Source organism: Sitophilus oryzae, unplaced genomic scaffold (assembly GCF_002938485.1).
Source record: "Sitophilus oryzae breed Bouriz unplaced genomic scaffold, Soryzae_2.0 scaffold_1227_pilon_pilon, whole genome shotgun sequence".
In the NCBI taxonomy this organism is placed as follows: Eukaryota; Metazoa; Arthropoda; class Insecta; order Coleoptera; family Curculionidae; genus Sitophilus; species Sitophilus oryzae.
The window spans coordinates 857,024-1,137,377 of NW_022145868.1; the positions used below are offsets into that span (position 1 = coordinate 857,024).

At 32.6% G+C, this 280,354-nt stretch overlaps 11 protein-coding genes and 1 long non-coding RNA gene across 17 annotated transcripts; 5 read left to right on the top strand and 7 right to left on the bottom strand.

Moving 5' to 3' along the window:
* Positions 1-109,922: 109,922 nt before the first annotated feature.
* LOC115874112 (dendritic arbor reduction protein 1) lies at positions 109,923-200,725 on the top strand. Of its 3 annotated transcripts, none has more exons than XM_030889202.1 (6): positions 109,923-110,275; positions 187,318-187,764; positions 189,835-190,048; positions 192,506-192,757; positions 195,607-195,666; positions 199,769-200,725. In XM_030889202.1, the coding sequence occupies exons 1-6, from the start codon at positions 110,255-110,257 to the stop codon at positions 199,957-199,959; spliced, it is 1,185 nt and encodes a 394-aa protein (XP_030745062.1). In that variant the 5' UTR covers positions 109,923-110,254; the 3' UTR covers positions 199,960-200,725. The 3 variants fall into 3 exon arrangements, with proteins under 3 accessions (XP_030745062.1, XP_030745064.1, XP_030745063.1); XM_030889204.1 differs by having other exon boundaries at positions 109,923-110,208; XM_030889203.1 differs by lacking the exon at positions 109,923-110,275 and adding an exon at positions 111,370-111,391.
* Positions 200,726-208,677: 7,952 nt separating this feature from the next.
* On the bottom strand, positions 208,678-210,705 carry LOC115874114. The gene is made up of 2 exons (XM_030889205.1): positions 210,121-210,705; positions 208,678-210,061 (listed from the first exon to the last, which is right to left on the bottom strand). The coding sequence occupies exons 1-2, from the start codon at positions 210,620-210,622 to the stop codon at positions 209,481-209,483; spliced, it is 1,083 nt and encodes a 360-aa protein (XP_030745065.1). The 5' UTR covers positions 210,623-210,705; the 3' UTR covers positions 208,678-209,480.
* A 709-nt stretch (positions 210,706-211,414) lies between these two features.
* On the bottom strand, positions 211,415-212,799 carry LOC115874115 (vacuolar protein sorting-associated protein 26C). The gene is made up of 6 exons (XM_030889206.1): positions 212,598-212,799; positions 212,398-212,541; positions 211,995-212,325; positions 211,771-211,941; positions 211,592-211,717; positions 211,415-211,535 (listed from the first exon to the last, which is right to left on the bottom strand). The coding sequence occupies exons 1-6, from the start codon at positions 212,652-212,654 to the stop codon at positions 211,453-211,455; spliced, it is 912 nt and encodes a 303-aa protein (XP_030745066.1). The 5' UTR covers positions 212,655-212,799; the 3' UTR covers positions 211,415-211,452.
* A 15-nt stretch (positions 212,800-212,814) lies between these two features.
* Positions 212,815-213,587, top strand: LOC115874116 (peptidyl-tRNA hydrolase 2, mitochondrial-like). Of its 2 annotated transcripts, none has more exons than XM_030889209.1 (2): positions 212,815-212,931; positions 212,985-213,587. In XM_030889209.1, exon 2 carries the CDS (start codon positions 213,109-213,111, stop codon positions 213,535-213,537), a length of 429 nt encoding a protein of 142 aa, XP_030745069.1. In that variant the 5' UTR covers positions 212,815-212,931; positions 212,985-213,108; the 3' UTR covers positions 213,538-213,587. The 2 variants fall into 2 exon arrangements, with proteins under 2 accessions (XP_030745069.1, XP_030745067.1); XM_030889207.1 differs by having other exon boundaries at positions 212,822-212,927.
* Positions 213,588-217,199: 3,612 nt separating this feature from the next.
* On the bottom strand, positions 217,200-220,260 carry LOC115874117 (transmembrane protein 145). Its single transcript, XM_030889210.1, has 6 exons — positions 219,716-220,260; positions 218,953-219,216; positions 218,763-218,898; positions 218,567-218,704; positions 218,254-218,509; positions 217,200-218,193 (listed from the first exon to the last, which is right to left on the bottom strand). Exons 1-6 carry the CDS (start codon positions 220,189-220,191, stop codon positions 217,955-217,957), a joined length of 1,509 nt encoding a protein of 502 aa, XP_030745070.1. The 5' UTR covers positions 220,192-220,260; the 3' UTR covers positions 217,200-217,954.
* A 572-nt stretch (positions 220,261-220,832) lies between these two features.
* Positions 220,833-237,388, bottom strand: LOC115874118 (anaphase-promoting complex subunit 2). The gene is made up of 8 exons (XM_030889211.1): positions 236,720-237,388; positions 236,523-236,658; positions 236,302-236,464; positions 235,986-236,244; positions 235,591-235,745; positions 225,173-225,721; positions 221,108-221,343; positions 220,833-221,048 (listed from the first exon to the last, which is right to left on the bottom strand). Exons 1-8 carry the CDS (start codon positions 237,301-237,303, stop codon positions 220,848-220,850), a joined length of 2,283 nt encoding a protein of 760 aa, XP_030745071.1. The 5' UTR covers positions 237,304-237,388; the 3' UTR covers positions 220,833-220,847.
* A 157-nt stretch (positions 237,389-237,545) lies between these two features.
* LOC115874119 (anamorsin homolog) lies at positions 237,546-238,684 on the top strand. The gene is made up of 4 exons (XM_030889212.1): positions 237,546-237,750; positions 237,822-238,187; positions 238,249-238,379; positions 238,440-238,684. Exons 1-4 carry the CDS (start codon positions 237,618-237,620, stop codon positions 238,551-238,553), a joined length of 744 nt encoding a protein of 247 aa, XP_030745072.1. The 5' UTR covers positions 237,546-237,617; the 3' UTR covers positions 238,554-238,684.
* A 134-nt stretch (positions 238,685-238,818) lies between these two features.
* On the bottom strand, positions 238,819-242,421 carry LOC115874120 (glutathione S-transferase 1-like). Of its 2 annotated transcripts, none has more exons than XM_030889213.1 (3): positions 242,373-242,421; positions 242,067-242,267; positions 238,819-239,185 (listed from the first exon to the last, which is right to left on the bottom strand). In XM_030889213.1, exons 2-3 carry the CDS (start codon positions 242,127-242,129, stop codon positions 238,850-238,852), a joined length of 399 nt encoding a protein of 132 aa, XP_030745073.1. In that variant the 5' UTR covers positions 242,130-242,267; positions 242,373-242,421; the 3' UTR covers positions 238,819-238,849. The 2 variants fall into 2 exon arrangements, with proteins under 2 accessions (XP_030745073.1, XP_030745074.1); XM_030889214.1 differs by having other exon boundaries at positions 238,819-239,182; positions 242,373-242,418.
* A 7,112-nt stretch (positions 242,422-249,533) lies between these two features.
* On the top strand, positions 249,534-249,804 carry LOC115874101. The gene is made up of 2 exons (XR_004048772.1): positions 249,534-249,686; positions 249,761-249,804. It is a non-coding gene; the product is annotated as an uncharacterized LOC115874101 (long non-coding RNA).
* A 4,487-nt stretch (positions 249,805-254,291) lies between these two features.
* LOC115874122 (myb/SANT-like DNA-binding domain-containing protein 3) lies at positions 254,292-255,570 on the top strand. Its single transcript, XM_030889217.1, has 4 exons — positions 254,292-254,730; positions 254,894-255,113; positions 255,171-255,281; positions 255,339-255,570. The coding sequence occupies exons 1-4, from the start codon at positions 254,569-254,571 to the stop codon at positions 255,533-255,535; spliced, it is 690 nt and encodes a 229-aa protein (XP_030745077.1). The 5' UTR covers positions 254,292-254,568; the 3' UTR covers positions 255,536-255,570.
* A 39-nt stretch (positions 255,571-255,609) lies between these two features.
* Positions 255,610-257,016, bottom strand: LOC115874121 (putative nuclease HARBI1). Of its 2 annotated transcripts, XM_030889216.1 has the most exons (4): positions 256,869-257,016; positions 256,715-256,772; positions 256,451-256,655; positions 255,610-256,390 (listed from the first exon to the last, which is right to left on the bottom strand). In XM_030889216.1, exons 3-4 carry the CDS (start codon positions 256,640-256,642, stop codon positions 255,623-255,625), a joined length of 960 nt encoding a protein of 319 aa, XP_030745076.1. In that variant the 5' UTR covers positions 256,643-256,655; positions 256,715-256,772; positions 256,869-257,016; the 3' UTR covers positions 255,610-255,622. The 2 variants fall into 2 exon arrangements, with proteins under 2 accessions (XP_030745076.1, XP_030745075.1); XM_030889215.1 differs by lacking the exon at positions 256,869-257,016 and having other exon boundaries at positions 256,715-256,821.
* An 11,022-nt stretch (positions 257,017-268,038) lies between these two features.
* Positions 268,039-280,340, bottom strand: LOC115874124 (A disintegrin and metalloproteinase with thrombospondin motifs 2-like; the record flags this gene model as incomplete). The annotated part of the gene is made up of 9 exons (XM_030889219.1): positions 268,039-268,104; positions 269,505-269,760; positions 269,975-270,240; positions 270,830-271,086; positions 274,511-274,643; positions 274,696-274,817; positions 278,320-278,501; positions 278,796-278,962; positions 280,208-280,340. Coding segments are annotated over 9 exons (1,582 nt in total), but the record flags the coding sequence as incomplete, so codon positions are not given.
* Positions 280,341-280,354: the final 14 nt, after the last annotated feature.

Genomic DNA, 280,354 nt, shown 5'->3' on the forward strand with positions numbered 1-280,354 from the left:
TTCTAAAATATACTATAATTTTTCTTCGTTTTTTTTTAATTGAACACCCTGTATATTATTTTTTAAATAGATGGAAAATTAAAAAATGAATAATAATTTTGTATTTAGAGTATTTCAAAATTTTTAACGGTTTCATAGATACTCGCAATATTATGTCATATATAGCTCTTCCAACGGTAAAATACGAGAAAAAAATCATTGGGTGGCTTTGATAAAATCTTACTCTGTAGAAAATACCATATGACCAGTATAAAATACCAGTGGCCTTTGAAAGAAAAAAACCTTAAGTCACATACCAGACGTTCAGAACACCATGGGCGTTAAATACAGAATAACAGAAGACATCAAAATTAACCAACTCAGGTGGTACGGGCACGTACAAGGAATGGAAGAGAGCAGAATCCCTAAGAAAGTACTTAAAATCCCTTGAAAGTACTCCTTAGACGGAGTTGGACAGCAGGAATAGACGGGGACATCAGAACAAAAGGAATAGACGAAAACCTCTGGACAGACAGAGACCAATGGAGACTGGAAATCAGAACACGGTGAAGAACGTTATGAACTGATTTGTATATGTATACTGGGGTGACAGTTTGAAAACGAACAGTATTTAATATTGCTTCTACCGATGATAGTATGAAAATTTGGCGAAACACGTCAATTTACATATCATGGGGGACAATTTTTGAGGCATTTGTTGTCGTGTTACTTTCAACCCTTTGACCCCCAGGGCACCTACCCCTAAAATTTTAAATGGCAACCCCTATTTCTTTTACCATTTTTGTGTTCCTTATAAAATTCTACATAAACTGCATTATTATTCATTGATTTCCAAGCCAGCTGGACGCCGTTTTTTCTCGATCATGCGGTATTTATGTGCTTGAACTATACACTATCAGAGATACTATCGGACAATTAATAAATTAGGAGGGATATTTATTTATATTTGTACGTTTTAATCATTCATTCAAATCATTTTCGCTGGTATCCAATAAAGACTCGATATCACTGTCCCCTTCGTCACTCATCATAGTTCAAAAATAGAGAAATATTTAAAATAACAGCGTTTTCAGATGGAGCGGAGCGTCCGCGACGGATCGTCCGCGACTTCGAGCAAGTACCATGAGTTTATATGAACGATTTCACATGGGCCGCGTATGCTCCGTCCGGATGAGCTATATTGAAAAAAAATCCGCGCGGACGCTCCGCGCCTACAGTCCGCTCCATCTGAAAGCGCTGTAAAGGCACGATAAATAGCAAATAAAACGTTCATAGCGCTTTCAGATGGAGCGGAGCGTCCGCGACGGACCGTCCGCGATTTCGAGCAAGTACCATGAGCTAATATGAACAATTTTGCATGGGTCGTGTATGTTCCGTCCGGATGAGCTATCTTGAAAAAACATCCGCGCGAACGGTCCGCTCCATCTGAGAGCGCTGTAAAGCTTCAAAACGTCAAATAACAACAGATAAATTGACTGTCAAAATTAAAAAGGGAAATGGGTAAAGGCATTTGAAGGTCAGAAAAAATCAATAATCTGCAGCTGACACACTCTTAATGCGCAGGTCATTCCCTATGATACTTGCTTTAAGGCTGGGATCGAAATTACGGTCCCTCAGAATCGGTTCCCTAAGGATGACAACTCTTGTTGGAGCGCGAAAGTTATCGTTCACTAAACGATTCTCTCGTGGAACGTGGAACGCCTTTTCTCCATTGTGCATAAGCGTTACCGTACCGAGTACGATTCTCTGCGACGCGACGCGGCGCGGCGTTGGAACGAGGCTATTGTCTACCACTTGGAAAGAAGAAATTAGTAATTAATGGCGCATTCCACTGATTCATTTCGCGCACATAAAACAAAAATAACTATATATGCAAAACAATTTATTAAATTTAATTTCCTGTAATAACTCGCGTACCGAATGATATATAGTACTATTATTAAGTTAAGTGTATTACTTTATGCTAAACAGTTTTAATATAGAAATATGATCATCTCTGGCTAGCTCTAGCGTGCGTGTCAATTGTTTGTCCACTGTTATTAAAAGTGATATCATAGTGTTTGTCGACATGCAACACATGTTTCTCCACTGCCGATGCAAATAAGAGCGAGAAAGACAGATGCGAAAGACCACAAAACGTAAATTAATCCATAATAAAATTAAATTCTCACCGTGTGTAATTTATGTCCATATTTTGCTTGATTCAAGGTTGGCAGACACGGGAATTGCGGGGTTTTTAATAGGTTGTTTATGGTGATAATGATAGAGGAAAAAATTTTAGGTCAAACCGTTGAAAAACTGTTATTAAGGAATTAATTTGGTTTGTATTGGTATTCTGGTCTTGATAGATTCACGTAGGGAAAAAGTGTTCTATTTTGTAGGCGGTTTTTTGACATAACCTATTCATTAAAAGTATTTTTGGATCTATTAAAGAAACAAATCTAAATGTTTCAGGTTAATGACACTTTAATGTATACTTTTTTTTAAATATTTACCACTTTCTGTCATGTTCCGTTTAACCCAAAATGGCTGCTAATTTGCCCTTTTTAATACCACCTATACAGGGTTAGTCTTAAATAGTTGCAATTTTTTAGGGGTAGTTTATTTCGACCTCAGAAACAGATCTATGAGGTTTTTTTTAGCGAAAACCTTTTTTTGGAAAATTTGGAATGTTTTAAATTAATTAATTTTTTAAAATTCTTAGTAAAAATATTTCTTCATAATATGGCAACATAAATAGTAGATTAAATTTACAAGAAAGAATATCCAGAAAAACTCTAGTGGTTCTCAAATTTTAAGCGAAAAATCATTTTTTTTTGTGTTTATAGTTGACGTGAAAATTAACCGTTTTAATTTATGTGGTTTTAATCTCATCTTTATCTACAATACATTAATAATATGATACTTAGTAAGAAAATCGCTAACTGGTAATACAAGAAAATTAATATTAGGTAACTTTTAAAAAAGGGTACTTATATTGAATTCTGGTTTTCTTGACTTGACGGTAATAATATACCGGGTGCCTCTCAAAAGTGGCTCACCCCTATAACTTTTTTATTTTTTCGGATAAAAAAGCAAAATTTGGTATGTTAGTATATGACATAAATTAGGATTGATTGACGTATTCAATTGTTTTCTGTCAATTCCTGTTTCGTCGGAAGTGACTACAACTTTTGATTTTTAAATGGCACCCTCGGTATTCTTTTTTACTTTATTCGATAAAAAATAACATTCTGAATAGAATGACATATCATGTCAACTTTTGACATTTTTGCTTAAAACAAAATTGAATTTTGAATTTCAATCTGGAGCCTTGGAAAAATAGATTTGATCGTCTAATGTTATTCGTATCTTGTCCTGGCTGGTTAAAAGAGGCCCAAATCGTATTTTTAATCATATCTCAATTTTTTCAAATGGAACGAGGGTGGCTCATTAGCATATTTAGAAAAAGCATTTTTTTACGTATAATTTGGTACCATACATACTTGGTATTTCGAGTCAAATTGTCGTCATGAATCGCATGTTGCCATTTCAAATAAACCATTGCGGCGACTTTTTAAAAGGTTAGGAAAAATTATAAAAAAAGATTGTAAAAATTAAAAAGAAAACCGCAGCGTACGGCTGCTCTTCGTCTGGTGAACAATAGGTGTAGGTTCATTTAATTATTTTTGCATATTGTTGGGCACCACTTAATTTAAGCCTAGTTAAGGTGATATTTAAAAAATTAAGAAAATTACCACAGGCTAAAGTTGTTCAGTAATGATATATCTCAAATTAAAACAACAAAATTTAATAAAAAAACTATGTACATTTATTAATAATTAAATAACTCCAGTTTGAAAGTGAATTAAAAAGTCATTTAAAAAACAATAAATTAATATTATATTGATATAGCGAAAGTTAAATTAAATATTACTAAATATAAATCATCAAACGTAATCGTTTGTTTAAGTTTCATCAAAAAAGAGATTTCAATATAAGGTAAGTTTCAGTAGAAAGTTAAGAAAAAGGCAAAAAGATTCTAAAGCAAAACGTAAATGAGTACTTAGCTTTTGCTCTGAAGTCAATCAGTGTTGATTTGGTGTCGTACTGGGGCCCATATCCATTACGTAACTGCTTCAAACCATCAGAAAACTTGTAAATTTGCGGAAAAGGGAAAACTCGTCAATTTCACACCAGCCTCCAACAGGAAACCTTCACGGAACCATTCATAAAAACCAAAAACTGCTCAAAACTTCGGCTCAAAAAAAACTACTGCTAAATCTTCTTAAAAAAACTCGTCCAAAATGTTCTCAAAAAAACTTCTCGTTTCCAAAACGAAAGTTGCTCCCAAAATCTACTCCAAAAAAACTCTTCGTTTCCAAAACGAAAGTTGCTCCAAAAAAACTAAGTATGCGAAAAAAGGTAAAAAGAAGAAAGCTATAACTTACTCGCAGGGCTATTCTCTGCCACATACGATGTACCAAAAAACTTTTAAAAGAAGACGAGAACCACCCTGAGTACTTCACCAGTGGTTGAAATGGAAGTGTCGAAAAATCCGAATAAAATGTTAAAATTCTGCCAGAGATTATCTTCTGACGACAAAAAGTAAATACACACCAAACTGTGCTCGAAATAAGGAAACTTCAGGAAAGTTATTAATAACATTTAAAGAAAAATTTAAATAATAATATAAATGGCAACCCTGCGCCACCACATCGAACGGCATTCACGGTACTACCAAAATTGCAGTGGTACCGACTAGGGATGGGCATTATTTGCTTAAATTCTGCTAGAGATGTAGCGCAAAAATAAGAAATTATTTTAGGCTGCTCCACCATATTCGAAAATATCAAAAGTTGACATATTATTTTGATATGTCATTCTATTCAGAGTATCATTTTCTATCGAATAAAGCTTGATTTTCATGCATCCGTTGTCCGACGATGCGTTAAGCGTAGTTTACACGGGATAGAAAATCGAGATAGAACTTGCTAGAGTAACTTGCGATAGTGTTTACATTTAAGCAAATTTTAAAGCAATTTCTTGCAACAAGTACTTTCTAGGCATATGCTTTGAGCAAGAAATTGCATGCACGTATACACGGTATGGTGTATATTGCACAAGTATAGGGATATTGTTTAGTAGAAAAATGTCGCGCCGTAAAAGAGCTGCAGCCACTGCTCTTCTTGTTGCAATTTTACGCAAACAGTCAAGAAAATCTAGAAAAAGAATATGGGTTAAAGAATGGATTGCCAGAAGGCCTAGTTTTGGAGCTTACGCGATGTTATTAAAAGAATTAAGAAATGAAGACCCAAAGCATTTAAACAATTTTCTGCGAATGTCAGAAGTCGATTTTAACTTTTTACTACAACTAATTTCGAAATTGGATATAATCAATAAAATATCAAAATTGGATATGCCACAATTCCGGCAATCCTTCAAATATATTAATCAAAGTGATGGCATCTACGTTTCTCCATTTTAACAAAGATTACAGAATTTGATTTTAATATCCTTATTTAACACGCCTTCGAAAATCACTTGCACCAAAAACTTTCAACAAGACGGAAATAAATTTTAACTTGCCAGAGCACTATCCCAACCTGTTTACACTTGCAAGCGTCTTTGGCCGCAATCACTTCCCCGCCAGTTTTGCGACTTGCTGGGAGAGTGCTTTCCGATACTGTTTACATTATGCAAGTTTGGTAGAAGTGCTAGCAGACATATACTTGCGATAATTTACTTGCCCGTGTAAACTACGCTTAATACGATATTAATTTCATTGGTTGTATTTAAAGGCTTCGACTGGTTAACCGTTTCTAACCAACCGAAGTCTTTAAATTTAACCAATAAAATTAATATCGTATCATCGTATCGTCGGATAACGGATGCATGAAAATCAAGCTTAAAGCAACAAAAACCCAGGGTACTATTTAAAAATCAAAAGTTGTAGACATTTCCGGCAAACAGGAAGTGACAGAAAACAATTGAATACGTCAATCAATCCTAATTTATGTCATATATTAACATACCAAACTCGATTTTTTATCTGAAAAAATAAAAAAGTTATATAGGGGTGAGCCACTTGAGACGCACCCGGTAGATTTAAATCATTTTACTGACTTAACTTGCAGATCATCATGATTTAAGTCAAAAATATAGACTCAAGTCATAAAAACGACTTAAATAACGTTTTATTGATTTGGTTTGACTTGACTTGAAATAAAATAATTAATAAAATTACTTTGCTCCAAAAATACGTAATATATATACGGAATATTGGGGACACTCTGTACAGCTATTTACACGCTCTGACTATAAAAACTATTTAGACCCATATTTGCGTTAATATTAATTAACGTTTATTTGTGTGACTGTTTCGAAAAGCTGTTCATCCCCCTCAACACGCCACTGCTAAACACGCTTAATCTGTTATTCTTAGAAAATAACTGGCAATTTTCATTCCTCCGGCACGTAATTACATAAACTATGAACGTGGCCAGCGCCGAGTAGTCAATCGAGGCGATTTTTCCAATTATTAATAAAATCGATCTCATTCCTCGCTGTCCGGCAGCAAGGACATCTCTCATCGCTAGCCAACGTCCAGCAATAATCGCCGGTCTAGAAAACAAGATGTACGGCTGTCCGATATAGTCTACCGTTCGTTTTTATCGTTCTTTCGGAATTCTTTTCTATAGACGCACAACGATCGGGACATATTTTCTTTTAATTATTAACACAATAAACTACGCTAAATGGTATATAATTCTCGGACGAGAGAACCTTGAATCGAACAAAATATTATAGAACTAAATAAAGAAAAATATACACTCAGATGCAAAAAAAAATGCAACGGAGAAATTGTTGGTCGAATTTTTGAAGTGTTATATTTTTGTTATTTTTAGCCCTATTTTCATGAATTTTTTAGCAAACTATATATAATTATATCAACTTTAATTCGTAAACTCAGTTTTTTTATGAACTTTAGTATTTGGCATATCATACGGGGTTAATCGAGGGGTTGTTTTTTATCCTAACTTTAAAACACCCTGTGCTATAATTCCGTGTGTAAATTTTTCTAAAATATAATTTTAAGGTCAAAACCATGTCTCCTGAGCGAGCGGCGGCACTTGGGGCTCTTATATATCCAGAAACCACAGCCTATTTCTATAAACAGAGGCAATATATACAAGGTGGGCCACTGAAAACTTACAATGGCTATAATTTTTAAACCAAAAAAGATATCAAAAAAATAAAAAATACCGTTTTTATAATATCGAGGGGGAATACATATGACGTATTTTTTGAACCACCCCGACCTACCCCTTAGGCGGCACCCCTACTCACTTGAAAATCTTAAATGGCAACACCCCACTTGCGGCGCCTTTTTGGAAAGCCCATGAAAAATGCTAAACGATGATCATAAGGTTTTTAGGGTGAAATTGAAAAACTACCCTTTACACGAAAAATTAGGTGGACATTAATGAAAAAACTGATTTTTTCAGCATAAGTTACAAATTGGCACCCAGCTAAATGAGGCAAATGAGGTATTTTTCAAACCACCCCGACCCACCCCTAGGTACTACACCCTCACTTCTAATCTCATCAATGCCATTTTGAAACCATTGCCATTTTGGCCAAAAGGCAACACAAATATGTTTCTCTAATCGTTCAGCCTAATTTTGCGATAACGCAAATTCTTCCTTATTATCTATTTTTTTTACTTTCAACAAACAGGAATCTTAAAACGGCATATCTTTGGGTTTTTTGCACTGTCTTCAATCGATTTTCAATCGTTTGCAAATTTGGTGGTATTTTAAACCTTTATTTGATTCGCTTATTTGAAAGAAAAATAGTTTATACTGTGGAAGAAAGAATTCAAATAAATTTTCTTTATGTTGTTGAAGGTATGTGCTATTTAAGAACGGCCCGTGCTTTCAATGAGAGAAATCCGGACAAAAACGTAAATCACCTTTGATAATCGTTTATATTTTTGTAGAGAACAAAACGGCTGTCATTTTGAGCAATTGTTAAAATAAATTATCATTTTAATTTCCTTTCAAATTGTCACACCTACATTTCTTATCACTACTTACCAGTAATTAAGTTGAAGTCTGTATGACCATCGTTTAGCAATTTTAATTAGCTTTCCAAAGAAGTGTCACAAGTAGGGTATCGCTATCTTGAGATTTGAAGTGAGGAGATGGTATCTAGGGGTGGGTCGGGGTGGTTTGAAAAATACCTCATTTGCCTCATTTAGCTGGGTTCCAATTTGTAACTTATGTAATATCAAAAAATCACTTTTTTCATTAATGTCCACCTAATTTTTCGTGTAAGGGGTAGTTTTTCAATGTCACCCTAAAAACCTTATGATCATCGTTTAGCATTTTTCATGGGCTTTCCAAAAAGGCGCCACAAGTGGGGTGTTGCCATTTAAGATTTTCAAGTGAGTAGGGGTGCCGCCTAAGGGGTAGGTCGGGATGGTTTAAAAAATACGTCATATGTATTCCCCCTCGATATTATAGAAACGGTATTTTTTATTTTTTTTTATATCTTTTTTGGTTTAAAAATTATAGCCATTGTAAGTTTTCAGTGGCCCACCCTGTATATAATAAGTAAAATAAGTATAATAAAAAGTCAAATAATTTAGCTACATATTCTTTTAAAAAATCATCAAAATCGGGCAACTAGAACAAAGGATATTGATAACTTTTAAAAAAAAATAAAATTTTGAAATGTCCTTTTTTCGTGTCGGTCAGTGAATAACCCTAATTTTTCGTAAATAACAATTAATATGGAGATAAACTTATGCAGAAAGTAAAGAAAGTTAAGTACAAGAGCCATTGCGAGCGAGCGAAACAATGGCACTCTGTACGCAAACGAAAACAACGAACGACCGAACGAGACAAAAAGAAAGAAATGGAAATACATTCCTGGTAATAATTTTACATGCAAATAAGACACGACATTTAAACAGAATAATTAACAGTACATAAAACATTATTTAGCAATAATTAGCAGTTAGGAAAATGGGTATATGTTTGATTTATAAACATTGCCGGTTGATTTATGTGTTATAATGTAGATGTGTAATGTTATATCCTATAAAGTTGTTAAAAAATCGTTTCCTAGATTGATGTGGTAGAGTGGGTCAGGTATGCGGCTTTTGAAAGTTTTGTCGTGCGTGTATAATTCGAAGTAAGAAAATTCACATTAATCTTTTTAGTGTCTGTACGTGTTTATAGATTCACATAGTTCATGACTCAGACGAATAATAGATATAAATATACAAACCTTGCAGTACAATACAAAAGTGTCAAAACCCGACTTGTTACATAAGATATGAGAATATCTCCTCATAAGTCCTCATTTGTCTGTTATACGACGAAAAACAAAATGTTGTTATGTTGGCAAAAGTTTGAAACACCCTGTAGAATGGTTTTAATGAAATACGGAATTTGAAAAATTCCTTTATCATCAAGATGCGTCATTTCTCGATGGTTTTGGTTTTGATTCATCTCTATAGCTTTATTTTTATTGGAGATATTTGCCTTTGAAGAAGACAGTAACAGTTAACTGCAATTTTACCATTAAATGAATAAAAATACAAAATAATTTGAAATGGGGTGCTCATATAGGAAAGCTATAAATGAAAATATACGTACAATTGTATAGCTTTGATAAAAATTCAAAAACTGATACCAAATAACATGAGAAAACCTTTAAATCAGGCACTGTTTACCTCCAAGATGAACTACTTAATGAATATATGGAGTAATACGATCGAAAATAATTTAAACTCATTGCAACGCCAAATAAAATTTTAACATTAACAAACAGTATCTCCCCGGATTGTCTTTACAAGAGGACAAACTTATTATTCTTGACCTTTTGAGAAAAGTGCATTCTTCTTAAAACTTTTTGCTGGTTCTAAAATGGTTAGTCCCGTTTATACTTTTCCAAATTTCCATACCGTTTTATAGAAAATTTAAAAAACATGAAAACATAGTTGACTTTTTTTAGGTCCTAAAAATCTAAAGGTGATCTATGGCAATATCATTCGATTTCATTCTTCGACAGATTGTTATTAATAGAATTTTAATTAGCGTCATATTTTTGCTGTTTTAAAATGTTAAAGAAATATAAAATTGATTTTGTTCATTTCTACAGAAAGGATGATAATAGTTATCGGCAAATGTGAAAACAAAAAAAAATAATATAATAACAATCTACCAAAGAATGAAATCGAAATTATCATAGAAACGCCTTTTGATTTTTAGGACTTGGTCTAATAATTTTATTCTACTACGTTTTCATGTTTTTTCTTTATTTTCTCTAAAACGGTATGGAAATTTGGAAAAGCATAACCGGGATTAACCATTTTGGAATAAGCAAAAATTTCAATAATAAAAAAGTTATTCCACTTGTAAAGACAAAAAAAGAACACCAACACACATTATTTGAGACAGTCAAAGAACTAGATATAAATCAATTATTAATACTTTTTGATAGCTTTTTACTGCTATATAAAATGAAAAGCAATACCTACTATAAAAACAAATATGAAATTAAACACAAACAAAGAAATTCACAATTACCAAATAAGGAGAAAGTCACATATCAGAAGCCATAAAGTAAAAAAATAGAAAAAACAATTCAAACATTTAATGGTTTTAGCAGAAGAGGTAAAAAATGAAATTTATCCATTTAAAAAAAGAGTGAAATAATTAATAATAAATAGAACTATATATAAGGAAACGACCACAACAATTGAAAAAAGAATGCCTTTGATACCATTTCATTGGCACTTCACTGATGCTGCGGCAGATGAAGAACAATGACACAGCATATACACATAGTAATGTGTATATATTATGCTGTACACAGTCTATGTGTTGTATGTTGTATATATGTTTATATAAGGATATAAATGAATTAATTAAAAAAAATGTCTTTGCTTTTGATCCTCATCAACACAGTTAGGAAAGAGTGTTTGTTGTTTTTTGTGATGTCACTGTCATGGAAGTAAATTATTGAAGTCAATTTATTGAAGTCATATTATTGTTTCTTGTTGGCAGCTACTCTAGCAGAGATGGATTTAAGTCCAGAAGTTGTAATTGCTATTGTTGCTTTAATTGAACATGGCTACTATAAAACATGGTATAGTCTTTCTATAAGAAATAGAGAATAGATTGGGACTCTGTCTGTGATTTCGGCACTGTCTTTGTTGGCGCTTTTGTCGGCGTTGTCTGGACAAAGGACTTGACAATTGACTTGGGAAACACTTATAAGTTCCAACAAACAATTATAATATGACATTTGAATGACAATGACATTACAAGAACAACAAAGTTTCAGTGTCTAAATGCAGTCCCAGGTTTTTTAAACAATAGTATATTGTTTTATGAGGAGTAAAAATCACACTTTTTGTGGCGAAGCTGTACGTTTGATTAGGTTAGGTTAGGTTACATACAGGCGAAGCACATAAAGTCATTTTCACTCATTATTATTTCAATAGAACATGCTTTTTTTTCAAACGCCACAAATAACTTTTTAAACAATTTCAAACTTTTCAAATGATATGGAAAGGTTTAAAAGTAATACCTTGGTTACGCTCGTTGAATTTGACACTTTATGTCAGTTTAATAATATATTTTCGTAGATTTTCGTACTTTTATGCTTAGGCGAAAAAGTGCTTTACTTTTATGCCTAGGCGTTAAAATGACTTTTTTATATTGCCAATCACGTGGGAAAAATTAATCCTTTTGTGACGTTTGAAAAAAAATATTCCTTAAATAAATATTATTGTTGCATAATGATGACCTAGTAGTGAATAATATTCCGTTTGATTTTTTTCTTCGTGGTGCATGCATAATTAATGCCGATTCAAAATTTTGCGGTACCTCTACACCCATTTTTTATTTTAGATTATTCTAATTGTTGCCCACTGGAGGCACCTGTTGAATTGTTTGTTAATGGTTTAGTCACCCACCCGAAAAAGAAAACTTATTTATTTAAACTATATGCATGTAAACAGAAACCCGTAATTTGTCTCCTTCAACGATGTGAGGACATATTAACAAATTGATATTCTGAAAGGAAAATTTTGTTAAGTGGAATTGAATTGATCGTTTTATGCTTAAAAAGTCCTTTTTAGGGTCTTGTATCTCAAAAGAAGTAAAAGGAACCCTTATAGAATCAGTTTGTTGTCTGCCCGTCCGTCTGTCTGTCAAGACCTTTTATCTCGGGAACGCGTTGTTTTCTTCTAAGTTAACCTAAAAAATATTTTGGCTTTCAAGTGGTGCTTTTAAGATGGCGTAAAGTAGGTGGTCAGAAGAAAATGCTGTGAAAAGATGGTTAAAAAAATTCATTATCATCATTTTCAGCTTATTCAACCATTTCCAATTATGGTGTAGCCTCCCTCACATATTTAGATAAATCTTTTTGTAGTTGGGCCCATTGTTGTCTATTATTGGCTATGCCATGCCGGACCAAGTTATCCTTGCTAGTTTTCTAATATTATGCTCCCATCTCAGGAGTTCTTTTAGGTGTTTTAATTCCTCGTGGGTACCATGCTGTAATTTTTGTTGGTCAATCTGTTATCCATCCTTCTTGCCAAGTGTCCTGCCCATTGCCACTTGAGGGATTTGATTCTGTAGATGACATCTGTAGATGACCTGGATCGTTTATCGTATCCACTCTATTCTTTTACGATCTTTCTTGGTTATTCCAAGCACATTTCGTTCCATTGAGCGTTGTGCGTTATGATGTCCATTTTAAGTGTCCAGGTTTTGCATGCATAGGTCCAGTGCCGACGGAAGGGAAATATTGGGACCGGGCGATTACCCTACCTGGCGCCCAATCCTCCCCAGTTTCAAGCAGTTGCATTATTTTTCTATGAGAATTTAAGAAAATTTTTCACCATCAATTATTTCGTGCAGAATCAGTTTATGATCAAATATAGTTTTGTCGGCTTTAAAACGAGGTTCAGCCAGTGTCTGAGATGCATCTTTTGTCTTGCCCTAATGTGAAAATTCTACGATTCTGCTACCATTTTCCGTGTATTACTACACATTCAAATCATTCAATAAGGAACAACCAAAACCACCAAAAGATTGATATCTTTTTCTTTTCCCACTACTGTTAATAAATTAATTTAATGAGGCAAACTTATAAGGTTTTTATTTGATAAGGATATTGGGATACTCAGCAATTAATATCAAATAAAAGGTGAGGGTAGTAGAAAAATTGCGATTTTGAGCAGTCAGTCTAAAACCATCAATTTTGCTGGCTCTTGAGCCGAAACAGTTCGTTTAGAGAAAATTTGTAAAAACAAGAATTATAGAAAGAAATGTTATTTACAAAAAGTCGATAGCTTTTGAGTTATAAGTAAAATATCACGAACAAATCAAATTTATATTTTTCCAATTTATTTTTCCACGAAAATGAATTCGCAAATCCCAGTTTCGAATAGAGCACCCAAAAACATACAGAACAGAAGAAATCAAAACTATCCCGAAGCTTTCGTGCTAAGGATTTTTTGAGCATAATTTCAGTAAATTATAATAGGATACTTCTAGGCTATTTATAGTAGTGTTTATAATGTTTAATCAGATATTCTTCCCTATGTGGTGTGGTAATTGCTAATATTTTAATGTGGAAATTAATAATACCGATTAATTATTGATCTGGTTATTTGTTACTATTTGTTTAGACTACAGTTTTTAAATATTTTAATTGCTGTCGCGGCGCCCCTCACATCCGACCGCCCGGGTCGCCCGGCCCTTCCGCCGGCCCTGCATAGGTCATGACTGGTAGTACACTTTGGTCGAATGTTTCCTTCTTTAAATAAAGTGGCTTTCTAGATTTGAATATAATTGAGTTTCTTCTTCTTCTATAAGAACTCCATGTTAACTGGTTGAACCATGTTAACTTCTTCTGTTGATTTCTGGTTTCTTAACTTAATTCTTCTGTTGACTTCTGTTGACTTAATTCTTCTGTTGACTTCTGTTGATTTCTGGTTTTTTGGTTAATTTTTGGTAGTAGAGATCCCAGCCTGGTGTAATAGTTGTCCTAAATATATACAGGGTGAGTTTTCTACGATTTTCTCTATGGGTATCTCGGAAACTATTGAAGATAGAAAATCGATTAAATGGGGAAAGAATTGCAATTTTGTGGGGTCATAAATATGCGACTCTGAGATTTTTGAAAAAGTCCATGGCTTACTAGATATTTGGAAAAAAAAAATTTCGGCTATAAAAAATATCTCTAATTCCATTATAATCAATTTTAGACAAAACGTTTTCAGATAAAACGTTGTAGTTAATCGCATCCTTAATGAGATTGTGGCCCCCGTTTTTTTTTCTAAAGCCGTTTTTAACATATGACACATACATATGTTTTTTTTAAATGGAAACCATAGTTGGCCATGACTTTAAAAAAAGCGCTATTTTTAAGCTTTTCAGCGATATAAGCTATAATATGTTTTAGTTAGAGTTATAGCCAATTTTTATCATTTTTAAACAATTTCACTTAGTTAGCCATGGAAAAAAGTTCAATCGTCGTTTCTCTCAGAAATGTGAAACTGTCACAACCAAACTTTGTAAATTAAAATAAACAAAAATTTTAAATATGAATTTTTGAAATGAAGAAAGGCGTGTAGGATTATTGGTTCAACTTTTCTGGACCATACGTTTTCCAGGATACGTTGACCGGTGAACGTTACTTACGTTTTTTAGAAACGTTAAATTTAGATACTCGCCCATCAATAGAGTGGTTCCAACATGACTTACATTATGGCACTCCCCTTCATAATGAAAGAAATATTAAAAATTATTTATATCATAATTATGCAAACTCAGGGATAGGAAGAGGTGGACTAATTGCATGGGCCTCCTCGATCACCTGACCTATCCGTTTTAGATTTTTCTTATGCGGTATATGGTTAACAACAAGGTTTACAAAAGAACGTATGAATTAAGAAAGGCACTCGAAGAGGCCGTACGGGAGAAGTTTATTAAAGTTAACCGGCCGTTCTGTGAAAAAAGCTTGTAATTCAGTTTTAAAAAGGTGCATTTTATGTACTCAAAACAATGGCGGCTTTTTTGAACATTTGCTAAAATAACTTAAAGTGTATGCAGTGATATTAGTTTTTTTAAGTTTTACTTTGTGTAATGTAAATTGTATGTAAAGAACCGTTTAATAAAATATTCTGTCTTTTTATAAGTCATAAATCATAACAGAATAAAAATACCATGCCAACTAAGTGAAATTAGTCAACAAAGACAAGAATTGACTATAATTAATATAATTTTTCGAAAAAAACATATTGTGGGATCGCGCCGGAATACGCCCCTGGCGTAGACCGCGCGCGCAAGGTCAAGCCGACGACGACGAGTGCAGCGCCGACGCGAGAAGAAGGCAGTTTAGTTTGAGTTTGATGGTGATTTACCTTGTCGGGAGCTGGCGCACGACGAACGACGAAATTACGACGAAAATACGACGCGATTATTAATCTATTTCCTCAGAAAACTTTTTGTCTAAAATAGATTATAATGGAATTGGACAATTTTCAAAATAGCCGAAATTTGTCTTTTTTGAAATATCTAGTAAGCCATGAACTTTTTCTAAAATCTGAAAGTCGCATATCGCATATAGCCGACTCTCTATCTCCAGTAGTTTCCGAGATACCCATAGAGAACATCGTAGGAAACTCACTCTGTATTTGCTGCTTAATGTTTGATCATAAATAACCAGAGAAATAGAAGGGATAGAGAATGAGCGTCAACATGCGCAGAAGGTCTAATCAAGTTGGGCGCCATATTCCAGGTCTTCGTGTCATTTTGTATATAGATGGTAATCTATAAGTAATCAAATATCAATTTGCTGTTTTCAACCATACGGGGGGCAATTTAAATTTAGTGAAATTCTATCATTTATTATGGTTAGTTAACATTAATATGATTTATTTAATTATCAGTTTCAAAACTGCGTACAATATTGGTATATAATACACTAAATATAGGAATTTACGTTGAAGTTGTATATTCATAAAAAACATTTGGTTCATAATTATTTTTGATGATTACCTACCTTGTATTTTTAATATAAACCTAGAAAAAATATGTTTTTGTTTTATTTTTTTTATTCGTCCCTTCAAATTGTGTTTCAAAAACTGTTACATAACATGTCCTCTAACAAATATTTTCATAATACATAAACATCATTGATTTTATTAAGGGTATTATTATTAGTATTTATCCTGGTTTTTGTCGACAATAAAAACTCAATCTTGTAATAGAACATCAATTTTATATTTCGTAAAATTATTTTGATACAAATTCGATTTGTCAAAATTCAAGTCATTAATATATTGATAAACAACCCAAATTATTCCTAAATATTTTATTATAAACAAAAACTGTTACCGGTAAGTTTGTAAAACACATTATGGTTTGTCGTAATACTAGAAAAAATCATTTATTTTTTGCACAAAAGAAGCTTGTCGATCCTTATTTGTCCATAACAAAATTCTGTATGTACATATACCTAATTTATTATTAAGAAAATTAGATTATATGATCTCAGAATTTTAAGAAATTTTTTTTTAAGATAAAATAGTTTCTTCTCAACTGTAATATTGTCAACTTTGGCCTGTATTTTATCTATTTAAAAACATGGGATTGACAATCTCCTTACTAAAATACATACTGGAAGGTACCGATTAAGTTTCATTGCATCAAATACCTTTGCTATAAATCCTGGCTCACAATTTAAGGCCATTGCAAAATGCTTTTGAACTTCATCATAGATTTTACCAGAATAAAAGTGTAATATTGAAACAAAGTAACATTGTAAGCTTCATGACTAATAGTCTCATTTTTAACACTCTTTAACTATCTCGTTAACAATTATGAATATTATATGATTTTTCTCAGTGATTTGTGGTACAGATACAAATTAATATATGCCCCATAACAGTTTTTAAATAAGAAACTTCTGCCTACAGATTTAATTTTCTTATTGGCATAATACCCTTTCTTCCTATATAAATCTTGCTATTTTTTCAGTCCAATTTTCTTTGTTTTTACAGTTGTAGGAATACTAAAAATGTTGACTATAGAACTTGATACTATGTTTGAAAAAGCCTTCATACCTGTAACTGTGCATAAATCTAATTAACTGAATTCTCCTCCTCTTGACACTCTGAACACTGCTGCTGCTAAGTTAGAAATATTTAGCACAAAACTACAACTACCTACAACAAACTTTACAATAAAAATGTTAAATTTTCGCTGTTCGATTAAAATACCCTATCTTGATTTCTTTTCCTCCAAATAATCTTCTTGTCAAGTAAGGACCAATCTTATTTGACATATTTCTGGTACACTTGAACTTGAATAAGGACACTATAAGAGTGCACTGTTTTACAGAAGCACGAACATTGATTCCAAGTATCTTCTTCCTCCACACGTAATAAAAACATCCTCTTTAAATGGCCACATCATACACTTATTTTTGACCATTCCCAATTACAATCACGATTTTTACAAATCGCCTTTAGGAAAACTAAAAATAAACAGTTTTGGGTCATCTGTAAACACGATTATGTTGTATAAACTTACACATGAAAACTAATCATTTTTCCCGGCGAATTAGCTTTCTTAGAATGACTATGACAATATACAACAAGCCTTTTTGAATTAGTGTTTAGAATAATTGAGATAATAATAAATTTTAACTAGATAACAACACAAACGAAAAAAAACAAAACAAACAGATGTCAATTAAAGAGGGGAAGTGACAGCGAGACCTGGAAGATGTCTGCCATCTTGCCGTCGACAAAAATTTGGATGCGCACTCGTCGAAGCTCATTCTTCCACTTCCATATCTCTGTAAATAACTAAAAATTATCGCAAATAAATTACATTGTCAATTTAACCACAACAAATAATATCCAGTCAAGTATAAAAGGGAAATAGCGTTAATCGATTTCTACTGTACACATTTGAGGAAACAACTAATAACAAATAGGTAATAACAAGCCGCGTTTATTAAGATAAATAATATATTAGACCTTTTATAGTCGTAAATGCATTTTCAATGTATGTTCTGTGTTTAGGTGAATGCGTTCGAGAAAAAAAGGCGAAACAGCAGTTATAGTAGCAGTGATTGCGTAGAGAAGTTATGCGGTTTTGTAATTCAAATTGCCGTTTTGCAAAAAAACGAGAAGCAAAACGCCAAGTGACAGATTTAAATTTATGATTATTTCTTGTGATTGGATCGGGATTTATAAATAAATTTAAATGAAATTATCGGTGTAGATCGGGTTCTGTGTGGCAATGGCAAAATAGAATATTGACACATTTAGTTCAGCATAATCTAGATGAAAAAAAAATAATATAGAAGAAAATACGTTACATGGTAATACACATCGATAAAGAAAAATCAACCTTTAGCGATCTTATAAAAGATGTAGATTATAATTATTATAAGGACCAACGCGTATGCAAACAAAATGTAAACAAACCACATATGTTTTGACCCAACGTCATCATCATCATTTGCATGCATAAATCATAACTAGTAGTACACATTGGCCGAATGTTTTCTTGTTTATAAAGTGGCATTCTAGATTTGAATATGATCGAGTTTCTTCCATAAGTACTCCAAGCTAACTTAATTCTTCTGTTGATTTCTGGTAGTAGAAATCCCAACCTGTATATTTGTTGTCCCAAATATACAGGGTGCCACAAATTCGGGGTACGAGCATTGGTATCTCGGTAACCGTAATAGCTACGAACATGGTAAAATTGGGGTAAAGTTGCGCTTGGGATGTTTACCACGATGCCATCAAAAAAGTTTTAAAAATTTCAAGGACTGCTGAGTTTATTGGAAAAAATGAATTTTTTTGAAAATCAATTTTATTTTTTCTTGTCATCATCAAAAAACTATTTGCACATTCCCATAGCCACTTAATTTAGGCTATCTGTATTTTTATATTTTCAAATTAGCTGATAATTTGTGAGATAGAGAGGCCAACTTATTTTTTTTTAAATACGGACCTGCATTTTTTATTTCAGATTTTAAAAGAACTCGGTCTTCTGAGTACAACGATATGCCACACTTTATACATTTTTTTTGTTTTTAGTATCTAACAGCAAAATTATTTAATTAATATTTAAAATAATTTCAAGTCCGACTCTGTTTGTTTAAATTATTTAATCTGATTATATTCATCACAACAATATTGATCAGAGCTATTTAACATTGAATAAGGAAAATTGAACAAAAGTAGAATTTGAAATCTCAGTGTGCGATATAATATGCATAATATTAATCGTAGTTATTATAAATAAATCAACTTCTACAAGCTAGTTTCTAATGCTCTACATGTTCGAAAGGGTTACCGCCCTCCCCATTGCACAAATTTATTTTTCGTTCAATTTTATTTATAGCTCTTTGAACTTTCTTCTTATACTTCTTAATGTATTTTGTACTCTTTATTGTAAATGTTGACGTACTGCTCTAGCATTTCCAATCCATCTTCTGGGGAAATGACTTGATTATTTATATTTTATTTATATTATTTTTTATTATTTTATTGCATTTGATTTTCCGTATTCAATGTTTTACCCCACGCCATTGTTAAATTTGAAACCTTATGAATATTGTAACGGTGAATAGATTAAATGTTTAAAAAACAGTGCCGGACTTGAAATAAAATGTGTTCAAATGTCCGAAACAAAAAAATGTGTGGCACATCATCGTATTCTGGAGACCGAGTTCTTTCAAAATCTGAAATAAAAAATGCAGGTCCGTATTTAAAAAAAAATTAAGTTGGCCTTTGTATCTCACAAATTATCAGCTAATTTGAAAATCTAAAAATACTATCAGATAGACCTAATAAAATGGCTATGAGAATGTGCAATTAGTTTTTTGATTTTCTAAAAAGTAAAGATAGGAAAAAACAAAATTGATTTTCAAAAAAATCCATTGTCTCCAAAAAACTCAGCAGTCCTTAAAATTTTTAAAACTTTTTTGATAGCATCTAAGTGAACATCCGCGACTTTGATCCAATTTAACCGTGTTCGTATCTATTACGGTTACCGAGATACCAATGCTCGTACCTCGAATTTGTAGCATCCTGTATATACAGAGAAGACCAGGCTACTAGTAACATAGCAAGTTGCCGGACGAATTTACGTTTACCCGATTTGCGTTCGTACTCGAGATTTACTGCCGGCTAGTCGGCTGGTCAGGCAGTACGCAGTTGCAGTTGTTCTTGGACGGGTTGGTCGTGACAGACTAGGAATACGACGCGAGGAGTATTTATCATTTTCATTTTAAGTGTGTTTACCTTCTCTTAAGGTAACATTTAAAATAAAAATACTTAAATATTTATTATTTGAGTGTGTTTACAAGCCAAAACTAAAAATAAATAAATTCTCTAAATCCAAAAAAAAACTAAAATATTACTCTAAATAAAAAAAAGTTATAACAAGTGTTCAAAAAGACCACCTTCTTGTGCTAGACAGAAGCCTAGGCCGTCGTAAAATCCCCGTCTGACATTGGCTAACATATTAGGGCTAATAGTTTGGAAAGCCTCTCGTATTTTTACTTGAAGCTCATCCAGATTATTAGCCCTATTATGACCATACACTTTGGATTTTACATAACCCCACAAAAGGAAATCATTGGGAGAAAGATCTGCTGATCTAGCGGACCAAGAAATAGTTCCATATCCACTAATTAAACGGTTGGGAAAAGTATTGTTCAAATATTCTTGAACAATACGGGCATTGTGGGCAGGGCAACCATCTTGTTGAAACCAGACATTGTGGAATCTTTCTCCCAATAACTCACGAATTATAGGGACAATCTACTGCTGTAACAAGTCCAAATACTTTGCAACAGTTAAATTACCCCAAACATTTAGCTTTTGAGGATATTGCGTGCGTACCTCAAAATATCTGCGCAAATTTTCCCGAGACCAATATCGTATTTGTGTAGGGTTATGACGACTCAATAAAGGAAAACTTGATTCGTCGGTGAAAACTATACGCCTAATAAAGTTTTCATCTAAATTGGCCTTTTCCATTACATATTCACAAAACGCCATACGCCGAAATTGGCCTTCATGGAAAATTTCTTGAGTTTTGCGCGCTTTATACGATCGGTATCCAGTCTTTTTAAGAACTCTTTTAACCGTGCTAGGTGAAGAATCTGTTACCTCAGCAATTTGATTACTTGAAAACGTGGGATTTTGATCCGCGGTAGCACAAATGAACACTTGCTTTAACTCATGTTCTTCATTAATCAACACATCAGGCTTTTTGTTTTTTTGTGGGGACATGCACCCATGTATTTCAAAATTATTAAAAACTTTTGATATAGTAGGTAAAGATGGAATTGGCCTGTTTACAAAAGTTTGTGGAAAAATTGTTTGTATATCCCGATAAGACCTATTTTGGAAATACCATTTTACAATTTGAATTTTCTCACGAACTTCGTAAACATCCATTATTTTACTTAAAAATAAATTTTACACGAGAACTGTCGCGAGAATCTATGTATTCGTTTTGGCTATTAAAACACGAATAAATACAAATTCTGAAACATTCTTATCACATATCTACCTATTTTTATTTTATCGCATTTTTTCGCCTGCTTTTTATCCGGCGGACGGGTGTACGCTAATTCGTCCGGTTCTGCCTATGTTACTACTACGGTGGTCCGGTCTGTATATATTCTTCTACTATTTCCAGTATTGTGTTATTTATTAGAATGCCTTTTCTGTCTACTACTTTGTTGTACATTACTTTAGTTTTTGCTAAATTCATTTTGAGACCCACTTTATTGCTGGTTATATTTAGTTAATTATGTTATTGCTTGTAGTTCTTCAAGACTATTGGCAATTAGGACTATGTCACCGGCAAATATTAGATAGTTGAAAATGTTCTCCATCTATTTTTAATCCTTTGTGTTGGTCCAGTCAAGTTGATCGAAGATTTCTTCTAATGTTGCTGTAAACAGCTTGTCAGCCTGTCATACTCCTTTGTCAAGGAACTCTGAGGTTGTTTTATATATGATTATTCTTGCTTTGGCTTTTTTGTATATATCGGTGAGAGTTTCTATATAAGGCCTGTCAATATCTTGCTTCGCTAGGGCTTCTATTATTCCTTTAGGATATATCGAGTCGAAAGCCTTCTCAAAGTTTATAAAGGCTATGGCTAGTGGAATTTCATATTCTTTTGTTCGGCTGATCCAGTTTCTCTTAGTGCACAGGGGCGGATCGCGAATTTGTGGGGCCCTGGGCTGAAACTACTTAGGGGCCTACATAAGTACTCAACTAATAGCCATATCAAAAAACTGTTTCTATAATGATATATTATTATTCTTCTTCTTTACGTGCCGTCTCTTTCGTGGAGGTTGACGATCACATTGGCAAAATCTTCACGATTCTCGGCTTTCCTTATGAGTTCTTCAAAAGTTATTTGAGTCCAGTTTCTGATGTTTCTCAACCAAGATAGTTTCTTCCTGCCGAGACCTCTCTTTCCTTCAATCTTACCCTTAACTGTCAATTGTAAGACGTGGTATTTTTCATTTCTCAATATATGCCCTAAGTATGATGTTTTTCTTATTTTTATTATATTGAGCAATTCTCTTTCTCTGCCTATTCTGCTGTAGACTTCGGTATTTGTGATATGTGGATTTAAGTAACATAAATGTTGCTTAAATCTACGCAAGTATTAGTTGTACACACGAGGGTGTCACTTGTATGGGAAAACAGGCAACAGTCAAATTTAAACGTGCCAGGACCAACGACAAAGAAAGCAACAACTGCCAGGCATTGGCTTTCTTTGTCACTCACATTGCTTAAATCATGATACCGCGGCCATTTTGCAACAAAGAAGCTGGCCGGGCTGTCCTGGCAAGTGATTTAAAACAATTTTGCTTTTTACAATATTAAATTACCATTTGGATGTATTTAATGCGATTATTCAATTAACTGGTAAGTCAGAAATTACACACAAATACTTTATTCGTAAATACAACTAAGATGTAAACGTAGTTTTGTATTTTTAGATTTCAACTTTTGCAAAGACCCGCCGATAGAACTTGCCTGGCAGCGTACCTGTTTAACTAGACGTATTATTTCCTGATAATAATATCAAAACACGTAAGTACCTCTATAATTTATGATGACAAATGATTTTGATTATGTTTTATGTTATTTAAATACTTTCTAACCTCAAATAATAGTAAGATCCTTGTTTATATCGCACAGCCCGTTCAAAACTGTATTGTCTTCAAAAAATGTTTACAAAACAAACAATTATTACAAAAACAATGTCCTTTTAATCTGATTTATACCTCAGAAGGATGCCAGTAAAATTTTATTAAATCAACATTATATTATTTGGCCATTAATATCCAAAAAGGAGCATATTGCCTTAACTTAAATTTTCTTTTACTTCTCTTGACAATGTTCTCTATATTCTCTATTTTGAGTTAGTAAACTTTTGAACGGGATGTGCGATATATAAAATACATAATATATCCAAGGGTATGATCTGATAAAAGTATTTTTTGATGCATTTTTTGGTTTTTTATGCACGTTGGCTTGGTTTATGTTTTATTCAGCTTATATTTATTTGTATAACAGCTTTTTTTTGCCTTTGGAATGGCGTGCATTGAGGCTAGATAGTGTTTCATTAGATCATTAAAGGAATTTAAATTAGCATATATTTTTTGTGATATTAGTGTATTATCATGATACAGGTAGTTGTATCATAGTGCCTTATGCATGTTATTTACCTATTATATACTTATGTATTATCAGTAAATAGATAATAATATACTACTAAAATGTCTTTTTAATAGTATGTTTATCTTTCCAATTCACTAGTTATTTGCAAAATGTATTTTGAACTAATTTAAGTCATTATTGATCATCTTTCTTTTTCAGGTTCCGGGATATTCTTTTTCATTGTTAAAAAAATATATATATTTCAATATTATTGTAATATAAATCGCAGCTCTAAAAAGTAAATGATATTGTTTACTAATGTGTAATTTATTTACTGTGAATTTTCTCTGAAAATAATAAGTCTTTAATAATATCATTGATTTGCTGTGTAAAGTTAATAGACATATTTTTTAATACATTAAATTATATTAAAGTAATAAAAAATATGTTTATTAAGTTTAAACAGTAAGTCAGTGATAGTTTTAAAAATATTTTTTTTTAAATTTCCCCTCTTTTAAGCCCCGCCCCTCCAATTCCCCTCAATTTGGCTAGTACTGCCAGGCGACACCAGGTGGCGTCTGTTTCCATTTTTTAACATGGAGTTAGCATTTCTTTAATGTACCTATTCTCTGGTTGTACAAAAGGCGACCTTATTGCTGTGGTAGCAATCTCTTCCAGGCAAACTTTGGGTGAGATAGAAACCGAAATAGTGATATTTTATAAGAATATAAAAAAACAATAAAACAATTTTATTTATTTACTTATTATGAATTAGTAAAATTAATTGATAGGTTGTAGTCACAGAAATTGACAGTTATTTGGTCATCACATTCCAAGTCTTTTGTTAGATCACAATTTATGAAAAGAAGTGATAAATTATTTAGTCGATGGTTCGACATTGTTGTCCTATATTTATTTTCTACATAGGACATCTTGGAGAAGGAGCGTTCTGCTTCACAGCTAGTGATTGGCAATGTTAAAAAAATCTTTAAAATGGTATAGCAGTTAGGGAACACGTTAATAAGTTTATTTTCATACATGAGCATAAAAATGTCACTGCAAGAGGTGTAAGACTCAGACATAGATTGGAGTAAGTACGATTTTAATTGAATGCACTCATTCACTAAATGCTCGTCTACGTCATCGGGATAGTAATCAATAATATGACGTGCAATTTCCAAATCTATGTTTTCGATATTTTTGTCTTGCAAATCCATTAAAAATTTGAATTTTTTGCTATATGTCTCATAGACTTGTCTCCTTTTATTTAAATCCATAATCAGCTTATCCAACGCAACTTTTAACGTGTCTCTTTAAATCTTTCTGCGCCGTATACTGAGAATTCACCTGTAGACTTATCTGAAAATTTTGGGATAATGCGTCTCTTGTTTATGTAATTGTAGTCTATTATTACACTAGTACTTAATTTTTTAGCTTTTTCGTCGTATTCCTGTAACATTTGATCTGATTGATGTCGTATGTTGCTCACAAAGTCTTTTAAAGAAACAATTAACTTGTTGCCTTCACAAATGTCTAAACCAGGGCTCTGTATTTTTTTATTAACTAAATGAAATCTCTCCAAAACTTCTTCCCAAAAGATAATCAAAATTGCAGTCTCGAGTTTCGCCATTTTATTGAATAAATTTCGTGCCTCTTTCCGGAAATCAACTTTCTCAACCTCATTTTCGCTGAAACTTTTGAAAATTTTCATAATGTCATCATAATTATTTTTTAAGGCTTTGACAGCATCATAGTGGCAAGGCCATCTTGTCTGGCTTAAACTTTTAACCTGAATTTTCAACAGTTCCCACCTATGGGTCTATTGTTTTTCGCGGGGCCTGGGGGCCCCTTGTAACCTCGGGGCCCTGGGCTGCAGCCCAAACAGCCCGTAGGTAGATCCGGCCCTGTTAGTGCATGTATGTGATCAATCGTGCTGAAGCTGTTTCTAAAGTCTGTTTGTTTTCGTGGTTGAGCAGCGTCTAGCGTGTTTTGTATTCTGTTGGTTATTATTTTTGTGAATTTCTTGTATGTTACTGGTAGTAGGCTTATTGGACTATAGTTTCTGATGTCTTCCTTGCCGCCTTTCTTATGAATTAGAGTTATGACCCAACGTATAAGCCAAAAATATGGACAGAATATAGATTGAATTAAAAATGGAAATTAGAAAAATTATAAAATTAGGTATATTAGTTTTTTCGCAGATAACGCTTTACTAAGATAAAGTTGATAATTTTGCATGAATTATAAACAGAGTTTAATACATATGTCCGGTTATAAATTATTACTGCTATATTATAATAAATTCCTCTTAAATACGAACATGTCCGTATTAAAATTAATATCATCCGAAAAAGGCAAGGCTTAGAGCACTCGATTTTTGCGAATCGCGCGCGGACAAATCGCCACGAATTATTATGAAATGCCCGACCAGATTATCGGCCCCTTCGGTCGTACTAAAATAGTTGTTTAAATTATAGAATCACAAGCGACCGTTCCAAACACTTAATAAATTACAGTAACTATTTGTTGTGGGCAATAAATAATCGTTTTGTCAAAGTGGAGTCTTTGTTATTTGTTATCCGCCGCAGATTTATATCGGGGAATGCTAATTTCGAAATGCGGTTAGCGCGAACGGATCTAGACGTGGTGGTGGATAGGTGCTAAATTTATAATTAGAAATCTCATGTAAAATGCGTGATGAAAATGGATCTTGTTAGAATTCTAAATGAATATGTTAGTATTAAGGAATATCGCTTTCTTCTATTTGTTCATAGATTCTTAACAACTTCAAAGTTAGAATGTATTTGTACCTATTCCAACATTTTATCAGATATTTGCATGCACACTTTTTGAAGTGAAACTTCTTTACGCGCACTAGGAGTAAAAATTTAACGCCGCCACTAACGCCGCCTCCAGCTAGTGGTAACAAAAAGTGGTAACGATCGAAAAAGTGGTAAGCTAATGAGGAAGTTGAGATAGGTCTTTGGGGCGTCGTAACTCGGGCCCTATATCAGCTAGAGGGCTGAAAATAGGAATATAGATGCATATTTTCATGATATTTTGATGACGTTTCGTGCACTATAAAACTCCATCATCAATGGCGAAAAAATCGTCCTTTTATACAGGGTGGCGCACCTCATTCGCCTCGGTTGATTATAAGAAAACGGAAAGATGTAGAAACAATTTTTTATGGGTATATGTAGAGTGGCAATAATTTAAAATTATATTTAAATGTACAGGGTATGTCAGAACTAAGATCCATACCAAAGTTATATTTTTTCTTATGGAACATCCTGTATTTTATTTCATTTTTGGATTGTTGGGCATAAAATAAAGCATTTATTATAAGTTTAATATGTTTAAAAGCTTTGGTTTTTAACATATTCAAAGATATTTAAATATGCATGATATAATAAAAAAGTTTGTCAACACCCTGTACATTACTTTTCAGAGCTAATTCTTGTGCTTACTTTGAAGCCAGAGAAATAAACTTTACTAAAAATTTGTATTGCTTCCTTAAATGTATACAGGGGTATCAAAAATTGCTGGTCTATTTTAATATTTATTTTACATAAAAACTTCGTTATTTCAAATGCAACACTATGTATTTTTTAAATAAGTCGAAGCAGATATAAATGCTCTTTCAAACTAATATTAGGGTTTCCTATACCTATTTGGCTCAGATTTTGAATAAAAAGCGGTTTTTCAATAAAATGGCAATCAAGATGGACAGGTAGTAGCTATCTTCAAAATCGGCATTAGCTTATGGACTTTATTTATATTTATAACAGTTTACTTTTATTTAATTTACCTACAATAGTTTAATAAGTAAGAAGTATTTATTATTTTATCAAGAAAAATAAAAAAGTAGTTCTTTGATTTATATTACGATGACTTGTAGATATATTGGATTTTCTATAAAAGAACTAATTAAGGCAAAATTATTTTCTTCACTTCCAACGACAGGTTTTTGCCTAATAAATTTTTCACATACCACACTATCAGCTCTGCTAAATAGGAAAAGTAGTATTTCAAAGGAACTCTTGTCAAGAAAATACCTATTTGGATATCTTTGAGCATAAACCCTTCAGGCCAACAAGCAATTGTCCTCGCAAAATAAAATAACTAGTAACATATCCATTTCTTCCGCCATCAGATACTGCTTCATTTTTCTTGATAAAATAATTAATACTTACTTATTAAATTAGTAAATTAAATAAAAATAACCTGTTATCAATTTAAATAAAGTCCATAAACTAATGTCGATTTTGAAAATAGCTACTACCTGTCCATCTTGATTGCCATTTTATTGAAAAATCGCTTTTTATTCAAAATCTGAGCCAAATAGGTATAGGAAACCCTAATATTAGTTTGAAAGGAAATTTCCATGACGACACCAGCCATCAAGAAGAGATACCATTGAGTTTCCTAATACTAGTAAATAATGATCTCAAACTACTACTACATAAACGAACAGAAAGAGAATGATACTAGGCAAAATAACTATGTAGTATATTTGATAATACTGGCTTAAAACTTATTATTTACTGAATTTTTGATAAGCGCAGAATGATCTCCGGGTGCGAATCTAAATACCCAAAGGAACTAGGTTACACAAAATCCGTGTCCGAGTAACAACAAACTGAAGGTGACGCAACATTGAGACGGATTTTTCTTCAATAAATTCCGTCGATTTTCCAATTAGTTCGCAACGAGAACGATTTGCTTTACAAATAATCCAGTTAAATTCAAATTTAAAATGCTGGTGGTGGACCTTTCAAATTATTACATCATCATCGTACACAGATACGCCGCTTACGCACCAAGAGGTACCACGTGTGTCTACGAGGGATGTTTAGTATTTTTATTTAATTTAGCAGTAAAAAATTAAATATTTTCCCAATTAATGTTGATTCTCACTATACGTTCCGTTTCCATTCTATATCCACTCCATATCCGTTCCGTATATTTTATTGTATTGACGCTATACGTAAGCTTCCGTTCCGTATCAGTTCCATACTTTTTATTGAACAATTTATATCATTACGAAAGTTTTATTTTAAAAATTTGTATCTTTTGAAAAAGGTAATAGATTTAATTAAGAGGTGAAAGAATAAATCAGCAAAATTTTACCAGAGCTGGTACAAATGTAAGAACTTGTCAACGCTGTTTCCAGTGGCGTAACTATCGATGTGCCGTGTGTGCGAAGCACACGGGCCCGGGCCTTCGGGGGGCCCGGGCGCATATTCGGAATTCGCCGACACATTAGCCGCTCGGGAAAGTTCGGGTGCTGCGTAAAGTACCGACGTATTAAGGTGCGTATTCATTATCCGAATGGACGAACGAACGAACGAACGAATGTTCGCTAGTGGTATGGACGGGGACCATACGATAGAACCGCACGAGAAGACTAGACGCGAACGCCTTTGATGTACCGACTCGAAACGGATGGTCGAGCGAACGAACGGCCGCATACGTTCGGTCCCCGTCTAAATATACCGCACTTTCATTCGTTCGTTCGTTCGGATAATGAATACGCACCTTTAGACTAATACGTCGGCGATTTACGATGTGCTCAAAATATTGTTTCTTTCTTCGCAAATTTGTAAATCGGATTAATTTGATCTGAGTCTGTAATGTGTATTCGTAAATTTTTATCACCAGTCAGTAATCGTCTGTAGTTGATTTTCATTATTTTCTAGTGATTAGCATATTTCGAGCAGATTGCTAATTCAAAAACATGGATTTTAAGACATTACCAGCTGTACCTGATAAATAAATAGCCTCCAATAAACTGAGATTGCAGATTACTGATAAAAACAAATTTTAGATACGTTGCTTTTTGCAGAGAAACTAAATAATAACAGTAATGTTATTGATGTTTCATTAATACAAAATAAATAATAATAGCACAGATAGCATCCTTTTTTTATACTGCGCAAGAGACTTGTGCACTTTCATGTGAATGCTAGATAACCATACGATGTAAAAAAAACGACGTCAGAGCTGGCTTGAAAATAAAGATAGCTGTCATTTTGTATGTAAAATTATATAGGGAATGTCAATGATCGTCATTTCCAAACCTACACTAGACGCTGTTTTTTTTTCGATCATACGGCACTTGCGACAAGTCTCAAAACTTAACTTGCCCTTTATTAAGGCTCCAATGATTCTATTATCGGCATGGAAGCTTAAAACTGGTTAGTGAGTAAATTTTAGTTTATTTGTATTTTATTATAGAATGGATAACTGCCTTGGTAAGTGTTAGAAGAGAAATTTTTGAAAGAGTTTAAGAGATTTGAGATTTTATCATTGCCATTTTGATGGCAAACAAAAGAAAAATAATTCGCTAAATATTTTTATTTTCTATAAATATTTATTTTTTTTTGAATTACCAGAATTATTTAATACTTTACTATCAGAATATAAACGAAAATAAAATAAAAAAGTCTTTGCCTTGACCTGGATTCGTAATCTGAATCATCGGTTCGTGGTCGAAAACTCTATGCACTGCGCTATGGAGACATGTTCGATTTATGTTCAATACTAGAATTTATAGGACTAAATTAATAAAAAATATAGGATCTTCTTCCGATGCGCAGTAGTGAACGCAATGGGTATCGGCAGCAAGACGGGCCGCATGCTGTTCCAGAGAGCACAGTAAAAGTATCAAAGAGCCAGGGCTGGAACTCTGTAACTAAATAGCGATCGATAGCGTTAAAGAATACTGACCTTGGCCATACAAACTAGATGGCAAGCGAGAGTATTCTTCATCGCTACCGATCGCTATTTCGTTACAGAGTTCCACCACAGACGTCTTAAAATACTTTCTCGAAAACGTTGCTAGCTCTTAGACTATAATGTCATGATCCCATCTCAAGTTTGGTCTTCTTCTAGGTCTCTTAATTCCTCGTGGGTGCCGTGCTGTAATTTTTGTGATCCATGTGTTGTCCGTCCTCCTTGCCAGGTCCTGTCCATTGCCACTTGAGGGATTTGATTCTGTAGATGACATCTTTTACCTGGATCTTTTGGTCGTATCCACTCTATTCTTTTACGGTCTCTCTTGGTTATTCCCAGCATATTTAGTTTCATTGAACGTTGTGCAACCTGCAGTTTCCTTACATGTGTCATAGTAAGTAAATATTATAAGAGCACAATGAAGTGCTCTGTTCTTATATGGAATAGAATCTATGAGAAAGTTCGAAGTCTTTGAAATGCGATTATTTCGTCAGATAGTGGAGATACCTTGGGCGGAGCAAATGTCAAGTGACTCCGTATTTCATCACATGGATCAAGAGAGAGAGAGAGAGAGAGAGAGAGAGAGAGAGAGAGAGAGAGAGAGAGAGAGAGAGAGAGAGAGAGAGAGAGAGAGAGAGAGAGAGAGAGAGAGAGAGAGAGAGAGAGAGAGAGAGAGAGAGAGAAGGAACGACAAATACCATCTACTACACCTTAACATCAAAGGTAAAATTGAAGGAAAGCCAAGACCAGGCAAAAGAGAGTGGACGATGAGAAACATAATAAGGGATTGGACAGAAATGAATGTTCAAACACTCGTCAGAACAGTTGAAAGAAGTAGGTATTAGGTCACTTGTGCCAGACAGACAACCGATATAGATCAATAAGAAGGTGATGTAAAACAGGTAAGAAAACGTAAAATAGGCTAATAAACAAGAATAAACAGGTTTAAACATAAAACGTAAAATAGGCTAATAAACAAGAAGAAACAATCGCTTTACAACAGAAAACAACCACAAAAATTCTTTAAATAACAGGTCTGTTTTTTTTCTCCAGAGCATTCTACATATTATGCTGGCCTTGTTTATTCTATTTATGATATCTTGCTCTGTGCGTCCATTAGTTGAGATGATTATACTACCTAAGTAAGTAAAATTATTTACCTCGTCTATAGGTGTTGTTCCAATGATAAAGGGAGCGAAGTTGTTGGCACAAGCTCTAATCGATTTATTTGTTTAATATTGATCTTAAGACCTGCAATTCGAGCTTCGTCAGAGTCAAGTAGTTTTGATGCCATATCCGCGTGACTATGAGAAAAGAAACAGATGTCATCTGGATAACTGAGATCTTCTAACATGCTAAAGGGAGTCCACTATATTTCACGATGATTCCTCGAAAATGTTCTCTTTAGAATATTATCTAAGCGGATATTAAAAAGAAATGGCGACAGGACGCAACCCTGCATCACCCCATTCCGTTGACCCTATGCAAGACTGCACATTGAGCCACACAATAGAGCGCCTTTATCTTTATCTGTCTGGCACAAGTCATCTAAAACCTACGAAAGACGTGAAGAATTCGCTGTGATTATCGCCAATCTTCGTTAAGAAGAGGCATCACAGAAAAACTTCAATTAACAATGTGCCCTCGTATACGCAAACCCGAGCGGCCGTTCTGTAACTAATTAGCGGCATTAGCGCTAATATTTTGAAACGGAAAAATTTATTATATTCATCTATTATAATGTTGGGGCCGGCATAAATCAAAAATTATTTATTGGTGGCGAAAATCGACGCGAGCCTTAACGTTTCCGATACGGTTTACGGTCTGTTAACCGGCTAATTGAGTCGATATAGCTAGCCATGTTGCATAACCTTCACCTTAAAGAAAATGAAAAATCATGCGACTTTTCGACGGAAAAAACAACGCAAGAGACAAGAAAAACAGTCGTATCCGTTTGTATAGTAATGAGTTCGATGCTAATTTGCAAATTATATACCGGGTACTTTCCGAAGATATTAAAACGTTATTAAAGAAATTCTCAAATATATAGAATACGACTTCTTATTATTCCAAACACTTTAATTTACAGGATATGTTTACTAGGCTGAACCAGAAAAATATTTTTATTCTATTAACTGAAATTTGATTGAAGAATTGATCTAAAAATCGTTCATGATGATGAAAAAAAAATTCTGGTAAAGTTTGAGATCTTAATACTAAAAAATCTGTTTCTAAGGAGCTTAACTTGTCAGTGGCTAGAACTGTTTATTATGCACTTTTTGAGTCGCACCTCAGAGTATGTATGCCCTTTCATTCTGGGGTACGTGTTGTGCGACTCAATTTGACCGTATTTTCAAGCTCCAGAAGAGAGCTCTTCGATATTCACTGGGACTAAACAGCAGAACTCATTGTCAGGACTTTTTTAAAAAATTAAAAATATTAACTCTTCCTTCCTTATTTATATTTGAATCCGTTTGCCTAATACGTAAGCATGTATCAGCTTCTCAAGAAAGGCCATCTCACACTTATCCACTCAGGAACGCGGATCAAGATCTTTATCTACCCTACCCCACGCTCAGAGTTAGTTAAAAGTTCTATATTATACAACTCGAAAAAAATGTACAATCACCTGCCATTTGAAATCAAATCCATAACATCATTTTCTTCATTTCGCAAATCATTGAAATCTTATTTACTAGACAAGGCTTTCTACGCCGTAAATGACTTATATTTGGATAATCGAATTTGATCTTGTAAACACTGGTCTAATATTTGCTAGTACTAGAATTTTTTTTAGAATTTAGAATGAGTGGGAGGGGGGTTAATCACTTCGACCTTACAGATCCATTGTGTCCCCCTTTCTTGAATCATAACTCATCATACAGTCCCAGGGCTTTGACAAAAGCCAGTATCTGGGACGGTTTTATAGAGGGTAGTTCTCCATCTCCAATATCAGTCGTACCAAAGTTCATGGCACGAATGGTTGTCGTCTCGGCGCACTCAGTGATGAGGTGTACTGTGTTTCCTCATTTTCCCCACAGAATCTGCATTCGCCGTTTCTTCTTAGTTTCAATCTACTGAGGTGTTAATTGAGGAGACAGTGTCCTGTTAAAAACCCCGTGACAATCCGAAGATTGTTCTTACTTAAACCCAGGAAGATCTGTGATTTTTCTTAATCATAAGCCCTCAGAAACTTCTTCGAGTGTCTTAGACCGTTGCAAGATTCCCACTCCAGGTTGCGGACGGAATCTTCCAAGTTTTTGAGTTCCGCCTTGAGTTGATTACCACTTGGAAAGCAGAACGGTTCTGGTCCAGTTAGTGGAGTGTTCGCTCCTTTTCTAGCTAGATCATTTGCTTTTTCATTGCCTTCTATCCCTTGGTGAGCAGGCACCCAGAGTAGGAGGACTTTGTTTTCTTTGCCTAATTTATTCAGCTTCTCTATGCATTCTTTGGCCAATTTCGAATTGATTGATACTGAGTTGATCGCTTTTAACGCTGCTTGACTATCAATAAGATGGCTATTTCTTGTTTCCGATAGTTCCTATCTAAGATAAGTTGTACGCATCTCTCGATAGCGTAGATTTCTGCCTGTAGGATACTAGGGTAAGTGCCCATTGGTTCGGAGTAATTAGCTCTCGGCGCAAACACTCCGATCCCTGTTCCCGTATTGGTTTTGGAAGCATCAGTATACCAAGTTATGGTATGGTCTTTTAACTGCTGGGCAAGCGTTTCGCTCTTCCAATCCTTCTTATTGCTCAATACTACATTGAGATTTTCTCAAAGTTGTACGTTCTTGGCATATCGTCCACTGGGAGTTTCAGGAGTGGTATTTCCTTTTTGAGGGTGTTCCAAGCCCCTGATCTGACAATTCTCCCAGTTCTAATTCCGTTAGTGACCATTCTAATCATTGTCGCATGGGCATCTCTACCAATGACAATGTGCAGTGGTGTTAGATCTAGAATGACCTCCATTGCTGCTGTTGGACAGGTTTTCATGGCTCCTGTGATACAAACGCATGCTAGTCTCTGGACTTTGCACAAGTTTAGCCTTGCCGTCCGTTGCTCTAGTTTTGTGAACCAGGCAACTGCTCCATAAGTAATCATGGGTCTTACTATCATGGTATACATCCAGCGCAAAGTGTTAGGGGAGCAGCCCCATCTATTTCCGGCCAGTCTTCTGCATATCATGAGAGCCTTTATGGCTTTGCTGGTAGTGTTCTTAATATGCCTGTTCCACAGGAGTTTACTGTCCAGGGTTATTCCCAGATATTTAACTTCCTGTGTTGGCAGTATTACCTTTCCATCTAGTTGAATTCTTTTCAAGTTTTTCAGACTTCGCTTTCTGGTGAATGGCACTATCGCGGTTTTGTCTGAGTTGATACTCAGCACGACAGTCCTACACCATCTCTCAGTGATACGGAGTCGTCTTTGGATAATATTACACAGGGTGCCTTTTCCCCCGAGCGATGATGACTATGTCATCTGCATACCCAATGCAGTGTATTCCCGCTAGAGTTAATTCGTCTAGTAGTTCATCCACTACCAAGCTCCACAGCAAAGGGGAGGTTACTCCACCTTGTGGAGTTCCTTGCGTTGTTTTAACAGCTACAGTTTTGGTGCCCATCTGAGCCTCTGCTGTTCGTGTTACAGCATTTCCCAAAACCAGCGAATAATAGTTCTGTTCACCCCTCTTGTTTCTAGAGATCGCCTGACCACCTTATGTGGTATATTGTCAAACGCCCCCGCAATATCCAAGAAGGCACAAATTGCTGTTTCTTTGCTATCCAGACTTGTCTGTATTAGCTCCGTTAATTGGTACAGAGCAGTTTCTGTGGATCTGCCCGTTCTATATGCATGCTGACTATCATGCAGTGGTTTAACCTTTAGATGATTTTCTCCAATATGGTTGTCAACTACTTTCTCCAGCGTTTTTAGTATGAACGATGTGAGACTAATAGGCCTAAATGACTTGGGATTTGTCCAGTCAGTTTTGTCTATTTTGGGTATGAAGATTACTTTTGCTCTTCTCCATGTGGTTGGTATATATCCCATCGCTAGACTGCTTCTTGTAATGCTTAGTAGATGGTGAGTAGCTATTTGCTGACCTTCCTTTAGAAGGGCAGGAAAGGTCCCATCTACTCCTGCTGCTTTATAGGGCTGAAAGGTGTCGATCGCCCATTTCAGTTTTTGTTCTGTTATTACTAGCTTGGCCACTTCCCAATCTTCCCTGCAAGGATTGTGGGGTTCAGTGGGAGCTACATGAGTATCAATAGGTATGCTACCTGGAAAGTGTATATAAAGTAGGAGATTTGCTCTCTCTTCCTCTCCCTCCGTGTAGCTTCCGTCAGATTTCTTAAGTGCCATGTTGAGGATAGATCCACTCTTGGCCATAGCTTTATGTAATCTAGCTGCATCAGGAGTAGAAGTGATGTTTTCGCAAAAGGATCTAAAGTCAGACCGCTTTGCTCTTCTTATCTCATTATACTCAGTTAATTTCTCGCTGTAGAGCTGCCATTCGGCACTGGATTTAGCTCTATTAAAGAGTCGGCGGACCTCCGATCTAAGATTGGCCAACTTCTTGTTCCACCAGGGCTTGTTGTTACTTTTTTGTATGCCTTTACTTGCGGGGCAACTAGATTCGTATGCATCCAATATTGCACCGCTGACTTCCCTTTCGTACCATTCTAGATGCAGATGGTTTCTGGCCCTACTTGCATCTATACGGTTTAGGTTGTCTACGAGATTGGTGTTATATATGTCCCAGTCTGTTTTTCTTGGATTCCTTCGAGTTTCTGTTTGGAGTGTGATTTCTCCTAATTTGAACTCGATGATTCTGTGATCTGATAGGGAGAGTTCCGTTGAGACCCTCCAGTGTTTCACGTAACTGATTACACTAGCACTCCCGATTGTTAAATCTAATACTTCTGCCCGCGTTTTTGTCACGAACGTGGGGCTGTTCCCTACATTGAGAACTTCAAGATTCATGCTAAGAGAAATTCAAGTAAACACTCACCTCTAGTGTTAGTGTTAGTGCTTCCCCATACCTCATTGTGTATTGGAGTCGCATCCCAATAGCAGAGGTAGTCGCCGTTGGATGCAGAATCGCACGAGCTCCAGTACCTCCGGAGGCGGTGCCTCCCCGTCACCCGGAAAGTAAGCAGAGGCAATCACGATGTTTTTACTGCAATCCTCGATATTAAGCTGAACCATGATAGGAACAAGATCTGGGGTTGTAAATTCTGAAACACATGTGTAGTTAATGTCCTTTCTTATAAGAATACAGGCTCAGGGAAATTCCTGCCTGTTATCATATATTACCTTTGAATTTTTTCCTGACAAACCTCTAATTTGTCCCTGATACACCCAGGGTTCCTGGGCTAGTACCATTGCATAATGATTTTTCTCAAAGAGTCTTGCTATTGTAGCGGAAGACCCTTTTGCATGGTGCAGGTTTATTTGGGAATCCCATGCATGGGGGAAAGGAAGAAAGGATAAGTTTGGGGTGGGAAGAGGGGCTGGAGTAGGACTTTGGACCTGGTTTAGGTTACTGGGGTGTGTGAGGATTCTCCCGTTGTAGAGGGGATAGGGTATTCCTCATCTTCCTCTGACAACGGAAGTTCCTCCTCCGAGAAGTGGCCATCAACCTTCTCCGAGGATATACACCCTTCCACGGTTGGGGTTTGGCCCTCCGTGCCCTTCACAGTCGAGAGCTAGTCTTCGGCTGAGGTTCCTGTGTGAGGTAGAGGCTGGAGGATATGTCTCCATTTTCTCTACCTGTTTAGCTTGGTCTCTTCTTAGACCTGATACCGGTGTTGTCCCGAATCTATAGTAAAGAGTGTGTCCCTCTTTCTCTATTGCCTCCCTTGGATTTGAGGTCAATTCCTATTGTGAGGACTTGCCGTGGCCCTCCTCCCTCGAGTTGATGATTCGCCAACACGACGTCCTTACATCGGAGTTCTGACCCTGGATAAAGGTTCAGCAGGTAGGTGGTGTCTTTCCCTTTGCTCCTTGGCAAATAGACCGTGATGGTCGCCTCCTTAGGGATGTTTTCTCCCTTCAGAGCAACCAGTCCCGGCCCCTGCCAATTCTTAAGTTTAGGTGCCGTTTCTATCAACCAATCCGCCGATTCTGGAGATACTTATCTGGAGTATATTCTGGAGTACTATATTTACTATAAACTTACTAAATAGTTTTGAATCCTATTTTTATTTTTTTATCCTTTGATATTGTAAACATTTATAAATGTTTATTTTAAACAATAAGACTGAAAATGTAATTTGTATTCTTGTTTTGTATTCTCTTTTGTTTGTTTACTTGTTTTGTTACTTTGTTTGTATTTTGTGTACTTTATCTTTGTCTACAAATTGTAAAATTTTTTTGACAGTAAAGGCATTTATTTAATTTAATATTAATATTAATTATTAAAAAAAAACATATTATAGCTTATATCGCTAAAAAGCTTAAAAAATGGCGTATTTTATGAAGTCATAGCCATCTATGGCTTCCATTTAAAAAAACATATGTTTGTGTCATATATGTCAAGAATGACAGGCTTTAGAAAAAATCGGAGAACACGAACTCATTAGGGATGTGATTATCTACAACTTTTATCTGAAAACTTTTTGTCTAAAATTGATTATAATGGAATTAAAATTTAAATTATTTTTTTTTAAAATAGCCAAAATTTTTTTTTCGAAATATCTTGTAAGCCATGAACTTCAAAAATCTGAAAGGCGCATATTTATGACCCCACAAAATTGCAATTTTTCCTCATTTAACCGTCTCTCTATCTCCACTAGTTTCCCAGATACCCATAGAGAACATCGTAGGAAACTCACCCTGTATATATTTTCTTGAATTTTCGCTTTTATTTCTAACTTGTCAAAAATAATTAGGACACGTCAATTTCACCCTCCACCATATTGTCCCTCCTTAATTTTTTTATTCAAACCTCCTAAATCCAGATCAGTTGTTGTGTATCATGTTACACCCTATATAACACCTCACTGTATTTCTTGGGAAGTTCTTTAAAATTAAAATTATTTTTGTACTTAATAGGCAAAAAATGCAATTTTTTATATTTTTATAATTTTGTTACACTATACCGGGTGTGTCTCAAATGTAGCTCACCCCTATAACTTTTTTATTTCTTCAGATAAAAAAACGAGATTTGATACGTTATTATATGACATAAATCAGGATTGATTGAACGTATTCAATTGTTTTCGGTCATTTCCTGTTTCACCAGAAATAACTACAACTTTTGATTTTTAAATGGCAACTTCGGTATTTTTTTACTTTCTTTGGTAGAAAATGACACGCTGTGACCAAAAACAATTGAATACGTCAATCAATCATAATATACGTCATATACAAACACACTAAATCTCGTTTTTTATCTGAAAAATTTAAAAAAGTTATAGGGGTGAGCCACTTTTAAGAAACACCCGGTAGATAGCTAAGACATTAGAACCTAAAAAGAGTAGTTTTTAATACAACTTTTTATACCTACCCACTACCAAAACCCATATTAACGTAGTAATTTTCTGTATATTTCTAGACACCTGGGATGTATGGGATTCTAGTTGTGATTCTAGTGGTAGTTTTATCTATCCTTCAATCTTGCCCCTGACAAATCTATTTCTTCAAACGTCCATCACGGTGACAAATGCGTCCCAATTAAATCACACCGCAGAACCCCATAATCGCCGATCTATTATTATTATTCTTATTATCTTATTAAATCCTGAACCGGCCAGATCAACGCCAACTTCTCAGAACTGCTACTACCACTGTCCTTTTTTATATACTTGTGTTTGTCTAAAACGGACCTTAGACCATGTCATTATCCTAGAAAGATATGTTTTTGAAAAATAAGACAATTCAAATCAAATCCTCCGTGACTTGTTATCAATATTTTTAAGAGCGTGTTCTTAATCTTACAAATGGATCATATTGAAGGCTTGAAGTAAATAATGTTCTAAATGCCAAAAAAATGGTTTGTCATGTTTTATTCACATCTTCAACTGTTTTTCATATCTTTGACAACAACGACAATATTGGACTTCCTCATACTAATGGGCCACCCTGTATGTTGTTGGTTATGGAACATTTTACAAATAAAACATGACAAACCGACTTTTGTGGCACTTAGAACTTTATTTACTTCAATTAGTACATGGTTTATAAAGGGACATATCCTAAAAGTACTTTGTTGTATACAGGGTGTCACATAAAAAAGTTATGATAAAGTTTTTTTTAATTATACCACCAATTTCTCTGTAGATAATTGGATTCAGCTTAAAATTCTGCATATAATAGACTACTTTTATTTAAAGCAATATGCGGTGTTGCCATTCTATTTCTTATTTACTAAAACCCTTGTATATGAATTTTTAAAGTAGCTCAACCTAAGACGTTTATGGATGTAAAGCACCAGATGGCGGGGCGTATTTCACAGTCTTTTACTACAGAAAAATATTTTTTGTTACTCTGAATTTTGAAGCGACCAATAAAAACAGAGAAAATAAAAATCGATAATTTTCGGACTGTGCCAATTGGTTACTAATCGACCAAATACTTTTTATCTATTAGATATGCTATAAAAGCTGGTAATTATACAATTCGACCATTGTAAATACCCGACAAATTTCGCAAGCCCGACGAGGCTGATGCTTTTCACTGATAAGAAAAAAAAATGTTTGTTTAGATAATTTTCGAGATATTTTTTCTTTCTGAATGCACATTTTTAAAGTATTTTATATTCTTTGTCCGCTTGATCTATTATACTGCTCGCACGTATCGAGGTTCTGTTTCTTCTAGTTTTAAAAAATGTTCTTATTTCTTTGTAGTTGTAGTGGTTGTAGTGTAAAATTAGATTAATTTTATTAAGTTTAATTATAATGTTTAGTGTAGAATACCAGAAATAGTTTAGTAGTGTTTTTATAGTTTATTATTTTGCAGTTAAGTAGTAGGTGAAGGGATAATTTGGTTATTTTTTCTTTTTGTTTGATTAATTAGTGTTCGATAATTTTTTCAGTGTAGTAGGGGTTGAAGTAGTGAAGAAGTAGTTGTGTAGTGTTTGTATAAGAGATTATATTAGTTTATTTTGTAGATGAGTAGTAGGTGAAGGTATTTGGGTATTTTTTCTTTTTGTTTTTCTTCTAATTGTAGTAATTCTATTAAGTATTGTGATAGATACACTATATCTCTTCCTTCAACTTCGTTGAAAAGTGCGTTATCATATAATTTTGGTTTTCTGGTAGTAGAATATACGAAAAAAAAATCTGATCAAATTTATTTTAAATTAAATTAATCGAGTTTTATTAATCAAATTAATCTAGTCAAATAATAATAATAGTTACTTTCTAAATACTATACAGGGTGAGTTTCCTACGATGTTCTCTATGGGTATCTCGGAAACTACTGGAGATAGAGAGTCGGTGAAATGGGGAAAAATTGCAGTTTTGTGGGGTCATAAATATGCGCCTTTCGGATTTTTCGGAGAAATTCAAGGCTTACTAGATATTTCGAAAAAAACAAATTTTGGCTATTTTTAAACTTTGTGTCTAATTCCATTATAATCTACCGTATGATCGAATAAAATCGGCGTCAACGATGGCTATGAAATGAAGATCGCTGTCATTTTATACCTATGTAAAATTATATGGGAAATATCATCGATCGTCATTTCATAGCCATCGCTGTAGCCGTTTTTATTCGATCATACGGTATTTTAGACAAAAAGTTTTCAGATAAAAGTTGTAGATAATCACATACCTAATGAGTTTGTGTTTTCTGTTTTTTTTTCTAAAACCTGTCATTTTTGACATATGACACAAACATTATGTTTTTTTAAATGGATACCATAGTTGGCCATGACTTCATAAAAGCGCCATTTTTAAGCTTTTCAGCGAAATAGGTATAATATGTTTTTTCGAAAATTACAAGTTATAGCCAATTCTTTTCTTTCTTGGCTAATTTCCATACCAATAATACCATGCCAATTAGTTGGCATCAAAAATGTAAAAAGTTTCATGTTTTCAAAAAAAATATCATAAAATTCGTAAAGCACTCAATTTAGAATAAAATAATCTAAGAATGAAATGATTCTTTTATAAACCTGCATTAAATCAAATTAAAATAGGTATGTAGCTTTTTTTTAAATATTAATTAACAGCAATTAACATTATCATAAATTATAAATAATGATTTCTTTGTTAGTACGGTTTAGAATTCTTAAAATAACAGGCAAAAATAATCCACAATTTACAATAAAATAAAAGTTTCGTTTAAATTTCTCAATCAGCTGATCACTATTAAAGTTCGCAGAAACCCTGGGCTATATTATTACATTACTCTGAGGAAAATAACAAAAATAATCGATATTTTTGACTCCGCCCCGAAAGGTTCACGATTTGTCCTCCAGTTGGCAGCACATTTTGTCTAATAGGTTGGGCAACTTTAAGAATATATAAACAAGGCTAAAACTTTGGTTAAAAACATTATATCCCAGAAGTGGTGAAAAACTGGAGTGAATATAACTCTCGATATAACTTTATTAATACTAAGTTATATTTTCCAAAACACGAAGGACAACAGCTTCTAGAAAAATTTACATTATCCTATACAAGATAATTTTTATGGCGTCATCAATATTGGAATATTTAAAATGCCATATCTCAATTTTTTAAATACAACACCCTGTATATTATTTTTCTTTCAGATGCAGGATTAAAATGTGAACATTTTTTGTATTTAATCAAACGAACAAAACTAGAAGACAGTGTCTATGTAATACACAGTCTATGACACAGTCAAATTATCTTCTCATCTTGCTCTGTCTCCAAAAACGGCTCTATTTTGAACGGATTTTCTTTCTTTGTCCAGTTCGAAAACTGTAGGAGTAATCTGTGGCAATAAATCAGACTCGCGTCGTATTTTTCAGGTCTCTTATCGGCTGTCGAAATCAAATTCAGAAGCTTATAGAGTCGAAATTATATATCTAAGAGATTTAAGCGTCTGGCGGATTGAGTACCCCCCGGATATTTATTTTTGAATAAGTTATAGAGTTTGTTCATTTGCACAAAATGGTGGTCCATGGTAAAAAGCTTAGTGTTAAAAAATGTAATTGTCTATTGTATTTCGTGTGTTGTCCTGGCCGATTAAAAGATGCCCAAATCGTATTTTTAATCATATCTCAATGTTTTCAGGGCAACAGCCCAGCTACGTCGAAACACCGGTTCCCATTAGAACACCGAAGTTAAGCGACGGAAGGCGATACTAGTGGATGGACGGGTGACCGGTTCGAAACTCTGTATCGTGTTGTTGTCCAAAAAAAGGCAAAAGTATAAAATGTATTGACACACACGAGAGTCTCATTTTCTATCGAATTAGTATTAAGGTGATTAAGTGTTTTATTTTGCTGTGTAACATCAAAGGTTCCAACCCCCAACTGTAAGCTATAGGTACATACACACAATACACAGACAATTATATACCTAGCAGGTACAATATTTAAATATTAAAATCGCAATCGCAATTTCGTTTTGCTCATCTCTACTTTTCACGTCTGAAGGAAATTTTAGCCAATGTTCTACTATGACTGTTTGATCTCTCCTTTGACTGTCTCTGCCCAGGTGAGTTTCTTTGTTGGCCACCTACCATTTTGTGGCCATTCTTACGGTCTTTGTCAGATTTATATATTAAAGAATGAATAAAGAAATATATGTTTATAAATGAGACTACCGTATAAATTAAAATTCCTCAATGCAGGAAACCTATATAATTATATAGATCTCTATCAACTTTTTTTTACTGGTAATTCTAAGACAATCGACAAACAAGAAAAAAGAAATATAAATCACAAAGAAGCGAAATTAAATGCTTATTGGCTTTTTATCTTAATTATACCCTGTATGAAAGAACCGAAGAAAATACCATAATTATTAGTGTTCGGAAACGTACCCACAGCTCGGAGCTGTTTGTTTTCAAGCAAAAGAATCCTGTTAACTCGGTAATTATTCAAAATCAAACAGAAATTATTTATGTCACTCCGCCACCTGTCAATTTATTTGTCTGAAAATTAGAACCAGTATTGTTTTTGTGTTAATTTGTTGGACAAACCACGCTGACGTTCGTTGTTCTTTGTTTCTCATCTGAATTTCTTCATTTTCCCAAGTCGACATCTGACTTTTACTCGCCAAAGAACGAAGATGTTTGTTCTTCTTTGCAATAATAATATGCGCATAGATTACCGGGCAAGAATTATTTCCGTTTTCGAATCATATTTACAAGATTATAAATTATTATTCTAACGTAATAATTTAAATAATAATAATGCGTTTTGTTTATGATTATTCAAAGAAAACATGTAAAACGATGTTTCAGACGCTTGTTTTAATATTTTAGTTTCTAGACATGTGTATGTTTATAAGGTAGACATTTTCTCTTAATAATTTTACGAACAATTATGTATACAGGGCATTTACGATAACGTAATAAGTACCAAATTTCATTACGATATTTAAGCAAATGGTCATTTAGAATGAGCCAAAAAAACTAACCTATGGAATTTATGGATTAAAATGAACCTAATAATCGAGAAAAATATATCCCCGAAAGTCAGGATTTTTAGCTCAATTTTAAAAAATGTCGGTGAACATTTAGTCCAGTCATCTTAGTCGAAATAGGGTAGGAATCTCGGAATTCAAGATAACCGGCTATAAACTCGTATAAACCTTTATTTTAACATCCTGAAAGATGTCTCAAAACCTACATATGATAGCGTGTGCGCGACTTGTAGATAACTAAGGTCAAAGGTCAAAAAATCGATTTTTGCGCATTTTTTGCAAATATCTCGTTCCCTTTCACATTTACGGTATTTGTATTCATTATAAATATTGTAGAGGATAAAATTCTCTACAACTTTTCTTTGAAAATTTTTTTTGTACCTCAAACCGTTTTTGAGATAGAGGGCGGTGAGCGCGCAGTCTTTCATTATGTACGGTATCATTCAAGTTCAACCTGTAGTCTCGGTCAAAAACACGCCGGTGCGGGCGCCGTATAAAGCCCGTTAATTATTGGAAAATATATAATTATAAATAATTTACATTTTTTCATAAAAGATCATATTGAATATAATAATTTTTTTCATAAATTAAGTATATCTTCGTTTAATAACACTTACCTCTTTGTACAATTAGAAAATTATTAACAGAACTACTTTCGTTACATTTTAATTATAGTTAGATTTATACTAATTACATTTTAAGTAAATAAAAAGACAAGAAATACATTTTTAAGTTATATGTCTATTAAAAAATACGATTTCATACATTTCGCATGATTGAAATTAAAAATATTGAATAAAAATAAAAAGAACTCCTCCCATGTTCCTATTTTTAGTTTTCTTCTTCTTCATCATCATCGTGGTCTGGTCGTTGTGGAATTTCAAATTCTTCTTCAATTTCATCTTCAACGACATTTGTCTCCAAGTCTTCTAGGATTTCGGGGTCAAAAATGTACCATCTTCATTGACATCACTCTGATAGGGTGAAGCATTGGGACAAGCTTGCCCATTACACTGGCCACAAGCTAAAGAGCACGGCAACCCTGATTTCCTGCATCCACATCGCGAACCACAGCCATTCTTACAGTTGCAGAATATTGTGTTCAGCAAATTTTCTGGAGCTGGAGGTAGAATAGTAGTGGTAGGTTCCAGGAATCCATTACGCATTAACCAACCCCAGTCCTGGGGTTCTAAATCGTGCCCTAACCAAGTCTAATTGTACAAAGAGGTAAGTGTTATTAAATGAAGATATACGTAATTTATGAAAAAAATTATTATATTCAATATGATCTTTTATGAAAAAATGTAAATTATTTATAATTATATTTTTTTCAATAATTAATGGACTTTATACGGCGTGTTTTTGTCCGAGACTACAGGTTGAACTTAAATGATACCGTACATAATGAGAGACTGCGCGCTCACCGCCCTCTATCTCAAAAACGGTTTGAGGTACAAAAAATTTTTTGAAACAAAAGTTGTAGAGAATGTTAACCTCTACAATATTTATGATAGATACAAATAGCGTAAATGTGAAAGGGAACGAGATATTTCCAAAAAATTCGCAAAAAAAAATGATTTTTTGACATTTGACCTCAGTTATTTACAAGTCGCTCACACGCTATCATATGTAGGTTTGGAGACATGTTTTAGGATGTTAAAATAAAGGTTTATACGAGTTTACAGCCGGTTGTCCCGAATTCCGAGGTGAAACCCCTAAGATGACTGGACTAATTCAAGGTTTTCCATTTAAGTAACACGTAAAAAATATTTTTTCATTAAAAGTACCATAACTTTGAAACGGTTTACGATAAAAAAAATTACATCGCGGATTCTTGTAGAGCATAAAATTTCCTAAAAAATATATCTGTGAGTAATCTAGTTTTTTTTGCTAAATATGAACATTTTTAATCAATAAACACTGCATATTTTGATTTTTTTCACTTTTCGAATCTTTCAAATACACGAATTATTGAATTGAAAAAAGTAAACTTTTAACATTTCCCCTAATTATTCTTCAAAATTTGCGCGGAATGTCATTTTGGCCTTTGATTGTCATCTGTCAAGAGAAAATGTGATTAGCAATCAAAAGTTTATTGTTTTATAAGCCAAATATTAGGCTTTCTCTATGAATACAACTGATTACCGCAAGCCGTTGCTAGGATATTCTATTAATTTTAATTCTGTTTTTTAGACATTGTGAATGATCATATACTAAAAAGTATAAAGTGTAATAATTGAAACCACTAAATTCCCCTAATTGCGAGGTTCTGAATGAAGCTTTAACGTTTAGATTTTTATTAAAATTTGATGTTTTCTAACGCCCAAAGGAATTTCTTTTGTATAGAGGTAAATTGTGTCTAATTATTTTAATTCAAAAAAGACTACTGCGTAGTTTTTTTCGATGTCCATAGAATATTGAGATACCCTATATAATCTAAATAAACGGTATTTAGTAATGAGTTCACTGAGTCAATCTACTAATAGACACGTATCATAATACTTTGAATAGTACTCATTAAAGAAACCTCTATTTATATATACATGTATCGCCCACTATATTTCCTGTATCTGTATCAAACCAATAATAATAAATCAATTCAGTTAACGAACAGGAGATAACGAATGAAGTAAAAGAGAGTAGTAAAAAAGACTGCAGAAATATAATGGTAGAATTAGCAGGATATGGGTACCTTCCGTTGAAAGGGACTTATTTACTAACAAAAGAAGGAAACTTAATTCCAAACCAATTAAAAAAATTCCCCAAAAAATGTATTAATAATTTTCATTTTTTCAATATAAGACCATACGCGTATATTTGTATATGCTCTGCACAATGTTAGGTCATGCTGTCAATCAGAAAATCCATTCTGGGTAGGGATAAAAACATTGCAAAAAATAATCGATATATTTATTTTATTTATTTAGCGTATGGCGTACATGGATTTAATTACAACATCAAATGTATATATTCAAACACAATATAACATGTAAACAGATTATCACAAATTGTAAAAATAAAACTAGATATTTAAAAAGTTATACACAAAACATATTACAAAAAGTACACTTAAATTTTAAAATATAGGCTATTGATCCAGTTCAACACGGTGTCTGTGGCTTCAAAGAAATCACTCGCTTCTCCTCCATATGCTGTAAGAGGGCATTCAGTTACAATGTGATGAACAGTTTGACGCGGTTCTCCGCAGTCACAAGTCGGTGATCCGGTCAGTCCCCATTTATAAAAAGAATCACGACATATGCCATGAGTCGTTCTTACCCTGTTGAGTACCTTCCACTCGTGGCGGGGCAGCTCCATCCCTGGTAGAGCTGCTGTAGGGTCGATGACATAAGCTGCTTGATCTGGTTTCAAAGAGTCCCAGTACTCCCTCCATTTATCATTTATACTGAAGTTTTCTCCCAAAAGTTGTTCTGCTAATAGTAGTGGGGGGGATCTAGACTTCAGTCTTCGCAGACGGGCATCTGGCAAGTCGTTGTGGACTGGAAGGTGGGGATTTGATAATATTTTCTGATATTCCTTAACGAGTCTTTCCTGTCTTCGAATACTGGGAGGTGCAATATGACTCAGAGTGGGCAACCAAGGTAGAGGTGTGCTTTTTAAACAGCCGCTGACTATTCTCATAGTCTCATTAAGTTTGGTGTAAATTATCTTTACGTGGCAGCTGTTTATCCAAACTGGAGCGCAATATTCAGCAACTGAGTAAACTAGGCTGAGAGCTGATGTTTTAAGAGTGGATGCGTTTGCGCCCCAAGTAGTACCGCAAAGTTTATATATTATATTATTTCTAGTATTTATTTTAGCTGCGGTATTCACTAGATGCCTTTTATACGAGAGTGTTCGGTCCATTGTTACTCCTAGATATTTTGGATAAGGGTTATAACGTAGCAAGTTGTTATTGAAGAATACTTGGGGCTCCAGGCGTGCTTGTTTATTATTGAGATGAAAGCACGACACTTCAGTTTTATTCATATTTGGGATTAGTCTCCAGTTTGCGAAATATTTTCCCAGTACAGACAGGTCTTCTGACAGTAGGCCATAATCGATATAAAGATACATCGACACATACAGGGTCCGGCAATAGTGCGTCGGGCATCTGTAGCTCCTAGAATAGAAAACTTGAGAATTTTGTTTAAGTGCAAACCTAAAGTATGTACCAGGATGTATTTCCGGAAAATATTTTAACTTCTATAGGGTGGCTCAAAAAAGTGTTAGTGGATCTGGATGATTTTTTTAAAAATGGAACACCCTGTATATTATTGCATTTTTGGCTTCCTTTCAGATCACTTTACATAATTTTAAGATATGAGTAAATCTATTTCGATAGTTTCAGAGATATTGAAAATTAAATCAAAAATATATATTTTTCAACCCTTCTAAAAAAAATATTAAAAATACAAGAACAGCCCTGTTATGAAAACTATAGTAGGTATTTACTTTAGATGGTCTCATTCTTACTTTTGTTATAAATATGGTAATCGTAAATCATACAGGATGTTCAATATTCTACACCAAACTTTCAAAAATATAAAATTACTTTTCTTGGTTTTTTTAAATGGAACACCCTGTATATTATTTTTTTATTAGATGGAGAATTAAAAAATAAACATTTTTTGTATTTAAAGTATTTCAAAATTTTTAATAGTTTTCCAGATACACGCAGTACTATTTCATATGGCGCTTTCAACGGTAAAATACGAGAGAAAAATCATTGGGTGTCTTTGATAAAAATTTACTATGGAAAATGCCATATGAAATACACAACCGGGAATATCTTCGAAACCGTTAAAAATTTTGAAATACTCTAAATACAAAAAATGTTCATTTTTTAATTATCCATCTATTGAAGAAATAATATACAGGGTGTTCCATTTAAAAAAACGAAGAAAAATTATTTTATATTTTACAATGTTTGGCGTAGAATTTTGAACATCATGTATGATATACGATTTTCATATTTATAGCAAAGTAAGTACAGACCATCTAAAGTAAATTTCTAATATAGTTTTGATTTCAGGACAGTTTTTGGTATTATTAATAATTATTTTAAGAAATGGCTGAAAAATATATAAATTTTATATATTTATTAATATCTCTGAAATTATCGAAATATATTTACTCTTGTCTTGGGATTATGTAAAGTGACATGAAACGAAGCCAAAAATGCAATAATATACAGGGTGTTCCATTTAAAAAAAAAATACTGATCCACTCACACTTTTTTGAGCCACCCTATAGAAGTTAAAATATTTTCCTGAAATACATCCTCGTACATACTTTAGGTCTGCACTTAAACAAAATTTCCAGGTTTTTTATTCTAGGAGCTAGAGATGCCCGACGCACTATTGCCGGACCCTGTATATAAAAACATGGATTTAAAAAGAATTCTTTTGGGAATCCTTGGTGTATCTTAAATCACACTACTAGACTACAAAAAGAATCTAGTATACATAATTGTAGGTGTCATCACTGAAACCTGCTCCACCGGGGTAAACCTCGTGAGATGAAAGATTTCCAACGATGACTACTGCAGAGAAGGCGGAGAGAGAGGAAGAAGAAATCATAGAGCACGGTTTTTTAAAGAGACTAGAGAAAGCAGCAGAAGCCAACATCAGCGACATCGGGAACTTTACAAAGAGCTGGAAGTGCTTTAACGCAAAGAAAGAATGAGAGGAAGGAACCCAAACTCAACCGGATCAACAAACAGGATCCCAAACCCCAGCAACCTAACCTAATTTAAAATAAAAATTTTCATTGGCAAATATTGCTTCTTTCTTTAAAATTTCGTTAAGTACTTAAAACACTTCTTTATTTTTTATGTAGAAAGTATCTATAGTCTCTAGCAGAAATCTATTAAAAAAGCTCAAGAGACTTGCAGTAAGACTAGGGTTACCAGATAAAAACTTGTCCACCCCGGGCAAGCCTTTCCAAAAATCTGGTACAAAATCTGGACGTCATAATTTTTTAGCGATATAAGAGCAAAAATAGTATATTGTTTTATTACGAGTAAAAATTACTTTTTATTGCGAGGCTGTTGAGTGGACATTCGACATAGAGGCGAGGCACAAAAAATAATTTTTACTCCGAATAGAACATGCTATTTCTTTTCAAATGCCACAAATATTTTTTAAACAATTCCAAACGTTCCAAATTATATAAAAAAATTTAAAAGTAATACCTTGTCAGTAATTATACGTATATCGAGAAACAATGGTTACGCTCGTTGAATTTGACACTATGTCAGTTTTAATATATTTCGTATATACTTTTGTGCTTAAGTTTAAAAGTGCTTTACTTTTATGCCTAGGCGTTACAATTACTTTTTTATGTTGTCAATCACGTCGCAAAAATTAATACTTTTGTGACGTTTGAAAAAAAAATAGTAAATTGTTTTATTAGGAGTAAAAATGACACTTTTTGTGGCTATACGTTTGACATACAGCCGAGGCACAAAAAGTCATTTTTACTCGGAGTAGAACATTCTATTTTTTTTTCAAATGCCACATTAATTTTTTAAACAATTTCAAACGTTCCAAATAATATAAAAAGATTTAAAAGTCATACCTTGTATTTACTTTTATATCGAGAAACTATGGTTACGCTAGTTAAATTTGACACTTTGTGTCAGTTTAATAATATATTTTCGTACTTTTATGCTTAGGCGTAAAAGTACGGTATGATCGAGAAAAAACGGCGTCAGCGATGGCTATGAAATGAAGATCGCTGTCATTTTATATGTAAATTTATATGGGAAATGTCATCGATCGTCATTTCCCAGCCAACTGGACGCCATTTTTTTTTCGATCATACGGTACTTTACTTTTAGGCCTAGGCGTTAAAATGCGTTTTTAATATTGTCAATGACGTTGCAAAAATTAATGCCAATAGTTTTGTGACGTTTGAAAAAAAATACATTTACAACTTTAAAAACTTAAAACTTACGAAGTAAAACAATGAATTTACACTGCTGAATTTATAGACGATTTTTAGTCTTAATTAAGTAACTAAATTTATTAAAACTACTTTATTATTTTGCATTATTGTGACATTTCTTAATGGAACATTAAAATCTGGACGGACTCAACACTGGATGTAGTGAAAATCCGGACATGCCCGGATTAATCCAGACGGCTGGTAACCCTAAGTAAGATCAAAACCAAGACTGGGCTCTGCAAGACCAAGACAGAAACTACTTATTAGACTGCAAGACCAAGACCAAGACTCCTTTGGTCTAGGTCTATCTGCATTTGTTCACCATCACCTTCCTCCACCTACCAGAACAGAACAGATAATAACTACTACTCCATTTACAAAACCTTTTCATCATACAACATTTTTTTAGCCAGCAAATATGCTGTTAGCGTAATTGAACCTTATCAATGGATAATGAATTGCCTTATTCTTATATCCTGCCGATGGAGACTTTCGATTAATAGATTTATGTTGATTTATCGCCGCGGACTAAATTAATTGTTTAATTGTTGTTGTAGTGTATGTGTGTGTGTGTGGCGCAAACGACATTACCGAACGCAACGGTTCAAACAATCGTACTTTTAGTCAAAAGGTTATATGCAAAGCAGCCGCGCTGAGAGCTGACTGACTGGGAGAAATATGCCGGATCTCAAAGGTTTTCGAAATTTTCAGCCGCTCTGATATTTAGCCGGCGTATCAATCGTGAATTATATAACTGCGATGATACACGTTAAGTACTCAACTAGGCGTTTGTTGAACCATTAATTACGACAAAGTTATATACGATAGGTAAGTACAGGGCCGGATTAAAACGATACAACCAACGACCCTAAAAGCTTTAATAATTTAATAAGGAAATTACCATATACTTTAATTAAAAATAGATTAAATTTGTAGTGCGGTGACTACTTGTAAAAAAGTGTAAAGCACGCTATTAGAAAAATATATAGGGCCCGAATTCTGTAACTTTGAAAACGCTAAGCGCTTTTAGACGCTCAGCGTATATGACGTTAGTTTTCGCTGAGCGCTCACTTAAATAACGATATGGGTATTCTCGTCTGATGCGCTTAGCGTCTTTACTGATTGCGCTGAGAGCTTTGAAAACGGTTACATTAAAGGATCGTTTTGCTTGTCGAACTGTCAGTAAAAATCGAAAAAATTGTGATTTTGTGCGTTATTTTGTGCGTAAGGCTTTTTACATTTGCATTCTTAAGCTTGATTTTCATGCATCCGGTGTCCGACGATACGTTGATACGTTATTAATTTCATTGGGTGTATTTAAAGGCTTGGTTAACCGTTTCTAACCAATCGAAGTCTTTAAATTCAACCAATAAAATTAATATCGTAACATCGTATCGTCGGACAACGGATGCATGAAAATCAAGCTTTATTCGTACAATAAGAATAATGACATATCCATAGAAAAATAGGTTGACTTAACTCAACAATAGGTTATGAAACATAGATAAATGAAACAAGTTTAGATTGGAAAGTGCCCATAAGGACAATGTAAACACTATTTGGCGCTATTCTTGCAACGGTCGCGACCCAAAACTTTTGAAAATTTCGGAGCGGTTCGGCTTTTTCCGGAATTATATCGCCAAATATTGTTTATTCAAATTTATTATTATTTTTGTTTAATTTTATAAATAAAATACAGTGTGTTGCATACAAGAAACTTTATTTTCCATAAGGACGCATGTATGAAATACCTATGAAACATTGGAAACCGATGTTATGCCACGATCCACGATGGTTTTTGCAGTTCACAGCACAGCTTTTTAAGTTTTTAATGCCACTTTTTCACAATTATCACCGGTTGGAGTAAATAAAACTTGAATTAAACTCACAACATAGCAGTAATTACTTTGAAAATGGACGCTATAAACACTTTTCGGAATTTCTTTAATGAGAGCGGTTTAGATTTTGAAAGATTATTATGATTTTTGAAGATTCTGACTTTGACAAGAGAAAATTATTTCTGTTTTTGTTTGCCGTTGTTCTTAGCGACCGCTATAGCAGCGCCAGATCGCGTATAACGGTCGCGACCCAAAATAATTTCGCGACCTAAAATTTTTACGGGCTTTCCAATCTAAACTTTTTGCATTAATCTATGGTTATGAAATTCACGTAACATTGACATTTTTCATCGTGTAAAACATTTTCTTGCATTTGACTACTAGTAAACTACTAGTTACCTGAGAAATTTCGATGCGGCCAGTATGTGTACTCAACGCGTATCCAGAAAACGATTCGTATGGCAACAAGAATACCAATATCGATTGCTTGCCGTTCCGCTAATCGAATAATTTTGCTTGCCGCTTTGAAAGCGTAACGTTTTTATGTCAAAGTTCCAGAATGGGGTCCCTGCATCTTTAAAAGTTTTTATTTTATTGGTGTTGCTCGGCAATTCCCAACAAATTTTGTACCCCTGCCCTCGTTGGAAGACATCCCTAGTAGTTTTTCGGCTTTTTACCTTCCACCCTTGCTGTTAGGATTTAATGGGGACAATGCAATGAGGGGCTCTTAAAATGACTGGCGTAATGCGATAATATCTATTTATCACATAATATCTTTTAATTAGATGATGCATACATGTCTATTTAAGACTTCATAGAGTCTGTTTAATTTAAAACATAACAACTTGAATATTACCTCAATGGTATTTTAACTTCTACCGCCTAACATTGATAGTTTTTTTTTGTCAACCGTGTCCTACGGATATCCGAATGATCTAAAATGATGAGACCAGTCGATCTCACAGTTTTTTGTCTACATTTCGATTAGATTCGATTATACGATACTTCGATTTCGAAGTATTTTCTATATTTTTCAATATCTTTCTAGGTTTGAATATGTCATTTTCCCACTATGGCCGTTCAATTTCTATTCTATAATGTCTAGCTCAGTGATGGCAAACCTTTTGAACTCAGTGTGTCAAAATTTTGAAAAAAATCAAGACATAATTTTCCTGGTGTGCCACACATCACACATGTAAGGACTAAAAAACTAGAAATATTTAAAATCATTGTCTCTGTATTTGTATGACCGTTTTCAGAATTAAATGATTACCTAATCCTTAAAAATTAAATTAAATTATTAATTAACGTACGTAATATTATTATTATTAATAACCAACTGTGATTATGAAATTTTTTATCTGATGCGTGTCACCAAATATGAGCTCGCGTGTCATAGATTCGCCATCACTAGTCTAGTATGTCACTAATATACAGTGGACGTGCATCAATTATTTTTTCAAATAAATTATAAGTATGTACTCTATGTATCTACTCTCTCTCTCTCTCTCTCTCTCTCTCTCTCTCTCTGTATGTATTATAAGTATAAGTACTCCATAACATTACCGTTCACAAAGTTATTATTGAAAACGTAGACTATTATATATAGTCCGTCGGAAAGCCCGCTCTAGAATGCACAAAAAAAAACGAGGTATAACCAAATGGGACTTTCAGAATATGAAAAAGCATGTATTCTTACATATAAAATGGAAACTGACGACTCTCTCCATTGGTCGAGACAAAAAATATAGGCAAAAAACTGGAAAATGGAATTTTTTAATTTTTAGCTTGAAAAAATCATAACTTTTTTTGTAATGAAGCTAAAACAACATTTTTTTATTTTAGTTTTATTCCATATTTAACTTCCTTTCCTCTGGTATATACTTTGTTTAAGAAAAATTTTAAAATATATTAGAAAAACAGTAATATTTAAAAAAAAAACAACAAAGTGCTAAAAATGTTTAACTCACCTCGCCATAACTCCTTTATGCAAAGAGCTATTTAAATGTTTTTTTTTTCAAAAACTGCGCAATTTAATGGGCTTCATTTTGTCTCGATTAACATGTGGTCTATTATTAAAAGTAAAGACTGTAGCGGCTCTTAAACGTTATGATGCGTGGCTCTGCGGCGGGGTACAGCGCCCGCGCGGCGCGGCGGCGTAATTTTTCCATCGCGATCCACCTATTTTACATTTTCTAGCCGCGGCACGGTTTTAAATACAAGTTTTTCATTAGTTATTTGCACCATGTTAGGGTAAATAATACAAAGCACAACAATAAGTACAAAGAAAAGTCTAATTATGGTATAAACATGGTAAAACAATGATGAATTTTGACAATATGATGATGAATTTTGACAATAAAGGCATTTATTTATTTATTTATTTATAAAAAAAAATAAGAAACGAAAATATTAAAAGGGATCATCTAAAAATGCATCGTCATCAGGATCATCAGCCTCAATTTGATTTTCTGCAACTTCTCGACTAACATTATTGCAATTTATTTTGCATTTGCAATATGTGTTACAAAATACACCTTCTTTTTTACATTGACATTTTTGGGTGTTGCAACTTTTGTCATTGCAAAATAAAGAAATAATTTGCCGTATATCTTCTGGAACTGGAGCTTGATTCATCATTTTTGGAACTATACAATTGTCCCCATTTAAAGTCCATCCATACAACAAGGGATCTTTTTTGGCTGCTTCTCCAAGATAACTATTGACCCATATAAATGTTTGATAATATGACCTAAAATTACATTTTTTATTCGTACAAAGCAATACATTTTGATTTTATTTTACCTAACGACATGTAGTTTGAAACTATCTTCTGTAGGGGGCAATTCTTGAGCTGTTTTTTACTCTGATTTGTAAGGTTTAACCGAATTTCGTTTAAATCGTTTGCATTTTTGTTTTTATACAAAAAAACTTACAAATTTTCTAGCAAATTGTATTCCTTCTTCTGGACCCATTTTAGCAAACTTGTGCAGGTTAAGTGAGTCGCAATTTTTATAGTAAATTTCCCAAGCCTGTTTTTTCCCTATTTTAATTAGTGAACTTGTCGTATCACATCCTGTGAGGCTGTGAAAACTTGGTAATCCTTCACATGCCAATTTACCAATGTTTTTCGAAATGACGTGAATAGAAATAAATCGTTTTTTGTTAGTTGTCATATTTGTATGACCAGTTTCCATGAATATTTCACTATTACTAAAATTTTCATGAGTAGCATAATAATAAATTAAAAGTACTAAAACGTCAGTATCATCGCACTTTACGACTAGTCTACCATTTTTATTAGAAGATACCATATGGAAAATAATCCTTGTATCAGCTTCTTCGTGGTTGCTGTACAAATTTTTTTGCTCTGCAATTTCATGGTTTAAAATCTAAAATAAACACAGATTTTTAAAAATCAACTCGTATTATGTACCAACCGCATTACACCAACTTACTTTAAAACATTTACCGGCATCTTCAAAACCGCCTGCAATTACTATTTCTTTGTCTTCTGGGACGAAATGACATGCTTTACATATTTTATTAGAAACGAACTTAATTAACGCCATTTTATTTGCTGTTGACCTCAAGAAATTCTTATAATTAGATACTGTTCTGGATCCTATAATACAATAAGTCCCCAAATTGTGCTGTCCTCTTCTTTGCCTTTCAAATACTTTAACTGAATTTTTGTCGTCATATCTATCGAATATAATCGATATTCTACTGCAGTTATTGTGCTTTTTAAATACGCTTAAAATCTTATTTGTTACAACCTGAGCTAATTCGTCGAATGTTTTAAATGATTTTTGATTAATTTCTTGTAAAACTACCATTCCATCTATAAAATATTCGATAATTTCTTGCGGCGGATCAGTTATTAAATCACTAAATAATTCTAATTTTTTTGCCAATTCACTTTTTGCAGTTTTCCTCATTGAGCCGTCCTCATGAAATAACGAAGCAGGAGTAGGAGTTAGTTCGAATGATAACATATTTTTGAAATCAAGTTCTTTAAATTGAGCTGCACTTATAATTCTTCTAAACATATACTCTGGATTTATAACAATTTTTGACTCTGTTTTCTTGTAACCAATGTTATCGGCATTAAAGGAAATAATTGGATTACGCGACACGGCTTTCCAGAAACTTGCTTGCCCGTGAATTGTAAGCCGTCCTTGGATAAAAGCTTGATTGTTTATCTCTGCTTTTTCTTTAAATGTAGTTAAGGATGTGTGAATCTCCCGTGAAGCAATCGTTCCTGTGGCAATATGAATTAGGTCATTAGATGTAATGCTGCTGTCAAAGGGATTTATCCAGGTACTTTCAATTATTGAAATCATTTTCCTAACATCCTTTTCATCCCGTTCGCGTTCTGCTGCCCCGTAACTGTACAATTTATTTTTTGGGAAAATAAGGTTTTCTACTTTGCTGGCATACTCTCCAACTAAGTGTCTTGTAATTAGCCACCTCGTCAAGGTTCCTTCATTGTTTGTGAAACCAATTACACCACCTGAACTTTTGCAGTCTTTATTTACTGTTTGCTCAAGTGCCATATCTGAACCAATACATTTATAAAGGGTATTTCAATTGAAAATATGACATCAAAGTATATTTATTTTAAATAAAAGGGTATACAAAGGTGGATCGAGTTATAATCGGAGGTTGAATTTGGGAATAAAAAGACCTTTAAAATGATGTATTACTCAAGCCAGCTTTCTATTTAAAAAAATATACTTTGATGTCATATATTTTTTGAGACACCAAAAAAATTATTGGAAAAAATGCGCAACAAAAAATAAAAATCGACATGTTTGGGCGATTTTGTGTAAAAAAATTGGTTTAGGAATTATTTGCAATATTCCATACTTTACGGACACCACTGTATACTTTTAAATAATACTATGAAATATGTAAAGGTACAATAAGGTTCTATTGTATTTCTTCAATATCCGTCAAAAAAATATGGATATTTGGAAAAGTATATTTTTACGATGGCATATTAAAAAATAAAACTAATTAGTAACGCTATGATGCTACCAATCAGTAAAAAAAGGGCAAAATAATACTATGTATCGCAAAAATATCTTTAACCATAGCCCTATTCTATAGAAAATAAAATAACAAATTGTTCAGTAATATAAAACAGTTTGACAAAACTTCTTTTTTGTAAACTTTATCGTACCTCATTAATAGACCACATGTTAATCGAGACAAAATGAAGCCCATTAAATTGCGCAGTTTTTGAAAAAAGAACATTTAAATAGCTCCTTGCATAAAAGAGTTATGGCGAGGTGAGTTTAAATTTTTTTACCACTTTGTTGTTTTTTTTAAATATTATTGTTTTTCTAATATATTTTACAATTTTTCTTAAACAAAGTATATACCAGAGGAAAGGAAATTAAATATGGAATAAAACTAAAAAAAAAATTTTGTTTTAGCTTCATTACAAAAAAAGTTATGATTTTTTCAAGCTAAAAATTAAAAAATTCCATTTTTCCAGTTTTTTGCCTATATTTTTTGTCTCGACCAATGGAGAGAGTCGTCAGTTTCCATTTTATATGTAAGAATACATGCTTTTTCAAATTCTGAAAGTCCCATTTGGTTATACCTCGTTTTTTTTTGTGCATCCTAGAGCGGGCTTTCCGACGGACTATATATAATAGTCTACGTTTTCAATAATAACTTTGTGAACGGTAATGTTATGGAGTACTTATACTTATAATACATACAGAGAGAGAGAGAGAGAGCGAGAGAGAGTTATGATAACAAAAGAAAGAGAGAGAGTTATGATAAACAAAAAAAGTTATGATTTTTTCAAACTAAAAATTAAAAAATTCCATTTTTTTCAGTTTTTTACCTATATCTTTGGTCTCGACCAATGGAGAGAGTCGTCAATTTCCATTTAATGTAAGAATACATGCTCTTTCAAATTCAGAAGGTCCCATTTGGTTATACCTCAGTTTTTTTAGCTCCGAAACTAGAAGGCTTTTCGCGCTTGATCCGACGGACTAATATATTTAGGTCATAAAATCAAGCTGGGCAAGGAAAACCAAAATACGGAGATTAAACGCAGGATCCATTTGGCATGGGTAACATTTGGAAATATGAGCGATATTTTCAAGGATAAAAAGGTGCCCATCAACCTAAAGAAAAAGGCTTATGACAGCTGCATTCTACCTGGGCTTACGTATGGCTTAGAGACTATGGTAATTACCCGAAAAACAGCAGAACAACTACGAGTAGCACAAAGAGTCATGGAAAGAATCATGTTGGGAGTCATTAGGGGTTTAGGAGTCATTAGGGAAAAAATACGGAATATCCACATACGTCAAAAAACAAAATTAATAGATGTCATTAAAAGAGCAGTGGCAAGTCTGAAGTGGCAATGGATAGGACATGTGGCAAGACAGGATCCAGACCGATGGCCCCAAAAAGCAATCCTATGGAGACCTAGGGGAACAACAAGAAGTGTGGGCCGACCAAAAAAGGGATGGGTCGATGACGTCAGGGCAGTGGCGGGAAGACAATGGATAAGATTGGCTAGAGATCGCGAAGCATGGAAAAACCTAGAAGAGGCCTATATCCAACACTGGATGGAACCAGGCTGAGAAAGAAGAAGAAGATGCGTGACGTGAGCTGTCAATTGCGGAAGATGGCGTAGTTCCAAAACTAATTTATTTAAAAATCAATTTTATATATGATTTTTTTGTGAATTTTTCGGATACACTACTACTAAAATCGATGCATCGCAATCTTTAAACGCAAGTATCTTGACAACTGTTCACCTTTTCGAACTAAACGAAGAGCACCTATTTTACGTAAAAGAGTTCTAGCTTTTTATATCATTTGGTGAAATTAGTTTATCTGCAAGAATAAAAAACGCACCACCAGTTACACAAAGGACCATTTCAGGGCTGTTACGGATTTTTTCACAATCGCCATTCGTTTTGGCATTAAAATGTGTGTTAGAATACCAAATTTCAGAAAAAAACGGTTTACCAATGTTCTTAAAAATAAACAAAATATATTATTTTTATTTAACCTTTCGAGAACTTATTCGGGAAGCATTTTAGGGCATATTTTCGTTTTATTATTATCTGTAGAATTCCCACCAAAGTTAGCTACGCTATTTTTTGACACCCTGTATAGATTTATGAAAGTCCGATTTGTAAAAATTAATGATACACGGGTACTGTAAGAAGTACCAACACATATTTTGGAACTAATTGAGGCTTACTTACTTCTTTGCGTTGTTAATTATTATTGATTTTTTGCGATTTTTTTGTACACAATTTCTGTAGTTATTCCACATATACTCATGTACCGTTACGAACATCAAAAAGCCAAACCAGAAAAGAATCATTTACATAATTTTTTCGACTCGAAATCGATTTCGTATGCACGTCGTTCGATTCCTGTGCAAACAATGGATCGATACACACCATTCCAATTGACATCCTCAAGTAATGCTTTATTATTTAAATGTAACACAGAAAAGGCCTGTCGCTTATAATATTAAACAAGAAAAATACACCTATAAGATGGTAGAGGATGAGGCGTCAATGACGTAGCTTTTTTTAGGGTTCAATCTGAGGTTCGACATTTTTTCTGTTAGGAAATTAATTTAATAAAATTTGAACGATAAAGATAAGTAATGCTTAAACTGATAAATATTGAATAAAAAAAACTAATGAAGTTTATATTCAGACATTACTAAGACGGAAGCTCATCATAGCAACCATTTTGAGACTTCTATGTTGTCAGTTTTTTTTTACATTGCACTTTTCTATGTTCTTTCTTTTATGTAGTTTGTTTTTGTCCTATTTTATGCAAAATGTGTGTCCTGTCAGATCATTATGCCAAGATATATTTTTTCTGCTACTGTGGCATAATAGCCCTGGAAATAAATCTGAGGGCACGGCAATACCCCCGCCAAGTCGAGCAAAGCCGTACCATCCTTTTCTCGAAGTATTAGCGGCACTTTTGACCACACTCGTTGTGGATAAAGCAAGAATATTAATTTTCACTACACATGAAGATATACTATAGCTAGCTAGGTTATCAAAATATCTAGTAATTATACCTCATAGTTTATGAATTACCGCTTGTCAAATTTCTTTAATTTCGACATTGATCACACTGACAGATCATCAACATTCTAAGATACTTCTAGATGTGTCACAAACTTCAAATTTTGAATTTTAGGTAGCTTTAAGCCATAGACAAACAAATAAAAAGAGACTGGCAAATTAAATGGCAAAGAGAGGGACAACGTTCGCGTAGCGCAACTCAGAACGCAAAATTTGGTTCAATTTATGTCGATCTGCGCATTGCGTCTAATGGGCCTACTATCTCTTTCTAATATAATAAGAGAGAAAGAATCAGCCATATAAAACGTAAGTTCTAAATAGAAATTAGAACAATCGCCTTTCGTCGTCATGACAACCAAGATGACAACATCCTGACAATTCCTCAAGTTTATGTATATTAATTTTTCTTTTGGTAATTTACCTTTTTTTCTAAACTCTCCATTTTATTGACTTATGGATATGGATAGGGGACAAATTCCTTTGTTTCAGATAGGTATTTATATTTTGTTACTTATAATTTTAGGTTATACTATTTGTTATTTTATTTGCTGCAGGAGCCATCTACAGTATAATCTATATTTTATATGCATTGGTACCCCCTTTCTCTGATAGATACGTTAAAGAAACCCGGTAAAATAAAAGTAAGTATGTTATATTTATCAACCTATTAATAAAAAAGTAGAAGTAGTAGTGTCAAAAATATTTCGAACCTCTCTTTAACAAATTAATACATTTAATTTTTTTCATTTTTTTGGTAGTTTATAGCTGGTTTATAGTAACCAGACAGAAACTTAATTAATATACCTATTTTACGTTTGTCTTAAGATAAAACTGGACTTGAAAATGGTTCAGAAACGATTCTCCTAAAGTTTTCTTTCTCCTAAAGTCTTCTTTGCTTGGATATTCACTTTGTTATTGCAATTAGGCAGTTGCTAAAAATGCTTATTTTCCTTTTGTTTTATGATTATTTATTTTGATGTATAAATAAATATGTGTGTTTAACTACAACCGTTTAGTTATAACGTTTTTACATCACTATTTTTTTAGTATTTCAGTTACATTATGAGATTCATAACACAACTAGTGGTGTTATGAATCTATAACACAACTAGTTTTTATAATAATGAAAAACGACTACGAACATCTAAATATATTAACTTTTCCGGCAATAATGATTCCGTGGCACGTACTGCGGCAACTTCTACATCTGAAGTGAGACTTTCGGAATAGCTCATCGTAATTTTTAAAATGATTTTTCTGGGCAAAAAGTTCTGGCGTTTACTTGACAGGGCAAACTGACCATAAACTGACTTTTCAGAAAAAAATGTGACAAATGTCATAGTTAAAGGTGTTAAAGGTGGGCGACTAATAAACGAAAATTAAAATAGCATTTTCTTATTTTTCGGTTGTAGATAAAACGTTGTACATAACACGTGCGTTTAAACATGATTACAACACTCGTGTGATTACGACCTCGTCGTTCTAATCGTTCACACTCGTTGTAATCATGTTCATAAACACACTTGTACTGTAAATAACTATTATAAAACAGTACAATTTTTGCTTTTTTATAATTTCCCTCATAATACTGGTATTCTTTCGTTCTGAACGAACTGAAAATTTTCATTTAAACTGATTTATTCATTCGACCACGTAATGGGAATAAATCAGTTTAAACGAAAATTTTTAGTTCGTTTAGAACGAAAGAATACTACTAATGCTAAAATCTGGCTAGTTTAAATTTCCCGCCAGCCAGAATGTACGATAATGTCTTACAGGACGTTTTATACTTATCTCTTTCTTTTTCACATCAAGCACACATAATCAAGTAAGACAGCAATAAAAACGTACGTCCTGCCATGGTCCTGCCAATTGGTTTCAAAATTGTTATTCTGAGTTGCGCTACGGAAACGCGGTCCCACTCTTTACCATGGGATTTGCCAGTCTCTTTTTATTTATTTGTCTATGTTTTAAGCTTATAATGGAAGGAAAAAATGAAAAATCTCGAAATATCCTTATGGATTAAAATTAACAGTTAGCTGTCTAGCCTCTAACGGTAGGTAACTGAATTTCCAGCCGGGGAAAAAGTAGAAACCTAGAATTAATCCAAGCGGTCTCTTCTGATTTTATTTGTATATTAATGTAGCAACAATAATTCAAGGATTATGATTTTTTTCTAGTCAAACTTCTTTAACTTCGCCAGTGACTCACTCGCCGACATCAAAATTCTAAGGTACTTCTAGATGTGTCACTAACTTCAAATTTCGAATTTAGGTAGATTTCAGCCTAAGATAGATTTTAGCCTTTTTTTTATAATGGAAGGAATGAATGAAAAATCCCGAAATATCCTTATGGATCAAAAGTTAGCTGTCTAGCCGCTATCGGTAACCGACTTTCCGGCGATGGTAATAGGCGGACCGGTGATAGGATTGTTTTGAAAATTTGGATTTTTTTTTGAATGCTATATTACCCTAGGAAAAAAAGGAGGATAACCTACAAAAAGAAATGAGATCCCATCAAGAACACAGAATGAAAAAAAAATGTCAAGTCTCAACACAATTCTACCACTATCAAAAGTTGTGAGATTTCATGTAAAACCAAATCAGTTTATTTTATTTAGTCTCTCTTTAAGTACCTATATTCAACAATTTTGTTATAAATTGTAAACATCATTATTAGTTAGTCATCTTTATTTCTGTAGTAAGTATAATGACTTGGCATTTGCACGATATGATATTCTATTCTAATTAAAAAACTTTATTTTTAATGGCACTGTTTAGATTTACTTATAGTAATCGAGATAGTAAATTATTCGTTTCTAATTATGACGCTGTGCAATTGCCAAGTCATTATAATTATTATAGAAATAAGAATGACTAATATTGATACTAACAATTTATAACAAAATTGTTGAATAGATGCTTAAAAAGAAACTAAATAAAATAAACTGACTCGGTTTTACATGAGATCTCACAACTTTTTATAGTGGAAGAATTGTGTTGCGAGACTTGGCATTTTTTCCATTCTACACTCTGCAACGAAGAAAATTTTGGTCAAATTTAATGTTATATTTTTGTTACTTTTAGCTCTATTTTTATATTTTTTTAGCAAACTGTATATAATTATATCAACTTTAATTCGTAAACAAATTGTTTTATAAACTTTATTATAGTATTTGGCATATTATACAGGGTTAATCGAGGGGTTGTTTTTTTACCTTAATTTTAAAACACCCGGTGCAATAATTGCATTTGTAAATTTTCCTAAAATATAATTTTACGGCCAGAACCATGATCATTTTGCTTTTTGATTCATGCCAATACATGCTTTGGTTAATTTTTAAGAGCGAAATGAACTGATCACGATCAATTTGCAACTTTTTCAATTATCATTACTTTTTGATGTAATTTTTTAATGACGAGGTGGTTTTGGTAACCATTTTGGTAACGTCATATTATTGCTACATTGGATAATCTATACTAAATTTAAAAAAAAACGTTAAAGACTAACGATACAGTCCTGGATTTAATAAATATTCATAGCGAAAACAGAACTAACAATATTAAAGAAAACATCTGTATTATTCAAGTATACAAACGGAAAAAAAAAATTGTAAATAATACTAATACTTTGTATTATCTCCCTTGGTTGCGACAACTGCCTGTATACGTCCGTTAATACTGTCATTGAGATTGCATATATTATATTGCGTTATGCTTTCCCATTTTTTTTAGAACCAAGCGAAGTTCATTTAATGCAGCTGGTACTGCCTCGCGACCTTTAACCCTCCTGCCAAGCATTTACCAAACGTCGAATATGATGGGCAGTTCATAGTAGTATATGGTTCACAATAATCACCAAAACCACCTCGCCATATTGAAAAATAACATAAAAAAATAATGATAATTGAAAAAATTGCAAATTGTTGGTGGCAAGTTCATTTCGCTCTTAAAAATTAACCAAGGCATGTATTGACATGATCCAAAAAACAAAATGCTCAGGAGACATGGCTCTGACGGTAAAACTATATTTTAGGAAAATTTACACACGAAATTATTGCACAGGGTGTTTTAAAGTTAAGGTAAAAAATAACTCCTCGTTTAACCCTGTATAATATGCGTTTACGAATTAAAGTTGATATAATTATATACAGCTTGCTAAAATCTTTATTAAAAAAGAGCTAAAAATAACAAAAATATAACACTTTAAATTTGACCAAAAATTTCTCCGTTGCCTTTTTTTTGCCATGTCCTTTTGCCATGCCTCAATGTCTATGGTGCAGACCGTCCATATCCGGCGTCTAATTTGGTAAAAAGGCAAAACGGCAGCGCATCGAATGGACGCGAGGGATGTTTTTTTATTTGGGGGAAAGAATTACGATCTCATTACGATAATTGACGGTGCGGTTGACCTCACGGCCGGCGTTAACCCGAAAAACAGCTGTTAAAAGCCTATTACCACGGCAGGATTGCGAGTTTTTCGACCATTTGGACGGCGCGTCGGTCATTTTTATTCGGTTTTTACCCCTCGCATGGATCACGTAAAGATGAGTAGCGGATTCTTTTGTCAGCATCTATTAATCAGTATTATTTCAACATTTTATGGTAATTAAAAAAAACATTACTTTCAAATGTAACAGCGTTGCAAAGCTCTTTCACAAGCTATTCTTCTGCTTCTAATTTTTTAAAATATTTTAATATCTGAAATCTTTACATTCACTGACCAGACGTACGTCATTAAACTAGAAAAAAAAATATTGGCTAGATGAATTTAGTTATTTTAGCTTCTAATTTTGAAAATAAAACTATTAAATAAAAAATATAAAATAATATATTTATTGGTACTCAGTAATTTTTATTCGCTATCTTTTCTTCAGATCGAAGAACAGATTTTTATAAATTTTCTATTTTTGCCAATAATATTTAGATTTATATTCTTCTGATACACGTTAGAATTTAAATTAAAAAAAAAACATTTGTAAAATAATTATGTTTTCCTATTTTTTTTATCGACCACTGGCACTGGATTAAGTATGTCGCGGTATAGGTCGTCACCAGTTACATCTCTTCGCGACAGACGAAGCGGTCGAGATCGCGCGATGCTACGTACTTACCAGTTCCAGTTCCAGTTACTACCGTTCGCGACTGACGAAATCGCGACCCTAGGAGCGCGACGGCTGGAGCGAAACACGGCGCTATGCTGTTACTGCGGTTCGGGCTAACTCCAAAAGCGATTATAAATAATTTATTTGCAAATTATAAATAATTTATAGTTTTATCGTTATTATGATCGTTCCTCAGTAACAGGTTCCTGATTCGTTAATACCGACACATCACTAGTAGGTAGATACTATATTTCAAAAATGTGTCCGTTATTTTCTTGCCTCAAAATCTGGTTTCTTATACTTACTAATTGTAATTAGTAATTAAGATTGTTCTTAGTTTTTTTTCGGGAGATTACTGAAACAAGGGTCAGTGATTCCAAAATAAATGTTTCAATGGTTGATATACAGGCTGAGTCTTAAATAAGTGCACAAATATTTTTAGGGCTGCTAGATCTCGATAAAAATATATTTTCTCTCTACCACTAGTTTTTTTTTGTTTTAAGATAAAAATAACATTTTTTGTTATATTAGAATATGACATAAATCAAGATTGATTGACGTATTCAATTAGTTTCGGTCACTTCCTGTTTCATCGGAAATGACTACAACTTTTGATTTTTAAATGGCACCCTCAGTATTTTTTTTACTTTATTCGATAGAAAATGACAGTCTGAATAGAATGACATATCATATGTTAACTTTTGACCTTTTCAATTAAAAAAAATTATTTAAATTTCAATCTAGAGTGCCTTGGCTATGTTAAAACTACTAATTTTTAATCAATGACCCTTGCCAAAATATAGATTCATCGTCTAATATTTTTCGTGTTTATTTTTTCTAGCTGTTTAAAAGATACCTAAATCGTATTTTTAATCATAACTCAATTTTTTCAAATAGAACTAGGGTAGCTCATTAGCATATTTGGAGAAAGTATTTTTCGAATAATTCGGTACCACATACTTAGTATTTTGAGTCAAGTTGTCGTTATGAACCGCATGTCATAATTTCAAATAAATTTATTTTTTGTTTACTTCTTTGACCCTCTTTTGTATAATTTTGGTTAACTTATTCTTGGTCTTTGGTCTGCTTTTAATAATACACTTTAAATAGAATTTAGGATAATCTTTACTAGTATTCCGACGTTTCGATCATCTTTAGATCTTTTTCAAGGAACAACTACAACAATAATAATTTTAAATTTGGCTTCTCTACATTAATTTTTTTAAATATTTTAATGTAGAGAAGCCAAATTTAAAATTATTATTTTTGTAGTTCAAATAATTTACATTTACATTCAAATAAATTATATGCGAAAATGTCAAAAGTTCACATTATCATATGTCATTCTATTCAGAATGTAATTTTCTATCAAATAAAGAAAAAAAAATACCGAGCGTATATCATATAAAAGTGCGGGATCATATAAAAGTCAAACATTGTGGTAATTTCCGGTGAAACAAGAAGTGACCGAAAGTCATTTAATACGTCAATCAATCCTGATGGTTTATTTATATATTAACATATAAAATATTTTTTTTTAATCTCAAAAAATCAAAAAAGTTACATTTGAAAAACATCCGGTATAGCAATATATAAAAATCTATAAATATTTAAATATAAATGTGACAACCTAGCATTTTTCTGTTTAGATCTGTTAGGTAACTTTCGTTATGACAATAAGTTTTGTCCATTTATATTATTGCTCTGTAGTTTAATTACCCTTCTACTTCTATCAAACACAGCCTTATTTTTCTTCGCGTTATTCGAAATGAAAAGATGGACATTTGGCTGGACTCCATAGGTGTCACACGAACAGTGGAGATAGTACGACAGATAAAACGACTTTCGGTAGTTCCTCTTGTGACAGAGATGGATTCAGCATTCCCGTCGCCACACACATCGTTATTGTGGTAATTAATATTAAAAAACAGGTAGCAGGTCCAGCTTATTTGTTTTCCGGCGAAGGTTTGCGTAATCGCCCACATATAATGGGAACCCGGCTTTAGTTTTAGAGATGTCATAAAACATGTAAATAAGAAAACGTCACGTGAGTTTTTCTAACTCGACGCTGAAGCAGTACGGAGCGATCAAAAATGATTGAAATAGTTGGCTATTCTGAAATTCGATTATTTATCAGCTGTTAATACTAGCGTCAAAACAAACCAAAAATTAAACATCTAATACAATTAATGTTCTGACGATATTTAAATTTTATTTTTTCAGATAAATAAACGATATTTGGTAAGTCAGTATATGATATAAATTAGAATTGATTGACATATTCGGTTACTTTCTGTTTTACCAAAAATGACTACAATATTTGATTTTTAAAAACACCATTGGTATTTTTTACTTCATTTGATATAAAATGACATTCTGAATAGAATGACATCCATATATCTACTTTTGACATTTTAAAATTAAAAAATAGCATTTTATATTTCAATTTAAAGTCTAACTCTAGATTAGTGATGGGATAACTGGAGCGAAAATTCGCTCGAGTACTCGATTATGATTATCGAAATAACCGACATCGCTCGATTATGAAGGAGCGATGCAAGTGACGAGTTATAAACGACGAACGCAAGCGATCCTAGAATGAAATAAATTGAAATCCGATTTTAATGTGACATACTCGATAAAAAGCCGAGCGAATTTTCTACATACATTTCAGGTAGCAAATTTATACGACGCCGTATATATATTTATCCGTTGCGTATCTGAGGGACAAAATTTTACGATCTACATCGACAATGCTTTGAAATAAACTAAATCAAGCGATCAAGCGAATCGCTCACCGCTTGCTACTTACCATTCATCACCGAAAGGATATGTGCCCTTCGCACGCAACTTACTGCTTGGCGCTTGGCGTTAACGAGTACTTACAACAAGCGACGGTTGAAAACCCGTTTAAATACGAGTGATATTTCGCTCGAGCGTTCACTCGGTTATTGCAATGGCTTGAAACTCGAGTACTCGATTATTGAAATTAATCGGTTTTTCCCATTACTACTCTAGATTGAAATTTAAAATACGATTTTTTAACGACGATGTTAGACTACTTAGAGTGTCGTTATAAAGTGAAGAGTGTCTATCGAATAAAGTAAAAAAACCGAAGGTGTCATTTAAAAATCAAAAGTTGTAGTAATTTCTGGTGAAACAGGAAGTCACCGAAAATAATAATTGAATACGTCACTCAATCCCGGTTTATACCACATAGTAACATACCAAAACTCGTTTATTTATTTGAAAAGTATCCTCCTTTCTTGAGTTATAACTCATCATACCCCCAGTCAGTGGCGGATTTACAATTTATGGGGCCCTACGCTACATAATTTCTGGGGCCCCTACGCCTTAAGTCGAGTTATTAAAAAACATAATAATTTTTTTTTCAAACTTTAACACCTTTTGTAACTGTAACTGTATTTTTATTTTGAAAAGTAAAATAAAACTAATATGTTCTTTTAATATTTATTAAAATCTAAAATAAAATTAAAATGAAACAAAATAAAAAAAAATACGTAAATATGTATATGAACAATACGCGAGATCAAAATCAAAATTTTCATCAAAAAATCAAAATCATTTTTTCTAATAATAACAAATGATTGAGTTTTAAAACTCCAAAAATATAAGTTACTAATGTGTGTAACATACCAACATATATAGCAAATTAACAAACCGAATGTATAAAGATGAAATTAGAAAAAAAAAATCACTAAAACAAATTCTTTTTTCTAATTTTTATATCGGCAAATTGCCGTATCGCGTCATCGTAATTTATTTTTTATGTCAAATCACTTTCTATTGAAAGTATACCCAAATATTGTAATCTTTTTTCTGTCATTGTAGTTCTATATTTATTTTATATTATTGTTAATTTCGAGAAGGAACGCTCGGCTTCGCAACTTGTTACGGGAAGCGTTAAAAATATTTTAAGTGCGGTGTATAAATTGGGGAAAACATCTATCATTTCCTTACTATAAATGATGTTTAACAATGTTAAACAATTTGAAGTGGCTTCAGGGTTCGTTATTTTTAAATATTGTTTAAACCATGTTTTTGGTTTAAACTGAATGGCTTCACTAACGAGTTCGTCTTCAAGATCATCATGTTAATATTCTATAAGTTTTTTAAGGCATTCCCCATCAGTATCGTCTTTTTTGAAATATCCTCTATATCGAATAAATATTTAAACTTAATTGTCACTTTTGCATAGACAGAACTTCGACGGTGTAAGTCGGTTATTAAAAAATCTAAGAGCCTGTTGATAATTTCAACTCTAAATTTTGCTTTTCTAATAAAGATGGGGGGCTGAGTTTCCTTATTGGCTAGCAATATTTTTCTTTTTCGTTTGTTAGATGTTAGATTCAGCAAATTCTTCGCTTAATTCTTTTGCATTTGCTTCTAATTTATCAATTTCTAGCTCAGATTTATTTCTAATATCTTGTAAAAACTGCTTTTAAAAAATGTAATAAATGGTTTTGGTCTTTCTGGTAATTAATTCTTCAATAGTATGTTTATTGGTCTTTCTTGAAAACCATGTTAAAATTGAAATCTTGTGACCTTTACTTTCCTGGTGCATATCCAGTATTCGCAAAATATTAGACCAATCATTAAGTTCGGTTTTAAGCTTTGATTGTACATTTGAGAACAATTTACATGCTATACAAAAAAACATTTCACTGCTTGGTGAGTAACAAAGCCAATTTCTTTTTATCTGTTGTTCGTTTTTTAGAGCATTTGAAAAATAACTATTGGAAAAACGTCTTTTGTGCTTTTCACATATAATTTCAGATTTAGGATATCTAATATTATGGTTATAATTTTGAAAATATGTAAAATCTTTAACTAGACACAGTTTAATCAAATCGGTATCAATACACTCCGGCCATAAAGCTAAGTCTTGATACTTTTCAAAAGTTGTATCCAATTCAATAAATGATTTGGCGCAATGTTCCAATTTTTCTTCATTTTCGGTTGCCTTGGAAATACTAGATTGGAAGGTCTCTGTTTCAGCAGTAGGATCATTTTCATTGTAATTTTTTGTACTTGGCTGGCAAGTAGTTTATTCCCTGGGAAAATTGTTTAATATTTTTTTTTGTAATAATACTAATAATAAATATAATATTTTTTTTGTACTGTTTATTTGGTAAGGTTTTTAGTTTAACCCTTAACTGCTAATATCTATTTTTCTTTCCTGTACGATGACATGGAGTCTTATCAGACCCCCAACCAAACTAGGTGTTTTTTAATTTTTTTTTCTAAAAAAAGTGTAAAAAAGTTTTTTTTTATATAAATATAATATATGAAATAAATTTTTGCATAATATTAAAAATAAATTGATAAAAAGTATCAATAAAAGTCAGGAATTGCGGGGCCCTACGCTACAGCGTACATAGCGTATAGGTAAATCCGCCCCTGCCCCCAGTCTATAACTACTATAATAAGTCCCCACGCGAAACTTTTAACATTTTATTGTTTAATTTCAAACTGGTGCGTTTTATGAACTATGCAAGAATATCAAAATTTATAAATATTTCTTCAAATTTGATTAACAAGAACTTTCAACCCCTTCTATTCAATAATATTAAAATTTGTCACATTTGTTTGCAAAAAAACACCTTGTAGATGAGAATAATCCAGGGCCCGAATTCTGGAACTTCGACATAAAAACGGTAAACGAAAGCAGGGGCGAATACAGAAATTTAATTTAGGGGGAGCCCAAATAAAAATAATGCAAAATATGTCTTTTAGGGTGCAATTTTTAACCCAAAAGCTTAATATTTAACCCAATTTACAGATTTTAGGGGGGGGGGGGCCTCTCAAGGCCCCCCTCTGTATCCGCCGCTGAGTGAAAGTATTCGATTACCGGAACCCCAAGCAATCGATTTTGGTATTCTCGTTGACGTGCAAATCGTTTTCTGAATACGCGTTGAGCACATATTGGCAGCATCGCAATTTATTTTTTGTTCTTATTATACGAGGGAAATATTGAAGACGCTTCTTCATTTTCGATGTTTTGAACAATATACAGGGTGCTACAAATTCGAGGTACGAGCATTGGTATCTCGGTAACCGTAAGAGATACGAACATGGTTAAATTGGGGCTAAGTTGCGCTTTGGGATGTTCACCAAGATGCCATCAAAAAAGTTTTAAGAATGTCAAGGATTGCTGAGTTTTTTGGAAAAAACTGATTTTTTTGAAAATCAATTTTATTTTTACCTGTCGTTACTTTTTAGAAAATCATGAAACTAATTGCACATTATCATAGCCACTTTATTAGGGCTATCTGATATTATTTATAAATTTTCAAATTAGCTGATAATTTGTGAGATACAGAGGGCAACTTATTTTTTTTAAATACGGACCTGCATTTTTTATTTTAGGTTTTGAAAGAGCTCGGTGTCCTGAGTATAATGATATGCCACACTTATTTTTTTTTGTTTTGACATTTGAACACAATTTATTTAAACTAATTTCTAGTCCGGCTCTGTTTTTTTTAATATTTAATCTATTCTTCGTTACAATATTGTTAAGCTTTCAAACTTAACAATGACGTAGGGTAAAACATTGAATACGAAAAATCAAATGAAATAAAATAATATTAAATAATTAATATAAATATAATATAATATAAACAATCAAATCATTTTTCCGGAAGATGGATTGGAAATGGTAGAACAGTATAATTTCCAGCGAAGTTCGGGGAGCTATCGCCAAGGGGCTACATTACTTGGTGTCATTTGTAAAAGTGAAATCAATTCATCTTAACATTTGCAATAAAGAGTACAAAATGCATTCGGAAGTATAAAAAGAAAGTTCAAAGAGCTATAAATAAAATTAAACAAAAAATAAATTTGTGCTATAACGAGGGTGGTAACCCTTTCGAACATGTAGAACATTAGAAACTAGTTTGTAGAAGTTGATTTATTTATAATAACTACGATTAATATTATGCATATTATTAGATCGCACACTGAGATTTCAAATTCACAATAAAAAAAGTCAAAAATAATATATTTAAATTTCTGACCTAGATATTATTTATTTGAATCTTCCAACTGGCTCGATTTTCCTTATTCAATGTTAATTAGCGTTGATCAATATTGTAGCAATGAATATAATCAGATTAAATAATTTAAGAAACCAGAGTCGGACTTGAAATTATTTTAAATAATAATTAAATAGTTTTGTTGCTGTTAAAGTACCCAAAACACAAAAAGTATAAAGTGTGGCATATCATTGTATTCAGGAGAACGGTTCTTTCAAAACCTGAAATAAAAAATGCAGGTCCGTATTTAAAAAAATTCAGTTGGCCTCTGTATCTCACAAATTATCAGCTAATTTGAAAATTAAAAAATACTATCAGATGGCCCTAATAAAGTGGCTATAGGAATGTGCAATTAGTTTCTTGATTTTCTAAAAAGTTACGACAGGAAAAAATGAAATTGATTTTCAAAAAAATCAGTTTTTTTCAAAAAACTCAGCAATCCTTGAAATTTTTAAAACTTTTTTGATGGCATCTTGGTGAACATCCCAAGGCGCAACTTTGCCCCAATTTAACCATCTTCGTATCTATTATACGGTTTCCAAGATACCTATGCTCGTACCTCGAATTTGTAGCACCCTGTATAGCTGCCAAGTCGTAAATCATCAATTACTTATTGACGAATTTATAGAAGAAGAAATAGTTTTTACTAAAGAGCAAGACAACGTACAAAATCACAATTTTTTCTATTTTTACTGACAGTTCGACAAGCAAAACGATCTTTTAAGGTGGCCGTTTTCAAATCGCTTAGCGCAATGGGTAAAGACGCTAAGCGCATCAAATGAGAATATTCAAATCGGTAGTTAAGTGCGCGCTAAGCGTAAAATAACGTCATAAGAGCGTCTAAAACCGCTTAGCATTTTCTAAGTTTCGGGAATTCGGGCCCAGTTGAATTCAGCACTACGACATATATGATTTTTACTTTTTAACTGCCCCCCACACCTTCAGTTGATTTATAAAATATTTCCCATTTTTATTTTCTATCTATAATCATTAATAAAGAGACACATTTTATACCAAACAGGTAACTAAATAGGTAAATCAAAGGAAATAATATAAGAGACATATTATACGTCATTCCTTTTAAATCTAATACATTTTCTTTTCACCAAATCAGACATTTTATAACGATTTCCTACCCTCCGTAGTCAGGGTCGCGCGCTTTGTATTGATTGTTCCCGGTTGTTATAGAAACCCCTATAGGAATGCAAGGGCGTGGCACTAGGGCTTCCTACGGGATTCGCCAGGGGAATTAAAGGGAATAAGGGTGTGGCCGGACTGGCTTTAACTCGTATGACAAATCAGAAAAGGCAATCGGCTGACGGGGTATAGGAAAAAGGGTAGTAAAAATCGTATTTAGGGGTAGATAAAAGAAGGAGAATGAATTTGATGAGTTTTTAGAAGGATATTGCAAGAATGTACAGTTGTACAGGATGTCCGAAATTTGAGAGATGACTAATGAACTATCGGAAGCTATAAGAGATATACAGGAAGGAGGTCAAATTATGACAAAGTTTTTAGTCCAAGAAAATAGACCTTCAAATTCGAATGTTTGGGAAAAACTTAAATTTTTGATATAAATTACTTTGACAGATCTCAAACCGAATTCTAGAAAAAAATTTTAAATTTATCCCCGAGAAAGGGTGAAATGCGTAAATAAAGTATTTTTTCGCAATTTCGGAGAAACGATAAGAACTAGAAAAAAAATAAAAAGAAAAGTTGTAGAGCGTCAAATTTTACATAAAAATTAACTTTTTTTGCTCACATCAAAATTAACCGAGATAGGGGGGCTAGAAGCTAGTGGATGATAGTAGAAATTAAAGAAAATCATAAGTTGCTGAAAAATTCATATATTTAATGGGGAATGTATATATCTTCAAAATATTATTAAGGTTAGGTGAGGGCCTACCCCTCAGACAAAGATTTTCCTAGATATTTTAATTTTTATGATTTTGCATCATCAGATCTTGAAAAAATCTAGGTGGCTGTGTGATATAACTTTTTATTAAACAAAAAACTGTTAAATTAACAAAAATTAAAGATTGTAGAGTAAAATACTCAACGGAAATAAAAAGATACACGTTTGAAACATATTTTAATTACTACAGAAGTAAACCTAGATATATAAACCTATAATTATGTCACAAAATTAGCTAGATGAAATCAAATGCTCAAAATGCTTCCTTTCCTGTTAACTGCATAAAATGATTGTCTTTTCAAAAGGATCTTTTCATTTTAAAAGGCATATGTGGAGTTCTACCTCGAATCCTATCAATTCTGTCTGAAGTTTGCATTTTCGGCAAATTTCTGAGAATTTTTTTGTCTTAACTGACACAAAATGATAACTAGTTGGTAAAGTTGGACTAATTAGACAGCTATGTTGAAGTAACGTCAGACATATCACAGCCACCTAGATTTTATCAAATAATAAAGATCTACTCAGATCAAATCATGTAAAGGAAAATATCTAGGAAAATCTTTGTTTGGGGGGTAGGCAACCTTAATAGTATTTTGAAGAGACATGAATTCTCCATTAAATATTGGAATAATATACTGGATGGTCCATTTAAAATAAAAGAGTAACATGCTTTTAAAGGCGACCAATGTTCAATATTAATTTTGTCCCAACTTTTTGGATCAAGTTTTAATTTGATTTAAAGTACAATAGTTAATTTAACTAAATATTAGGCTATACCGCGTAAATTCCAATTTAGGTAGCTTTTATTGTAATTTAAAAATTGTCTTTATTTCTAGAAAATGTTAAATATGTAAAAAAACCTTACATTTTAGTCATATACTTCTCTTATAAAACTCACCTTTATTTTCCTCCCAGAATCGGAAAATGAATTAATATATAGTGTATTCCATTACAAAAAACACAACTTTGATACGTAACTTTTTTGGGGATACCCTCTAGAACTCTATATTTTTAAAAAGTGCTCTGAATTAACCTACATATGCCCACAAAATTTCATTTCAATACAAACTGTCCTTCTTGGGGCCTCCGCGGCGTATGAGAGGCGCCATCCTGTATACAGTCTCAGGGCTGTGACGAAAGCCAGTATCTAAGTCGGTTTTACAGCGCTTAATTCTCCATCTCCGATATCAGTCATACCAAAGTTTATGGCATGAATGGTTGTCGTCTCGGCGTACTCAGCGATGAGGTGTCCTGATGTTTCCCCATTTTTTCCACAGAATCTACATTCTCCGTTGTTTCTTAGCTGGAATCTACTGAGGTGTTCATTGAGGAGACAGTGTCAATCCGAAGTTTTTCCTTACAAATCAAGGAAAATCTTTGATTTTTCTTGGTCACATAAGTCCTGAGAAATTTCTTCAAGTGTCTTAGACCGTTGGAGGATCCCAGGTTACAGATGGAGTCTTCCACGTTCTTGAGTTCTGCTTTAAGATGGTTTCCACTTAGAAAGCAGAACAGTTCTGGTCCAGTTATAAGAGTGCTCGCTCCTTTTCTAGCTAGATAGTTTTTTTTTCATTGCCTTCTATCTCGATATATAGTTCTCTGATGATAGTTCTGTTCCCCAGAGCTTGAGGACTTTATTTTCTTTGCCTAATTTGTTCAACTTCTCTAGGCATGCTTTGACCAACTTCGAATTGATTATAAATATTGTCAACTATTTCAGTCATTGTTGATCGCTCTGTATTAAAAAATATTAACTATTGGAAAACAAACTTTAATACTGAAGAACGATTTAGCAACACTGTGCAAAGCGACAAAAATAATTTTTGGATCATTTAACAGTCGTTTTACTACGTACACATGTGTGTATATCCCCCATTCTCGGTTTGATTGCCCCATGGAGGCGATATCTAAACCAGTTCCAGTGCGAGAGACACACGAACGAACCGTTTCATAAATAAGCAGTTAATAATGTTTCTTATTGCTTCTTCTATGGGACAGCACGCGTTACACGATTTATTTATTTCGCCGACGATGCGATGTTTAATACCAGTTTCTCGGTTTATGGGTGTCGCGCAGATACATTTTGTTGTCGTATCGAATAATTTGTAATAAATTTTAAAGAAAGATCTTTCCTTTTTTTTATTAGAATCTAATTTTTTGATAAAAATTAAAAAAAAAATATATTTTTTCCATAGCAACTGTTAAAATTGCCTTATATCTATCAAAGATAGTAGATAAAATAGTACTTTAACCGCAAGGGTAGGTTAAATGATACTTTAACAGCGGGGATAGGTTAAAAACTTTATTTCCTCTAGCACGTTTTTTAATTGCTTCCATTTTTCAAAATTTATGTATTCCTATTCATAAGTTATTCGGGACTTAAATGGAAGTAGTTTGGATATGGCGTTTGTCGCCTCATCCTGAATATCTGTTGGTAATTTACTTATTTCGGTTTGAGCCATTTCTGGCTCCAATTCAATCAGCAATCATCATGAAAGAGAATTAAAAAATATTGACTGAAAACTGACAACTAAAGAGACAGCTTTATTTATTTGTCATTAAAATACCATTTTATCGTCTTGTATATAAAAAATAACTATTATTTTTTTGATTCAATTTTTAATCTACACCTACAGATTGTACCGGAGAGGTAAATTAATCAACACGACCTTATAGATCTATTGTGTCTTCCTTTCTTGAGTTATAATTCATGATACAGTCTCAGGGCGTTGACAAAAGCCAGTATCTGAGACGCTTTTACAGAGGTGAGTTCTACATTTCCGATATCAATCGTACCAAAGATTGTGGGACTAATGTCGTCTCGGCACACTCGGCACACTCATGTTTTGAATACGGATGGAAGGAAATAGTTTGTAGAAAGGTCTTAATCCGAAAGTTGAAGAACTCTCTGATTAAACTCGTCAATTCAAAACGGTTACTCACTCATATTTTGGTGAGTATATTTTAGTTTTCTGTTTCAGTGTTCGACAAGTTAATACTTAGAAATACATGCCAATTAGAAGAAAAAAATATATTAACCAAAAAACAAGGGTTTTTACAATGATCTCCCATGGAAAATAGATAAATATTCAAAATGGTATATATACAGGGTGTCCCAGAAATAAGTGCAGATGTTTTAAGCGATGGTAGATCTGGTCAAAAGAAACATCTTTTCTCTTTACCAATTTTAAAATCATTTCAAAATAACCGAGTTATTTAATTTTGAAAATTTAAAAAAGTAATAAGAAAGACATTTTGAGAACCGCTGGCCATAACCGGCTATTAAGGTTTTTTACGAGGTTTTTCAACTTATTCGATGTCTCGGGAAAATAAACAAGTGGCACTAAAAAGTTTTTTAAAATTTCCCGGAAAATGTCAAGAAAAATATAAAATTTTCAACAATTTTTTAAAACCTCATAGGCGTGTTTCTGGGGCCGAAATATACTACCAGTTAAAATATTTATACTTATTTCTGGGACATCCTGTATATTAAAGTTAACAATTAGAACTTAGAACCTGATGACAGTTAACTAATAAAGGTACCATGCAGATAAGAATGCATCTAGAGGTAAATCTAGATGACACTCAAAACGGACATCATAAGGAAACTGCAAGTCGCACAACGCTCAATGGAATGAAATCTGCTGGGAATAATCAAGAGAGACCGTAAAAGAATAGAGTGGATACGACAAAAGATCTAGGTAATTGATGTCACCCACAAAGTCAAATCCTTCAAACGGCAATGGGCAGGACACCTGGCAAGAAGAACGAACATCAGATGGACCACATAAATTGGTACCCAAAAGGAATTAAGAGACCTAGAACAAGATCGAACCTGAGATGGGACCATAATATTGGGAAATTAGCAGGGATAACTTGGGCCCGCATAGCCAACAATAGACAAAAATGGACAAACTACAAAGAGAGTATGTGAAGGAGGCTACACCATAATTGGAAATGGTTGAATAAGCTGAAAATGATGATGATAATGATAAAATCTAGATAAAAAAATATTTGATAAAGGAAGATTTTTTCAAATCCAAAATTTGTCAGCATTCATGGGACAAAAGATATATGAAGCAGACTTTAAAAGCACAAACTTTATAATGAAACAACAGATAGGCTCTAACGAAAAATAAAAGAAGCCTTTTATTTTTATTTTAATTTTAGCGGACATTGTATTTTTTTCCAACCAACAATTTGAACCAGGTACTTTAAAAAAAAATAGAACGATAACTCTTGGATTGGACATGGCGAATAAGGTACGGATGCATCGGAGAGTCGGAGAGCGAATGAGGCGATTACTTGGGCCAAATAGTTCTGCGACGCATAAATCTGCAGCATCACTTCATCTGCGAGAGCGTTTACACGCGCAATTTTTCCCGCGCGCTTCCAATAAATCCCCAGCGCACCGACAAGAACATCACCCATAATTGACTAAAACGCGTTTCCTGGTTACCAGTTGGCAACAGCGCACAGCGCCCCGATCGACTTAATTGAAATGCCTTAATGCCAAACATTATCCCATCGATGAACTTTAATCATATGTCCTTATTTTCTTACATTTATTAATTAAAAATGTTCTAATTTACTATTATCTTGAACCAATTATTGTGCTATGTGCTCTTGGTGACACGTGACACATCGTTACAATGAGTAAAATATCTAAAATTAATAATATACTTACTGGTTTCATCCATCTCTCTGTCACTCTCCTCCTTTCTTTTACTCTACAGAGTATGGTGACATTACAAAATAGCATTTATTGTGTCTCTCCATGATTGTTGTTCAAACCAAACCAAACCAACCAACATGGCTCGTGGAATCGAGCAACTGGCCTCGTGCACTATGGCCTATTATCGTCTTCATTTGGTCTACCCAACCAACGATTTGGAGATCTTCCTCTCTTTTCTAGGCCATTAGTGTTCCTGGATATGTGGCCAAAGTATCTAAAATAAGATTGATTTGTAGATGTTGACAATCTAGATTCGATATTCAGTTGTTCAAGAATTGAAATGTTTGGTTTGGTGAGTTGTGTACGGTATTCGCAGCATCCGTCTATAAAACCACATTTTAAAAGCGCCGATTTTACTTCGCATTGCCAACTTCAACGACCACAGACGAAAAATAACTGAAAGTGTTGTTTTAATATGTAAAATGTGAACGTGTGTGGTATGACCTTAATTGTAAATTTGTCTGATGATGCTCGTATATATGAGCGAAACAGTTTTTAATATAAATGTTGAGACCGAGCCTTTAAGTTATTTTTCTTCTGTTTTTAACTTATAAACCTGGCCTTTTTGAGAACAATGAACGCCTTTTTGAAATTAGCATCATAAGCAGATGATTAAAATTGTTGGAATTTCAAACATGTGATGATGATGCTAACAGAAACAAAACTTGAATTAGTGTGAGAGTATTGTGAATCTTACAAAGACGCTTTAAAAATAGTTACTTGTGCACCATGTAGTCGTTTTCGGACAGTTTTATATATTTTTCAATAATTTTAATAATTAATGACTAATCACATTATTGGCTCAACGTGAAACAGAAACAGCAAATTATTTGGTCTATCCATAACTAAATACAGGTTTTCGGTTGGCAACAGACATTATTCTTGTACCCCCACTCCTTGAATACATGCTGAATTTTAAATAAGTGCAAATATGTCTAGGAATGGTATATTTCGATCCCAGGAAAACGCATGTGAGGGTTTTTTTCGCAAATAACAATCTATTCAACAGGTTTATATTTTGCCTATAATGTATTAACTATTTCCATATTCCAATCTTGAGAACGGTTGCTCGTAGCAATTTTTATCAAGAGACATTTTTTACGTAAAAAATCACGGAAATCTATATTTTTTTACTCGGTAGTTTTATACAGGTACAGACGAAAAAGTTATTACTCTTCAAATCAGTTAAATAACAGGTAGGTGGCGCTCCCTACAAGAAGGAGTCATATTAACACCGAGAGCAAATTTCAAATGGCACAAAAAACAGACGCCAATTTTCATGAAAATATCAACTTTAGTTCAGAAATTACTTTGAAAAACCTAAAATAAAAATGAAAATTCTACGACCTGTATCTCCGAAATGAAGCATTTTAGGACATACGAATTCTTTTAGTTATTTTTATCTGCAGAATATACTGGCCGAAGTTTCCCGAATACAATTCTGACCACCCTATATATAAAAAAAATCTTAACTTAAAGTGTGGTATACCAGTATTGATTATGTTTTAAACGCGCAAGTTGAAAATTATAGATAAAAAATTCTGTATAACTAGATTAGCGTCTTAAAGTTTATTTACTTTGAATCTGTCACGGCCTGCTGACGATTTTGATCCGAAACATTCTGAATTTTCTGCGTCATTGAACACATCGACCAAAATCTAACAGAAAAAAACACATTTCTTCCAGGCAACCTTGTTGTCGCCTATTACGTTAGTTGATGACAAATAAGACAGACACCAAAAAAAAAATCAAAAAAAGACACAAAAACATTTGGTTTTTGAAAATTCATCGTGGCCTTGCTCACCAATGCCTAATCGATTGGAAATGATCCATTTATTTTCGACTTTTTTTGGTTTGTTTTTGAATTTGATCGATTTTTCGATCATTTTTCGTTGCGGTTCTTGTTAGAGCATTATCTGTGTGTTGGAATATAACCTTGACACAGCTTGAGTAATAATTTAAATGTAAAAAAATAAGAGTGGTGTTATAGTTGAAAAAAATTACATAATATTTCTGTCTAGATTTGTATCAATGATAGATTGGTATGATTTTTTTTATTTGATTCTTAAAGAAATAGAACTACTAGAACTTATTCTGCTAGAATAGTATTTTGGTATTTTTTATTGATAAATGGTTGTAATTTTGCTATTCCAAATGTCTAAATTCAATAAAAAATATGCATATCCATACTTATTTTACTTTTTCGTGTCCGGATTATAGTTTATAAGCCCAATAAAGGGCTACGACCAATGCTTCCCGTTTAATCAGCCGTAAGTCGTCGAGGGTACATCTGTGGGGGCAGGCAGGACATTGAAGAAGATGTTTCATGTCCTGAAAGGCGCCGCAGTCGCATTTGTCGTCATTTCTGTCCACTAAACCCTATTAATTCCTCATCAAAAATATAAAAAAAGTTCCTATAAACATAGGTGCGGAGATACATAGTTTAAAAGTTACAGGATGCTAAAAATAAAGCCTTTTGAAACGCCTTTGAACTTTTAAAAATAACCTATTATTATTATATTATAGCCTTTTGTAATTATCTTAAGTACCATCATTTTTTTTGGGAAAAGGGCTGTAGGTAGTACTGTACATCAGTGTTATAAATTTTAGTAATATTTACATTAAATAAATAGCTTATTATTTTTATTTTTATTTTATTAATAGTCATTAATAAATTTGTCTTTATCCCAATGGATAAAATACGACTTTTAATGGGCATTAAATAGCCTACACACTTTTGCTAATAAGAGTGAAAAAAAGTCAGTGGCGCACATGTTTTTTTTGGAAAAATATTCCAGTGATAACCCATACGCACGTCCCTGATTTGAATATGTCCACATTTTTTAGCATTAAAATATGTAGCACTCATAGTAACTTTTACCCTCCAAATTTCTTTCGAACTGCTAAAAGCACTTGGAAGAAAATTAAAAAACTTATTTTTACGTGAAGAATCTCCCCACGAGAGATGGCACATGTTTTTTGATACACCCTGTATAGCTACCATTAATAGTTATTTTTTATACAAGACGATAAAATAGTATTTTATCGTCGACTAAAATATTAATTCACGAGCGATGAAATCGCTAGTGAATTAATTTCAGGAGACGATAATGCAATTTTATCGTCGTGTATAACGTTTTAAAAAATATTCAGAAATTATTATTTCAAGGAATTTATTACGAGTAGAAAATATATTGTGCTGGGTTAGCGTTGGTTTCTATGTAATTTGACAAATAAATAAAGCTGTCTCTTTAGTTTTCAGTTTTGAGCATAGACAAACAAATAAAAAGAGCCAGTCTCTTTTTATTTCTTTTTATTTTATTATTAAAATCTCATGGTAAAGAGTGGGACCGCGTTCCCGTGGCGCAACTCAGAATAACAATTTTGAAACCAATTAGCAGGACCATGGCAGGACATACGTCTTTATTGCTATCTTTCTTTATTATGTGTGCTTTATATGAAAAAGAAAGAGATAGGTATAAATGTAAAGGTACAAATGAAGATTTGCAGTTTCTTTCAGAACGAAAGAATACTACTATTATAAGGGAAATTATAAAAAAAAGCAAAAATTGTACTGTTTTATAAACATATTTATTTATACATAAAAATAAATAAACTTTTTATAATATAATAATAAAAAATAATAGTGTTTATTCCACCCACCTACCAATTTTAAATGCAGAAGAACTGACTGTTGCAGGAATCGGCCAATTTTTTTAAAGGGCATTAAAAATCTCATTTTCGAAAAAACTGCCTAATTGCAATAACAAAGTGAATATCCAAGCAAAGAAGACTTTACGAGAATCATGATCCTGAACCATTTTCAAGTCCAGTTTTAATCCTAAAACAAAAGTAAAATTGGTATATTAATAAAGTTTCTGGTTACTATAAACCAGCTATAAACTCCCTACCCAAAAAATGAAAAAAAAATTATTGTATTAATTTGTTATGTTAAGAGAGGTTCGAAATACAAACAAACAAACAAACAACGCTTTATTGTGCAAAAAGCCAAAACAGCTTCATCGACAAAGCACTCATAAACAACAAAATCACAAAAAAATACAAACAACAAAAAATACACAATACAAATGATGAATACAAATGAATACAATTGTATATGAATACAATACAAATAATGCAATTCAAAAAAATTTAAGTCTTTAAAATTACAAAAAGAATATACATGGACAATTTTAGAACAGTACGCAGTAAATAGATATAATTTTAAAGTTATAGAATATTAAATACTTGACCTTTGACCAGTGTGTGAGATGATCAAAATTTTAAAATTCAAAATTGTTCATAATCAAACATCAACAAAAAAGTCGTTTACCGCATATAGGGCTCTCTCCAATAGGTATGATTTTAGAGCCTTGCGAAATGCGGGAAAGAATGAAAGCGAATTGATATTCAAAGGCAGATGATTGTACATTTTTTTGGCATTGTACAGTATTGAACCCTTAACTAGTTCTGAGCTCGGGGTTGGCAGATAAAGATCGTGCTCTGCATTCCTAAGTGGATAGTTATGAGATGGCCTTTCGGGAATAGCAGATATGTGCTTGCGGATTAAGCAAACGGATTCAAAAATGAATAAAGAAGGAAGAGTCAGTATTTTCAAATTTTTAAAGAAATTCTGGCAGTGAGTTCTACTGTTCAGTCCCAATAAATATCGAACTGCTCTCTTTTGAAGTATGAAAACACGATCAAATTTTGTTGCGCAGCAAGTACCCCAGAATGGAAGGGCATAACGAAGATGTGACTCAAAAAGGGCATAATAGGCTATTCTAGAGGTTGAGAAGTTAAGTTCCTTAGAAACTGATCTTAGCGCAAAACAGGCAGCGCTTAGTTTCTTTGATAGAGCTTCAATGTGAGAGTCCCATTTTAACGAGTTGTCTACAAGAAGTCCTAAGAATTTCACAGAGTCCACGACGTCAATAGTAGTGTTATTAAGTACAAAAGGTTGTATAGTACCTTTATATGACAAAACTTTAGTTTTTGATAGGTTGAGGCATAGGAGATTAGAATCGCACCAAGACTTAATGGTCATTGGATATAGTATATATCCATATAGCGCCGCAACATCTGGGCCGCTCCAAGTGAAACTAGTATCGTCCGCAAAGAGGCAGATTTTACCGCTAATGTCCAGATTTGCAATGTCGTCGATAAACACCAGAAACAAAATAGGGCCAAGTACTGAACCCTGAGGGACACCACATTCTATAGGCTTACAAGAAGACATAGACGTATCAATCCTCACAAGCTGCCTTCTGTTGCCAAGATATGACTTAAGCCATTCGAGCGGCACTCCCCTGAAACCATAGTAATGCAAGTTGTTAATTAAGATATTATGATTTACACAATCGAAAGCCTTAGAGAAATCACAGAAAATTGTAGCTGTAGAGTGATGGTTATTCAGGCTAGAGTATACATTATTAAAAAGGTCGAACATAGAAAGAAACTTAGAAATCCAAATTGATGGGTAGTAAGTATTTTATATTGAAGGAGAAATGATAGAAACCTTTTTTTAACCAATCTTTCAATGATCTTAGATAATGTGGGCAGGAGTGCAATTGGGCGATAGTTCGAAGCTTCATCTTTATCTCCTCCTTTATACAGAGGAATAATTATTGCTGTCTTAAGGCAGTTTGGAAAAACTCCTTTTTGGAATGACTCGTTAATTAAAGTAGTAAGATGGTTTAATGGAATGGCATTCAGGAAGTTCAGAGAACATTTTGAGAGTAAGCCCATCAGTCCCAGATGAGGATTTGTTTTTAATACTATTAATTGTACTACGGAGCTCATCTAATACTACGGGCGTGAGGAAGAAACTGTGTAAATTCCATTTGCTTTAGGGAGATATGAAAGTGAATCATGGGAAGGAGTTATGGTGTTCACTAAATTTTTAGCCACATTAACAAAGTAAGTGTTTAAATCTTCAGGTGAATTAAAGACTGTGCCAGACGAAGCAGTCTTATTCCTTAAGTCATTTACAATAGCCCAAGTCTCTTTAGCAACATTACCGGATTTGGCTAGCCTCCCATTATAATAAATCTCCTTGGCAGCTTTTATAGTCTTACGATAAACCCTTCTATAAAGTTTCACGTAATTATGAAAGAAAGCGCTGTCTGTGAATTTTTAAGGCGAGATAATGAGCGCATGTTCTTTGCAGATATACGCAAGCCTGTCGTAGACCAGGGTATACCTTGCTTACTTTTGATAGGCCTAAGAGGAAACGCCTTGCACGCCAGATTAGACAAGGTATCCATAAATCTAGAAAATTCGGAATCGACGTCAGCCGAGAGGACAACCCACTCTGTTGTTAGACATAGGTGGTGAAAATGTAGAAAATTTTCATCCGAAAAAATACGGCCCAATTTGCGCGAGGTATTTTTGCATTTGGATTTTAGCAAAAACTTTGTCAATACTGCCTCATGATCAGAGAAACCCGAGTGAAGGAATCTACAGTCAACGAATTCCGGGTCAAAAGACGACACGACATAGTCTATAGTACTAGAGCCAGTTTTAGTTATTCTAGTTGGTGAGTCAACATGCATCAGTATACCAAAAGAATGAAAAATGGACTGGAGAGACTCCTTAGCTGCACACACACTGGAAAAGTCAATATTCAGATCGCCACACAAAATTAATTTACTTTTTATAGGTAGGGATTCAAGCAAGCTTAGCTTTATATTTTTGACACTACTACTTCTACTTTTTTCTTAATAAGATGATAAATATAACTACTTACTATTATTTTACCGGGTGTCTGTAACATATCTATCAGAGAAAGGGGGCACCAATACATATAATAAATATATGATACTGGCTCCTGCAGCAAATAACATAACAAATAGTATAACCTAAAATTATAAGTAACAAAATATAAATACCTATATGAATCAAAGGAATTTGTTCCCCATCCATATTCATAAGTCAATAAAATGGAGAGTTTAGAAAAAAAGGTAAATCACGAAAAGAAAATTTAACAAACATGACGAATTGTCATGATGTTGTCATCTTGGTTGACATGATGACGAAAACGAAAGGCGATTGTTCTAATTTCCATTTAGAAATTACGTTTTATATGGCTGCTTCTTTCTCTCTTGTTATATTAGAATGATATAGTGGGCCCAATAGACGCAATGCGCAGATCAACATAAATAGAACGAAATTTTGCATTCTGAGTTGCGCTACGGGAACGTTGTCCCTCTCTTTGTCATTTAATTTGCCAGTCTCTTTTTATTTGTTTGTCTATGGTTTTGAGTCAATATTTTTTAATTCTCTTTCGTGTCGATTGCTGATTGAATTGGAGCCAGGAATGGCTAAAAACGAAATAAGTAAATTACCAACAGATATTCAGGCTGAGGCGACAAACGCCATATCCAAACTGCTTCTATTTAAATCCCGAATAACTTATGAAAAGGAATACAAAAATTTTCAAAAATGGAAGCAATTAAGAAACGTGCGAGAAGAAAGATCAAGTTAACACATAGCACTTTTAGCATATTTTTCTTTTACCCCATTGCGGTTAAAGTACTATTTTATATAGTTCATATCAGTTTATAATCATCTGCTGATGATGCTAACATGGTTAGCGAAACGCGCGACCAGTGTAAAAGTAAAAGTGTTTTGGTGTATTGTGGTGATTTAGTGTTTTATCTTACTATTTTATCTATTATTTTTGATAGATATAAGGCAATTTTAACAGTTGCTATGGAAAAAAATCATTTTATTAATAGTTTTGCGAATTATTAAGAAATTCAGTAATAATTAAATAATTATATAATAAAATCATTACAATAATCTAACGTAAATGTGGAATGAATATTGTTATAATAAACATATAAAAATTCAAATACATAAATTTTATGTTGTTGAAAAGCTACTGACGTCAGAATCTATGCAAAAATTTCAAAATTTTAAGAAAGAACAAATAGCTGTACAAACGTATTATAAAGGGCGCTTTCTAAAAAATAATATAAGAAAATGTTAACAAAAAAAAATGTGTAGCAATAATCTTAAGCAAATCTCATCTTATTTTTAACAACGGTCATAAAATTTCCGTAAAACTAAGTTAATAACGCAAAAGTTTAATTATTCTTTTTTGCAACTGCTTATGACATTAAAAATGTTTATGTTGTTGCCAATTACCACATAGAAGAAGATTATGGGGAAAGTTTCTGCGATGTAAACAAAAATGTAAACAACTTAATAAACAGACAATATTACATCAAAATATGAGTTTTTAAGTCGGCTTGAAAAAAGACAGAACTAAATTGTATAATAAACCAGTTTGTTGGTAAACAAGAATTTAATAAAACCTAAATAAATAAAGCGTAAAGTTATTACATTTTTAATTGCTTGGTCAAAATAATAAATAATAAAATATATTAAGGCCCATTTCCAAATTGTGATAGATTTTTTTATAAAAACTTATAAAATATTTGTAATATAAAATATATTATCTTTAAATAAATAAAGACAAATAAATATTTGTCTTTAAAAGTAGAAAAATAAAATGATAAAATTGTGCTTAAGAGTCCATTTCACTAGTCCGAAAAAGTAGCAAAATAAGCGTTTGGCATTTAACGTTTTATGTAAAACTGGCTAGGTATTTTTACACCAATCAAGAAGGAAACTAAAGATAAAGGATTATACTATATCCGTATTATAGCACAATAGGTCAAGCTCTCAAATATCAGCTAATCAAATTGCAAATTATATAGCTGAGACATCTAGGTCTCGACGTGATAAGGAGCACACAATTGAGATTAAGAGGAAATTGAAGGAGTTAAGAACAACCACTCCCCATATCTCGGAATATTCACAGCCCTTCGAAATTGAAGACATAGTCACAGCTATTAAAGACATCAAGCCGAACAAAGCTCCTGGATATGACAACATTCATACAGAATTCCTTATTTACGCTGGAAAACCTCAAGTGGCTTTGTAGTTTCTTCTCCAGAATTTTATCAACCGGCAACATTCCAAAGGAATTAAAGAAAACTAAAATAACAGTTGTGTTAAAACTAAGAAAATCTAAAGATCAACCTCAGAATTATCGACCCATAGCCCTTCTTAGTTGTACCTATAATCTCCTAGAACGACTTATTTTTAATAGAATAAAGGATAGTATCTTAGACCATATTCCAGTTGAACAGGCAGGTTTCATTCCTAAACGCAGTTGCTGTAACCAAGTCCTAGCACTTGCATCTCACATTGAAGGAAATTTCCAACTTAAGCTTAAAACTAGCGATGGGAACTATCGAATGAATTAGACTATCGAATGGTTAATGAATGAATGATTTCAACTATCGAATGGTTTTATTCGAATAAAATCATTCATTCATTTGTAAACTAAAGCATATGTGACAACCTCGCCGTGCGACTAAATGGTTATCGTTGAGCCACGACTATCGAATGCTTTTGATAAATGAAATTTAGTATTCGTTTGATTTTTGTATGCGTCAGTGCATTATTGGTTCTTCCAAATTTTTATAACTTCGCCGTATAAATACTGTGCTATTTTTGCGTTTATTAAAATAGTTAAAATACTAAAATAGTAGTTATTTTTTAATTTTATTTATTGACGATTGTGTGCATGTGCAGGTGGTCAAAATTTTTTCGATAATTTGTGTGGTTTTCCGTAGTCCGATCTTTCAATTATTTAATTTTATATGGTATATGTCTATTTTTTAATGGGAAATTTTGAGAAGTAGCAATTTTAAAGAGATGAGATGAACTTACACTTAATTTTAAAAATACATATTTGTATTTTAGATGTTTTAATAATACCTATGAATTAGTTGGAACTTAATAATTATATTTAAGTAATGTGGTTAAATAAATGGTTATCGAACTCAAACTATGGGGTGAGAAAATTAAAATGAAAATTTTACACGTGCCAATTTAAAAAAAAGTTAACGATGTTTGTATTTTGTTTATGCTAATTCTCTTACATGTAGTTTTTTGCGAAGAAATATTTCATTTATTTTTTAAAGTAAATGCCAGTAAAAGTAAATATAATTTTTAAATAGTAATATAAAGCACCTAATATAAATAATTTTGATTTCTAATTTTTTATTTATATTTTCCTTCCATTACACGGCTTGCTTAGAAAATTAATAAATGTTTATATTTCATGATTTTAAAATTTGTTGTTAATATAACAAATTAGTTCTGTAATTATTATTATTTAATAAACCAACGTTGCCAAAAAATTAGAGACTATATTATTTTTAAATAGGATCTAATATAAATAATTTTGACATCTAATTTGTTGTTTATATTTTGCTACTACTTAAAAAAATATTTATATTAAATGATTTTTAAATTTTGTTGTTAATAGGTATAACAAATTATTACTGTTATTATTATTTATTAAACCAGTCTTTGCTTAAAAACATTAAAAATAATTTTCCTACATCCAAAATAACAAGTATTATTGCAGTGTAACAACAGAATATTAATAAAAAATGCAGAATATATAGACATACTATCCCTAACTAACTAAAGCCAAACAATAATATTCTTTGCTAATATCAACTAATACAAAAATATGGCAACAGCGCCCTTCATAATGTATTTTCTGTGTAAATACTAGCACCTCAATAAAAAAATAATGTGTCCTTATATATATATGACTCCGCAAAAAATCAAAGATGCCGGCTTCTTTCATAGCATTGCCACCGACCGCTTTCTCGGAAAAAACCTACGTCGCCGGGCGACAACTAAAATTCAGTTAATATTTTATTATAATCGATCCTGACGAATAAATGAATTTCATAAATGAATGAATTTTATAAATGAATGAATTTTATAAATGAATGGTTTTTGCTGCCGAATTACTAGAATACAATATTTCAAGGCAGATGACGGATCTATTCGATAATTTTTATTCGAATAGTTTTCAACGAATGTTTTCTTACTAACTATCGAATTATTCGAATGAATTGCAACTATCGAATGTTTCGATAGTATTCATTCGATAGTTCCCACTACTACTTAAAACCTCCATAGCTTTTGTCGATTTAACAGCCGCTTACGACACAGTCTGGAGAGATGGCATGGTTTATAAATTACTTAAAGCACTTCCTTGTCAAACTATAGTTCGAGTTATCAACAACATGCTAAGTAACCGATATATCCAAGTATTTCAGGGAGAGAGCACAAGCAAACCTAAAAAACTTAACAACGGCTTACCCCAATGCTCCGTTCTCGCCCCTCTCTTATTCAACTTATACATCTCTGACCTACCAGATACGCTATCTAGAAAATTTTGTTACGCAGACGATATAGCCATAGCAACGGAACATGAATCGCTATATCAAACCCAAGAAACGCTTACAAAGGATCTCGCATCCTTGAATGCCTATTTTATAAAATTTCAGAGACTTCACCCCAGTGCAAATAAGACAGAAGTGGCTACCTTCCATCTTAATAACTACCTGTTCATGAAACACTTTCTGCTTTACAGGTGAATAGACTTAAGTCAGTAAAAATACCTTCCCCAGAATGTGATTGCGGATCCCCTCACCAAACCATCCATCACATAACTAGAGAGTGCAACCTACGCGCTTATGGTGAAGACTGGAGGGACTTTCTGAAGGCTTCTCCATCAGCTTTGGAATGGATAAGGCATCTAGATGTTAATATATAGTGTTCGTAAATACGTTTTTTATGTTGTCTTTTTATAATATACTTTTTTTTATATTTACATTTTAATGTTTTCATTTACATTGTAGTTTATTTTATGTCTATGTTTAAGTGTCTGGTTTTCTTGCATGTATATGAGCCATACGATAAATAAATAAAATTGTAGCACATTTTTAGACAACCTCTTTATTTTTAAGATTTTGATGGTCAAACATCAACAAAATATTCCTTGTGTTACGACTAAATGTTCTCGAAAATAAAGATACAAATTAAAATTCCGTTATAATACGGAAATAAATTTTGTGATTACAGTGATATATAATTTATAAAGTTTTGTAACAAATTGCTCGCTATTTTATGGCAAATGCTGAAACTCTGCAAACCTTAATCAAGTCTTAATCAAAGCACGTGTGTTTGGAATTTTGGATGTGGCTTAACACGACAGGATCGGGCTAACTTAGGCAGATTTCTGAAATATAATATATATTTCCTTCGCCACACACCCGCTTTACCCGACCCCTGAGATCAACCCGAACAGTATAGCGTAATAGACTCAATAATCTTTGTTCTTTAGTTCGAACATTTATGAGTCTAAATGTTTCACCAAAATATAATTTATCACATTCACGTGGTATTTTGTATATTACATTTTTTGTTTCTTGTCCAGTTTTCATTGGTTTAGTGTGGGTTAAAATGGATCTAAGTGTATTTTGTGTTTTGAAGGATGTGCGTCTACTTTCCTACCCTTCTTGTATTTTTCCGAAACGCTTTGAAGACTGTTTTGAAAAAATAATATTTATGCATATTTTTTTCCATACCAACTGTTAAAATTGCCTTATATCTATCAAAAATAGTAGATAAAATTGTATTTTAACCGCAAGGGTAGATTAAATGATACTTTAACAGCGAAGATAGGTTAAAAACTTTTTATTTCTTCTAGAACGTTTTTTAATTGCTTCCATTTTTGAAAATTTTTGTATTCCTTTTCATAAGTTATTCGGGATTTTACGTCTTTATTGCTATCTTTCTTTATTATGTGTGCTTTATATGAAAAAGAAAGAGATAGGTATAAAACGTATCGTAAAACATTATCGCACATTCTGGCTGGCGGAAAATTTAAATTAGCCATTATTAGTAGTATTCTTTCATTCTGAAAATGAAAATTTTCACTTAAACTGATTTATTCCCTATGGAACTAAATCAGTGTAAGTGAAAATTTGCAGTTTCTTTCAGAACGACAGAATATTACTATTATAAGGGAAATTATAAAAACAGCAAAAATTGTAGTGTTTTATTAACATATTTATTTATACATAAAAATAAATAAACTTTTTAAAATATAATAACAAAAAATAACAGTGTTTATTCCACTCACCTACCAATTTTAAGTGCAGAAGAACTCACTGTTGCAGGAAACGATCGGCCAATTTTTTTAAGGGCATTAAAAATCCCATTTTCGAAAAAACTGCCTAATTGCAATAACAAAGTGAATATCCAAGCAAAGAAGACTTTACGAGAATCATGATCCTGAACCATTTTCAAATTCAGTTTTTATCCTAAAAAAAAAGTAAAATAGGTATATTAATAAAGTTTCTGGTTACTATAAACCAGCTATAAACTACCTACCCAAAAAATTAAAAAAAATAATTGTATTAATTTGTTATGTTAAGAGAGGTTCGAAATATTTTTGACACTACTACTTCTACTTTTTTCTTAATAAGATGATAAATATAACTACTTACTTTTATTTTACCGGGTGTCTTTAACATATCTATCAGAGAAAGAGGGCACCAATACATATAAAAAATAGATGATACTGGCTTCTGCAGCAAATAAAATAACAAATAGTATAACCTAAAATTATAAGTAACAAAATATAAATACCTATATGGAACAAAGGAATTTGTTCCCTATGCATATTCATAAGTCAATGAAATGGAGAGTTTAGAAAAAAGGTAAATCACCAAAAAAAAAATTATCAAATATGACGAATTGTCATGATGTTGTCATCATGACGGTTGTCATGATGACGAAAACGAAAGGCGATTGTTCTAATTTCTATTTAGAAATTACTTTTTATATGGCTGCTTCTTTCTCTCTTGTTATATTAGAATGAGATAGTGGGCCCAATAGACGCAATGCGCAAATCAACATAAATAGAACGAAATGTTTGCGTTCTGAGTTGCGCTACGGGAACGTTGTGCCTCTCTTTGCCATTTAATTTGCCAGTCTCTTTTTATTTGTTTGTCTATGCTCAAAACTGACAACTAAAGAGACAGCTTTATTTATTTGTTTGTGTACATAGAAACCAATGCCAACCCAGCACAATATTTTTTCTACTCGTAATAAATTCCTTGAAATAATAATTTCTGAATAGTTTTTAAAATGTAACTCGCTATGGAAAAAAAATATTGTTTTATACACGACGATAAAATTGCATTATCGTCTCCCGAAATTATCAGATCTTTTCAGTCGAATTATTGCTCGCGGTAGTACGTGAGGGAATTTTTCGAAAAAAATATAAGACGCGACGCGCGGGGCATGCAAACCAAAGGAATTCAATCGTTCAACGACATTTAAGGAAAAATTATAGTATAGTATAAAAAATAACTATAGTTCTTCTCCACAATGTATTGTGGACAAATATACTTGCTATCACTAACATTTGTCCTGTATTTTTTCCTTAAATGTCGTTGAACGATTGAATTCCTTTGGTTTGCATGCCCCGCGCGTCGCGTCTTATATTTTTTTCGAAAAATTCCCTCACGTACCACCGCGAGCAATAATAACAATAAATATATTATGTTGTACGACCATCGTCCATGACTAATGGCGTACATATGAGTCCAAAGAGTATGGCAAAGTCAGAGGCGTGGGTGATAATAGAAATTTTAGAAATAGCAATATTTTTACATTGAAATGTGTTTTTTATATTTTGGTGAAACATCTCACTTGATGCTATCAAATTTGATTTCAATTTTTGTTTATTTTGTTATTTCTTGATTTATTTTATAGTTGCTTTTATGTAAAGTTTATAAGTCTGATCAAAGATTGATCTTGTAAGTTCAAAGATGATATTTATAGCATATTTTGATAAAGACCTCATAGTCTATTGTGTTGTACGAAAAAATCGAATTATTTTGATTATTGCGCTGTGGGCAACTTTTTTTCACAATTTATCAGTATAGAACTCACTTGAAAATGTTGTTTTTTTTCAAACGTAACAAAAGTTTTAATTTTTGCGACGGAATTGACAATGTAAGAACGTCATTTGAACGCCTAGGCATAAGAGTGAAGCACTTTTACGCCTAAGCACAAAAGTACGAAAACATATTATTAAACTGACATAAAGTGTCAAATCAACGAGCTTAACCATAGTTTCTCGATATATAATTACTTTTAAATATCTTTATACAATTTGCAGCGTTTGAAATTGTTTTAAAAAATATTTGTGACGTTTGAAAAAAAAATAGCATGTTCTATTCGGAGTAAAAATGACTTTTTGTGCTTCGCCAGTAATATCGGACTCGTTAACGCTCGTCAAATGTACAGCCTCGCCAAAAGAAGTGTCATTTTTACTCCTAATAAAACAATATACGGTAAACGCAAAATATTTTCCGATGCACGTCATCAACCATATCGAAATTGACACTAAAGCCTATAATAATAATAGCTCCCGTATACAGGGTTGTTCACCACATACGACACGGAGTATTGTAGCTAAACGATGAGATTTTTACAAATTGTAAGTTTTGGGTTCGATGAAGGACTATTAGAGGTACAATTTAAAAATAATTTTACAAGATACAGAGTGTCCCAAATAAGTAAAAAATATCAAAGTTGTATTTTTTTAAATGGAACACTCTGTATATTATTACATTTTTAGCTTCTACTGTTAAAATAAAGGTAAATTTGATTAAAGTTTATTATACTTAAACCTTACCGTTTTTGAAATATTTTCAATTTTGTGAAATTGCAGTAAAAATTTTAAGGCTTCATTTCTCCAAGGGTATCAAAGTTTTTAATACTAAATATTTACTGAAGTTTATTTATTGATCAGTTATTGTGTTGAAATAATAAAAATAATACTACCTTATACAGAGTGTCTAAAAATTTATTTTAAATAATTATTAGCTTCAAACGGCAATAACTTGTTTAATTTACATGAAACACCCTGTATATTTTACGAGAATCAGATGCACAATTTAATTGTCTATCAAATTATATTATACCATTTTTTACCTATCTCTTTAAGTTTCCGTAGAAAATGCATTTTCTTGTAATTTAGAACTTATTTATCAATATACCCATGGAATATTGACATTTTAGATTATTTTTAAAGATGTACCAAATTTTTAAAGAGTACAGATACTAATATTGTCGATATAATTCGTTTATTTCATTAAAAAATAAAAAAAAACTGTTTAAATATTTGTTAAAGAGGTCCAATTAATATGATTCCAGTATTCAAACTACATTAACTGAGTGTTTGCGTTGATTAATAATAATTGCTCCAAATACTAAAATACTGAATTTTGTATGGGCATTAGACAGTGTGATAAAAAGTAACACCTTAAAAATGATATCTCATTTTTTAATAAATGCTTATTTATAACAACAAAGACTTTAATTTGATAACTTATTATTATATTGATTTCTAACTCAAAAATCCACATTTATTTATAATAATTTATTAACGAACACAATTAAGTATGCCATTAATTAGTATATGGGGGAAATAATGGTGTTATATTTAATTAATGGTATACTCTTTAATAAAGATTTAAATAGTTTTCTTTTTGCATACAAATGGGCTAGTAATATTATCGTTTTGCTAAAAACGATAATATTACTAGCCTGTACATTTTGTACATTTGTTGCTTTAAAAACAATCTAAAATGTCAATATTCCATGGATATATTGATAAATGAGGTCTAAATTATAAGAAAATGCATTTTCTACGAAAACTTGAAGGGATAGATAAAAACGGTATAATACAATTTGATAGACAATTAAATTGTGCATCTGATTCTCCTAAAATATACAGGGCGTTCCATTTAAATTAAAGAAATTATTGCCGTTTGAAGCTAATAATTATTTAAAATAAATTTTGAGACACTTTGTATAAGGTAGTATTATTTTTATTATTGCAACACAATAACTGATCAATAGATAAACTTCAGTAAATATTTAGTATTAAAAACATTGATACCCTTGGAGAAATGAAGCCTTAAAATTTTTACTGCAATTTCCCAAAATTGAAAATATTTCAAAAACGGTAAGGTTTAAGCATAATAAACCTTAATCAAATTTACCTTTATTTTAATCGTAGAAACTAAAAATGTAATAATATACCGGGTGTTCCATTTAAAAAAATACAACTTTGATATTTTTTACATATTTGGGACACTCTGTATCCTGTAAAATTATTTTTAAATTGTACCCCTAATAGTCCTTCATCGAACCCATATATTGAAATTTGTAAAAATATAATCGTTTAGCTACAATACTCCGTGTCGTATGTGGTGAACAACCCTGTATAGCGTTTAACGCCTTGGGAGTAGCAAAGTACAGCATGCCATAATAAAGCAAGGTAATGTGACTAAACTAACTGTTTCTATCTTATTTTTTTTATTAGAATGGGCATAATCAAAAGGGCTACTGATACCGTGTTGTAAAAATAAAGTAATTAAGAGCTTATGTTTTGGTATTTATTATAATATAATAATAGCTCCCGTATATAGCGTTTAACGCCTTGGGAGTAGCAAGGTACAACTTGCCATACTAGAGACGTTCGGTATACAAGGAAGCTAATGTGACTAGCACTACGCTTCAACCGCCTATTATTACCTCAGGATTGTGAATCCCAAGTACTCATTTAAGGCTGAGTCACTAAGTCATAAGACTACAAAAAATGTTAACATCTGAAAAAGCAGAGCAAATATTTTTCTTCTTCAAAAGAGAATAGATATTTCGCCACTTACACTGCAAGAAAATCTACAAAATAAAAATAGTAATTTTTAGTAAATACTGCTGGCGTTAATCCAAAGGACTTTTTTGAAGAGATGAATCCGCCACAGAGGAATATACATTTTGTTATTATTCTTACATTTTAACAAAAATATATACATTTTTTTTATTTCTACTCTTTAATGTTTGCCTATTTATTAATGTAATACAAAGAGAGAGAGAGAGAGAGAGAGAGAGAGAAAATATAAAAAAAATACTTTATATTTATTATACCTACATATATTTTCTTTGTTTGATTTGTTTTCTTTTATTTTTAATTTTATTAATAGTACATCGTTTTATTTAACATATCATTATAAAAATATTATACATATTATCAAAAACATATTATTCAGTACTTGAATACCGAGTATTGAAATTATCCTATTAAGCCCTTACACTAAAAGAAAGTAGAAACCCGAGTTTAAATATCTTTGTAGAAACCCCTTAGAGGTTAAACCGAGCATGCAACGAAGATCGCCGCGCACAATCAGTAACGAAGTTCCACGTCAAGCCCAAGTCTTCCAACCTGTACACAAAACAACGATTATAAAGTAACGATACTAAGTACCAAAGTAACGAGTAACTAAAGTAACTAAAGTAGCGAGTCCAAAGTAACGAGTCCTATTACCAAAAGTAACTAGTAGTTCCGAGTCCATAAAAGTAACTAAAGTTTACATCACTAGTCGCCATCGCTTGTCATTCAAAATTGTTCATGTGCGTCGGAAATTGTTTTGCGATTACTTTACTATTTGTTTCTCCTGTGAAAACAGCTTTTTGGTACCTACGACGTAGGTACTACGACAAGTTTTCAAAGTAAGGTTCCGCGCGCCACTGATCCTCATCGCGCTTTAACAAATTATTCAACACTTGTACGAAATGTTTTTCTGTATTTATTTATTGGTGGCTCATTATTTAAAACATTTGTAATGTCGCTGACAGTTATACCATCGGCCTTTCACGACGTGACAAGCTTTCGATCGCGCCAGCCCGCTTATTTTTTTCTCTCTTTCTCTCCGTTTCAATGCTATATCGCTATCTCTGGGTTAACGAACCATACCGACACCCTCTGTTTATGGTAGTCCTATATGCCTTTTTCGCAAAGGAAGCCTACAGGAAATATAACTAGTTAATGGTGGATGGAGATAAGTAGTTGGCCGGGCACGTAAAAAGGAATAATGAGTCTGTTGTCCCGCAATGGAAGTGGCATGTGTAAATTGATTGTTGGCAATAAAACGTTGATGTATTAATTGGAAACGGTCTGTAAAAGGAAGATTCTAAATCGTATGAATCCCAGAATAAGCAAGTGGATGTGCAGGGTTTTCAGAGATATTTAGTACGATACCCACCGGCTTATCTCGTTGCTTTCCACATAAACTGTCGTAACATTTTGAAAAAATCTACAATAGAACGAAAAAAAAATCGTTTTTTACGTGAACTCATCTCTTCAAAAAAGTCCTATGGATATTTCGCCACTGTGCAACTCTTCAACTCCAACCCACAGTTCCCGCCAAATTCAAATCGTGGGTTACTTTCTTGTCTTTTATATGTAGCTTTAAAAAATAAAAACAGCTGTAAAAAAATAAAAAAGTTCTGCCTCTGCAGGTATCCATCCACCGTCCTGTTGTTCCCGAAGCCCCAGCCTCAACCACGGAGCTAGACGGGTAAACTTCTGCCGTTCCAATACGCATGCGCCGGAACTGTGGGTTGCAGGGTTGCCAGATTGGGCGACTTATCGCAAATCGGGCTACTTTAAAAACCGTTTCGGGACACATTTTATCTTTCTGCGGCTAGTCGCAGATTGGGCGATTCTCAAAATTTTTCTGAGGTTTTTTGGGCTACAAACGAAAAGGGGTGTTTTTTTGGCTAGTGCTAACTTAGCTTCTTGCATCTTGTCAATAAATAACACTTGCAAATTTAGACAAAACCAGCAAAAGGATTTGTCGAGATATAATTAGAAAAAAAAATTAGGTAAAATTTTGACACCCTGTAGCTTGAAAACCAAACGTTTGCAGATCTATGATTATATGAAACTTTATTCATAAAATATGTCAAAGAGCCAAAGAATCACCCCCTTTCGTTTGTACATGATATTTAGGAACACTGCATATTAATATAAATACTGTTCAATATACATAATATTATATAAACCAAAATTTAACAATTATTTCTCTTCAGTTCTTCTTTTTCCTTTACCCCACTTTTCAAAAAACAGGTTTTTTACTGCTTTTTGGCAAAAGTTGCGACTTTGGGCTATTTTAACAGCTGCCTTTTAATAAAGTCACAAATAAAAAAAAAACGATAAAAGAGACGTCATGTATTTTTGATCTGCTATTTTGAAGGTTTGGCAAAATCTGCGACATTGGGCTATCTCAAAGTTTTAAGTTCTGCGACATTAATTCAAATTTCATCTGGCAACCCTGGTGGCTTGAGGTTGAAGAGTTGCACGGTACAGCTCTTAGACAAGGAAAGAGAGGGGACAGGTAACACGCATATTCTCCAGTGAAAAGTTTTTGAGGCCAAAATTTGATCGGCGGCCATACTTTGGTGACAAGATTTCGAGGTGACACCAAGCGAATTTATATGTTTTTTGTGGATATTTTTTTTGTTTAAAATTTATAAACTGTATTGTTTAGTATGGTGAGATGTTCAGCGTATGGCTGCAAAGGCCGAAGCGAGAAAAAAGTGGCTGGAATTACATTTCACAGGTAAATATTGATACACAACTTTTGTTATGTAGTCATAAAATGTAGATTTTTTTCATTATAGCAGTAAAAATATGTAAAATGCTTTTAATATGTCTTGTACCACATCCAAACCTAACTATTTTTAATAATTCCCAGTAGTATTTTCAATATCCTGTATTATAATTAATGTTTGAAACTATAAATAATGCCAATCAGATTAGATTCCTCCAGTGGCGTAGGGAATTATAATCAGAGAAATACAATTTCTGCAATAAACATTTTTTATATATTTTACAAGACTACTTGTTACTATATTTTTTTAAATATCCTTTCAAAAAATTTGCTAATTTAGGTGTATAATAATAGTTTCAGTGAGTAATTAATAAAAATTTAAAAATAAATAAAATAACACAAATCTTCTAGAATTGTTAATTTTTTTGTGGAAAATTATGATATTCTTATGATTGAAGGTAACAAATATAAAAAAATTACATTATTCATTGAATCCGTAAGCAAGTGTGAAGGTGATTGGCTAGATTCATTATTATACCGTATGATCGAAAAAAAACGGCGTCCAGTTGGCTTGTAAATGACCATCGATGACATTCCCCATATAATTTTACATATAAAATGACAGCGATCTTCATTCCATAGCCATCGCTGACGCCGTCTTCTTTCGATGTCGTTTTATATAGTTTTTATGTCATTTTATATGTAGTATTATTTGGGGAATGCCATCGATCATTATTTCCAAACAAACAGGACCCCGTTTTTTTCGACCGTACGTTATGTATGTACATACACGTTTAAAACATATATATTTACATTATTTTTTATTTAATTATACCGTATGATCGAGAAAAAACGGCGTCAGCGATGGCTATGGAATGAAGATCGCTGTCATTTTATATGTAAATTTATATGGGAAATGTCATTGATGTTCATTTCCCAGCCAACTGGACGCCGTTTTTTTTCGATCATACGGTACATTATACACACGTTAATAAATAAATAATTGTCTTGATGAGTCAGTTCACTGTGACTGTTAAATAAATTTTGCATTATCGACTTAGATATTCTAATATATAAAGGTGAGACTATAAAATACAAAATTTTATATGCATTACTCAAAAATGAACGATATATTAGTTTACGTTTTAATAAATATTTTGTATCGTCTAGGTACAAGCTAATTTCTGATGCTACGCCATTGGAGAATTTCGTGTGGTGACAAGTTGCCTCACTTTCACCTGCCGTGTTACCTGTCCCCTCTCTTTCCTTGTCTAAGGTACAGCTAGACACAAACAATTGTTTTTGGTAAACACTGCTGCGCTAGTTCAACGGAGACTAATTGTCAGCAGTGGTTTACTAAAAAACAAATTTGCTTAACGGACAAAAACATGCTTAACGTTTCGGGAATTATATATATTCTCCTCGTTGTCGGAAGCAAAAAAAAACAGATTTTTTTAGCAGAACGTCAATGGTTTTTATTGACGTATCTGTTTTAAAAAACGTAAAGTGTTCTCGAATAATTGTATTTAGAGATTTTAAATAGTTTTTTTGTTCTTTGTGTTTTTTTGCTTCCGACGACGGGAAGAGACTTCCCGAAACGTAAAGCATTTTTTTCTCCGTTAGGAAAATTTGTTTATTAGTAAAACACTGCTGACAATTAGTCTACCCTGGAGTAACGGAGCAGTGTTTTCTTACACAGAAATACCCATAAGAATTTTTTGAAGAAAAGGCAGATGAAATGGCCAAACAAGGCTAGTCAATGCCATTCATAGACCTAGAACCCTTCTGCGGTGTTGCAAAAGCAGACACGCGAATGGCCACAAAACGAAAGGTGGCCAATAAATCTCTAAAATGGTGGAAAAATTCACCAGGGTAAAGACAGGCGAAAATGTTTTTCAAAATTTCAAAGGGTTTAAGCATAATACGCCTTACAGATTGCAGTGTCTTCGGTGTAGGACGACCTCTTAATATTGAAAAAAAATTGTATGTGCACTATGTGCGCATATTAGAAGTGAAACTTCTTACTAACAGCTGTTAAATTGAAGAATTTGAAGGATATATATTTTTTATGAAGGCTTTTTATAAACTCCAAAAAAATTTGAGTTAATAAATTATAAAACCTTTTACTATTCTAGCTTTTTAATTTTATAATGTTGTTTTTTAATTTTTATTAAAATATGATAATTTTATCAGCCGGCCGGATAGCCCTGACAGCTATAGCCTACATCTATATCTTTGACTACTACTAACTGCTACTAACCAACAATTTGTTTTTTGTGGTCTGTGGTTTTATTTAAATGTTTTGTTCATTACTCATGTTGGGGATTTATTTTTAAATTAATGTTAAATGTTAGGCAACCAGTAAACTCATAGAATATGTATTTCTTTTGCATAATCAAAATGGTCACTCTAAATTTCACATAACCAAATTGCCACTCTAAATCGCCTACTTTTTTAGACAGATGTCACTTGTCTTGTCATTATTCAATTCATTATTCGAATTCTCAGAATGTTGTTAACAAAAGTTTTATCTTAAAATAAAATTTTAATCAATCACATTTGTTTATCTCCATCATTTATCGGATTAATAATACAGAAATTACAACTCAATTACAAACAATTCACTATTTATAGTGATTTACAGTAATTTTATTAAATTATACGAATATTCTCGTTGACTATTAGTTTGAAATAAATATGACAATGTCCTCCAATGAAAATACGAGTTACTAACTCTAAATTCTAAATTTGAGACTGTTGTTTCTGGTCGCTCTTTTGCGAGCTAAGATATTCGTCCATGTACGGTCGAAAAATATTAGTACACTCAACAAAGCCCTTATTCGCATAATCCACAAACGTCATCATGATGGAACAGTAAACGATTTTATTTAGATTACTTTTAAACTGAAATGATTTACAGCGTAAGTAGATTGCATTAAATGCTTAAACATGTTATATATTTTATACACATTTTATATATCTTTGTTAGATCAAATAAATAAAGAAAAGCTTTAGAACAGAATTACAACAGGAAAAATGAAATATATTCTTTAGATAATAATAGTTATACTTGTATTCATTTAAAACTTCCCAATATGGCGGACTTCAGTATGGGAGGCTTAAAAAACGAAAATCTCTAGACTGGAATCGACTGTAATTCAAATCGTTCAAATTGATAATCTGTGGTAAATCCAATTGAACTCTGACACTTGGCTGACATTGACGTTTACGGTTCCTTTTTCTAAATATTTTCATTATTTTTTGAGTTTTTATTCACAAATTCTACTTGATTTTGTTCTTTTATTTAACCTGCAGCCTGCAGTACTAATTATATAGTTATAAATAATCTTTTCACCGATCAAGAATTGAGGAATAGGCTGGAAGATATTCAAAATGTGTAAAACGCTTAAAAACGTATTAGAAAACATTAACTCGTTCACAAATTCGTGAAAATAAATTAGTCCAGATGTTTGTAAAAAGGTCTCTAATTATTTTGAAAAGTTTCCTCGTATCAGTAATTTTCAGGTTTGTAATGTGTACTATATGATAATAAAACTTATATTTCAGGAAACAGCGCCGGCATTACAGATTGTTGTAAATCAGTTTTAAAATATAAAGAAGGTTTAAAACTGGTTTAAAAATTGAGTTAGTAGAGAAGACCTAAATAAGGTAATGTTGGTAATGGGACCAAACATCAAATAACACTTGAAATATATAATTATGTACAATAATTGTAAGTAGTTTTTATGAATCTGTTTGATATCTATTGCATTGTTTTTATATTTCTTGAAATATATATATTTTTTACTTTACAGGATACACAAAGAATAATAAAAAATACAGTTACTCACTAAAAGCACTTAAGGTTTGTAATAGATGTAGTTAGAATATCAAACACCAAACCAAACTAAAAATTATGTTTTATTTTACTGGTATTCCTCACATTTGAAGGGAAAGTCATTTCATAAATAAGCAGGACATTGTATAGTACACTCTATATTAATAATTGTTATTTATCCTATACTTGTTAGTTAACGCATCACTTACTAGGTATAAAATTTAGTACTGATTAACCTATAGTTGTGGTTGTGATATATTCTGATGTGTTTCTGGCAATTTAAAATAAGTTAATATTTAAACAAACATTTCTGGCTTTCCTGATAGGAGTGTGGACACAAATTTAATAAAGGTATAATGTGGATAATGTTCTGATTATTACAGTTTGCATGGATGTTTTTGTATGTTGTTATTTTTAATAAAGTATATTTAATGAGTTTTTGAGTATTTCTTTTTCGTTCAGAGGATTCCTAATCTTTATATATTATAAATTTTCATAAATTGTATCTACAAAATTTATTACCTTATAATTTTTTGCTAAAGACTTTGTAGTTGATACAGTTTAACAGTATATAAAAGAACTATTAAAATAAGATGTTTGAAAATATATAGCCGTTTTTGCACACATCAATTTAATTTGTGATTAAGTGTAATGAAATAAAAACAAATTAAGAGAAATGGGGTGATCTATCAACTATAACATGAAAAGCATCATCCTATTTTCAAGTCTTCTATTAATTTCACTTATTAAACAACTATAATTATTCAATTATCTTGATAATTTTAGGAACTCTCAGATATCGTCAAAACATGAAAACAAAAATTTACTTCCTATAGTTCTTACGTCCCTTTAACTGAAATATAAGAAACAGGGGAGTTAATATTCTCACTGAGAAAGTTTATAAAATACCTTTAAGTAAAATCTCTTCGGATCTGCGGTAAAATACCTTTATTCTTATTAAATAATTTCAATAATCTATGTTTTTATTTATGACAACCACCTAATAACCTAACTTTAACGTCAACTTGACAATCCTGAGAAATATTATTGTTAACCAAAGAGTAAATCAATTTCTGAATTCTCTAACGCCAACTTATTTTTCATTAAAAAAAAATTACCAATTTTCGTAACTAGGTCGGCCATATTGAGGAACTTTTAAAAGAATAGTACTATAAATAATGAGAAAACATTTACTTTACCTTTAATAACAATTCTTTGTCACCAAACTTAAGAACCAAAAGTAACATCAATGCGTCTCGAATGGTAGTGTAAAAGCTATTCTTTAACAACTATCATCTCTGTTGGTCGCCTGATTTCCCTCTCCCTAGTTGGTGAATAATATTTTAAAAAGCAATAATTTTATTTATCTATACAGAGTGTCTTAAAACTAAATATTTTAAATTTAAAAGAATATGTATATTTTTAAATAGGCGGTTCATCTCAACGTCGCATCGTACCATTTCTCGATGTCCAGCGCGATCGATAAACCTCTAGCGAAACAAATTGTGAATCGATCGATAAATTAGAGAGCCGAGGAAGCGAAAGCGACAGCCGGGATAGATTCCTCTAAATGTTGGCTGGTTTACGCGGACGGACGCGGCATTTTGTCCGATACCGGAGAATCGCAAGAAAAGGTTAATGTATTCCGCGTTAATCCGGTCCGATTTTTTCGCAATTTATTTATTACCCCGCGATTTATCGATGAAATAAAACGTTTAGCGGAAGAAGACGGCCGTAAAATACCGTGTTTCAATCACGGTACCTATTAAAAAATTGTTAAAAGTCATACGGTTATGCTGAACTGAAGGTTTTTTTTTATTTTTACTTTAACATGCAGTCCTGCAACTTTAAGATAAGTTACATTAATTGAATTGTTTTATTGTATCAATGGGCGATTGTTAAATCTGTGGGTATTAGTTGGTAGACGACACTAAAACTCACGAAAACCTCGGAAGCATTCGGATCCTACACGGAGAGTTCGGTTTTGTTCGGCGAGAAGCGCTTTGCGGGAATTTTGAACATTATGTGGCTATATTTAAAAACTGATCTGCATTCATATATTTATTTTTAAAACATACAGATATCATTAAAGTTACGAAATGTAAGAGGTAATATACCTATATTGCCTACATCAAGTGATTTTAGTCAAAGTTGCATTGATTATTGGTGTAAATTAAAAATTGTTTCATTTACAGATTGCATGATCACTATCTAATTTGATGCATAAGTGAGAACCATAGCTTTACTTGAAGGGAGCTCATTATTCTCGAATTCTACTCTAATTATTATCAATTATCATTATATATGATATAATATATAACACCTAATATATAACCGACCTACATACGAATGAAGATTGGTTAGAAAAATTGTAATACAGTACAGGGCAGAGAAATATTATGTTCCGAATCAAGTTGAAATCTTTTATTAAAATATCCATTCTTAAATTGAATCACATTTTCATGGGAAAATAAACGTTTTGGAAAAATTTGTTAGCTTAATTACTGTAACATATTAGGAATAAAAAAAAACAAATTTATAGTTCTAATTTTATCAGAATGTTGCAGTTTTGATTACGGTCTATAAGAAGAAACTGCAAGAAACTTATGGGTGTTCTATGTCAATAAAATACAATAATTTACAACAATAAAATACAATAATTTTAATAATAAACTATACCACATGGTACAGGTAGTAAGTAGTACAAAATAAATATAAAATCCTTAACCAGCAGTCAATACATATTTACTTAAGTAAGACCAAAAACAAAATAAATAAAGCCTTAGACAAATAACCTCTTTTACTTTGTTGGGAATAATTCTTGCTTATCCATTTTCCTTTTATTTTATGGCTCATTTATATGGCCTTTTTATTGAACTACTGGTCTTCTCTGTTCATTTAGAACAATTGCTGATGTCTCCTAAAAATAAAAAGAGACTATTTGGCATAGAGTTTTTTTTCATTTCTATTTTACCTACCTGGCTGATTACTTGCTACTATGAGTACAATAACATTTGTTAGTTTTTTCCACATAGTCATTATATTTTCTTGACTTGGCGAATGCATAATTTATCTTGATCTTCTGCTTTTCGTAACACAGTTTAACTTTCCTTTGTAGCAAAATCATAGGCAAAGATATGCGTTTCCATTATCAATTTTACTTCATGGTTGTTGCAATATACTGCAACTTCCAGAAACTATACAGACTACCATATTTAGAGTACACAGTGGGCAAATAATACGTTTCTTCTTATTATAGTGTTTTTCACAAAATTAAGTGAAACAACACAAATCGTAAATCTTCTTTAAAGTGCTTTTTGTATTTTTTGTATTATTTAAAAATACAGGAATGCTGATGAGTTTTTAACTTTGTTTTTAAATAGGGCCATATTTACTCTGATATTTATAAAACTTCCGTTGTTTAGAAGTCCATCAGCGATCAGCCGTAAAGTTCAGCTGAGTTTGACGTAGACCGCGGTTGCGCAGTTCAGCTTTCGAGTATTTTGTCCTTAGAGAAGGAAAGAGAGACTCTCTTTCCTTGTCTAGGGTATCGTGAGTTTTAGTGTCTTCTTTAGTTGGTAGCTGATAAACACCTCAAAATCTAATCTAATAGATTTTTACTCATTTTGAGGTGTTTATCAGCCTGTTTACTGCAACCGTTTCAGATCTATTCTGGTTGATTCTAGATTACATTCTCCAATCCTATTGGTTTCAAAAAGTCTAGCAACTTAGAGTCTGAACCTTCCATATAGCTTTTTGTCAATGGCCTCTCATTGCCCAAATAAGGAACCACACATTTGCCAGGCTGTCGCAAGACATAAAATGCCTTCTACCTTTTTTCAGATTGATAAAATTTACACATGAATTCGTCCATCAGTCCCATCAGCTTTAGATGCATATTAAACTTACAATGAACTCTCGGTAGACCTACCTTACAATAAACTGTCAGTTTTCCCCTTATCAGGGCCTGAATTCTGTAACTTTGACATAAAAACGTTACGCTTTCAAAGCGATAAGCGAAAGTATTCGATTAGAGGAACGCAAAGCAGTCGACTTTGGTTTTCGTTGCCGTGCGAATCGTTTTCTGGATACGCGTTGAGCACATATTGGCAGCATCACAATTATTTTTCAAGTATCTAATAGTCAAATGTGGATAAAACAATGGAAAAATGTCAATGTTACGTGAATTTCATAACCTATTTTAGAGTTATGTGAACTTTTTTTTTGAAGACGCCTCTAAGCATTTTCGATGTTTTGAACAATATTTATAGCTGCCAAGTTGCAAATTATCAATTACCTTATTGATTAATTTATAGAAGAAGTAATTTTCACTAAAGAGCAATAGAACGCCCAATTTTTTCTATTTTTATTGACAGTTCGACAAGCAAAACGATGCTTTAAGGTAGCCGTTTTCGAATCGCTTAGCATAATCAATAAAGACGCTAAGCGCGTCCGTCAGATGAGAATACCCTAATCGGTAGTTAAGTGCACGCTAAGCGAAAATTAAGGTCATATACGCTGAGCGTCAAAAGCATTTTCTAAGTTACAGAATTCGGGCCCAGGTCTGCCCTAAGGTTTTGAGAATTTTCTACTATGAACTTTTTCACCTGTGAGTTTCTCCACCATTCTGAAGAGCTTTTGGTCGTCCACTGTTTTCTAACCGTTTTTGTGTTTGCTTTTACGGCAATTCTAGCGGATAGCTTTTACGACTTATTAATGGCATTGCTTAGCTATTTCATCTGCCTTTTTATTACTCTTGTGACCCTCGTTTCCAGCTTAAGGTAAAGTTGCAACGCTCATATTGTACGACTTAATGAACATAAACACAGAATTACAAGCCATGTGTGGTCCAAGCTTTATAACATTTTTATACCAAATTATAATGACATCTTTAGCAATCGTATTAAGTATTGAAAAGTATTGAAATTTCAACAATATGGCAACCACGTTTGGTATTCTGCCCACCAAGCGCTAGAGCCAAGGGATAGAAGGTAATGAGAAACAAACGATCTAGCTAGAAAAGGAGCAAACGCTCCACTAAATGGACAGGAACCGTTCTGCTTCCCAAGTGGAACTGAAGAACCTGGAAGACTCCATCATCAGTAACCTGGAATTTAAATCCTCAACGGTCTAAAACACTCGAAGAAATTTCTCAGAACTTACGACCGAGAAAAAGCAATAATTTTTCTTGATTTAAGTAAGAACAATGTTCAGATTAAATAAATGCCTTTATTGTCAACAAATTTTACAATTTGTAGACAAAGGTAAACTAAACAAACAAAGTAACAAACAAAAGAGAATACAAAACATTATACAAATAACAGGGTTGATTGTGACGGGGTTCAGTAGATTGAAGCTGAGAAAAAACAGCGAATGCATATTCTCTGGGGAAAATTGGAAAACACCAGAACACCTCATCACTGAGAGCGTCGAGACGACAACCATTTGTGCCATAAACTTTGGTACGATTACTATCGAATATGGAGAACTAACCTTTGTAAAACCGTTTGAGATACTGGCTTTTTATCAAAGCCCTGAAACTGTATGATGATTTATAACGCAATAAATGAGGACACAATAGATCTATAAAGTCGTGGTGATTATCTTCCGTCCTTCCATACAATCTACCTGATAAGTTGAACAAGTTTATTTATTTTTTGTTGTCATTTGAAGACAGGATACTGAATACCTTAATCTTAACAAACCATAGCTATTCCAAAACCACCCGAACCGCCAGAGAGATCCCTGTCGACCTGGCTCGTGCCGCGGTCCTCCGACCACAATCGCCTAATCAAACCCGACTAATAATCCATCCGTCCACCCCCACTTTTTCAGTTCTTCAGTTTCAGCGTTGCCGCAACAGAGAAGATCGACGGCGATCGTGAACCCGACGGAGACAGACACACCGAGGAGACTCTGCGTCGCTTAAAGCCGATCAAATTAGTCGATTTCAGTGTTGAGTCAGTCGCCGACCGTCCGTCGCTCAGGCAGCGCGCCATGAAATTTTGACTGAACGGAGTCTAAGCGTAGATTTACGTCGCGAGATATAAGTCAAATTAGGCGCTCGAGCGAAAACTTGATTTTTTTTTCGTTTTAGAAGAAAAAGAATACGATATCTTCGAGTTAGAAAAGACTGTTTAAAATAGAGTTTTTTTGTGGAATATGGATTGAGAGGAACAAAGTTGTGTTTAGTTCTTATGCTCTTTTTGGATTAATATTGTGTTCACTACTGCAAATATTTCGGCGGAACGATTTGTGTACTATGTTCTTAGTAAGTGCCGTAGAGTTAGAAAAATTACTTTATTGTGGCTTTTAATATGATGATTTTGTCCTCAAATGTAAGTAGATTTTTTTTTTCATTTTTTTTAATCTTTTTTAAAACTTTTTTGACATTATTATCTTTTTTGCGGATATTTTCTTTTACTCCCTTACTTTTCCCTTCTTAAGTTCTTTTCTGAAAGTTATTTAATTTATCTTTGTTAACTATATTTAATATTAGCCCTTTCTTTAACTTTTTATTTTATATCTTGATTTGTCCCCCAATCCATTTTCTCTACTCATTTTTATAATAATTTTGATATATAATTTTGATTTTATTAACGCTTTTTTAGTATTTTCTTGTAACATTAGGACTATAGTCCATTAAAAGAGAATCCATTAAAAACGTTATATTTATATCATCAATAGATGAAATGATAATTATCTATAAAGTAATTTTGAAAAATTAAGCAAAAAATGTATATCGTATTCTCAAATATTAAGATTAAATAAAGTAGACTCCCAAAAAAATATTCTGTCAAAATATTGAAAACTTACTAATGGAATTATAATTGATCTTGATCTAACAAGAAATTTTTAATGATCTGTCATATTACTAAAAAAAAATTCTAAATATTTTTTAAGTTACTTTTTCTCTCATATTTTCTTTCTTTCTTTAGATCCTAGTTTTTTATCTTTGTTTTATCAAAAAATTTAAAACTTCTGAAACTGAATCTTTGAACTGTTTTAACAACAAAATAGGTAAGTCAGTTTTTAATAATCTGACATAATACTAAACGTCATGACAAGCTTTTAAAAATGTGACTATTAATTATACTAGTAATGTTTAATGTATTTTTTTATTCCAAAACATAAAGAATATAATTTACTTGCATTAAAATGACTTTTTATCATCTTCAGCTGTTCAAGTTAAGCAAACACTCATGAAAAATAACATGATCTCTTCGAGTTAGGAAAGACTTTTGATCGCCTTCTGCAGTTGAATGTTTTTTTTGAAATATGGATTGAGACGTACAGATTTGTGTTTAGTTCTTATGCTCTTTTTGGATTAATATTGTGTTCACTTTTGCAAATATTTCGGCGGAACGATTTGTGTAATATGTTCTTAGTAAGCGCCGTAGAGTTAGAACAATTATTTTATTGTGTCTTTTAATATGATGATTTTGTCCTCAAATGTAAGTAGATTTTTTTTTTGATTTTATTTAATCTTTTTTTAAAACATTTTGATGTTAATATTTTTAGCGATTATTTTGACTATATTTTATTGAAATTATATTTGCTTTACTACAATCTGTTTTTTTTTTCTTTTTAACTTCTTATTTATATCTTGATTTTGGTTCACAATTGTGTATTTTTTTTTAATTTTCGTTACTCATTTTTTTAAACAATTTTGATGTTAATTTTATTAGCGGTTTTTTAGTATTATTGGGTCGCATTAAGACGATATTTTATTCAGATTATGTTTTCTTCTCTACAAAAGAAAATTATTTCATTATCAATTATCTCTATTTATTAGTCAGTTCTTTTCTTTCTTTAACTTCTTATTTATATCTTGATTTTGGTTCACAAATGTTTAATTTTTTAATTTTCTTTACTCATTTTTTAAAATAATTTTCATATTAATTTTATTATCGTTTCTTTAGAATTTTCTGGTGAGATTTGGACTATATTTTATCCAGATTGTGTTTTCTTCTCTACAATCTCCTTTCTAGTTGGTTTGTTCCCTCAATTTCTTCTAAACATTATTTGATTATCTCTATTAAATATATCTAATTTTAGCCCATCAAAATTTTTAAATAATATAGGAGAATATAATAAAAACTTTCTTGTGAAGATGAAATGATAATTATTTTTAAGATTAAGTGAAGTGGATTTTCAAAAAACTTGTTAACGGTATTATTTAAAATTGATCTTGATCTGACAAGCAGCGATCTGTCATATTACTATTTTTTTTCTGGTCCGATTATTTTTTAAGTTAGTTTTTTTCTCATACTTTCTTTCTTTTTTTTACACCTAATTTTTAGCTTTATTTTATCAAAAAATTATAATCTTCTGAAACTGAAATCGCGAACTGTTTTAAAAACAAAATAAGTTGTTTTTTAATGATCTGTCACAATACTAAATGTTATAACAGGCTTTTAAAAATTTAACATATTAATTATACGAGTAATGTTTAATGTATTTATTTTTCTCAAAAACATAAAGAATATCATTTACTTGATTAGACTTTTGATTATCTTATCAAGTATCATTATCGAGATTTCAAGATTAAATATACACCGGGATCCCGGTTTGAAAAGAGTGCCCTAGAGTTAGAAAAATTATTTTATTGTGGCTTTTATTATGATGATTTTGCCCTCAAATCTAAGTAGATATTTTTTTTATATTTTCCCTTTTTGAAAACAATATTGATTAATAATTTTAGCGGTTTTTATTGAGACTATATTTTCTTCTCCACAAGCCTTTTTTAAGTTAGATTGTTTCCTCAAATTCTTCTGAAATTTTTGTGAATAAATTTTGAATAATTAAGCAAGAAATGCGTATCCTATACTCATTTATTAAGATTAAATGAATCGGACTCCCTAAAAGAAATAGTTTCTTTAAATACTTTTTGAAAACTTATAAAGAGAATTATTTGAAACCAATATTCATCTAAAAGGCATTTTTTGAGATCTATCATATTAATTAAATTATTTATTTTATACGAGTATTTTTTTCATCTGATTTATATATTTATATATTTTTAAAAGTTAGTTTTTCTCGAATATTTCCTTTCTTTCCTTAATACCTAGTCGGTTATCTTCATATTAACTGATTTAAATATAAAATATGTCAAATTTTAGTAATATCTGATGATCCAGAAACATTATGTGAGACGAGATATTAAATTTATTTTCGATAATAAGGTATTTCCTGTATTTAACATACATATAATCTTGTCAATATACAGGGTGAGTTTCCTACGATGTTCTCTATGGGTATCTCGGAAACTACTGGAGATAGAATCGGTTAAATGGGGAAAGAATTGCAGTTTTTTGGGGTCATAAATATTCGCCTTTCAGATTTTTTAAAAAGTTCATGACTTACTAGATATTTCGAAAAAAACAAATTTCGGCTATTTTAAAAATTGTCTCTAATTCCATTATAAGCTATTTTAGACAAAAAGTTTTCAGATAAAAGTTGTAGATAATCACATCCTGAGACCGTGTCCTCCGTTTTTTTTCTAAAGCTTGTCAATTTTGATATATGACACAAACATATGTTTTTTTAAATGAAAACCATAGTTGGCCATGACTTCATAAAAAGCGCCATTTTTTAAGCTTTTTCGTGATATAAGCTATAATATGTTTTCTTCGAAAAATTACTGGGTTATAGCCAATTCTTATCATTTTTAAACAATATCACTTAGTTAGCTATGGAAACAAGTTTAATCAATCGTTGTTGCTCTCATAAATGTGAAGCTGTCACATCCAATCTTTGTGAATTAAAATAAACAAAAATTTTAAATATGAATTTATCAAATGAAGAAAAGCGTGTAGGATTATTGGTTCAACCTTGCTTGGCCATACATTTTCGAGGATACGTTGACCGGTGAATGTTAGGTTTTTTAGAGAACGGTTTTCAAGACATGTTAGAAAAGTTAAATTTAGTTATAGCCAATTCTTATCTTTCTTGGCTAATTTCACTTAGATTGCATGGTATTCTTATTCTGTTATGATTAAAAATAAAAGTCAGAATATATTACTAAACGGTTCTTTACAATTTAGGCCGGATTCTCACCAGATCGGACCGACCCCAATCGTCCAGATTTTGATCGCGCGACGAAGATCTTGCACCTAATCGCAAATAGGAACGTGTCCACTGACAAAATTTCAGTCGTGACCGATTTTAATCGGGCGATATTAGTCGTACGCGACGCTGCTTGCAACGTCTTTGGTCGGCAGTCGGCAGTTATTTCTTCCACTGACACACATTTTGTGTAATTTGTATCTCGTTTGGTGGCTTGAAATATACACCCGCACCATGTAGGCTAGGAGGCTCCATATAGGAGGTTAAAGTTGTCTTTCGACATACGGTACATAGCTTTGAACTTGTCGTTGTGGTATGCCAATTCACGAGCGCAAATAAAAGCACCTCTGTTTTGATTTTCCGCTATGTACGGATGTACCCAAAACCGGCGACGACGGCGGCGTCTTCGTCTTATATACGTGAGTGCTTATATCTTGAAGGAGACTAGGTATCTCCACTTTAAAATAAATCTGACCATAATCGTCCCGATGCAATCCGATGAACACATTCAATCGATTTCGGTTAGAACGACCACAATCGAATCGATCTGGATCAGGACGATTATGGTCGGTCCGATTTGGTGAAAATCCGGCCTTACATTACATAAACTAAAACTTAAAAAAATAATATCACTACATACACTTTAAATTATTTTAGAAAATGTTCAAAAAATGCGCCATTGTTTTGAGATGCATCTTTTTAAAACTGAATTACTACTTATTCTCACAGAAGGATCGGTCGACTTAATTAAACTTTTCTCGTGCCGCCACTTCGAATGCCTCTCTTAATTCATAAGTTCTTTTGTAAACCTTATTGTTAACTATACCGCATAAAAAATTCTAAAATGGATAGGTCAGGTGATCGAGGAGCCCCATGCAATTAGTCCACCTCTTCCTATCCCTGCGTTTGTATAATTATGATATAAATAATTTTTAAAATTTCTTTCATTATGAAGGGTGGGGGTGGTGTGTCATACTGATAGTCATGTTGGAACCACTCTATTGATGCGCGAGTATCTACACGCTTTTCTTCATTTGAAAAATTCATATTTACAATTTTTGTTTATTATAATTTACAAAGTTTGGATGTGACAGCTTAACATTTCTGAGAGCAACGGCGATAAACTTGTGTCCATGGCTAACTAAGTGAAATTGTTTAAAAATGATAAGAATTGGCTATAACTCAGTAATTTTTCGAAGAAAAGATATTATAGTTACTTATATCACTAAAAAGCTTAAAAATTGCGCTTTTTGTGAAGTCATGGCCAACTATGGTTTCCATTTGTTTTTTCCAAAAAACATATGTTTGTGTCATATATCAAAAATGACAGGCTTTAGAAAAAAACGGAAGGCACAGTTTCATAAAGGATGTGATTATCTACAATTTTTATCTGAAAACTTTTTGTCTAAACTAGCTTATAATGGAATTAGAGACAATTTTTAAAATAGCCGAAATTTGTTTTTTAGAAATATCTAGTTAGCCATGAACTTTTACAAAAATCTGAAAGGCGAATATTTATGACCCCACAAAACTGCAATTCTTTCCCCATTTAACCGACTCTCTATCTCCAGTAGTTTCCGAGATACCCATAGAGAACATCGTAGGAAACTCACCCTGTATATGTCATTCCTATATAGAAATTCATATTTAACCTTTAAGAATACCAATAATAAATCGAATAATAACAATAAACCCAGATTCTCCGATGATAAACTACGTATCTATACCATATTCGTTCCTCTAAAGTATAAATCTCTCTAAAGTTCACAACCTTTTAAGGATATTATTATTATTACTGTAATTTCAACACCAATTTGGACCAGTATAAATTTTGTCGTTCTCTTTTTTTGCGTATTGCTGGGTAATTCGTAGCGTTCATTTGAATGAGTCAGCGTTTCGTGAGTCGTTTTAAACCCTCACCATCAGTACCTGTAGTACGACGTAGAAACATAAAATTTTGATATTTTACTATTATAATGAGAATATTACTGTTAGGGGTTTGAACCTTTGCTGTTTTAACAGCAAAATACAACACTAATTCACCACAATTACTTTTAAAAACAAAAAATGTGTTTAACGTTGTGTTTAAAACTAAAAAATCTTTTGGTGTATTGTGGTATATTAGTATTTAATTTTGCTATTATATCTCAGTTTCTCATATTATTGCATTAGTTTGCTACTAGCCTATGATATAGTTATAGAAATATTGAGGTTTTTTTTTCTATAAATAATTGAATTTTTGGAAAAAACAGTTTGAAAAAACAGTTCATACTTAAACAGTACCTAATAACTAACTGATAATAGTCCTGTTATCAGTCAGATATAGTGTTGGAAAAAATCGGATGAATTCAATTCTCGAGTATTGATCCTCGAGGATTCCAATAATCGGATGATCATCCGAGGAATTCTCGGTCAAAAAATTTTCTCTGTATAATATCTCGATCGAAACCTGAATAATACTCGCCGCTGGGTGTGAGTGATTTTGCTTGCTGTTTTTAACACACTGTTGCCATGTACTTGAATGGCTTAAATAATATTGTAATAAAAATAAATACTAATTATTTTAAACACTTTTTTAATAATTTTTAATATGTTCGTGTATAATTTCATGTGGGAAATAAAATTTTCATAGGTTTTGCTTTAAATTGTGCTGATTTTGGTTTTTTTAACTCCGACTTTGAGGCTAATCTGGCAACCTGCTTTCAGCACACTTTCAGGCCAAATGAGATCGAGTAATTCTAGGAAATATGTGCGGCTTTTTAAAAAGGGCTCGTTATTTATTGTTTATTTGTCGGGGGTCGGTCATTGAGGTAAAAAATATATTTTGTTTTACTTTTTAATGGCGTACTTTCACCGAAAATAAACTGTAGTGCCTAATAAATTGCAGTAGTATTGTGTTATTGTGCATATTTTAAGTTTTTGTGCGACATAATATCCAGTTTTAAAATTGAATTTAGTAACTGTATTGTTTGGGCATAGCTTAACTAATAATAGAAAAAAAATTGTTAATGATGATTGCTTCGAATTTTCAACCTCTTTCTCTTGTGAACCCTCATAATAGAAAAATATTAACTAATAAAATTCTACTTAAGGCCGAGCTTAAGGCTTAAAACGAGTCAGCTGTCGCTTTAAAAACTGTTTGAAAAAAAAATGAAATGAAATATACAGCAATATTGTTATTGTTCTTTCTTGTTCTTATTCTGAATTATTACACAGAAAAAACAACATTTTATTATTATCTCAATGGTTAAAAAAACTATAAATCTTAAAATATAAAATATGGAGAAAAAATCTTTATAATTTAAATAAATATTATAATTAATATATCCCATCAAAACATTTAAACAAAACAAAACAAAAATAAGTAATGTATTTCTACACAAAAATGCAGGATACTACTCTGAAAACCGACTATTATTGCGAGCAAGAGATTAAACGGTTATCCTCTGTCCTCTATATAAAAGGTTTCAGCATAAATCGTAAAATCGACTTGTGTCTAGCCCTAGCAGGCAACTATTAAGCCCGACCAATCACGTTAGAGTTTTTGACAAACACAAATGAATTAACATCCTTCAAATAACCACGCTAACCAACCTGATTGGTCAAACTTAATAGTTGACTGCTAGGGCTAGACACTTCTGTAAAATCGCCTGTATCGTCGCGAGCAGCGAGGACGGTACGCCATACCCGATGTTAGTTGCCTGCCGAGTAATGCTCGGGGATATACTCGGAACTAATACGAACCCCGTTATCAACTCGTGTCTCGGTGTCTACTTCACGGAACGTGCCCGGCTCGGGTACGGTCCGGTGTACTGTGAATCATCCTTAAATCGTAAATTGCCTGTATCGTCGCGAGCAGCGAGGACGGTACACCACACCCGGTGTTAGTTGCGTGCCCAGTAACCCTCGAGGATCGACAAAAATACTCGAGACATACCGAGGATATGAATATTAGGATGACCGAGTATTTTTCACTCGAGTGATCCCAGTTAGTGGAGTGTTTGTTCCTTTTCTAGCTAGATCGTTTGCTTTTTCATTGCCTTCTGTTTCTTGGTGGGCCGGCACCCAGAGTTGGAAGACTTTGTTTTCTTTGCCTAATTTGTTCAGCTTCTCTGGGCATTCTTTGGCCAATTTCGAATTGATTGATTATTATTAATCCGTCTTTCCTGACAGGTAAAACATTACGGTCTAGACGGAGTTTAAAAATCCTATTGTTCCCATAAAAAAATAACAATATCTCTATAATTTTGCATAAAATTTACACAAATGAAGAAATTGAAAGTACTTATATTCGTTTCTTATATTCTATCGATATCAATAAATATTTATCGAAGATTATAAATAAATGACTGGGACTCGAGAAAGGAATGATGACATTTGCATTTTGCAGGCGGCATTTTCACCGTTATAAAAGTAATTTATATAATAGATATCGAAAGAAATAATAAAATACAATCGTCGATAAATGATTCTATTATTAAATGTCTTCGGAATAGAACGGTGAAGTCTGACAGCCGAGTAATATATACCGCCTCTCATTCAAACTATATTAGCTGTATGTTAAGTTAATATGTATAATAATGTGTTTAAGTTACTAATTTAACAGATATTGTTTATTAATCTCTGTGGTGAACTTCCTGGAAAGTAATTAATACATTTTATACAGCTTTGTTTGAATTAACAACCGCGGTATTGGAATAAGACACTGAAATTTTGTTGATATTAATGACTAATCTTACTGTAAAAAACGAAGGTATCCAAGCTATAATCAGATAGAAACAGAAAAGAGCTAGATTGCTATTTATTTATTAAAAAAGTTTATTAACAAAGATCTATTTGGAGTTTTTGCTTTTTTATGATATTGAGTTTGAGAAACCAAACTAAACCAAACCCAGGGTTGCCACTCGTCCCGATTTTGTCGGGACAGTCTCGATTTTGATCCAAAAGTCCCGCGTCCCCACGCAAAGCCCTAATGTCCCGACTTTTATTTGTATAATAGCCACTATTTTATTAAACAATAAAATTGTAAAATTTATTATTAAAAATACATGTTTATTCATTTCTTGAATTTAAAAGCAGTTCTTTTCCACGAATTAATGAAAAACTTTAGAATTAAAAGAAGTTGATATTGATACTCTGTTTAATGCATATCCAATAATAAAAACTTGCGTTAAGGAAATTTGCCAAAAAAGCTATAAAAATTATAGATGAGAAAATAAAGTATTTTAATACTAGAGTAAATTATATGCCTTCAATGCTTAAGGTTGGTGACTAAAATCTTGGTTTAGTCGCACTCCCGGTTAAACTGATATTCCTTTATCCCGAAAAATTAACTCCAATGAAAATTATTAACAGATTTGTTACTTTTAACATATATTTTCAAAAACGTTCTTAGTTTGAGAATGATCGCACGCTGCACAAAAATAACTATCTGCAAAGCATCTTTCAAAAAATGACATAATCGAGTAATTCCACTATTATTCAAGTCTTGGTACTGTATGTATTTCCAGATTTATATGCTTTGCATATACACTGAAAAAATTCATTTGTGAATTTAATAACAATAACAATATTGATGGTTATTTCTTGCCACAGCTTATTGTAGTAAATTTATTACATAACCAAAAAAACACTACATATTTTTTTTTCAAAATGGCTATGTTTTTAGGGTATAAATATAAAAATACAGTAGTTGACTCATTTCTTTGTTTTTTTTTAATTCAATAATCATATATATCTATTTTTTAGTTTCTATTGGCGGTTATGAAACCAATTTAACGCCAATTGACTCGGTACGATTCAATTTTGGCCCTATCGGTTTATACCGTGCGGCCATCCATAAAAATCGAACCATGTGGGTACCGTTTACAATGATCGTTCAGCTCCAGCTCCAATTTGTTGCTCTTTTTTAATTTCCTAATCGACTTTTTAATCGGATAAATTATCATCGAGTTCCGAACGAGCGGTCGCTCGCTCTTTAACGATGATCTACGACCAATTAACTGTATTACCGTTTGCGTGTAGTACCAATAACGTCGTTTATTTCGATAAGAAATTTATAACAAAAATTACTTATCATTTATATATCTGTGTTTATTAAACAGGATATTTTTTTATGTGGCACTTCTATTTCTTCAAATATTATCTTGAATTTTGTCATTAAAATGTCATATTATTATTGTTTGCAAGCAAATACTCTAGCAGATACGGTTTTAATTCCACAAGATGTATCGGCTATTGTTACTTAATTAAAAATTTCTGGACTTCTGGAAATCTTACCTAGAGTAAATAAAGCTATTGAGATGAATCGGAAAACAAACTATCAAGAAAATATGCACCTTAAGATAAATTGGTTCTTAAATTCCGTACTTTGTTAAACCATTCCACAGGGTGTTTCAAACTTTCGCTAAAATAACATTTCTGTTACTCTAGTATAACAGACAAATACGGACTGTAATTTTTCATTTATAACGAGGCTAAAATGTCAACTAATTTAGCTACAAATTGGTTAAAAAAATACTCAAAATCAGCCCACTAGAACGAAATCTATTGGACTTTAAAATACATGAAAATTGGAAGATATTCGTTTTTTGTTTCGGTCAAATGTACACACAACCAAATTATATGTATTATATTAATTTATCATACTTTTTGAGACGGTATTTCGGTCCCTACCAATGACTTTTAATGAAAAATAATCCATATAGCAATAAAAAAATAAGCAGTTCCCAAAATAAACATAATGGTAATTTTTGGTTTCTTAAACGAAATTTGGACCAAAAAGCAAAAACAAAAAGAAAATTGATAGTTTTAATAATCAATGTTTCCTTCTCTAGCCCTTATGCAAGCTTCCATCCGCGCTGGCATGCTTCTTATTAAATTATCAACGTTGTCTTGGGGTATGTTTGCCCATTCTGCTAATTGTTTCGACAAACTCTAACCCTTCTTTTGAGCTGGCCTCACAAGTGTTCGATACGGTTCCTCTGGTGAACATGCAGGCCAGTCCAAAACTATGACACCTTCCGTTTCAAGACATTCTGTAGTCACTCTGCTGGTATGGGGAGGTGCACTATCGTGCATGAAGTTAAAATGATCCCCAATTGCAGCTCTTCAAAAACCGTTAAAACCTTCCGTTAAAACTTATTGAAGTGGTAACAGTAGAGTTTTTTCTAAACATAATACCTCCCTAGAACATTACAATTCCTCCTCTATATCTTGGAACAGATTTGGCAGCTTGGCAGCCTGGAGTCTTGCTCGTCTTCCTAGAGCTCTGAGAATCCGAATTCGAGGGTCATCTAATCATCCGAAAAAAGAACACTGCCAATTCTCAGTTGTCCGGTTTTGATGTTCAAGGCACCAATTTAGTCGGTCAATTTTGGCACGAAACCTTTTTATTATGGTTGCAACTGAAACGTTCATACCTGCAGTTGCCAGAAGTTGTCTTTGTAGCTCTAGATCAGAAACATTGGGATTTCTTCCAACAATTTGGCTTACAAGGCGGTCTTGTTGTTCAGTTGAGACTTTTTGAGGACTTTGTCTGGGCCTGTTCTTATGTGTTCCTAGTTCCAAGTACCTTGCATATGTTTTCGATACAACACTCTGAGTAACGCCTACTATCTCTGCTACGTCTCTTTGGGACATTCCTTGTTTAATGAAAGTAATAAATCTTCCCCTCTGTACATCTATTGATACAACATAGCTTTTTTATTTTTTCAATCGTGTTTGGACAATCGTGATTTTATTATTGAACTCAAAATTTACAAGGAAATAAATCGCAGCAGTCGTTTACAGCGCTTTCAGATGGAGCGGATCGTGGAAGTACCATGAGATTATATGAACAATTTCATGGGTCGCGTATGCTCTGTCCGGATGAGTTCGTCCACGGCTAATACCATTTTTTTTCCTGGCTAGAAATTTTAAAGAGTGATTCCATATATGTTTGGTTGTGTGTATACCAATAGGTAGTCTATCTTTTTTATACATCTCTATGGAACTTACCCATATAACTGTACTTCTACTTATTATAAATCCCGCACAAACATATTAATACAATTTTTTATCGCATTAAGTACAAGCCTTTTAAATTTAATTGTTTAATGGATGGAGAAAAAAATCCGCAATAAAAATTAAAAAATCACGATCGCGCGTCCTTGGCTGGAGAATTTGAATAATGCGGAGCTAGATTTTTCCTTAATTAGATGGCGGCTCTCGATTGCCGGCCACTAGATCAAGTGAAAAAAATCCAGTTTCGAACCGTCAAAATTTTTAATTGATCTCGTTTTAAGCTGGACCCGTTAATGATCGACGCTCTTAATTATTAATGAGGTTAGAATTTTAGATTTTTTTTGGTTCCTTTGGTTTAGATTGGGACTGGTCAGTGGTGTCACATTTATTTTTTATTTGGAATATATTTTTTTAACACTAAAAAAATTTCAAAATTAACACAATTACTACCTGATAACAATTACTTAATAAGGTAAAACCAAAAATCCTCAAACTTTCTGTATGATTATTTTTAATTTGTTGCATGAGCAATACATTTATTTTTATTAGATTTATGTTATGTTCTTTAATGTCAAAGAAGCGATTGCCATAGATTACTAACATCTACAGATGTATGAGCAATACATTAATTAATTTTATTCAATTGTATTAAAAAGCCTCTGTTATTTTTCTTTTAGAGACTATCGCTTCTTTCAATATAATTTTGGCGTTGTTAAAATTTATTCTGTGTCTTGTGTCCCATGAATGCTGACAAATATTAGATTTGTGAAAATCTCCCTTTCTTAATTAATCTTTATGTCCTTTAATTTGAACATTTAAGGGTCTAGATGTTTCACTAATGTGAAATGTATAGCATTCACATGGTATTTTGTATATTACATTTTTTGTTTGTTGTTCTGTATTCATTGGTTTAGTGTGTGATAAAATGGATCTAAGTGTAATTTTTTGTGTTTTGAAAGATGTTCGTATGTTATATTGTTTTCCTATTCTTCTTATTTTTTCCGAAACGAACATGTGTCGTCTTAACATATTATTTTTGCCCTATCATATAAACTTTTTATAACACCTTTTTTACACTTATACTGTGATTAACGCAGCAGTGTTTGGTTTGGTTTGGACAAAAAATAACTATTTTATTTTGTAGATTTTCTTGCAGTGGCGAAATACCCATAAAGAATTTTTTGGAGAAATTATTTATAGACGGAGAGCTGGCTACATAATCATCATCGTTACATGGCTAATTTTTCTTGTGAAGTATCCTTTTACTAAAAATATTATTAGGTACACGAGTTATAACTTCCAAATAGCTTTTATTTATTATTAAGAAACGTGTAAAACTGTTGACAGACATTTTTCACGTGGCTAAAATGCCGGCAGACAACGCGAAAGAGGCATGGAATTTGACAAAAAAAATCATGGTAGTCATGTTTATTTATTTAAAAAACCGTATGCAAAAGGACAGATAAAAAAATCGTGGCTCAATCAGCGGTAGACAGTTATAAAAGACGCGATATTACTCTACAGGGTGAATCTTGAATAAGTGCAAATATTTTCTTTTTATCGTTTTCCAAATAAGTCCAAAATAACCGAGTTATTCAAGTTTGGAAATTTAAACAGAAATTGATTTATTTTTAAATAATTTAGTAAGCCACCTGTCTTTTTTCTGTTAAGAACTACTGGTACAAAAAGTATTCCTAGTATAGAAGAGTTCAAAGATAGTACCATAAGTTCAAAATGTTTCAAAAAATATAAAACATTTTTGCCACATCTAATTGTTGTATTCATATTGATAGAAAAATATTGTGTTTTAGCTCGTGCATCAATTCGTAATCAAAAATGAGCATGACTAAAACTATTTACTAGTACGCGGACTGTTCTGACGATTAAAAATCATTTGAAAACTCAACATTTTTGTTCAACGAACGGGGAATTTTTGGTTAGGAATCACGAATTTTGTTTCTGCGAACGCTTTAAACTTCATACGCATGCGTCGACCGTTGTAAACTCTTTCTGACTACCCTGTTTTTTGGTCTTTATTTTACTTAGAAACTTATTTAATTTTTATCGGCTCGGGAGATATTTTTTCACATACCTATTTGCTTGATATAAAATATAATTAATATAGCTCTTAGCACGTAAATTGTACATGTCATAACATATACCTTGGCAATCCTACATAACAAACGAAAAATTACCAGTGTCACTTTTAATCACATAAATCAAGATAAATTAGATCTGGTCAATGCTAACGCAAATTCGTATCAACTTAATTCCTACACTTAATTAAAATTTCTTAATTATCAGTAATATTAATTGGACGTAGAGAAAAACGGACTCAAGGATATACGCTAATCAGAACCTTATGCACGACTATCTCTACTAGAAAATTCGTCGTTTCTCAATGGTTTTCCTTGTTTTTCATCAAACACAGAGACTCTTCTGTTTTTCGCCATTCGCTATCTAACCACATCATTTATTACTTATTCAATTTATTCAAATCAAAAAGCGTTACTGCGTTGCCGAACCATTTATCATGCGCACACCATGTTTGAATCGAATTAAAATGATAAAATATGCAGCCGGTTTATTAATTTATCTATAAGGAATACGTCTGGTTGGTATTGGGTCATTTTTTTGACCGATATTCTTGAGGTGACAAGAAAAAGTGTCAGTAGCGCCACAAGTTTTTTTATTAGTTTAGTATTTTTAAGAGATTGATTGGGATGATAACAGGAAATTACACAAATTAATAATAACAAACCAAAATACATTTTTAAGAGCAACGTCTCTATATTTACTGGTTGATTATTGGTTTAATTAGCTAAGCTAGCCAGGGTCACAAGGATAACTAAAAGGCCAAACAAGGCTTATCAATGCCTTTCACAGGCCCATAACCCTTCTGCGGCGTTGGAAAAGCAGTCACGAGAATGGCCAAAAAACGATGGTTGGACAGCAAATCGATTAAAAACTTAGAGACTATGTATATATAGAGTCCTCCACTCCGGTCCACTATTAAGTTTGTCCTCCGAAACACTGTCTGAAAGAATAAATAATAGAGAGATATGTTGATATATAGAGAGATCATGGAATAATAATTACATTTACATAAAAAATCGCTAAAATAAAAAATTTAATTTTTAAACTCACAAAATTCATTGTGAAAATAATATCGTTTAGTAATAATCATTTACTATTAATAAAAATATCGTATTTTTCCAAGTTTCTTATTAAGAATGCTATAATGTATCAATATTTTCATATAATTTACATACACACATGGCCAAAATTATTGCATATAATCGTTTAAAAATATACGGAAAGGAATTTAAAGAATCTTTTTTTATACATAGCTCTGATAATCTGTAATAAACATTTTTTTGTTAAAATGGATATGGTAAACAATGTTTATCGTTCAGACCCAGTACTATTACAAATTCTTGCACATTTCGATTTGTGGTCTCTTGGGTTTCAAAAGAAATTTGACCACTCTTTTGGCTTTAAAATGCCTAGAAACATTATTTCGCAGTTTAATAGAGTCAGAATACTGTCTCAACAGGGCTACCGGCAAGTTACAATAGCTGAAATTGTAGAAGTTAACAAAGACAAATGAGGTTACAGACCGGCCTGGAAGAGGTAAAAAGAGAGTTACTACTGCTGTGCAAGACCGTCAAATATCCCTAATTGCACGACGCAATCCCCTGCTTTCTAGTACTGCTATTAAAAATGAGTTAGCTCGCCTTGAAGGAGTAAATGTTTCAAGGAAGACCATAGCAAGAAGATTCCATGACAGAGAATTACATTTAAAGAGGCCTCTACGAAGCTTAATTTACAACACAAAATTATGCGACTACAATGGGCTGAGGAGATGAGAGCAAATGGGCCTAATTGGAATTTCGTCATGTTTAGGGATGAAACAACAATAGGCCTAGTGTCAGACTCGCGACGAACTTTGGTCTCGAGAACATCTGGAAGACGAGCACGTTTGAATGCAGCTCAACCCCGTATCCCGTTTCAAGGGGGAAGCATTATGGTATGGGCAGGTATAATGCACGGAGCTCGAACTCCTCTTGTTTTTATTGATGGCACAATGACAAGTGCCTCATATCTTAGAGACGTTTTAGAGTCTATTGTGCGTCCATTTCGAGGGGCAGTGGGGAATGAATTTGTTTACATGGACGATAATGCTCCTCCCCATTGCACTTTAGCGGTTCGCGAATTTTGTGAGGAAGAGGGTATAAGGAAAACTGTGGTGGCCACCGATTTCTCCAGATATGAATGTGATCGAGAATGCTTGGGACATGGTAAAACGCCATACTGCCAAAATGAATGATCCCCCTTTACCTTAAATGAATTGAACATTGCTGCGCGCGAAACATAGGAAGCCATTCCTACAACTTAATTGAGAGCATGCCACGTCGTCTCACAACTTGCATTGAGACTCGAGGAAGCAATACAGAGTATTAGTTGTGAAAAATAATTAAAATTGTTTTCAATATTTTCTGTTTAAAATGAAATTTGTTTTTGTTGATTTTCACTCATTATGAAATAAAATTATAATAACAGCCTAGTTGCACTTAGATGTTTAATTTTATATTAGTTAGTCGTGTAGTAAGCCAATATGTCCAAAAATATTAAAAGAATCATATTAGGTCCAAAATTTAAAAAAAAATATCGTTATAATATGCAATAATTTTGGCCATGTGTATATTTTTTTCTACCAAATCATATAAAATCTTGATACTACATATTAAAATTTTCTCTTTCTTGTAATCTTGCGGTGCAAAAAAACTGACTCAAGTACTTGGAGAACCTTTAATTTTGGGGTTTCCCTTTTAAGGTTAAAGGGGATATTTATATCGGACGTTTCGAAAAAAGCGCAAAAAAGCGGCAGAGAATTCTTCTCGTTGGCTGACCCAAATACCCGATCGTCTTTGATGATAAAATTGTACCGACACCACAATTAAAGCCAATTTGAGCGCATAATTCGGCGTACGGACAGATTTACAAGTACCAAAGCGAGTACGGCATCTCGGCTGCACGGCAATTTTGGTAATTTGCACGTGTGTGTGCGAGAGAAGGAAGGGGCGATGTGGAAGCGGCGGTACCGGTGTCTGAGAACGACCGAAAGCAAACACGGTACCAACCGGCAATTACCGAGAGAAAGTACTTAAGTTTTATTTATTACTCGGTAGGCATGGGATCGATCCGCGATCGCCATCTCAATGGGATACATTTTTCTGGGTTTATGAAGTACTACAAGTACTACAGTCCTGGAAAGTCTTTAATTTGTTTATAATAAACTATTATTTTTCTATAAACCTTGAATTATTCGCTTGGATGTCATTTTATATACAGAGTAGTCTAAAGTGTATTCGGGAAACTTACTAAAAAATAAAAATAAGTAAAAAAAAACAGCATTTATTGAAGTTAAATATGTTATTTTATTATTTAGTATAATATTGCTGAATGTTTTAGTTACATTTTTTTGTTATATTTTTATAGGCATTTGCATCTTTAATTGAAAATGTTAAGTTTTTTTTTCTAATTTAGTTAAGTTGGTTTCGAGGTCGGTTCATGTTGTTTGATGTAATTTTTAAGCTACCTATGTGTTTTATTTTTTTTGCTGGTGTTCATTATTTGTGTTCATAGTTACTTTCTCATGACTTAATAATTAGATATTATTTTCATTTGAAACTCAATTTTTTATCGGTTTTACTTTTGAGAACCATCCCTTACTTGCTAATTGACGAACTCCACAGTCGTTGAACGAAAATATTTTAGTACGGTTCTGGGAACTCTAATTAATACTACCAAATAAGGTTCAGATCTTTTTGGCCATCACAGAACCGGGCCTCGGTAACAATAATTAATAAATTATTTTTTTGCTACGTGAGAAAGTCCTATGATACTTTCTAGCGGTCGAAATCAAATTCTTCTAAATAAGTAATGATGCTATTTCTTATTGTTCTTGGTTTATTGTTCTTTTCTCTTAGTTCTTATAATATTTATTATGTTTTGTTTTCATCGATACTTGCATTTTTAATTCAATATTTTAGGGCTTTTGTCTCAAATTCAGTTAAGTTGGTTTATGTTGTTTGATGTGAAATTCAAGTTACCTATACTTTTTTCTTTACTTGTATTCATGTTAATTTTTTCATGACCGATTACTTAACAATTTTATATTATTTTCATTAAAAATCTCAATTTTTATCCATTTTACTTTGAAAAACCATCCCTTGCTTTCTGATTGATGAACTGCACCAACATTGAACTAAAATGAGTCAGTACCGAAAGTACCAAAAAAACGGGAAATCCCGGTTCTTAAGAGTCGCGCTACCGAAATTCCCGGTTCCGAAAAACAGCTCCGGTTCCGGAAACCCTAAATCATATAACAGCTAATTCGTTCTAAAACAAACACCATTTAATCGACGCTAACGGAACCGTAGGCGTTAATATACCATTCAAATACTAAAAGGAATTAATATAGCTTTAGTCTTTTGCAATTATTACATTATTTAAACGATCACGGCCGTATAGTTTGTTTGTTTGTCGTTGTTTATAACCGCCTGCATAAACGGGTTAGATGAGATCGGATATAATGAAAACAGTACTTACAGCAGATAGTGATCTGTAATTTCATATTATATACGCCGGCCCACGTCCTATAGCATTGATACATAATTTCATTATAGAGATTTAGAGATTTTGTTTTAATTAAGAACCGGCCATAAATAACGAAACGGTTGTTTGTTGGTCGGTCGGTTGGTTCTCCCACAAAGGTGTTTTCAGTGAAATACAACTTGGAAAATTGATTTAAAACACATTTTTTTAGCAACTGCATTATGCGGGATTTATACTGTAGGTAGATATCATTTATGATGTAAATCCAAAGTGAGTTACTCACAGTGGAATCATCCACCGTGAGTACTGTAGTACTGAGCAACAAAGAGAGGAACGTTTGCTCAGCTGTTAAATACCATGCCATAACGTGATAAACTGATACAACGAAAACCACAGCACCAACAGGGAGAGGAGTATTTGGGCGGAAAACTTAATACTTCGAACCAATGAGCACCTACTCCAGCATCCTTCAAAAGATACGTACAACTTATCTTAGATAAGAACTGTCGAAAACAAGAAACAGCCTTAAGAGCGACCAACTCAGTAAGCATCAATTCGAAGTTGGTCAAAGAATGCCTAGAGAAGCTGAACAAATTAGGCAAAGAAAACGAAGTTCTCCTACTCTGGGTGGCACCCCACCAGCAAACGATCTAGCTAGAAAAGGGGCGAACACTCCCACTAACTGAACCAGAACCGTTCTGGTTCCCAGAAAAAACAAAGATTTTCCTTGATTTAAGTAAGAACAGTCTTCGGATTGTCACGGGATTTTTAATAGGACACTGAACGAACACCTGAGTAGATTGAGGCTAAGAAACAACGGCAAATGCAGATTCTCTGGAGAAAATGGGAAAACACCACAACACCTTATCACTGAATAAGCATAAATGTCAACTTATAGCGGATTTTTGCTACGTTAATACATTTGCTAAAAATATTAAAAAATATATTAAAAAGGTTTAGGCAAGATTTAACTGTTATATGTATATACTAGCCTGTACCAGCGACTGCGTTCGCGTCGAATTAATCATTTATAATGGTAATGATAAAGCAAGAATTTCCATTAACATACAAACTGGATAAAATTTTCTCACATTTATGTCAGCATGAGCAAAAACAATATGGCGATATTATTATATAACTTGGTAATATTTTAGGGGTAGTTTCATCTCGTTGGAATTTGACTTTCGAAAAATCCGTTTGCCAAAAATAAGCTTTTTTGTCAAGCAGTTTAAGCAGAATCGTGGTTAAGAAATTACCCAACTCTGTGGAACACCCTGTATGATTTTTTAGAAAATTTCAAAATATGTAAAAAAACAAATAAATTATGCTTGTCCAAGCATTTTCCCGAAAGAGTAACCGTTTTTTAAATAACAAATATTGTAATATTTGAGGGGCGTTTTCACCCTCTTGGAATTTCAGATTCGAGAAACCCCTTCTTATCGAACCACACCCCACAGTCAATCCGTTTGCCAAAAATAAACTTTAAACGTCAAGCTGTTTCAGCAGAATCGTGATTACTCAATGGTCATATTTTATGAAACACCCTGTATAAATTTATAAAAAATCTTAAAATATGTAAAACAACAAAATGAAATATACGTGTTTAAGAGTTTTTCCGAAAAACTCACCGGTTCTTAAATAAAAAATATTTTAGTATTTGAAGGATATATAGTTTCACCCCCTTATAGAATTCGAGTTTCGAAAAATCCCTTCTTATCGAACTTCTACACCCTAAAGTCAATCCGTTTTCCAAAAATCAGTTTTTTACGTCAAGCGCTTTAAGCAGGATCGTGATTAATGACCAGATTTTTCGAAACACCCTGTATACATTTTTAAAAAATCTTAAAATATGTAAAAAAACAAAATAAAATATACGTGTTTAAGGGTTTTTTCGGAAACTTGACCGTTTTTTAAATAAAAAATATTGTAATATTTGAGGGGTGATTTCATCCTCTTGGAATTTCGAACAATCCCTTCTTGTCGAACCTCTACACCCTAGAATCAACCTGTATGCCAAAATTGAGCTTCTTACGTTGAGTGGTTTGAGCAGGATCGTGATTACTCAATATGTCAGTCACTTAAGGATTTTATATATTATTTTGGAATACTTTTTGGAGATTTTAATTTGAATTTGCATCGGAATTTGCTTTAAATATAAATTTCAAGTAAGATATTTTAAAATACAAGTTGGAAACGCGTATCTACGGTTAAGTTAATTAACTTTATTGAACATTAGGGTGAGCCAAAAAAACTAACCTATGGAATTTATGAGTTAAAATGAACCTAATAATCGAGAAAAAAATATCCCCGAAAGCAGGATTTTTAGCTCACTTTTAAAAGGTGTCGGAGAACATTCAAAGTTTTCCATTTAAATAACACGTAAAAAAATATTTTACTATTAAAAGTACCATTACATTGAAACGGTTTACGATAAAATCTTACATCGCGGATTCTTGTAGAGCATAAAATTTACTAAAAAATATATCTGAGCGTAATTTTTTTCGGTTCAATAATTCGTATATTTGAAAGCTTTGAAAAGTGAAAGAAATAAATATTCAAACAAAAATCAATCAGTTTTAGTGTTTATTGATTAAAAATTTTCATATTTAGTAAAAAGAAACTAGATTACTCTCAGATATATTTTTTAGGAAATTTTATGCTCTACAAGAATCCGCGATGTAATTTTTTTATCGTAAATCGTTTCAAAGTTATGGTACCTTTACTAGAAAAAGATTTTTTTACGTGATATTTAAACGTGAAACTTTGAATGTTCACCGACACCTTTTTAAATTGAGCTGAAAATCCTGCCTTCAGGGGGTATTTTTTTCTCGGTTATTTTAGGTTTATTTTAACTCATAAATTCCATACTTTTAGTTAGTTTTTTTTAGCTCACCCTAATGGACATGGAAAAGCCCTAATTTTTTTAATTAGTACGATTTTTGGTCTAAAATTTAAATTATATTATAAATTTGTTTCACTACTACATATTTTTTATATCTCATACCATAAAAATAAGTTAATTTTGTCTGTAACAGTAGCAGGATAAAAAAATATATATTTAGATATACGAAAAAAAATGTAGCAGCTATAAATAGAGTAAAACAATTTGTGAAAAGAATAACGAACGAGGAACATGAACAACCATTCCAAATCCTTGAGATGTCTATCGGAATTATAACTGAATGATACTTAATAACAAGGAACTGTTTTTTTTTCTTTCTGTGACTTCAAAAGTTCATAAATATCTTGTTTGCTCATATATGGATCACCTTAAATGTATAGAAATATTTGGATTGATGTTTTTAATCGACGAAGTTTAATATAGAATGACCGCCAAAATGTTTGCACCATTTTTTTTCTTTACTGACTTAGGTTTAAGTATAGAAAAGAATTTATATTTAATCAACTCAACACAATTATTGGTATACCGGGTGCGTCTCAAAAGTGGTTCATCCCTATAACTTTTTTATTTTTTCAGATAAAAAAACGAGATTTGGTTAGTACACCTATGACATAAATTAGGATTGATTGACGTATTCAGTTGTTTTTGGTAACTTTCTGTTTCACTGGAGATGACTACAACTTTTGATTTTTAAATGGCACCCTCGGAATTTTTTTTAATTTATTCGATAGAAATTCACACTGAATAGAATGACATATCATATGTCAACTTTGACATTTCCGCTTAAAACAAAATTGAATGTTGAATTTCAATCTAGAGTACCATGGCTGGGTTAAAAACACAAATTTTTAATCAAGGAGAATTGGAAAAAAAAAATTGATCGTCTAATGTGTTTCGTGGCTTGTCCTGGCCGGTTAAAAGATGCTCAAATCGTATTTTTAATCATATCTCAATTTTTTCAAATGGAACAAGGGTGGCTCATTAGCATATTTGGAAAAAGCATTTTTTACGAATAATATGGTACCACGCACTTGGCATTTCGAGTCAAATTGTCGTTATGAACCGCATGTTACAATTTCAAATAAACCATATGCGAAAATGTCAAATGTTGACATATGATATGTCATTCCATTCAGAGTGTCATTTTCTATCGAATAAAGTAGAAATATACCGAGGGTATCATTTAAAAATCAAAAGTTGTAGTCAATTCCGGTGAAACAGAAGGTGACCAAAAACAACTGAATACGTCAATCAATCCTAATTTATGTCATATACTAACATACTAAATCTCGTTTTTTATCTGAAAAAAAACTTATAGGGGTGAGAAAGAAAAGGATCTGTAATTTGACAGTAATTATTGTCATAACAAAAAAAAGGATTAAAGATATTATTAGTATATTCTAGCATTCCATTTAGCTGGGAAATGACGACCGATGACGTTTCCCATATAAATTGATATATAAAATGACAGTGATCTTCATTTCTTAGCCATCGCTGACACCGTTTTTTTTTTCAATCTTACTCAGTGATGGGATGTTTTGGGTGTTTCCTAATCCCATTTTTCCCACAGAATCTGTATACGCCATTGTTTCTTAGCTTCAATCTAGTGAGGTGTTCGTTGAGGAGACAATGGTTTGTTAAAATCCCCGTGACAATCCAAAGATTGTTCTTATTTAAATCAAGGAAGGAAAATCTTTGATTTTTCTCGGTCGTAAGTCCTGACAAGCTTGATTCCCATTCCAGGTTACGAAAGGAGTCTTCCAGGTTCTTCAGTTCCGCCTTAAATTGCATTCCACTTGGAAATCAGAATTGTTCTGGTTCGGTTAGTGGAGTGTTCGCTCCTTTTCTAGCTAGATCGTTTGCTTTTTCATTGCCTTCTATCCCTTGATGTCCTGGCACACATAGTAGGACGACTTCATTTTCATTGCCTAATTTGTTCAGCTTCTCTAATATTTTAGCTACAGCTAGTTCATAAATAATTTTGGAATTTAAAATAACAGTCAATTTATTTTCTTTGCCGTCTGAAGAGTCGAAAAAGTACACACGTAACAAGTTGTTTAGGCGCGTGAATTAAGTTTTAACTACGCTAAATCATGTCGTCTGTGACGAATATACGTTCTTAACACAACACACACGTGTCAACAGGCAATTAATATTCCGGCTGGGTTCTTGTTCCGTTAGAACGCTCGAATCATGCAAAACCGCAGTCGGAGTTTTTCGGTGATATTTCTTTGAAACAGATTGTCAACATGGTTCTTGTTAAAAAATTTCCATTGTGCTATAAATAAATATAATTCTTTCATTATTAATTGGAGGTTAAATTACTATTCCAGTGGAGTTGTCAGCTCCTCTGTGAGGTTTTAACATATGTATTCTTGATTTTTTTTAACTAAAACTCCTAGTCAGCATTCTTCATTAAAAGTAGCAATAGTAACAAATTTGAAGCATTAGTTGAAAAGTCTTATTGTTCATATTAATATAATTACTTAATTATCACCTTCACCAATTCATATCATCAATAAACTCAACAATTTCCAATTATGGTGTAACCTCCCTCATACATTTAGATACTCGAACTAGTGGACAGAAAAGTAATTCTAATAAATAATAAAACACTGGAAATAGTACAAGAATATACACAGCTTGGGATCTTTACCACCAGAAATCAACAGAAGATTTAAGTTAGCATGGAGTACTTATGGAACAAACTCAATCATATTCAAATCTGGAATGCCTCTTTATCTAAAAAAGAAAACATTCGACCAATGTGTACTACCAATCATGACCTATGCATGTGAAACCCGGACACTTAAAACGGACATTATAAGGAAACTGCAGGTCGCACAACCCTCAATGGACCGAAGTATGCTGAGAATAACCAAGAAATACCGTGAAAGAATAGAATGGATACGACAAAAGACCCAGGTAGTAGAGGACATCCGCAGAATCAAATCGCTCAAGTGGCAATGGGCAGGACACCTGGCAAGAAGGACGGACATGATGGACAACAGATGGACCACAAAAATTACAGCATAGAGCGGAACACACGGTGAATTAAGAGACCTGAGATGGGACCATGATATAGGAAATTAGCAGGGATAACTTGAGATCGCATAGTCAAAAATAAACAAGAATGGGCCCAACTACAATTACTAAATATAATTTACTATATTAATGGGATTTTAACATCAAATTTTTGAGGTGGCTGCACTCAGGTGTTCTGGGTCTATGAATGGCATTGATAAAGCTTAGTTTAGCCAGTTTCGGTATAGAAACTATATTTAGTTGGCTCACTTTGTATTTAGCAACAAATATGATTGGTTTTGATTGTGATTAGTTTTAAAATATCACTTACTTTCCATTAATAAAACCTCAATAATTTGGAATATTCGAATTTAAAAATAATAATTTTATGACAGACTAAATGAAATGAAAAGAACTCTGAATGAAAAATAATATTATTTTTAGTAAATTACAACTCCAGTGCGGAAAAAGTTTTGTCATCACACTGTATATTAAAAATACCACTTATTATTGACTACATAACTATAGGTTTGGTTTGGTTGGTTTGGTTTAATCTTAAACTGAAAACTTCATATAGATTTTTTTCAATACTGCGGTTCAACCTCGGGTTCAACCCAGTTTATCAAGAATATAAAAATATTTCGGAGATACCAACAGGCAATTGGCCTATAAACCTCTTAAAAATTGAATGCTTCAGCACTGCATTCTGAGTAGGTTTGGTTTGGTTTTGTCGATTCTAAAAGCCGTTTTACACTTGGGGAAACTCCAAAATTAAAGGTTCTCGAAGTAACAGTTTTTGCACAACAAAATTACAGTTGGGGGTTGGAACCTTTGATGTTACACAGGAAAATAAAACTAAACGTTCTCCAAGCCAGTGTGAGTACATGAGGGGTAGGGGACAAAAAACTCTGCAATCTTGGGCATTTTCAAACTAAGCTTGCCATAATGTTGTCTGTGATTGAGTAATTGTGATAGAAATAACATTTTAACCTTTTTTAAAAAAATAACCTTTTAATTTGTTTGTGATTGTATTTTATATATTTTGACTTTATTGAAATTTGTTTATTATTCTGATTGTAATTATTTTAGCTTTCTGGGCCTGAAGATGGGAATTGTTAAATCCCGAAACATGTCGCCCCCTTCTTTTTTTGAAGCAAATTAAATTTAAATAAACATCTTAAAAGATTGTGAGTTTTTTGTCCCTAGCCCTCGTCAGAGGTTTTACTTAGCAAAATAAAACACTAAATCAGCACAATACGCCAAAACACATACTTTTACACTGGATGCGCGTTTCGCTAACCATGGTTACGCAAGACGTATTCTTTCGTGAACTTTTCTGTGACTGAAAAGCCCGATACGTGATGTAAGCTCTCTTCCGCACTCCGGACATTCAAAAATCTCATTGCTTTGTTGCCTCTTTACTTTTTGGTTGTCGCTGTTAACTGAGTTTTCTTGATTCTGATTCTTCTCCATTGCGTTCTATTGTGTTTGCTTCTTCCCACTCACTCTTCATGTTTATCCCCTTTAAGTTTTCGTGAAAAATATCCTTGTACCTTTTGAGTTGTCCACCCGGTTTTCTCTTACCGTCTACGAGCTCACCGTAAAGCAGAGATTTTGGTAGGCGGTTTTCTTGCATTCTGCATACATGTCCAGCCCATCTTAAGCGGGATTTTGTAATTTTGAATTCAAAACGCTCTCGCATCTAGCTTTTTCAAGGACCGATACGTGTGAGACTCGAACCATTTGATTCTTAAATGTTTTCTAGGTGTCTCTGTTGCAACTTGTTTACGTATTTACGGACATTACGACTAGTATCCAAAAAAAAACAACGTCAAAGACGGTTAGGGAATGACAATCGATGATAATTTTGGCACGGTCAATCTCTAGAAGTTATTTACTTTGTCTGTACTCTTCTTTTTTTTAATGGTGCTTACTGTCAGTTGGCTTTAAGTAATTTATTTTTATATTGAGTAAAACTGATTTTCAAATGGCGTAGTTTTAAATTCGAGAAAAAATATTTTTTTGGAAATAGATTTGTGTGTCAGGAAAAAAATTCTATCCTTTTTTAATCTTTTTTAACAAGTTTTATGTCAATTTTTATTATATGACCTCTAGAGATTGACCTCGCCAAAATTACCATCGATTGTTATTCCCCAGCCGTCTTTGACGCCGTTTTTTTTTCGATCATACGGTATATTTTGTATACATTCTAAGAAATAAATAATTACAAATATCATACGATCATGTGCGTGATCAATTTCCAAACCAAACAAACATTTAAACCTCATTCATTATTTACTTACACCGTTTATCATTCGACATATAAAAAGTTTATTTTCCCCAATATCTCGTCTCCTCTCGCTCTTTCTTACACAATATCTCGTCTCCTCACTCTCTCCCTCTTTCACAACAACGCGTGCTATCGACCCAACAGTAAACCCGAATTAATAGACGGCTTTAACTGTAAATTACCTTTAAATTTCGGTTACCTGACAGCCGGTCATTATTAGCTGCGGGCCCTGTAGAGATTAATGACGCTCGGGAGACTGAGGACGGCGAGAAAAAAACAGAGAGAAACGTGGGGAGGACTGAGAAGAGAAAAAAAAACTGTGTGGTAATTCGATACAGTTTTGTTGTGTATTTTATGATTTTATTGAACAGGTCTTGGTGGTTTTTTATGTATTTCTGTTACTCTGAATTAAATAATTCTCTTGGTGGTCCGCAGTGTGTGATCTAGAATGCTACCATCAATTGGTTTAACTCACTTATTTCACTTTTTCAGTAAATCGTGAAGGTATACATAAGACTTAATAAATAAAAACACAATTAAAATGTAGGTATCGTATCTCTGGTTTCTTTGGAATCATCAGCGTACTTTCACTATATTCAAAGAATTTGCTTTTATTTAGTAAGTATTTTTCGGCATAAATTATGTTTACCTTCAACATTTAAAGTAGTTTTAACCACGGAACAAACTCAGTAAATATGACAATACAGACTCAATAATGGCTGACATTTACCGATTCATTTATGACATATTCTGTTTATGAATAATTGACAGACTAACCACCGAATATGTTGATATTACTAAAACTTTACTTACTAAAACGTATTAATTTTTGCAAAATCCGGCAATACCGCATAGAAGAAATGTGACAACCCAATTTTTATCTCTTTTTAATACATTTGATTTTTCATTAAGTTTATCTAGATCACTGTCTTACACGTTAAAATTCAGACAGCACAGTTTCGAGTATCGGTATGTAGCTGTAGTAAATCTCTACTACTCTATAGCTGTAATTTTTACATAAAAAATGTCTCTTGGTAAAAATCGCTACGAGCAACCGTTCTCAAGATATTTTGAATGGAAATAGTCAATACAAGTCATTAGTAACAAAAAATAAACTTGTTTGGTTATTTAGCTGCAATGATAAATTCGGGAACTTTATATTTTTTTTTAATTATCTTATAAACAATATATTTTTCTTCGAAAAAAATATTTTAAAACAGTTTCTGTTGAACTTTTGGCACAAAAATATTTCAAGTTTCAGTCAAACAACATTTAGTCAACATATTTAATTAGTCAGTGATGACAGGTATTGATAATTCCGATTCCAAATATCTCGAGAACCATTATTCCTAGCGATTTTTACCAAGAGATCTTTTTACGTAAAAAACTTCGTAAATCCATATTTTTAGACTCGGTAGTTTTATACAGGTACGGACGAAAAGTTATTACTCTCCAAATCAGTTAAAAAATATGTAGGTAGCGCCATCTACATCGAGAAGTCATATTGTCATCGAAATCAAATTTCTCATGTTAAAATACTCCCAGACACCAATTTTTATACAAATATCGACGTTAGTTCACAAATTATTTGGAAAAAATCGAAATCAAAATGAAGCTTCCTAAAAGCCTTTTAGGACATAAATTTATACTAACTATTTTACTTATTTTTATCTGCAGAATAAGTTGCCGAAATTTACTGATTGCAATTCGGACCACCCTGTATAAAATAGTATTAGATTTTTTCATTCAATGAGAAAAATATTTAATTACTTTTCTAAGAACTGCGCTACGAAATCTCTCCGGCGAAATTTGACAGGAAACGATAAACCCGCCTCTCGAAACCGATCGACGGACGGTTCTTTTTCCGTTTGTGTGTGTGCGCGTTCCATGAATGGAGGTTATGAATGAACCGCGAGGCGCGTTCGCGTCGTCAGCTTCGTCGAGAAGAAGAACAGGAAACGCGGACGCGCGGAGAAGGAATCTCGTCTAGCGGGTTCGCGGCTGGGGAGCTCAGACTCTCAGACTGTGCCGGTCGCCGTAAGACACACACACCCGTGAAAAAACGTTTCAGAAAAAGACAATAATTGAATCGATTTGGCAGTAGGTGAAGAACTTGATCTCGAAACCAATTCAATTCGACAATTATTGTTTTTTTTCTGAGACGTTTTGTCGCACAGATAAGCTCAGAATTAGAATTTAGAGTTAGTAACTCGCATTTTCATTGGAGTACACTGTCATATTTATTTCAAACCAATAATCAACGAGAATCTTGATGTATAATTTAATAAAATGTTTTATTAAATAAATTTGGTTATTAAAAAAACAACGTTTTGTATAATTTAATAAAATTCCTTTAAGTTACTATAACTGTAAATCACTACACTGTAAATCATCGGCATCCTATCTTGGTCCAGAACCAGTACTGGGAATACCCAAATCTATGGACCGTAGTGCACTAAAATTCTGGATCAGGGAAAAGCAGAATGTCCACTGGAGAAACAGACAGGGGCACAGACACAGCAAGGCATTTATCCAAGGATCTAGCTCTTCTTCTTCTTCTTCTTTTAGAAGGCGTATCGCCTGTTTAGTTCCGATTTCCTCCTCGTCTAAGCAACTCTTGCGAGGTTGACTGCCAACGTTTAGGTGGTCGTCCAGTAGGTCTTCTGCGATGGGGTATGTTGTTGCGAATTATTATGGCCATTATGTCGGGGCCCATTCTATTGACATGCTGGTTCCATTCTCTTCTTCTCTGCCTTATCCATCTGACAACGTCGTTTGTTTGGCACTTTTCTCTTATGCCTACATTTCTCTGTCCGTCCCTCAATGTGTATCCAGTTATCATTCTTAAGGTCTTCATTTCAGTAGTTCGTAGGATTCTCTTTGTTACTGATGTTTCAGCTCTGGTTTCCGCACCATATGTCATCACTGGTCGTATGCAGGTTTTGTATATTCTTGACTTACATTCTGTAGTCAAATGCTTGTTTTTCCATATGGGATATTTAAGATGTCCTGATACAGCTTTATTGGCTTGTTTCCTTACTTCTTCTTCCAGGAATCCTGAGCTTGTAATTTTGCATCCGAGGTATTCGAATGACATTATCTGATCAATAGTTTTGTTTTTTATTACCAATTTGCACCGTAAAGGCTCCTTTGTAATGGTCATGCATTTGGTCTTATTTGTGGAAATTTCCATGTTAAGTTTTTCTGCCTGTCTGTTAAAAGCTTGTAGCATTCTTTGGAGGTCGTCCTCTGACTCTGCAATAAGTACTGCGTCATCGGCATAGCATAATATGTTTACTTTATGCATTCCCATTCGATATCCTAATCCAGTATTCTTGACGGTTTTTATTACTTGATCCATGATTATGTTGAATAACAGAGAGCTAAGACTGTCGCCTTGGCGAATACCAGTTGTAGTTCGAAGGTGCTGCGTTAAGGTAAAGTTTGTTCTTATTTGGGTTGTTGTGTTTGTGTTTAAGTCCTTGATAAGTTCTGTGAGTTCTTTCGAGACATTACTGCTTTCCAAGGTGGTGATGATGTCTTTTAGTTGGACTCTATAAAAGGCCTTTGTTAAATCTATAAAACATAGATAGGCTGGAGAGTTATATTCTAAGGATTTTTCAACTAGTTGCCTGAGTATGAATAGTGCATCGGTAGTTGATCGGTTTCTTCGGAATCCTTGTTGTTCCTCGCGTATTGGCACTATTGAGGAGATTTTGTCCGCAATGATCTTAATCAGAAGTTTTAGCGAGGTGCTCAGTAATGTTATTCCTCTATAGTTTGCTGGGTCTGTTTTATCTCCCTTGTCTATTTTAAAATGATACACGTCTATTTTAAAAATGATACACTTTTTATTTGCTAGGATAGAATCGGAGAAACTATACTCCCATCCTGTCAAGGACCTGCATAAGTTAGTACAGGGCACAGGGATAGGAGAATAGGCACAGATATATAAAGGGGACAAACACAATAGGCCTCACAGGTCGCAGTGTTTCCGGCAGAGGACGGCCACTTGTTATTGAAAAAAAAATCACTATAAATAATGAATTATTTGTAATTGAGCTGTAATTTCTGTATTATTAATCCTGTAAATGATGAAGATAAACAATTGTGATTGATTAAAATTTTATTTTAAGATGGGACTTTTGTTAACAACATTCTGAATTCTGAGAATTAATGAATTGAATAATGACTAGACTTTAGCTGTCTAAAAAAGACAGCGATTTAGAGTGACAATTTGGTTATGGAAAATTTAGAGTGACAGTTAAAAAAAATTAAAAAAAAACTTTATAAAATTATAAAACTAGAATAGTATACGGTATTATATTAACTCCAATTTTTTTGAAAAAATCATTCATAAAAAATATATATCCTTCAAATCCTTCAATTTAAAAGCTGTTAGGAAGAAGTTTTACTTCAAATATACGCACATAGTGCACACACTAGGGAATGCAATCCCGCACCAAAATCTCAATCCCGCAAACCCGCGGGATTAAAGCAATCAATCCAGCGGGATCCGCAAAATTGCGGGATTGTAAACAATAAATGCTCCTCGTTGTACTTAACCTATTAAACTTGGTAATATAACGGTTTTATGCAATTAATCGAAATTTTAACTATGTTCGACTAATCTGTATTGAAATTGGAAAAAAAACAATTTGGTGTGTTTTTTAAAATTTTTTGTTTTAAGGAAAATACGAGGTTTTTTCGAAAAATATGCATTTTTAGTCATACATTTGGTCCTAAATGGTACAAAAGGCATTGTACATTTTGCATAGGCCCACAATATATTGATATAACGTGTATCTTAAACTAGCTGTACAGAAATTTGGACTGATGTATACAAGGTGTTCAAAGAATATATTTAATATTAAATAAACTTATTTATTATAATTTATCTACTTATTTTATAAATAAAAATATTATTATGATGTTGAAGTTTTTTTTAACTTGTGTTAGTTATCTGCTTTTAGATACACTCTATATCAATAATTTTTTGGCATATGCAGAATGTACAAAGCTTTTTGTACCATTTAGGACCATACATATGACTAAAAATGCATATTTTTCGAAAAAACGTCGTATTTTCCTTAAAACAAAAAAAAATTAAAAAACCGATCAAATTGTTTTTTCTAATTTCAATACAGATTTGTCGTACTGTCGTACTTGGTAAAAATTTCGATTTTTTAAGAATTGTAAATTTGCGGTAAAAAGATTCTTGGCCAAATTTTCACACTCTTGTAAAACACCCTGTATACGATAATTCGCTAAATATATTTTCGAAAACCACATAACATCTTAGTCACAATAGATGCATTTAAAACCTGGTCCCAACCACATCCCAAAATCTTTTTTAGTTCAAGAGATATTCAACTTTAAATTTACCTTAAAATTTTGCTTGTCTCGATATGTCCGGCAGTTTATTTGACGAAATTGTCCACAAATACTAGTTGAACACTTTTCTTCACTTACGCTGCTTACGCACATACGCCAGAAAGAAATCTAACAACTAACGTGTTTGTTTCACTTATTTTTAAAGGTCAAGGCGTAAGGGGAATCCCCCGGGTTCCGAGCGTCGACGCATCGGCCCGGAACGAAGCGGTTTGACCTTGATCGGGATCGTTTCGGTTACCCAGTAGTAATGTGTCAATCCCGCAGATCCCGCACGGTAAATCCCGCAGCTTTGATCCCGCGGAATCTCAGCGGGATCCCGCATTTGCTGGATTGCATTCCCTAGCACACACATAAAAGAGAAACAAAAAATGTGGAATCTTGACAATCTCTTGTGCTAATTTCAGTTGGAAATTCTGACGACTCTGACTTCAGTGAGGATGATTTATAATTACATATATTGTATATTTTAATTATTGTAAATCATCCCCATTTTATTATTTTCAGCTTATTCAACCATTTCCAATTATGGTGTAGCCTCCCTCACATATTTAGATACTCCCTTTGTAGTTGAGCCCATTGTTGTCTATATATGCGGGCCCAAGTTATCTCTGCTAATTTCCTAACATCATTGTCCCATCTCAGGTTTGGTCTTCTTCTAGGTTTCTTTATTCCTCGTGGTTACCATGCTGTAATTTATATGGTCTATCTGTTGCCCATTGCTACTTGAGGGATATGATTCTGTTCTTCTCATTTTATTCTTTTGCGTTTTTTTTTTATTATTCCTAGCATATTTCCTTCCATTGAGCGTTGTGCGACCTGCAGTTTTCTCATAATGTCCGTTTTAAGTGATTAAATGTTGTGAATACCATTTACACTCTATAGTTTTAAACAGAGTTTAAAACAAGTAATTTTTACACATTTTAAATATAATCCAATCCCGACTTTGGAGTTAAAATCGTCTTTAAAACAATAAACACTCTTTTAAACCATAAAAAGAACATGTTTTTTCACCCTGCTTAAATATGAGTAAAAGGAATATATTTCTGATTTAAAAATTAATTTACTAGACATTTTACATCTACACACATCTATACACATTTTACACTACAATAACATTATATTTAATATCTAACCAACCGCGTTTAGCAGAGTAGGTAGTAATAATTTTAATTTTCCAATTCTCTCATAAAAAAATCAAATAACCACCGGCTAGGCACTACGTTCATCATTTTAATGGCCGCATCTTTAAAAGACAAGAAAGCCGTAAAATTGAAATTCTCCTTAGAAAATGCGGTGGTAAATAGAAATCATTTTTGATCGTAAATCATCAAAGACCTGAGTCTACTGCGGCAGAGTAAACATAGATAAGTTTAAAAACCTAACGTATACTTTATGGTATTCAATAAAAAATGTAAGAAAAAAGTTTAACGCTATATTTATATTCATGCGTTAGAGGGGAAATGGACGTCATGGGATAAATTATTACAAATATACAGGATGTCAAAAAAATAGCGTATCTTTGGTGAGTGATACTACAGATAAAAATAAAACAAAAAGTTACTATGAACAAATGCCCTAAAATGCCTCCTGAAGAAGTTACAGACCTCGAAAAGTTAAATAAAAATAATACAGGGTGATTCCTGTAAGTCGGTCATGCTTTCGAGGAATGATAGGGGACGTCGAAATATTAATTTTGATATAGCACACTATGGGTCGGAAATGCCTCTTACGCAAGATACAAGGTGTTAAAGATTTTGAAAAATTAAAGATATTCTATAATAGTTTTTTAACAGTTGAAGGTATCGTTATAAAATTTTAATATAGGAGTCTGCCTAACAGAGCCACTTTAAATGTAAAAAAAGCAGGTTTTAGTTCCAACCAGTGGCGTAGCTGTGATACGCATCGGGTAATATTTTCAAAAAAAAATAGTACGCCACTGATAAAAATAAAAATTTCGGAGTTTTTTTATTTACTCGGTTTATTTCCAAGAAAAAATGTCTCTTGCAACTTTCTTCTATCTAACTCCAGTTTGTCACAATTTAAAAATAAATATTTTTTAATGAGAACCTTAAATATGCGAATTATTATAACTACCTTAAAACTACGAATTTTATTATTAACAATAAAAAAGTTTAAATTTGTAATTCTTTAAAAATTTATTTAGAGCTGATAGTAAAAAGTACTAAAATTACCCAAGAAAGGAAGCTAACGATGCACATGTGTTTCTGCCCTCTAAATTTTGCTAAATTTATTTATTTTTAAATTGTAACAAAATGGTGTTAGATAGGAGAAAGTTTTTTATCAGTGGCGTACTATTTTTTTGAAAAAATTACCCGATGCGTATCACATCTACGCCACTGGTTGAAACTAAAACCTCTTCTTTTTACATTTAAAGTGTCTCTTTTAGGTAGACTCCGATAATGAAATTTTATAACGATACCTTCAACTGTTAAAAAATATCTTTAATTTTTCATAAACTTTAACACCCTGTATCTCATAAGAGGCATTTCCGACCCATAGTGTGCTATATCAAAATTAATATTTCGACGTCCCCTATCATTCCTCGAAAGCATAACCGACTTACAGGAATCACCCTGTATATTTTGTTTATTTTTAACATTGGTAAACCCTTTTTCCTGCAATTTGGTACTCTTGCGCACATTTTATTGCCAAAGCGAATGGCGATTGTGAAAAATTCCGTACAGCCCTGGGGTACTTTCCATTAGGGTAGAAAGTACTACTAGTACAGTAATTTCAACAAATGATATAAAAAGCTAGAACTTTTTTTAGGTAAAACAGGTGATCTTCGTTTAGTTTGAAAAGGTGAACGGTTTTGAAGATATTTTTAAAGATTACGATGCATCAATTTTAGTGTTAGTGAATTGATAAAGTGTAAAGAAATTTTAAATAAATTATGTTTTTCCATAGCAACTGGTTAAAATTGACTTATATCTACGAAAAATAGTAGATAAAATAGTACTTTAACCGCAAGGATAGATTAAATGATGCTTTAACAGCGAAGATAGGTTAAAAACTTTATTTCTTTTTGCACGTTTTTTAATTGCTTCCATTTTTGAAAATTTTTGGATTCCTTTTCATAAGTTATTCGGGATTTAAATGGAAGTAGTTCGGATATGGCGTTTGTCGTCTCAGCCTGAATATCTGTTGGTAATTTACCTATTTCGTGTTGAGCTATTTCTTGCTCCAATTCAATCAGCAATCGACACGAAAGAGAATTAAAAAATATTGACTCAAAACTGACAACTAAAGAGACAGCTTTTTTTATTTGTCAAATTACATAGAAACCAACGCCAACCCAGCACAATATTTTTTCTACTCGTAATAAATTCCTTGAAATAATAATTTCTGAATATTTTTTAAAACGTAACTCGCTATGGAAAAAAATATTGTTTTATACACGACGATAAAATTGCATTATCGTCTCCCGAAATTAATTTATTCGCGATTTTATCGCTCGTGAATTAATCTTTTCGGTCGACGATAAAATACCATTTTATCGTCTTGTATAAAAATAACTATTAGTCTGCCCTACTTTATATTTTAAGACGTTTTAAATAAAATTGGAACACTAGTTATAAACCTAAATTTAAGTCCATTTAAGCATAGTTATTCTTAACTATGCTTAAATGGACTTAAATTTAGGTTTATAACTAGTGTTCCAATTTTATTTAAAACGTCTTAAAATATAAAGTAGGGCAGACTAATAGTTATTTTGTGTAGATTGACAATAATTTATTAAATTACTGTTTGAAAAAAGAGATTGATCTGGTGACGAACTATTGAGATATTTAACTTTTGTTTGTTTATATCAAAATAGAAAAATCCATACTAAAAAAACATTGAATAAATTTATTATTTTGGTACCTAAATAGAAATATAGGTACCAAAATAATAAATTTATTCAATGTTTTTTTAGTATGGATTTTTCTATTTTGATATAAACAAACAAAAGTTAAATATCTCAATAGTTCGTCACCAGATCAATCTCTTTTTTCAAACAGTAATTTAATAAATTATTGTCAATCTACACCTGTTTGGTAGTAATACGCCCAGATGGATAAACTGACTGAAGTGGAAGAGCCAAGGAAATAGGCTGTTGAGAAGGAAAAAAAACTAAGTCAAACATTAAATCACCTTCCTCGACCTACGCCATTCCGTTCAGTCCATTATTTTTTATTATAACGCCCAATACTTGACCCAAATTGCGGTGCGAACCAGATATGGATCGGCAATCATCTCAATTACACGCGAAAAAAACTATATGTAATTAGTAATTACGTACCTATAGTGTGACCCATAAATATAGAAATCTCATGAAAAGAAATTACTTTGTTATTTATTGATATATCGGGTGCGTCTCAAAAGTGACTTACCCCTATAACTTTATTATTTTTCCATATAAAAAAACGAGATTTGGTATGTTAGTATATGACATAAATTAGGATTGATTGACGTATTCAATTGTTTTTGGCCATTTCCTGTTTCACCGAAAATGACTACAAATTTTGATTTTTAAATGGCACCGTCGGTAATTTTTTACTTTATTTGATAAAAAATGACATTATGAAATTAAAAAATCGTATTTTAAATTTCAATCTAGAGTGCCATGGCTATGTTAAAAACACTAATTCTTAATCAAGGAGCCTTGGAACTTGGAAAAATACATTTGATCGTCTAATGTTTTTAGTGTCTTGTCCTGGCCAGTTAGAAAATGCCCAAATCGTATTTTTAATCATATCTCATTTTTTTCAAATGGAATAAGGGTGGCTCATTAGCATATTTGGAAAAAACATTTTTCTACGAATAATTTGATACTGCACACTTGGTATTTCGAGTCAAATTTCTGTTACGAACCGCAAGTTACAATTTCAAAAGAAACCATATGCGAAAATGTCAAAAATTGACATATGATATGTCATTATATTCAGAGTATTATGTTCTATCGAATAAAGAAAAAAAATCGAGGGTGCCCTTTAAAAATCAAAAGTTTTAGTCATTTCCAGTGAAACAGGAAATGACCAAAAACAATTGAATACGTCAATCAATACTAATTTATGTCATATACTAACATACCAACTTTCGTTTGTTTAACTAAAAAAATAAAAAAGTTATAGAGGTGAGCCACTTTTCAGACGCACCCGGTACAAAGTTTAAATGATTTCCACTTTTGAGATTTCATCCGGTATTTAGTTTGTTATTTTTGCTTCATAACTTTTAATAAAAATATTAAGGAAGCAGCATATCAAAAAACTTTGTGGAACATTATGTGTTAGTGATTAGGCACTACGATTCTTTTTAGTGAATCGAATCACACCATTCAATTTCGCATAATGAATCGACTCTTACGATTCGTTCATTTGAACAAACTACAAAAAATTTGGGTATCACAGTATAAATATATATTTTTTTGTAAATAACTTTCACATCTTTCACTTTCACAGTTTAGGGCTTTTTTCGAGTCTACTACATAAATACGCATTCTTCATAAATATGAAGACGGCGTTAAATTATAGCTTGTTTTATTACTAATATAAAAAATTGGTATAATAGAACATAAATTTTTATTACTAAGATAATAATTACATGTCTATATTTATATCATTGCTTGTACTTATATTACAATCGTTTGGGTACAGAAGCCCATAGTATGTAATTCTAATATTCATTTTGTAAAGAAACCTTATTGTAAGCAATGAATCAATTCTCACGATTCTTTGAACGAACGAGCCGTGGAAACGAACGAGCCGCATTGGGATCCGATTCAATTCTTACGACTCGTTCGGTCAAATTATATGAAACCGTGCTGACCAGGATTCAATTGAAAGAACCGTATTCTCAGCGGTGAATCGAATCTCACGATTAATTTTTAATACTCGTTCAAATGAATGACTCGTTCACTCTTTGACCACCTCTACAATGGGTGGTTAATATCCCATACAGCACATCAAATCACATTTACGATGTGTTTACATTGTTAGATGTAGACACAGGGTGACACAATTCCCCCGATGTAAATATGCTACGTTTACACAATGTAGTTCAACACGTATGCACAAAGGTTAAACGTCCGCCTCACAATGTAGCCACAGTATATCATTTACGTACACACAAAGTAAGGGATACACAGTGTGCCGTAGGATACACAGTGCTTGTGTATTACGTCTAAACTCTGTTTACACATTGCAGTTGTGACTACCGCGTGTATACGTATGTATTCCGTAATGTTATTACGTAATTTCATTTGGACGTGCTGTATGGGATGGCTGACTTAAATTGCAGTTCATCAGTGCTGTTTTAATTTTATTCAAAACGTATAAAAATTAATGTACGTTTTCAAGAAAGGTTATCAGTTTTTAAAATTTTTGAAAAATATACTAATAAAAACTGATTAGTTATAATAATGATTTAATAATAAAAAGTCAGATACGCTACTGAAACACCTAAGGTATATGGATGTATCCCAATTATTTTTGAAGAGTTAAAAATGAATTCGAAAATGCAAGAAATATGTAATATATCTTTTCTTTATATTATACCGGGTGCGTCTCAGAAGTGGCTCACCTCTATAACTTTTTTATTTTTTCAGACAAAAAAAAACGAGATTTGGTATGTTAGTATATGACATAAATTAGGATAAATTGATGTATTCAATTGTTTTTGGTCACTTCCCGTTTCACCGAAAATGACGACAACTTTTGATTTTTAAATGACACCCTCGGTATTTTTTTTACTTTGTTCGATAAAAAATGACACTCTGAATAGAATGACATCTCATATGTCAACTTTTGACACTTTTGCATATGGTTTATTTGAAATTGTAACATGCGGTTTATAACGACAATTTGACTCGAAATGCCAAGTTTGTGGTACCAAATTATTCCTAAAAAAATACTTTTTCCAAATATGCTAATGAGCCACCCTTGTTCCATTTGAAGAAATTGAGATATGATTAAAAATATGATTTGGGCATCTTTTAACCAGCCAAGACCTGACACGAAAACCAATAGACGATCAAATCTAATTTTCCAAGGCTCCTTGATTAAAAATTAGTGTTTTTAACAAAGCCATGGCACTCTAGATTGAAATTTGAAATACTATTTTTTTAAAGCGAAAATGTTAAAAGTTGATATATTTATGATATGTCATTCTACTCAGAGTGTCATTTAAAAATCAAAAGTTTTGGTCTTTTCCGGTGAAACAGGAAGTGACCAAATACAATTGAATACATCAATCAATCGTAATTTATGTCATATACTAACATACCAAATCTGTTTTTTTTTATCTAAAAAAATAAAAAAGTTATACATGTGAGCCACTTTCGAAACACACCCTGTATATTACTAATTGTAAGATAAATATGTGTATTAAAAAACAAACTATATAGTCACAATGCGTATTTGTCATATTAGCTTATTTTATATTAAATTAATTGTCAATTCCATTTCAAACTGGACGTAAGGACATTATTTAAGATATATTATTATTATTTCCATTAATTGCAGTGTGTAATTATAGTAACTGAACTGGTCTAACTAAATGCGTTACTCAATTAAGCAAATCAATTTCATATAGCCCATATTATAAATGATTTTTGAATTGTTTTATTAATCTTATTGAAATCTTATAATTGATATAGGTACATTTAACATTTTAACATTATTAATTAATTATTCTTTTAGATAGATAGATATGTGTTTGGATCTCGTCCAAAATTAACCATCAATGCAACAAGATCCCAGACAATATAAGTATATTTGATATCAATTAAAATTTTAGTTACTTAATCGAAGGCGCGATTTTTTAATTCCATTGTTGCCAACCATAGACAATTTCGGGGCCGTGCTGACTAACTGGAATTTAAATTTCGCGCTGGGGATTCAGGTGGTAGCTCTGCTGTAAAAAATGTCAAGTTGTCGCATTTATTTTTTTATTTCCTGACATTGCCATTCGTTTTGACACTTTAGTTTTGTATTACGAGTTTTTGGTTTATATTAAATAGTGTTGTGATGCTTTAAGCTTAAAAATGTTTACTAGCAGACCTTGCAGTCGAACATTGTTCTTTTTAGAACCTCTTTTAGTGCGAAGTGTACAAGATATCTTAATTGCCTTAAAAACTCATCGCAACATTATTAGAATATTTTGAACGGGAAAACGATAGTAATGGCCCTTTATGTCTCTTAAGTGCTCTAAGGAGGTAAAATAATTGTTTATATATTTATAATTAATTTATTTTTGTTTCCTAAAATATTTTGATTAAAAGAAAATATATAAAAGTTGGCAACGCTGTGCCGGTCAGGCTTAATCGCGTGACTAAAAGTTTATTTGGTATGAACTGTCTATGATGAATTTTTTAACATAAATTTTCAAGGAATTTACTTCCTTAAAAAATGTCTGCGTACTAGAGAAACCATTTAAATTTCAAAAATGTTTTAAATTAAATATATTATTTTGTATATTTTGAATAAAGTGTTTTTGAAGTGAAACGTCATAACGCGCGCTGGCTGTGAAAATTCAAGGCTGTGACACACGAGCTAGTGGCAACGAAAAGTGGTACCGATCGAAAAATTGGTAAGCCAACGAGAAAGTTGAGATGGGACTTTTTGGAGGGTCGTAACTCAGGCCTGAGCTAGAAGGCTGAAACTCGGTATGTAAATGGAGCTCATGATATTTTGACGACGTTTCGTGCGCTGTGAAACCGCATCATCAATGGCAAAAAAATCGTCCGATTTAAATGAAATTTCGTATGTCGATAGATTGCACCAAGACTACCCTGCAAAGTTGAATACGACGTTTCGTTTACATCTTCATCAGGGTGGGACTAAGGATTTGATACTGAAAAAAAATGTGTGTTGATTTCGGCATAATTGGGAATGGCGCCCTCGACGTTTCAAACCGATGCCTCTAAATGGACGAAATCATCAGGATTTTTCTTAATTATGGATCGATTGGAACCAAACACGGCACGTGGATAGAGGTACTCGAATGGAGTCATCAGACAGACAGACGGAATATAGACGTTCATATAAATAATATGGGTCCTAAAATGCTTAGTTTCGGAGATACAGGCTGTAGAGGTTTCATTTTTATATCGATTTTTTCCAAATACTTTCTGAAGTAAACTCTGAAGTTTTTTGACACGAGAAATTTGATTTTGAGGTCAATATGACTCCAACTTGTAGGTGGCGCCACCTACATGTGTTTTAACTGTTTTGAAGAGTAATAACTTTTCATTCGTACCTGTATAAAACTGCTCAGTGAAAAAATATACATTTCCGTATTTTTTTACGCAATAAATGTTTCTTTGTAAAAATCGCTACGAGCAACCGTGCTCAAGATATTTAGAATGGAAATAGTCAATACATATCATTATTGACAAAAAATAAACATGTTGAGTAGATAGTTACTTGATTGAAATGGTAAGTTTGGGAACTTTTTATTTTTTAAAAAATGTCTATGTATACCTATGTGGCGGATTCATCTCTCCAAAAAAATCCTTTATGGGTATTTCGCCACTGCACAGCAAAAAAATCTACAAAATAAAATAGTTATTTTTTGTAAACACTTCTGCGTTAAACCTAAACGGACACTGCTTGTCAGAAATTATGTTTACAGTTATACAAATTTGTCTAACAAAGAAAAAAATGCTTAACGCTTCAGAAAGTTTATCACTTTCCGTCGTCGGAAGCAAAAAAAAATACAAAGAATAAAGAAAAAAAACTATTTAAAATATTTAAATTCAACTATTCGAGAACACTTTACTTTTTTAACTACAAGAAAAAAACAACGAACAAGAACGTCAACGGTTTCTTGTAGACGTATCTGTTTTAAAAAAGTAAAATGTTCTCGAATAGTTGAATTTAAATATTTTAAATAGTTTTTTTCTTTATTCTTTGTATTTTTTTTGCTTCCGACGACGGAAAGAGATAAACTTTCCGAAACGTTAAGCATTTTTTTCTTTGTTAGGCAAATTTGTATAACTGTAAACATAACTTCTGACAAGCAGTGTCCCTTTAGGTTTAACGCAGAAGTGTTTACAAAAAATAACTATCTTTTTTTGTAGATTTTTCTTGCAGTGCAGTGGGGAAATACCCATAAAGATTTTTTTTTGGAGAGATGAATCTGCCACATAGGTATAGACATTTTTTATTATTATTATAATTGCAGAGTAGATTTTAATAACGCAAAAATTATAGTGAAAGAATTTTCATCTTACGTCATTTTACAAGTATTTTCGACGTAATTATCTGTTTCCGTAAAAATGGCAAAAATCCATCTCCAAAAATATATCCAATACTGACTAAAAAGCCAGATAAAGGATTCCGTCTAGCACAAATGTTAATTTCCCATGTAATAATTTAGGATTATTCCGTAATATTTCGCGAGCTTTTATATAAATGACCTATAGTGTGCTATTATATAAATATGGTTTTGTTTTAAAGTTTGAGCTAAATCTACTAATCATACCATTGGAGTATATATGGTATCACATTCGGTAGGTGGATTGTTTATAAATGGCAAGTATAATATTTTGAAAACAAAAATTTCGTTGTCAACTAAAGTGTCGTTAAAGTCCATAAAAAAGCACACATTTCACAAACAATAAAAGCGGGAAGAGATATTATAAAAAATGCTTATTTAAGTCTAAGTCAGTGAAAAATTCATCCTTTCTTAATTAAAAATGTCGTTAATTTAGTTTTGATTTGTTTGGGATTATATAAACAAACATTGTGATATTTAGGATTCTGAATTCTGACAACTCGTGTACTTGGCAAGTACGCCAATATTTGTATGCTTGGCAAGTATACTATCTTTGTAAACGACATATTTTGCAACAAGCTTAGCGTTCACGCTACGCGGCGAGTGACAAATATTTGCACAAAAAAACCACTCACACCATGGCAAGTATATCCAAATAACAAATGTTTGTACAAGTACACGAGTCGTCAGAGTCCACCGTAATAAAAATAAACTTTAATAAATAATAATAGAAATGTACGATTTTTGATGGTCATAAACGGTTATAAACTTGAATGAATACCTACGTATCTATTTTTTTATTAAATAATTCAATCATTTTTTGATCTACATTTTTTTGTGTCTCACCCATTAAAAGATTTACGGTAAATAAGAATAATTAATATTATCCTGGTTTATGATAAATTATTCAGCCCTATTGGCAAAAGAAATACTGACTATGGAATTTTAGCGATCATATCAATTTTATTATCAATGAATTAATTAAAAAATCTTATTAAAATAGTTTACAACATAAGATACCGGTTTGTCTAGATGTTAATTTGTGATGTTTGCCCCTTTTTCTTATTTTATCACATCTCAAAAATATAATATCAAAACCATTCTATTTAACTAGTTTTCTTTTTGTTAATATAATATATCAACAATTATTAATTAATATATTAAGCATACATCAACTTGCCTTTTTCCGCAGCATTTATGATTATGATAGTTTTTAGGTCTCGTTACAGTAGGATTTAAAAAAAAACCTATCATTTTTGTTTATAGTTTTTCTGCAAATTAAAGAGTCGATAACTAAATAATTTATAACGTACAGAATTTACTAAATTTCAAACTGCAGGTACAATGCACATAATCAGAAATAGGCCTACGGAACATCGCGTCCGCCGTGCCGCCAAATAAAATCAAAGAGTCTCGGGCGGCGAGGCCCGAGTGGTCTCGCGCGCGGCCTATTCGTAAATTTAATTTAGAAAAACTAGAAAAGTATTAGCCGTAGAAGATTGTACCAAGTTTTAAAAACTTTTTCAATATTTTACTTTATTTCATACGCAGATACTATGTAAAAATTCCTTCAAATAAAAAAGTTTCTCGCTTACCGAAAATCATGATACAATAAAGTTAATGTTTGAAGTTTAATCCATTTTCTAAAAAAAAATACTCTTACTATGGAATTTTAATTACCTCAGCTATTACCGCCTATGTATTCTCAATCGATTAAAAAAAAAGAGTTTGTGAATAAGTTGATTAGTTTAGGAGTTATCGGGTAGGAAAGGTAAAAAAATGGTTATACATTTTTGACAGATTTTTGACATTTTGCTGTATAAAAAATTTCTGACCATTCAAAATTTTTGACACATTTTGATATCGTTTTTACTCCACTATAACGATAATTAAAAAGGATCAATGTAATGATAAATAATATACCCCTTTACGTCTTTTTAGCGACAATATGTAAGCTAGCACCAGACTAAGATTTTTTCTTTCGAAAGGGTATAGCCGGATTAACATAGGAAATCTGCCCCCGCGGCTTTTTTGACTCGCACTCAGAGGATCGATTTGGTGTCGAATCAAAATAATTCACCTAAATTTTTAGATCTTTAACTCAAACGGTTTTCGAGATTTTCAAAAAAAACTGTTTTTTCAATTTTATTTTTATTTTTATAGTAAAATTCAAAATAAAAATCGTCATTAATTACGATTTTTTTCTAATTCAATTAATGAAAAAATAATATGATCATGATTCTTAAACAAAAAGCCGGTTTTTGGCGGAGGAAAGAAAATTAAAATCCTCATTTTTATAATCTTTGTGAAATATGTCACTCACACTCACGAATTTTTTAGAATTTTTTGAAGTGGTGGAACACTATGAAATTTTTTTTCTAAAATCTTCTGTTTTAACTAACTTATATTTTTGTTTAGTTTAAAATAGTGAGTAGAAAATATTTTTCATTAAAAATACATCCTTGCCAGAAGTATAAAGATTATTATAAAAAAATGAGTCCGAGAAGATTTAAAAAAAAAAATGAGTTTTTAATTTTTTTCATATTGTTCCACCACTTCAAAAAATTCTAAAAAATTCCTGAGTGTAAAGAAGTATAAAACAAATTTTCTGACGATTTTTAGTGAGTGACATATATCACAAAGGTTAAAAAAGATTTTAATTTCCTTTCCTCAGCTAAATATCGCTAATCTTTTCGTTTAAGAATCATGATCATATTATTTTTTCATGTCTTAGACTTCTAAGAATTAGAAAAAAATCATCATTAACTATAATTTTGAATTTTACTATAAAAATAAAAATAAAATGAAAAAAACAGATTTTTTTCAAAATCTCGAAAACCGTTTGAGTTAAAGAGCTAAAAATTTAGGTGAATTATTTTGATTGGACACCAAATCGATCCCCTGAGTGCGAGTCAAAAAAGTCGCGGGGTAGATTTCCCATATTAATCCGGTTATACCACTATACCCTTTACCCAACCGCAGAAGTCTAGGAAAGTAAGATAGACGCAAGATTAACGCTCCGCAACCGCAACCAAACCAGTATCACTATCAGTCTAACTAACAGTCCGAGCTCGTAATCCTCAATGGTTATGTGTCTAGCGATAAACAACGAAGCTATTGCGGTTCCAGTGACAGATATTTAATTTTCTGTTACGCTTTAAATCATTTCCGCTGGTATAGCTTCGTCTTTGTCCGACATTCTTCATTCTCCTTCGGCTAAAGGCCATCGGTCCATTCTTAAAGACGTTTTACCTAATACGGCAAACGATCGAAAAATATGTATGCTGAGGTGTATAGTTAAGACGAAATACGACGTTCTGAACCAGACAGGCGCGTAACGGTAGTTGTACGACCGAGTGTCGCACAAATATAAAGGATTTTTTTTAATATTGTTGTTTCGATAATGTCAGTTGTTTTAAACGTATACAGGGTGTTCATCATTAACTCGAAAAAACTTTAAAGGAGATTTCTTGTTAAATACAGGGTGAGTTTCCTGCAATGTTCTTTATGGGTATCTTGGAAACTACTGTAGATAAAGAGTCGTGAATGGGGAAAGAATTGCAGCTTTGTGGGGTCATAAATAGTGTTGCACAAGACAAGAATTCTTGTCTTGAAAATCAATTTCTTGTCTTGTCTTGAAATTCAAGACAAGAAATTTTCAAAGTCTTGTCTTGCAGATTTCTTGAATGGCAAAGTCTTGTCTTGTTTTGCAAGACTCTTGAAATTTCTTGTCTTGAAAAATATTACATTATTTACTACAGTTTTTTTATAATACCATTATACCAATATAATTTTGTGTATATTACCAATTACCAATATACGGTTTGTCGCCTCGACTTTATTTTATTTCATTCTCACTGGCTATAATAGAAAAAAAAACACTGGTCAATATTAACACAAATTATACAGATTATAAACTTATCGTCAAAAGCATGTGTTTTTCGTGGTTCCAATTTTAGGAGTCGCGCACTAATTAGGTTACTAGTTTGCGCACATAGCACGCCCATTTATGGCCTCTAAAATTGTGCACAGCGCCTGACCGGCCTTGTGACCGGCCCAGTCATTACGCTGTTTAAACAGGAGTTTATTTTTGCGCACAGGAAATTTTACTCGTTTGCTCATCGTCATAAAAAACAATTTTCGTACCACGAATTAGGGACAAGCTTTTTATTTATATACTTATAGGATACCTAATCTGTGATATTAATCCCGGGTTTATACAACATTTGCATAAGTCGTAATCATAATCACAGTCTTAATAATCGTCATAATCACAACGCAATTTTAATGGGCGTTTATAGAACATTTTCATAGTAGATGTCAACAGGTTTATAAGAAGTGGATAGTTAAACTTTTACGATTATGACTATGATTGTTACTACGACTATGTAAATGTTGTATAAACCCGGCATAACTTGCTCAAAGACTAATTATCATATAAAAAAATGTATCATTTCTAACTTTCAAGAAATCTTGAATTCAAGAAATCTTGCAAGACTCTTGAAATTTCTTGCATATTAAAGTCTTGTCTTGTCTTGAAATTCAAGACAAAAAATTTTGAAAGTCTTGTCTTGAATTTCTTGCCAGAGTCTTGGTCTTGCAAGACTTTTTCAAGACTCTTGTGCAACTATGCGCCTTTCAGATTTTTGAAAAAGTACTAGATATTTCGAAAAAAAAACAAATTTTTGCTATTGAATTGAAAGAAATGTCTCAAATTTCATTATAATCTATTAGACAAAAAGTTTTCAGATAAAAGTAGATAATCACATCCCTATTTTTTTATATCTGCATTTTTAGTTTCTACAATTAAAATAAAGGTGAAAAAATTTACACTTAAACCTTCCCGTTTTCGTAATATTTTCAATTTTGTGAAATTGCAGAAAAAAAATTAAGGCTTCATTTCTCCAAGGGTATCAAAGTTTCTAATACTAAATATTTACTGAAGTTTATTTATTTATCAGCTATTGTGCTGCAATAATAAAAATAATATTGCCTCATACAGAGTGTCTAAAAATTTATTTTAAATAATTTCTAGCTTTAAAGGGCAATAACTTGTTTAATTTAAATGGAACACCCTGTATATTTTCAAAGAATCAGATGCACAAATTGTCTATCAAATTGTATTTGTGGCTTTGAATCAGAAATCAATATAATAATAAGTTATGAAAATGAACGTCTCTGTTGTTATAAATAAGATTTCGTCAAAAAATTAAATAAAATTTTTAAGGTGTTACTTTTTACCACAATTCTAATAGGTACACACGCAAAATTCAGTTTTTTAGTATTTGGAGCAATTATTATTAATCAACGCAAACAGTCAATTAATGAAGTTTGAATACTGGAATCATATTAATTGGTCCTCTTTAACAAATATTTGAACACTTACTTTATTTTTTAATGAAATAAACGAACTATATCGACAATATTCGTATAATCTGTACTCTTTAAAAATTTGTTACATCTTTAAAAACAATCTAAAGTGTCAAGATTCCATGGGTATATGGACAGATAACTGAGGTCTAAATTATAAGAAAATGCATTTTCAACGAAAACTTGCAGAGAGAGGTAGGCAGTTAAATTGTGCATCTTATTCTCATAAAATATACAGGGTGTTCCACTTAAATTAAACAAGCTATTGCCGTTTAAAGCTAGTAATTATTTAAAATAATTTTTTAGACACTCTGTATAAGGTAGTATAATTTTTATTATTGCAACACAAAATTTAGTAAATAAAAATACTTCAGTAGAATATTTGGTTTTAAAAACTTAAATACGCTTAGAGAAATGAGGAAATGAACTTAAATACGCTTAGAGAAATAAAGTTAATAGGTACTCTATTTTGACAAAAACCTAAATATTTCAAAAACTGTACGATTAAAATGCGGAAAACTTTAATCAAATTTGACGGTAAACTTTAATCAAATATTTTAGTCGTAGAAACTAAAAACGTAATCATGTACAGAGTGTTCCATTTAAAAAAATACAACTTTGATATTTTTTATTTATTTGAGACTCTCTGTATCTTGTAAAAATATTTTTAAATTGTAGCTCTAATAGTCCTTCAACGAACCCACAATTCAAAACTTACAATTGGCAAAAATTTAATGGTTTATCTACAATACTCCGTGTCGTATGTGGTGAACAACCCTGTAGATAACGATACAATGCTTTAACTAAAAACTCAATTTGACAATTCATTTATATGATATAATATTTTATGTAAACGGAAGGGAAACGGAAGGGAGCTGATATGGAAGGTATAGTGAGAATCAACCTTTAAACATAAACGACGTTATATACGTTACTCGCAAGCTGAAATATGGTGGTCGGCTTAGAAGCCATGATAAATAAACAAATAGGCTATTTGTCATCAATACCGACCACTAGAGAACGTTCCGTATAACACTTTATGCCTCCTTTTCTGTATCCTTATCGTATTCGGTCTCGAAACGACACGACGTGCCATAACTCAAAGATACCGATCGATAGAACGCCAATACTGCCACGTTTGTCCTATAGATGGCGTCCGATGCGACGATACAGCCGATTTTCCCATACAGAAATTATCGATCGGTAATGATTATGTCTTTTAGGAAGACGTACAACGAATATTTATTTGAGTGGAAGAGAACGGTTATGTCGAACTGTTACTTCCATCGATCGCCTTTATTTTCTGTATATATAACTACGATGTTTTTTTGATAGTTATAAGATATAGTGAATGAAATTCACGGCACTTTTAACACCCCCTGTAACTTCGTTATGGATAAAGCATGAATCTTAATTTTTACTGACCCAGAGGGCATATTTTTCCTGGCTATATTGCCAATATATCTAATTTTCATATCTTATAGGTAGGTATATGTTCAGTGACTGGAAATTCAGTGATTGTTAACATTCACTATGAAATGCTCACAATTACGCATTGGACCAGTGAATGTGGTATTTTAAAGAGATTCGTCGACTTTTCCTAGTAATTTCTAACATTCACTAGTGAAAGTAATATTTACTAAAGGTTGCCAGTAAAAGTTATTCTATTGTATGTACAGGGTGAGTATGGCGAGGAAGAATGTTGGTGGAAGTTAGAACAAATAAAACTCTTAAGAATATTGGATCACCTCAATATTCAAGCTGATCCACATATCTTATTTAATTAAAAATTACAATTTACTTCTTTAGTATATTTATTAAAAATTATAGAAAATAACGACATAACCTTCTGAATAGGGGTCGTCATTTTCTTGACAACTTCTTGATCTTGTCTTGATTTCAAGACAAGATCAAGACAAGAAATGATTTTTGGTCTTCAAGACAAGACAAGAAATTACTTCTCAAGATCAAGATTTCTTGACAAGAAATCAAGAAAATCTTGAAATTTCTTGAAAATATAAAATAAAAAAGAAATACTCGTTTACTTAGGTATTTGTATATTATATGAATATCCATTAATTGATCGATAAAAAATTATCAAGCAAAAAATATTTGTACGAAGCGCACTTTGTCGGATGTCCAAAGTCAAATGTCCAAAGTTGGTAATACTGTGGGCCAAATTAAATTGGAACCATTTTTAATGCCTAATAATTTTTTAAATTTTAAAAGTTTTTTTTATAATTTTTTGAATATGTTATGACCTACGATATTAGAATAAGAAAAAATTTGCAAAGCGGGTCTACTTCAGTGGCATACAGACTTTTTGAATTAACGTAAAATAAAATTTTAAAATAAAAAAAATAATACATTTTAATGTGCGCCACTGAAGTAGATAGCTTTTTATCATTGTTGTTTTGACTGTTTTTATCTGTAGTAGTATTATCACCGTCACTATACTGTCAAAGTCACTAATTAAACGTCTACGTCCAGGTGTCTGAGGTGGTTATTCTGAACCAGATTCAATTACGAATGGCTCAAATTTGCTGCTCAACTAACCATCACAATCACTCATTTTAGTGTTAGATAATAATAATAATAATTAACAAAATTATGTAAATCTGATGGTTTTCGCTACTGTAGTATAATGAGCCCAAAGTTTTTGAATTGTTTGAAATTTAGATGCCTGACCCTCGATTTTACGCATAAAGCATAAACATCACATTAACCAATCTCACCGCGACTTTTAAACATGGGGTTCCCCTTTAATAAACAAATTTTAAACGGGGGTTCCCCTTTTGTGAAGATGTCAAGAAATTTCAAGATTTCTTGAATCAAGACAAGAAATTAACTCTCAAGAAATGGTCAAGACAAGATTTTTTTTAATGCTTGAAAATATTTCAAGACAAGACAAGAAATTTCAAGATTTCAAGATTTTCAAGACAAGATTTCTTGTCTTGCCGATCTCTACTTCTGAATATTAAAAGGGAAAACATAGTAAGCATTTTAAAGCGTACAAAACAATTAAAAGAAAGGATTCGTAAACATAAGATTACTTATTGGTACAAAGTTTTTTAACAGAGTTCTTCATCGTGGACAAAATAAAGTATTACCGAATAATATTTTCTTCAAAGGGAGTTATTCGTTAAAACGTTTAATAAGTTCATAGCCACTAGGTTCCTTAATATCTTTTTCTCTTGCACGCTTAACTTTTGCTATGACTTCATTACATTGCAAAAATGAAAAACAACCATTATACATTCTTGGGAGTGCTTAGTTTACCTTAATTTTTCACAGAAAATTTCTTCCGTAGAGAAAATACCGCACAGCACGAAAACGATAACAAAATAATTATAAAAAATGTCTATATCTATGTGGCGGATTCATCTTTCCAAAAAAAATTTCTTAGCAAATCAATTTCTAATGACAATTCTAAAGACAATAACAATTATCGACTTTTAAACTACATTCCTAATTTAACTAACAAAATATCAAATAATCTCAATAAAATAGGATGTGAAACTATTAACGTAAATAAAAGAAATTTAGGTCAAATTTTATTAAATAATAAAGACAAAACTAATGTCAAAAATAAGTCGGGTGTATATAGGGTGGATTGCAATGATTGTGATGCCGTGTACATAGGCCAAACAGGTAGAAATTTAGATATAAGGATTAAAGAACATGTAAAGTCTATTAATAATCTCCAGCATAGTTCTTGGTCTTGCAACCTACTGTATAGTAAATAATCACAAAATTAATGAAAACTCACTAAGTTACTAACAGAGAAACAAAGGTAGACGCTTAAATTACATTGAACAGTTAGAAATACTAAAATCTGTTAAAACGAAAATAATGTTAACGACCAACAAGGATTTCTAAACATTTTTATTACCCCTATTGTAAACTCTCTGAACTCCAATTCCATAAATATATATGTATATATATAGTTACAGTGTAGTTAGACGATTAGTTCTTAAAAAACTCTTGAAAAAGGCCTAACAAGCCGAAACATATATGTAGAGTTAAAGTTACTCTTATTAAAAGTTTTTTGAAACATCTAAAAGCGTGCTTTATTAAAATACTAATATTTCAACGATGTTTCACAAGGAACCAACCACAGCTTCAGTACAATTTATTATTTATTCTTTATTTTTTTATATTGTTTTAAGAACTAATAAAAGAAATAATGAGTCTTTTTTTGCTTAGAATCTATATCCGATCTAATTTTCTATATCATTATTAATATTTTTTTTAAGTGACTATATAAGAAAGCGGTGATCGTTCAATTCTAACGGTCTCCGATCACTTCAAAGATTAAAAAAGTCATCGAAGCTAACATAATTGATGTGATATTTCCGTGGGAATATTGCAATATGATCGTGCAAAAATTTTATACCATCAGCGTTAATAACGTTACAATCATTTTACAATAATTACATATAACATACTTTTTAAGCTCTTTACCTCAAAGCTAAGAATAATTTATAGATCACAACATGTACTTTGTAATATAATTCGATATCATCAGATTTGTGATAATACAAACATTTGTTACTTCTTTAAAAAAAACAAAAGACCAAAAAGCAGTTATTCGAAAATTTCATATCTTAATGATTTTCTGGCAAAATCTTACCAAAAACATATTCTCTGTCTTTCTCTAACACTGGATGCATCATAGGTTTTAGGATCCTAGAAGCTCCTAATATTCGTAATAAAAAAACCCTGGGTCGTATTTAAAAAAAAAGGTGATGCTGGCAGATCAAAAATGATATAAACACTATATTGTAGAACAAAAAAAAACAGCAATGAGAATGTAAAAATTATTTTTTTTATATACAGGTTGTCCCAATATTCCGTAGACATAGAACTACTACGTATTTTTGGAATCAAAATAAATTCATTGGACACGATTTACTTCTATACAAAAGTGCTTCGTTTGTTCGCCGGAGGGCAGCAAACTTTAAAAAAATAAACACATTTTTTAAGATACCTTTAAGATTTAACATTTGACTTTCACAAAAATCAAGCTACCCCCACCCGTACATAAATTTTTCTGTCATTATTTTCCAACTCCACCGACGACAGATTTTATTTTCGTAAAATGGTCCTTTTACTACAAAAAATGTAGTAAATACTACATTTACTACATTTTTGTCTCTTCTAAAAAAACGCCAAATCGCATAATTTTTGAGAATTTTTTTTTGAGAATATGTTTTTCCAAAGTAGATCTACAAAATATACAGGGAGATCCAATATTCCGTGGACATACAAAAGAACGTGGAAGAACTACAAATTTTTTGAATCAAAAAAAGTTAATTGTACATAATTTATCGTTATAGAAAAACGCTTTGTTTGTCCGTTAGAAGGTATCAATAAAAAATAAACCCGAACGTTCGTATCGTAGGCTTTTTCAAGATCTACAAAAGCCAAGTGAATTTCCTGTTCTACGGATATTTGTTTTTCCAGAAGCTGCTGAAGTATGAAAAGGTTGTCAACACAAGATCTGCCCGGTCTAAATCCACTTTCCAATTTTATGGCCAATATTTGCTCCAAGTTTGGATTGTAGAATTTTACTAAACAACCTGCCCATCGTACAATTCACACTTAGTCCTCTGTAGCATCCAGGGTCTCTCCGATTTCCCTTTTTGAATATGGATACTAAATGAGACGTTTTCCATTCTTGGGGTATTGCTAGGCACTTATTCATAAGGGCTACCAATCGTTCGATCAGAGCGTAGCCCTCGCATTTTTGTAGCTCAGCTGGGATAATACCTGGACCTGGAGATCTTTTATTTTTCATCTTATTAAGTTCTTTTTTTACTTCTGCCACTGATATATTTAGTTTTGTTTCTAGATGTTCTTCTATATTGGCTGAGCCTTCTGCTATGTCCACTGGCCTACTTTCAATTAATAGTGCCTTGTAGTGGGATGTCCAGGTTTTTATGTCAATCCATGTGTTGTTCCTTACCCCTGTATCTGATTTTAGTTCTCTAATAGTTCTCCAGACTTCTGTGCTCTGGGCACCTCCTATCATGCTCTCAATCTCCACGCATTTGTTTTCCCAAGTTCTGTTTTTTCTTGTTTTATTGCTTGTCTGACTTCGTTGTTTCTAAGTTTGTATTGGTACCTGTTCTCCGTTGTCCTATTTGTAAGCCAGTTGTTATAAGCCTTATGTTTTTCTGTTATTAAGTATTTAGTTTCGTCAGTGAGCCACGACGGTTGCCTTTTTACGTGTTTTCCAGCTTCGTATCCCAAAGCTTCATGTGCCGCTTGATATAATGCTTTTTTGATGTTTTTATGTTCCGTCTCAATGTTTTCACTTATTTTATGGGTTTCTAAGGCATGCTTTAATCTCTGTTTAAACAGATACTTGGTGCTTTCATTATATAATGATCTTAGGTTGTATTTTTTGTTTTCATGGACAGGCGTTTCAGTGTATTCTACTCTTTCTCGATGTTTTATAACTGACTTCCGATGAAAAGGAAAAATGAGCTTTGCCAAAACCATGTAGTGGTCCGACCCACAGTTAGCTCCACGCTGAACTCTGCAATCGTCAATACCAATCGTCAAAATCGTCAATCGTCAAAAAACCAACCCGAACGTTAATTAATTTAAAACATTATTTTTTCCAACTTTTTATGAAGCTTATTGTCAAATGTAACATAAAATTCCATATTTTTGCCAACTAGATTATTAGAGCATAATAGATTTTATACGCCTCAAAAGCTTGATGAGACAAAAAAAATTTAGAAAGTCAGCTTCGGAAAATGTTTTTTTTTCTCAAAAAGTATGCGCGATTGCGTTTTTTTAGAAGAGACAAAAAATGTAGTAAATACTAGAAGGACCATTTTACGAAATAAAAATCGCTGTTCGGTTGAGTTGGAAAATATTTATACAAAAAAATATATGTAGGGGTGAGGGTAGCTTTACACTTGGGGGAGCGTTTTCTTAATCTTTGTGAAAGTCAACACTTAGCAAAACATAGACACCCAAAGTTTCATTCAAATCGGAGCAACAATTCAAATCGGAGCAACGGTTCTTAAAATATCTAAAAACGTGTTTATGTTTTTAAAATTTGATGCCCTCTAACGGACAAACGAGGCACTTTTGCATAGAGGTAAATTGTGCCCAATGAACGTACTTTGATTACAAAAATACACAGTAGTTCTATATCCACGCGATATTAGGACAGTCTGTATATTCAAATACTCATAAAAAATAAAAATAGTCGCGAATATTTTTTTAACTTTGCCTCTGTTTTACTGACCTAGTGTATTTTCTAATTTCCAAGGACCCAATGAAGGGTCTCGAATTTGGGACACCCTGTATATAAGATCTAATGGGGCAGTCCTTTCGGGTAACCCTCCTCCATGGACGAAACCTAAAAAATTTCTAACACCAGTATTTTTTTCAGAATTTAATAAAAATTTTGCCTTTTTAGGGTTCCATACCCAAAGGGTAAAAACGGGAACCCTATTACTAAGACTTTGTTGTCCGTCCGTCCGTCCCTCTGTCACAAAGGTCTATCTTATGAACCGTTATAGCTAGACAGTTGAAATTTTCACAGATAATGTATCTATGTTGCCGCTATAAGAACAAATACTAAAAACAGAATTACATAAATCGTTATAAATAAAAAAGTAATCTCAGTAAACATTATCTTTTAAGTAAGAATTTTACATAGAATCTTTCAAGTCCTCGGTGGCCGCGTGGTTAAAGCGTTAGGACTTTGACGTTGGAGGCGTAGTAAGGCAGGTTCGAATCCTAGTCAAGGCGACTTTTTTTAATCGTTTTTTTTTTTAATTTTTACATATTTTTACATATTTATTTTTACTTTTTACATATTTATTATTGATTAATACAATTTTTAGTAATGTGTTTCTTCATTTTTTTTTAATTTCTTATACGCGCATTGAAAATTTCAGCTAAATCGAAAAAAAAGTTTATAATAATATAGTGTCTAATGTTGTATAGATAATGTACCATTCGGAACATTATTTCGGAATTTTAATTTACCAAGACATCAATTTAAAACGACAATTAAAAGCTACCTTCTTGATATGGCTTATTTTAGTGTTACTGATTTTTTAGAAAGCAGTGAAGGGGTTATAGCGTGGTTATAGGTCAAAACATTTACATTGTGTATTTATTGTTTTTTTTGTGTACTTTAAATTACTGTTTGATAATTGTTGTGCTTATTTTATAATTTTGCATTTTACAAAATATGACTTTGTGTAAGGATACTTGTATCTATTAACATGCAATAAATGATTTGATTTGATTTGATTTGGAACCCTTCGTGCGCGAGTCCGACTCGCACTTGACCAATTTTTTCACTTCAATTCGATTTTTTTTAATGTTCCTATAATAAAGATCGCTTTTGGGACACTCTATATAATACGGTGGCACTTTTTAAAACGTTTCAATGTTAAAAGCACGACAGGAGAGAGACAGAAAAAAATGAAAGGCCAAAAGAACGTATTTTTGATCGATTTTCACACGTGCGACGAGAGTACAACCGGTTTTTTGATCTAATTTAGCGAAAAGTTCCGATACAAATCTCCTGTATCTCTTAGAATTAATCGCCAGCGATAAATAAAGCAGTTTCTCTTTGTGGCGACACAAAAAATTGTGTTAATTTTGTTCAAAATAGCCAAACAAGTTGGGAAAATGGTACGGTAGGTACTTACCGAGTAGGGAAGAGTTTCAGTTACTGTCGAGAGATTGCATTTGTCAGTTTTAAAGATCTTCTTGGAGGAATTATCCAAAGTGATAAGATTGTAGAGTGTACGGGAGATATCAATATATTATAAATTTATTGACTCCCCCTTTTTTGAGTTATAAATCATCATACAGTCTCAGGGCTTTGATAAAAACCAGTATCTGAGACGGTTTTACAGAGGTTAGTTTACCATCCCCGATATCAGTCGTACCCAAGTATGTGGCACGAATGGTTGTCGTCTCGGCGCACTCAGTGATAAGGTGTTCTGGTGTTTCTCCATTTTCCCCACAGAATCTGCATTGATAGTGTGAACTATGATCTCTTATTTCAGAAATTGGAGCATTATCGGATTAGGGGAAATAGTTTAAAATTGATCAAGTCGTATATTTAGTGGGTAGAACTCAACAAGTGACTCCACAGGTAGAGCTGCAAGATCAGAAAAGAGGACTCGTACTAAAAGTGTAACACAGGGCTCAGTTATGGGTCCCTTGTTATATATCCTCTATACCAATGAACTGCCTCAGGTATCGGGATAAAACAATACATTGTACGCGGACGATACAACTTGATTTTTTGTGCCGAAAATGCCTGTTTGGTCTCACAAAAATTCCAGTCATTATGCACAAGGTAAATGACTATTTTGAGAATATTTATGAGAGAATATTATACAGAAAGGTCCACAGTCTTCGAGACATAGGAAAAATCAAGTCCATTTAGAGTGTGTCGCAATTTTCACACCTTAAAAAATTAGTTTTTTATAGCTATAGCAACTGTAGCGACTATGAAAAAAGCTGTGTGGTTTTCATAGAAAATAAGGGCACCTGTAATTCATTTGAGAATGTTTTATAAATCGCTAGAAGAGGTTCCAAATCTCTTAGATTTCTATTAATATTAAATAAATTTTATAAAAAATTGAACTAAAATTGTTAGTATCATTAAAAACAATTCAAATTCAAAAATTGTATCAATCAAATTCCCCCATTTAAGGTGAATATTAAAATAAATATAAATACAGCTCATTCTAAGCTCTACTTATCTTTAAGAAAAATTTAAATCATTGGTGCAATTGGGCCTTAATGCCATTTCGAATAAATAATAGTATTAATAATGTACATTATAATAATAATAAATTTTATATCATAGTGTGTATTAAAACTACTAAAACACTTTTAAATTGGTATTATATTAACAACAATTGTTTTTTAATCCAAAAAAAATAAAAGTAACAAATTTCTCAATCAAAATATTTGTGGTCCTGAAATGGACGTTTGTTTTCCCATGTTCGTCAAGGTAGGTAATGGGTAAATAATAAATGGACATAAGTAATGGTAAACATACATAGAGTTGTATAAAGATTATACAACTCTATGTATATTTTTCCTATATAGAAGGATGTGATTAATAAGTGATAATCATTTAAGTGATTATCGCTTGGTGGCCATATTGTAGTTGTCATTTTTTGAAATATTAATTCAGAAGTCATTTCTGTCAGTTCCACAAAATATCCTGTCAATTCTTATTACAAAATGGCAAAAGAAGAAGGATATATGTATTTTATTTCGTTGTATAATCTTTTGAATACAACTTGATGTTTCGGGATTACCTAATACTTTTGCCTGACACGTAATGCGACACCGGCAACACTACTCTTCCTTCAGAGTCGTAGTGTTACCAGGTAACATTTCGTGTCAGGTAAAAGTATTATTCGGTAATCCCGACACATCTTGTGGTATTACATTCGAAAATTATTTTCATCATGAGATCGCATTTTGAGTCACCCTGTATATAATTTCTTCTAAGTTCAATAAATATCTTTGACCACTTTCTCCACAGCAAGATACCTTAAATAGATCGATCTGCTATCGATGATATTAATAATGTCAAGATGCTTCATATTTATTTTTAATTATTGGCCCAGTGGTGGCCGTTTTCCTTTTTTTTTATACGGATACTTATAATTTTTACTTTCTATTTTCGTTTTGGATTACTTTTACGCTGCGTAGAGATTTATAGGCGATTAGATCTATAGAAAAAAAAACTAATTGGGTAATTTTATATATGCTGTAGGGAGTACCGAACATCAATGATATAAATAGTAATTTGTTATTAGTTATTTTAATTATTTTATTAAGTAATTTATAATCATAAATTACTTAATAAAAACTCTTGAGCTTTAATAGTTAATAATAACTCTTCAAAACCTCGCAATTAGTGGTTTCAATTAGCGTAGAACTTTGTTCCTCTAATATCAATGTGAGCATTCAGAACGTCAAATTTAGTGGTAGTAATTTTCAATTAACAAAAAAAGTTAACAAACTTTTAACTTCTCCACTAATTATACTTCAAAATTGGCGGGGAATGTCATTTTGGCCTTTGATTATCATCCGTCAAGAGAAATTTTGGTTAGAAATCGAAAATTGATTGTTTTATAAGCTAAATCATAGACTCTCTCTATGAATACAACCGGCTACTGCAAGCTGTTTGCAAGGATATTCTATTAACTTTAATTGTGTTTTTTGACATTGTGAATGATCGTAAACTATTGAAACTACTAATTTAATTCACTAATTGCGAGGTTCTAATTGAAGATTAATACCAAATAATATATAACAAATAGGTATATAATACATACTAATTTTTAAACTTAACTATAACAGAGCACTGATATTTTTACTAACATACTCTCCCTCGTATTCTAAGAAACAAGAAGAACTGTTAGATAACAGCGTCTATTATTCAAATTAATAGAGTTTAAAACTAGACAATAAACGGCATTGTTAAGATGATAATTAGAATCAGAGTCGTACGCTCACACATACACAAGAGCTTGTATATAAGTGTTTATATACCAAAAACGTTTGTCATTCTTCGGTATATACCAGGTGAGAACAAGAGATATCCGAATGAATCGTGTTATTCGGTATTAACAGGGATGTATTGATATTTATTTTTATTTAAATATATTTCAAAATATGTAAATAGTGCAGTTTTTGAAAATACATTAAAACTTGAAAATGATTTTCCTTAATATATTGTTTTAAAAAATAAGGGGTAACCTAGCATTTTTTTGTTTTATCTGCTTTGTATATATTGGGTAACTTTATTTAATATAGTAAGGTGTGTCTATGGGATATTTGGTAATTAAAATTATTTTTTAAGAGCGAAAAAATTACGCTGAAATTTCTTAGAACTTTACCAAAATATCTCTTAAGCATCGAAATAATTTGGAGAGATCAACAGCCAATTGGACAAGAAACATACTTTAAAAAACTTTCTTAATAGCCAAGAAGCTCAGAAGTGTGCTTGGTTTCTACAGGGTGACCCAATGTTCCTTGGACATAGAACTATTACGTATTTTTGGAATCAAAATAAGTACATTGGACCCAATTTGCTTAAAAATATACACATTTTTTAAGATATTTTAAGAACCGTCATTCCGATTTGAACGAGATTTGGGGTGCCTGTGTTTTGCTAAGCGCTTTAACATTTGACTTTCATAAAAAATTAAGAAAAAATACGGAAAGGGCGAAAACTACCCCTACCCCTACATAAATTTTAGTAGAAATATATTCCAGCTCCACCGACGACTGTTTTGTTTCGTAAAATGGTCCTTCTAGTATTTACTACATTTTTTGTCTCCTGTAAAAAACGCCATTACGCATACTTTTTGAGAAAAAAAATGTTTTTCCGAAGCTGACCCACAAAAAAAAATTTGCCACATACTGAGCTATGTAGGTGCATAAAATCCAGTATGTGCTAATAATCTAGTTGGCGAAAATGGAATGTTATGTTAGTATCACAAATGATATTTTACAAAAAGCTTCTTAAATTTTAAACTAATTAACGTTCAGGTTTATTTTTGATTGATGCCCTCTAGCGGACAAACGAAGCACTGTTGTATAGAGGTAAATTGTGTCCAATCTACTTATTTTCATTCAAAAAATACCCAAAAGTTCCAATGTCCACGGAATATTGGGACACCCTGTATAAGACATAAGAACTCCCCAAGTAGCACTTGCACGTTATCTAACGTCGGGTATACGTCGCGTTCAATAAACCCGACGCCGGGTAGCAACGTCGGTTCGACCGCCTGACGACCCTTATTTGCACCTAAATGGGGAATACAGATTCGGGTCGCCTCGGCGTCGGTATCTGACCTAATAGGGAATGTAATTCTACCAATTACCAACGTCATATTACGTTGGACTTCAGTTACTTAAAATTCGTCGCTAAGCACTTACGTTACGTTTGGTTTACCAAGAATACATAAAAATTTTCCCAAAGAAACTTGTATCTAAAAAAATGGATTCATAATCACTCCTCGAATATATATAGAACCTTAATATGCGTTTTATTAAAATGTATTTAGGAACGGAAATTGCAAAACAATTTTTGATGCACGTGATCAAATACGTTTAAAATAAAGTATACGGAGGGTACCGCTTAAATTCCTGTCCCGATATTGAAGGATGGCTATGGAATTTCAATGCATTTCCTACATAAGTCTATCCTTGTGTTGTAGGAGGTTTCACTAAACAAGGATGAACCTATGTCTTGAAACCATTCGACTCGATTTTCTGTCCTCCTTCAATACTGGGACGTAAATCCTCTCATTGCTCTTATGGGGAGGCCGTCGAATATTTAATTTAAACGTATTTGCACCTGATCAACTTTGAGTGACAAGCGATGGCGACAGCGCTGCCAGATTGTGATGGATTTATAAGATGAATCTTAATGTAAAATTGGAAAACAATATATTTATATCATTTTTTAAAGATTTTTACATTGTGTTTATAATTTAATAATTAATTGATTTATTTGTTTTATAGCTTATTTTACTTATTCTATTATTTTACTAATTGGCAAAAACTAGTCGAGCTTTATTATGGGTCATTTATTTATTTATTGATATACATCTGACAACACCACCAGTGGTAAGTAATAACAAGTAAGAGAGTGCCATTAACGCACAAACTAATAATCACAGAATTTACTAATAACTAACGTAGAAATATCTAAATTGTTACTTCTTTGACTGCAGTCAGAGGTAATAAAGGACCTTTATTGTCACGTTCTCGTTCAGAATAGTTTATCAAGGAAGCTACAAGCTCTTTGCTTGGACTGTTTAAATCCTTCGGCATATTTTCAACACACAATTTCAAAAAATGCAATACAAAACCTCGAAAATATAGTTCTTAAAAGAACTATTTGTGCTTAAAAGTACAATAAAAAAAAGACACTGAAAAAAGGCAAAAAACGAGAATTACTCACAAAGATTCAACATCAATACAATATTATACAAAATTATATCTGACATTATGATAATTGTCAAACACATTGTTGCTGAACACGGCGCAATGCGACCAACATAGCGATAATAAAATTCGTTTAAACTAATTTTTGCAGCTTTAATCTAAATAAGAGCTGCTGGGTATTTTAAATTATACAACAAATTTAAAATTTTTGCCAACATTTTATTTAGTCAGGTTTATAGTTTTGGTGTCAATGAGGAAAATGCATGTTTTTAAATAATGGTTTTAAAAAATAGTTCATATAATTACAAATTGAACAAAAAAAAAATCATTGATATCGGTTAAGAAATGCCTCTAATATAAAGTAATTAAATATTGTTAATTTAAATGGCCGGGCAAACGCTCTCTACCGCGCCTTGCCGCTGTGACGTCACCCGCCGTTCTTCTGGTTGAGTGGAGCCAGACGCGTGTTTATTTTACACAGTTTGCTTTTAAATCGCTGTTGAATCCGAGTCAAAATTTTAGTTATTTGTGTTAATTAATACATAATTAGTAATTAGTGATATTTATAAATAGTAATGGATGAGCGGAAACAGAAAAAAATGGTCCAATGCCATGAGAAGAGATGAAAAGAAAAACGTTAAATTATTCTCTATTTTTACGATTTATTGTTGTGAAGATCATTTTGATGTAAGTTCATATATTTATGTATATTGTCTTACATAGGTATATGAAATTTGAATGTACAGGGTTATTCATTATATTTTGACACCCACATACAGCCTTAACTGCAAGTTTTAGAAGAAAACATTAAATAAAAAGTTTCATGGTTTTTCATATACTCTGTTTTAAAATTAATTCCAGTTATACAGGGTGTCTCAAAAAAGGTGGTGCAGAAAATTGTAGGTATTTTTCGCTTTTCAACTGTCAATATTTCGTAAACATTTGAAGATAGGTATAGAATATTATACATGAAATATATCTAGAATATCTAGAAATTTCAGAAGAATCCAAAAATATATAGGGTGTTTCGCTTAAAAAAGTAACTTAATTTTGGCGTTTGCTTATGGGACACCTTGTATAATATTTTCATTACTGATAAACAATTTATTTCCTATAATTTCGTAAAAAAAACAATCTTTAAAAATAACAAGGGTAAGGGGGTGTCAATATATAAAAAAAAATTCTTTTTCACGCTATGCTCTGGAGTTATTTTTCCACGTACTAAACAAATATTTTTGTCTCTTTTCACTTCTACATAACCTATAGCATTATCTCCATACGTCTCCCTACTTGATCTGAAAAATAAGTTTATAACATTAATTTATAACTATATAAAAGTTCGTAACAGTAGGTACCTACTTATACTTAAATATGCCTCAGTACTACAGAGAATAAATGTTACATACCTCTCTGTTTTTTTCCTCGTAATTCAGCACCAATAAATTGGGAATTTGTATTTATAAAAGCAGCCAACATAAAAGCATCGACTTTTGGCAAGTTATCTGATTGTGCTTTTACAAACCGGAATCTGCCATTACTTAAAAAATTCTCAGAACACACAACACATACAAATAATAACGGCACAAAAAAGCATAAAAGCTCCTTCAATCAACGCCAAAAGCAACAAAAAATGTCTTAGTACGCCACCTAAATACGTACATAAACGGAACACGTCTGGCTGCTGCTGGCCATCGCGCGTCGACGAGAACGGCGGGTGACGTCAGACCAATAGAATATCGTTTCAATTCGCGAGGCGTCGTTTGCGTTATCCATAGTATTTTAATGGCCCGTTTTATAAAATTGTGGTACTGCTTTCAAGAATTTTTTTTTTGCATTTACACATATTTATTCTAATAAATTGAACAGTTTCTGGCGAAAAATTAAATATATGCATCTTCCTCATTTCGATATGATTGATGACGTGTATAGGAAAATGCTTTACGATTACCGTATATCAATTAAATAAAATATATATTTTATCTTATTCCGACCCTGCAAGCTCCCCCATTTCGAAAAACACCGAGCGATTATGCGAAACGCGACGGGGGATTCCTTCAGGGGCCGATTTCCCCAGTTCTAATTACCATACAATGAACCCCGCGGAGGTGCTACGCCCCTAAAAAGACTCGTAGTGTGTCGCGTTTCACGAATTCATTAAATCAAATAATAAAGAATACTGTTCGAATTTTAATTACGTTGCCGACTGCTCTTTTTCCTGGTCAGTTTCCTTTGTGATGAATCGATCGAATTGACATTTGCGTGATTCGATTTTGATTGATTAAAGAGCTGCACGAAAATAAAGGGTTGCAAATTAATTAAAATCTGTCCAACGATTTAATGAATATTTCGACAGGCAACATCCAAAAATTACAGAACAATTAATTTACTCTGTGCCTGAGCTAAATTGACCCAGACAACAACTCTTACTGCCATATAGTCTCTTATTAAGAATCCATTTCACTAGTCCGAAAAAGTAGCAAAATAAGCGTTCGGCATTTAACGTTTTATGAAGAAGGAAATTAAAGATAAAGGATTATACTATATCCGTATTGTAGCACATTTTTAGACAACTTCTTTATTTTTAAGATTTTGAAGTTCAAACATCAACAAAATATTCCTTATGTTTGGACTAAATTTTCTCGAAAATAATGATATAATTTAAAATTTCGTTACAATACGGAAATAGATTGAAGTTTTGTGATTACAGTGATATATAATTTATATGGTTTTGTAACAAACTGCTCGCTATTTTATGGCAAATGCTGAAGCTCTGCAAATCTTAATTAAGCCTTAATCAAAGCACGTGTGTTTGGAATTTTGGGTATGGCTTAACACGACAGGATCGGGCTAAGCCTTAAGGTATGATTCCGAAGACGGCGACAGCGACAAGCGGCCGCGACAGACAACAACGAAAGGCGACAGTGTCGCTTATCGCTGCCGTCATATCATTGTCGATGTCGGCGACAATATGAGCGAGATCTACGATGTAGTTGTCAGTGTTTAAATGACGTTTGCGAAGTAGTTATAATAATTAATAAATATGTCTGATTACGTGATTGATAAAAATGTGTTACTTGAATTAGGTACTGATGGAAGATGATGAAGAGGACGAAATATTATTGTTACTTGTTGCAAAGAAAAGAAGAAAACCCGTTTTACCTCTGTTTAAAAACAGACCTAGGGAAGGAAGTTATTCCTTACTCATAAAAAATCATCTTTCCATATATTATTCTTAATCAAATTATTTTTATAATTCTCCACACTAGTATCATAGAGAGTAGGATATTTACATACTAAATTAATTAATTTGTCTTCTTCCTCCCCGGTAAAATCAATTTTTTCTCAAAAATCTGCGTATGCATATGAATGACGACACGACAGTACTGGACAAATACCGGTAGCGTCGTCGGTCGCTTAGACGACATGTTGGATAAAAACTGTCCCGCGACACCTGTCGTCGGACTCCGACGTTACTCCATTTGATTCTAAAAGATCGGTGGAGTCGCAACACAGTAACGACAGGTGTCGCTGTCGTCTGTCGCAGTGGCTTGTCGCTGTCGCCGTCTTCGGAATCATACCTTTAGACAGATTTCTAAAAAATAATATACAGGGTGGTCCGAACTGTATTCCGGAAACTTCGGAAGAATATTCTGCAGATAAAAGTAAGTAAAAAAGTTCCTATAAATGTATGTCCTAAAATGCTTAGTTTCAGAGATACAGGGTGTAGAAGTTTCATTTTTATTTCGATTTTTTCTAAATAATTTCTGAAGTAACATCAATATTTGGATGAAAATTGCTGTCTGGAAGTTATTTGACATGAGAAATTTGATTTTGATGTCAATATGACTCCTACTAGTAGAGAGCGCCACCTACATGTGTTTTGACTGGTTTGAAGCGTAATAACTTTTTCTGTGACTTTTTACCTAAAAAATATATCTTTGTAAAAATCGCTACGAGCAACCGTTCTCAAGATATTTAGAATAGAAATAGTCAATACATGTCATTATTGACGAGAAATTAACACGTTGAATATAGATAGTTATTTCACTGAAATAATAAATTTGGGAAATTTTTATTTTTTTTAAATTAGTCATAAATTTTTCTGCAAAAAATGACGATAAAATAGTTTCTGTTAAACTTTTAGCACAAAAACATTTCAAATTTATGATTTCAGTCTACTAACTATTTAGTCAACATGTTTAATTTATGCCAATGATGACAGGTATTGATAATTTCGATTCCAAATATCTCGAAAACCATTACTCGTAGCGATTTTTACCAAGAGACCTTTTTCACGTAGGAAACGTCGTAAATGTATATTTTTTACTCAGTAGTTTTATACAGGTACGGACGAAAAGTTATTACTCTTCAAACCACTTAAAAAATATGTGGGTGGCGCCCTCTACTTCAAAATCAAATTTCTCATGTCAAAAAACTCCCAGACACCAATTTTCATACAAATATTGACGTTACTTCAGAAATTATTTGGAGAAAATCGAAATAAAAATGAAACTTCTACACCCTGTATCTCCGAAACTAAGCATTTTAGGACATACATTTATATGAACTTTTTTACTTATTTTTATCTGCAGAATATGCTGCCGAAGTTTCCGGAATACAGTTCGGACCACCCTGTATATATTTCCTTCGGCCAAACACCCGCTTTACCCGACCCCTGAGAACAACCCGAACAGTACAGCGTAATAGACTCTTAAGGCAATAAAATCTACACTAAATATATAAAATTTAAGATACATTGTACTATTAAACAATTAAACTTTAAAAAAGAAACAGCAAGTAAAAAACTAATAAAAAAATAACCTAATATAGAAATATCATATGAATTCCAAACAAGGCATAAAAACACAAATTATTATTTTTGTATTATTTATCTTATCTTCATCTGAGTTATTGTTTTGCATAGCTGAATCATAAACAATTATTTCTTCGACTTGATTTTCTTTGTCCGTTTCCACGACAGGTATACTTTGGCGTTGAATTAACCCTTGGACTCCACTTGGTGATGCGGGTTGATTATGCATAATAGGTCGCAATTCGTTTTCATCTAACGGCCATCCGAAGTCAGTAAGAGATAATCGTTTTGTTATTAAATAAATTTAATCATTATCATGCAAAAAATAAATATCAGTCATAAAAAAGGCTCCGCCCCCAAAAAAAACACGTGGGATTTCACATCTCGACCGGACTATTAGATAGTTAATACAGTTCAAAAATTCGGCTTGAATAAAATCTATCTTGTCTTCATTGTTAACTGAGCATAACCATGGTTTTAGATAGTTGTGGCATTTGTTGGTTAACAATTAATGTCACAGTTTATTTATCGAATGTGTATTTAATTGTTAGGTGAGTTTTATAAGATAGTTTAATATTGGTGTAGTTTGAGCAAATTAACTGAGAGTCTAAACGGACCTTTAGACAAATTTTAACAATATTGGGTAATTTGCATTATAAGCAATACCAAATAAATTTTAGTTACGTCATATTAAATTCATTGTTGCCAACCATGGACATATTCGGCACCGGGCTGACTAACTGGACTTGAAATTTTCCGCTGGCGATTCAGCTGATGACTCTGCTGTAAAAACTGTCAAGTTGACACATTTATTTATTTATTTCCTGACATTTTGATTCGTTTTGACAGTTCAGTTTTGTATTACGAGTTTTTGGTTTAAGTGAATTATGTTGTGATACTTTAAGCTTAAAATTGTTTACTAGCATACCTTGCAGTCAAAAATTGTTCTCTTTAGAACTGCTTGTAATGCGAGGTATACAAGATGCCGAAGCAGCATAACTGTCGTTGCAAAAAACAAAACTCATCGCAACCTTATTACAATATTTTGAACGAAAAAGCGGTAATAATGTCCCTTTAAGTGTACTCCTAAAATAGAGTACTTTTTAGGGCACATATAATGTTTATACAAACCCTTTTTCTCGAAGTTATTTGCTGTATCACTACCCAAATTTATCAAGTTTGTTTAATCATGACTTCATTCATAATCATGTCGTATATTTTAGTACCTACATCTATCAAAAACGACACAATAAAATATGTTTTATCACTCAACTCTTCCATTCATAACTCCGTCAAAAACAAGCTTTAATAAACAACCAACACAACACCAAACACCGTAAACCTCCTCGTCGCTCGTCAATTAAAACATTTTATCGAAACAACGGCGTTTGACAAGTGACAACGGCGACTACAGTGTTGACAGCGTGCTTCGAAGGCGCCCTCCCGTGGCTTAATACGAGCCAATACAAAGCCCGTTCGTTGGCCGACGAAAAACAAAAACGTTTACAACGCTGTCAGTCGACACCTCGATGAAGAGGAACGCGCGCGAAAGAACAAACAATCGACAATCGGCGAAATGCCGTGTAAGGAAGGGGGGGACAAAATAAGGGGGTGCGGGAGAAGACTAATGACGGCGCATAATCGGGTAACATGCCCACGCGCAGCGGGTGGAGTGTGTTGCTTTTGGCGTTTATTTCTGTGTTAATTTTATTTTGTTTTATTGGAGCTTCAAGTTCTAACAAAATTATAAATTAATAAGTAATGAACACGTAAAACAAAACTTTGCTTAAAAGAGATAACTTATGAAATAAAATATCTTTTTTGTGAAAGCGTTTCGAAATTGAGAGTTTTTGATATTTATTTGAGACTCGAAATGACATTCTTTTAGGCACTAGTATCTAAAAGTGAGACTAATCAGCGCGACTCAATTCGGTTTCCGAGATGGCTTAGGCACAAGAGAAGCACTATTTGCTTTGAACGTTCTCGCCCAACGATGTATGGATATGAATCAGGATCTCTATATATGTTTCATTGATTACAACAAAGCCTTCGATAGGGTCCGACACGAACAACTTATCCAGCTTCTGAAAGAAAGGAACTTAGACACCAGAGATATAAAAATTATTACGAATCTTTATTTTAATCAAAAAGCAGTGGTAAAAATAGAAGGGAATAACACCAAAGAAATAGAAATCCGTCGATGCGTTAGGCAGGGGTGCGTGCTATCACCGATGTTATTTAACCTCTATTCAGAGGAAATAATGAAACGAGCATTGGACGATGAAACGAAAGGACTAAAAAATTAACGGAGTGCCTATCAACAATATAAGATATGCGGATGATACAATCCTGATGGCTGCCAACCTAAACGATTTACAGATATTAGTAGATAAAGTTAATACATCGAGTGAAGAGCTCGGACTGTCACTAAATGTAAAAAAGACAAAATTTATGATAATATCCATAACAACACAAAACAATTCACAAATTCATATAAATAACCACACCATAGAAAAAGTTGACAGTTATAAATACTTAGGTACAATTGTAAATAAAAATAACGACTGTTCTGAAGAAATTAAAACTAGAATAGGACAGGCGAGAACAACATTTGTGAAAATGAAAAGAGTGCTCTGTGGCAGCGATCTCAGCTTGGATTTAAAAATCAGAATGGTGCGATGCTATGTTTTGTCGGTGCTGTATTATGGTGTAGAGACTTGGACTCTAAAGAAACTTGACATAAGGAAACTAGAGGCATTCGAAATATGGTTGTACCGTAGAATACTTAGGGTAAAATGGACCGATAAAGTGACCAACATGGAAATCCTGAAAATAATAAAAAAGGAAAAAGAAATTATCATAACGGTAAAAAAGCGTAAACTTCAGTACCTTGGACACGTCATGAGAGGAGAAAAGTACCACCTACTCCAACTGATATTACAAGGAAAAATTCAAGGAAAGAGAAGTGTAGGAAGAAGGCGCCACTCATGGATGAGAAACTTACGTGACTGGTTCGGGTGCACCACAAACCAACTATTTCGGTCGGCTGTGTCATGAATACGTATAGCACTGATGATTGCCAACCTTCGCAACGAAGAAGGCATTTGAAGAAGAAGAAGAAGATCTAAAAGTGACACTTGTTTAGGCACTAGTGCCTAAAAGTAAAAAATGTTTCTGTTCAGGTAAATCATGGTGCGGAGCATCGAATATTTACTCCACAGAGTTGACGGCTTTAAGGTAGTGGATAACTTCAGGAAATAGACTAGCAATACATTTTCTGTGAAATTCTCAACATGTTTTTCTTTGACCCAGGTTTCAAAGTTGTTGTAGGTGGTCTCGTATAAGTTTTTCGACTTCTCGGGCACTAACGTGGATAGCGCAGTTTCAGCAGCTTGTTAAATATCCAAAGACTCGTCATTATCACTCATTTTTTCACAAAACTTTGTAGGAAATACGGCGACGTTTGAACTGACAGAACTTTGATTTGACTTTTAAACAATGCCTTAGAACCCGATTACCAGAACATTTTAAAAACTGTTTAAAAATAAATAATAATAATAGCATGAAAATCTCAAATTATCCGCTTTCACAAAAAATCTTGTATGAAATTCGTTGCGAAAAGAGTGTTTAAAGCACTCGACGCATTGCCCAATTTTGCGTCCCATGCTTAAAACACATTCAACTTGTTACATAAATAGCTATTTCGGTACCAATAAACTCACTTATTCAATCATTTCCAATTATGATGTAGCATAGTGGTGGGCATTATGATTCTTTTTAGAGAATCTAATCACACGATTCAATTTCTTATACAGAATCGACTCCTACGATTCGTTCATTTGAACGAACCACATGCTCAATTTACGTTTCATAAAACCAAGAATCGTAACTGACACTACCGACGATAATTTGGTCGGGTAATTACTTAAAGGACCAGAAAAATAAATATACAGGTCTTTCATTTGTTTTTCAACACGTTATGACACTAGCGTAACTGGATTGATTATTTTACCAATAATATTCAATTATCAATCCAATTCATATACACCTACTATTTATTAAAGACTTCTTAATACCAATTTAATATTTTCAGAGCCATATTTTAATTCTTATTTAATAATCCTAATAAATAGTATATATATAATGCCGCATGATCGAAAAAATAGCGTCCAGTTAACTTGGAAATGAACATCGATGATATTCCTCATATAATTTTACGTATAAAATGACAGCGATCTTCATTTTATAACCATCGCTGACGCCGTTTTGATATCATATTGAGCAGAGGTCAACAATATTTATTTGGAGTTGCATAAAAACACGATTTTGTCTTTTTATCCGACATTTAATTAAGCAGTGAATCGAATCTCACGATTCATTTTTAGTACTCGTTCAAATGAACGACTCGTTCAATCTTTGCCCACCTCTAGTGTAGCATCCTTCACATGTTTATATACTCGTACTGTATTCAGGCTCATTGTTGTCTATTGTTGGCTATACGGGCCCAAGTTTTTTTTTTAATTGTGCAAATGTAAAAAAAGTACAAACGTAACAAATTGAAGGCAATAATTAATCTACGTTCGACAGAAAGGTTAGAGATTTGGTGATTGTTTGATTGGACCCATTCTTCCACTCCATCTTTTGAAAACGAATAAAAAACATGTTTTCTCGATTTAACCTAAATATTACCCTATTATGAACACAAGGAAATAAACCAAATGAGATTTCATCCACGTTTATTTACATTTATTTTAGTTTAGCTAAAATATTTAGGTAAAATGCGTGCTTTTCATTTTAGTCAATATTTAATTTTAATATTCTAATAATTACATATATTATTATTATTCTACTTACCTATATAAATTTGCTATTATTTCTCTTGTCTGGCTATGTAGCGTCTTACCCTTAACAAATTTATTCATTTTAAAACACAAATATACGATCAAACTTAATATTAATAATTAAAAACTACGAACGAAAAACATTATAACAAGATAACAAAACAATAAAACACAACTTAACTATTAAATATACGAAAAATATAGGAATAAAATTTAGGATAATCGGTATAAAATAATGAAAGAAAGTAATAATGATCAAAAGAATGACACCGCCACTGGATATTTCAATAGTATTCAATATTACTAATATAATTATTAATAAAGATAGCGAGTAGGAAAGGCGTAAAAGCCATGGCAACCGCGTGGTAACAAATCCTGTGACATACTCTCGCCAATCGTGTTCGATGAATAGGCGGCCATGCGCGGCGATGCCGGTTTGCCAATGATATCGTTGAAAAATCTTCACCATTAATAATAAATAAAAATCTTCACTTATCCATAATAAGCAGATTATACAGAATGAAAGAAATAAGTTATTAAATAAAACATATCGAACAATATGAACTACGTTAAAATTCCTTAGTTATATACGTCAGAATATATGCTAAACACATTATATATAATAAAAATATATGAAATTTATAATTCATGTCTGGCAATTTTGCAATTTTATAGATAAACGTGGCAATATCGATTTTTTTTTTCTCGCATTCCTTCCGTAGCTTCCAAGTAGCTTCAGATCCGCTGGTCAAACAGTAGTCCTAATAGCCAATAGTCCTGAAGAACTACTGTAACGTTTTTAGTTCGTTACATGTCTTTTCTATATATGATTTATATGATGTCTGGCGTATCGTCATCGGATTCCGTATCGTTCAGGCCTGATAATTTATTTGGCACGCTTGGCATGATTTTTACGTTCCCTAGTCGCCAACCCTGCTATCGTTTCACTGTTCTGTGGGCTTAACCTCACTTTTGCAAATCCCGGCTTTTAGAAATGGTGATTATTTAAATCTTGCTGTATAATCTGAATCAGCTGCCATTTCGAAGCAACAGGTAAAGATGAGATATTTTCTTTATTAGATTCGTTATTATTATTGAATATTTTTAGGGTAGAGTTTTGGATGTCCCAACTTAACTTGTATTTGTATTTTGCTGGCACGTTGGCGTCCCTTTTCTTTTGTCCTCCAGAATGTTACATGGAAGAAAGGACAGTTTCTATGTTTATTATTGAGCCCTCGGAAGTAATTCGAGGTAGGTTTATTTTGTTTATTAGACCTTGTTTGGTTTTAAACAAGAGTTTCATATTTTTAGGGTTTGAAAACCAAACCAAACCAAGGTACGGACTATTTACAAGGTACGGGTATTATCCAAGGTCCTAGTAGTATCCAAGGTACGGGTAGTGTTCCCCTGTACCGTTGTCTTATGGGCGGGCTGTGTCCAAGGTTATGGTTCAAGTTACGGACAATATCCAAGGTCCTAGTAGTGTTCCAAGGTACGGGTAGTGTCCCCATATTGCTACAGTATGGATACAGCGTAAGCCCCATGCTGCTTCGTTCCCATTTCTCAGACTAGTCAGTAGTTACGGCTGTATCAATTCATGGTGTCCTCACTCTGGCCCCCTTTTGTTGTATTAGATGGCCGAGTACAGAGATGCGAGACCACCTCACGCTGCTTCTGTTTGAAGCAAGATTACATAAAGAACAGCTAAGTGTAGATTTACGTTCTAGTTTTTATGTTTTAGATTTTCTATATTTTCAGTCTTCAACAGTAACGTACATTTTAAATAATATCGTACAGACTATATTTAGTGGTTAGATTATTAAGAACATTTATGTCGATTTAATAGTTACAATGTGATTTAGATTTTAGGTTTCACTATATTACGCCTTGTAATAGTATTACTTTTTTATAGATATTATTATTGCACTAACATCATATAAAATATATCAAATTAATTAAAGTAATGCTATATTTCATATATTCTCTTAAACTTTACATGTCTTGTATTTTATCATAGTTGTTTTCATATATATTTAGTACAATTCTTAACACCATTTTCGTTGACATATAACCACTATAATAATTATTAAAATTGTACAATGCTATTTATCATCACAGTCCATCATGAATAAATATAGTCATTAGTTTTAAGTAATATACAACTGTGTTTTCTTTCTCTGTACATGCCTGGCGCCCAATATCTGTATTTTTTTGTTTATTGTTATTGATTAGTTTTCTCTCTAGTGAAATACCTTATCCACGACTGCTCTCCGATGAAAAGCTGCCGTTCGCAGTGGTAATGTTTATAAAAAAACGCTACACTACAAACACAAATTAACGAACAGTCAGCAATAAAGTAGGTCTCAAAATGAACTTAACAAAAACTAAAATAATGTACAACGAACTAGTGACAGAAAAGACATTCTAATAAATAACACAAAACTGGAAATAGTAGAAGAATACAAATATTTGGGACAACTAATATACACAGCTCGGGATCTCTACTGCCAGAAATCAACCGACGAATTAAGTTAGCATGGAGTACTTTTTGTATATTGGTATCAAAATTTTTCTTCTTTTACGTCATCTATATTATAAAAAAGAACAAGCTCGGTAAATACGTGTGTCTAGGTAAAATAAAATACTTTTCTAGAATCAAATTTATTATATCTCTGAACAACTTGTGGGTGGCATAAAGAATTTCTCGTTTCAGAACTTGTAGAAATAATGTATCGAGAAAAAAAAACATCTCTTATACTGCTAAATTCTCAAGAAACGGTCATTATTATTCAAATTTATGCCTAGATTAAAAACTAATAAAAATGAAAAAAGTATTAAATTGTGTGCTTTTTTATAATAATTGCATATTTATATTATCGTTCTCCGGTACTGTTACTCCGATTACAATTTATTGACCTTTAATTATTAAAAAACATTTACATCCTGCGACCATAAATTGATTTATACAAATGCTTTGTATTTTTATTATTCAAAGATCAACAGTTTTCAAGGAAACATTTTTCTCTGGTAGATTGTGTAGGCATGTGTGTGACTTTTTCGCCATTTTTTGCTTTCACTTCAACTGTCACTAATATTAATAACATTTGACATTTTTACTAAAGAGATTAAGTAGTCGTATAAGCTATGCAACGTAGGTATCTAAGATGAATGGAGGCAATTTATTTCGAATTTCGATGAGATTATAATACAGGGTGTCCCAGAAATAAGTGCAAGTATTTTACCTGGTAGTATAGTTCAACTCCAGAAACACGCCTATGAGATTTTTTTCGCGGAAAAAATATTTTGAAAATTCGGGATTTTTTGAAATTTTTTTAGTTTTTATTTAAAAAAAAATAATTTCTTGATAATATGGCAACATAAGTAATAAATTAAATCTACAAGAAAGAAAGTCCAGAAAAGAGCCAGTGGTTCTCAAAATTTTAGCAAAATTTTTTTTGCAAATTTTCAAAGTAAAATAACTCCGTTATTTTGGACTTATTTGAAAAACGATAAAGAGAAAATATATTTTTTTTTTATCGAGATCTACCACCTCTTAAAATACTTGCACTTATTTCTGGGACACTCTATATAACGCTCATGATGGAAGACATACATCTTTAACTTTCAATAAAAACTAAGGATGGAGTTTTAATTATCTGCTGATGATGCTAACATTTTTAGCGAAACGCGCGATCCAGTGTAAAAGTAAAAGTGTTTGGGTGTATTGTGGTGTTTTATTTTGCTTTTAGTCACCTGATTAAGCTTCACCGACTTTTACATATTTTAGGAAAAAAATGAATCTATAGTAATATATAAAATCCTTAAGTGACTGACATACTGATTAATCACGATCCTGCTCAAACCACTCAACGTAAGAAGCTCAATTTTTGCATACAGGTTGATTCTAGGGTGTAAAGGTTCGATTAGAAGGGATTTTTTTGAAATTCCACTTCCAAGGGGGTGAAACATATTTTAAGATTTTTTATAAATTTAAACAGGGTGTTTCATAAAATATGACCATTGAGTAATCACGATTCTGCTTAAACTGCTTGACGTTTAAAGCTGATTTTTGGCAAACGGATTGACTAAGGGGGGTAGAGGTTCGATAAGGAGGGGTTTCTCGAATCTCAAATTCCAAGAGGGTAAAAACGCCCCTCAAATATTACAATATTTGTTATTTAAAAAACGGTTAGTCTTTCGGGAAGACGCTTGAATAAGCATAATTTATTTGTTTTTTTACATATTCTGAAATTTTTTAAAAAATCATACAGGGTGTTTCAAAAAGTTGGGTAATTTCTTAACCACGATTCTGCTTAAACTGCTTGACGTAAAAAGCTTATTTTTGACAAACTGATTTTTCGAAAGTCAAATTCCGACGAGATGAAACTACCCCTCAAATATTACCAAGTTATATAATAATATCGCCATATTGTTTTTTCTCATGCTGACAAATGTGAGAAAATTTTATCCAGTTTTTATGTTAATGGAAATTCTTGCTTTGCTTTATCATCACCATTACAAATTATTAATTTGACGCGAACGAAGTCTCTGGTACACGCTAGTTAATTATAAATATATAAAGAGTTATTATTTATACCTACATTGAAATTAAAGGAACAAACTTCTACGCTAATTGAAACCACTAACTGTGAAGTTCTGATTGAAGCTTAAAAACAGAAACAGCAAATATTGAGTCTACCCTATTTTATATTTCAAGACATTTTAATCAAATTAAAACGCCACTGATAAATCGGAATTTAAGTCACCCATATTAACGCTGCATCGCGGTCGCAATAGTTTTGTTGATATGCTCCTTCTTTAAGCCGAATTTACATTTACGAGTAAATTATGTATGGGTGCTCGTATGGGAATAAGAGTTTTATTGACATTTTTCCATAGCAACTGTTAAAATTACCTTATATCTATCAAAAATAGTAGATAAAATAGTACTTTAACCGCAAGGGTAGATTAAATGATACTTTAACAGCGAGGATAGGTTAAAAACTTTATTTCTTCTCGCACGTTTCTTAATTGTTTCTATTTTTGAAAATTTTTGTATTCCTTTTCATAAGTTATTCGGGATTTAAATGGAAGTAGTTTGGATATGGCGTTTGTCGCCTCAGCCTGAATATTTATTGGTAATTTACTGATTTCGTTTTGAGCCCTTTCTGGCTCCAATTCACGCAGCAATCGACACGAAAGAGAATTAAAAAATATTTACTCAAAACTGACAACTAAAGAGACAGCTTTATTTATTTGTCAAATTACATAGAAACGAACGCCAACCCAGCACAATATTTTTTCTACTCGTAATAAATTCCTTGAAATAATAATTTCTGAATATTTTTTAAAACGTAACTCGCTATGGAAAAAAATGTTTTATACATTAAAGTTTTATACGCGAAGATAAAATTGCATTATCGCATAAAATACCATTTTACCGTCTTGTATAAAAAATAACTATTAAATTAAGAATCATGTGCCATTAAATTATGTGAGGATGATTTTTAATAGAAGAAAGAATGCACCTATCTCCTATGGTCAGAATGTAAAAGTTAATAATGAAAAAAGAATACAGTTGGAAAAGATAGGCTAATAGATGATATTGCTGATATTATAAATCACGGTATCAATTGTCAATATATTCTGCATTGGCTATAGGCCATGGAACTTTATAAAAGCGATATCATATCACTGTTTTAAATCACTGATATTGTTTTAAGTCATCATCATTGCCTGCAACATAATATGTGATTTTTCAACTAGTTTTAACCAATCTTCCTTCTCGATTGTTACAGACCAGCGACCTGGACACCTTCCTCTGCAAACAGGAATGGGAACGGCGCCTGGAAGAGGAGCTGGACAAGCCGCGGCGCGACTCCGCCTCCCAGATCGACGACTTCTTCGACGCCGGCGGGGGCGGCGGCGGCCACGCCCCCTCCGCCACCCTACCCTCCTCGCCGCCACCCCCGCACCGTTCCGCCCACACCACCACCACCATGAGCTACGTCTCTATGAGGACGTTGCCGGGCAACGACGACGACGTGTTCCTGCGGCCCGCGCTCTGGGAGGACATAGCCAGCAGTATTCAGAACATCGATCCGGAGAACGCCAACATGCTGGTGGGGCCGGCGGGGCACGTCGTCAAAATGGAGGTGGGAGTGGGAGGGGAGGAGATGGTGGTGGGGGGTTGCCAGACGGCGCCGTCGCCGTTGTTGTCACCGTTGGAGATCAAGACGGAAAAGGTAGGTTAAGGAAATAGAAATATTTTCCTAAAAAGGATATGTCCTCAGGAAACTATATTCTTAAATGAGAATGTTCTAAATGTTGAGAAAATTTATATTTCATATACAAGTCTGGAAATTAAAACATAATGTTATTCTAATGCCGAGTCCAAACCAAGCAGACAAAACAACGACAAGACAGAAACATATATGTTTTGCGACAAAATTGCGATAAATCCAATTCTTTTCTGCGACATTTTTGTCTTATTTTTGTTTTGTTTAAAAATTCGGAGACTTTTCAATGTCCCGCCTCGAGTCGGTAAAGATCAGAGTGTCTATGTTTTGTTCGTATATTTTACAAGTTGTCGGCGCAGTGTGGATGGCGTGTGCTGCCAACATTAGGAGACCAGTGAAATCACACATGGTTAATAAAACTTATTCACAACAACTAAACTTTTGACTTTCTTGTACTTTTGTTCTTGCGGTGTGGACAATTTGTCTTAAGTTTGTCTGGTCAAATTCCCCATTTTTTGTCGCAAGTTTGTCTTGTTTTTGCCTCAAAATCATGTTTACTTTTTGTCGCCTTGGTCTGGACCCGGCAATAGAATTAAAATTTTATGTCAAAGTATGCTTTCCATGGATATGTCTGGATTTACCCGGACATGTCCGGATTTTTAAAGTGTCCGAAGCGGTCCGGCCCGGATTTGGAAAAGCGTCCGGGAAACCTGACCGCAAAAACAATTTAACTTAGTAAAATACTTTATAGTTACAGTTGAATTAACGTCTCAGTTACTTTGTTGAATATTTTAGTCTCTACGTTCCTACAGCTCTATTTAACCGACGCATGTTCGAAAGTAGTACTCATTTCTATACTTTGGCGCTCAAATTTTTCGCTTTTGGTGCACTGCCGGAAATTGGATGTTTTTCTGGTTTATATTTTGTTGATTTCGGGGCTATTATTTGCGTCCTATAAAAGTTCATAAATAAATTTATAGTGCCTGTTTTGCGACGTCCGGATTTCAGAGTTCATTTGTCCGGATTTCTGAGTTCACTTGTCCGGAATTTCCAAAAGTCTTTATGGAAATCCTATGTCAAAATTAACACCTATTCGCCCGGATCAGTCAAGTCGAATTTCCGTTGCCGTACCGTCTCAGTCTTGTGGTCTTGGTCTTGTTTTTTGTGTCTCAAGACCAAACAAGACAAAGACCCAGCATGAAAGATTCTTGCGTTTTTGTAGTCTTGAATTTATTTTTATATGTCATTTTTTTTGTTTATATGTTATAGATCATAATCCAAAAAAGTAAATAGCGATAACTAAAAAAAAATTGTCCACACATATGAATTTTTCAGTATTAGAAATGGTTTTTTGAACCATTAAAATAAATATGATATAAAAAATTAATGGTTAAGGGAAGTAAATAAATATGTACTGTCATTTTAACTCAGTTATGACCAATCATATATTAAAATATATTATAAAATTCACGTTTGAATTAAAATAGTCTAGTGTTACAGTCGTCGTCGTATCCTTTTTCCGTTTAGGTTTAAAAAGCTGTTCCGCTTCACCATCTCTGTGTTGGTCGTTCAATAATTCTCTTTCCTGGACGTTGATATCGTACCACTTTTTGAGGAATTCTATCATTTGTCATTCTTTCTAGGTGTTCCTTCCATTGGTTTTTATATAGTTTTACTTTTTCTTCGAGCGGTTGTATTTTCGGTTCATTTCATATTGTGTCATTTCTTATTCGATCTTACATACTTATTCCTTTTATTTTTCGTAAGAACGTCATCTTCGTTGTCCTGAGTCTTTGTTCTTTAACTTTTATGGTAGTCCAGACTTCACTTTAATAATATAATGGTATCGATACCGCTAAAGTATTATATCAGGTGCATCTCAAAAGTGACTCACCCCTATAACTTTTTTATTTTTCAGATAAAAACGGGATTTGGTATGTTAGAATATGATATGAATTAGAATTATTGATTACGTATTCAGTTATTTTCAGTCAATTCCTGTTTCACCGAATATCCACTTTTTGCCAGAAATAAACTCGTCACAAAAGTATAAATATAATTATTAATCTCTTCTAGGTCCTCCAAGCCCCCACAGGACCAACGCTCCACCTCATGGGCACACCAACTAGTCCTTACCAGCAACAGCCGACCAGTCCGCAACAGGGGCAACAGCCCCACTACCACCAACCTCAGCCTCAAGCCACCATGCACCACCTCACCCACAACAACAACCAGTACAAATACAACAATAACAATAATAACAATGTTCTGCCTCCAGGTCCAGCACCAGGTAAATAGTCTACTTCAATTTAGGTTATTTTTGAAAGATAATGTAGATCTTTTACCTCAACAAATGTAATATTGACATTACTGCCTGTAAGATTTTGAAAGTATCACCGTTATCTACATTTATTTCTATCTTTCCATTTCTCTTACACATTGCCCTCACTAGACCGGTCATTTCTCTTGCCTCTTCTCTTCCTGTAACTTCTTTAGGTTCTGGTGAGGTACTAATATTAATATAGTCTTCTTTATCACCATTGTCTGAAAAAAATTAGATTTCTTACATAAATTTGAACGAGGAATTCGAATTCGGTTCTCTCTCTCTCTCTCGTCTCGGTTTTGTCTCTGCTACTGGGCAATTGCCAGCTCAATTTCATGATGACCTCAATGTTGTCTGGCTGTACACCATATTGGGGCCATCTATTATTTTACAATAATTAAAACACAAAAAAAGGTCCTTATAAGATCATTTCGAAAGCTTCTCCCACGCTGGCAGCATCCGGCTGCATAGGGCCTGATTACGCCCGTGACAACGTGAAAAAAGAGTTGTCCTTTAAAAAAAATTTCTCATGACCCTTCAAAGTAGGCGAACTTATATAAAAATTTTCATGGCATTTATAGTAGGCGAACTTTAAAAATGTATGTATCTGAATGGGACACGAATCCACTTTAATACTTTTGCACCAAAAAATATTAAGCTTTTACAAAACGATTACAAGAACATTAACAGAAAACAAGAAACAAAGACCTCCGAACAACCAGCCATCAGACAGTATTCGATGTTGCCACGACGACTGACCGAACGGAAGTGTGTTGACGAAGGTCAATGTTTTACTGATTTTAAAGGTTATCATCATCATCATCATCACGCAGCCCCCTTTCACGTCCATAGTTGAACATAGGCCTCCTCCAAACGTCTCCAATTCTCGCGGTTTTTAGCTGTTACAATCCAGTTAGTTGTTATTCGTTTCAGGTCGTCGGTCCATCGGGTGGGAGGTCTGCCTTGGCTACGCTTGTCGGCTCTTGGTCTCCACTCTACAAGTCTTTTGGTCCATCTCCCGTCTGCCATTCTAGCAATGTGTCCAGCCCATCTCCACTTTTGTTTTGTGATACGCTGGATAATGTCATCCACTCCCGTACGTCGGCGTATCTCTTCATTTCTTACTCGATCTCTCAAAGTCAAGCCAATCATAGATCTCTCCATCCGCCTCTGTGTCACTCTCAATTTTTCTGCAGTTGCTTTTGTTAGAGTGAGTGTCTCTGCGCCATAGGTCAAAACCGGGAGGATACATTGGTTAAATGCCTTTCTTTTCAGGTGTATTGGGATATTTGCTCTAAAGATGTCCCTCATTTTTCCGTAAGCCGCCCATCCCAAGGTAATTCGTCTAGCCAGTTCACAGGTTTGGTTATCTCTGCTTATTTTGATCTCATGGCCCAAGTATACATATTTGTGGACTAATTCTATTCTGTTGTTATGAATTTGTATGTGTTCGCTGGGCACCATTTTTGGATTTTAAAGGTTAGCGAGTCAAAAAAATTACTAATTTTTATTTTTTTTAAATAAAAGAAATATCTGTGAAGTTATTAAAGTTCGTAATAATTTAAAATCAGAAACACATATAAACATGACAATTAACTAAAAACAGCCAGAAGATTTGCCATAGTTAATATTAAAAAATATAATACTTACCATCAAAAATGAAGAAAATTATATATCAGGCGTTATTTTTATCTAGGAATATATAATTAATACGTGAAGCAATAGCAATACAACAGAAAAAAAAACTTAAACAAGCTACAGAAACAACAAAATAAAATTCTCAAAATCCGATTTAATATAGAACACCGAAAAAGAAGAATACCACAAAGGCAAAAGAGCTAAACATAAAGCGGTTAATAAAATATCATAACAAATTACTACTAAACAAAATCATAAATAATTTAATAAAAACAACTATTACTTTGAAAACTATTAAACAAATCACAACGAAACTAGAAGAAAATCAAACATCAGAACTCGAAAATAACTTTCACAAAAACACTAACAACAGAAATTACCACAAAATACAATATGTTACCCAAAGTAAGAACACAATTAAATTATAAAAACTTTAAGAAAAAACATGATATTTGTGAAAATGATATAAACGTAGACGACATCGCCCAACTTCTAAAAAGAGGAATGTCTTCCATGCTATCTCCCCAGGATTATTATATATATTAGGATATTATAATCGTATTAGGATATTATAATCGAGGACATTATAATTGACAACTGCGGCAAATATAAAATCTATTAAACAAAATTATTAAAATGTGTATAAAATAATAATTATTTAAAGGTATATATAGTATAATTATTATTAAATTATTAAAAACTAGAAGATCAACTGTCCTATGTCCACGGAATCTTAAGATACCCTGTACTACTACCAATTTTATTGATCCAAAACACATTTTCCAGGTAGCACCCTCTACCCGATGTCGAGGCTAATGTACGTCTCCCCGCTCACGCCGCCCAGTTCCGAACCTGGGTCACCGGGCAGTGCGTTGCCCAGAAGGACGCCTCCCCCACCCTACCACGGGCCCGGATGTCCACCCCAGCAACCCCCACCACCACCAGCTTCGACGGTACCGCGGTTAGTGGGGATGAAGTACAACCGGCGGAACAACCCTGAGTTGGAGAAGAGGAGGATACACCATTGTGATTTTATCGGTAAGTACAGTTTGTTCTTATTAGTGATGGGATAACTGGAGCGAATATTCGCTCGAGTACTCGATTATTGAAATAACCGACATCGCTCGATTATGAACGAGCGATGCTAGTGACGAGTACCTAGCGAAGAACGCAAACGATCCTAGAATGAAATAAATTGAAATCCGATTTTAATGTGACATACTCGATAAAAAGCCGAGCGAATTTTCTACATACATTGCAGGTAGCAAATTTATACGACGTCGTATATACCTATATTTATCCGTTGCATATCTGAGGGACAAAATTTTACGACCTACATCGACAATGCTTTGAAATAAACTAAATCAAGCGAATCGCTCGCCACTTGCCACTTGCCATTCATCACTGCGCACGCAACTTACTGCTTGGCGCTTGGCGTTAACGAGTGCCTACAACAAGCGACGGGTAAAAAAACGGATTTTTAAATACGAGTGATATTTCGCTCGAGCGATCACTCAGTTATTGCAATCGCTTGAAACTCGAGGACTCGATTATTGAAATTAATCGCTTTTTCCTATCACTAGTTCTTATGTACCTTTAGTAACAGAAGTCTAAAATACTGTATTATAGGTGCATAATATTATATATCATGATTCGCATTTATTTATACCTTATCGATAAGCTAAGTCTTGGGTCGATATTTACATTAGGGTGTCCGATATTTACAAAGTTGATCATTTCTCTCACGACACCCTCTAAATTTTTAGTTTATTGTCTTAAAAACAATAACAGACCATTGTAAACCGTTAATATTCACAATAAACCTTGTCCCAAAGACGATTCATTTCCCATTTAAATTTCACGGGAATTTGCCACTTTTTGCAAATATTTTTTTTTCTCGATCTTGTTGTTGCAGCCATGACAATCGCACATTCTTGTACAGAATTGAACGCTCTACAAAAAAAGTCTCTTGCAATTTTTCGATTAACCTTATAGCGTTTTTTAAACCACTACCACTGCGAACGGCAGCTTTTCATCGGAGAGCAGTCGTGGATAAGGTATTTCACTGGAAAGAAAACTAATTAATAACAATAAACAAAAAATATAGATATTGGGCGCCAGGCATGAACAGAGAAAGAAAACACAGTTGTATATTACTTAAAACTAAGACTATATTTATTCATGATGTTCTTTGATGGTAAATAACATTGTAGAATTCTAGCAACTATAGTGGTTATATGTCGAAGAAAGTTATGTTAAAAATAGTACTAAATATGTTCTATGAAAACGACTATGATAAAATACAATACATGTAAATTTATAGAAAATATATGAAAGATAGCATTACTTTATTTAATTTTTTATATTTTGTACGATATTAAATCTGAGATGTTTCAAGCGTAGATTCTAGAATCTGTTCGGTTATTCATCTTTAAAATCACGCAATAGATATATACAGAAAATAATACTATAACAAGATATGTTCGTAATGAAACCTAAGAACTAAATCATATTTTAAATACTAAACAGACATAAGGAATTTAACCACTAAACGTAAAGTCTGTACGATAAGATGTATGTTATTGTTTTAAGACTGAAAATGTAAATGTAAAACGTAAAACTAGAACTTAAATCTAAACTTAGCTGATTGTTCTTGAGGCAATCCTGCTTCAAACAGTAACAGCGTGAGGTGGGACTCGTATCTCTGTACTGTCTCTCGGCCAATGCAACAAAAGGGGCCAGGATGAGGACACCATGAACCAATACAACCGTAACTATCAACTAGGCTTAAAAACAGCAGCAATGCAGCATGGAGCTTAAGCTACATCCACGCTGGGGCACTCTATATATATGATAAACCATCCCTACATGGGACACTCGTCCACAGGACACCGTACATAGGGCATCCAACCATAGGACAATGTCCGTAACTTGGACCATAACCTTGGAATCAATACATATATATGGGACACCTGCCCATACCTTGGACCCTAAAAATACGGAACTCTTGTTTAAAACCAAACAAGGTCTAATAAACAAAATAAACCTACCTCGAAATACTTCCGAGGGCTCAACAATAAACAAAAAAACTGTCCTTTCTTCCATTTAACATTCTGGAGGACAAAAGAAAACCAATGTGTCAGCAAACACCAAATATGAGTTGAGGTGGGCCAATCCAAAACTCTACCCTAAAAATATTCAATAATAATAACGAATCTAATAAAGATAATATCTCATCTTTACCTGTGGCTTCGAAATAGCAGCTGATTCAAATTATACAGCAAGATTTAAATAATTGCAATTTCTCTAAACAGGGCTTTGAAGGTGACCGTCTAGCCAGAGGCCAGACAAAAAGTGAAGTTAAGCGCGGAGAGGGAAACCTTGAAAATAAATGCCCATAGAGCAGCACAGGATTGTCGACTTGAGAACGTTAGAACTACGCCAAGCGCCTCAAACAAATTATCCGGCCTGAACGATACGGGTGACGATACGCCAGACATCATATATCATATATAAAAAAGACATGTAACGAATTAAAAACGTTACAACCTACTCTTTCAAAAGTTTTTTGAATTTAAGTATAGCTGATTTATTTTAATAAACAATGTTTATTAAAATAAATCAGCTATACTTAAATCAGCCTAAATGGTTTAAGCTTCATTAGACTTGAAGATTTCTTAATTCCCGACCTTAACACCATCAGAATTAATATTTTTACAGTAATAGATTAAATTTTTCAAAAATAATCATAATTTTGTCAAAAAAGTTGAAGAATTTAGGAATTTACCTAACACTTTACATAAAAATGATTTTATTATCTAGTTAACTATCTTATTTTTTTTTGTATTTTACTCATACATATAATTAAATTAGTTTTTCTTTTTCAGGCTGTACGAAAGTATATACAAAAAGCTCACATCTGAAAGCGCATCAGAGGATACATACAGGTTGGTTTTAAAATTATCAAATTATTATTATTTTATTAGGGGTAATCCTGTCGTCAATTACATTCATTGATCACAAAAAATATTGAAACTTGGAAACGAAAAGTGAAAAATGCAGCAGCACTTTCTGTATTCAAAGATAAAAAATATAAATTAATTATTATTATATTAAGAAGTATTTATTGTTGTTGAAACAATATAATGAATTTAAAAGTACAATTACTAATTATAACTTAAATATTTTAAGATTTGAACACCACATGAATTTTTGAAACGTATTTGTCAATATATAATATTTTGAATTTAAACATATGCACTCTTTTGATAAAATTTAAATTAATATAATGTAATTTTATACTAGAGATACTTTTGTTCATTCAGAAATACAAAGTAGTCTAATAATATTTCTAATTAGAAAACAATAAAAAATACTCGAAAAAATATTTGTTAACCAAAATTCAAAAATGCTCAGCGCGAACTTATGTGTCAAAGTTAAACATTTATAATTTTTCAGTTTCTCTGGTGATTATTCGCACAATTTATTTTTTATTCCCCCTATCTGGAACTAGATTTGTTAAACGGTCTAAGATACCAGAGCTATCCAGTGTAAAAGTTCTAAAGGGGGTCATTTTTGACTTGTTTATTATATCCGGTGTTCATTTAAATTATATTATCAAAACATATAGTGGAAGAGCTAGCAACGTTTTCGAGAAAGTATTTTAAGAAAGCTGGCTCATTAATATATATTTTGTTATGCTCTCTGGAACAGCGTGCTAGTCGCTTGGCTCCCGATAGACTCCTGCGCCTTGAAAGAAGATCCTAAGTATACAGGGTTGTTCACCACATACGACACGGAGTATTGTAGCTAAACGGCTAGATTTTTACAAATTGTAAGTTTTGGGTTCGTTGAAGGACTATTAGAGCTACAATTTAAAAATATTTTTACAAGATACAGAGTGTCCCAAATAAATAAAAAAATATCAAAGTTGTATTTTTTTAAATGGAACACCCTATATATTATTACATTTTTAGTTTCTACGATTAAAATAAAGGTAAATTTGATTAAGGTTTATTACACTTAATTCCATTTTTTTGAAATATCTTCAATTTTGTGAAATTGCAGTTATAAATTTTAAGGCTTCATTTTTCGAGGGTATCAAAGTTTTAATACTAAATATTTACTGAAATTTATTTATTGATCAGTTATTGTACTGCAATAATAAAAACTTTACTACCTTATACAGAGTGTCAAAATTTATTTTAAATAATTACTAACTTTAAACGGCAATAACTTGTTTAATTTAAATGGAACACCCTGTATATTTTGCGAATCAGATGCACAATTTAATTGTCTATCAAATTGTATTATACCATTTTTTACCTATCTCTTCAGGTTTCCGTAGAAAATGCATTTTCTTGTAATTTAGAACTCATTTATCAATATACCCATGGAATACTGACATTTTAGATTATTTTTAAAGATGTACCAAATTTTTAAAGAGTACAGATACTAATATTGTCGATATAGTTAGTTTATTTCAATAAAAAATAAAAAAAACTGTTTAATTAAATATTTGTTAAAGAGGACCAATTAATATGATTTCAGTATTCAAACTACATTAATTGACTGTTTGCGTTGATTAATAATAATTGCTCCAAATACTAAAAAACTGAATTATGTATGGGTATTAGACAGTGTGGTAAAAAGTAACACCTTAAAAATTATATTTAATTTTTTGACATATGCTTATTTATAACAACAGAGACGTTCATTTTCATAACTTATTATTATATTGATTTCTGATTCAAATCCACTTTTATTTAGAATACACACACAATTAAGTATGTAATTAATTAGTATTTGGGCGGAAATACTGGTGGTATATTTAATTAATGGTATACTCTTTTATAAAGATTTAAATAGTTTTTTTTTAGCATACAAATGGGCTAGTAATATTATCGTTTTAGTAAAAACGATAATATTACTATTCTGTACATTTTGTACATTTGTTGTTATAAAAACAATCTAAAATGTCAATATTCCATGGGTATATTGATAAATGAGGTCTAAATTATAAGAAAATGCATTTTCTACGAAAACTTGAAGGTATAGGTAAGAAATGGTATACCACAATTTGATAGACAATTAAATTGTGCATTTGATTCTCATAAAATATACAGGGTGTTCTATTTAAAGTAAATAAGTTATTGCCGTTTAAAGCTAGTAATTATTTAAAATAAATTTTTAGACACTCTGTATAAGGTAGTATAATTTTTATTATTGCAACACAATAACTGATCAATAAATAAACTTCAGTAAATATTTAGTATTAAAAACTTTGATATCCTTGGAGAAATGAAGCCTTAAAATCTATACTGCAATTTCGTAAAATTGAAAATATTTCAAAAACGGTAAGGTTTAAGTGTAATAAACCTTAATCAAATTTACTTTTATTTTAATCGTAGAAACTAAAAATGCAATAATATACAGGGTGTTCCATTTAAAAAAATACAACTTTGATATTTTTTATTTATTTGGGACACTCTGTATCTTGTAAAAATATTTTTAAATTGTAGCTCTAATAGTCCTTCAACGAACCCAAAACTTACAATTTGTAAAAATCTAATCGTTTAGCTACAATACTCCGTGTCGTATGTGGTGAACAACCCTGTATATTTTTTTATTTAGTCTGTTAAATTCTAGTATTGAGTATAAATCGAACATGTCTCCATAGCGCGGCGCGAAAACAAGTCCCGAGATCCATACCGACTGGGGGTAAAATTTCTTTTTTATTTTATTTTTGATTATACCGGGTGCGTCTCAAAAGTGGTTTACCCCCTATAACTTTTTTATTTTTTCAGATCAAATAGCGAGATTTGGTACGTTAGTAGGTATATGACATAAATTGGGATTGATTGACGTATTCAATTGTTTTTGGTCACTTCCTGTTTCACCGGAAATGACTACAACTTTTGATTTATAAATGGCACCCTCAGTATATTTCTACTTAATTCGATAGAAAATGACACTCTAAAATATTATATACTCGGTATTTTTTTACTTCATTCGATTGAAAATGACAATCTGAATCGAATGACATATCATATATGTCAACTTTTGACATTTTCGCTTAAAAACAAATTGTATTTTAAATTTCAATCTAGAGTGCCATGACTGTGTTAAAAACACTAATTTTTAATCAAGGAGCTTGGTAAAATAGACTTGTTCGTCTAATGTTTTTAGTGTCTTGTCCTGACAGGTTAAAAGATGCCCAAATCGTATTTTTAATCATATCTCAATTTTTTCAAATGGGACGAGGGTGGCTCATTAGCATATTTTGAAAAAGCATTTTTACCAGTAATTTGATATCACACACTTGGTATTGCGAGTCAAATTGTCGTTATGAACCGCATGTTATAACTTCAAATAAACCATATGTGAAAATGTCAAAAGTTGACATATTTATGATATGTCATTCTATTCAGAGTGTCATTTTATATCGAATAAAGTAAAAAAATATCGAGGGTGCCATTTAAAAATCAAAAGTTTTAGGCATTTCCGGTGAAACCGGAAGTGACAGAAAACAATTGACTATGTCAATCAATCCCAATTTATGTCATATTCTAACATACCAAATCTCGTTGTTTTCGCGCCGCGCTATGGAGAATTGTTCGATTTAAATTCAAATACTAAAATTTAAAAAACTAAATAAAAATATAGGAACTTCTTTCTTCTTTCAATGCGGCAGTAGTGAACGCAACGTCTATCGGCAGCCAGTGAGCCAGACGGCCTGCCCGCTGTTCCAGAGAGCATAGTAAAAGATATATCAAAGAGCCAGCTTCCTTAAAATACTTCTTTTCCAGACGTTGCTAGCTCTCGTACTAATATATTTTGTTTAAACCCCGGATATAGACGATCAAATGTCAAAACGAGATAAATCAAATGATTTTTTAGAGCGAAATAATAAATGATCATTTGAACATACTTGGTAGAGTGAAAACGCGCCTTAAAAATTTCTTTTCAAAGGACTTAAACAGAGTTTTCCTAATCTAACCTATGCAAGTTTAGGTCTATCAAATAAAGACATAGTTTGTAATGTTTCAGGGGAGAAACCATATCAATGTCAATGGCCAGAATGCGAATGGAGGTTCGCGCGATCAGACGAACTCACCCGCCATTACAGGAAGCACACCGGCGCCAAACCCTTCAAGTGCGGCGTCTGCGAAAGGTCCTTCGCCCGGTCCGATCACCTAGCCCTTCACATGAAGCGTCACCTACCCAAAACGGCGAAATGAACCCTTCTACTAGGCGTTTAGGTTTACGGAGATTCATCAAAGAGATGGGTACATCTCGTAAGGAAAAACTTATGTTCAGCAAGAGAGTTGGGTTAGAGTCAGTAGTTAGATACATTACTGACTGACTTTCTTTCGTCGAAGCTGATCTTGCCCTTGATACTTTAAGGTTAATGTTATATTTTTGAGACGTCCTGTATATATATATATATGAGATATTGTGCAAAAGTCCAGTTGTGGATATTTTCGTGTTGTATGTATGTATTTCAGAGATATAGAGGAACAAAAATTATTACCGCCACAAATTATTGAGCCTTCAAAAAAATTGATTACAAATCATATAATTACAGGATAGCTGGATGGCTCTAAATACAGGGTGTCCCAATATTCCTTGAACATTAATTATTAACATATTATGTGTTCATGTTTTCTCTATGAAAAAGTGCTTTTCCGGTATTTATCTTTTGACCGGCCAGGAAAACATTAGATTATCAAATGTATTTTCTAAGGGCCCTTGATTAAAAATTAGTGATTTTAACACAGCCATGGCACTGTATAGATTGAAATTTAAGAGCCTATTACGATATACTTTCGGGTCGCTCTCCGGGGTCGGGTAAAGCGGGTGGGTGGCCGAAGGAAATATAGGTATATTATATTTCAGAAATCTGCTTAAGGCTTAGCCCCAAAATTCCAAAAACACGTTCTTTGATTAAGGTTTGCAGAGCTTCAGCATAAAATAGCGAGCAATTTGTTACAAAACCATATAAATTATATATCACTGTTATCACAAAACTTCAATCTATTTCCGTATTGTGACGGAATTTTAAATTATGTCTTTATTTTCGAGAAAATTTAGTCCATTACACATAAGGAACATTTTGTTGATGTTTGATCATCAAAATATTAAAAATAAAAAAGTTCTCTAAAAATGTGCTACAATACGAATATAGTATAATCCTTTATCTTTAATTTCCTTCTATATTTGTGCAAAATATCTAGCCAGTTTTACATAAAACGTTAAATGCCGAACGCCTATTTTGCTATTTTTTCGGATTAGTGAAATCGACTCTTAAAATATTATTTTTGTTCAAGTAAAAATGTAAAAAGTTGATATATGATATGCCATTCTATTCATTTGTGATTTTCTAGCAAATAGAGTTAAAAATGATCGAGGGTGCCATTTAAAAATCAAGTTGAAGTAACCGAAACTATATACAGGGTGGCCCATCGAAAACGTTCCGCAAGGCATAACGGCCAGGGTAATTTTTTTCAGAAAATCCAAAAACACGTCAATTTTGTTTGTGAGGGGGACAACTTTTGCCCCAAGTAACCGAAACTATACACAGGGTGGCCCATCGAAAACGTTCCGCAAGGCATAACGGCTAGGGTATTCTTTTTTTCAGAAGCTCCAAAAACACGTCAATTTTGTTTGTGAGGGGGACAACTTTTGCCCCAAAAATTATAGCGAAATCTTCAACCCTCTAAGCGGGGGTGTCACCCCCCAATTTTTTTCAAATGGGAAGGGGGGTCAAGTGGCACCGCAATGAAAAGAGTTTTCTATTCTTTATATTTGAAAATCCGTCGAGTCATTGAGAAAATATTGAAGGATTGAAATTTGAAAAGTTTATTGAAACATTTATCAGAGTAAAGGATAAGGATAAATTCTTTCGACCAATTTGAGGTTTTTTCTTATTATTTCTAGATGTTTGCGCATTTTTCACTTGCCACAAGGTTGAACGATCAGGTGCGGTAGTTGCTAGATAGCTGTTCTGTGACTTGTGCGTTGAAGTTCTTCTCAATATCGTCTATCGTCTATAACTGACTCACAATAGAATTTTCAAAAATACCAGCCCAACCGTTCAATTTATGAGGGTTTTGTGTGTGCACCTCGTGAAAAACCCTGGGGTTGTCTTCAGCCCAGTACCGACCAGTTGTGCCGATTAACTACACCGTTCAAAAAGAAAGTACACTCATCCAAAAAACACACATCGTCGTAAATAGAAAATTATTATCATTCGCCACTCGTTCACTCATAGTTTCACAAAATTGTAAGCGACGATCAAAATCGTCTTCGTTGAGTTCTTGTACCAACTGAATTTTGTACGGGTGGAACTTCCGTTTTTTTTTAATATCCTTTGGACACTTTGCTACTAACTCGCGAACAATTTTGCCATAAAGGTGGTTGTCAGGATGGCGTTCATTGAATATCTGCGCAACCCGATTGCCACATTCATTATTTTTAAAATAAAGTTCGATTATTTCCACTTTTTCTGCAAGTGAGTACACCATAATAATTGTTAAAAAATTTAACGAGATTGAGAAGAACTTCAACGTATAAGTCACAGAACAGCTATCTAGCAACTACCGCACCTGATCGTTCAACCTTGTGGCAAGTGAAAAAATTCGTAAACATATAGAAATAATAAGAAAGAACAGCAAATTAGTCGAAGAAATTTATCTTTATCATTTACTCTGATAAATGTTTAAATAAACTTTTCAAATTTCAATCCTTCATATTTTCTCAATAACTCGACCGATTTTCAAAAACGAAGCGGGAATGTATAGAGAATAGAAAGCCCTTTTCATTGCGGTACCACTTGACCTCCCTTCCCATTTGAAAAAAACTGTTTGCAATCATTTTTGGGGCAAAAGTTGTCCCCCTCACAAACAAAATTGACGTGTTTTTGAATTTTCTGAAAAAAAATTACCCTGGTCGTTATGCCTTGCGGAACGTTTTCGATGGGCCACCCTGTAATAATTGAATACCGTCAATCATTCCTGATCTATCATAACATACCAAATCTCTTTTTTTTTTATCTCAGAAAATAAAAAAGTTATAGGAGCGAGCTACTTTTCAAAAACACACGGTATAATACGTTTTATTTCAAGTAGTAGAGAAAAATTTAACATCTTGTTTTGACATCTTGTAATTAATTTTGAAAAGTAGGTACACTAAAAAAAATCTTCAAATCGGTAGGTAGTATTTTAATGGTGCGCATCGTAATAATTTGTTTCCTCAAATTCTTCGATTATTCTTCCTCTATATCTCTGGCTTATAAATAAATATGACAAATTTTATAGTTTTTGGATTGCATAAAAATATCCCATGATATGAGTAATAAGAATAAGCTAAACTTATAAATGGGTAATTAGATGTAATGGTTACCAATTTTGTATTTTTGAAAGATACTTAGACCATTTCAGCCACCATTACCATTATTAAAACCATTATTATTATAAGAGATTTTTCAAAATTATATATAAATTATCTACCTTCTTCACACAAAAATAAAAAGACAGGATCATCTTTTCAAGTTATAAAAAAATGCAATTTTTTCTATTTTGATTACCTAATTAAAATGTAAATAAATTGATATAACAACTAATTTATTTTTTTTTCATACTTTTATTACATACATGACCTAGTCTATTTGCAGCAGTATTCAAAGAATCAGTATTTTTATTAAAGAGTCTAAATTACTTTTCAATACTTTCATGAATACTTTTTCTGATCTAAATAAAGTAAGAAATGGACACAAATCAAATTTAACATGTTTAATTCACTATATTTTTTTAATAATATTTTACTTATAAGTTCACTCAAAAGGTTGTAAATGTTATTCTACATAACACGCATATTTAATGGTCTAAGAATCGAATAATTACACAGAAATTATACAGGGTTGTCCGAACTGTATTCAGGAAACTGCCGCAGCATATTCTGCAGATAAAAATAAGTAAAAAAGTTCGTATAAATATGTATACTAAGGGCTGGCAAATACGTTGCCAAACGTATGAAATAAACCGAGAAACTGTGCACATCGCTAAGAGACGTGGAAGGGAATATAGCAGATTTGTCGCAGTTGACCGGTCGACCCAATCAATACCTCTGTCAGTAATTCTCTAGGGAAAGGTGTACGTCATGCGTTCAGCTTCACGATTTAATTACGTCTCGTGATACTTGATTTGTTTATTTATTAACGAGTCGTTGTAATGTTCCCTATAGCTTGAATTTTTTTAAGTGCAAGCTATAGAAACACTTGCATTTTTGGTAAAAATAAGTGGAATTGAGTGGGTATTCGATAGTGGTCGGGCTATTAGAACTCTGAATTCAAATATCGATATCTCGAAATCTATTAGAAATAATAGATTGTAGTTTTTTCAAGAACTTTGTTAATATTTCTGCTGTATTTTCCTTGTAGACAGTATGTGAAAATCTTTATCAATAAAAAAATTACACGATTGCTGAAAATTGCTATGCTCTAAAAGTAAATGGATGGATTGTTTACAATTTTTGAATGGAAAAAACAACCTTGCCTATGTAAACATATTGTAAAATATCCAATCTTGAAAATAAAAAAAGTTTCAATATCTAAAGTGGTTCTTGAGTTATGGCTTGTTATGTGTTAAAAAGTTGAGTTTTTAAATTATCGCGATTACTGACGTTTTCTCGTTATAAAAAAATGACACCTTAACGATATCCTTATAATTCCATTTCAGATGCTCAAAAACATTTCTAATGATTTTATCTAGTTATCTTTTCGAAAAAAAGTCTTTTAAAAATAAGCGATTTGCGATCGTGATTTTATTTTACTTGATAGGGAAAAGCGTATCGGCAACGCCGCAACAGCACACCGTCGCGCATCGCGTCGGTCGGTCGCATTTCTCTCACTCCGACTTAATAAGATCCCTATGCGATTTACTTCCACATATGTAAATGCCGACCCAAAAGTAACAGTTGCCAGCACGGTATATCCTAAAATGCTTAGTTTCTGAGAAGCAGGGTGTAGAAGTTTCATTTTTTTCCAAATGGTTTCGGAAGTAGCGTCAATATTTGGATGAAAATTGGTGTCTGGGAGTTTTTTAACTTGAGAAGTTTTATTTTGATGTCAACATGACTCCTACTTGTAGAGGGTGCCGCCTACATATTTTTTAACTGGTTTGAAGAGTAATAACTTTTCCTCCGTACCTGCATAAAACTACTGAGTAAAAAAATTTAACGTTGAGTAAAAAATTACAACGTTTTTTACTTCTCTCTTACGACGTTTTTTACGTCTCTTGGTAAAGATCGCTACGAGTAATATGGTTCTCGAGATATTTGGAATCGAAATTATCAATACCTGTCATCATTGACATAAATTAAACATGTTGGCTAAATAGTTATTAGACTGAAATCATAAATTTGAAATGTTTTTGTGCCAAAAGGAACTGTTTTATCATCATTTTCTTCGAAGAAAAATTTATGATTAATTTAAAAATATAAACAGTTCCCAAATTTATCATTTCAGTCAAATAAGTATCTACTCAACATGTTTATTTTTTTATCAATAATGACATGTACTAACAATTTCTATTCAAAATGTTTTAAGAACGGTTGTTCTTGGCGATTTTTACCAAGAGACATTTTTTACGGAGAAAATCAAAATCAAATTTTTCATGTCAAAAACTCCCAGACACCAATTTTTATCCAAATATTGACGTTACTTCAGCAATTATCTGGAAAAAATTGAAGTAAAAATCAAACTTGTACACCCTGTATCTCTGAAATTAAGCATTTTAGAACATACATTTATACGATTTTTTTTTACTTATTTTTATCTGCAGAATATGCTGCCGACGCCGTTTCTGGAATACAGTTCGGACCACCCTGTATATATTTTTTGGAAAATATAAGTACTTATAACAATTCAGCACAAACATTATAAAACTCAAGATCTCACCTCTAAAAATGCCTTTTTGAAACTTGAGGCCCTTTGGTGTTAATATACGTACTAAATTTTATATTTATTTCAGTTAAAATAGTTTTTTATTAAATAAAATGCAAGTATATGCGTTTTATTCGCCATAATATTAATAAAATTAGTTGCCATCTGAGCATCAGCCATTCTTTCCGTACTATATTATTTATATTTTATTATTTTTATTTTGCTTTTATTTTGCACATATATTTAAATAAAAGAATGTGATTTGCTATGCATTCCTTATTTATAATATATTTTAATAGTATTTTTCTTTGATTAAGGCCAATAAAAAATTGTATTATATAAAACAAATATTATTTTGTTAAATACTAACAAGTATATTAAAAAATGTTGTGTTTTGTTTATGATTATTCTATTATTTTTTTTTTTACTTTTGTAAAAAATGTATTTTTTCCCAGGTTGTGAGATATTTGTTACATAATTTATAATATAAAATAGAGCATTAGTCGATGTAAGTGATTTTAAAAGAAAATTATACGTGTATAAATACAATATAATTGAGTTTACAGAACTTTTAACTTTTAGTCTGATGTAATTCTAGCATTGCCATTATTATATAATTTGTTCACATCAGCCCTAACATGTGATTTTTAGATGTATTATATACTTTTTAGATAAAACGTATAGATAATATATTAAAACAAGTATACCAGGTGTTTCTAAAAAATGACTCTAAAAATAGTTATTGTCACTAAACTATTTTTATTTTTATATAGTAATTTTAATAATAACAGTCACTGTCAGCAACAAAAATCTTTTACTTAGTAGCGTATTTTTTTTAATATTGTGTCATTTTTTGGTTGCCCCTCGTATATTTCTGTTCAGTATATGAAAAAGTTACCAAATATGTACACTGAATGTTTAAAAAAACTGTACATAATAAATAATAATTAAAAGGTAATGAAGGTACTGGCTAGCTCCTAGTCAAGTCATATTGAAGATTTTTCTTTTTGTAAATTTTACTCTTAAGCTATAGGTACATAAGACAAACAAAAATGCCTTATTAAATATATTTATATTATAATTAAGTAGAAAGCAATGACACGTGTTTTATTATTAACATTTAATTGTACTATTATTTATGAATAGAGCAAGCTAGAGTACACATAAAAGTATGTAGTTAGAAAAAAAAAAGAATTGTTTTCTCTTTTTTTAATTTTGTATTTTACCTTTAATACAGTTTTATTTTTAAAAATTTTTGCGTTTTTGTATTTAGTTTTAATCCTGTTTTTTCTTTACAACCCGAGTTAATTTTAACTCTAATGGGGCAAGTACACACTCGCTGAGACGACCCGAGGCCGAGACGAGGCGAGTGTGTACTTGGGGCTCTCGCCTGCTCTCGGGCCCTCTCGCCTCGCAATCTGAACGTTTTGTACCATTTTTGTACCAAGTACACACTCGCCGAGGAGCCCGAGGCGAGACAAGGCGAATGTGAACTTGGGGCTCTCGTCTTGCCTCGGTGACTCTCGCCTCGTCTTGGGAGCGCTCGGTCTAGAGGCGGTCTCCAGCACGAGTCAAAGGAGACGAGAGCCACAGAGAAACTAAATAAAAGAGAGACACAATAGATATTATATTTCTCTATGGCGAAAGCGTTAAGTAGGAGGTCCCGCGAAAATATACACGGTGCTCTCGGGAGATCGGCATTCCTTAGTTCACAGCCTTAGTTCGTCTTCTCAACTGCCTTTGAGTTGACGCCTATTTTCAGTATTTAAATTATTAAAATATAAATATATAATTAATACAGTGGATAAACCATTTTAGTCAAAGTACCGAAAAATCTGTTAAGAGAACTGTAGAATTTTTTTTTTATTAATGGTCACTTTTCGGGCCGTTTAAGATATTAAAAGCTATGCACGAGGTTTTAATTCAGTTTCATGGAAAGTTTTCAAATTCAAATATATGCCTGCCAACCTAATATAAATAGTCATTAGTTTCTATAAGTATCTACGTTTATTTTAATAATTGAGAAGCGATCAAACAAAACGAATCCATTTTGAGATATTAGCAAAAAACATGTCGTTATTGGTATAAACGTGTGGTTATTGCATCTTTTAAACAAAGAAAATTATAATGTACATGAAAGATATTATGATACAGACTTTCTAGACGCTGTTTTCGCTTTTTTGTCACCATTAACATAAGAATTATTACTCTAATAATTACAAAATTATTGATTAATCTCTTTTATCCTCAGTTAAAAATAAAGATTTATTTTTTATAATGTAAATATTATTAGGTAAAATAGCAAATATTTTACGTTTTTATGCAGTATTGTTTTTTTAATTTTAATACGCCTCATCTCGGCAACATAAAGTCCAAAATACAGTTTGTTTCGATCCTTGGCAGTTACGTCATCATTTTCGACGTTATATTGGTTTTCATTATTTTTTTCATGAACACGGACAATTGAATGATAATTTGTGACGTAACAGCCAAGGATCAAAAAACAAAGCGTAGATGAGTATGCTTCTATAAAATACCAAAAATACAATGAAAACAAAAATAATCACAGGCGGATTGATCTTTTTCTGTTTGAAACTAATACCGTATGATCGAAAAAAATGGCGTCCAGTTGGCTTGGAAATGACGATCGATGACATTCCCAATATAATTTTACATATAAAATGACGCCGTTTTTATTCGATCATACGGTATATGCAATTTGATTTTGTGGATTTCACTGTTTTTTTTATTTGCTGGACTTTCAGGTTGGTTTTAAATGGATTTAAGAAAAATTTTTGCCCAAATTTTCCTAAAAGTGTTATTAAATTTACATCGTTGAGCGCCCGATTGTTTTTATTTTTACAAAATTATTCTTCAGAATATATTTATTTATGTACCTACTGCAAAATTTTATTGGAGTGTTTTTACGCTGTCTCGGGGCGCCTCGGCGAGTGTGTACTTCCAGCATAAAGCACTGCATAGAAAAATAATCAAATGAAAAACATTTATTTTGCCGTTAATACAATTTTATTTGAAAAAAATACTTAAGATCATTTTTCATTTTTTGACCTTACACCCAGGCAAAAATTCATCAAAGTTTGACATATTTCCAAAATATCTTTAAAACTATCAATCACAAAATTTCATGTTTTATACAGTTATTGTTGATTTAAATGAGAAAATGAGAAGATATCCGTTTCTTAAAAATTACCAATATTTTTGATCTCCATTTATTGCATAAATGCTTCTCCATAACAATAATTGATAAGAATTTTTCCAGAATTCTTTATCTCTTCTAAAACATCAAAACCAAACCTAAAAATATCTATTCACAATAGAAAAATTTCACTATTATCAAGTAGTACAGACAGCACAGAACAAAAAATGACAGCATAAATAAAAAAACAATTAGAAACAAATTAGTGAAATACAGGTAAAGAATTATTGATGAATTTTATTATAAAATAGAATATGTACTTATAATAAGGGCATGTAATAATCCAAAATTCAAGAAACTGACTAAATACCTATTATGAAAGATTTTTAGTTTTATACACATTTTTTATAGTTACAATTCTATAAAAATTATAATTAAAAACAAAAAAAAAACTTAAAATAAATACTAAAATTACAGAATTTTGACAGTGTCTACACATTCCACTTGGAGAGAATATAGTGATTACAACTATACAACTCTAAAAAAAAAATAAAACTTCTTTTAGATGGTCTCAGTGCATCAACATTATCACAAAAACTAAACCGTTACAGAAAGTATTACTTAAAAATGTTTTTACGCGCAGCCACTCCATGCACACTCTCTCAATCATCATCTAATATTATAACAACTTCCGGTTTCTTTTCGATAATAACCACATCATCACTACTATCATCACCATCATCGTCATCAAAACACATAACAGGAATATGCTCTTCCTCTTCCTCTACTTGGTCTTTCTTTTCTTCCTGTTTTTGTAAAAATTCGTCCGCACCCACATCAAAAGTGTTTGCAAGAAGATACTCGTTACTCAACATCACTTCCTTATCCTTTTCATCCAATTCTGGCGGAACGTACTTCTCTATTTTGTCTATCCACGATGGAGCAGGTGTAATAACCCCGTTTTCAGTTACGGTCTCTGAATTTTCTTTGTCTAACGCCTTGTGAGTGTTATTATCTAGAGATATGACTCCGTTTAGCTTAGATAATGGCTCATTATCATCTGAATCACACTGAACTAGGCTAGAGGGGTCTATTTGTACTTCTAAATTTGTTGTGTGATTGTCTTGATCCCCTGAATCTTCCGCTGGGACTTGGTTCAGAGGACTAAGAGGCTCTTCACTGGATATTTCATTTTTAACTTCTGCTGGATCGGGTTTGGGTTTTGGCTTCCTTCCTCTCCTTGCTAGAAGAAAAACTTGGTTGAAAAATACGTTCTAAGTTGTCTTTTAATAATATACATACCTTTGATAGGTGGTGCTGGTAACGATTCAACAACTTGAATTTCTGTTTTGTTTATTAAATTGTCATAATCGACTCTTTGTTTATTAACTACCACATCGGCCCTGATCACATCTTCGAAGTCGATCAGGCCGTTTTCCAGTGATATTTCGTCAGTTTCCGATTCTGTTTTATAACATGAACTACTTTCTAGTGAGTTGTGTTCTCGGCTTGGCCGTCTAGATACGGTATGTTTCGTAGCAATACCCTCTTGCAAATCGACTTCTACTTGATAATCGTCGTCGTCGGACGTCCGTTTTTGGACTGCGACTTCGTCGTCGTCTTCGTAGTCGAAGTCTTCGAATAATACAGGTTGTTTCCTCTGTCTGAGGCCATAGCGTTTCGGCGCCGGCGACGAAGGGGGACTGTCCAAATCTAAATCGATATCGCTATCATTCTCGTCACTTTCGTAAGCCTTCCTCGAATTCCTTCTTGGTTTAGATGTTCTCGTCCGTTTCCTCACCATTTCTTTTAAAATTATTTTTATACAAATGTCAGAGCTCAGAGCAGAGTGTGGTTAGGTCTTGTTTACGGGTCAACACTAGGGAAGGGGACTAGATATCGATATTTTAAATATATCAATTAAATCGATATCTATAACAAAATCAGTTGTAAATCGAAAAGAACTGTAGTCGCTGTAGATATATCAGAACTTTTCTGTGGCTTATAGTACGGTAAACTGATCATAGAACTTTATATTATAAATTATTACGTACTATTTTGAAAAAATATTTACATTATAGTTAGCATTACATTGTGCACATTGATAGTAACATAGCTTCGTAGCTAATGTATATAAACTTGGTCATTGGAAAAGAGAAAAATAAAAATGAGAATTAATAATGCAAGTTGAACATGATACTTTTTATACAAATACCCTCGCAAATACCTAAATAACTTTAAATTCTGTTATTATTTCTAGCAATGACGGTCTATTCTAGACTAACTTTGGATATTAATTACAGATTTTATAGTAATCTCAATCTATCACTTGTTAATAATGCTTCTCCGTGGCTTCTCCCGGCATAATTAACTTGAGCGTTGATAATACCACATATCGATATTTTTTGAATTTCACCATCCCTAGTCTGTGGGCGATTTCGAATGAACTTCGAACATCTTTGGTTACACCTACACCTGGTTACACCAATGACATTATTAGTTCCAGTAGTTCAAATATTCGAAAACAAATGCTAACCAAAGTTTTAAACCATAGTTTTAAACAAATATCAACAAATATTTATAATTTTTTCTTTACAAGTTCAATATATACAAAAATAAAAAAATACATGGCCTTCATTCTCTAACTAAAATTATAGGAAAATTGTTTGTTATTAAATGGTCGTCTTCAAATACAACAACGATATTAACTTCAAATTCTAAAAACAAAGGATACATTGACAAAAATGTATTTTCAATATCCAAGTATGCTTACCGATTTTAAAATTTGTTGTTATCAGCGTAGGACAGGTAAATAATCTTGGAAATACCATATAAATCAAAATAGGTATATTTTGGGCAATATCTCCATCACCTATTTGTATATTTTGAATTTCAGTTGCTGAAATCGATATATTATATATTTAAATAAGTTAAAAATACATTATATACCACCTTCTCTAGCATATCCTTCAGCACAGCCACAAGTTTCAACCCTAACCAGCTGTAATTCAATTGATCTAACAGGTGCAGCACATCTAACTAAAGTTAACTGGCCTTTGAAAGGCTTTGATATATTACAACACACAGTATCCAAATGTCCCCGAAGTAAAAAATCTGGAGCACCTAAAATAGAGCCTTCACACTTTCCTTTTCAAGATCCAAAAATAATAATTTACCTGATCCTCCCGATGCTAAATTTTTTGGACTCAATTCAAAACTCACAGGCTTCCTGTTGTCTTTCAGAGGCAACTGAGGACAACTAGCTGAACCTGGTTTATACTGAACAAAGAACTGTTGACACTTTTGCAAATCCTTACTTAGAAAAGACCTCTTTATGTCACATCTTAACGAATAACTAATATTCACATATACACCGTGGTAGGTTTCATATAAAACTCTGTTAGGTTTGGGTTTAAGCGGTATTTCAAATGGTATATTAGTAACTCCAGCAGGGATGCGACCTGGGGCTTGAGTTACATCGCAAGTTACATTTAATAGTTGAATGGGCTACAATAATTTACTTATAAATCCTAATATCAAAATAGAAATGTATATTTTTAATACAGAAGTGTTATTTACCTTAACAGAGTTGTAAAATGCTTCTATAATGCCTACATTCTTCGAACTTATCTGTAGATTTACAGAGCCTTCCATAGTAAGTGTAATACCATCATGTTTAAAATCAGAATTGGTATCGATAACTAAGATTCCACTGACAATATCCTAAAAAACAGACTAAATGAATATTTTTACATTACAATTAATACGAATGAACCTACTGCTTCACTGTATATTTTATCAGCTCTTTTTAGCTTGATATCTAGTGTAATAGACATTTTTCTACAATTTATAAATGAACAAATATAGCACTAAATATTAAAAAATTAACCTCAATACCGAAGATGTTTATCTGGTTGCCAGCATTCGCCGGCAACCAGCAACTCAAATTAACTAAGCAAATTGAACTATTTTTATTTTTTATAACCTAATAATTTCCAGAACTAGAGAATTTTTAAAAAATGTCCGCACATGGGGAAACTGAAATAACTGATCCAGTTGAAGAAATGCTCAAGAAGACCGGCTGTATGGAATTACATTTCAAAGTTCAAGTTTGTAAGATGACATAGATGTAAAAATGTATATCATCCCTTTTTTAATATTTGCAGGAATGCATTGCCGAATCGCAGGATTGGAGGAAGTGTCAGGATCAAGTCAGTGATTTTAAAAAGTGTATGCAGCAATATCAGGAAAAGAGACTAAAAGGAGAAGTGTAGTGTTAGCATTGTAGTTATGGGGCAGAGAATAGGGACGTTCTTAGTTAATATGTGGTTTTCTAAACCAATTAAGTCGATAGGTTTTTGCCAAACTAAGATGGTTTTTCTTGTTCGGACTGATTTAGGCATGGGAAAAGGAAAAATAGCCTCGCAAGTGGCACACGCTGCTATAGAACTCTATAAACAATCACTAAAAAATGGTAACCCTTATTTAAAACCTTGGCTGAACTCGGGACAACCAAAAATAGTTTTAAAGATTAGTAACAACTGTGAAAAAGCTTTAGAAGACTTGTACAATAGTGCCAAGCAACAGAACTTGACAGTTACGAAAATTCAAGACAGTGGAAAGACCCAAATTGAATATGGCAGTTTAACAGTGGTTGCCGTAGGTCCCGGTAAAGTCAAGGATATAGATAAAATAACTAGTCAATATAAATTGCTGTAGTTGCTTTTATTTTACAAGAATAAACTTTAATAAATTTATTTGTAAGTTGATCGATGTGGCGTTTACAAATTGACACATTTTTAAGACACAAATCATGTGTTGGCAAGGATTGCAAAGTTTAGCTTGATAAAATAAAGAGCTAATAATGATTTTTTCGTGATCATTTTAATATAATTTTGGCAGGAAATTTAAGATATGTAACTGTTATAAACCAAACAGTATTGTATTGCTAAAAATATTTGCAACAAGAAGAATAACAAACCAAAATTCAAAACAAAGTAGAACATATATTTTGGTATAATAAAAAATAGTTTTGTTTTGCATTGCTATTAAATTCCGTTGTCTATTTAAAATCATTGATTAAAGTTTAAACTATTATAAATTTGAGCTTGTAAATGATTTCTGAAGACTTTAAAAAATATAATAAAATATACAGTACATATTGTACATATCACCATATTATATCAGAATTATACAAAGAAACAATGTTTAAAGGTCTAAGTGCATTGATTTATGTCCTTCGTGGAACCTTAAATTTATTAGTTACAGCTTATTTTATAAAGAATGCAGAATATACAAACTATCTTATTAGCGCTTAAAGACACGCTTATGTGCTGACTATAAAGTTCTGAAGTGCACAAAAGCTTAGGGCTCGAACACACTGACGACCAGGTCGCACCAGCCAGGCCGCTGCTACCTCTAAAACCATTAAATCAAATGATACCGCGCACACTAACGTCCTGGCCGTCCGTTAGTCGTTGCGACCAGTAGACTGCACTAAAATATTATAATTTTCTGCCGCTTTTTGTTTTCTTCCAAATTAATAATTTTTCAGATGAAATCCCTCTAATTCAACGCACAATATTTTATTTTCTATAAGATATAGTGTTTTAGTGTAGTTTTTGCACACGTGCAGAAAATCATCACATCCAAAGAAATAGTATACAGACTGGATCAAAGGGAAACTTAAATCTAGTCCCTTTTTATCAAGGGTCGATTCTAGTAAAAATTCAAAACATTTTTATATGACATACTCTATTTATGGTTGGTATGATACCTGTTATTATACCTTTGAGTTTCGATGTTAAAAAATAAAAAAAATCATATTTAAAGTTTTCCTTCATTTCAAAATGGGTCTATTAGACTATATTTCTACTAGGTACATTATTTAAAAAAAAATAAGAGTAAAAGTAACTTAAACATTCATAAAAATAGAAGTATGACACATGCTATATGTATAATAGACCTCTGTATAAATTCCAATTTTCTCATATAGAGAAAGCTGTATTGCTGACATATTACCTCATTGTTTAAAAACCGTCAAAATCGAGATTTTCAATCGTTTAAGCTTGTACAGCTTTATTTTTTGGCGGATCCTCATATCGGCAGATATCTACGGATCCTAAACTGCTTAGGGATGTGTAGGAGTTATTAACTATATGAGGTGCTTAGAAGCACTAGTAGCATTACTGCGTAATGGCGCATAGAAGATGCGCCATTACGCAGTAAGCAAAACAGTCAGTATAGTAGTAGTCAGTATTTTAAAAAAAATTAAGAGCAAAAGTAACTTAAACATTCATAAAAATAGAAGTATTTACTGTTGTAGATTCTCAGTAACAATAAAAGAGGAATTTATATTGTAAACATTGAAATAACTGGAAGCTAAAATTTCTACCTGCTTATATTTAGAGCCAGTGTCTGACGACCTTTTTTTACGATGGCCCTAATATGTTTACTTCTAAAGTCGATAAGAGCCATCAGTAGAAGTCCATATCAGTAGAAAAAAGAAACAGAATATCTCTCTTTTTGTCTGTCGCGCGTACACAATGCTTTTTGTTCGGCCTATTTGTTCTGCTTGTTCGTGCGCGCTCGGTTCGTTCGGGCTAAAAGGCCCAAGTCTGGACGCACCTTTAGGAACAATACTGATTTTGTCCTTTATTGATATAATGCTGAAAATTTCACGAGTTATATGTCTCACTCTACACATATTAAATTACATAGACGTAGGATGTAGAATATTCTGTTATGAAACGACTGATGGAATAGCAGGCATCGCGGATTTGAAAAACATGGAAATAACGACGTTCTCCTATAGTCGGGGTTGGAGATTTTACTTACTCCATTTACCACACCAGTATTTATTAACGAAAAATCCAAGAATATTTTAAATGCATTATTTAATATTAGAACATTTAATAAGCTCATGAATAGCAACTTCGCTTTTTAGTTAACTCGGATATGTTAACATTTCTGAAACTTAATTCTTTCTGAAACAATATTTTCTAATTGGTAAAACGTAAAAAATCGTTAGATCTGACAACTCTGTTGAAACTGGTCGTTCATCTGGCCGCAGCTATAAACGCAATACATCCGGCCAGGTTGCGACCTGGTCGTCAGTGAGTTAGAGCCCTTACAAAGGATAAATCTCTACATCAATAAAATTCTCTAAAAATATACAAAAAAATATCAAAATAAAGGAAAATAACATTAGAAGCGATAATAATAAACTCTTTAATGAACAGAGGGTAGATTATTTTTAAACCTATTTATAATCTTATAATTTTACCAGAAAAATTATTGTATACACACACACTATATACAATTAAAAAATATTAAACTATACAGGGTGATCCAAACTGTATTCCGGAAACTTCGTCAGCATATTCTGCAGATAATAGGTAAAAATGTTGGTATAAATGTATGTTCTAAAATGCTTAGTTTCGGAGATACATGGCATAGAAGTTTCATTTTTATTTCGATTTTTTTCAAATAATTTCTGAAGTAACGTCAATAATTTGGATGAAAATTAGCGTCTAGGAGTTCACATAAAATATTTTCATGTCAATATGACTCCTATTTGTAGGGGGCACCACCTACATATGTTTAACTCTTTTGAAGAGTAATAACTTTTCGTCCGTACCTGTATAAAACTACTGAGTGAGAAAATACGCAAAATCTCTGTGACTTTTTACATAAAAAAGTCTCTTTGTAAAAATCGCTACGAGCAACCGTTCTCAAGATATTTAGAATGGAAGTAGTTAATACATATCATTATTGACAAAAAATAAACACGTTGAGTAGATAGTTATTTGACCTGAAATAATAATTTTGTAAAATTTTAATTTCTTTAAATTAATCATACATTTTTCTGCGAAAAAAATATGATAAAACAGTTTGTGTTGAACTTTTGGCACAAAGACATTTCAAATTCATAATTTCAGTCTAATAAATATTTAGTCAACATGTTTAATTTATGTCAATAATGACAGGTATTGGTAATTTCGATTCAAATATATCGGAAACCACTACTCGTAGCGATTTTTACCAAGAGACCTTTTTTACATAAAAAACGTCGTAAATGTATATTTTTGTACCCAGTAGTTTTATACAGGTACGGACGAAAAGTTATTACTCTTCAAACCAGTAAAAAATGTGTAAGTGGCGCCCTCTACAAGTAGGAGTCATTATTAACATCAAAATCAAATTTGTCATGTCAAAAAACTCCCAGACACCAATTTTCATCCAAATATTGACGTTACTTCATATATTATTTGGAAAAAAATCGATCTAAAAATGAAACTTCTACACCCTGTAAATCTGAAACTGAGCATTTTAGGACATACATTTATACAAACTTTTTACTTATTTTTATCTGTAGAATATGCTGCCGAAGTTTCCGAAATACAGTTCGGACCACCCTGTATAATACCTACTAAAATAAAATTAATAGTAATAATTAATGGAAATATAAAATCTTGGCCCAAAATTAAAGAAAAATGTTTTGTAACAACTGAATCATTGTGAGATTGGGTACTTTTCAGAGAACCCCTGTATATAACAAATAGTTACTCCAAAGATTCTGTTTATTATTATCACTTCTCTTGGTCTGCTACTAAAATTCTTAATATTATATTGGCACCAGTGTAGTTAGTCAAATAGTAACATTATAAATACTAAATAAACCGAAACAATTATAAGTATAATACTAATGAGCAAACACTCCAATATAGTTTAAAAATTATATAACCTATAATCACAGAAATATAAACAACAAATACTAATCAAAAACAACCAATATATCTGGTAAAATAACTGCCACTCGTAAAAAAAGTAACATTAGGTAGTTTGGTTTTGGTTGGGTTGCAGTGAGTTTGAAAATTACAACACATATTAAGGAGTGAAATTAGAATGACAAAAAACTTCGTCATTACCGTAATCGTAATCAAAGCTTCAATATCCAGTCTATATACACGTTTCCTTCTTGACATAACCATATTAAATCTTAATATTTACATGACACATGCTATATGTATAATAGACCTCTGTATAAATTCCAATTTTCCCATATAGAGAAAGCTGTATTGCTGACATATTACCTCATTTTTTAAAAACCGTCAAAATCGAGATTTTCAATCGTTTAAGCTTGTACAGCTTTACTTTTTGGCGGATCCTCATATCGGCAGATATCAACGGATCCTAAACTGCTTAGGGATGTGTAGGAGTTATTAACTATATGAGGTGCTTCGTTAAATTCATCCAATTCTTCTAAATCAGCCGAAGAAGGTCCTTTTAAAAGAAAATATTGTTCTGAGCGTGTCGGCCATAGAAGATGCGCCATTACGCAGTAAGCAAAACAGTCAGCTGAATAAGTGATACCTAGAAGATCATAAAAATAATACCGAAATTATGAAATTTTGTAAGATATTAAATTTTTACCTAAAAGTAATTTATATCTCCAAAGTGCTGAGACGTGTAATGCAATAAGTGCTAAAATAGGTAAATAGATAAACCAAACTAAGCTAGAGGCTCCGAAATGAAGTAAAAAGTTCAATTTCTGCGTGTTGTGTTCATATAACATTGTTGTACGTAGTTCATAAAGAAACCAACACATTATCAATGATCTGAATACAATCATCAACCAACCAGGCCAAGTCTGGTATTCGTCTATGTCTTCTATTATATCTACTTCGGTCTAAAATGATTTAAAACAATAAAAATATATTTAAAACAAGTTGAGATTTCTATCTACCAAGTTCCAAACATATAGTAGAATGTGTACAACACCGTAACATAACCATATAGCAAAAACTAGCGGTTTCCACGTCAATTCCAGTCGTGTCACAGCCCAGCCTTTTGCAAGAAGTAAAAGCAACAGCATGAAGGAGGTCTATAAAAACAAACATATTCTAAGAACTAATAACAATAAAGAAAGAAACGCCACCAACCCTTGATAATATATCTAGAATATCACCCGTCATTTGTATTTTAGGATATCCTTCGCCATCTAGTGCAAATTTCATGGTATGGATCAAATTAAAACACAACGCCACAAAATCCATTATTAGACTAGCAGTAAACAATCTGTAAATAATTAATATTATAGTAAACCTTTAATCTAGATGTTTGAAGACTTACTTAGTAACTGGATGTTTTTGAATTCTAACTGCATGGCACTGTAATGGTACTAACACCATGTAGCATAGCCAGAAAACAATATAAAGTTCCAGAATATTTTGTCTATCAAACGAATATTGATAGGTGGTGAAGGCTGAGTTATTCGGATTGCCATTGACCAGCCAAATATCATAATCAATCTCGAAAGGTGTGTGCGAATTGTAGTAATGCCATTCACAAGTGGTTGTATTGTGGTAACAAGCTACCATAGATACGTACCAAAAGCTGTAATTGTTAAAAGAAAGCAATTAAAATGGGGTCTAAACAAGGGAAGTCTGAAAAGAGTTTCCAAAATCATTTTGTTTGAAACTTTATATTTTTCTACAAAATTTTCTTGCAAAGGTCAAAAACTTTTCAGATAACCCTTGTATTTATCATTTACAATCACAATTTAAAATTCATTTACTAAAATATATTTTAAATTGTGATTGAAAATATCACAGAGTAAGGAAAATAAATACTTTTTTATCATTAAAATATCTATTTACCTATGGATTTATATTAAAAAAATTACATTATTATTATCAGTACAGAATTAATATCTTAAAAGATTTAAACATGTTGACAAATAATATGCTATAAAATTTAAAGAGAAAGTGTAACAAGAACTGTTGCACCTTTTGTAACAAGTTATGGTCAACTTATGTAATTGTATCTTGTAAAAAATTTTGTGGATTTCATAACATTATTGAGTCTTTGATGTTTATAAAGGATAGATACTTACGAAGGCTGTTTGAAGTCCTGTATGACATAGGTAAACTGGTGATTTTTCACCACGTTCCACTGGTTATCTTCGTCCACACACAAATGACCTTTAGGACAGGGGATCCTTCTCAAGTAATCCCTTCCATCGTAACTACATTTAGGGTCGTAGGCCCTTTTGTTCAGCTTACTAAACATTCTCTTGCAAGCTTCATCTTTATCATACATAACTCTATTATTGTAATAGTCTAAAAAGTACGACCTGTCCAAAACGGCGAAGGTAACCGGCACTGTTAAATGCGAGTTAGAAGTAATGTTTCCGAAAATATATCCGTGAGATACATCTGGAGAGTGTCTGTCCGTTTTTTGGAAACCATATTTTACTAAAAATTTGAAAAACTCGTTCGATTTGAACGTTCCCTTAATGTGGGTACAGTCCGAGTAAAAAACGTATTCCACTAAAAACAAAACGGTCCACAACACGCGTTTGTATCGCATTTTTATTAACAATCGTAAAAATATTTGGCATCTTTTAAATTGCCAAAATGCCAGACGATGTTTCTTTGACAGATGATATTTCACTAACTGGGTAATGTAGCGAAGTTAGCTCATTATTTGAATGTAATCTGTGGTAAAAAGTTAGATTAGGGACGGAAATATAGTATGGAAACATCGATATTCATATAAATTATATGATTTGGGTATATAACGCTCCTTTTTATCATACAAATAATCTTCAAATCAGTACTCATATTTTAAGGCGTAGTAGTTATGGACAAAAGAAACGCATTTTCTATTTGACCTTTTTAAAATAAATTGGAAGTAGCGTTTTTTAATTCAAAAATTGCACCGTCCCTAGTTGAACCTGCAGTCCTAAAAATGTTTTTCACATTTTTCGGCAAACAGACTCATAGGCGTGCGGGTGAAGTTTCCACCTGTTAAAATACTGTATAGAAAAAGGTTCTGATTTTACAATGAAGACTGGCTGACAGTTATTACTTATTACTAATAATACTTGAATATACTATATTGAATATACACTATATTTTAATGATTCTACATCAGTTGTTAAATATTTCATTTGAAAATTAATAAAAAAATAAATAAAACTTTTTTTTGCAGTAAAATAAAAGGAAGTGTAGTTTAAATATAGTTTATTTTGGTAATTTATATACACCATTAGCAAAAATTAATTGTCTCTCTCTTACTTTCCTATCTAAAAACACTTTTAATTCGGACTGACTACACTCAGTTGTAGGCCCTTGAAAAGCAAACATTTTTAACATATGATGAATCCTTTCAAGCGGCAAACTATCGAGATTCAGTAACATCCCAAGAATATATGACCAAATGTTCTAAAAAATTATAAAAAAATGATGTAAATACACTAAAAACACACTAAAAAGAGTTTTACCTGTAATTCTTCCTCTTTCTGATCCTGTGCACTGGCCATAGCTGATTCTGATTCAAATTCCTCGACATAAAACTCTTCTTGAGGCGCTGTTTTATGTTCGACTGCCTCTTGGACACTGAAAACATCGAGTTGTGTTTCAGTGAGGACACTGTGAGACAGCCAGAAGCCTATTTTACGTCTCAAGATTGTCGGAGGGCATTGCATTACTTTACTTAATTCCTCCAATTCCCAAGTATCTTAAAACAATAATATTAAACTGGTGATATCTACAGAGTGATCCACTCTCCAAAAAAATCCTTTATGGGTATTTCGCCACTGCACTGCAAGAAAATCTACAAAATAGAATAGTTATTTTTTGTAAACACTTCTGGCGTTAAACCTAAACGGACACTGCTTGTCAGAAGTTATGTTTACAGTTATACAAATTTGCCTAACAAAAAAAAATGCTTAACGTTTCGGAAAATTTATCTAGCAAGCAAAAAAAAGTCTCGTCGGAAGCAAAAAAAATACAAAGAATAAAGAAAAAAACTATTTAAAATATTTAAATTCAACTATTCGAGAACACTTTACTTTTTTAAAACAGATACGTCTACAAGAAACCGTTGACGTTCTGTTAAAAGGACATTATATCAAGTTAAACTTCAAAATTAACAATTATTACTACCTGATAACAATTACTTAATAAGGTAAAACCAAAAAGCCCCAAACTTTCTGTATGATGATTTTTAAATTTTACGTATGTTATGTTTATTTATGTTATGTTCTTTAAAATCAAAGAAGCGATTGCCATACATTACTCACATCTACAGATGCATGAGCAATACATTTATTTTTATTAGATTGAATTAAAAAAGCTTCTTTTATTTTTCTTTTAGAGGCTATCGCTTCTTTCCTTATAATTTTGGCGTTATTAAAATTTATTCTGTGCCATGTCCCATGAATGCTGACAAATCTTAGATTTGTGAAAATCTCCCTTTCTTAAATAATCTTTATGTTCTTTAATTCTAACATTTAAGGGTCTAGATGTTTCACCAATGTAAAATTTATCGCATTGACACGGTATTTGGTATATTACATTTTTTGTTTGTTATTCTATATTCATTGGTTTAGTATGTGATAAAATGGATCTAAGTGTATTTTGTGTTTTGAAAGATGTTCGTGTTATAATATTTTCCTATCGTTCTTATTTTTTCCGAAACGCCTCGTATGTATGGAATTGTAAGTTGTATATATTGTGTATTGTTATCATTGTGTCTTTTATTTTTATTATTTTATTTTGTAGATTTTCTTGCAGTGCAGTGGCGAAATACCCATAAAGGATTTTTTTGGAGAGATGAATCCGCCACATAGGTATAGACATTTTTTAGTGATCCACTGTACAAAAAACTTCACATATCAAGATTCCTATTTGACTTAAATAGTACAGTGTTCTGAATTCGATTCTCATTATTGGGATGTTGGAAACTAGATGAGATGAGTTAAATGGAGGCAAAGTTACGCAATTTGATGATTAACAAAATTCCACCTTAAAAGTTTAAAAATGCCGAATACTTTTATAATTATTACAGGATATATGTACAGGGTGGACCATTTTGGTTGTTTCTATAGGGTATCTAGAAAAAAACAGTGAGAAATATTCAAATTTTGATACTGCAGTCTCGGGTTCTTTTTTTTGAAAAAATCACAATGGCGCAAATGGCGGATCGTGGCTATCTTGATCGGTTTCGAAGCTACAGGGGGACTCTCAAATTTTGTACTTTTTGGAGATGTTCGATAGTTTGTTTATTTCAACAACTACGCAAAAATGAATTAAACATTCTAAAGGCACTTTTCTGTGTGGTGGCGTAGTGAGACATTTTTCCGAGGGGCGTCTCACTTGGGTAAAAATGTACCTGTACTGCCAAAATATCACTTTACTGGCAGTGACTGCAAAGAAGACTGCCTATGACTGCCATGTAATTATTATATGCGACTGCCGTAAGACTGCCAATGACTGCCAGCGACTGACAAGAAAATGTACATGTAATTCCAATAGTGAGACATCCCTCACATTTTTCGAAAAAAATATTTCTTTAAATAATAGAGAACAACGGCCTACAATTTGGCATGAGCTTCTCGAAAATATATAACACTATATATGTATTTTCACTATTAACTTTAAAATTCCAATTTATTTAAAGATATCGACTTTCCTCTTGGTAGGTCATGCCAATTAAAGAAAACAACCGAATATCTACTTTAAAATTAATCCATGTATTAGCAATTAAATAAATTCGAACAATACGAAGCAAATAAAAAATAAGTGTGACAGAAACAAAAGAACATATTTTAATACAAACTCAACAGGTTACTTCAATCGTGCTTCTAAATTAATATAAAAAATAAAAACACAAAGGCTACATTAAATGTTCAAACTGCTGCCCATTATTATCTAGACGGAGTTGGCTAGCATTTCAAATGTGTATGTTGGTTACACTTTGCAAAGCCACAACAAAACTATCTTGTAACTCTTCTAATGTTCTATTTGCATTTCGATAAATTTCGTTTTTCAGAAGGCCCCAGAGAAAGAAGTCCAAGAGAGTGATATCAGGTGACCTAGGTGGCTAGGATTAAACTCTATTTTCTGACCTTTTAAAAAGGGCTGGGTTTGGGTTGCTCGCGCTCAAAATACCGCTCAAAATATAAATCAGCTGCCATTTGCTTATGTTTGTTAGACTCAATATATAACATTCTAACATATTATATTTCTCAAAATTTTCAAATTTACTCATTTTTTTATTATTTAAAATACACACACTTCAATCTGTTCAAATGAAGTGTCCATCAAAGGTATGTCCCGATCACCATAACAACCGTTTACTTTGTTACTCGGCGCGGCCTACTACTAATTGGATATTTTAAGAAAAAATTAAAATGTTGAGTTATCATAATAGTGAAAATAAATATAGAGTGTTATATATTTTCGAGAAGCCCATGTCAAGCTGAATCAGGAAATTTAAAAATATACAGGGGGTTATAATTAAAAAAAAAGAAGTATAGTTAATATCTAAAAAAATATTTTTTTTCGAAAAAGTCTGACTACGCCACTGCATTCAGCATAGAAAAGTGCCTTTAGAATGTATAATTCATTTTTGCGTAGTTGCTGAAATAAACAAACTTGATCTCCAAAAAGTAGAAAATTTGAGAATCCCCCTGTAGCTTCGAAACCGATCAAGATAGCCATGATCCGTTTGCGGTATTGTGATTTTTTCAAAAAAAGAACCCAAGACTGCAGTATCAAAATTTGAATATTTCTTACGGTTTCCTAGATACCCTATAGAAATAACCAAAATGGTCCACCCTGTACAGGGTCGCTGATATGTATGGAAACGGTCGATTATTAGGTAAAATATACAAGGTACCGCAAAAAGTTAAATACAAAAGATATAGGGTTTTTAAATGTCTAGTAGCTAGTAGTACATTTAAATATACAGGGTCGGTCACAAAGTTGTGGCAAATCAAAATTTATTTTTTGTTAAATGCAGCCCCCTGTACATTATTGCATATTTCAATTCTTCCTCCAATTTTAATCAATAATCGTAATACGCATAATGTACCTAAATTCAACCATTTCCGAATTATGAAGCTTTAATTGATTATGAAATGTTAAACGAAAATTTTGTAATTTCCAGACTTGATATATTCTCATATAATAGAATAATATTCAGAATTTTAAAATTTATATGGTGGCATTTTTATCAGCGTCAAATTGCGCAACTTTTCTAGTTTTTAAGATGCCAATAATGAACTAGAAACTGGGACACCCTGTACACACATATCTTTATAAACAGAGCTGCTATTGATTTAAGTTGTGACAAAAATGACTTGACTATGATTTTAGAAATGATTTAAGACTTAAGTCTTTTTATAACTGACTTGTTGCAGTTCTGTTTATAACACATTCAATCATTGTCATTCAACATATTGTGTAAAAAGATTCACAGTAAAAATTTCAAGTAGGAAACCTATGAAGCTTTTACAATACAGGGGTTCATTTTGTATTAAGAAAAAAGAAAAGAATATTACCTTTATCTTGAAAATGCATCAGTATAGTTGCCTGAATAGGCGAAACGGAAAAATTCACTTTTCTATCATTCAGCTCAATATCCAAATTGACCACTCCCAAATGATTTTTCCAGCAGAGCGTTCTACTGCCTTTCAGCGTTTCAAAACATGCAGTAAATTTCTTCATTTGACTCACTATATTTTCATGCAATTCCAACTTTTCATCTTTGAACGGTGGCCAAAATTGTTGAGAGACTATCATTGTAGACAAAGGTAACTCAGTTTCTGAATATTCCGTATCCTCCTTGATTCTCTGGTTAATTCTTTTCGAATCTGCGATATCTTTTAACATGACCTCACAGAAATGTAATTGGGAGTCGCCGAATCGTAGTTTGAGTAGCTCTAAATACCTTATTTCTTTCTCTGTATCGCAGGTGTACTGTGACAGTAGTCTGTCAGCAAGAAGAGTTCTGTATTCGTTCACAAAAAGGTCCTTACTGCCGTAAATGTTTACTAACATCGAAATTATATCGGTGTTTCTTCTGCTTGTGCTGTATTCTTTAGGAGAACCTAAAATAAATGTTTATATTCTTATTATTATTAATTTTCATGAAAAAAAAAACTAAAAGATACAGCACGCCACTGTTTCAGGAAAGGAAGTTTTGTCCCCGTAATAAGAATGGGATGTTTTTCCGATATATCGTTAACTATCGATAGTTATCGGTATATCGAATAACAACAGATAGTTTCAAAATTATCGATATATATCGATAATATATAGTTTATAAAGCTCGATACTATTAGATTTATAGAGTTTTAAAAGCTCGATACTATTAGAACAATTTCTGATAGTCGATTATGCTGATCAACTTTTTTATTAACCAAAATACAAAAATTTAACTCAAATCGGTAACCCAGCGACATCTATAGAATAACGGATTAAGCTTTTTTTTGTGAACGGACTGTTGCGTGCAAGGCAAGTCGCATTAGACGGGAGTGGTAGAGGGCCCTCGTGCGCTTAACGGTATTTACGATTTCTCGGGGTTCCCAAAATCATTTAAAGAATGTAAACAAACCAAAATCAACGTATGTTGTACGTGTATCGCTTAAAGTTTTGGCACTTTTGGTTTAAAATCATTAATTTTCTTTTGTGAGAGAGTTCAGTAGAGGTTTTAAGTAGTTATTAAAGCAAGTTTTTTAACACTTTTTGTTGTATTTGTGAGTTTAGTGTTTAATTATTATGTGAAACATTTTAAATAATATTTTGCAAGTGATAGATTTGTAATGTTCAGATTAATAGATATTTGAAATTTAGGTGTAATGGTATATGTTGGATAAAAACACCGATCAATTTTCATCAAAAGGGTAAGCTCTAACTTAATATTTAAAGATTATAACTGTTGAATGAAACGATTGAAAAAAATTCCTAATATGGCGAAAAAAGAAGCTCTTATAATTTATTTTTTCAGCCTACTCTAATATGAATAAATTTAGTTTTCGCATTTTTCTATAGAAACTTATGGCGGGTTTCTACAACATAATCGTAATGTTGCGGACCCGTGCCGTGTGAACTCAGCCTTAGGCCTGGCCACTCGCCTATGACTCATACGCCCAGCGATGCCGACATTCTAGAACGAATAAGAATTGACTAGACAAATCTGGATTGTCTGTTTCTCTCCTATATAAGCAGACGCCGGGGCCTAAGGAGGACAGAGATAAATAACCGATCGACGCGTACAGTTACAATCGCCGCGCTAATTCAAAATAAATTTCTGTTAGATAAATAATTAGATAAATTGTAAATAAGTTATAAATAGTTCTTTAAGTCTTTTATTCTAGTCTTCTAGTCTCGTTATTGTTTTTGTTAATTAGTGTTAAATAAATTGTGTTTAAATAAATTGTGACTATCCACACGGAACCGACGAAAAAAACGTAACAATATGAAAGATAAAAATCATTTTCATCCCATTTCACCTCCTTAGGGGTAGATTTGAAAAAAGTACTGCGATAACAAAAGAGATATAAAAAGGTATTTAAATAAAGCCTTATTTAAGTACCTCTTTGCAAACCACGTTTTTTTGCATTATCTTTATATATATATATATATATATATAGAGTTGACCATGGGAAAAGCAATCGTAGCGTAAGTCCACTCCAGCTCTACTTAAAAATTGCCCTTGAGCTTTGTTGATTGTCAGCGTTTTCCCGAAAGACTAACCGTTTCTTAAATAACAAATATTGTAATATTTGAGGGGCGTTTTCACCCTCTTGGAATTTGACATTCGAGAAATCCCTCCTTAGCAAACCTCTACACCCCCCAGTCAATCCGTTTACCAAAAATCAGCTTTAAACGTCAAGCAGTTTAAGCAGAATCGTGATTACTCAATGGTCATATTTTATGAAACACCCTGTATAAATTTTTAAAAAATCTTAAAATATGTAAAACAACAAAATAAAATATATGTGTTTAAGAGTTAAGAGTTTTCGGAAAAAAATTACCGATTTTTAAATAAAAAATATTCTAATATTTGAGGGGTGGATTCACCCCCTAGAGTTTCGACAAATCCCTTCTTATCGAACCTCTACACCCTAAAGTCAATCCGTTTTCCAAAAATCGTAAATTTAACTGTTTTTAAATAAAAAGTATTGTAATATTTGAGGGGTGGTTTCACCCCCTTGGAACTGGAATTTCGAAAAATCCCTTCTTATCGAACCTCTACATCCTAGAATCAACCTGTGTGCCAAAATTGAGCTTCTTACGTTGAGTGGTTTGAGCAGGATCGTGATTAATTAGTGAGTCAGTCACTTAAGGATTTTATATATTGGTATAGATTTTTGCGTTTTTCAAATCTGGCACTTCTAGTTTGAATTCTATCCTGGTTTCTGTTAGTAACTGTTTGTAATAGTCTTCCCACTTAGTTTACTGTTTTGCTTTTCGTCTCTTCTAAGGTTCCTTATTGTCTTCCACTCTTGTACCTCGCATGTATCTTTTCACTCTCTCACATTTGGTTTCCCACATTTCGTTTTTGCTTTTAAATACTACGCGTTTAACTATTCTATTTAATCTTGCATATTCTGCTCTGTTCTGGTCGCTGTGGGTACTAAACCATCTCTACTAGGATCGATTTTTTCTTCTATAAACTTTTTTAGGTTTTCAGACCACCATTCTGTTTCTTACGTTGTCCGTTTTTCTTTATCATGTTTAATGTCGGGTATTATGGTGCGTTTAGACTTGAGCACGCACGCACTGATCATCCGCGAATGCTCAAGTGTAAACGACTGTGCGCGCACGCTTACTCCGAATCTATCTGTGCGCGAGCAGACGCGAACGTGAGCCGTCTGGTGTCGGTTTTTGGTCCGTGTTCAAAGGGATTTTATGTGTGCGCGAATGCTCAATTTGGACCGGCAATTTGTTTGTCTGCGTTCGTGCCTACGTGTGTGATTTTTTTTCGTTTTCTTTATTAAAATTATGGAGTGGATCAATGAATCTTCGTTATTATTAATTGAAAAATATGAAAAGTTGCCTATATTATGGGATGTTAAACATTCTTTGTGTTATTAAAAAATAAAAAAAAAATATAACGCATGGCAAAACCTTGTAAATAAAATTAATATTGAATATGTCGATATTAATGAAATTGCTATTTTAAAATTTGTATTATTGTACCTTTTGTTCGTAATTTTTGGTGTTATTAAATTTTGTCGGGCCTGGTCATTCTTGTAAAATTTTTGAACTGGTCATAGCCCTTCTCAGACACTAAGTTGTTGCAGTAAATTATATCGATTTCTAAAAATTTGGGTTTGCCACCAGCGACGATGTTTTCGAATTTTCTTCTTTTTAGTAATTAAGCTGTGCATAACAAAGACTGCAGCCTCGACTATTTCTTGGTCGTCCATTATTTTCGCCAACACAACTCTGCTGTGCGCGCACAAATGGATCACTTCATTCGTCGAAAAATGAGTATTTAATTTGAACAGAGCCGAGAGCGCGAACGAATGCCGTGCGTGCACGCTCAGCTCGTGCGTGCTCAAGTCTAAACGCACCATTATGTGCGTTAGTTTATTGAAAAACATCTTTTGTTATAGGATCAGCATCGTCGCTAGGGGCATATACTCCTATTATTATAATTTGTCGGTGGTCTTTGTATATTTCGATTTTTATAATTTGTTCGTCTATTCTCAAATTTTTATGTTGTTTTTTTAGTATTTTGTGTATAGCTACCGAAACGCCTCTTTTTGTCCTAGTTTCCTTGTTTATACCACTAAATATGTGGATGTATTCTCCCACCGTCTCTGTTCCTTTGCTTTTCTTTTTGATCTCCGTTGTTATGTTTTGAAACATAAATTCTACATATAATTACTTACTACAGTTGGGTGTTGCAACAAGAAAATCCAACACTAATTCGCCACAATACACTAAAACTCTTTACTTTTAAACACTGGACGCGCATTTCTCTACTGTGTTATCATCATCAGCAGATGTTCAAAATTCATTAATTTTCAACATATGCTATTTCCAACATCATCAAAAAATATGAAAAAAAATATAGGAACTTATTTTCATATTTTTTGATGAGGAATTCATGAGTTCATATTTAAAACTGTCGCAAGTTAATGATATTAAAATGTTTTAAAGGTTGCTATTGGACTTGGATCAAGGCAAATTAATAAAATGGCATTCATCTCACCAAGGAAACCGAAATCGACAAAATATCAAGACACAACTTTTAATCGGTATTAAACTGCTTACACTATTTCTCCAACAGGACAAAAAAAGTCAGTGGCTTACATGCTTTTTTTAGAAAAATATTCCAATGATAACCCACGAGAGATAGCTCATCTAGGATTCTAAACCTGTATAAACAGTAGCAGATACTAACAAATTTATTCAGTTATCTTAAAAATTCAAAAGGTCCTAATTCTCGCGCGTAATTTTTTCTCACTTAGTAAGGCGAACGGACGCATTTTTCCAGTCGAATAAATTGAGCGATCGGATCGATAAAATAGTTCTTTCAGAAGACTCAATTTGCTAGCTTCGCTCTCTCTCAACGAAGCTCATGCAAAAGCGGAAAAAATCGAACCAATTCGTTGTGATAAAGGGTGCTCTTATCTAGGTGCACGATGTAATTTTGCATCGGCTTTATCAATGGTTGGTGACCCTTTTCACGGTTTGGCTCGTAATTTATCCTATTCGATTTGTTCCAGTATGTATTTGAAAAAGAAAAACAGTTGTTTTTCTTAACCCTCAACTGGGGTGGTGAATTTTTGTATCGCTTATGGCCTTCTCTGGGGTCCAATTTTTTTTCAGTTAAAAATAAATGAAGAGATTTTATAAAAAGTTTGTTATTTTATCACTGTTTACAATAAATTCAAACTTGTGAACAAACAATTTCATTAATTTTCAATAAATTAATAAGGACGGACACAAAAATAAAGTAAAACGCATTTTTTAGGAATTTTTGACAACAGAAATATAACTTGGCTAAGAAACCCATAGAAATTAAAGACATATATTTTATGATTTTCTCTTATTATTGAAAGTAAAAACAACTGATGTGAAGCTAAAGTAATAAACATAAATTATTTTCTACGAAACTGCATAACTTTTTCAAATACAGTTCATGCTAACATAGGATCTGCAGTTGCCACATATGGATCATGCACATTTGATTCATGATATTTTTGATTTTTGTCATTTCTTCGTTGACATATACCACATCTCTTTCTTTTCTGTTATTAATAATTCAATTTTCTCTCTTCTATAAGTAAGAGATTCAGAATCGGAGTTATGGTTACTCTTCGAAGAAAAATAATATGCCTCGATGATCTTGACATCGCTTAAGTCTCTGTAAGTTCATCAAACCACTCAGTTAATGCTTCCTCAAAATTAGCGTTCCCGTAATGCCCATTTTTTGAACTATCTACCATACTAATAATGAAACATTCCTGGCGTGGTGGTGCCATACAGACCCCAATAAAATTTAAACCCCTGCATGCTTTATTAAAAATGTGAAAAATTTTCATAATACTCAAAAAAGACCAATAAAAAAGGTTGAAACACCAGAAACGCTACTCCATATATCTTACAAAAATATATCAAATACATTGTCCTCTTTACCTCGTCCTATTCTTCCTATCCATCCTGATTTATATTTCGTCATCCTGCTCAGTTCTTTTTCAGAAAAGTGATATATAATTCCAATACGGCTCCGCTTTCCCGATATCCTTTAAAGAAATTAACAGGATGCAAGGCACGCAGACACGGCAAGGCAACAGACCGGTCTTATGAAGTGTGACGGCACAGATGGCGGTGACGGCCCGAGCGGATGATATCGAATATGGGGAGAAAATTCGAATGCAAATAAGTATAATCTTGAAGGTGGCGTCTGTAAGACTTATGGGTTATTTATTATTGAAATACCTTTTAAATAACAGTATTTTAATATAATAATTGAACGTAACAGAATACAGAAATATTCGTATGGTACAATCAATGTCGGTCTATCGACTGGCTCTCCCTATTCATCCGCCAGTCTCTCTCCGAAATCCTAACATAAACAAAATAATCTTAATGGGTCTACGACAAGGTCCCATGCACGTTGGCGTTGACGTAAGCGGAGCGCTGCATCGTCTGCGTTTTCTTGAAGTTAGTAAATTTTAACTTTTTCATAGGCAGCGTGTTTCTGGGGTTTGAACCATAGAAAATATAAAATAAAGGAGTTGTCATTTCCATAGTCAAAAGTAGGCAACACGTTTAACGAGGATCGATTGTAGCGCACCCTTGAGCCCTAACTGAACTAATCGAAATATGACAGACCTTATCGGTAAAATAGGTATCTGCATTGCCTACCACAAAAAAGGCGGGCTGTTTAAATATGAATATAAAATTTTATGTATTTTTTAAAATATTACGAAATTAAAACTGCAAAAATATAACGAAAGTTTATTTTTAAAAACGGAATATTTGAAAAGTATAAACTATTGTAGACTTTTCAAATGCTTACAGTTAAATGCTAAATTAAATTTGATAATATAAAACATATATGCTGAATTAACTTCGAGGGGTAAACTCCTGATGAATTTCTGTACACTAATGCCAAGGTAATGCCAAATAATTTAGTACTAATACCAATAATGCCACGAAAATGCCAACATCTTGTACACCACCAAAATACACCAGCGATTTACCCTTCGATTTACCTATAGTATTATAAAACGTATTTAACAACGCCACTAACAAAGCATATAAGATCGCAGGGTTTGCAATCTATGCTATTATAACAGATAAAGATTTAAATAAGATATCATCAAAAATTAATTCACCTTTAAGTTGGATTTATAAACTCAGCAGTCAGCAGTTGAAGTTCAGTTGATGTAGCAAATGTTCAACACTATTAAATGAAGGCGCAAATTTATAGTCAGTTCGTTTTACGTTCACAGAGTTCAGAGATGGGCAATGTCTTTACATATCGAACTTGCTTTGCATGATACCCTTTCCTGGATCGTGTTCAAATCACATCATCGGCTGAACAAAATATTACATGATGATGGCAAAACACAGCACAAAATATAAAGTTCAAATCATAGAGAAATATAAGGTCTCTGGTTCCTCGGAAAATAAAACTTCGTCCATAATTTCTGTACGCACAAACACAAAACAAACGAACAAAGTTTATGCTACACAAAATAATAACAAAATTCCAAAATTCAAAACAAAATTGTAAACAATTGCAAAATACAAATAATTTGCTGTCATGTCACTTGTCATTCTTGTAATGACACGTGACAGGTAGCAGGTGGCGACGCTTTGGAGCCCTAACTGAACTATGCAACATTATGGCCAAGTTAGACAACCTTTCAAACACTCTTTTATTTTAGTTACTTTATGGGTTGAACTATACTACCAGTTAAAATATTTGCACTAATTTCTGGGACACCCTGTATATATATGTATATATATATATATACCTATCGATATATTAATAGCATTTTTGTAATCATGGATTATTGATAACTATGGATATATCCAAATTTATTTCTGCGGATATATTTTTATTTACCTTTTTAAAAACCTGAATATTAGTGGAACATTTCAAAATTACAGTTAAAATAATGTATATGACATTTTTAGTTTTACTTAAAATTTCATAAGGCCGCTTTTTATACCGTATGATAAAAAAAAACGCGTCCAGTTGACTTGGAAATGACGATCGATGACATTCCCTATATAATTTTACATACCTTGCTGGTCATGTGGTCTGGATTTTAATGCGTATGACAGAGAATAATATAAAAAACCGGTTGACAGACAGAGAGAAAAAATCAAAAACGGCGTACAGTGTTGCCGGTTTTTACGTTTGTACGAAAATGTATGTAGAAAATATAAGCTATTTTAAAAACTTTCATGTATACTACTGAAATGAAGATAATATATCTAAGCTAAATATAATCTATTACAGCTGTAGTAAAATGAGTAACTAATCGTGAAAAATAAAGTTCCAACCCTAGATGCAACATTTTTCGTAAACGCCTACTTGTGCGGTTTGAAATTTTGATGCAAAATCCGTCAATACTGCATAAAAAATGTATCTACCCAATTTTTATCTCTTTTTAATACATTTGATTTTCCATTATTATGGAAATATATTATATTCCATATCGTTATGATCAACGCCAAGATGTCTTTGTGTGCTTCATAGATTATCAGAAGGCTTTCGACAACGTTAAACACGATATTCTCCTAAACAGACTACTCGAGATAGGAATATACGCCAAAGACATTAGAATCATACAGGAACTATATTGGAACCAAACCGCGGAGATAAGAGCTAACAAAAATTTATCCACAGACACCTTCAATGTGTGTAAAGGAGTCCGCCAGGGCTGTATACTGTCACCAATACTTTTTAATATATACGTCGAAAAGATATTTCAAATGGCCCTGGAAGGAGAAAGTGGAGAAATTAAGATTAACGGAGTTCCAATTAACAATATAAGATATGCAGATGATACGGCAATCCTAGCACCAACTTTAGAGGATCTCCAGCAAATAATAAATAAGATAGAGGACATGGGAAATCGTTTCGGTCTTAAAATCAACGCTACCAAAACCAAACTTATGGTAATAGGACGCCAGCCTATAATCAACACCGCATTGACGGTGGATGGAAATATTATAGAGCGAGTACCACGATTTAAATATCTAAGTGCAATGATCAATGAACCATGGGACTGCGATGAGGAAGTTAAACTTAGAACGAATTATGCAAAATCAACATTTTTTAAACTTAAAAACTTTCTATTAGCACGCAGTCTCCCGCTAGCACTTAGACTACGGGTAGTAAAATGCTACATATGGCCCATCTTACTATACGGAGGAAGAAAACAACATTCCTAGCTAAGAAACATACGGGATTGGTGTAACATCAGCGACGCAGCCACCATATTTCGAAGAGCCGAAAACGGCACTCTACACATTGTATGAAGAGTACAGACAATCGCCAACGTGCTGCTAAGCACAAGGCACAGGAAGAAGACGCGGTGTGGACAATTTGTCTCAAGTTTGTTTTGTCAGAATTCCCCATTTTTTTGTCACAAGTTTGTTTTGTTTTTGTCTCAAAATTGTGTTTACTTTTTGTCGCCTTAGTCTTGACCCGGCATTAGAAGTTTCGATGACCAAATCGGTATAAAATTAAGTACAACAATCTTTATTTTATAGCCATCGTTGACGCGTTTTTTTCTCTCGATCATATTGTACTAGATCATGATACAAGGAATACAAGGCAGTTTGATATTGCGCAGGTTGGTCACTACGTCACAGGTGATAAACGGCACCATTGGTCGGCAAGCTCTGCGCGCCAATTTCAAATTGTCAAACAGATTGTGTCATCTGTGAAATTTGATTGTGTCAAAATGTGAAAATAATTTTTCAAATGTCAAGCTCGATGTCAAAACATAACTTTTGGGGTTATGTCCTAATTCTTCCCTATTTTAGGTCTTTTTTTTATTAGTGGCAATTGAACAATATGGACTGTGATATGGATATTTTTTGTATGGCGTATGACGTCACAGGTAGTATGCGCAAACTTAACGAAATTGGAGCCGCTATCGATCATACCTTGTTTTCTTTGTATCCTGGTACTAGATACTAAGGACTAGGGATGGATTTCGGGTGAAGGGAGGGGATTAATAACTATCGATAACTAAAACATATCGATAGGTAAAATCCAAAATCCATTATCGCCCATCACTAGTAATAAACAGCTTTCAGAAAAAGACAACAACCATAGGCGTAGGCAAATTAATTCAGTCAGTGAATGTAAAAAAATTTATTAAAAATGTAAAAAAGTGTAAATTCAGGGAATGTATTCATTCTTTCATTCATTATCGAATTAAATCTATTACAAATAGAAGAAACTGTTCAAATTCAGTATGCTTACCTTTAGAAGGTGCTGCATCAACAGGATCTGGTACCCAAGTTTCCCAGTTTTCATCCTCATCATCTATGGGAGTATTTTCATCAACAGGCTCGCCCCTGTTTAACTCTTCAGCTAAATCGCTAGGGCCTTCCTCAGTTAAACTACTAACTACGCATCTATAAATATGTTTAATTGTCTGAACAAAAAGCTCAGTTGCCACCATGTCAAAAAAATAAGTAAACATTGTATTTCTGGTGCAAATACCATTATTATTGGGCATAATTTTTATCCATTAAATTTAGTTTTTTTTGTAAAAATAAACTCCAATAATGTGATCAAGAAATTTTCTAATACATAGTTTGAGTCTAATTTTTGCTATTTCCAACATTATTTCAAGGAAAATATAAGTTATTTACCTTACTGTATCTTCTCTGCTTCTCAAATACTGATGTATTGGCTGAGTCACAGTCTCCAGTAGAAGTCCTGAAGGATCCAAAACCCTTAACGACCTAATAGTAGCTACATAAGCTGTTAATATATCTATTGTACTAACACCTGGATGTAAAAGCCTTGTTTCCATAGCTTTCTGAAGTTTTGTTGTAAGCATTGGTTTGAGATCTGTTCTAGGCAAGCATAAACGTACATCTTCCAATGCAGGAAGGGATTCAGGGTATTCTTTAAAAAAGTTAGAATAAAAATGAACGAACTCATCAAAAGAAACTAATTATCTACCTATGACAATATTAAACAACTGATTAATTCGTAGTTTTGTGTAAGCATTATACAAATAGTCTACGAGCTTCTTCTCAAACATCTCCATATAATCATTAAGAGGTTGGTAGGAGTCAAATGAATATATTTCTTTAAGCCAAGCAATTACAATTGAATGCAACCACTAAAAAAATACTCAAAATTAGATGAATTATTAAAAAAAATACCTAAGAAGTCTATACCCTTTCTAAATTTGATATAAACGAATCATAATTATCTTTGCAAATCTTCTGAATATGTGAATAAATATAGTTATGACACAAATTTGTCAAAGTTTGACCAACTAAGGGCTCGAGCAAAGTCATTTCTCCAAGTTTACTAAAAAAAAAACAAAAAATAAGAATTGATTAGTTAAGAGTAAAAATCAAAAACAACCTACCTGTTTGTTTCCTGAAACAAATTTAAACAATTACAAAAAGCACTTGCTTGAGAACAAATGAGACACAACATAATAATTTCGTTCTGATCTTGCATTCTTAAAGCTGTTTCGTAGAAGTCCTTTGTAATTGTTTGATAATCTACTTGAAGTTGAGCGAATAATGCTGATCTTAAGGTTAATTTCAAAAAATTATATATAGTTTTCTCGTTGTAGGGGACCTCAAAGAGGTTTGTTCGTTGCCTAAATATATCTAGGGTTAATATTATATTATTTAACCTTTTGTAGTTATTATAAAGCGTATCAACAGCAGTATAAAACAATTCAAAGCCCTTCTTGTTATCACTATGATCTTTAAAATAAGACCAAAACTCGGGGACCACTCTATTCCATAGCTCCTTTTCGATTTTTTTGCATACAAGCGCTTGTAAAGGCTTTTGTGTTTCTGTTTTTTTCACAAAGTTGCAAAGTTCTTCAAATTCTACTTGTTGAAAAGGTTCCTCGATATAATTGTTATCTTTTAATAATGGAAAAACTTTCTGACAAATTGACCATGTACTTTCATTGTTTAAAAATTCACCTTCCATTTTTTTTATTTATAGGGGTAAATTTATATTTATTTACAATTTTTACACTGTTTATGTTTTCTTTGCCATACAAATTTAACCTGACTTTTTTTAGTACAGAAATTGAAAGCAACCAGTAAAACAAGCTACTCATATACATGTTGTATATGATTAACATTTAAATTGAATCGATCTATTTTTTAAAATTGGACCATCTCTAGTGTTTTTTTTTAATTAAAATAGCTTTAATCTATGGTCCAACTGTCAAAAGTCAAAATAACCAACAAAAATTGTGATCGTTTAAATATCGTAAAAATTCAAGTTAAATTGAAAAAATGCATATTTTTGATAATTTAAATGTAACTGAGCCCTTCATAGTGGTGTTTCCTGATAATAAATCTGTAGAGGCCCTAAGTGAACTTAAGAAAATTAATTCCAATAATACATGTACTTTAGAAACAATAGGAGGTAAGATTCATGCCCTCTGCAATGAATTGCAATTTTTTATCAGGATTTAAATGTTTTATTTTATATCTTAGAGAAAGAAAACAATTCTGCAATAAATGTTGTGATATCGGATTCCGTAAAAAGTCTTTCATCAGATATACTTCAGAAAGCATTTAAAATATTGAAGCCTGAGGGAAAAATCTTAATTTTAAATACTTCAGACTTTAGTGATGTTGAGTTCAATTTAAAAGTTAGTGGATTCACAAATGTAGTATTAAATGAGGATAATATAACAGCTAGTAAACCCAAATATGCCGTTGGGTCATCTGTGAAACTAAATCTGAAAAAGCCTGCTGTGTGGAAGTTAGATGACAATGATGAGGAGGAAGATTTAATTGATCCAGATGAATTACTAGATGAGGATGATTTAAAAAAGCCAGATCCGTCTACATTAAAAGGTTCGTTGTAAATGTTAAATTTTTGTTAAGATGTTATTGTTATTTTACATTGAAATTTTAGTTTGTGGTACAACTGGGAAACGTAAGGCATGTAAGGATTGCTCATGTGGATTAGCTGAAGAATTGGCTGCTGAGGCTCAGAGTGGTAAAGTTGTAGATACAAAAGATGCTCCAAAGTCTTCATGTGGAAGTGTGAGTAATTTAAGGTTTTAAATATAATTGGTTGGATTATATTTTTGTTTATCATTTTAGTGCTACTTAGGAGATGCCTTCAGGTGTGCCACCTGTCCATATTTAGGAATGCCGGCATTTAAACCAGGAGAAAAAATCCAACTAACTACAACTCAATTAAAAAGTGATATATAAATGTTTTATTTCAATTTTAGTTATTATTTATTTTCTGATGATTACAATAATTCAATAAATAGGTGTGCATAATAAACATGCTTATATGTACATACAGGAACAAATAAAACACAAAAAATGTTTTTTATATAGGTAGATTTGTGCGTTTATAATATTTTTAGGTATATACCGATAAAGATGCATAAATAAATAAACAATAAATTAACAAATGCTTATGGATCATCACAAGTAAAAGTAGTCCATAGTGTTTAGAGTAAAAATTGTACAAAATATCACAAAAGTGTTCACAAGAAGTGCTATTCGCATAGTTCTTTTGTTCGGGGTCGGCCTAGTTTTAATTCAACTAAAGCATCGAGTTTGTTCAGTCCGTTTCCATTCGAGGATTCGTAATAGTCCAAGTTTTTACACGTCCGGTACCACTGTGATAAGTTGGGATACTTCTCTGTTGATATAGGAGTTATAACGGTTGCAGTACTAACTGTTGCGACACAACAGAGATCTGCTACAGTTAAGCTGTCTCCGGCGAGGAAGGTTGTGTTTTCTAGGAACCCGTCTAGGAGTTTGTAGGATTCCGTTATGGCACTTATCTTCTCGGTGGGGATTTCTTTCTCGTTTTCTATAACGATCGCCTGCTAGAAAAAAAGGAATTATAAGCTGTAAAGTAGGATATTTTATGAGGACTAAATTGATGGGCGACAAGATTAAATAAAAATATTTGATACTAAGGTTTTACGCTCTCTGAAAGGAAGGAATATACAGGGTGGCGCCTCTCATACGCCGCAGAGGCTCCAAGGAGAACGACAGTTTGTATTGAAATGAAATTTTGTAAGCATATGTAGGTTAATTGAGAGCATTTTTTAAAAATATAGAGAGTTCTACAGGGTGTCCCCAAAAAAAGTTACATATCAAAGTTGTGTATTTTGTAACGGAACACCCTATATATTAATTGATTTTCGGATTCTGAGAGAAAAATAAAGGTGAGTTTTATAAGAGAAGTATATGACTAAAATGTAAGGTTTTTGACATATTTAACATTTTCTAGAAATTAAGAACAATTTTTAAATTACAATAAAAGCTACCAAAATGGGAATTTAACTGGTATAGCCTAATATGTAGTTAAATTAACTATTGTACTTTAAATCAAATTAAAACTTGATCCAAAAAATTATACAGGGCGAGTCAAAATTAATATTGAACATTGGTCACCTTTAAAAACATGTTACTCTTTTATTTTAAATGGAATACCCAGTATATTATTCCGATATCAATGTAGAATTCATGTTTCTTCAAAATACTATTAAAGTTGCCTACCTCTCAAACAAAAAATTTCCTAGATATTTTCATTTACATGGTTTGATCTGAGTAGATCTTTTTTTTATTTGATAAAATCTAGGTGGCTGCGATATGTCTGACGTTACTTCGACATAGCTGTCTAATTAGTCCAACTTTAACAACTAGTTAACATATTGCGTCAGCTAAAAAAAAATCTCAGAAATTTGCCGAAAATGCAATCCTACATCAGAGAGAATTGATATGATTCTATTAATTGGTGAATACAGTGTGCATTCACCAATTATAGAATACTTAAATGCTCTTGATTTTATCTAGTCTGTTTTTTTTATGGGGATATGTTAAAGACAGTGATTACAAAACTCGACCAACTATTGTCGACAACATCAGAGAAATGATTGTAGCTGCTTTTCGAGGTAGAACTCCACATACCTATGTCTTTTAAAATGAAAAGACCCTTTTGAAAGGACAATAATTTTATACAGTTAACAGAAAAGGAATCATTTTGAGCATTCGATTTCATCTAGCTAATTTTTGTCATATAATTATAGGTTTATATCTAGTTTTAATACTATAATAATTAAAATATGGTTTAAACGTGTATCTTTTTATTACCGTTAAAGATTTTACTCTACAATCTTTAATTTTTGTTAAACTAACAAAAGGTAACACAGCCAACTAGTTTTTTTCAAATAATAAAGATCTGCTGACGCAAAATCATAAAAATTATAATCTCTAGGAAAATTTTTGTCTGAGGGGTAGGCAACCTTAATAATATTTTGAAGATATATAAATTCCCCATTGAACATCTGAAAAATATACTGGGTGTTCCATTTAAAATAAAGGAGTAACTTGCTTTTAAAAGTGACTAATGTTCCATATTAATTTTGTCTCACACTGTATAACTTTTCGGGTCAAATTTCAATTTGGTTTAGCATACAATAGTTACTGTAGCTAAATATCGGGCTATACAAGGTCAACTAAAATTTAGGTAGCTGTTATCGAAATTTAAAATTTACTCTTCATTTTCACAAAATGTGAAATATGTCAAAATCCTTAGATTTTAGGTATATGCTTCTTTGATAAAACTCACCTTTATTTTTTTCCTAGAATCCGAAAATCAATTAATATATAGGGTGTTCCATTAGAAAAAACACAACTTTGATGTGTAACTTTTTTTGGGGACACCCTGTAGAACTCTCTATATTTATAAAAAGTGCTCTCCATTAACCTACATATGCTTACAAAATTTCATTTCAATACAAACTGTCGTTCTCCTTGGAGCCTCCGCGGCGTATGAGAGGCGCCACCCAACAATAGTTGTGATTTGTGATCGTCTGAGGAAATTTTTACAGAAATTATGAGTAGGTTTTTTTTCTTTATTGTAGATAGATTTAATCCAAACTAGTTTTTTATCGTGTGTTTTATTCTTGTCTATTTATTTTCAAGAAGTTTGGGTTGCATCAAATCATAACGGTCAAAAAAGAATTGATTTTATTCAGTATTGTTTTTGCCCCCAGAAATGATTATATAATTATTTTTATTGCTACACGTGTTTCATAGTTATAAAAATATATTATTATATTTAAATTTCTCAATAATGTACTTGTTAATAAAATATTGGCTATTTGGTCAAAGATTATCATTAATTTTTTAAAAAGTTTTAATAAATATATTTAGGCAACTCAATAAACACCCGTTGGTGGGAGAATTAAATATTTTGCATTGAAAAATATGTTTCTAGATACAGGAAGTTTCCACAACAGGAGACATTAAATATGTTTTTCTTTTGTTGGCATTTAAAATCGAATTCCATTATTTAACTCAAATTTAACTAACTTACGATTATTTATTAAATTAAATGGTAATTAGTAATTAGATTGCCTATTTCAGCGATGTTACAGGCGCTGTAGTGTGAAAGCAGCATATTATTTATTTTTTTTGAGATTTTTTTGTCCAATTGTTGAAATATTAAAAATAAACTTTTGGCATAGGTGCCGTACAATGAAATTATTTTATGACCAAGTGGGCTTTGCCTTTGACAGCTATAAAAAAGACGAATTTTGTTGTCGTGTGTGTTAAAATTAAGTTTTACACAATTTATGTTTATATTTAGTGCGAATTTGAGGAAAAAACTAGGTCTATGGTGATTATAGTGGAACAAAATCAGTGAAAGTGATAAATCTATAAATAAATAAGTGAATTTAAAGCGAATTTCCTTACAATAACGCTGTTCACTCTAGGGCATAGGGTGTCCGATTCAAAAAACAGTTTTTGGTCGACCATGTCCTTTCTTTCCGGATCTTTCGGATAGAGATTGTCGTCGAGGCCGTATTTGTGTACCAGGTGGCCCAAAATAGCGTGCGTGTCCCAGCTGATGTAGTCCTCGTCCACTAAGGTAGGTACCGTATGTTCTGGATTGATCTGAAATGAATAGTATTGTTTATATAAATATGGATTTTAGTAATAACACCTTATAGGATACCTAATCTGTGGTAATAAGTAGGGTTTTTACAATAATATACCTACCTAGGTACCATATACGAACGAAAAAAAAGCGGCGTCAAAGACGGCTGGGGAAATACCATCGATATAATAATTTTGGCGAGGTCGAACCCTAGACGTCATTGCTTGGCGCTTACTGCCAGTTGGCTTTAAGAAGGTCTTAATTTATTTTTATATTTAATAAAATGATTTTTAGATGGTGTAGTTTAAAATTAGAGAAAAACATTTTTTTGGTAATACCGTATGATCGAATAAAAACGGCGTCAGCGATGGTTATGAAATAAAGATCGCTGTCATTTTATATGGGAAATGTCATCGATTGTCATTTCATAGACGCCGTTTTTATTCGATCATACGGTAGATGAGCGCCTGGAAACGTTCTATTCCTTTTTAATCTCTCTATAATTTAGTGTTAATTTTTGAAAACGTAATTATATTAGCATAGAAACGTCGTGGTTATGATTTTTAAGGATTTTTAAGACTTTTTTTAGGAACCGTATTTTCACGTTTTATTTAATTTTCTCTAAAACAGTATGGAAATTTGGAAAAGAATAAACAGGATTAGCCATTTTAGAACAAGCAAAAAAAAATTATGAAGAGTGCATTTTTCTCAAAATGTCAATAATAAAAATGTTTTTCGTCTTGTAAAAACAATCAGTGGACATACTGATGTATACTTTCCAATCGACCCCCGTATAAAAATAATGTACTGAATACTGAAATGTATTTACTTCTGAAAGCTGGCTACTATTAAGAGTGGCAAAAAAACATTACACGACCAAATAGCATAGAATAGTTGGTGGATGAATCACCTTGATCATCTATCTGTACTTAGCAACGATGCGGTCGCCTACTTGCTGTAAATTATTTTCTATGATGTATAGTGCAGACAAAAAAGTTGATGCCAATGCCCAGAGACCTAGGGAGATTCTCCAAAAATTGCTAGAATTTATTTATTTATTTCAGAATAAAAATTTTGTGACTTTATTCACAGATTTGAGTTATTTAGAAAAAAAAATTAAAAATGGCTAAAGTCTATGATGAAATCCCTGCAACTCATTTGTGTACAGTATGTCCCCGGATTGTATTTACAAAAGGAAAAACATTTTTAAGGTTTTCGCTCGTTTTAAAATGGCTAATTTATACTTTTCCAAATTTCCAATTTCCGTTTATTTAGAGAAAAATGTATAAACATTACATGGTTGATTTTTTTTTATTTCTAATAAGCAAAACGCGTTTCTATCCTAATATCATTTAATTCTCATTCATTGACAGATTATTATTAATTTTGATTATATAGTGCAATCAGTGGGGGGCCATTATAGGCCTCTGCCATAGAAAAGGTGGTGTAGTAGTAATTTTTTAATATATTGTTAAGGTTTAGGTCTTGATGAAAAATCCAAGTTTTCGACCTTGGGGCGCGACCGCTCGAGCCGCCTTCTTGAATTAAAGATACAAAAAACTGTATTTTTCAAAATATATCCCCAGCGGTTAATCTTACGATCAAAATGTTGGAATAAAAGTTAGATATCGATATTTTATTATATTTCCAGAACTTCCAGAAAGTGTGGAATTCGGAGATAATCAAATCAATATTTTGGATGGAGGATACTTTTTGCACAAAGTTGTATGGCACCGTAATGATTCATTTGCGCACATTTCCGAAAAGTATCTACGTTCAATATGTATGAAATCAATACGGTTCACATGCAGTCGTTTTTGATGGATATCCGACTGATGGAGACAAAAGGAATACCAAGGCCGCAGAAAGACTTCGCCGATCGAAGAAGCATATGTCTGCGGATGCTCAATTCGATGAAACAACGCCCGTTCAAGTTTCCCAGGAATTATTTTTAGCCAACGAAAACAATAAAGGCCGTTTAATTTCGATGCTCACGAAAAAAATCGAGCAGGCTGCTATTACTGTCAACCAGGCGGAAGAAGATGCTGATGTGTTGATTGTCAGAACAGCGATTTCCTTGTGCCCAAAATTAGATGCTGTTTTCGTAGTTGGCGAAGACGTTGACCTTCTCGTTTTGCTGACAACATTGGCACCGTCTCAAGGAAACATCTACCTCCGCAAACCAGGAAAAGGCAAAAATTTGCTGAAAGAATATATTCAGCTAATAGTTTAAAACATGAAAAAGTAACTGAGAACATTCTGTTTCTCCATGCTTTTAGTGGTAGCACCGATTACGATGACACCGAAGACAATACTCAAAACGTTATTAATAACCGACCCGGACCATCAATGAAAAGAAAACGCTAATAAATCGCCATGGCACTACCTTATTTTTCAGTTTTTTTTTATATTGTGCGTTATATTTCAATGAGACATATGAAGGTTATAACATATTTTTTTTGCTCCGTCGCACCTCACTACCTCACCAGCCGCTGCTGTTTATACCTATGTAAAAAATAGCAAGAATTTCGGAAAAAGTACAAAATTCGGGAGTTTTTCTATTTCTTTGGAAAATATGTTCAACTTTTCGTCACTGTACCTTCTATCCAAGATGGCGGCTCGAGCGGTCCCACCCCAAGGTCAAAAACTTGGATTTTTTGTCAAGACCCAAGCCTTAACAACATATAAAAAAATACTACTACACCACCTTTTGTATGGCAAAAGATTTTTTTGATGTTTTAAAATAATGTAAAGAAGTACAAAATACATAATGTCGGGTTTGAGATTTTGAGAATTTAATAAAAAATCTCATAGTTTACAAGTATTAAAAGCAGCTCAACGAAATATTAAAAAAATATTGGAGCAAAACTTTAATGAAGAATGCAGTTTTCTCAAAAAGTTAATAATAAAAAGGTTTTCCTCTTATTACTTAGACTTTCTTTAGACTATCCGAGGACATGATCATCATCATTTTCAGCTTATTCAACCATTTCCAATTATGGTGTAGCCTCCCTCGCATATTTAGGTACTTTCTTTGTAGTTGGGGTCCATTGTTGTCTATTGTTGGCAATAAGGGCCCAAGTTATCCCTGCTAATTTTCTAATATCAGGGTTCCATCTCAAGTTTGGTCTTCATCTAGGTCTCTTAATTCCTCGTGGGTGTCACGCTGTAATTTTTGTGGTCCATCTGTTGTCCGTCTTTCTTGCCAATTGTCCTGCCCATTACCACTTGAGGGATTTTATTCTGTGGATGACATCTATTACCTGGGTCTTTTGTCGCCTCCACTCTATTCTTTTACGGCCTTTCTTGGTTATTCCCAGCATATTGCATTCCATTGAGCGTTGTGCGACCTGCAGTTTCCTTATAATGTCCGTTTTAAGTGCCCAGATTTCGCATGCATAGGTCATGACTGGCTGTACACATTGGTCAAATGTTTTCCTGTTTAGATAAAGTGGCAGTCTAGATTTGAATATGATTGAGTTTCTTTCTTCTTTCGTTTTGAGACCTACTTTATTGCTGGCTGTATTTAGTTTGTTAATGTGTGCTTGTAGTTCTTCAGGACTAGTGGCTATTAGGACTATGTCATCATCGAATCTCAGATGATGAAAATATTCTCCATCTATTTTTAATCATTTGTTGGTCCAGTCCGGTGGACAGTCGTACTCCTTTGCAAGTTGTATTCGAGGACATATTTTAGGTAAATTCGCATTTTAGTTAATTCTACTATACAGAGTATTTTAAAATATACGGCGAAAAACTTTAAGTGACTATTCTTTATCAAAAATACAGGGTGGGTAGATTGTAGGATGAGTAAGAGGGGGTTAATCACTGCGACCTTAAAGATCTATTGTGCCTCCCCTTCCTTGAGTCATCACAGGGTCATTGAGTCGTCACAGTACTTTGATTATGGGCCAAGTGAATAAAACTAAGCTTTTGCTTTTAGTATTAAATAAAAGCTTTAGTACTAGGTAGATTTAGCTTTTGCTAATAGCATTTGTTGAAATTGAAGTGAATAATGTTTTGCTTTTACTTACTAGCAAAAGCTAGATATTTTAAGTATTTACTTAAAAATCTTATTTGGCAAATCATTTAAAAAAACATGTTTTTATACTGATAAGGCCTATATTTATATTTTTATGACTTGAATGGTTAGCGACGTGCAAAAAACTACAAAAAGGCAATATCGAGCACATGAAAACTTTTTAAACCAGTATCATTAACGAGTGCTATTAGCCATGGTGTTAATAGACATGGTGTTATGCCGTACCCTTTATCGCCTAAAATAAGTCCATAGTTCTGTTGACGTCTTCTCATCATACCAAAAATATTTGATTTTCTTAAAATACGACTGTCGTGCACCGAGCCAGGCCATTGAGCATCTACGGATGTAAAAATTTCTTTTCCATTACAAAAGTTGCTTGCACATTTATACTACACCAGCCTTTCCTATTGATATACTCGTCACCATGTAGCGATGGCTTTATTATTGGTACATGAGTGCAATCAATTGCACCAAAAGCACAAAAAATCTATACAACTCTTCCCATTCGTTAATTGCCTGGTCAGTCGAGTTTTCTGTAGGAAATTTAATCCAAATTCCGGCCTTTTCAACTATTTTTGGTAAAACGTGAGATATCGTTTTACATATTGTTGTTCTATGAACTCCTTCTTTTCCAATCCCTATTTGAAATCCAGGATCACTTAAAAATCGCAAAAATATTTGCATTTATTTTTTTAGACTCAATGCGCCACCTCTAGTTTCCACTTTTGGCTCCAAAAAATGGTTAGGTATCCACTCAACATTTTCTTCACTAAATTTATACAGACCGTGGTATTCTTCGGCACGACTTTCTTTTCTTTCGGGATAAAATTTTACAGATCTTATATTTATAAAAGCAGCCATTTCTGCCAAACTTTTTAACAATACAAAATTTCTAAGCCAGGGTTTAACAAGCTTGCAAAAATGTAAGCTTTTCCTTAATATTCTTAGTAATTGCTTACTTTTATCCACACCATTTTTAGACAATGCTAAAAACTTTTAGCTTTTGCTAATTGCATATTTAGTAAAAGCTAATACTTATTTTTATTCACTGCGAACTAAGCATTTGCTAGGAAAATGTAAGTTTTAGCTTTTACTAAATGTTTATTCACACTGCCCAATGAGATATTGCAGTACAAAAATAGCGGAAAAATAATGTTTTTCCTTTTTATCTTCAAAACTAAAAGCGATAGGACAATGAAAATTTCTGGAAGTATTACTAATGACAATTCGTATCCATTAATTAAACTTAAGATAATAAAAATTGTAGGTATATTTGTCACCGACATAGACCCTGAAATACACATTCTAATTATGTCAGTCACGCTTTCCTACTGGCAATTTTTCATTGTTTCCCCAGTGTAATTGTTTTTAAAACATCGCCATCGCCATTTCTGGCCGTTTCTTTTTGCATTCATCCCGTTAGTCCGACGCAGTGACGAAAATTAATTTTCGTGGAAATCGACGTGGAAAATCCCGTCAACAATAAACGTTACGAGCGTTTTCTTTATTGTTATTGTTCTTTTTAAGCCGTTAGCGGATTATGTGACAGACTGGGATCATGAATTTTATAATTAGTGTTGCTATAGTAGTACTGGTTTATCCAAAAGGGGTGTATATTAGTAGGGTTTCCGGAATCGGAGCGGTTTTTCGGAACCGGAAATTTCGGTACCGTGCCTTTTAGGAACCGGGTTTTCTCGGTTTTTTCGGTACTTTCGGTACTGACTAATTTTTGTTCAATTGTGGTGCAGTTCATCAATCAGAAAGCAAGGGATAGTTTTTCAAAATAAAATGGATAAAAAAATTGAGATTTTTAATGAAAATAATATCAAATTATTCAGTAATCGGTCATGACAAGTAGAGAAAAAAGTATAGGTAACTTAAATTTCACATCAAACAACATAACCAACTTTACTGAATTTGAGACAAAAGTCCTAAAATATTGAAATAAAACTACAAATATCTTTTAAAACATAACATAGGTAATACATATTATAGGAATTTCAAAAGAGAAAAGAAGCAAGAACAATAAGAAATAGCATCATTACTTATTTAGAAGAGTTTGATTTTGACCGCTAGAAACTAGAAAGTATCAATGGGCTTTCTCACGTTACAAAAAAATATTTTTTTAATTATTGTTACCGAGGCCCGGTTCTGTGATGGCCAAAAAGATCTGAACCCTAATTGGTAGTATTAATTAGAGTTTCCAGAACCGTACTTAAATATTTTCGTTCAGTGATTGTGGAGTTCGTCAATTAGCAAGCAAGGGATAATTCTCAAAAGTAACACCGATAAAAAATTGAGTTTAAAATGAAAATAATATCAATTTATTAAGTCATGAAAAAATAAACATGAACACAAATAATGAACACAAGCAAAAAAAAAGAAAACACATAAGTAGCGTAAAAATACATCAAACAACATCAACCAAACTCGAAACCAACTTAATTCGATTAGAAAAAAAAACATTTTCAATTAGAGATGCAAATGCCTATAAAAACATAACACAAAAAAATATAACTAATACATTCAGCAATATGATTCTAACTCGGATACTAAATGATAAAATAACATATTTAAAATTCAATAATTGCTAATAAACATTATAGAAACTTCAAAATAACTTCAGAAGTAAGAAAATTAAGAGATAGCATCACTACTTATTTATAAAAGTTTGATTTCGACCGCTTTGATACATTCTAGTCTTTCGCAGGTAACAAAAAATATATTTTTAATTATTATTACTGATGAGTCCCGAAAATACCGAAAGAACCGGGAATTAATAATTTCGAGTCGCGGTTCTTTGATGTCTAAAAAGAACCGGGAATTTCCGGTACTTTCGGTACCGGGATTTCCCGGTTCTGAACCCTGTGTATTAGACCGTTGGAGGATTCCCATTTCAGGTTACGGATGGAGCCTAATTTATTCAGCTTCTCTAGGCATTCTTTGACCAACTTCGCATTAATGGTAAACGAACTGATCGTTTTTAATGCAGTTTGACTGTCAGATAAGAAATTTCTCAGAAATTAGGCTTTAGATAAAATCGATGAGGAACCAGTACACTTCACCCAGTACCATATCTTCACACCTGTCCAAAACTCCATCTCCTAAGGTGGAGAAGTCGATTGCAGACTTCAAATCCAGTCCAGAAGTTAAACAGGAAGATTCAGATAATAAGAATTGTTCAGTTATTAAATAAAGCTTTGAGCACGTTTTGTACAGCAGCAGTGATAGCAATACTAGTATAAAAATGGCCCAAAAAGATATTACGGCTGTAGTGACCAAACCTAATACACCCAAGAAAATCAAATCTAATAAGACAGAGAAGAAACAGGAAAAACCTCTAAAGAGCCCACAAAAAAATAGAACACCAGAAAAGAAAATGAGTGTTTTAAAGGTATTTTAAAAAAAATAATTTCTGTTATAAAAAAGATAATTTATGTTATTTAATCATTGTGCTTAATATTGTAGATTTCTTCTCCTGAACCAAAAGAGGAAGAATGCGGACTGCAAAACACGAATCAAACAAGCGGTGAAGACTTACACGATCTCAGATAGAACAATCTTCGGATTGTCATGGGCTTTTTTAACAGGACAATGTCTCCTCAACGAACACCTCAGTAGATTGAAACTAAGAAATAACGGTGAATACAGATTCTGTGGGGAAAATGGGGAAACACCAGAACAACATATCGCTGAGACGACAACCATTCGTGTCATAAACTTTGGCACGACTGATATCGGAGATAGAGAACTAACCTCTGTAAACATCCATGGCTTCCGCAAATGTTTCTTGTACATAAATATTTCTTTTCTGTACGAACGAGTGAGTAGCGAAAGACCCATTGTTCCCAAAGTAACAATATTATTAAGCATTTTTGCGATAGCATTTTTATATTTTGAGTTTGGTGTACAAAATTTTTTTACAAAAAAGAGGACTTTTTCAATACTCGAGAGAAAAGAAGACAGAACGATCAAAAAGAGGACTGTCCTCTGGATCAGAGGATGGTTGGCAAATATCTTGAACAGTAGCGTGGCAAATTCTCGCTGGGCCCCCCTGCAAACTTTGTTAGGGGACCTCCTTAAGTATACTCAAAAATTCCTTCAAATATATCATTGTTGTGATATCTGCTTGAAACATATTTTTTAACAAGAACCACAATGTGATATTTTTTATATTTTAATAATGGTTTCAACATTTATTTATTTATTATTATAATACCCTTAAAATACTTAAACTAGAAAACAAACATTTTTGCTTCTAATTAATCAAAGTTTTATTAAAAAAAACAACTCAACATTTAGGACTACCTACTAATAACTAAAACACAAATGTGAACAAGAAATTTTAAATATTTATGAAGTACCCCTATGGTATTTTAGAAAGTCTATTCCTTTTTCCTCGACCTGACAAAAAGAACTTGTTTACGAGGCTGTCCAAATCTACCTCTTTTGCTCGATCATTCTCAACTGATATTATGGCCAGTGAGCTTAGGCGATTTTGGGACATAGTAGACCTTGCAAAACTTTTTATTATTTTCAGCTTAGAAAAAGTTCGCTTCTGGTTCACCGGATGTTACAGGGAGAACCAGAAACAAATGAAATACAGTGCAAATATCAGGTATACTGCTAATCAGTCATTGCTTCAAATTTCATTTTTAAAGTAAATTTTTTGCTTGAATTAGCTCCGATGCTAGATTTTTTGTTAGGTCGTTAGGATATTTGTCTACTAATACATGCATGCATTAGCTAAGATATCAGATTCCTGGGATTTTAACAATGTTTGTGGGTTTAAAACTTCAAATTTTGAATAAATATTTTGAAATGCGTCATACCTGATTCTAAACCGAGTTATTATTATATCCAAACAAGATGTCAACCTCACTTCGACATTAAATTTGCTCAAAACTAGTGTGGTAATTGTGAAGTGGGCAATTAGCGTCTTTTCGATTCTAAAAGAATGCGAAAAGATACTACTTTCCCCGCATGAGTAATAAAAAAAACTTTAAACGACTTTTAGGATTTTCTATGGGCTCTACAAACTCTTTTGTCTTTTAACCTGAGGTTCAATATTCCAAGATTTCGCAATTGATAGCTCATATACACTTTCAAAAGATTTTCTATTTTAACATAAAGTTTTATATCAGCCTAATTATTGCTGAAAAAAGGATTGTGTGCCTAAATGTAATTTCAGTTTTCGGTTTGTTTGATAATTGTTTTTGAAGGATGTGGGGCGGGGGTCCCCAATTTATCCGGGGCCCCCCGCCACGCGGGGTCGTTTGCCACGCGCCTGATCTTGAAAACCGTCCAGCCTTTTGAACTAAACGAAAAGCACCTTTCTTACTTACAAAATTCTTAAAAAAGATAATTTTTTTTATAATAAACTACCCTCTGGATGGATGGAAAGTACCCTTTCAGAACTGTTGTTGATTTTTACACTAGCACATTGCTTTGACATTATAATGTGATTAGGGATATCAAATTTCTTGGAAAGTGTTTTATTAATATCCTTATGAATAAAGTATTTTTATCCACCTTTTCAAGGACTATAACTTCTTCAGGAAGTTACTTAGGGTCATTGGCGTAACTATAGGGGTGCCGGGCCCCCCCCCTGGTACTGCTGAGCACCCCCCAGAGAAATCTTCAATTTTATGACTCTTGGCTACGTATTAATTTTTATGTGCTTGTGATGTAGTAAAAATTACGTTTTCTAGTTTTGTTTAGTTACTATTATTTTGTTGTGTTCAAAAAATATGTTAATTTTTATTTTGTTAGAAAATTTGTAGGTATTTAAGTAATCTACGGGAACACGGTTTGATAACCAAGTCTAAGAAATTTATTGATAGAGAAATTCATGTAAACGTTTTATCGAAAAATGAATTTTTAAATTATTTTTCGTTTTTAAAAAAATAAAAGACCTAGCCCCCCCCCCTTGGTCTCAAGGCCAGCCCCCCACCCCAGGCCCACCCCTGGCCCACCCCAGGATAAATTGCTAGTTACGCTAATGCTTAGGGTGTATGCTAAGAGGAACTTTTTATTTTATTTCTATCTGTAGTATCACCTACTCAAGTTTAGGATACTATTTTTTTACACTCTATATACTTAGTGATACTTTTTGACTTTTTAGTATTTAGTTTAGGAAATTATTCGACATTAAGAATTTAATAGATAAAATTAAAAACTATTTAGACCCTTAAAACAAAAATCACTGCAAGTACAGGGACAGGGTGAGTCTTAAATAAGTGGAAATATTTTAGGGGTAGTATATTTCGACTCCAGAAACACGTCTTCAAGGGTTTTTTTGCAAAAAAAATTTGGAATTTGTGGAAAAAAATTTGATTTTTTTTTAGTTAAAAAACATAACATCTTGATAATATGGCAACATAGGTAGTAGATTAAATTTACAAAAAAGAAAAACCAGATCCAGTAGTTCTCAAAATTTAAGGAAAAATAATTTATTTAAATTTTCAAAATAAAATAACTCGGTTATTTTGGATTCATTTGAAAAATGACAAAGAGAAAATATGTTTCTTTTTTTCCCTGAAAATATTTGCACCCAGTATAAAATTTAACTAATTTAATGTGCGAAATTAATACTCCTTATGATTAATTTGAGTTGTTTTTTCAAGCTTTAAAAGGTAAAATTAAATCAGCACAGGAAAAGCAGAAAGCTTAATATTAAATAATCGGCTTAAAAATTCATACTTTCCATCTGTAAACAGATAAATATGGAAATCCGCAGGAATAATCAAGGAAATAATCCCATTTCTATCTGCCATGAAGATTTAATCATCAAAACGAAAGATTTGAATAAGGATAAAAAGTAAGTTAGGCAGTCTGACACAGTATCGATCGCACTTTCCAGGTAAATAGGAATATTTTAAAATTTGCGCTGCGATGTGAGGTATAGAGATACATTTTTTCTATTAAAGACAAGACTTACTTTACTTGAGTAGAGTACTAGAGTTGAGTAGTTTATAGTTTTTAAAGTTTTCGTGATTAGCATGTATTTCACGAAATTATTTTAACATCTACAGGGTGGTTCAAAAAGTGTGAGTGGATCGGAATTATTTTTTTAAATAGTAATATTAAACAATAATAAAATTTTTATATTTAAAGTTCAAAATCTGTATCTTGTGTTAATATCAGTCTGATATTGTATCGCTGAAAGAGCCATATGTAATAAAATCGCGAATATTTGCGATACCGTTAAACATTTTGACTGTGAAATACTTTATAATTCTGGATTTGCTCAAATACCACGCATTCGATTTTGTAGGGCATTAAATAAAGAAGCGAGCATTTATTTAGAACACAGACCAGAACTAATAAGCTAAAAGGAACGTAAACAACAGGAAAAAGAAAGTTAGATTGGGAAATAAAAAGCAGTTCTTAGGTTTATAGAGAAGAAGAAAATATAGCGTACCTATTTGTTTTCGTACTTTTGTCGAAATGAAATTACTACTTACTACTTTTTTTTTCATCAATCGATTGTAAAGTTTTCTTTTGATATTTTCTTGTTTTTTAGCATATTTCTAGTATACAGTAAGTCTTAAGAGAAACTATTTTCCACCTTCCGACTCCATCTTCAAACCTGCCTCATGGTACCATAATATTACATATTGCATTGTTACCGAAGATACAAAGTATACCAATTGAGCCCAATCGAAGGTAGAATGTAGAATCTGTAGGAGAGGGGCTAATCACCACGATCTTACCGATCTATTGTGTGTCCCATTTCTTGAGTTATAACAGGGCTTTAACAAAAGCCAGTATCTTAGATGGCTCCACAGAGGCCAGCTCTCCATCCTCGGCATCAGCCGTACCAAAGTTCATGGCACGAACCACGAACGGTCGTCGCGTCGTCCGCCGCACTGAATGATAAAGTGTTTCCCCATTTTCCCCACAGAATCTGAAGATTTTTTTTACTTAATTCAAGAAAAAGCTTTGATTTTTCTCGATCGTAAGTTCTGAGGACCTTTTTCGAGTGTCTTTTACACCCGTATTCATAGTCATTCGCCGGCGAGGCGTTGAAAAATCTCCCAGTCGCACCGCCAGCGAACTTTCGGCGAAGCGAACGATATCAATTTTGAATGCATAGACGATATCCTCGCCGTCGCCGCGCTGGCAACTCGCTATGACTCGTGTGGCGATTTGAGCAAGCGCATTTAATTTGTTTATGTGTTTTTCCGTCCACGGCACGCGACGATTTTTAAACCAGAGCGCGGTACTGATCCCAAAACGTTTTTCTTGTTATTATTGTTTGTTGTCTTTTTGCAATGGCGGTAAAATATTCGGCAAGTGATAAGGAACAATTTATTAAAATGTTGATAAACTATCCTATTATAGAAGATAAAAGGACTGATTCCTATAATATTGAGAAGAAGAAAAAAGCATGGGATAAAATTACGTTAGAGTATAATGAGGTAGCTACAGAAAAGGTAAATATAAAATTTATGTTGTGTAGCTATAATATTCTTTGATATAGGATTTATTATTATGGTTTGAGATAATTATGCATTAAAGTAGATTATATATCTTTTAAACAGGAAATAGAAAGAAATATTTTTAGTAGCTACATTTAAAAAATTCTGTTTATTTTAGAGAACAGTAATCCAGTTAAAAAGATTATGGGATAAAATAAAAAGAAGCAGGAAAAGTGCGTTAGCTGAAGAGAGGCGTGAAGTGATGGCCACAGGAGGCGGGCCGTCTAAACCACTACCACCTTATTCACAACCCGAAGTAGATGCCCTGATACCTCATCTCGATTATGAAGTTAATATTGAAGATGATTCTGATGGCATAAATTTAAAAAATACAGAAGGTAAACTTTCTATACTTTGTTAATCATCAAAACAATTGCTATTTTTATTTGTTTCAGTTGTACGGTCATCAGAAGAGGCAACTGCTTCAACGGTATCAGTCACCTCTTACGTCTTAGTGCCAGAAACCCCAACATTATCCACTCCATTAAACCCAAGTGCTGTTAAAGGTAATATTCTACGATTATAGGACCTAGCAAATATTTTTAAATTAATTATTGTCACAGTCTCGCGCCCCCCTAAAAAAAAGGAAGATCATCTTGATCAGTTGACCAAGGCAAGGTTAGGCCTAGTTGAAAAGGAAGAATCATATATGAAAGAACTTCATGATATCCGTATGGAGGAGGCGAAATATAAGGCGGCGGCTGCCAAGTTCGTAATGTTACAAGAAGAGGCAAAATGGAAGAAAAGTAGAGATGAATAAATAAACGATTAATTTAATAATTAATAAATGATTAACAAGTAATAGTTTTATTTTCAATAGTATGTACCTAATAGTAGATATAGATTTTTAATCAAAATAATTATGAACTATATGGTTTCTCATCACATTACCTAAACCTAAATTTCCTTCACGAAAAATAATTTCTGGAACATCATCGTCGATCTGTAGAGGTTCGTCTATGATGTCACGGTAAGTAATGGAAATATTATGAAGAATAGCACAAGCTACGATAATATAACAGGAAGTGGAGATCTTGGTAGCAAGTCCCCGACTCAAACAAGGAAATCGGCGCTTTAAAACACCAAATAATCGTTCTACGGTATTTCTTGTCTGAATATGTGCTTGGTTGTATCGCCTTTCTCCTGGAGTACGTACTTGTCTAAATGGAGTCAGCAAGTAAGGTAAACATGGATATCCCGCATCACCAAGCAAATATCCAGGAAGTTCTCTTCGTTGAAACTTTCCCTTTAAGGAACTCCTTTGAAAAATGTAACTGTCATGGTAACTTCCTGGATATCGTGAAACAATATCTAATATTTGTAAATTAGGACCTGAAGTTGCTTGTACGTTAATAGAAAAGTATCGTTTTCTATTTCGGAACAGTTCGGCAACATCTCCTCCTGGACTCTTGATAGTGATATGTGTGCAATCGACACACCCTGTGACATTTGGAAAGTTAGCAATTGTACTAAATTGCCGTTGCATTTCCGGAATATCCTCATTAAGTGGAAATGTGATATATGTTCTAGAGTGTGCTGCAAGTCTTCTGGTGATTCTTGTCACAACTCGGCTTACAGTACTTTGGCTGAGTCCTTTCAAGTCTCCACAGACAATCTACAAACATATAATTATATTATTATAAAAGTGTGGCTTTTTTATTTTGTTAATTTTCACCTGAAAACTTCCGCTAGCGTAAAAACGCAACGTTAAAAGTAATCCTATCAATGTGGGTACCGGCAATCCTCTGTTAGTCATGGGTTCACGGACATGTACCATTGGTAATAGAATATCACGCACCACCTCTTTCCTAAATCTAAATCGTTTTTTAAATTGGATTTCACTGTAAAATTCAAAAGGGTTTTCCATATCTCGAATATACCTAAAATAATCAACGAAATAAATAATATCAAATTCAAAGGTTTTCTGCAACCAATTTACCTCCGATGTATATGAAAATCTATGTCCAAAATATCCCTGTGGGCATTATATAATAGATCTAAATCACGTTCCATTGTTAAATCGAATTATTATGAAAAATAAAACAAAATTTAAATTTTTACTAATCTGGCGGTCGCTCGGAGATAGTACTGACCATCTCCAACGAATCGCTAACGCCGCGCCAAAATTTCAGTGAATGCGCATGTGTGTCATTGTTGGCGAACGACTCTGCATGACAAATATGCGTGGGAGATTGGCGAACCGCTGGCGGCGCGCCAGCGATCGTTTATGAATACCAGTGTTAGACTGTTGGAGGACTCCCATTCCAGGTTACGGATGGAGTCTTCTAGGTTCTTCAGTTTCGCTTTTAGTTGGTTTCCGCTTGGAAATAGAACGGTTCTGGTCCAGTTAGTGGAGTGTTCGCTCCTTTTCTAGCTAGATCATTTGCTTTTTCATTGCCTTCTATTCCTTGGTGACCGGGCACCTAAAGAAGAAGGACTTTATTTTCTTTGCTTAATTTGTTCAGCTTCTCTAAGAATTCTTTGATCAACTCCGAATTGATGGTTATATTACATATTGCATTGTTACCGAAAATACGAGATTTGAGCCCTATAGAACCAACCATTCGATAATCGTCGGTAATCCTTCTAAAAACCTTTAACGAGAACACCTAATGATACTGTCTTGCCAGATTTTCTTAACACTATGTCCTTCATTCAGCCATGTTTCGTCTAGGTAGAAGATATATTTTCCTTCTCTGCAATATTTAGTCCCTTAAATATTGCCTTCTCCAAAGAATTATGTCATTTCAATGACTCCGGGTTGTATATGTTTTTCCATGAGAAGTTGATTTCCTTTGAATATGTCATAAGTTTCTTTCTTCTCATAACTGGCAAGTTTTCGTCTTCATTGCTTTCTGAATTATATTGAGAGTTGGTTAACCTTGGAGAGTTGGTTAACCTTGTTTAAGTAAAAGGCGTGCACATGTAGGCGTCTATTGTCTTCTTATTATGCTTCTAGAACAGTCATCAACCACCAATGGCTTTCTCCTCGTAGATGTTTTAGGTTCACCAACAAAAAGTAAAGTAAAGATTTCAATTAACGTCTTCTTTTTGCTGCCAGGGCTAATCTGGACGGGGCCTACTTTGTTTACGCGGAATCCGAACCGCGGTCCTCGGTCATATCATGGTCAATGGCCTACCGACTTGGCAAGTGTCTAAATCGACTCTTACTCACGAGATATCCGATCTCATCCGGCCTCGAACCGGCGTGAATGAGCAGTGCGTGTTAATAGATTTTACACTTTTGCCTTTTTTTGGACAACAGCACGATACAGAGTTTCGAACCGGCCACCCGTCCATCCACCAGTATCGCCTTACGTCGCTTAACTTCGGTGTTCTAATGGGAACCGGTGTTTCGACGTAGCTGGGCCGTTGCCCAGGTTCACAAACAGTTCCAATTTTTTCCTCTCTCAGAACTCTATAAATGGTAGCTTCACTAACTTCCGTAATATTTGAATATTTCGAAACTAGCTTTCTCGCAGCAGCTGAGGGATCTTAATACACAAAGAAATCATGAACATTTAAAAGTATAGTTTTCGCTCTTAAATTAAGAATACCTTTTATCTTGCTTGGAATAAGTATATCCATGTTTGCAAATGAACACCGCAAGGTAGACACAGAGATATTGAATGCACGTAATTTTTGACAGGTGGACATAAAAATACGCATACTTTTACGCTAATTGAAACCACTAATTTGTTCCACTAATTTGGAGGTTCTGAACTACGGCCGGCCGTAGCGCAAGCAGTAGCGTGTCGTTCTGCGGTGCGAGAGATGGGGTGGTACAGGGTTTCATCCTCAGCCAGTACGGTTTCTTTATTTATTTAAATAAAAATATTTATTTATCTAAATAGAGCGACCATCGAGCCGCCATGCCACCTCAAGGAAGGCAATGGCAAACCACCTTGAGTATATTTGCCTTGTACAGCCTCTGAAATGGTGCCGTTTGGATTCGGCGATAAACTGGAGGTCCCGTGTACTTGTGAAACACTGATGACACACATCACAAGTACCATATGATCGAATAAAAACGGCGTCAGCGATGTCTATGAAATGAAGATCGCTGTCATTTTATATGTAAAATTATATGGGAAATGTCATCGATTCTCATTTCATAGCCATCTCTGACGCCGTTTTTATTCGATCATACGGTACATGCGAGAGGTAGCCGACGCTCTGTATAGAGTATGGCACTGTAAGATACATAAAAAATATATGGTTTATAATGTTTTATGGCAACCGCCCTTCTCGCTGTGCTATCAAGCATTAAGAAACACACTATAGGGTTTTTTTAAAGGTGCTCTTTGTTTAGTTCGAAATGGTGAATGGTTTCGGGAAGAAGAGCAAGAAAATATTGATGCATGATATTGAATGATACGGTGGTTTATTTGTTGTTTTGTATTCTTACTAACAACAATAATAATTACACTGAACGAGTTCACTAGTTTGATGAAAACCAAACAGCCAGGTACAATAATTTAAATTACTTAAACAAATTACCATGCTGTTGTTTGCTTAATAGAAACCCAATACTGTTCGGTATTATTACATATAATATTATTGAAATGACTGTATGCGCTCAGTCAGTTGAGGAATATCGAATAATTATTTGGTAACATTAAAGCACTTTGTGTCGATTCGAGAAATGACGGCAAAATCTAATTATTGTCTATCGCTGCAATTCAGCGCTGTTCGCTGATAGATTTAAAGCTTGGAAATTGAAGCTGCAATTTCCCGCGCCGCCAAATAGAAACTCGATAAATCGGGGAAATTATTTTTCTTTTCTTTAACTTCACCAATGAAAAAAAAAACTGTTATAAAACTTTTTATTTTTATTAAGAATCTATTACGCTGTACAGTTCGGGTCGCTCTCAGGGGTCGGGTAAAGCAGGTGTGTGGCCGAAGGAAATATATATTATATTCGCGTCCAGTCCGAATGTATTATCTTGATTTTTCTATACGTACGTAGTACCGTCCCTGCGTGCACAATTTTAAAGCTATAAGCTAAATTCCCCCCCGCTACCAGCCTAGGTGGCGGCGCCGGACCTGGCGCGGCGGTCGGTATTCATTCGTCTTTCGTGCACGGTGCAGTGCGGATCGTAGCTCTCTGATTTCTTCGTCGTAGATCGACGAAGCCATTTTGTTTATTCCCTACTCATTTTGGATATTACTATGTAATATACGGTATTCTACAGCTAGGTAGAACACAAGGAACAATATATAAGTATTGTATAATTTTTTATTTTAGAGAAAAACGAAGTGGACGTAAATAACGGAATATTAGAATTAGATAAAGAAAGAAAACAATAAGAATATATGTGGACTGTTGTGCTCTCAGTGAGACAAAGTTCGTACGTGTAAAGAATATCCTTCTCCTTGTGAGAGAAATTCTCATTTATATAAGGTTCTATATCTCGCAGTCAAGAGAATATTATAAATGCCAAAGTGTTGCATCTCCGAGTGAGTCAAATTTCGAACTTTTAGAAGATGGCCATATGAGAGAGATTCCTTTTATAAGTCAATATTGATATCCCACTATCGTGAGATAAATTACAGGTATCACAGGTAATGTCATATAATATTTATTTTCAGGTAATTAAATAATGGAGGGAAATAACTGAAGTGGAAGCAAATCTCTAAATGTAGAAATTAATGGAGAAAGGAGGAGACAATGGGGAAGTGACAAATGGAGAGAAAGCCAATACAAAAGCAACCGCAGAAAATTGAGAACATAAAACAACCTAGTTTAAAAGAGTATTATTTTATTTAATTTAACCAGGTAATTTTTCTTTCTATCATTTTTTTTTCATAAACTGCACTGAAAATGAGCTTATGCAGCCAAACAAACAAGACATTACGAACAAATATAGTGTATACAAAACTCACTTTTTTAGAAAATCAGAATGTAGATTACATCTTTTCGTATTTTGATAAAATCAAAAAATCGTCCGATTTAAATAAAATTTGTTATGCTGATAGATCAGACCAAGGTTAACTTGACCATGTACGACACGTGTCCCTGTGACAGTTAGGTTTGACGTAAAAAGCGTCAAAAGTTGATGTCCGGTGGCGACCAAAATTGGTGGGTTGTCTGTGAGCGACGATGCACTCGGTCCCACCCTGCATAGTTGGATACGACGTTTCGTTTACATCTTCATCAGGGTGAGACTAACAATTTAATATTAAACAAATGATGATAATCGATGCGAATGACGCCCTCGCCGTTTTGAGCCGATGCCTCTAAATGGACAAAATTATCAGAATTTTTCTCTTAATTAATGGGTCAATTATAACCAAACTAGGCACGTGGATAGAGGTACCCGAGTGGAGCCTAGAGAGGTAGACAGACAGCCAGACGGACAGACAGACAGACAGACGTAAGAAGAATTTTTATTTCAAATATGCGCACATAGTGTACATACAATTTTTTTAAATATTTTTTACCATCTTTCACTCCTTTCTTATCATCCTTATTTCTCCAAGAGTTATTTTATATGATACGAGTATGTCCAATCTGCTGATTGTAGAACATTTCAAGTCTTTGGTATTCAGATATTAAAAATTTTATTGCAGAATTCACCAAAGCAACTTCTCTTGCGCCATGTGTCGTTTCGAAACTGTAAAATCTTTTATCTACAACCGTTTAGTTATAACGTTTTTACACCACTATTTTTTTAATATCATAGTTTTTACATCACTATTTTTTTAATATTTCAGTTACGTTCAGTTACGTTTCATAACACAACTAGTGGTGTTATGAATCTATAACACAACTAGTTTTTATAATAATGAAAAACAACTACGAACACCTGAAACAAAAACATCCTTCTTCAGGGATATTGTGGCTCGCAACATAGAATAAAACGTCCATAGACTTGATGCGCTGTATTTCCGTGCAAGATTTTCAAAATATGCTAAAATTACTTTTTCATTGCATTGATTTTTCACCTTTTTGTTATCACACCATGTCAAAAACTGGTTCTATGTTTTTTCATATTTTAATCGCGACTTTTTCGGCAATAATGATTCGGTAGCACGTACTGCGGCAACTTCTGCATCTGAAGGGGGACTTTCGGAATTGCTCATCGTAATTTTTAAAATTATTTTTCTGGGCAAAAAGTGCTCGCGTTTACTTGACAGGGCAAACTGACTTTTCAGAAAAAAACTCTCTACTTGATAGACAACGTTTGTAACTATAGTCTGAAGCAGGTAACAATTCCCCACAATTATAATTAAAAAAAAATATGACAAATGTTATAGTTAAAGGTGGGCGACTAATAAACGAAAATTAAAACAGCATTTTCTTATTTTTCGGTTGTAGATAAAATGTTGTACATGACACGTGCGTTTAAACATGATTACAACAACGAGTGTGAACGGCTAGAACGACGAGGTCGAACGACGACGACTACGACGACGGCTAGAACGACGACGAGTCGTTCTAATCACACGAGTGTTGTAATCATGTTTAAGCATTTTATCTGTACAACATTAGATGTACATTTTATCTCCAACCGAAAAATAAGAAAATCCTTTTTTAACTTTCGTTTACTAGTCGTTCATAAACACACTTGTACTGTAAATAACTATTATCAAATATAATAGCTTGGCATTACTTTTTATAAGAGATTTTTGAAAGAAAATGTTATAATCTCATACCGGCTTTGCAATGATATTATTGTGAAAAAAAATGATAACATATTTTATACCATCAACGGAGTCAAGCATCTTGGTGCACATATGGCTTTGCGTATATGACTAACACCAAATTAGCTTTAACCGAGACTGGTTATAGCACTATTCTCTAGTAATCAATCAATTCTCGTATAAATTAAACAGTTTATAATATAATCTAGCAAATACTAACACATTGTTTATGAAAGAGTTATTGTTCCCACACAATTTAATATTCAGTAGATGTACAGGGTGGGTCAAATTCGACGCTTTTAAATGGAAACACCCTTTTTTATAGGAGACAGACGAAAACTAATATCGGTGTCTGGAGCTCAATTTTCATCAAAAACATGATGGTGAAAACGGCACATCAATATCTGTTATCGTTTCGGAGTTACGTGGTGTTTTTCAAAAATGTGCATTTTTAACAAATCGCTGTAACTTTTTGCTATGGAAAATTTTGTATTTCTATGAAAACATTTTCAAAGCACCTTTTACGAATTTAATGGCTTAAGTATAATTTTTAAAATTAATAATTTAAGAGTTATCAACAGAAAATTGATTTTTTATTTGGGACACCCTCTATATTTTTAATTAATTGAAAAGAATTTAAAATTACCTTTCAAAAATATAGCACACTTGATATTTTGTTATAATCCCTTTTCAAATACAGAATTTTTAAAGTTCGCCACTTTTAACTAGTAGGCTTTGGACACCTTTATTGATGATATGCCTTTAATGGAACTCCAGAAAACATATTTTCCAGGAAGACGACGGACGCACCGCCTCCTGAACGCTGGAATTTTTGCAGCCAATTTCAAGAATAATTGAATAGCTAACCAAGATTTCCAGCCGTTGGCCGTCGAGGCCGCCTGACTTAGTGTCCATGGATCTAATCATATGGATATATTTGCGGAAGAATAAAGGTTCATTATTCTTCCGTATAATCTAGACAAAATTAGAAATACTTAGCAGTTATGAGAGGGTATCTTTCACTCCCACTGAGTTAATGAATTCCGCGAGAAAAGTTCAAAAAACTACCCCGTCTGTCATAACAGAAGACGGTTGATATGTCGAACACCTGTAGCAAAAATTTCATGTCTTGGTTTGCTATTTATTTTAATGTTATTAGATATAGTTTAAATGTGTTGATGTTGGTTAAATATATTTTAAATTGTTTATAAAATTCTGCATCTCTCACAGCAAAATATTATTTTGTTTTAATTGATGCTTACAGCTAGAATTTTTTTGCATTACAGCCGGTGCCGTTCAAAGCCTACTTATTTAAAGCGGGCGAATTTTTATATACTCTATATCTCGAAGAGGAATCGAGCAAAATATCAAGTGTGTTATATTTTTGGAAAGGTAATTTGAAATTCTTTTCAATAAATTACAAATATACAGGGTGTCTCATATAAAAAATCAAATTTTCTGTTGATAATTCTTAAATTATTAATTTTAAAAAAAATTATACTTAAACCATTAAATTCTGCGTAAAAGAGGTGCTTTGGAAATATTTTCATAAAAATACAAAATTTTCCATAGCAAAAAAGTTACAGCGATTTGTTAAAATGCACCATTTTTTGAAAACACCCCGTAACTCCGAAACGGTAACAGAATATCGATATGCGGTTTTCACCATCATGTTTTTGACAAAATTGAGCTCCAGACACCGATATTAGTTTTTGTCTATCTCCTATAGAAAAGGGTGTATCCATTTAAAAGCGTCGAATTTGACCCACCCTGTACATGCAGGGTGACTAAGTCTGTGACCGAAAAATTATTTTTTTTCTGAATTATTTTGATAATATTTTTGTCAACGAGCACGTATTACCTTTTTAAATTATTAGAAACGTTATTTACGCTACATTTTCTACTAATATGTTTTTGAGATCAGTATGCTAATTAATGCCAAACTCTTATGCCGGGTCCAGACCAATCAGACAAAACAACGACAAGACAGAAACATTCAGGTTTTACGACAAAATTGCGACAAATTCAGTACATTTCTGTGACATTTTTGTCTCATTTTTGTTTTGTTTCAAAATTCGGAAACTTTTCAATGTCCCGTCTCGAGTCGGTAAAGATCAGAGTGTCTATGTTTTTTTCGTATATTTTACGACAAGTTGTCGGCGCAGTGTGGATGGCGTGTGCTGCCAACAGTAGGAGACCAGTAAAATCACACATGGTTAATAAAACTCATGCGCAACAACTAAACTTTTCACTTTGTACTTTTGTCCTTGCGGTGTGGACAATTTGTCTTGTCAGACTTTTCCCCATTTTTTGTGGCAAGTTTGTCTTGTTTTCTGAAAATCGAGTTTACTTTTTGTCGTCTTGTACAAGTACAAAATCCGAAAAATAAATACATAATACAGGAAATGCATAAATTGCGATTTTAATCGGTAAGAAAGCTCTAAGTACGAAATTTTTTAAATGCACATTTCTTGTCAAATTTTATTAAATAAACTACAGCATTTGAAACGCAAGGAGAAATCAAATCAGCCTTGTAACGAATTCGTCCATTAGGTTGCGTATTTTCCAAATTCTTTCAATCAACCTTGATATGATACTCACTGCACCACCTCAACTCAAGGCCAATCAACATGATATGGGCAAGGCATATATGGCGGCGAAGGCAGCGCATTATTAAATTGTTCACCTTTAACCTGAAAAGCCGGTAGTGGTTTCTCGTTCCGATTGCATACCAGAAAAGGTAAGAACTAGAAGTATTTATCAAGATATTACACCTAAATGAGTAAACCGCCAGTCTACATAGTACTTTATAATGGTTACTTACAATAATCAAAAGATAGATATGAAAGGGTTAACATTTTATTGTAGCATACCTTTTACATGATCTGTTCCAAATTGTCACGGGAATTATAGAGGGGGTCCCAAGGTTTCTGCTTTTATATTCCGCAAAAATGACGTACTTCGTAGAAAATGGTTGACAGCTATTAAAAGAGATAATTTCACTCCTACTAGTAGTTCTCGGGTGAGAAAATTGCCTGGAAACTTATATGGTGAAATTTTGATAAAATAATTTAGTACACACTAAAAACACGATATGTCGCTTGTGGTAGGAGAAATAATTTTTAGAGGTTACTAGTTTATTTGGTTGCCTGTGATATGCATATACAGGGTATTTCCTAATTAATCTAAAAGAAATCGTTAGAAAACGGATTAAGGCGGGCTCTTAATAAGTATATTTATTTTTTTCTCGACAACCGTTTGATGAACAAGAAAAACTCAAAAGATCAATCTTGTTGAAAAAGAATGGCCAGTCAAGAAAAAATATATTTTCTTTAAAAAAGCAGTGGTGTACCATTTATGTTAAGCAAAAAAAATCGATTTTTTTAAATTTTTAACACCCTGTAGATCAGAAAGGAAGTACTGGTAGACCCAATAGATATATAAAAATTGTTTAAAGAACACATGAGGAATCACACCACAATTTTTTTAGACTAATTAGAAAATACCCTGTATATTGTCAACTTGACAATGATTGCTGATAAATCAAAAAGCCACCTTTTCAGTAGAAATAAGCCCGATTTTCGCAGGAAAAATTTTGATTTTTATTGAATTTGGGCCTGCGTCTGCAAATACCGGTTTCTTATTTAATTTTCTATCTATCTAAATTTTAAATATCATAGTCGAAACTAGTTTATTATTTATTAACTGTAAAAATGGTGTTTTCTTGTTGGTGCATCTTGCAAAAGAAACTAACGAAAACTGCAAAAATGCACGTGTTTCAAAAGACGAGGTATATAAAAAAGAAAAATATGGTATGTATTCGTTGTTTGATTTTTTTGTTCGCTTTAAAATCTATAAATCTCGGTCTATTCACAATAATCGACTTACGATCATTTACATGAAACTCTGTAAAATAAATAAAAAATAAACTGTAAATATATTATATTCTTATGTTTTTATTAAAGTTACCTAAGGACCTTATATATCAGTGTAGCTTTAAAAATAAATCTTTGAATTCAAATATAAACATAAAAAACATTTACAGCAGAAAAAGGCAGGCGCTGGGTAAAACGTTTCATATCTATCTTAATAGTAGATTATTTTCTTTTATCTATGGATGAAGTGCATTAAATATGCCTCAAAAACGCCAAAGCCTCTGTTACCCTAGTGAAGATGTAGTTGGCTACCTGTACACTTACTTTCACTATAAGTAAAATTATTGGAAGAAGAATCAAGCTTTTTACATCAAAAGACCACAGAAAGATATTGACAACATTGACATTTGGAAATATAAATGGCCCTGTGTAAGTCTTTTTAGGTCACAATTGCCCCTCACATACGTCAAATTATTATTAAATCCATCTTGTTCAGAATAATCAATATTTTTACTGAAAAACTATGCAAAAAAGGAATGACGTCTTTACCACAAGACAATGCCCTATGTAAGCAAGAAAACTAAGCTAAGCGTAAGGTTTACTTACGAACCCCCAAAAAGGTATTTAGTTTTTCTCTATATATAAAATCTTGAAACACATATTATACAGGGTGTCCCAAATAAGTGCAAATATTTTTAAGGGGTGGTAGATCTGGTCAAGAAACATTTCTTCTCTTTACCATTTTTCAGATAAGAAGTTCAAAATATCCGAGGATTTTACTTTTTGTAACTTTGTGAGAACCACTGGATTTTTTCTGGATTTTCTTTCATGTAAATTTAATATACTACCTCTGTTGCCATTATCCAAGAAATTATGCTTTTAACCAAAACTAAAAAAATTCCAAAAATTTTTTCAAAAATTACAAATTCTTAATTTTTTTGCAAAAAAACTTATAGGCGTGTTTCTGATGCCGAAATATACTACCAGTTAAAATATTTGCGCATTTCTGGGACACCCTGTAGTTTTTTAATTTCCTCACTAATATAATAGTTAATTTATTCCATTTATTGTAATTATTGCTGCAATACATAGAAAAATATTCATATTTTTTTGATCAAAAAAACCAGTGTAGTTTATAATTCCAGAGCATTTACGAGAAACTAACTAAGACAAGTAACTTCCCTATACTCTCCATAATAGTATATATTTATCAAACGTTCAGTAAATTCTAAACTATGGTAGGTAAGTGTTTGCAATTTGAGAATATTTAGTTTTATATTGCTATTTTCTGTCATATATTTCTGGTTATTTCTTTTTTCCGATTATTTTGAATACCTATATATGCTACCTCAAGTTTGAATATTTTAACACTACCTATTTTTCTGACAAAGTAGTCCTTTTTATAAAAGCAACTAACCGATGTTTTTCATAAAAGTAATAATACAAAAAAATTCCATACTTATGTGGAGAACTTTGCCCTGTATATATTAAAAATGAGTGAAATATTATTAGTAATTTAACCGGATTTGCAGTTAGTAATCTAACCCGACATTTATTATTGGAAAATGTCTATTTGGGGAAAATAAAAGCAAGGGTTTAAAATACTCGCCAAATAAAAGCACTTTATCTCCGCCATATTGGAAAAGGTTGAGAATGGCCTTGTGTGGAGAATTGGTGGGTGAGGTACTCATCAGTACTATATCAACCTGATACCTATAAAAAACTAATATAACTTATAATCTTAGCAGACGTAGATCTTAGCAATAAGTTCGAAATATATCCAAGAACCAAGTCCATTTATGACTGTCTAAAAATAAATGATTTTATGTAGTTTATTTTCACTACAAACACCAGAATTCCGCTTCTAATATACCTTGCATATTTTTTTTCTCTCACCGAAAAATATTACAAACCAAAAATAAACCGCCGAAAAATTTCTCATGCTTCCTCCAATTCGTGGCTTCATCTACGAGATTAATAAATAAACAAAAAAATAATGTTAATTGATTTATGACTGGGTAAAATCATCGCTGTTAAGAAGCCGTTGAAATATGCATATTAGTGATTTTCTTTCATATTTAAGTTTTTTTATCGATTTTTCTGTTAAATTGTCGGAAATCCCCAGAGACTTTGGTGTGTTTGTTGATGAATTTGTCATGGGCTGCATTCTTTAGATCTGTGATTTATGAGTTTATTATTTTATTATTTAAGCATACGTGAAGTAAATAAGTGTGTTAGTATTTGTTATTAAATTTTATAGGTTCTTATCTTATACAGGGCATTTCAAAAAACATGTGCTATCTCTCGTGGGGAGATTCCTCACGTAAATATAAGATTTATTTTTTTATCTCCTATGTTTCGTAGGTCCATTTAAGAAAACATAACAGTAGTTCATATCTTTAAAAATATTCTTTTCGTAGAATAACAGACTACGCCACTGTATTCTACGTAAAAAGTTCTACAATAAACATTTTTCACCTTCTCGATACCATTAAGAATAACAGAGATACAGGGAGTGTCCCAAATTGAACCTGTAGCTCAGAAACGAACTGGGCTATGAAGATTGTGTTTACGGCATCTTCCATTTGACAAAAAAGTGGGACAGGTTTGTGCAAACCGCACCCTTCTATCTTCACTAATAACGCAGATACCGTATGATTTCAACCAAAATGGGACACCCTGTACTGTGACATATGGTGTAGAGGTTTGGGAGGCGACAGAATACATGAAAAGGAGACTGCTTGCAATGGAAATGAGATATGGTGCTGTAAACTAACTCTACTAGACAAAGTGAGAAACGACAAATAAGAGAACGAATAAACATAGCAACAACTTTTTATAGATATAGCAAACAAATTAAGATGGGTATAGGCACGTTTGCAGAATGGAGAATACGAGATGGCTTAAAAAGAATTCTGAATTCCAGACTCGCCAGAACATTAAAGAAGGAAGACCAGACAAATTAGCGAGATGGTGTAGAGTCTGCAATGCGAAACAAAGATCTAAATGCAGAAGACTGACGAGATCGAGGGCGATGGGGACTAGGATGCGGAAAACGACAAAATGTTGTAATCTAAATCGCAAATAGATATACAAGAGACCTATTTTTTTAAGTTTTACATTTTTTAAGTTTTACAGTTTTGCTTCCAACGACAACTTTCTATCATTCATAATACTTACAATATTTTGGAATAAAATTAATTTTACCTGCCACCAATTTCCAAATTCCCAGTAATAAAAACACGGCTTCCTGTTACATTCTCTTACATCTGCGGGTTTGTTTTTAGCACATTTTGTGGGGTTGACCATATATTTCCAAGGATTAGCAAGTATGGCGCTAATATTGTTGACTGTACCAAATAAAGACTCTGGAACACAATAGATTTCTCTGTACTGAAGTCCATTACTACCGCAAGTTTGGCTACAAGGTTCCCAATCTCCTGGTACCCATTTAAAATCACATCTGTAAAATAAATGGTCCAAGTTACCGTATGACCGCAAAATAAACAGCGTCAAAACTGGCAAAATATATATTAACTTATATAATATATGATAAAGATTGTTTATCTTAGATAATATGTCTTATGATAAATATTAGAATATGTTAATCATTTAACATAAATTTACATTAGCTGCTTGCATTTCATTGTATATTTGAAATAATTTAATTTATTTACCCAAATTTATTGCAAGATTCAACTTCTGTTACAGGTTTCTGTATCAACGAGCAATACTTCCGCTTCACCAACTTGTCCTGTTGATTGTCCCAGCACGCCACTGTCTTTTGACGTCTACCACCACCACAGCTTGCTGAACATGGTCCCCAGCCGCCCATGATCCAGACAAATCGTTTTGACGGTAAGAGAAAATCTTTTTGTATGGAGTATTGAGTGTTGTATGTTATGTTGATTTTATTGGAAATGTTCTTTTCTGATGATATCAACTAAAAATAATAATGACGATTAGGATTTAGTTTAGTTCACACTTGATAACGGTCAGTGATACTTCTGACCGAAACGGTGTGTAAGCAAAATAAATAAACAAAATGGAAGTCCAAGGAAGACCTTTTAGTTTTAATACTGAATCATTGTCTACCACATTCAAAGTAATATGATAAGTCATTCTATTCAATATATGAGTGTCATTTTATTTATTCAATATATGAGTGTCAATATATGGGTGTAATACCACTACCATTGCACTTTAGATTAAAATTAATATTTTTACTTTAGATTAACATTTAAAATACTACTGAAGTGAAAATATCAAAAGTTGACATAATATGATACGTAATTCTATTCAGAATGTTATTTTCTATCAAATAAGTAAAAAATACCGAGTGTATCATTAAAAAATCTTTTTTGTTAGTCATTTTGAGTGCAACAGGAAGTGACCGAAAATAATTGAATACGTCAATCAGTCCTGATTTATGCCATATACTTACATACCAAATCTCGTTTTTTATTAAAAAAAGGTTATAGGGGAGAGGCATTTTTTAAAATCACCCAGTATATCTATGAAAGTAGGCTTACCATAATTATTGTTTCAGCTAAAATAGGACCGAAGCCCCATAACTTATACAATCTTCCAATTCTATTGTAAAAGAAGTTGACACCATCTACAATTTTAGAGTGTATCGACGTGTTCGGCACTGCCACAATGTATCCTTTTTTTCTTCTATTTTTTAGTACGAAAGCTAAACTGGATTTTCCACTACTGTATTCGTTTACTACGGTTTCCAACCTGATCTGCCTTGCCATTTTCGGTAATACAGATATTTTAGTGATTTCTAAAATTACCAATTTCCAAAATTTAGATTTATATGTTGATAGTAGTTAGACTATGGGGTTTCTGGCTCACTAAATACAAGATGGCGGCGGTTTATAAAATTGCTGTTATTTATATTGACTGTCTTTTTTTGCAGTTGATATCACCAATATTGGGTTCTGCCAAACTGTGAAGAAGAAACACATTTTATTTCGATGCGACACTCTGGCAAATGTGGGATTCTCTGCAATAGATAGGCTATTATTCAATCAATTATTCAATCTCTCAGTAATTTTTAATAAGACTTTTTGAAAAGGATAGGACTGGAGAATGGAACCTAAGGATGCGAAGAAGACCACAATAGATCTGAAAAGGCCGAAGTGGATCAGCCCGAACTAGAAGAATCTATTTGTCTAGCTATAACTGGTTTTACAGCCGCTACCGGTTGTGAGTTCCTCTGTAACTATTTTATGAACCGCCACCATCTTGGATTTAGTGAGCCAGAAACGCCCGAGTCTAACTACTAATAATTTTAAAATATAAGGTATTATAATATCATCGCATAATATATTCCATCTCTTCATGCTTTACAGAAAAGAAATTTACTTTTAGCACGTAAATCATACTTATTTTTTCTACATTAGTAAATTTTTAAATGAATGAAATTTTTACATCATCTGTTCCACAAATATCATGGAGATTATCATTTTTAATAAATTTACGCGTGAAATAAGTTGTTAGGGTATAAAAATTGAATTGTTGATTTGGCTTTATTGGTTAGTAACAAAATCAAAAACAAATCGAAAAACACAAAGAAATCCGCAAGAATTCAAATCAAATTCAAATAAGTCAAGTAAAATATAAAAAATTGCGTCTTGATTCCTCCTTTAATGCGCGAATATAAAAATAATATTAAACTCTTTCCATATTTATTTTATTACGTAGTTTACTGAATATACCGGGTTCGTCTCAAAAGTGGCTCACCCCTAGAACTTTTGGTTTTTTTTTTCAGATAAAAAAAATGAGATTTGGTATGTTAGTCTACGACATAAATTAAGATTGATTGACGTATTCAATTGTTTTTGGTCCCTTCCTGTTTTACCTGAAATGACTACAACTTTTGATTTTTAAATGGCACCCTTGGTATTTTTTTACTTTGTTTGATATAAAATGACATTCTGAATGGAATGACATATCACATGTCATATTTTGACATTCTCGTATAATAAAAAATCTAATTTTAATTTTCAATCTAGAGTGCCATGGCTATGCTAAAAACATTAATTCTTAATCAAGAAGCCTTGGAAAAATAGATTTGATCGTCTAATGTTTTTGGAGTCTTGTCCTGGCCGATTAAAAAATTCTCAAATCGTATTTTTTATCATATCTCAATTTGGAACGAGGGTGACTCATTAGCATATTTGGAAAAAGCATTTTTTACGAATAATTTGATGCAACACACTTGGTGTTTCGAATCAAATTTTCGTTACGAACCCCAAGTTATAATTTCAAATAAACCATATACGAAAATGTCAAAAATTGACATATGATATGTCATTCTGAGTGTTATTCTCTATCGAATAAAGTAAAAAAATATCGAGGGTGCAATTTAAAAATCAAATGTTGTAGTCATTTTCGGTGAAACAGGAAGTGACCGAAAACAATTGAACACTTCAATCAATCCTAATTTATGTCACATACTAACATACCAAATCTCGTAGATTGAGCCACTTTTGAGACGCACCCGGTATATGAATATCTGAGTATATATAAAACTACTATATTAAAAATAAGGATGTAATATAGCGACTAACCTCGGAAAAATAGGTATCTTTATAGTAGACTACAAGGAAAAGAAAATGAACTATATATAAAACTTGTAATATACGACTATATCGACGGCGTCACGACAAAAGGGCGTAAGCGCCAAAATAACGAAAATGAGATTATGGTTCCAAAATGTAATACTAATAAATGCGCACCTATCTAGGAAACGGCTTAACCAGCAAAAATTCTTAACGTGAGAAAAAAGACAGTTTTAGTTTCTAACCGCCAATACACCTTCAAACCAGACTCGACACGAAAATCAGTAACCGCCATTCACACGTGTTGGAAGGTCGCTTACGCCTGGGATGAAAAAATACCATTTTCCGTTCAAAGGTACGTAGAAAAACTTATTAATAAGATAGGTCTTATTCATATTTGGTAGCCTAGATTGTTTTTTGTGCTTCAATCTTATTCAAATAGTAAACACCGACATTTATTTGTTATTGTCGGTTACGTCTTTTCGTGTTAATTTATTTGGTTTGCGTAAGCGCCATCCGCCTATGTGATCGTAATGGCATATTTTTTTGCTTTTAACAAAACTACCGTTCAGCAGATTTCAAAAAATTGTCAAATATCTAAATTGTATACAATATTAATTTTCAAAAAAACCTTTGCTACAAGTCAAAGGACTTTTTCTTGATTGTAATAATTGTTTGAAATTTGATTTTTTTGATGTCGCTTAAGCCTTTTTTATATTTTTTCTCCACAGTGTGATAATGACTTCCCGCGGGAAGAAAATCAGAGATTTGGCATTAAAATGTGGAAATCAAGAGGTTGAGGTTGAGAGCAATATCATAGATAATGATCTTCTGGCAGAAGCATTGCAGCATGATGCGCTGTTGGAGTCAGAATTATTCATGTTAGAAGCACCACCTTTTGCCACCAACGAGGAATACGGATCAAGTTCACCCGTGTTTTGCTCAGAATATTAGTTAAATTTAATTTTCCAGTTATTATTTCAAGCCTAATGAGTTTGAAAATATTGAAAGTATCAGTTTGAGTATTTTGTACTGTGTTTTCTTAAAAAATTTAAAAAATCCAAGCGACATTTTTAATTTTATTTGTAAAACTCAAAAGGCGTAAGTGCACCTAAACGACAAAAAATGACTAGAATAATAAGACACAAAAGTCTTAAACGCCTTTCAAAAAGACGTAAACGCCAATCGAGCCTAGAAAGAAAGGCGTAAGCGCCAAATCTTAAAATAACTAATTAACAGTTTATATTTTATAAGCAAAAAATTCTTGAAAAATGTGCCATATAATCTATAATACTGTAGCAAAAAATAATTCACAAAAAATAAAAAATATAGATTTTAGACGTTTTTTTCGTCTCCTGAAAAAAATGACGAATGGCGCTTACGCCCTTTTGTCGTGACGCCGTCGATATAATAATTCACAATCAAAACAAAATGTAAAGATTTAAAAAAGAAATAATATTGAGGACAACGTAAAAAATTACATAAGGCTGTTTTTATAAACCATTTTGGTCAGCTAATAATAAATGAAGGAATTAACTTTTTATAAATATGAACTTTAACCAGTCTAATAAAAATACTAAAATTTAGTAACTTATTTGCTAGTTTGGTACAATTTTCATATTTTAGTACTTTAATTATTACCTCTTTTCAAAACTTTGTGAACTGTAGAATTTGATTTATAACATTCTGATTCGTCACCTCCACATACTCCACAACTATCTCTTGACATAGAGGAATTCAGTTTACCATCGCATCCTACTTGATAACATACTCCCTGAAAATTTTGTACATGCATCATCAAAATCAATAAAAAATACTTTTAATACCTGCACACAAAGATTATCTTGATTTTCGTAAGAACATGGTGTTCCGTCAGGAAGGTTTTCATTGGTCATAAATATTTCTTTTCTTTCATCACTTATGCAGGAAAATTTGCATTTCTGCTCATCTAAACAATAAAATAATTAGATATTAACTAATAATATAATGTTTTATTTATATTATGCACGGTGGCTCCTCTCATACACCGCGGAAGCTCCAAGGAGAGCATATGTAGGTTAATTGAGAGCACTTTTTAAAAATATAGAAAGTTCTACAGAGTGTTCCCAAAAAAGTTACATATCAAAGTGGCGTTTTTTGTAATGGAACACCCTATATATTAATTGATTTTCGGATTCTGGGAGAAAAATAAAGTAATTTTTATAACAGAAGTATATATGACTAAAATGTATATAAGGTTTTTGACAATTTTTAAATTACAATAAAAGATATCTAAATTGGAATTTACCCGGTATAGCCTAATATGTAGCTAAATTAACTATTGTAATTTAAATCAAATTAAAACTTGATCCAAAAAGTTATACAGGATGACACAAAGTTAATATTGAACACTGGTCACCTTTAAAAGCATGTTACTCTTTTATTTTGGAACGCCCAGTATATTATCCGATATTCAATGGATAATTCATGTCTCTTCAAAATACTATTAAAGCTGCCTACCCCTCAAACAAAGATTTCCTAGATATTTTCATTTACATGATTTGATCTGAGTAGATCTTTATTATTTGATAAAATCTAGGTGGCTGGGATATGTCCGACGTTACTTCAACATAGCTGTCTAATTAGTCCAACTTTAACAACTAGTTATCATTTTGTGTCAGTTAAAACAAAAAAATTCTCATAAATTTGCCGAAAATGCAAACTTATCCTACATCAGAGAGAATTGATATGATTCTATTAGTTGGTGAATGCAGTGTGCATTCACCAATTAATAGAATACTTAAATGCTCCTGATTTTATGTTAAAGACAGTGTTTACAAAAGTCGACCAACTATTGTCGACAACATGAGAGAAATTATTGTAGCTGCTTTTCGAGGTAGAACTCCACATATGCCTTTTAAAATGAAAAAATCCTTTTGAAAAGACAATCATTTTATGCAATTAACAGGACAGGAAGCATTTTGAGCATTTGATTTCATCAAGCTAATTTTTGTCATAATATATTATAGGTTTATATCTAGTTTTAATTCTGTAATAATATTTTAAACGTGTATCTTTTTATTACCGTTCAGTATTTTACTATACAATCTTCAATTTTTGTTAAATTAACAAAAGGTATATCACACAGCCGCCTATATTTTTTTTAAATTATAAAGATCTACTGACGCAAAATCATAAAAATTAAAATATCTATGAAAATATCTGTGTGAAAATATTATTAAGGTTGCCTACCCCCAACCTTAATAATATTTTGAAGATATATAAATTCCCCATTGAACACCGGAAAAATATGCTGGGTGTTGGGTGTTCCATTTAAAATAAAGGAGTAACTTGCTTTTAAAAGTGACTAATGTTCCATATTAATTTTGTCTCACACTGTATAACTTTTCGGGTCAAATTTCCGTTTGGTTTAACATACAATGATTACTGTAATTAAATGTCAGGCGACACAAGGTCAACTAAAATTTAGGTAGATATTATCGAAATTTAAATTTAATATATACAGGGTGGCGCACCTCATTCGCCTCGGTTGATTATACGAAAACGGAAAGATGTAGAAACAAAATATTTTATGGGTATATGTGGGGAGTCAATGTGCACAATTTAAAATTATTTTGAAATATACAGGGTGTCTCAGAACTAAGATCCATACCAAAGTTATATTTTTTCTTATGGAACACCCGGTATTTTATTTCATTTTTGGATTTTTGGGCCCAAAAAAAGACATTTATTATAAGGGTTACATATGTTTAAAATCATTGGTTTTCGAGATATTTAAAACTATTTAAATATCCATGCTGCAAGAGAATTGATTATCAATACCCTGTACATTACTTTTCAGAATTAATTCTTGTGCTGAGGTTAAAGGTAAAAAAATAAACTTTACTGAAAAATGTTATTGCTTTCTTAAATTTATACAGGGGTACCAAAAATTAGTTATTTATTTTAAGGATTTATTTTACATAAAAACTTTGTTATTTCAAATGCAACACCCTGTATTTTTTTAAACAAATCGAAGCAGATTTAAATGCTCTTTTAAACTATATTAGGGTTTCCTATACCTATCTATCTCAGATTTTGAGAAAAAAACGATTTTTAAATAAAATGGCAATCAAGATGGCTGGTATCGCCATGGCAATTTTCTAGTGACAGTTAGTAACTATTTTCAAAATCGACATTAGTTTATAGACTTTATTTAAATCTATACCAGTTTACTTTTATTTAATTGACCTACATAGTTTAATAAATAATATTTTTTTAATATGTATTTATTATTCTATCAAGAAAAACGAAGAAGTAGTTCTTTGTTTTATTTTACGATAACTTGTAGATATATGAATTTTTTTATGAGAGCCGAATTACGGCAATTCAATTTCTTCACTTCCAATGACAGGTTTCTGCCTAATAGGTTTTTTATAAACTACACTACCAATTCTGCGAAATAGGAAATAGGACAAGTAATTTTTCAAAGGAACGCTTATCAGGAAGATTGGATATCTTTGAGCATTAGGTCTTGATGATAATTTTCCTCACAAAACAAAATCACTAATAACATATCCATTTGTTCCACCAGCAGATATGGCTTTATTTTTCTTCATAAAATAAAGAATACTTACTTATTAAACTATTGTGGGTAAATTTTAGTAAACTGTTTAAATAATAATGTCCATACACCAATGTCGATTTTGAAAATAGTTACTAACTGTCACTAGAAAATTGCCATGGCGATACCAGCCATCTTGATTGCCATTTTATTTAAAAATCGCTTTTTATTCAAAGTCTGAGATAGATAGGTATAGAAAACCCTAATATAGTTTGAAAGAGCATTTAAATCTGCTTTGATTTATTTAAAAAAATACAGGGTTTTGCATTTGAAATAACAAAGTTTTTATGTAAAATAAATCCGTAAAATAGATCACTACTTTTTGGTACTCCCGTATAAATTTAAGGAAATGTAATATTTTTCAGTAAAGTTTATTTCTTTACCTTTAAACTCAGCACAAGAATTAATTCTGAAAAGTAATGTACAGGGTGTTAATAATCAATTCTCTTGTAGCATGCATATTTAAATATCTTTAAATATCTCAAAAACCAATGATTTTAAACATATTTAACCCTTATAATAAATACTTTTTTTTTGGGCCCAAGAATCCAAAAATGAAATAAAATACCGGGTGTTCCATAAAAAAATATGAATCTTAGGTATGAATCTTAGTTCTGAGACACCCTGTATATTTCAAAATAATTTTAAATTGTGCACTTTGCCTCCCCACATATACCCATAAAATATTTTGTTTCTATATCATTCCATTTACGTATAATCAACCGAGGCGAATGAGGTGCGCCACCCTGTATATGATATACATATATGATATAAGCTTATACTAATTCAGTAAGAAGTAAATAGTTATTACCTAGTATAACATAAAAAAATAAAAAAAAAACATTACCTTGGTCACTTTCATAAGGTAGCCATGTATCAGTGACTTGTAATTCAGGATTAGGAAAAATCTTAGGCAACATTTTGCATTGCTCAGCTCTCAAATCTACATAAGAATTCTTACATGGACCTTTTGAACATATCTGCCAATCTTCAGTTCTGCCTTCACAGGTTTTACCACCATACGATGGTCTGTAAAAATGTAAAAACTTTTACTACTATATTTGCCAAACATGGCTCTTTTTAATAGTAGATTTATAGATATGTAAATTTTTTAAACAGAATGAAACAATCAGAAGATATCATTTAATACGAAGATTAAATAATTAAAATTACTCATTTTGAAAAAGACCAAGTTAGTAGTCGAAACGATATAAAATTACTTTGTTTTATCAATAAATAATAATTAATGGATTAAATTTCTAAAATATTTATTTACACCTGACCTCAAACCAAGAAAATTTACTTAAAATTTATTAAACATACTTTGGATTATCACATTTTCTTGATCGATACTGTATTCCGGTTCCACAAGAACGAGAACATGGTCCCCATGGTCCCCAGGTGCTCCATCCTCCATGTTGGGGGTTTAACACAATCGGAATTTTGCTGATAGTGTCTGTTATTTCACTGCAATATCCGTTGAAACACCACTAAAAAGGAAAAAGATAAATAAAAAACTACTAAACTATTTTTTTATTCATTTTATTAAGTCACCGAACCCGAAGTACCAATTTTATTTAGTATTAATTTCTTTAAAACAAAATAAAACACTAAAACTTGGTGTGTAACACCAAAGGTTCCAACCCTCAACTGTAATTAATTTGTTTGCTTTAAAGTTGCAAACAATAATGAATTATGAAATATCATATAATCAAAAAAACTGCGTCAAAGACGGCTGGGGAATGATAATCGATATTATATAAGTTTGTTATACAGGATGTTTCAATAAACATGTGCCATCTCTCGTAATTTACATAATTACAGGACATTAAAACTTTAAAATTAGGTCTTTTGTAATTTTATTAAATTCCATAATTTTTTCATTTGAATTTGCTGTAGGTTGAACGAATATTAATAACAAATAGTAATAATATTTAATAATAAATTAGATAAAATAAATAATTTGTTAATTTTATTTTAATTTTAATTTATTAATTATGATTAATAAAAATTCGTTTATCTTATCAAGGAGATCGAAATCGGCAAAATAACAAGAATCAACTTTTAATTGGCATTAAACGGCCTATACAATTTTGCTATCAAAACAAAAAGTCAGTAGCGCACATTTTTTTTTTTGAAAAATATTTTAGTGATAATCCATATGCACATCCCTGATGAATCTGCAGGCACTTTTTTAGCATTAAAATATGTCGCATTTATAGTAACTTTTACTCTCAAAATTTTATTCGAATCGCTAAAAGTACTTGGAAGAAAAATATAATAAATAGAAAAAATATTAGGACTTTTACATCCTGTAGCTACGAAACAAAGCAGAATCGGACCTATGTTGATATGAATAATAAAACTTTTTTGAAACACCCTGTATAATATCGGGATTATTTAATACATAATCATGGAAATTTGGAAAAGTATAAACGTGATTAGCCATTTTAGAGCAAGCAAATAATTTTAGGAAGAATGCATTTTTCACAAAATAATGTCAATAATAAAAAAGTTTTTCCTCTTATACATACAGACAATCCATAATAAATAATTATTACTTTCAACAGTTAGTTGTACAGTTTTAGTAGGTTAAAAATATTCCTAACATTTACTAATCTTAATAAATGCTTTATTATCCTGGATTTTATACGTTCTATTAGCAAATAATCCACGTATTTACCCAGGCACAGAACAAAAACAAACAAACAGCATAAAATATGGCTTTTACGAACCTTTCCAAATCCACACTCCGTCCCTTCGAGCGGAGGCCCTTTTTTGGTTTTGCACACAAAAGGATTGTGTTTATGGCCGCACCACAAATGGGAACAGGGTTCGCTCACATCAAAGGCTCGGCACATCGAATATCTATACAGAGACAA

What these genes read in the sequence shown, in the direction of transcription:
- LOC115874112 (XM_030889202.1), top strand. Translation starts at nt 110,255, where the DNA reads ATGATGATTTTGTCCTCAAAT. An exon ending in GCCTCCAGGTCCAGCACCAG is followed by an intron (nt 190,049 to 192,505) that starts GTAAATAGTCTA and finishes CACATTTTCCAG; the next exon opens with GTAGCACCCTCTACCCGATG. An exon ending in GCATCAGAGGATACATACAG is followed by an intron (nt 195,667 to 199,768) that starts GTTGGTTTTAAA and finishes GTAATGTTTCAG; the next exon opens with GGGAGAAACCATATCAATGT.
- LOC115874114 (XM_030889205.1), bottom strand. Translation starts at nt 210,622, where the DNA reads ATGGTGAGGAAACGGACGAGAACATCTAAACCAAGAAGGAATTCGAGG. An exon ending in ACCAGCACCACCTATCAAAG is followed by an intron (nt 210,062 to 210,120) that starts GTATGTATATTA and finishes TTTTTCTTCTAG; the next exon opens with CAAGGAGAGGAAGGAAGCCA.
- LOC115874115 (XM_030889206.1), bottom strand. Translation starts at nt 212,654, where the DNA reads ATGTCTATTACACTAGATATCAAGCTAAAAAGAGCTGATAAAATATAC. An exon ending in ATAAAATATACAGTGAAGCA is followed by an intron (nt 212,542 to 212,597) that starts GTAGGTTCATTC and finishes TCTGTTTTTTAG; the next exon opens with GATATTGTCAGTGGAATCTT. An exon ending in TTTAGCATCGGGAGGATCAG is followed by an intron (nt 211,942 to 211,994) that starts GTAAATTATTAT and finishes GCTCTATTTTAG; the next exon opens with GTGCTCCAGATTTTTTACTT.
- LOC115874116 (XM_030889209.1), top strand. Translation starts at nt 213,109, where the DNA reads ATGGGGCAGAGAATAGGGACGTTCTTAGTTAATATGTGGTTTTCTAAA.
- LOC115874117 (XM_030889210.1), bottom strand. Translation starts at nt 220,191, where the DNA reads ATGCGATACAAACGCGTGTTGTGGACCGTTTTGTTTTTAGTGGAATAC. An exon ending in CAGGACTTCAAACAGCCTTC is followed by an intron (nt 219,217 to 219,715) that starts GTAAGTATCTAT and finishes TAACAATTACAG; the next exon opens with CTTTTGGTACGTATCTATGG. An exon ending in TACTATATGTTTGGAACTTG is followed by an intron (nt 218,510 to 218,566) that starts GTAGATAGAAAT and finishes AAATCATTTTAG; the next exon opens with ACCGAAGTAGATATAATAGA.
- LOC115874118 (XM_030889211.1), bottom strand. Translation starts at nt 237,303, where the DNA reads ATGGAAGGTGAATTTTTAAACAATGAAAGTACATGGTCAATTTGTCAG. An exon ending in TTATATCAAATTTAGAAAGG is followed by an intron (nt 236,465 to 236,522) that starts GTATAGACTTCT and finishes GTATTTTTTTAG; the next exon opens with TGGTTGCATTCAATTGTAAT. An exon ending in AGCAGAGAAGATACAGTAAG is followed by an intron (nt 235,746 to 235,985) that starts GTAAATAACTTA and finishes ACATATTTATAG; the next exon opens with ATGCGTAGTTAGTAGTTTAA.
- LOC115874119 (XM_030889212.1), top strand. Translation starts at nt 237,618, where the DNA reads ATGCATATTTTTGATAATTTAAATGTAACTGAGCCCTTCATAGTGGTG. An exon ending in AGATCCGTCTACATTAAAAG is followed by an intron (nt 238,188 to 238,248) that starts GTTCGTTGTAAA and finishes TTGAAATTTTAG; the next exon opens with TTTGTGGTACAACTGGGAAA. An exon ending in CAAAGTCTTCATGTGGAAGT is followed by an intron (nt 238,380 to 238,439) that starts GTGAGTAATTTA and finishes TTATCATTTTAG; the next exon opens with TGCTACTTAGGAGATGCCTT.
- LOC115874120 (XM_030889213.1), bottom strand. Translation starts at nt 242,129, where the DNA reads ATGGTCGACCAAAAACTGTTTTTTGAATCGGACACCCTATGCCCTAGA. An exon ending in CTAGAGTGAACAGCGTTATT is followed by an intron (nt 239,186 to 242,066) that starts GTAAGGAAATTC and finishes CTTTTTTTCTAG; the next exon opens with CAGGCGATCGTTATAGAAAA.
- LOC115874122 (XM_030889217.1), top strand. Translation starts at nt 254,569, where the DNA reads ATGGCGGTAAAATATTCGGCAAGTGATAAGGAACAATTTATTAAAATG. An exon ending in ATGAGGTAGCTACAGAAAAG is followed by an intron (nt 254,731 to 254,893) that starts GTAAATATAAAA and finishes TGTTTATTTTAG; the next exon opens with AGAACAGTAATCCAGTTAAA. An exon ending in AAACCCAAGTGCTGTTAAAG is followed by an intron (nt 255,282 to 255,338) that starts GTAATATTCTAC and finishes TTATTGTCACAG; the next exon opens with TCTCGCGCCCCCCTAAAAAA.
- LOC115874121 (XM_030889215.1), bottom strand. Translation starts at nt 256,788, where the DNA reads ATGGAACGTGATTTAGATCTATTATATAATGCCCACAGGGATATTTTG. An exon ending in GATTTTCATATACATCGGAG is followed by an intron (nt 256,656 to 256,714) that starts GTAAATTGGTTG and finishes TGATTATTTTAG; the next exon opens with GTATATTCGAGATATGGAAA. An exon ending in ACGCTAGCGGAAGTTTTCAG is followed by an intron (nt 256,391 to 256,450) that starts GTGAAAATTAAC and finishes ATATGTTTGTAG; the next exon opens with ATTGTCTGTGGAGACTTGAA.